We start from the raw sequence: 245,947 nt of genomic DNA, 5'->3' as shown, positions 1-245,947 counted from the left end.
GCTTCTTTGCAAGAGACTAGGGGTTGTCTCTGGAAAAGAGATGGTGGGGGAAGGATGCCAAATATGTAAAATCACAAGGGATACGGAAACAGTATGAAGAGGGAATGGTCGTTCACCATTTCTCCAATACAAAAACTAGGTGATAGCAAATGAAAAGAGCTGGTTCATAACAAAGAAATGGAAATGTTTCTTCACTCAGCGTATCATTGAGTCCACCTTATTGAGTACATCTTATGCATCAACTGCATAAGTCCTTGTAACAGGAACAAGTAGATACTAAAAGTTTAAATGGGTTCAAAAACAGGTCATGAAAAAATGCTGCTAAATACAAGGACACCACCTCTGTCTCAGAAAGCCCCTAAATAAAAAAAAAATTGCTGGGAGACCATTCGGAGAAAGGTCACTAGTTCTGGCCTGACTTCATACCCTTTTCCTAGGCATCTTCTGCTGCTAATTGCCAAAGGCAGTCTTTGGGCCAGCTGGACTTTTGGTCCAGTACAGTACAGTACAGTAGTCCTTACATTTTTATCTTTATTCCTTCCTCACCACTTCCTTAGAGCAGAAAGGTCCAACAGCACTGACAGCTCAGGAGATCTTGTCTTTCACTTAGTGCACTAAAGCTTAATGAGGGTGGGAGGAAAAAGAGCAGTTGAGTCACCTTGCTGGTTTCGGCTGGAATAGAGTTAATTTTCTTCATAGTAGCTAGTACGGGGTGACATTTTTGATTTGTGCTCAAAAAACCGTTGATAATACAAGGAGGTTTTCATTACTGCTGAGAAGTGCTTACACAGCGTCAAGGCCTTTTCTGCTTCTCACCCCACCCCACCAGCGAGTAAGCTGGGGGTGCACAAGAAGCTGGGAGGGGAGAGGGCCAGGAATGCTGACCCCGATGGACCAAAGGGATATTCCATACCATATGACGTGATGCTCAGCATATAAAGCTGGGGGAAGAAGAAGGAAGGGGGGAACGTTGGGAGTGATGGTATTTGTCTTCCTAAGTTACCATTATGTGTGACGGAGTCCTGCTTTCCTGGACATGGCTGAACACCCACCTGCCCATGGGAAGTAGCAAATGAATTCCTTGTTTTGCTTTCCTTGTATGTGCAGCTCTTGTTTTACCTATTCAACTGTCTTTATCTCAACCCACGAGTTTTCTCATTTTTACTCTTCCGATTCTCCCTCCCATCCCAACAGGGGGGAGTGAGAGAGCGGCTGCGCGGTGCTGAGCTGCCGGCGGGGGTTAAACCACACCAGTTGCGCAAGTGCTGGACAGCAGCACACTGGAGGTGGTGAAGGGGCTGAGAGCTGGGGGGGGGGGAGAGGGGAGGGGTTACAGTCCTCTGTTCTGGAAGCATTAAATTTTCTTCCCACTGAGTAAGTGTAGGGGAGAGACTCCAGACTCACTGGCTATTTCAGGATTGACCAAAGGTCAAAAACGAGCACTTCAGAAGTTTCAGGAAGTGACTTGGGTAAATTTGGCTTGGAGGAATGCTAGTCATCTCCCTGCAAGGGCTTAGGTTTGGTTGACTGAAACCAGGAGGAGCTCAGGTCTGCAGACAATGAAGGTTGAAGTAGCATTGAAATGTCTCCCCCTATCCAAAATTATAATTTCCTTTTCTTCAGCTAGACTGCCCTATCATGACATCTGTACAAGCAAACATTAAGAGGGAAGACAGCGTAACAACATGAAACACAAAGCAGAGTAGGCAAGCGAAAGCCTTAGGAGCTACATCCACCCTGCCCAAGCTGGCTGGTCCTGGGAGGGAGTAGCTCAAAGCCCACTGTGCTCCTGAGATCCATTACTGAATTTGGGCTGCTTAGGGATTAGAGCTGCCTTCTTAAGCAGGTTTATATGAACGCTGACCTGACCCTTCTCCTCACCTTTGGTCATGTGACAAAGACGCACAGAATACAGGGACATGTTTAGGTCACAAATATAACTCTAGGTGAAACTCCATTGTGTCTGTAAGGTCTATAACGTACCCCAAATTTTCCTTCTCACCCCTTGGTTTCTCCCCTCCCTGTAGGATTCTACCCTTCAGCCCTTGAGCTGAGTCCCAGGGCACTTCGGGAGCACACAAAGCAGAAGGTTGGCAGTCTGGCCTCAAACCCAACCTGGACGGTACTCCTGCACCGCAGAGCAATCAGAGGTCTAGAAGAAGCAGGCAAAAGGTCGTGTAAGAAAGGGGTGAGGGACCCACCTTCACTGACAAGGTGAATTTTGACTCTACAAGGTAGTTTCCGAATATTTGAAAGATTTTGCCTCATAGGAAATGACAGAGCTGTGTCTAAAAACAATAAAGGAAACCTTTCCCACTGTCTGAGACACTGTACAATGTCACAAGGCTTTCACGTTGCAATTTGTGAAGCTGTACCTCCAGTGAAACCTAACTGTACCTTTCTTTTTAATGTACACTGAAAATGCCATGTACTAGCAGTAGCTATTCAACCACTGTACAAAGTTACACATGCATCCTTCTCTTACATGTAGCCACAGTCACTAGCTGCAATTCAATGGGCTACGAGTAAGGAGGAAAAAAATCTCCATTATACTAGCCAGAGATATTTCTTGAATGTGAACCTACTTTATTATCAAGTAATATATTTAACATACAAATACTAGAGTGTTTGCAGTCTCACAAATAACATAAGGGATTTAAATTTTGGAAGTGTTTTGCAGGATTTTGCACCTGAAGCTTGCAGTATTTGAAAACATGATCAAGTCGTGCCTTGCAGCAGACTATAGTCTAGTAACATCGAGAGGACAGACTTAAAATAAGCATCTACATCATTTTTCACAGTACACAGTGCCACAATGCATCTGCTTAAAAACAAATATATGTTTGCAGTGAAACATTTCAACAAATCACAGAACTCAGCAGCAAAGTAGTTAAACATTTATGATTTGATTTTATCTCAGCTTGGAATGTCGCTGGAGTGTCCCACTTCTAACAACTGTTTGCTAAGTTAAGGCTTTAGTGTTTACACAGTGCTGAATGAAGCAGCCTGGTCACCAGATGTGAATGCTTCCTTAGACTAGAGCTTTCAATCAGATCACGGTCCTAATGGTCCCTGCTCCAACCTTCTTCCTCAGGACGTCCACCAGCCTTTCCAACCTGAGAGGGGGCAGGGGAGAGGGAGAAGGGAGAAAAAAAAGGAAGCTAACGTTAGGAATGTTCTGGCTGAAAGAGACAGTGTTTGCACTGAACCAAGCTGTCCTGGTGGTGGTCACGCTCAGAAACAAAGCACTACTGTAAAAGACAGACATTAAGGGAAAATGCAGACAACTTACGGAAAACTTTTCAACCTACAACGCAATCCATTTGCGGTCAGTGATACATATCAACTCACTTTTCTTTTGTAGTACATGTACTATCTGAGGTCCCCATAAGGCATTAACACAAAACCCTGTGCAGCAATCCCGTGCCACAAACACACTTCGGTGTAAGCAGGACACTCAATTCTTGCACTTTTTAAAATACAAGTAGTCCACGGCTCTTGTTAAATGTAACACTTAGCTGTCGTTTCCCCTTAAAAAAACCCTTGTCTGTTATCCAACAGATACTTTTATTGTCCAGTTTATAAATTTATGCCTAAAACCCCGTGTGTTTTATGTAAAAAATTTTTTCAAAATACTCAACAGCCCAAGTTTCTGAGGATGTGGACAATGATATTTTGAAGGTGGCCCATATGATGATTACGTCGACACAACTACAGAGAAATTAACAGTCTAAATAAGTAGGACAGAAAGCTGCCTAATTATCTCTTAGTTTTAAGGCACAGGCTATAAGCATGTCCAGTATCTCACTGACTTAATTTGTTCTTTCCTTCTGTAGGCAAACACAAAGGGCTAAATTTGTTCAGGGTTTTCTGTTTGCACACATTTATCTTCAGCACTCCAGTAATCATGAATTCAAGCTATTTCTTCAATTTATCTTTATTTTATGGAATCCTTCAATGAAAGCCCTCCCACAAATAAGCTAACTATATAAAAGCAGACACTGTGTGTAGTAGAACACTTTTAGAACCATGTCCAGCGTATTAGACACACAGCTTCCATAATGGATAAAAAGAGTTGCGGGTTCAAATAGCTGTATTCACTGTTGCAAAGTTGACCATTCTTTTCTTATCTGAAAAGACAGGGTTGCCTTTTAAAAAATGTATTATACGATATGAGGAATGCAGATAGGAAATAAAAATAACACAGCGTTATCAAAACTGCAAAATTCATTTTATCTCATGGATGTATTAGTAACTTCAGTGCAGGAAAACTAGCTAACACGTCTTGGATTTATTGCCACAAGTCGTGACTAATGCACACGGTACGTATTGAAACACTCGTGTTTTCCAGGAACCACCAAGCACCATGAAGCTACACCTTTCATTGTACTCACCAGGTGACTTAATTCCTGAAACGAGATTAAGAATTCACCACCCTAATGTAGTTATCAGACACCAGGAAATGTATGTGGAAAGTTCAGCTGGTTCTAGCTGTTTCACAGGGACTCTAAAGGAGTGAAAGCACAGGTGAAAAACTATTGCTTCGCTACTCTTCTCCCTTCAGTTTTCCATGTACCGTTTTTCCTACTAGTGCGTTTTTCCTGGTTTTGTAACATACACCTACTGCACTTCTTCATCTTTAGGGAGGCAGCTCCCAGACAGTCATAACTCAGTGCAGTCAGTCCATGCAAGTATGAAGTCAGCACTTTCACAAATTATTTGCTCCTGAAAATTTTCTGAGAGTGGCTCAAACAATGATTTTGGGGTTCTAAGGGTTTTAGCTGAGTTACTGATAGGTCATAGTTTCCTCAGCCTCTCTTACTGAGAAGTTCCTCTGTTAAATCAGTTGTTAGTCCATGTGCGATTTCTGAAAGCAACGGCAGATCAGTCCTCACTTTTAACAGCACGTATGTTCAGAAGCATTGCAGCTTTCTCAGCCAGTTTGACTATCACTGGAGGTCTCTCTCTCTTTCACACTAACACCCTCTCTAATGTGCTTCAGAGACATAAAGCACAGGAGAAACATTTCAAACTGTGAGGACAAACAGCAAGTTTGGGCTGCCAATTGTTTTCTGGGCGACAGCAGAAAAGTAGTAAAATCTGAGATCACGGCTTATTTATATCACTCTTCAGTTAAAAAGAAATACTGCGTGCCCTGTACAAGTGGGGGAAAAATGACTTCAATAATTGAGGTTTCATTTGGGGAGATGTAGGTTGGAGGTCACTGTCCTGCAATTGGGCTTAGATGTGCACCACTCTGTGACCAAGCAATGACACTGCACACCAGAGCAGACAAGTTAGCGAAGAGCTGCCCATGTTTGAAGAGAAATACCACTGGGATGAAAGTAGCTGTCTTCTGTTTAACCTTGAAACTGTCAGGCTTCATTGAAAATAATGAGGCTTAACAATCATAGCTTCTGCTTTTCAAATGAATGATGACTGAAATCATCAAAATGAGGTATCCCGCACCAAACACAAACCGTGCAGGGCTTATTTGCCTTTTGTTTCAGTCGTGTGTGGATTCGCAAATTTATTTACTCTTTATTAGAAGAAAGAAAAAAAAAAGCAGCAGGGGATTAAGAAACCATACCTTTGAAAGAGATTTAAACAATAATGCAAAAGAGAAACTGTAACAGCTATTTATAAGATAAAATAACAGAGGGCAAAATTCACCCCTACACAGACACAAGACCCAATATACCACTGAAATCCCACTTAAGCCTACAAAATAAAGCTATGGGCTGAATCGGTGGTTAATAACTCTTGATACAGGCCTCAGGGGGCTTTTCGGAACGATAATCCTGGACTCTTTGTTCACCAAGGGCCCAACTCTGCCACCCCGACTCACACTAGGCAACATTTTTCTTTGTGAGTAATAAAAGGCAGCTAACAAGGCCGTTTGTGTCAATGAGGTACTACCTGCAAGGGGTGAGGGTGGCAAAATCGCCCCTTGTCGCTAAGGCTCTGTACTCAGCCCGGCGGGATGCTGCAGGCAGCTCCTTTTGGAGGCTGAGCATTTTCATCTGTGGTAAACTGAAGGAATAATCTTATACCTCAAGATCAAAGGTAACTTAAATATCTAAACAGATGAATGGGAGGTGCTGGGAACTACCCTAAAAGTCTCGGTGTTTGTGGAGTTCTATTCAAAATACAGAAGACACTGACCTGAACAAAGAGACTTTTATTACTTTGTGCAATCGTGATGTGTCTGCCACTATAATCTCACCATATTTTACTTAACTGAAAGCAATACTGACGATGTTTGACTGTATACTCAGACACAGACTTAACAAATGACATTTGTCTTTTTGCTTGTGAAGGAAACAGTCCTCACAGTATAAATTAAATGCACAATATGACACTATCTTCTCCTGAGACGTAAGAGAGACACTCACTGAATTTGCATTTCATGAAGCAACCAAACAAGTCATTCAAGAAGAAAGTATTTCAGCTGGTGTTTTCGGTCAGACAGAAGAATGACATGGTGGGCAACTCAGCTGCTGAAGGTCCAAATGTGCAAGGACAGACAGACACGTTTAGGAATGTTCAGCAAAGCCTCTTACGGTCTCACTCCCCATTCTCACAGATTTCAATGTCTTGCTTAGAGATTTTGCAAAATCCCAGTAGGTGACCTTCACTAGATCTTGGTACTTAAATAATTCTAGAAAATCTGTCCCTTAGCAAATATATTTTCTTAGCAAATGCCACTTCAGCATTCTCTACACAATTACTGTGTGTGTGCATGCAAAATGAGTACAAAATGGCGTATGCAATACAGGAACAAAATATGTATTCAGATGGATAGGTGTAACTTTGGTTTTATATATACTGACTCGCACATACCCAAAGTAAAGAAGTCTTGCGTTTTTTGGTATAGATAGAATTTGCATCCACGAAAAGCACAAAGATGACAGCTAGAAATATTCTTTATCTACACTACCTATTTCTTTAGTGGTCAGTTCAGTGCTTCCATGAAATGGAAAAATAAAGCCCCCCACAAATTAGGAAAGGGACATCTGGCCCATCATTATTTTTAAGTTAGCAAAAGATGTAACGTTGTGAAGAGTCTTGAATTGCAGCGCCTTAATTCTTCCTCAATACAAATTTGGAATTAATCAGGCTAATCTGTGTTTTAATACAGAAATAAAAAGATTTCCTTGAGGGGCTTACTGCTGTGATATTGCCAGTTTGAATATGCACTTCTGAAAGTGTTGCTAAGCTGAAGAAGGTCCTCATCTTCAGAGGAATGCTACCTAAACAAGAACGTTGCTAGGTGTGTCTTCCCCGAGACGAATTCTCAACCATTCTCAACGCCTCTTCCAGTCATTCCAAATTGTGCTCTCTTATCACCTATGCATACATCTGACAGAATGCCTGTAGGGAGCGTATGTTGTTATATGAAGTATTCTTATGTGGCTCCTGAACTGTCTGACAATCTGATGTGATTTTTAGCAAAGCCTCACAGAGCTTTACTCCCTTGAGTACAAATAATTTTGGCTTTAGAATCAGCCTCCATAAAGCAGACTTAAAACCCCCACTGACAGAGAAGTTTGTTCCAGGAGCCCAGAAGCTGGACGTATAGTTGCAAAAATGTTATGTACTGGTCCCAGTGCTGACTCTTAGGTGCATTTTTGGTTTGCTCTCCTCCTTCACATACTCTGCTGAAGAAGTCTAGCTCTAAACTGTTGCTTGGGATCAGTTAAACCTGCAACTGAGTGAATCCACATAGATCAGTACATCCTCCCACACTGCTCCATCTCTGGCCAAAGGAACTCACCCCAAAGGAGAGAAGTGGCCTTTATCCACAAGTTCTGAATATGACAGAGTTATGCAGTCACAGAGTGACCTTCCAGGCCATCATACCCCAGAAATAGCCAAAATGGATACCCAACTGAAAGAAAAGGGCATCCTTCAAGTAGCCTATGTCCTAATCTGCAAAGCAATATATAGACTAGCCAAAAACAATAGCTTCTACCTGCAGATGGAGGAGTTAAGTGATAAAACCAAAACCCTGCTGGATTTTGAAATGCTATATAAAGGCTTATAAACCTAAACTATAACCCTTGGTTATCTTTCCAGTAGATAAGATTAGGCTCAGGCTATGAAGATGGCCTTACTTGCGTGATTTCTGGCTTCTTGTGGAATGTGTTTTGCTAACACTCATTCCCATTAGAAACCAAGCATTTGAAAATATATTAGGTAAATAAAATGCATTGGACAAGAGCATTACAAGCAGTCTAGCAGCAGAGCTGAGTGAATAACTGACTGTTCGGTGACTGGTCATACAAACAAGTTCATCAATTTCACCTCAGAATAAAAAAAATATCCTTTCCTTTCCTTTTCTTCTCTTTTCCTTCAGTCTTCCTCTGGGATATGTTTCATCAAATCCATAATGGAGTGCTCATTTTCAGGCATTTTCTGTAAAAGTCAAGGAAACAAATGACACAGAGAAGAGAGGCTGCAGTGATACCAGTCTCACCCAGAAACCAGTCACTTGGATAGGATCATTTGCTCAAGAGGCTGGAGGAGACTGGTTCAGCTCTGTTATCTGTATGGGGGAACTGGACTCTAGCTGTTTCCCTCTCAAGGGAGCAGCACTGCGCTAACACCGGGTGCTGGCATGGCTTGTTCTCAGTTTCAAATGTTGAGGCTGCTCCGATTGACTAAAACGCTTAAATATTCACTGGATCAAAGCCTGGAATGTAAGGGTACGACCTCGCAGTGAGTGGCCTATCTACCATGCTACAAGGCATCGCACTCTTACCTCTGGGTGGTTCAGTGAATCTTTAATTATTCTTACTCTTCAATTCAGGTATCACTTTTGCCGCCTCAAAAGCCTGCCTTTTGAACAATAATAATTTTTGACGGACTCACTAAAAAACACTGCTGGTTGCATTTAACCGTCATGCACCAGTTGGTAACAATTCCCTCACAAATCATCACAGTGGTAACGACTACACGTGGTTCGGATGCACCAGGCTGCCACTCTCCACTTAAAGTTCCCTCTGCATGTTTTGGCTCGGAGACTGGGCGCCTTTCTAAACGACACGCTGGAGTTCAGCAGTGGTTTTGAACCTGATGCAGGAATTATCGAGTAAAATTCAGTGCCCTGTGTTAGACAGGTGGCTGGACTGACCAGTATTAATGCTCCTTTCTGGTCTTAAAACACAAGTCTTAGAGACTGATTTAGCAGCATCAGCGAGCTCTAAACCGTGGTAGACCACAGTGTTGAATCTAATCACTCCAGGCACCGCCGCCAATTCCTGCCTGCCCAACACTGTTTGTAATGTCACTCCAAAAAGTATGTTCCATTAAACTTACAGGCCTTAAATTTGGCAGGGCAAACCATTCTGCCTCTGAAAAGCACTGTCACAAAACAAGCATTCCTATTAAATCCCTTTCAGCGTCTTCTCAACCCAAAAGAGTAATTCTGTATATGATTAAACTTAGAAGCAAATACAGCCAGTTGGGCTCCTGACAGCAGACATATTTCAAAATAAACCTGGCTTACACAGGCCTTGGCTAAAATATTAAGCCTTTATCTGTGGTCCACAATAACTAATCTTGTCAAATTGTTTGCTCTCTACCTTCTGTTTGGAAGATTATGAGCAAGCTCACCATTACTATTCACCTTGTGCCATCACTAGCAGCAGGAAAAGTGAGTGGTAAACACAGTTGGTCTATTTTGACAGCATTTCACCCTACTTTGCATTGATGTAGATTGCTGCACAGTCCAGGATAATATAGAATCAGGACTTTGCATCTATGCTGGATTTAATGCCACCTTGTGAAAGGTATTGCTCCTTTCCTTTCAAATGCTTTCTCAGGACAGCACATACTGATTGCCTAAAATAAACGAGCTTATGAGAAAGAAAAATAAACCCTGAAACCACTATGTTATCACCTCATCTGTGTCTCAGAGATCTGCAACACGTTTATCAATTAGATGAGGCAGAGACTCTTACCATTGGATGGACCATGCGTATCTGAGCATGTGACTGATATTAAAGAGTTAAAAATTTAACAGTAATTGAAATAGAGGATATATTGGCATATGATGGTCAAATGATACTGATCAGATTATTTAATCAGATCACAGAACTTCACCTAATTACTCCAGCTTCAGTCTAGCAGTTTATATGCAAATTTTATGTGTTTTACTACTTCTATTTGTGCAAGAAAACCCTTTTATATACTTCCTTCCATAAGCTTGAATTACTTTTAGCACTGGCAGTTACTGTTTCCACCCATTTGGGGTCACAGGTGGCCTCTTTTTTAGGAGAAATCTTGACATTGAAGTCTGCTCCTTCCAGTGACAGCATTTCCACAAACTTTGTGCTGACATGAATAGGCAAGGGTCCCCTGGATTTTCTTGCCAAATCCTTCCTGGAAGTCTCTGTCATCTGCTTAGGAAAAGCTACCAGATTTACCTTAAGCTAATATATCTTTCCTAAAGAACGCATTTTTTTCACAGTATTTATTCATTTGAAGAGTGAAAAACATTACTTCCCATCGACTCCTGATGAACAATCATTCTGCCTGTTGGTAATGATGTTGGGTATCGTTAGAGTGCCATGAGTCACAGGCAACCTTATTCTGTCTCTGAACTGTTTCCCACCTTCTTCTTGAGAGCAATACTAACTCAGAAAAGCAATTATTCTTGGCTTTGAATGCTCACAACATGGATGGATGATCAGAACTTTAATGTAAAGTGTTCGAAAGACATCAGGTCTGTTTTGCATTATGTGTATTTTCATGTGGCAAAACAGCATGCAGAGAAGTGAAACGACTTGCTGAAGCTCAACCGACCAAGAAAACTGAAAAGACCCACAAACTTTTTCCCTGTTTAATTTTATGCGTAAGTAGTCTTGAGCTGAAGCAGGTTTCTCATGTGTACAAAAGAAAAGAAAAAGTATATGCATAAATACCTGCAGAATTAGAGCCTAAATTGTTGGGTACAGAGCCCATCTCTCTCAGCTTCTCCATCCGTGCTCTGGATCATGTCAACTGGTAACAACCAGCCAGTTCTCTTATTCTATATCCAGCTGAGATGTATTTCAGGAGATGGAAAAAGGATCTACCTTTTAGAGGATTCTGTTTTGTTCTAAATCCCTCTTCAGGAATATTTAAAAGCAATGTCAAAAATTGATTTTCTACAACAAATATTATTTCAAACCTGCCCGAAACAAACAGGCAGGATTCCTCATGAAATGCAGGACCAGCACACTGATACACATTTAAGGATCTGCAGATAATGGGGTTACTAAGAGACTCTAAACTTTAAAAGTATCAGTCTGAAAGCTCCATGTTGCACCTTTCTGCATGTTTCAAACAAGCCTTCCTTGTAAGACCAGGTCTGAACCTCTCAGCTGCCTATTCCAAGCCAGTTCCACCCCTTTTGGGCATGTTCTGGTCAAGTCTTGTTTACAATGAGTTTGTAAAATCGCAAATACCAAGGTACTACTCCGGCTGTTTCCCAAGTACATCCCATCAAAGCACAACTTTGGCAGACTCCTCTTGATATCGTAAACAATAAAGACAACATGACCTTTTTTTTTTTTGATTCCACAAATATTTTACAAAACCCAGTGCAGACTTGCTGGCTCTAGACAGCTCCCACCCTTGTGACCAAGAGTAATCTGGAGCTTGTGGAGAGAAAATTCCTTCCTATAAACCATCATTAAAATCCCCCACTTTACATTAAACCCAGTCATTTTGACATAGGTTTGATATATTTCAATAGATTTGCCTGCCTGGCATAACTGATGGGATATCACCCAAGCTGGAATGTCTTCTATGATATTACTGAGAGATCAAGTAACAATGGAAATGGCTTTTGGTGTAAGAGGAAAGCATTTAATTAAGCTCCCACTTGTGATAAATCCTTCGTAACATGCTCAGACTGGTAGGTGAACTCCTCACCCTTCCAGTGCGATCCAGTGGTGCCCACAGACTTCTCCTGGTTTCAGGGCAACTCACACTTAGTCATACTTGTGAAAAGTATTTCTAGAAAAAATAAGAGCAGTCTTCCCTCAGCAGTGGACTAACAAAAAATCCATGGGTGAAACACCTACTTAATGTTCGCAATATATTATAGATAGATGTTGTCAACATGAAGCTTGTCCATTACAGTGATGATGTGATGGCGTACCCTACACAGGGATAAACCCAGAAAAGATGCCTAACTGCTCATTTACACGCAAAAAAGGGGCTTTAAGAATCATACAATGGTTTAGGTTGGAAGGGACCTTGAAGATATCTAGTTCCAACCCCCCTGCCATAGGCAGGGACACCTCCCACTAGACCACGTTGCCCAAGGCCACGTCCAGCCTAGCCTTGAACACCTCCAGCGATGGGGACTCAACAATAGCTCTGGGCAACCTGTTCCAGTGCCTCACCACCCTCAAAGTGAAAAATTTCTTCCTAATGTTTAATCTAAACCTGCCCTCTTCCAGTTTAAAGCCATTCCATTTGAGACTTAGCATCACAGACCAAAGAGTCTTCTACACATTTGTAGTGCTCCTTAAGATACTTCATAGGCTTTTTACTAAGTTATCAGCCATTTAAGGCCATTAAGGTAAAAAAAAGCCTTCCCACTTCTAAGCTTCAGTAACCTTTCTCCAGTAGCCAGCAGACAGACTGTCTCCAACTGTCTTCTGCACCATTCTAGCAGAACAATTCACATGAGATTTTTTTTCACTGGCCTTCTGGGCCTACTTTGCTCCGTGTTCCTGCCATCCAACTGGGAATGAGCTTCTGCTCTGGGATGTGAGTGAATTCCTGAGCAAGGCTGACACAGGAGAGAAGCAGTGCACCTTCAGCTCTTTTTGAGGACAGCTTTAATTCTTCTGAACTAGTGAGCTTGCAGACTCAGGCCTTGGTGGCAATTCTGCCTGGTAGTAACATGAATGGGACTGATTGTAGGAGAAAAACCTTTTAATCTCTGCTGATAAACGCACAAAAATTTGTCTTTACATTAAGATTCATGAAATTCTTCAAAAGCATAGAGTAAAATATTTTTTCAGTGTTTGAAATCAGAGTGAAACATGTTTTGTGTCGAGTTCACCACTTAAGAGATCCCTTTTATCAGATGTAGATGTTCATCTATTACATCCTCCAAATAATTTATATGATTATCTTATCAAATAAAAGATTGAGGTGATCAAGATGGATATATTACGAGGCACAGAATAAAGTGCTAAATATAGTAATTTAATTATACACCTCTCCAATACCTGCAATGTCTTCCACTCAAAGGCTGAATTCTGATACTTTGTATGGGCAAAAATTCCACAATCTGAAGCTGAAATGATAAAATTTGGTCCTAAAGATTCACGCCTTCCAACAACCCCGTGTTTAGATCCATATCCTTATACCCACATCACATCCAGCAAAAATGTAGGATGGGAAAGCAGAGCAACTTGCCAGTAAAATTATGGCAATGATGGAATTAAAGCTTTTGTTAGCTCTCACACATATAAACATAATTGATGCTGCCTTTCTACAAAATATTGTTAAAAAATTTAAAAGCCTCATGGTAAAATCTGGCTATTAATTAATGACTCAGTATTATATTAGAAACATGAACTGTAATTTTCTCCTTGGAGAACTAGCCCCTGCTTCAGTAAAGGTACACGTAATTTTAAATGTAATTTTTACACTTAATTTTAATGGAAAAATTTAAATTATTTCAGATTTGCTTAAAATTAAATACGTCGCTGGCCTAGTCATTTATTTCTATTTGTTGCTGTAAAGAACCGTTCCAGCAATTCTCTAAAAGATACGTAATTCAGAAGCTTCAGAAAGTCTGGGGTTTCTTGTTGAGCTTCTGCACATACATTTACAGTATTCAATCTTTTGCATATGTTAAGAAACAGTATGAGTATTAACAGAAAGAACCGCAAATTTATTTTTATTCCTTCAGCCAAGCCACAAATAAATGACTCCTGCAAACAAACCAAATACTATTTAGTAACGGCAATGTAAATGCCATGGACTTATTTTATTTGGATATAAAATATTAAAGTAAATGATTATTTGCTGTGACACTCATTTTATCATCTTGGAAAAAAAAGAAAGTCAGAAAAAGTTTTCTCGCTGTTCTTCAAGGAGCACTCCATCTGCTTTTCAAAGTTATTTAATAATTTGTCATAGAATTGTTAACTATAAGCTTACAAATACTGTGTCAGCATGTTTCTTCCTATTGGGCAAACAACTTCAAAATCTAATTTGTTTGTGTTATTCGTCTTACTAAATATTAGTCTTTGCAAGTCTGGTTTACGCCATTGATGTTAACTATGCCAACATTCTGATTATGTTCTGAAGTATTCCACAACAAGCTGATATTATACAATACAAGCCCAAGAGCTAGCTGATCCAGTTTACTGAGCATACTTAGTGTATTTTGCTACTGATAAATCAATAAAACCATGTTGTAATCTACAAACTTCCATCTCTGTGAAGCAGCTATAAGCAAACTGTAAATGAACACACAGGTCAAAAACTGGGATGCTGTGATTATGTTGACTCTGAAAACATTTGACTCTCATAGAATACATTTCAGTGTTTGAGAGAATGAAGTTTCAGCGCCGCTTATATTTTTGTGGAAGGCTGAGATGATAAATATTCAAATGATGATAAATATTTGTGTTTATATTGTAACTACCCATACTTTAAGAAAACAGTATCTGCGCTGCAATCCACAATTTACAGAGGTTAAGTAAATGTAAACCATAGCTACACAAAGAAAATAAATACTTGACTCAGACTGTATGCTCAGTTTTGCATTCTTCATCCATGTGAAACTCCCTGCAGCCAATGGATATCTCGGGTGTGCAAGGAATGCAGGAAAGGCTTATCTGTCATTCCCTTTGGCTGGCATTTTTTGTCTTCGTTCTGTTAAGTACACCACTGAACATAATCCTGGCATCGATCATAAACTGTCAGATGCTAAAGGCCTCAATGTAATTTATGACACCCAAAATATCCATGAGAATGGTATCCCGTAATCTGCTCTGGCAATGTCACAAATTGTAACTGTACAAGACTTTTGGTACTGATACCACAAACTGCTGTATTAAGGGCTGTCTTCAAATGAAAACGAGACATCAAAAGATATTATGAATCATTAGTACTACAAAGGGTCTCAGCTGCAGTAATTCTGAACATCACCAAATCTGTCTTTTGGGACTCTGGCACCGAGAATGGGATCTGCAGCTCCAAGTGTGCTCTGCACTTGTGCGTTCCTCCTCCAGACTGCACAGAGAGCACGGCAGCACCTTGGGATGGGATTTGCAACAACTAGTTTAAGGAGAAGGGCGCTCCTCAAGTAGCCAAATAGGGTTTTTTTTGTTCTTTTATTTTTTTTAAACCTCAGGCCCTTAGTTTAAGTGTCTTGCTCCAAGCTGTCCGGAGGTCCTGACACTGCCCTTCTCTAAAACTAACGTGAGGCCACTTGTTTCTTCTAAGGTGACAAAGATAGCAGTGCTACCGCTCCTCCTTTTGAAAACAAGTATAAAAGACTACACTGACTATCGGCTAGAACATTCAGCCAAGCTAAGGAAAACTTGGTTTTAACCCACATCTGCCACTTCTCAGGAGAGCTGTACACTCCAGGGCTGAAAAGTCTTCTCTACTTCTCTTTCTGAAGCTATGAATTTCTACAGAAGAAACACCTGAAAGGTTATTAGACCTGAAGGTGTGATTCTGTAGGTCGTGATCGAGGGTGCTCACCTCGATCTCGATAGGAGATGGGTGTTCTTATACTGGCTTTGTATTTACGTTCAACAGGCATTGGATAAAACTGAGAAAAAGCCCTAAAGGAAAGTGTCAGAACCAGGTCTCACTTCTCAGAGGTGAATAACCTACTCCCTGTTCTCTGATCCGAGAATCCTGCATTATTTTCTGCTGTGTGGTACTACTTCAAGGCAAGGAATAGAGAGCATCCAGACCAAGCCTGCGTGGCTAAAACATCCCCCTGAGATACAGAAGATCTGAACCAGGATCTCCTCAGACGGAGGAGGAAACTCAGCTCTGTTGTGCCGCACCCGGGAGGAGTACCCCCACTCCCAAACAACCACTTGGAAAACCAGGGTGCGGGGGAACAGATGCCAAGGAAGCTTTTGGAAGAAAATGTCTGAGGTCCCGCTGCTCTGCATGGATCTCGGTGCAACCACTGTGCATCCCTGGTTCAGCATGTGCTTCCCCATTGGGGTCTCCAAGGAATCCAGGCAGAAAAGCCAAAAAGACAATTGCTTTGTATTTTTTCAGTCAGAAGATTTCTGCTTATGCTAACCCAGGTCCTCCCTTCTTTGGGCTGGGAAGTTATCAGTATTAGTGGTACTAAGTTATCAGGCACTCCCTCCATCACAGACTGCAAATTTTACCTGGACTGTAACACGGACTACGCGATTCAAAAATTAGTAAATGAAGCGTCATCCAATAAAGATAATATAATCCAATGCAGAAAATACAGTTCATTACAGCTTTGCATGAATAATAAGGTAGCCTTACCAAGGGGAACAAGATCTGCCTAGTGATACAGAAACATGGTATACCGACAACAGTCCAGAGAATATGCCAGCAGTGACTGAATTTGTTCAGGTCACCTTAGATTTGAATACTAGTACTAGAAATTTTATTTCCTCCAGACCCAGAAAAGTGATTTCACTCTATATGTTGAATTTCTCCGAGGATGCACACATCCTCACTGGCTTAGTCAATTCTTTTATTATAACAAACAGGTATTTCTACAAGACTTTTTAATTCATCATTTCACCATGCATATTAGTGCAGCCTGCAGGGAATTTTTCTGAGAGGAGTCACTGGCGTTAGCACAAAATTCCAAGTATTTAAATAAATTCTGACCCTACTATGTACTGCTTGCTGTTAGATCACACATGACTTTCTTCACACATTTTCATTAGTCTTAATTCCTCACTAAATTCCTAGAGCAAGCTACTTCCAAGACTGTTGCCCCTAAATCCAATCAATTCACATTGCCTGTTATTGCTACCCTAGTTAACGGTAATATTTTAATAGATGATATGATGTGATTGTTACTGGATTTTGTGTTTTAGACTTTCTCGTGTTCCTATTCATGTCTTGCATGCCAAAGAAACTTTGCATCAGCTCTGCTGCACTCTGCAGAATTCTTCAGGGTATGTGGTGGTTTTGCGTGTCTGGGAGTCTTCCATCTGGCTAGTGTGGGTTTCCTAAACACCATAAAACCCCGCCTGTGGAGATTGTGTATCTCTTATGGGCCCCATGAAGCTTATAATCTGCTTTTAATCATTGCACGAGGCAGCCAACACATCAGTCCTCATCAAGCAGTTTTTTCCATATTGAATCTCCTTTAATAACTTTTGATCCAGTTCTGAAAGTCCAGAACCATTGCTAATTGTCTTTGGTATCTTGGACTGCTACAAAAGTTGTCTTCCTCGGCTCCCCATTTGCTTCCCTACAAATTCGCATAACCATTGACTTCTGTGACTCGCTATAGCAAGTAAAAGATTCTCAGCACTTTGCCCTCCCTCGCTCGCCTTTTGAATGTACCCACCAGCATCTGTTTCTCAGGGAACTGCAGGTCATATCCTTAACTGGGACAAACGAACGCAACTTGGTGCGACAGAGCTAAGCTAATTTGCTGTAACTAAGAAACTAGCTCTACATCTACATTCTTCAACAAGTCACCAGAACTTGCTTTACTTTTCAAAATGCCAGCACCAATTAAATTATTCCCTATACGATATTAAAAGATTACCAACTATTCAATCCCAGCAGAACTTCACAGCAGCAGGCAGCACAGTGGTTTTCATTAAAAGCAAAATCACTTTTGACATCTGCTAAATTATTTACTGACACAAATTAGCGAAACTATTAATATCGATGAAGCTGTACTCCTACCCTCCAGTAGTTAATGTGTTGATGTGACGCTCATCAGAATACGGTTTTCTAAGTAAAAAAACAAGCAGTCTAGTTTTATAGGGAAGTGTGAACATCTAAATGTAACATCTTAATAAAGGAAGACATTAAATTCTATTTATTATTTTGAAATACGGAAGTTAAAGAAATGTATCTCTAAAATTTTAAATAAAGCCAGTCAAATTATCAGACATTTGGCGGTTCCTCCAAAACAAATAGCTTTAAGTCCCAGTGAATGTAAAACTTGTTTCTTTTGTGCAGTGCTTCTGCCTGCAATTTCTAATTAACCAGCTCCATTCTTATCTACAAGGAATGACTGAAAGCTTACAAGCTACAATGTATACTTCAACTAAATATATGTAGGTATGATTTTAAAAGGGAGATGATAACTAGTTAGCAACCTTTGCATGTTGCAAAGAGGCTCAATTAGTAGAATAATTCAGAAATCTTGCTTTTAGCCCGTTCCCTGCATAGCTGTGCTGTACTGAATACAATCTGCACACTAAAGATATCATGTTTGCAGTTAAAAATCTCCAGAGACTTTAGACCCATACATAAAGATACTTATTTCACTCTTTTCTGAGACACTGACCTGTATCCTCATTTCAAAATGAACACCACATCTTTATGTTATTAAATCTTTGTGTTGATCTATTAGTATTCACCAAAGTGCCATTTTATACAACCCCGCGCTGAATAGGCAAGGCTGGAGGTAACCATCTGCAGCTTTAGAGTCTGCGTTTGAATTGATGAAAAGAGCTTTGTGTTTTCATTGCCAAGTTTGATTCTTCCAGTCATTAGACATTCCCCTCAGATCGCATCAATGAAGCGGACTCCCTTACACCCATGTGTTAAATTCTCTTCTCCTCATGGTTTCCTTTGCCAGCTATACTCCAGAAAGACTACTGGGTCTTAGCCACATTCTTCTCACAGCTGTGTTAAAAAAGAGCATCAGAGCGTCTTCCCAAAATCCATATGTGTATCTGGTCAGTCCCCTGTCGGAGGGTCACCTCACATTGTGGTGTGATTATTCAAATATTCATTCTTGTTCTTCAACTGCACTGCTTGGATAATTCTGGGAAAGATTAGACCCTCCAGCCAGCACTGGAGAACGTCTTGGACGTTGACGTGAAGCGCACACAGCTCCCGTACTCGGAAGGCAGATTAGTTTTACTTGCAGAAGAGGGGAACTCTAACCATTTAATAAATGCTTGCTCCTTATTTCTTTCCATTTTTGTATTCTTTTTAACTGTGTCGAATGCTGGTAAGGACTGTTTGTTTTTGTTGTGTCATCGATCGACTTATTTATCAGCGTCAGCTAAAGAGCAAAACTAAGTGAGCAACTACGAAAGCAGAGAAAGCATGTTCGGAAATGCTGGAGGGAAATCCAGGAGTACTCAAAAAAAGGGTGTGTTCCAGTAACAATGAAAGTTAGGTGGCCAAAAAATCACACATTAAGAGGTAAAGCAAATGTTTTTAAGGGTAGTATTTCTTTTATGAGAGATAGTCATTTCCTTTGATAAACCTATCTGCTTATTAAGAAGATCGCTTAATTTTCTTTTGCATTCAATCCACTCAAGTATTTTATCCAAATCTGTAACTCTCCTGACATCCTCCTTAAAAGAAAAAAAAACCCCAAAATAAAAAGAAAAGGTGTCTTTAATAAACAGTTAAAGACACACGAGGTTAAGAATTTCTGTTTTACATCACATATACTTGCTTTGTTCATAGTAAGAACTACCTTACAAAGTGCATAAGCAGCATATTTCTCACCATTTATGCTTATTTTCGTATCTGTATATTTAGCATTTCACCATTACTTGGTGGATTTGTGTTTACTTTTAGAGGATTACATAGAAATTCTACGCGCGTACCCTCCACTGCCACCTTACACAGCTATGTGAGTGTGCAAGTGTGACTGTGCCCACACGCAGAGAGCTACGCTTTACCGAGCCAGAAGCATTAAACTCGGAGAAGAAATAGAAGCCCTCAATAGAAAAATTGCATTAAAATTCACTCCAGTTGCAAAGCTTTTGCAGAAAAATAGAACATTTACTGGAAAAAAAAAAAACAAACCACATCAAAAAGTGGCCTCAACCTTTACTGATAATTGGCTAATATTGATTTGGTATTACATTATAACCTCCTCTGATCTCACTGACATCAGTAGCCACTCCTCAATCCCAGAGGTTCCAGCAGGAAGGACAGTTTTAAAATGTCTTGCTTCCTCTGCTGGCAGAGGCATTAATTAATTCGCAGGCTTTTCCAGCCACCTTCTCCAGGTCAGCCCCATTTCCCTGCTGGGGCCGCACCAGCTGGCTCCTGGCTTCTCCGGCAGGACAAACTTGCTGGGGGCCTGTGGCGCCGAGCCAACACTCCTGGTGAATTCTGCGCCACTGTCCTAATTCTTTGTTTGTAACCGTGAATTAGAAACATTAACGAAATACAGAAAATTATGGTCATAGCCATTCTACGGAGTATAGGTTAAAAACATTAAGTATCGTGCAGGTCATCATAATTTCCTATTGAACAAATACGTACTGTGTTATGTGTGTGCATACATCTATTTATTTACACACACCACCACACTGATAAAATGTGTATTTGCTTTATAAACTAGAATAGCGGTCTCTTAAAAGTCTCATGCGTACCTTTTTAATGTTTCAAAATCAAAATAGATTCAAAGAAATGCTGCTAGATCTGTGTGGTCACTTTCTGAGCCTCAACATTTTCGGCTTCACACCACCAGCCCTGCTAGGATGGTGAATCCGAATCATCTTCACAGGCAAAAGCACACGGTCGCAACTTATATCTCACTCCGCAGTGAGCCCTTGTGAGATTTCACCCTACTCCAGTATAAACAGAATTTTACTATATCCACGTTCTCTATAAGCGAATTCCAATATATCCCCCTTCTGGTTCACAGCTGCTGTTTCATGTGGGATAGGATCCAGAGATTTTTTAGATGCTTTGTGTCCTGACAGAAAACACAGGACCACTATTCTGACTTAGATCTCACTTTTAGAAAGCAACAATTGCAGGTGGGTACACAAATGTCTGACACGATGGCAATGCCGTGGAGAAATTACATCTCTATTTCAAGCTCTGTATATGACGCTGAATGCAAACACAGAAGTTTTTAAGAATATTAAAAAATTCTTTAGTGTTGTCAAAGAACAGATTAGCAAAGGCATAGTGAACACCAGTAAATTGGGAGGAACGAAGATACAAAGCACACCCTTTTTCAACATTATTTTAATTGTTCTAATTATATTCTTTCTTAGTGAAGCTCATAATTATTTTCCTCTTCTGATTTTTAACCGTTGCTACATTATTCAGGTATTTTACTGAATAATACCGAGAAACTACTTTATATAGCTGCCAAAAATACCTCCTATGTCAGAATTCAATTTTACTTGAGCATTTAAAAGAAGTCAGGAAAACAGATGTTTTAGAACCTTATTTAGGCTATGAATCACAGTGCCACATTTTAAATTACAATAAGCATCCTCTTAGGACAGTGCTAATAATTAATACTACTGTAATTAATACCAAGAAGCCTTTCCGTTGACAGGTTTATAAATTGTCAGTTCCTTTTTGAAATGTAGAATATCCTACATCTCCGAAATAAAAAGCTAAGCTAACAAATGAGTTCCTGCCTAATTGCCAAACACTGATTTGTATGAAGCGGTTGAGGTTACAAAGAAATTGGGAATTCTCAGCCCGGTTTCCCTGCTGATGAGTACGAACTGTCTGTGTAGCTCTCCCAGAGGTGTCAGAGGAATCTCTATAGTGTCACACAAGGGTTCTTAGCTCAAAGTAAACACACTTTCCACAAACTCAGCTGCTTAATCTGTTTGCAGGTTGAATTATAAGATGGGGGTGGATGACTCCGGGTGCTGGGAAGACGCACAGAGCATTTCCACAGTTTCTTGGTAAAAAGGGCATGCTATTGTCATCAAAAGACTTCACCCAATTGTTTAATTTTCCTATAGGCTCAGTGGTCTGATCTTAGCGATAATGAAAACTAACCTGACCAAAATTTTCCCAAGTAGCTGAGCATGTTAAATTGCCTAAATTCTTTTCACTATAGCAGTACATCACCACCACTTTAATTCAGGTTGTGGCTGCACTTCTACCCTAGCCACCCCGGTTACACGGGATTAAACAAGACTGTTTCACTAAAAAAAACCAAAACCAAAACACAATTGGCACTTAAATATCTATGGTTAGTAAATGCTTATCAATAAAATGAAATGAAATAGCAACTTTAAACAAATTACAGAAAGGTTTAGCCAATACTCTCTTTAACACGCTGTAATTATTTTTCATAGGTTTGTTTTTATCAAGCATGCACCTGCTGAAGTTTCAAATATATCTAAACGTTTGGAATAAAGATTGGAATGATTCTCAAACAACCACCGGAGGTTTTAAAGAGATGACTGAAAATACGTATTTTCATATATACACCTCTTAACTATATTTTATGTAGTTACAAATATATTAAAACCATAAAAATACAATTTCTTTATTTTTTAAATAGGAGAACTCAGCATGCGTTTTTTTTTAAACAGGAAGAACTCTTGTTAGGTCTTTGCAGTATATTACAAGCCAATTTCTGGCTACTCTGGAAATAAGCTGCAGACATTAAAGTGGAAGACAAATATGGACTGACAGGAAAATTTGCATCAGTTCAGCACTGACCACTGTGGAAGGGTGTGAGTGGGCTATTTTGCAGCTGATGATATAATGCAGAGATGAGAAGTGCCAGACTGTGAAGAGGCTCTGCATACACGGTTGCCTGTGTCTCAGCAATCAGATTTTGGAAGGCTTACGTGATAGTAATAACAATCATGACAATAAGGACTTCAGTAGAGATGAACTTCAGGTTTTGGAGTTCAGTAACCTTTTAACAGGGAATCTTATGATGGGAAAGAGAATACAATCCCTGTTCAGCGACTCAGAGATTTCCTGTTGTTTTCAGTGAGATTTTGAAGCCACCCCAAACAATCCCATCAGCATTTACCGTGGCATGAAACTTGTCAGATGTGTAACAGACCAAAAATGAGAACCTTAGTATTCTACCATGCGATTATAAAGGCAAATACTCTGTTGCCATAGGATTGCCATGGGTAAAAAGACAGTGCAAACCATTCATAGGAGATGGAAACACTTTCTCTGTGCCTTACACACGTAGAAAGCAGTTTCCATAACAGTAAAGACAGGCACGCTGACTTGCGTAATACTATAAAACTTAAAATGATCGGCTTCACACTGAGTCAGTAACGAGCTGAACTGCTGAAAAAGAAGGAATCATTTTAAAGGCACTTTTCTGAGTACCACCACTCTTTCAATCATAGACAAAATATCAGAAGAAACAACGTTTCATTTGGTTTTGAAGTGCAATTTTTCTTGAAAGAAGGCAAGTGACTTACTTCTGAACTTTTTCATTGGCCTCCCGTGAAGCCTCCAGGGCTCTCTGGAGCTTCAGCTCTGTGTCCTTTTGCTCTGACTGAGCTTGCTGCAGCTGAGCTGCCAGATCTTCAATCTGGCGATAGGTAAGGGTCACAACACCCTCCCTGCCTTGCGGTCCACCTTCAGAAGTACCAAAAGTACAGTTAAGCTGGTCCTGCAGACTCATTCCTTCAGACAAAGATTTGTATAAGCTGGGAAAAAAAATCATACACATTACTAAGGTTCAGTCTAAGGCTGAGCTGCAAGAATACTACACTCAGTTTAATTAATATTTTTAATATGATCATAGATGGATCCACACGCACCAATATCAAAACAAGTCTTATTTCAGAAGTGACAGAGAACAAAAAGTACACCCTGTTTCCACAAGGCTATTCTGGAAGTATGTAACAACAATCAGAATTTTAAAAAGTCAAAAACCTATTCAATGAAACCTTAAAAGGTAGTATTTTTCAGCTGTAGCATCTTCCTGATCACCTTTGAGCTGCAGTAAAAAATTGTTATTGTGATTTACATTTAGTTGAATTAATCAGTGTAAGTTCCTGAAGTGTTACTAACTCGTTACACAGGACTCTCTTTTTGCAAAGCAGACTCACCAATTACAGGGAGCTTACTTGCAAAATTGCAGTTTTTTTAATATAATTAAAAGAATAAAAATGCTACAATGCAAAAATTAATATCATTAAATCAGCAGGATTACTTAGAAATATGAATGATTTGCGCACACTAACCAATTCTAAAGGTCCTTGATGAACATTTTTGTGAGAGGAAACCTAAACTATTTCTTGACGCTCATTTAAGTAAGCTAGTAACACCTGTACTAGAATATACTGTGTCTTAAACAGCCTCTCTATAGTAGACAAAGATAGGTTACCTGCCAGCATCGGGGTTTTATCACAGGACATTTCAATATCTATAGTGTCCTCTGCCATAATTTCTTGCAAGGTCCTTTCTGACCCACTGTTTTGGCTTCACTCAGGCAAAACATAGACATGTTCACCATTTATTTCACACTGAAGTGCTGCGGATGGATATTCAATCCATTCAGTTTTATATGTGATTTTGAGGTAAATTTGTAGAGATATCAAATCATAGAGCACAAAAATAATACTCTGCCATTGTACAAACCAGAATACAGTACTACATGCTTTGTATTTGTGTGCCAGAAAGTTCTGGACAAATCAAAAGGAGATCAGAAATCAAAAATGAAATTGAATAGGGTCTTAAGGCAATAGATTCATGAAACTAAAAGAAATAAAACATGCTTGGATCAGCTAAAAATAGCTATGGAGAACAAGCAAAAAGAAAGATATTAAACAGAGAGGTTACCTATAAATAATAAAAGGAGAATAAAGAAGATGGTGCATCAGGTAAAAAGAAATCTCAATGATGCCTGTTGACTATGGAATTATTTCCCAAGGAATCAGCAGGTAGCCGGCTGCTTGAGTTATTAAGGTGCAATGGTAAAAATCACATTAAGAGCTGATCAGTAGGGGAGGAGCCTGCACCAGCAAGCTCTCCGTGGAATTAGCAATGACTGCTTCTCATCTCTTCATAGCCATAATTCACTGGTGAATTTTACACCAGTCAAAAATGACACTGGTAGTAGAAGAAATTAATCAATGACATTGACAACAAAAGTGACGGCAACAGGATGAGCAGTGTCTTCAGATAAACAGTTGAAGTAATTTTAAAACAACTTCATGAATGTCAGAAGCTGTTGCTGTATTGATGAATATGACTTAAGACTGTTCCTCTGATTAATGACCATGCAAATATCAAATATTATTTCTGTGTGGATGTCTAGTAGCAATGCAGACTGATTACAATACTCAAGACATAGCCTGCATGACAGCTGCTGGTATGCAACAGCGTATTTTCTTCCTTACCAGTTTATTAAGGTGTTTGTATGGAAAACACCCTTCGTTCCAACAGCCCATAGAGGAAAACAGTATAGAAACTAAAATATAATACACATGGACAAGCAAAATGTGGATGAACTAATAGAAATCCAGAAGCTAAAAGGTCAGAGTGTTGATATGTCATTACGCCTACTACCTGCGGTTGTCTGAAAATAACGTGAAGAACCCTTTCAATTAAATGAAGACATATTGAAAATATAAATATTTATAAAGGGACATTAAAATCCCTAGAACAGACTCATTAAAAATAAAATTACTTCAACAGTTGCACATAAAATTTACTGACTGAAGTTCCACTATGGTCAAGCACTGATCACCATGGAAAAATACAAAGGTATGCAAATAATGCTGAAAGCAGGTTACCGAAACACCACTGCTGCCTGCTTCTTAAACACCTGGCACAAGATTAAAAGAAAAAAAACACAGATGAGAAGCTAAACTGTTCAATGAATATATGGGTCCCTGATTAAAAAAAAAAAAAAAAAAAAGAGGATACCCTAAATAGTCTAACTTGTTCACAGAGCAGCTGAGAGGTCTTTTTACAGAACTTATGAAAAATATAGTCATTTATTTAGATTCTAAAATACTAACCCTGTCTGGCTACGACTGGGCTCCTCCTCAAAGACTGGCCATGAACAATACAGTACGTGATACACCATTACCTGTTTTAACTCATAATGATTGCATCTGAGTGATCAACAGATTCTGACATGTATATATTTTGTAGCCAGTATGACTCCTCCAGACAAAGGCACTGTAGTTCATAGATCTTTTAAACTTTTTTTTTCAAAAGCATGCTATTTCCAGATTTCCATCAATATGTGCTTTGCTAACTTACTTTTATTTAGTACCTTTTGATACTTATTAATTTGAAATTCCTTCATCAATGTCCCAAAGATTATCAAAGAATATTGATGCTATAAATAAAAAATAAATGGGACTTCTAGGACTGAAGAATGGGTCCCAGAAGCATTCAAACAGTTTCTTGATTTAAGAAAGGCACATGTTCTTTATAGTAGGCCTTTTGCTTTACTATGGCAGCATGGCCCTTTTCTTGCTTCAGCTTGGATCTGAGAGCTTCAAGGACCCAGCTTGGCTGTGTCTAGGCAGAAGAAAAAGTGACATGAGATTATATCATTTAAGCAGCTCCTGCAGAGACAGCAAGAGGTTTCCTCAACCCCCAAAGTCAGAGCAGCTTCAAGCCTGCTAAAAAATTTCTCCAGTTGTAACTGTTCCCAGAGGGACTTGACTTTGGCTGAAAATCAACTGTATGAAGTGCTGCTCTTATAACACTTCTCTCCTGCCAGGCATACTTTTGCTGCAAGGTGGGAAATTACTTTCCACCTGAAGCAATTACTGAACAACACAGAGAAACCTTCCACCAAAAAGAAGAAATAAAACATCAAAACCCTAACGTTCCCTGTCCATTCCCTCCCTCCTCCCCCACCCCAGTGATAAACGTAACTAACGTTCCCAAAGGCATGTAGGTCTGACCTTGGTTTTCAACACAAATGTTTCTGACGCTCAAGTTCTGGAGACCTCTCAGACCTCAGCCTGCACTCAGGATGGCTTTGAAGAGGGTCCCTTCATACCGCTGAGTGCACTCAAGGGCCAGGCAGCACTGATACCTTGAAAATACTACCTCAAAGGTGCTCTTAGGGAACACTGCAATAAGACGATCTTAAAGAAAAGCCCGTAAGACCTGGAAGGACTTTGACATTTTGCTGTAAAGCGGAGGATATAAAATGGTCAAGTTTGCATTACATGTGAGTCAGGAGCCTGACAGCTGGTAGGCTGGTAACTAGATGGCATTGCCCTACCATAGACAAATATTTTACTAGCCTTCCTTCCTCTGCAATTACATGAGTTAAGAGGACTCTGTTTTCTCTTCAGGACAACCACCCAAACATCTCCCACTAATTTAACTGAAAACAGCAGCTGCGTTAGACTTCATGGCGCACAGGCCACGGACCATGTTATAACAGTAGCGCACGTTGCGCATAGCGCAGAGTATGCTCTTTGCACTGTCACAGCCCATCAGAGAGTGTCACTCTCTCATGTGTGGTGTACCCACACATTCTTAGTCTAGGATGAGCTTGGGCATCCTCTTTATTTTATATTCTCTCACCAAACTCAATGATAAGCACTTGTTGAACAGAGCCCACTACTGATTTTCTTCTCTGTGGTGGTTGGTGATATAACCTCAGGATCTTACAGGATAACACGTTGACAGATTAGCGCTGATCATGCATGTCCATACTGTCCAAACTCAATTACATGCAAATAGGGATCTACAGTGAGCAGTAGGTTAAGTTTCAGCCTTCTCTCCCAAAATGATCTAGAGAAAAATGCAACCCGTACACGGGTCCAAACAGTCTGGACACTCAAGCACAGGTTCGTTATCTACAGTGAAAGCTTGAACTGACTGTCTTAGAACTTCCATTTTTCAACAAATACAAATTAAATGTCCCTAGCAAACACATTTTTCCTCCTTGGGCCTCCAGTCTCCTCATCTTTAAAAAGGAGCAATCACAACACTACCTTTGCAAGGTGCTCTGAGCTTCATTACTGAAAAAAGACCCATCGCTGTTGAAAGAGCTGTTAGATGCAGCACAGTGAATTTAGGACAAAACGAAAAACCCAGATGGCCTTCTGATGACACCAAGCAGCAAACATTTTTCTTTTGGGCCTCATTTTCAGTCTCTGGGACCACTGCAGTATCCACACCATTCTCCTGTGACTAGCTTGGGAGAGGTAGTAAGGACGCGGGACGTGTGATGAGCCTTTCTTGAAGCTGAAGGACCGCTGAGACATGCTCTCAACAAGAAACAATTGGAAACCATACCCTCATTACAAACCCTTCATTTACAGAGTTGCACAGTAATCAAATGTCTCCAGTCCACGCAGTCACTGGGTAAATCGCTCAGACAGCACAGCCTCACATGACACGAAATCCAGCACCACCTATCATTCCTCACATTCACCACACCATCAAATGGTCCAGGATCCCCACAATAATAGTTTCTGGATTAATAATGTTTGGTTGAAACGGAGCAAAACATACACAATATTGATGAGTAGAAAGAAGCGCTTTTGAGATTTTTGCAGCTGTGGTACTGTGCTCTTCAGCTAGATCCACAGACCCACAGTTAACAGCTTGTAGCTAAGAAATGCACCTGGATGATGCACCTAGAGCTGAGGTTTCTGTTATCTCGAATTGATTAATTAGATTCTGGAAGATGATAACTTAGCATTAGCTTTTTTCACACATAACCAGCTCTCAGATACAGCACATCTGAGTTTACAGAAGAGACTACTGTAGATTTTATGCTTTAATCCTGAATATTACTTGATACATGTTAACATTAATTACACAACTTCACGGTTCCACAGTGTACCTGTGTTAATTGCAAGACACAGATTCACAGGCTCTCAAATTTCTTCAGCGAATTAGGGGACTGTGTTTTCGATACAACAGCAGCTATTGTGGATACTCTTCACGGTTTTACTAGACTACATGTTATTCCTAGAACCAAGCTTGCTGTAAAATGTTCCTGTCGTGCTTTGACAGGGGATTGGCTGTATTAGCATATTCTAGCCTAAGCATTCACGGAGTGCAGCTACCCAGCCCCGAAAGCTTGCTTCTAACTAAGCACAATTAATCTGAAAGTTTAAAAATAATTTTATTTTGTACAGTGTTTACTTTATCACACTAGAAGTTACAAGCAAGAATTTTGCTATCTTGTATCTGTTCTTTATTGCCGATTCATATGCTTTGGCCATTCTTAAATATTTGCCAATGACTTTAGTTAACAAAATAACTTTAACTTAGTATTTGTAATACTGTAGTTATTCCCTACAGTAAGAGATTGTTTAGGTAACACTGCAAATACAGAGGGAACCTTATCTATTAATCGAAGACAGAACTGGCATCAAGTCATCAAGAGTGACCTCAGTATTTGAATATAAAGGATGCTTAAGACGGCGCCAGCAACTCCAGGTTTTACCGTGTATCACAACCCCCCGGCCACTTTCCCCGGGGAGCGCCAGCATCGTGGCCAGGGCAGCGCAGATCCCAGCCACTTTCCCCGGGAAGCACGAGCACTACAGTGCAGATCCTGGCTCAGCTGCGGGCAGCAGGCAGCGAGGAGGGGCACAAACCGGCTCAAAGACAAGAGGCATTTTCACCTTCCCAGTCCCTGGGCTGAACTGGCGGCCCCTGCGCCTCTCTGCTTGCTGCTGGAGGCCACTGGGTTGACATGGATCACTGAAGGGGTGTGTACGGGGGTGGTGTAGAGCCAGCGACTCTGGCTTCGGGCCAGCAGGGAAATTGCCGATGTCAGGGCTTTGCAGAAACACAAACTTGGTGGAAAAGAGACGGGGGATCTTGTCCTAAAGGTCATAGCGGTTTATTTTTTATACTTTGAGTATGTTTTTGACAACATCAGTTTTAAGAACCGTGAATCTTTTTCCTCAAAGCTAAACTTGATTAAGAAAGCAGTAACTCTGGTTGTGCACTAAAATATACCGACTAAAAGAGGTAGGAAATAGATGCAGTAGGGATTACTTTTTTCCTTTTTCCTTTCCTTCATTCTGAACACCGACTCTTACATGGAAACCGGGGCATTATGGCATAGATGAACATCAGGCCTTCCGAGCAGGCGTTTCAGGATCAGGTCCTACAGCTCCACACATCTACCTACCAACCTGGTCTGGACTGCAACCCCTTCAGCTCCCATGGACCTGGCAGTACGCAGCAAATAGCTGGCTTGAACCTTTAATCTCCAAAATGCCAACCACGGAAATCCTTCCTGATGACAAAGAATGTGCACATTCAAGGGTCAGGCATTTCTGCTAGGAGCCTTAAATGACGTCCCCCGTCACCGTAGTTTGAATTTAGATTTGCCTGCGTAACTAACAAAATTGAATAGAGATTTCTTTGTTGGAAATTATGCGTGAAGTTAAGGCTGATTTGGTTTGTGCCTTGAGTTTCCTTTGCAGCTTCTCACTGGTAAGGATAATGGCTTCTGACTTCCATTTTACGTGAGTGACCTACACACTGACAATTTTATTTGAAACGAACAAAACCCTTCTGCAAAAAGTATTAATACTAGCGAATCACCCCTCGTATTAGATAAACTGCAACAACTCAGATGACACAAATAAGAAACCTGAGCCTGAAAACCGAAAGTCAGTGAAGCGTCCGCTCAGTGCAAAGGGGTACTTCATATACACATCCATATATACATCTACATAAAACAAATCTGACAGTACCGATATATATCATAATGCAGGCACCAGAATCACCTGAAAACAAACTCGACGTAATGACTATGTGCTGTTGACTTTTATTTTTGTCTCCAGGGAATAGTGTTTACTTTGCTTTAAAATTTATATGAGTCATTTTGTTATGTGTCTTTTTTTAATGAGTCTGAAGGAAACAGTCATTTGAGAAAGAGAGCGGAAATCAATTCTGATTCGATACCGATAGCTACTGTGCGATGTAAACTGTGTGTTCTTTCTAATTAAATGTAAACATGTGCAGTTCTAAAGTCCAGCGGTGATGACAACAACTACTAGAAAGGATTGCTTAAGCCCTGGTCAACTGATTCTTGTGAACCTTTTGTTCATACCGTAGGTGAGCTTGTGCAATCTGTCGCAGGGTGAACGCCAGTTGTAACTGACTTTATTTTAGGTCATCTTCAGAGAAAAGACTTGACAAGAATGTGGAGCGCTCTGTAATACCTCCAGTTACCCATTAACTATGTCCTTCTGATAGCTAATCAATAGCATTGCATGGAGCCAAACACACTGCACTGAACTGCCCCTCTTCCAAAAGCCAAGTCTTGGTAAATATTTAATGGCAGTAAAGGTGTTTTGAGCCTTATCAATCTGATATGTTAAAGAACTCTTGAAAGAAACTTTATCTTGCTTCTCTCTGCATAAATAATTTGTTCAGTTACAATTTTAGTCTTATGCAAAAGCACTTAATTTAATGATCTAATGCTTTTAAATCAAGGCTTTGGACAGAGAAAATGCAGTTTCAATCCACATGTCACAAAATAAAGAAAAATCAAAGTTTATTTCCTTGATAAAATGCCAACCAGAAATATACATCAAGGAACCCAGCCCTTTATACTGTAGTAGTAAATACTGCGCCAGACTCGCTCAAAACCTGTTATACAAGTGCACATTTGAGATTTTCTTACAAGGCTTCAGTTTCTGTAAAACTCTTCGCTCTCGCTCACATCAAGATGGCGTAGGATTTTTAGCCTCTTTTCACCACAGAAAACAAACAACTTTAAAATAGTTACACTAAGATCCAGAGACTTTTTGCTCCCGTACAGTGAAAATATATTCCCATCTTCAACTGGGTACACTGTCAGCTAATGAGTTTATTAAGCATTTTTTCTGTGCAAAGCAGCTTGTCTAGATCACTAAACTTTTATCCTGATCCTTTAACAACTAGTGCGTGTATGCGCTGCTATGGCCAGGTAGGATCCAAACATCTCCTTAGACTTAGGCTTATTCCATGCCTCTGTGCTAATGTCACAGAACGGAGGAGGCTCCTGACCTCCTCCAACACAGTATTCCAGCCTTCTCTGCATGATCCAGCTCCAGTATGAGCCTAAGTATTTTGAAGAAACTGATTTAGCAGTGGATCCAAGCTTTTTCTTGGAAAATAATCTGGGAATAAAACACTGATAGTGTCTCAGTTTCCAAAATGTGAATCACCGTAAATGTTTTCCCAGAAGTATAAGCATTATTTTTTCCCCAGTGTTTAAATGGCCTCTTTAGTGCTCTCGATGCCATTCAATAGATTTCAAAAATAAAGATCACGGGAATAATTCCCAAACACTGGCATAGATAAACTGAGCAGCCTGGAGTTTTCAAATCACTATTAATTGGCTCTGATGAAAACAGTATTAATTAAAATCATGAAGGCATATAAATCAATCAAGCAGTAAGGCGCATGGCACCATTCAGGAATGACCGGCTGAAGAAAGCCTGTTACTAATAACCCCAGAAAATACCTTGCACTTAATACAATGTTATCTTTATAAATCAGAAATGATCGTGAATTTTATGGCTGTCCTGATTTGCTATTGTGATTGCTTGGCTTAACTCCCCCACTGAACAAGAAAAGCAAGAGACGAGGCTGTCATGGGCCCAGGGCTGGAAGCCAGCCCTGCCTTCCAGCATGGCCAGGAACATCCAGCTGAGTAGATGGAAGAGTAGAGTCTCTCCAGGAGAAGGCAATTAAAAGAAATACAAAGAATGGAAACGTGTTTCAAAGACGGAATAACCAAATACATATGGAATTTGAGAGAGGGATGATCTCATGGATGAGCTGAGTAGTGCTAAAGCTAGAAACCCTCAGTGTGACTGACCCGGGAAGGGAATTCACATGGGGCTCTGCCCTCTTGTCATTCCTTTGTTGCTGAATGATTCAGTTGGATAAAAATCTTCCAGTGACTTTAAAAAAAATAAAAATCACACCACCATGTTTTCTAATTTGAGGATATTTTCCCCCTTGTCCCTGGAAAATAAAACAGAGAGTATTTGAACAGTCTTGTCTGATTTTTCTCAAAGATGTTACTGAAATATATTAAGCAACTTTGACCGAAGGTAAACAAGGTGTCCTGTGCTCCAGAACGTGCCCAGCTGTTGTCACCACTGTGCCAAGAAGTGAGGTACACAGAGGAACTCCAGGTGAGTGTGTCCAGCACATGGTTTCCCCGCTTTCTTGGTACTGCGCACAGCAACACGTGCCACTCTGAAATGGCAAGTGAGTCACAGGAGAACTGCATGTGCTGCAGCCTGAAAACCTTCCTCCAGACTAGTACAGACGCCCGTAATGTCTACTTTAAAGCTATCGTGGCTTCTCCCATACAAAAATGCAGTTGGTTTAGGGATTGCTATGCAGATATACACTTAGCAAGTCACCTCCTGAAAGCCATGTAGATGACACAATGGCAACGTATCGCTACTCGGTAAGCCATGTCTCACCTAGTCACTGCTGCCAAACCCTTATTCATATAAATCATACAGCTCCTTGGACAGCCAAGCGCTATGAAACAAGGCAGTTAAAATGATGGCTTAAATGATAAAGGGAACGCCTGGGAAATTTAATATAGGGGAAGTCTGCTTCCCTATTGTACCAATGCTTACTGAAGCAACTGGGCAGACTTGTCTGGGCCATTCTCCTTAATGCGAAACAAGGACACATGCTGGGGGAATGATTTAGTGGATTCGGGATCAGAGCTCTGTCTTGAATTCCCTCTTCTATTTCACATCTTCTGTGTGGTACTGAGCAAGTCACAACATGCAAACCTCAGCCTGCCATGCTGAAACTGGGAGTAAAGTGCCTTTCCCTTGCTTTTTGTCTTCCTTAAATTCTAAGCTTTGGGGGCCCAGGATTGCTCCTTATTACCCATGTGCGCCATCTCTGGAAACCTGAGGCCCTGATCTTGGTTCAGGTCTCAGTGCAAATTATTATTCATGGGAAGATACAAAAGAGCTAATTAACAGTATGCGTGTGTTGGCAACGCACGTCAGCCTGGTTAACCTCAGCAGACAGACCCAGGTTTGGGACCTTTAGGGAAAAAACACAACAGCTTCTCACAAGGAGGCAGTTTCTGCCTCCCCGTTGCAGGTTCAGCCACCATTGCCACCATGGGGTGCAGGTGGTGATAGCAGCCCCCCGTGCTTTGGTGAGGTGCTGGGATCCCAAGATCCCTGTTACCTGAGATGTTCTTGGCTTCCTCCCAGACAAAAGGGGTCATCGGCCGGATACAGCCTACCGACTGGAAGCCAAACTGCACAACTCGCATGCCTCTTGAGAAGCGAGAGATTAGACTGGTGGTTCCTGGAGAAAAATCAGTGGAGAGAGAGCTTCAAAGAGTAGGGCTTGGAAAGTGACTGAAAACAGATGCTGAATTGATTTCTGTATCCTAAAGCTTTTAAATCAACTTCTCTTACCTTTCTTTTCTTTTACACTCATGAGTTTTGACTACTTGGCTACCAAAATCAATTCTGTTAAAGAGTAATATTGTCATGTGCTTTAATTTAGCCTGAGCAAAGGGGAAAACAACAGTTTAACTTCATGAAGCAGGAGTTCACAAGAAAAACTGCAGCTTTTTCTTTTTACCAGCTTATCATTTCTTCATAACCAGCAGGTAAAAGTGAAATACTGTAGCAGGAAATGTATTGGTTGCACTGAACCAAAGAATTAATTCTTTTCTCAGGACCTGACAAGGAAGCTGAATACGTATGAAAGCTCATGCGAAATCTAGCCAACACTGGATATTTAGCCAACTGTTCAATTCCTTATTTACTTTTTGAACAGGACAAGATAATTATTAGTATGAATACTGCCTGCTGTGCTTATACACATTCAACCGATATTATACTCTATTCTGATAGGAGCTGTAACATTGCTTAAAGAGGGAGAACTGAATTCCTACATCAGGATAGTCCTCATTCTACTGTCACAACTGTAGAAGTATAATAATATATGACTCCCTTGGTAAAGACAGTAGGGTAGAAGAACTAAATAGTATTTCTGTATCTCCACCAAAGACCTTAGGATGGAAGTCTAGCCTCTCTATTATTCCCTTTTACAGAATCTGATTGAAACAAAACGAATGTGATGTTTGTTAGATGAGCCTGGATGACATTAAGACCCTGCATAGCTCAGAAGCAAAAGAAAAATAAATTAGATAATATGAACCTTGTAACCCATACTTCTTTCCACTCCTTTGGGTGAGGGACAAATTCACAGCACTTCTTCCTCTTTGGTGAAAGCTCCTCCCAGTTCAATCTTCTTTAATGATAGCGGAAGTCATTAGTGCATTTCCCACTGAGGACCAGGAGACAGCCTAGTATACAATGCCTTGAATTTATTAGTATCAAGAAGCTAAAGGCTGTGGCCATCAATAGGTGCTTACACTGTTCTGGGTGTCTAGTACAACTAAATACTTCTTGGAAATCTTACTGCTTCCTCTTGATCGCTGGGAGTGGAAGACCAGAAGGGAAAAAATGCAAGAAAAGATTGGTTTATACATCCAAAAAGAGGGCCAAGAAGAAAAAGTTCCTTCAAGAGTAAAAAGAAACAATAAATAATCAAGATATTTGGAATTTTGACCTTAACCTTGCTTACCTTAATGACCATGGGATAGGTATGACACAAATCCTTCAGGGTAAAATTTGAATGCAGTGTAAAGAGTTTTTACCTTAATGAGCTATGTAAGATCAGAACCTACAAATCAAGCCTATGATATGCCCCTAAGTTATTTTTTCATGGACAGTGGGTGAGCGGATGTCATTCCTCTGTTTAATCAGGAGTTAAAGCGTGTACAGTAATTCCTTATTTTCACAATATTCCTTCTGACAAAGATAACAACCATAAGAATGGTTCCCAGCTGGCTAAACCTGACATACAGGTTTTGTTAATAAAAAAATGCATGACTTAATTAATGAAACGGATCTATTAAGACTGTCCCCCAATCTACCACAGTGGCCCCACCTACAGCTGAACTTCACATGACCTATCTTATGCAAAAAGAATTGTAATAACTTGCACTGGAAGCTGTTATAGAGGAAAGGTTGCCATGAAGAAAAAAAATATGACTCAGAAATGCATACAATGCCCCTAGAGGAGAAAGCTTAGTATTTTCACTTTTACTCAATGTTTTCTTTTACAGTGAATAATTGAAACGATTTTGCTAAACTGTGTAAAATTATTTCATCAAGAGTAATTACATTTGATCTATTAGCACCTGATACTATCTATTGTTTAAATTGCTTGCATTCAATCCATGAGTAATGTCAACAGTATTAACGTCCATTATGGAAGCATTAGTTGAGTAAAAATCATTTTTAAGTGTTCGACATTCTTGTAACCTTCCTCCAGCATAATGTTCAAAAGAAATATCATTATACCAGCCTCTTCTTGGATTTTTTTAAGGGCATGCCTTTACTTAAGTCTGCAAACTCGGGGTCTTTAAACTCACAAACAATTTACCTGTTTTGTTCTGGCAAGCATAAATCTGTAGCAATCTACTCATTTTACATTCTTCTCTGTTCCCGTCTAGCTGTCCCACACTAAATGGCTATCCAAATTCACCTCCATCAACTTTGGCAGGCTCAACACCTCCTTTGCTAAACCAGTTTTTTTCCCCCAGTCATAAAGAGCTGCACTGTTACAAACAGAAAGAAGGAACGCTGCAACATTTCTATGACAAAGTTATACACATACTCACTGATTTCAACAAAACTACCCCCCCCCCCGAACTAATACAACTGGACTCACCTACCTGGAAAGCAGATACTTTTTTTCTCTCTTGCAGCCTCATCCTTATTTCAAAGGTTTCCAAATTCTTGCTGCCTTTTAGCAGAGGAAATATTATGAACTGTTTGAGATTACATTCTCACTCGAAGTGATGAATGCCACAGTCTTCTCCAGAATAAAAAGCTACTTTTTCTCCTTGGAATAGTAACTTTACAGTAATTTAGAGGAAGCCAGAGAAACAGTTGATCATTAAACATTAAATGTATTAATGGGGCACTCACAGTGCATGGTTTGTCTGGGAAACACAGTTCTGTACATGCATTTCAGAAGGACTGCTGCAATACAATAGCTACTGTGATAAATTTACATTTAGCCCACTTACCATTTAGCAGAATCTAATAACGAAAACTTAATTCAATGTATTTTCCAAAAAACCGCATGAGTAGCACTATTCACATCTTAGAGCTAGGGGAATCGAGAGGCAAAGAAAAAACATTCCAAAAGAGGCCCTTTATTTCCACTCCCCAAATGGAGACCTTTAGGACTTGGTGTCTACAAGTTTCAGGGACTTGCAACTCCAGATGAAAACAATGACAAATCAGAATATTCAAAGCAGAGCCCCCAAGCACTTTAGCAGCATGTAAAAGTCATCCACTTCTCCAGACTCATGTTGCTCTTGAAGTTCTGCTCGATCCTCTGGAAACCTCAGTCCTGAGTATATGGATGGAGCATTCAGCAGCACTTTCTTGTTACATGGCATTATTGGAAATGGAGCTTCTGCAGAGCTCAGAAAAATGATCCAAAAAAGAAGTGACATAGGCAATGTAGGATGTTGGCTTGTTTAATAAAATGTGATTCCCTGGAGTAGAGGGAAAAATGATTACTATGAAGTCTGGCACCTTAGGAGATATAAAGAGAGACATAATTCCTAAGGAGAGAAATTCTGTCTGCTCCCAAGACATTGTGAATGTGTTCTTTAGAGTTTCCTTTCCTAGTTCTAGTTCTTTGTGATCTATCGAACCTTAAAATCATAAAACTGACGAAGGCTTTGTGGATCTCCTTACCCTGAAGTTTTGACTCATTTAGGTTATCAGGTCAGCTTCCTAAATTTTAGGAGGCAGAACAGCAACAGAGATAAAGTAACAGGACCACTTCAGAACACATATTTAATGGGAGAACTCTCGAGTCCAATGTAAATATATCTGTTTATAAGGAACTTCAGAAATGGAGACACTAAGAGAAACAGGCATGTTCACTACATCATGAGCTTTTAGTACAGACCTTTGTCTTATGTGGCCTACTCTGGGGAAAACAAGGCCTTAGTTTTGGCTGAGGAAAAAAAATACTTCACAGGAATTTGAAAAACAGAGGTTAAAAACCTATGCCTGGAGCTACATGCCTACAGCTAGGGAGAATGTGACCCAGTTCAGAAGTCATTTCTAAGAGCAGAGTAGATGACAGGATTGTTTAGATGGTGGACAAAAAGCTTTGGGACACACAAACCAGATATTTTGCAACAAACAATACCAAAAAAGCAGCTCACCAAAATAATCAGAAGCCATAATCTGATGTACATTTATCGAAAGTCAGTAACATCTTGCCTATGTTTATGATGACTAAAATTCCCTGGCTGTTCAAGCTGAAGCACAGGCAAATCTTTAGAGGGAGACTTTGGGAAACCGAAATGGAGTAGGACATTCTCCCAGTAACTATGGTATGGGAGGGGGAAGAACTTCAGTTGCTGGCCCCATCAAGTCCTGACAAAAGGAATGTGAGAGCTGTTCCCAAGGTGAAAGAAGACAGGCCGAACAATTTGGCTAATGGGATCACATTGAGCTAATGGGATCACCATGACTTGCTTTGCTTCTGTTGGTGTATGTAAAAACTCTGATGTGTTTTCAAATACATTCTCTTTTCATAGGCAGTGGGCTAAATCTTGAGGCATTTCCGAGAGAATTTACATATCTTCAGATTTTGAGACTTGAGTGGAAAGAGTCTAAAGGGCAAGAACACTTCAAGTTCAGAAGTTTACAAATTGTGAGAGCAGTTTCTCTTCTGTCAGAGAAACAAAAACAAAAAAAGAAACAGAAGGCTTGGATTTGTTAATATCTTATTAAACAGACATTTATTGCTGCTGCCCTCACATAGGTGTGCAGAGCTTACCGACACTTCACATTTGCACAAGGCCCCAGTTGCTATCTCTCACAAGCCTGGCGTAGACAAGAGAATAAACCCAACTGAGCTCTAGCACCAAACTGTACCGTGGCACGTTCCTATTTGGCAAGCACTGACAACACTTGGGAAAGCTGTACATAATATTACTGATTTCTAGAAGCTCTGGAAAACTTGCTTAATGATCTTGGTTATAGTACCCTGAAAGTATTCTAGAGATGGTCCTGGGTCAACCCATAAGGATTTAAAAATAAAATAGAACAGGTCAAAATGATCACGCTTTGGTGCCTAGAGATAAACTATGCTCCAGAGAGCGACTGGCTTTCCAAAGGGGCACTTACACTTCCCATCTCCCTAAGTGCAAACTCAGGTGCCTAGACTTACATATCCAAGGCTGAAAATTTTGGCCACACTGTTTAACAGGCAGATCTGCTGGGAGGCCTCTTGTAACCAGATTTTTTTTCTTAAAGCCTCATATTATTGGACAGACACTGGCCCAAGTCCAATCCACAACTGCAAATCCAAAGAAACAGCTCAGAGCAAACCAGCAGCCTTATTAGCTTTTAAAGATTTCATTTTCAAGAACTCAAGACCCTTTATTGACTAATGAAAGGTTGGGTCCCCAAGCCCACAGACTGATGTTGCTTGGAACATATTTTAATCATTTTGGAGTGCTAGCAGCCATCTGTCTAAAGAGCTTTGATCGCATAAACGCACTCTGAACTGCAGCTTCTTCTGACTCCAAACCCTTTCCGAAAGCCAAAGGGAACCCACAGGCATGGCAACTTCGAGACAATTCAAGGCCTTGCGATGTGATAAGCCTGCTTTTATTATTTAGCACATCATTAGGTTTAATGACACCACAGATAACAGACACACTAAAAAGATACCATTGTCATCTCCTATCTTGCAACAGTAATATCCAACTGTGATTTCACTTTGTTTCTACCCAACACTTCTTACTATGTTATTTTAAAAGAATAGATAAATGAAATAAAAGGAATTTTTTTCCCTGCTGCAAGCACCAGAAATACTAATAAAATAAATATGTAACAAATAAACAATACAAAAGACAAATGAGCACTCTTTCTTTTTTTCACTACTTTCCTAGTATGTTTTTTTTTAAAAGATACAGAAGACAAGCAAACAAATCCCAAATAAACTACTGTATTTATAGTTGAGGTTATTGGCTGTTGGGCAGATACTGTTTGCATGTACGAGTCTAGTTTGGCTAGCACTCAATACAAATTTACATTGAAAAGAGAGAGAACCCTTGCAGTTACAGCTTTTATAATGTAAACATTTATGAACACAATTGCCACAATTATTTCCTACTCTAACTCTTGAAAAAAATTTGGGCATGTCAAAGCTTATTTTGTGGTGATCAGTGTTTTCAACCTGGTGTCTACTGAACGGTACAGACACATGCTACTAACCCTGAAAGCTTGGAAGCAACAACAAAGTTGAGCATGAAGAGAAAATATTTAAATTATCAAAGCCAAGAAACTTCTCTCAAAAATGAAAGCAGCAGCCTTAAGAAAGTGGCAGAAACTGCATAAAAACAGCTCTCTTGATGATGGGTGACATACAATGGTGGATTCTGTGTGGCAGACCATGACTTCACTTGCTCCAATCATCAGCAACCTCAGTGGGTTCAACCCTGAGATTACAGGACTTGCAGGTTTCTCTTCCTTCTGAGATTTAATTCCTGGCCCTTTTACTCACTCAGGACACCACTCACCAGTCGCCAGAAGAAAATTTTGCTATCACACACTGCAATATTGTGTTTTTCAATTCAGTAACCTTTATACTAAGTGTGGCTTCATACTAAGTGTGGCTGGCTAGCTAGCAGTGTGAAGAAGGTGAAAGAAATAAATAAACACGGCACTTCTGTGTTGTTCATGAAAACATTTGTGGGTGGCCGTGCTCTAATCTGTATCACTGATACCCCACAGATCAAGAGAAAAGACAATAAAACCAAAACATGAAGTGGCTCAGGTAGGGAAAGAGCTTCTTTAAACTCACTTTGCTGTCAAAGAAAATATACCACTGATGATTCAGTCAGCGTAACTCCCTCCTCCTCCCTCTGTGGCTTTTCCTTCCAAACTCACAGCCAGAAAAGCTTCTCTGCTAGTGAGACAGCAGCTCTGTACTGCTGCTTACATGCTGTCTTGGTGGTGTTAGGAAAAACCCCAACTGCTCTGTGTTAGTTCTCCTTCCTGTCATGACCATATGAACTGCAGCTTATAAAAGCAAACTATTACTAATATGTTACATTTTACTCAAATATTTGAGAGGCTCAGAATTGTGCAAATCCCAGCAGGCCCACTTCTTCACTGGAAAATTGTGGGTGAAGCTTCCAAGTCGCTCCCTACCCTCTCTGAAAATGACAGCCTTCACACCTATGCTGGAAGAATTACCCATACCAGATGAGTAACACATCGTTATGCAACGCTGGACACAATGCTAAAAACCTTCAGCTTCCAAAAGACAAGCCTCTATCACAAAAGTTAGAAAAACAGCTCACGGAAGGAATGTAAACCAGAAAATATTCCAGTAAAAGGCATGAGCATGACATGGATGTAGCAATTTAATAGAAGCTCTAACTTAAAAAATCAACCGAATAAAGAAAATATCTTACACTCAGCTTCTCTCTTTGTAAACACAACAGGTGGGCAGTCTTCTGTCTCGTGTTTCACCACAGGCAGAGGACTTCTCCTGCCACCTGCATTCCTAGATACTTCCTAACAGAAGTTTTCCATTGACTCCACTGCAAGCAGGGTTAAGCTCAAAGTAAGAAAAGCAATGTTATGTCTAGCACTGGCTTAAAATTGCTCATGTGGAAAGTCTTCTCATCAAACAATTTTTTTTTTTATTGGGAGATGTAAATTCCAACACAAAAAATATGCTGGCTTCCTGTGGCAAATTTCTAAGCGAAAATTTTCCTTTCACCTTGACATTTCAACTTGAAATGCTATTTTGTTTCAGTTCTTCAGCTCAAGAGAACTGAACTGAAACACATCAAAATGAACATTTTTTTTTATTATTGAATTGACATTTTAACATAAAAACATGTCCTGTGAAAAATCAACAAAAAAGAAATGGCATTTAAAGTCCTCCTGACAATGTTATTACTTTATTTCTAAATATCATATTCATAACAAAAGAAATTCCCTTTCATACAATATTTATAGGGCAAGCCAAGTTATTTTTTTGCAGTTTTAGATTTTCTTTCAAACTTCTCATGGGAAAATTTGTCTTTCAAACAGCTCTTATTATACACACAGTTTTCCTGTATTTCTTTAACTTGCTGTAGAGAGGGCTGCTTCTTATCCTGTATCTGTTTCTCTTCCCTCGTTTTAAAGTAGGAGTACCTGCATTTTCATAGTCATAGATCTCTAAAGGTGTCATGGAAAACAGTAAAACTTCTTATTCAGTTTACACAAATAAAGCAGTTGAAGCAGAGTTTAGTGATGTGATTAATCTATATTCATCCATCATTTCAATGGCAGAAGCAGAATACGAAGCCTCTGGTCACATACCCTTTCTAGCAGATAACAGATTTCATAATCCTGCATATGCTCTTTATAGATTTTCCAACATTTCTTTTGAGTATCCTTACATTATACAGAATAGATATTAACTCTACTGATCTCAATGTCCTAATTTTTACAAGTATTTCTGCAGGAGTAGAATACTTCGTATTAATAATCTACTCCAAGTGATCAGTAGCAGTCAGTCAGTTGTTCGCAGGTATTTCTTCCAGAGACTTTAAACCTTCCTTTTATTAGGCTTCAACAAATTTGAAAAACAGTTCCTAGAAGCCTCTAGCTATGTACTTATTCCAAAAAGCGCAGAAGAAAATTACACTTCCTAGACTTTTCAGCTCACTGAGAAACCAAGGAAGTCATAGCAGAAAACCACAGAGAGCGGAGGTAAAAGAGAAGGGGAAAGAATCAGCGAGGCGAAGGAGAGCTGCTAACGGAAAGCTAGCAGGGCCACGTATACAGAGTCGTGAGACCGTATCAGCATCCGATGGCAAGGAATTCCTTTCCGTCAAGCAAATCCCTGCTCTTAGAGAAGGGCAGAAACTTATATGAAAAGGTCCATCCCAGGAAAATGACAAGGTAAGCACTGTTTTAGTTCACGTTACCCCACAACAGCAAATAGGTAGGGAGGAAGTCTGCTCAAGTCTGATGCAAGACAGTATAAGGAGTCGCTTCTAGTTTTAATGTGTTGGCACAACAAGTGAGCGGTTGGTCCTCAACTAATCTTAAAAACTTGAGAAACTTTGCCAATATAACCCACCCAATAACAGAAGCAGTAGCAGAACGAGCACAGTACATGGTACAAATTAAACTGCATCACAGAGCGTGTTAGGCACTTCAGACCATATTCACGCTGCCCGTGTTACTCCTCAGAGCTGCTGCTTCGTGTTTCCTATTGGCAAGGCACCTCTGAAGGCCAAGAGCCAGAGCCTGGAAACATTAGGCACAAAGATTTCATAAAATGTAGGTCAGACCAATCCATGCCTGAGTCAACAGCGGCACAAGTCAATTTGTGTACTACATTCACCTCCGTGCTGGTTGCAGGGATGGCGTGGGGTGGCTTGTTATTCCATCAGGAGGCTGGGATCTCTGACAGTTCAGTGCTTCTTCTCCCTTGAAGTTTTTATAAATCACTAAAGCTGAGTGGGAAATTGTTTTTCCATGATATTTTTTTTTTTTCCCAGTGAGATGGGAAAATTTTCAAAATCATGTCAGAGCAAAAAGAGAAACCTTCAAAAGTATTTTTCGTGTGTATCTCTAAATGAGTGAGAGACAAGGAAAGCTTGGAGAGCACTGACAGCTAAGACAGTCCACTGGGAAGCAAATAAAAGGCACACCCTTCCCCCCCAACAGGTTCAAATACTGCTATGCCTTTCCATCGCCTGCCAAACAGGCACCATAAACATCAAGCTTATAGTATATACTGAAATCTCTCTCTACCATCCCTCTTCTGTGCAAATGGTCAAATGTTAATGGGAGTACAGGTGTGAGTCTGGTCTGCTGTACTCCCCAGAAAGTTCCCTATCCACTGATTTGTAAAGTCAGTCACTCTGACTTTATTGTTGCTAGAAAGTAGAGCAAATGCAGGAGAGACAATAATCAAATCCAGGCTAGAGAACAAGAAGTCTGGGAACGGGGCAAAGGCAAGAGGATAATAATTCCAATAAAGTATGAAATACATAAGGATAACAAGGATAACAAGGTAGGGCTCTGCCTCCACTGCTCACCTGCACCAAGACACTGTGAAATACAGACGTCTCAGTAGCACCAGTAAAACTTCAAATGACTGCTCTGACAAAGCAGAGCAGCTTACTGATGTGTTTCTCCCCCTTCACCTGTCTGATCCAGTTCATGAAACAGTCCCCAAACCCTGGGCTTTTATCTCCTGTAACACTAACAAGAGCTGGGATCGCACAAGCAATAAGGACACAAAGGGAAAGAAGCCAGAGGGAAAATGCATACGGGACTACAGAGTGAGAAAGACCCAACAACCTAAAATCCCAATTCTTTTGGGGCTGTAGCACCCCACTGGAAAGTGGCACCATAACAGAAGAAGAAGCTTGAACCTGCAGATTTTAAATCCCAGGTCCAAATTACCAGGGTGTTGGCTCCCCTCGCCCCCACAAATTGACTAAAATTCACTGAAACCTCCATGGGTTGCTCAGAGAAGATGTAGTTTTAACCAATCTGATTTAAAAGACAACAAGAAAACTCACCCATTTTGGACTAATTTCAGCACTCAGTTCAATAAACAAGCAAGAAGAAATAATGCACATTAAAAAAACCCCACAAACCCAAACCACAATCAAAGGCTAAGTCTCTGTTCCTTGCATGTCCAATTCTCCCACAGAAATCTCTCACAGAAATCAGTGGGACTTTATACATAGAGAATAAGCTAAGAAATATAGTTTGGATAGAACCTGAGTTGTTTTATAATAATGAAAGACAAACAAAAACTTCAGCATTCCTTTACAGAGCCATTGTTTTCCATATGTTGGGCTGTATCAAATTGCAGTGGGTTAGGTTCCTTCACAAGAAGACATATCACAGTCTCCCACTGTACAATAGATGCCAAGTGCCTCATCTCTTTGATACAAAAGAGAATTTCTCCTCTGCTTGGAAGCGGGAAATTTAATTAGCTCAAAATTTATGTTTGATGTCAGGTGTCTGAAACTCTTGGATAAAACAGAAGTCACTGCTGCAAGGACAGAGAATACTTAAAACACAACTGCCGTCTTCTCCCTGATCTCCCTAAAATTGTTCTGCAAAAAGAACAGTAGGTTTACCGTGATATCATCCAGTCATTCTTCTTAATGACTGTAATTACACCACGTTATGTCTAAAGCAACTAATACTGAAACAATGACAGCAACTGCCGGAATAGCAGTGAGCAGATAGGATGAAAAGAGCAGGAAAATGAGTCAACGGCCATAACTGAATAAGTGAGATAAAAAAGCAGCCATGAAAAGACCAGTCCTCTGAGGTGAACTGCAGAGGCAGGTGCTCGAGGTATCCTGCTATTGCTTTAGAGGAAGGACTGAGATCACCATTCGGCACTAGTGGTTGCAGCCTCACTAATCCCACTGTAAACGGGTTCCAGTTCATTTGGACTGGGAAGCTGGATGTTAGAGCAGCCCAATCTTCTGCTACACATCACGTCCCCCTGAGAGAAATCTGGACTGGAGAAATCTCTGAAAAAGACTGAGAGATGGCAGAACAAAAAGGCTGAAATGTTTGAGCAGGGGTCAGTCAGAGAACGGGAGACTGAATATTTAGGCAGTTGTATTCTGACTTGCTGCTGCAGTGGCTGGGAACCCCATAGAATACAAGAAAATGACTATTGACATGTTAGGTAGAATAATTTATAGCTTTTAATAGCCCTTAATACTGGAACGAGGGGAACGGTGCAACAGCAAGAATTAAACCATTATATATCCATGTACAGAATCCATGGAGCGTGACTGAAATGGTACCACCTGAGTATTGTATTCTATAACATCAGCCATGAAACTATAAAATAGAAGTAAATTAAAAACGCACCACTGTATTCAGAGCTTGAATAGAAAACACCCTTTTTTCAAGGAATGCAAACAATGCCTTGCAAAGCATCTTTTTTCATCTATTTCTCCTGTTATAGGGTGATTTAGTTCTGTAATTAAAATGAAAATTGAGTTTGTCCCTGTGCTTGTAAGTCTTTCATTTGAGGAAATAATAAAAAACTCTTGATTATCTTCTCTTTCATGTCTATAATTTTCAATCTTTAAAAAGATGAACCTCCACGACATTTTACAAGAGATTTTGTGGGAAAAATACATGGACCTCCATAAAAACAATTGTTATTTACACTTTTTGCTTCTGTCACTTAAAAATGAATTCCAATTTAATTGAAGCATCAGGAGCATTAGAAGCTTTTAGATTAAAATTTTATTAAACTTCTTCAACAGTTTATAACTTTTTAGAACTGATATAACTGGTTAGGAAGCAACAAAACTGCAGTTCTGATGGAGAAGCTATCCTTATTGACTGAATGTCTGGTTCTAAAAATATTTATTTCAGGTCAGAGTACTTACTATTAAAAGTGGTTTCACTGAAGATACTCTTCCATTTCATTATTGAAAACTGTCACATAACAGTAAAATAAGCTTTTTCTTTCATCCTGGTTCCAACTTATAATTCCAATTACTCTGCAACATACAACTCCTGGGACTGACATACATCTGCCAGTAAAACTCCATCTCTCCATGTTACTATGACCTTTCTTTCAGACCTTTACTTCATCTCAACTTCAGGAGAGTAAAAAAGAATTCTAATTTAAATTTCATTTAACACTGCAAGCTTTTTCAAATGTCTGTTCACTAGGAAATTTGCTGTGATAAATGTTTCTTCCCATTATGACTTCCAGCCTGCAGCTATTTCTGCATCTCACACATTTCAACAGCAAACTGGACCAACTCTTTGGATAAAGATTTTTTGCAAAAAGTTTTCACTGGCCCTCCTCCCCTGTGAACATCAGACTTAGCAAATATATGGCTTTTAGATCACTTGATTAAATCACAAAAGAGCTATTTCAATTGTCATTGAAATAACTACTCAAACTTACTAAAAGCATCCCTAAATTTTACGGTAGAGCCTGGACATACCAATTCTTATCCTCAACAGCTTCATTCAAAGGTGTGTGAACTAACGCAGATGTACATATCTTACACAGCTGGACAGTAAACAATAATTTTATTGAATTAAGCATCACAAGATCTGACCCCAACACAAAACCTATCAAAAGCATACTTTTAAGTAAGGACAGTCCTGTACTGCTCCTATCTGTCTTTGCAATGAGGTTGATAAGTTAGAGGTTTACCTTTTGCTGTACTAGTTAGAATTTGTTCTAATTATTTGCCTGTGAAAACTCCCGGTGCCAGAGCTTTTCAGTGAAATAGTTTAGACTTTAAAAAAAAAAAAAAAAAGGAAAAATATATATGTACTTCCCTATAAAGAGATATATTTCTCATATACAATTGTACTGTTTTAGCTAATACGTAAAAAATAACCAATATGCAATAGCATATGTCTTTGTCAGCATTTTAACATGTAGAAGTATACTTCTGAAGCATTATTGAAATAGAAGGAAACTGGTTATAAAAATGGATGCACCGCGTAACTGAAAAATATGCAAATAAAAAACTTGTGATGATGTTCAAACAGCAGAGCTATGTGAGAAAGGTAGTGGGATTAACACTCCCACATTCTTCAAAAGTGATTATTTGGATATAGCCGCCTTTGGTCAGTGAGGATCTATGATTTGCATTAATCCCTAGCTTAAAGAGTACTGTGTTGAAACAATTATATTAGTAAGCTAGAAACTCTATACTCTCCCTAACTATTATGCAAATTTTCATTTCTGATACGTATTTTTGGGTTACTATCCAGAAAATGTGATTTTCCTTTTGATACATGACACAGAAACAACACAGGAAGAACAAAGAGAAGCAGAGAACCTGCCCAACTTTATTCAGAGCCAACTTCCTCTCCCTTCTTGTATCTGTACTAGTCTTCCTCCTTTTCTTTTTCCTCCTTTTCACTTCTCTTTCCTTTTAAAGGAGGCTGGAATTTTTCTGGGATGTGCTTTCTTTTCAGAAAGTCAAAATTCATATGGAAATCAATGTTCCATCATTTATTCCCCAAAAGCTCATTTTAATTTTGGTTTAAGTCTTTCAGGCCTTCCATGAAACTCCAGTTTCAGCTGGGATTCACTTTCCACTTCGTCTGCAAACAAGTGTGGTTTCCAACATAGACTTCTTTCGTAGTTGGAAAAAAAAAAAAAGAATGGCTTCAAACAGCAGCAGCAGCTACCAGATCACCGAATTGTAGAATAATTCAGATTGAAAGGGACCGCTGGAGGTCTCCAGTCCAACCAACCAACCTCCCTCTCAAAATGATATCAACTATGAGATCTGACCAGGTTACTCCTGACTTTATCGAGTCAGGCACTGAAGTCTCCAAAGATGGAGACAGCAAAATGTCTCTGGACAACCTGTTCCAGTGATGGGAGCCGTCATGGTGAAAAAGTTTTCCCTTATAACCAGACTGAAACTCTCTTGTTTCAATTCAAGTCTGTTGTCTCTCACCCTCTTCTCATGCAGCACTGTGAAGAGCCTCTCCTTGATAACCTCCTCATAGACACTGTCAGGCTTCTGTTAGGTCTCATTGAAGCCGCCAAAGAAAGAAATTATTTTTTTCCAGGCTGAACAAGAGCATTACCCTCAATCTACCTTTACAGTGCAAATGCTACGGCTTCCTGACCGTACTGCTGGTCCTCTGTCAGACTCGCTGCAATTTATAGATGTCTTATTTTTACTGGGGACCCAAAACTGGATGCAGCATTCTAGATATCAGGAATCTTTCTTCTGGAGAAAAGAAAAAGGGGGATTGATTTTTTTCCTGAAGGTCTCCACTTATTTCCCTCCTTTTAGCATGTCTGTGTATACATACAGTTGCAAGTTCACACATACAGATATTCTGGACCTAAATATCTCTTCCCTGATTTTGCATAATAAAATGATATTTGATTTTTTTTTTTCTGGATTATACTAACGTTAGTGAAAGACAAATCAGTATAAAAATACACATTTTCATGTTACTGTTTACACATGTATGCATTCAAAAATTGTTAATATATGCACACAGTCATTACTTTTATGACCAAATCCCTAAAATGTGGTTGTGTTAAGGCATGGCTTTAGGTATCTCTTGTACACTTTAACGTCAGCCTCTAGTATTTGTTTCTTTTTCTTAAATTTGCTTCTCTAAGGTTAAAGGGTGATGTAGAAATCTCAGTTAAAACAAGGAAACAAAGAAGAAAAGTATGAGAAAATGCTTCAAGGAAGACCTGAGAGCAGGAAGAGGAGAATGCACCAAATGGAGTCAAAATTCCCAAGCTGCTGTCATGCTGGCACCGCAGAGATGACAGAAGTTTGGAGAAGCTGGCAAAGGAATGAGAAAACAGTAGCTGAAGGAAATGTGCACCCTGTATAATAATGTGTTTCATTGCAGCTCTACAGTTCAGATGAGGGGTGGAGCATGTGCAGAAACCTATATTTTGCTGACTGAGGAGCTCTGAAGTCCAAAAGAGAAATAACTCCAGGGAAAGGTAGTTTTGAACAGCAAACTGTCTAGGTAACTCACCTAGATCAAAGCACCAAATGTCCACCTCAGTCCAAGACATGCCATCTGAAAAACACTCTCAGTGCTTGCTCTAGATTACCATAGTATATAGCATGCAGTAAAAGGAAACCCAGAAGACATCTACACAACATTCTTTAACTAGCCTCCACATACAAACCAGAGAGTAAATTTTCACCCATTTGGGATGGCCTGGGAAATGCACTCTATTTAGTCATTCATGATCATTGTGGCCAACCCACCCTTGGCCTGACACAGTCCCCGAAGCTTTATGCACACGTCATATTTTCTTATCTTCATCTACCTCATTTGGCATGTGTTCAAAGTACCGCCACACTATCGCATGACAGAGGCTGCAGATGTTCATGTACCATATGGGAAACTATAACCAAAATGTTACCTTATTCATAAGAATCCTCATAATGGTGTAATTACTTTCTAACCAAGGCAAAAGATAGGCACGAGACCTCAAATGTTGCTACTTAGGCACTTAGAGGAGCCCTTCTTGAACCTTGTGAGGGATGTAAAAGGCAACAAGGCCAGGTGGCCTTTGGCTTTCCTAGCCGTGTCTCTGCATGGTTGGACAGTGTCTCTATATAGAAAGGTTGTAGTCTCCATTCACGGAGATAATCAGAACCCATCTGGTCGTGGTCCTGGGCAACTGCTCTAGGTGGCCCTGCTTGAGCAGAGGGGTTGGACAAGGTGACCTCCAGAGGTCCCTGCCAACCTCAGTCAGTGTGTGCCTCTGTGTGTCCACTTCAGAATGCATTACAAAAAACCCCATCCTCTAAGAACAATGAGGTGGGAGATAAAATCTTTCATTTTTGATGTTCTGAGCTACTATGTAACTTGTATAACTTAGTGGTGATACAATAGTTCTTGCCCCAGGGGATATTCAGATGAGTACTTCCACACCTTATGACTAAATCTTGCAAAATACCATCCTCAAACTTACAATGAAATTCTGCCTGTTCAAATTAAGGGCCGTAAGTTAACAACATGGTACATTCTAATGGTGATTTCTACAAGTCATTATTGTTTAAAGCATCTACATCAGTAAACTGAGGCTGCTGTCTACTACACTTGTTAAATACTCTATGTTAGTGCAAACTTGACACACTATCTCAAAAACATAACTCAAAAGTCAGGAAAAATCTCCTGCAATGCGCAGGAGACCAACAAAACCAAACTCTCAATTTCTGAAATATCAATACAAAAACTGCATTTCTGTTTTTAAATTATTCTACAAATCCTATTTAAGTGAGTAATGAGGGCACTATAATAAATTCTTTCTAGCTTGGTAAATCATACCATAATTTGTGCACACACTAAATGCTGACCAAATTCATTAAAAGCAATAATCACAAATTGCTTGGGGTTTCTATTCACTATTAACAGGCTTTAAATAAATGCCTATGAGATTTAGGAACAAAAGTTGTTTTTGAAACTTCCCTCCAAGGTTTTAATAAACTTAATGAGAAGGGGAAACTCTAAAAACCTCTAGAAACCCAAGTATTTTTCACTTGTAAATGCTGAAACACTGAAAACATACACAGTTCTGCTACTGCAAATGCTTTTTAGTCATAACTAACTAGTCCTCTTTATTTCCAATGAACATAATATTCACACTACATTTATTATTTACCTCTGCAGCCCACATCCCTCATCACAGACATTCAGCCTTCAGATTCACAATTTTCTGCTGTGTTGATGCCAATTCTCCTGCCTTTAACCTGCTGGCAGCTCTCTATCCCCTCTCACACAGGAGGTCAGGATGAAATGAGAGCTGTAACCCAACATCACTCCATAAAACAACCTAACTCCTTCACTGGACCACACAGAGCTTTTCCTTAGGGACTAAAACCCACTGATCCATGCAAATGTTCAGTGCAGCCCACCTAAACTAATAAGAGAATGGCTATTTCTCTCATTCTACGTACTGCTACAGAATGCAAGGAATTAAAACATACATATTATGTTGGGGCTGAAAAGTCTTTTAGAACTACAGATTTTATTATTTTAAAATCTACGTTGATTAAGTTAGGCATGTGCAAACAACCAGGGAAGAAACAAGCACTTATGTCAACTGGTTCTTTTGTCCTCATGTTCCTAAGCGAATGCATCGCTACAACACAGCTTTTTCATTTATATGAGAATCAACTGCCAGCAACCTTCCCCTTCCCTTAGAAGAAACTAATAGAAAATTTAGGCTATAAGAAAAGGACTTCTATTTCAAAGAGATGGTTGGTGAGCAGTAAAGCAGAAATGCAGGCCTTGATTCATTGATGTATTCACATTTCCAACAAATACCTATTTGATAAGGCCATTTCCTCACTCACAGTCAGCCACAGTACAGAAAATTTCCCCTATGACTCACTGATTTATAATAGTATTAATTATTTTACCTGTAATAAACACGCAATGTCTGGATTTCTTCTTCTAATTTTTTGCACTGTTGAAGAGCGGCCTCTTTTTCTTGTTGCAAGGCTATCAAGTCTGCCTGCAAAACAATAAACAAACGATAAACAACTTATTCAGAATATCCACGGTCCTTTGAAAACATAACAATCCTACGTGCATTCATTTCACTCATGCTGCATTATAATTACATATATAAAGTTATACTGTTTTGTAATACCGCCTATTTAATTCTTACGAAAAAACCCACTTTCTTGTTCTCACGTTGCAGTTTGTTCTAGTTTTTTTTCCCCAGCAGGATGATGTTTTGAACAGCTTCCCTCGTGTATATGGTAAACTTTTTGAATGGCCAAGGTTAGATCTCTTCAGTTCGGCCAAACGTTTCTCAGCGAACATACTTCATATTGATATAATATTCCTATAGTGCGAAACCGTTGACCACCAGACAGGCAGTGAAGTGAAGCAAGGCACTCAGCCACAAACTACCGATGCGTGACTCGGTCCGCACGTGGCTCTCCGCCTGTGAAGCGCAGCTCCTGTGCTGATGTTCCTGGCAGGAGGGCTGCTGGATAACCCGCACCCTGAGCGGCGGCAGGCGATGAGCCAGCGGGGGCTGCCGGGACCGGCACCGCCGGCTTGCTTTGGGATCCGGCTGCATTCTCACTCAGGATCTGGTTTGTAGTGCAGCGAGGGAATCCCTGAGAAACCGCTGTCATCTCCCACCCGTGAAGCCTCCCGGATGTTCCCCCTCCCGTTGTTTGCTCACAGCGCCCTGCAAAGGGCTTGTGACTCACGGCCATTACGGAAATTGCAGCATGTGGCTTGTAAGGTCAGGAAGGTAGCCAGCCCCAACACAGCCTTATGGTTAAAGAGGAGGTAGGAGAAATAAGCGCTCGCGTATATTTAACATGACTCTATAGCTTAATCACCATTAAGTTTAAAATGTCCGGTTTCAATAGCACTGCAGGACTCCCTTGAGGGCCCAGGTACCATATAAATTATCTCAAAATCAGCAGATGATTAATTATCGTAACAACAAATAAGACTGGGCTTGCACAGCAATTCTTTGACACGTGAGCCCGAGCATTGGGCTGCTTTCCAATGTTTTTAATTCATGGTGTAAGTTATTAATTGTACAAATTGTAGAGCCCCAAACCAAGAGGCACATGTGTGAGAAATGCCGACTGCGGATTCTGCCAACTCTTCAGGACAGCGTCGCGGAAAAGTTTCTTGGTAAATTAAAGACCTGTTACGCGAGCTATGAGCACCTGAAGGGAACTGCAGAGTTCAGCCTCTGGCTCTCCCCGCCTCGCTGTATAATAACGAACCACTCTGTCTGTGTGCTTCAAAATCTCTCTCCTAAAACAGGGCTCCCACTTGCTTCTGTTTCCTGTTTGTCTGTTAAGACTGTAAGTCTTCAAGGCAGGTGTTTTACTGTTTACTGTCAACTCCCAGTCATCTATGGGCAATTTATTCTGCAGGTTGATTAATCATGTCCTGGATACATGGCTGACTCCGGCAAATTTTATTAAACACCGCATTGCACAGATGCAGCTACACAACCAGTCTCTGCACCGTGCTGCTCAGCGTGTGGCGCTGCACCCAGGGTTTTGCATTGCCGGGGTACAGGACCCACCGCTGTCATTGCTCCCGTAGCGCACTTTCATAAAATGTTAACAGGAAGTTCCCTGGAGAATAAAACCAAAGTTTCTTACTACGTAGAGGGCTCCTTCAGCTTTAAAAGCAGAAAGCGTTAATGTTTAACCTCTGAGTGACAGTGGTTTAGAGCTTCTGATACTGAGAACAATGTACTGGATGCTGGCAAGCCCTAACTCCTGTCAGCAAGAGGTTAAAATCCTCTGCAGGTGAGCCTCTTGCCCAGCGCTGCTTGCTGCCTTGCAAGCAGAACTCACAGAACACAAGGATGTTAGCCAAACCAAGCTATTTTCTGTAATTATACTGTTCTGTAGGTGAAACAACATTCTTAAAAATTGGAAAACATGCTTGAATCGAAGTAGGTGGTTTGTTCTAGAGGCCAATAATTAACATCCTTGCCAATTTTCAGTGTACTGTGAAGTGTGATTGAAATGGTAGACTGGAAGGAAATGTTTGCAGCTGACACACCTACTCACAGAGAGATTAACGGCTAGTCTCTCTGGAGAACTATCATAAAAAATACACCTTATGTTCCACTTGCTTTTCAGGACAAAAGTCAGATGGCACGAGAGTCTGAAGACTCTTATTTATGCCAGTTTTTCAGCAGAGAAAACTGCGCTGATTTGACTGGGTTTGCACCAGTAAAAATACCAGTAGAATCAAGTGCTTCGGCTTTTAAAAAAACACAGCTACAAAAACTGAAGGGAAGAGAAGCAGACATTTGCTGACCTCCTCGGTAGCACGTAGTGGGGTTCATACTTGGGAGCTGCATGAGACCAAAATTCAAACACAGGATTTTTTGTGCACAGCATGCAGCCGTGCGACAAAACGACCCACCATTCACAGGCCTGAAGAGTGGTAAACACAAATAAATGACTCAAATATCCTTCCAAAAGAGAGATGTCTTCCTCCGCTAGGAGAGGGAAAGCAAAACAGCGCCCATCGCAAAGTTAAATTGCTAACTAAAATGATGGTGCCTCCACTACTATAAAACGTTTGGAAGACTTCTATAATGTATATTGAAATCCATCCATAGTGCACATGGCAAAAGTCCTACATGAGCTCACCTCTAGTAATAACAATAGCTGCTCGGGAACTTTTTAACAAAATATTATTCCTTTGGAAAATGTCAAGCTGTGGAAATCAGAACTCTTCACAGAAATGGATCAGTTTTGATTGAAATTTTTTGGAAGGCAAGGTGAAGAAGGAGCAATAGGAAGAAAAAGAATTACGCTCAGGTTCCTCTGGTGGAGGTTTTCCCAAAAAAGGTCAATTTAGAAGTGAGGTCGGTCACCACTTTGGTATAGGGGTCACCCTCAGTGAAGTTCCTGTTTATCCCTGAAAGGGTATTCTGATCACTGCGATATGGTCTCTTTCTCACAATTTTGTTTTGTCCACAAGTTCCTATGCTTTCATATTTGGTTTAACATGGATAGATCCTTCCCCATTCTCTTTCCCCCACCCCACTTTCCTGCAGAAATCCTGTTTCTACACTTCTCCCATTTTGCACTTTAGCAAACAGTTATTTGTTGAAAATTTAAATTTTTAAATTAAATCGAAAAGATAATTGCTACATATCAAACTTAAAATAGCCAGATCTTAAGTAAGAAAATCTCATTACTGGTCATTTTGCTGTTGCTTTTGTTTCAAAATATTTGAAAGAACAATGTTATGTGTTTTCTTAACGCAAAGCCTGGAAAAATACTAGAATTCAGCAGAGGAAAACAAAGGGTAAAACTAGTTTTTACCTTTTCCTAATTCCTCTAGGGCAAACATGAGCACCCTCAACTCTAATCTAAATGCTTTTCAACATCGAACAGAAGCAAAAAAACATTCCATGAACTTGAGTAATAAAGCTTCACGGCTCTATCTTTTTACTGCTTTCCCATTCATTTATAGAGAGCGCCTATATTTCAACCTATATATATTTATAGAGGGCGTCTATTTTTTCTTCCTTGCACAAGCTAAACACACAGCCTTTTCTGTTACCTCTCAGTAAGCAGGCTCTCCATTCTCCTGATCAATTCAAACCCAACTGTCATCAGCGCTCTGCTAGCAGTACATCCTAACTCCAGTGGAAACATCTTACCTAATGCATTCTTGCCTCCCTTTTGCTCACAGTCATCTTCTGCTCACTGGTATTACCCAGCTAACAGTGGAAATTCTTATTCATCCTGAGATGATGATACCTTACACTTGGTACCATTGATTTCCACCCCACTGTTTTTATTTTTTCAGTACTTGAGGCCGTTCCAACCTTTCCGCACAGTAGCTTGAACTTATTTTGTATTAATGATATCTCCACGTTGTGTTAATAACATCTCCCAGCTCTGCGTCATCAAGCAATTTTGTTGGTACGCTGCTGCTCTTCATGGCAAAGGTTGTCAATGACAGCATTAAAGAAAACTGGTTCAGCACCAATTGGTGAGAAATTGGAGAGAAATTCCACTAGTGAAATCCCTGGACCTTAACGTTTCTCCTTTCAAAGCTGTTTGCTGTTGCTTTCCTGCTAACTAGTTCCTTATTGCCTTTGTCTAATCCCTCATCTCCTTCATGGGTACATGACATTTTGCAGACAGACATGAGCTCTACGTGCCCATCCTTCCAAACAAGAGATGCTAGGTGAACCCAGTTAACAGTGAGCAGCGTTTCCCACATTAAGCTTGTGCGTGCTTGTAAAATGACAATATACATTCTCCACTGTAATTAATAATTTTCCATATGGCACCACGTATAAGCTTATGTGTCAGCTTATACTTAACAAGTTGCCTTGTCTAAATAACCAGTTATCATACCAAAGAAGAATTCTTGCATGATCTTACTTGGGTGAAAGTTGTACTTCAATCCACTGTTGATAGATCTATGCCTTAAAAACATTCCCCTTCCAAATTTACTCTGAAGCCTCACAATAAAGACTAACTGGTTTAGAATTTTCAGAACTATGTTTTTTGCCCTTCTAAATATAGATGCTGCCTCTGCTAATTCCCTGTATGTTATGCTGTACACAGCCTCACAGGAATTATTAAAGAACTTTACTATCATTCCTGCAATTCCAGGTACCACCTTTTTCGGAACTGGGGATGAAAACCATCCATTGTCTCAATCTCAGCACAATAACCTATTGAACAGCTATGATGTACTCCATTTCCATACATTCACTTTTCTTAACCCTGTCCTCATAGTTGACATCATCATTGCCCAATGCTGAGAAAAAATAAAATAAAATCACACACTTTCGGACCTAATCCAGATTATCCTTGATCTCCATACCATTCTCAGACAGGTGGCACATTTCCTCTTTCCTTGTTCTCATTTCAGTCGTTACACTATTGTTTGTTTTAATTTCCTTTCCAAGGGCCGATTTAGCTTAACCTCTGGCAATTTTCATTTGTCTCTATATTTCTTGTTTTCTAAGACATCACTTTCTTGCTTAATAAGTACTCTTCTTGTAGAAGAGTTATTCTTATTTTATTCTTACTGAGATCATAATTAACCCAATTAGAAGTGACATCCTTCCCACCCAAAGCATTGTCCCCTGGCTTGACTGTTAACGTGCAGGTATTCCTTAACTCAGTAACAGTTGCTACCAACAGTTTGGCTTCTACTGATTCAAGATATTCCCACAGATTAGAAGAAGGCTGGATGAGAAGTCAGGAAAGTCTCAAAGGTCATTTCTGTAATTTATGGACTCAATCATTTACACTTGGTAGGGCTGTATAATTGGGAAAGATTGCAATAAGATGTCTTTCTGCCCCTTTGGTCCTATGTTATCTGGAGCCTAGCCACAAGTGGACAACTGAGAATTGCCCCCATCTCTCATGGGGAGAAGTATGTTTCTGCTGATATTAGCAGGCTAGCTGGACAGTGAGAGGTCAGGTGTCTTCTCAGGGCAGCAGGAGACTGGGGGGGGGGGGGAACAAAGGTTTCTTTCATTCTGAATTAGAATGAATAAGCAAGAAAAAAATCTGGAAAAACGTTTTAAAACCATTGAAGAAATATTTTTTTCTTAAGCTACTTTTAATGCTTTTACACTTTACACATCATATCAGCAAGAGAAGGACACACTGCATGGCAGAGCAGGTCATGTTGTGACACATTATGACATCCAACTTCTAGCCATTCTGTTATTTTTACATTAGCAGCTGCTACTTAGTGCAGATTACAACAGCTCATCTTATTTTCTGTATCAAAGTGTCAACATATCAAACTGTTCCACCAGCAACAGGAGCAGGTGACGCTTTGATCTCAAAAAGAATATAAGCACTTGTCTTATTAATTAGGGGATCAGAGGTTTTCAGGGTCAAGAAAAAGACTCCAGCTAACACGAGGGGACTGCAAATGCCTAGCTCTCTAATAACACACTAAGTGATCTCCTTGTTTTTTAAACCACACCACTAACGTGTCAAACTGTTTCATTACAATACAAACAGGGGACACATTGACCTAGAAAATTAGATAAAATGTTAACCTTGCATTTAAGTATCAGCTACCCTTGACGATTTTAAAAACGAAAAGTGAAAATTAGAATTGTACCATAGCAGATGTTGTAAATTATTGACACATCATTAAATACATAATTAACAATAAGAAATCGAAATTTAAAATGTAAAATTAAAACTTCATGTTGAATTTTTGAAGTTTGAAATGTAGTTTCAAAATTCACCAAATAACACTTCTGGGAGAGAAACGTGAGTTGGAAAAGTTTGGAATGCTAACTGAAATCATTAGAAATTAGTGAAAAATTGTTTCTTAACACATCATTTTCTAATGAAAAAACTTTTTACTACAGCTATCTTAACTTTGAGTAAATCAAGCAACTGTATTACTGATCCCTGATGGACCTGTGCTGCTGTGGAGGATCAGTACAGTGAGAAAACTACCCTGAAGAACCAGCTGAGGGTTGTTTGTGTGTGTGAATTTCAGGGTAACAGTGGCAGTGGTGGGAACTCTAGCAGCCTTTAAGCTACATCTTCCCCCAACACACTGCCACAACCACACCCGGGTTGACATTCCCTCTGGGCACAAAGGAATGGGATCTCAACAGCAAACATGACCTTTATGAGTTTGCATCAGGATCAAACAATTAACCATAATAAGATTTTACTCTACAATCTAATACTATTGTTGGTCAGAATAAATATCAGTTAATGAAACTTTTTTTTTTTTTAATAAAAAGCATTGTTTCACTGGAACAATAATGCCCTGTCAAGATGCATTGGTTTAGATGGAAATATTTCTGAGGAATGTCAGGCAGAATTTCTGACAGAAGAGAGAACTCCTCCCCAGCCATGTGATTAGGTTATTCGTTTTGGATGCAGAAACCTAATGATGAGTCCCAGTCTCTTGTATTAACTCACTTTGGACATGGCAGACTCCCACCAGTGAGAATACTTCCCTGCTCTAAATTCATGTGAATTAGCCATATTTCCATATTTCTGGTGACTTCCATTGGTCTATGTGCTCTCTCTGTGACTGGTACAAAAAATTCTTTATTGAATTGCTAAGTATGTGAAAAGCAGATCCAGACAGAAGATGCATTGCAGGAAAGGAGACTAACTCCACAGCTCAGCCATCAAAATGTTTGTGGGTGCCCAACTTGAATCAGGGAGCCGAAATCAGTGTTTTGATCTATATGATGTGAGTGCATCAACACTGGCTTTTTAGCATGCATAGGTGCATCTTTTTCAGCTACTTTACAAAGAATTTCTTAATGTTTTCTCTTATTGGAATTAAAAATGATAACCCCATAATATCCCTTTTATTCCAAAATGGAATTGTCATTTTCAAGAAGTGTTGTCCTGCAAGTCTACCTAATGCCACCTTCCCCAACTCAGTCTTTATGCCATCCCTAATTTAGTATTTTTAGGAAGCTTTTCAGAAGACTTGTAAAAGATGTCGCTATCTGAGGTCCAGACTCTCGTCTTCATCACAACAACAAATTCCCCAGTAAGAATACATGATTGTACCATATGAATACTGGTTGTGTGCTCATTCATTTCTGAGAGGTCCTGTTGTGACTGGGATGACAGCAACAGGCCATGATAAATATTATGCAGGTTGTGCAATCGGGGGAAAAAAAAAAAATAATCGCCAAATAGCTTTTTACTGCTGTGTCAAAGAAAATTAAAGGATCCAATAGCATTTTTGTCCAGACTAGGTACGTATCTGGTTCATTTTATTACAATAAGAGAAAACTTAATATCTACTAATTATCTTGAAGCAATGGCAGTTGAACTATTATGCCTGAGATGTGAATGCCTCATTCTTGTACTGCATGGTCACATCACACTAGGAAGTACACTGTACGAGCAGTACTTGACAAGCAGTTTACTCTTTCATCTAATGATGTGCCCAAACGAGCCCATATTACAGGCAGATTCAGTCCATTACCACATTATGCAAGGAAGTGTCTATATGAAATGCTCATGCTATTTTTCAGTGAGAATTAAGAATTAGCTCATCTAACCTTAGATATGATGTTGATACAAAGTTTCTTCATCATCTGCAGTATTATTTGTTAATATCCTATACTTCTTCCAAGTAATATATGGTATATTGAAACTGCAGGAAAAATTAGCTATTCAAAAGACAATCCAAGGCATGGGATGAGTGTGTGAGACTAATACATGGAATCATTTTATTGTAAAGAATGATTCACACAGTGAGGAAAATTAATTTGAAATTCTGCCCCTGTAAATTTGACCTAGAACTGTAATTGACTTTCCAGGGTCAAGATTTCATTTATGGTTTCCATTTGTTTGAGTATATAGCTAAAAAACCCAGAGATACCATCATACATACCTAGTATGTGCGTACAGATAACTACCTAAGGATACCGGAAAGTTTATTTCAGGTAAGATCTAACATTAGTGACAACACAATGACTCCTAAAAACTTTTAAAGATGACAGCTCCAAAATACACATTCATAGCTGGACTGGGCTTTGCACATAAATAATGTCATGTGCAGAGATGCTGACCTTTTAGTAGGAGGGATTATATTAAGAACACAAGCTGGAGGTGCTTTAAAATAGCAAGTAGTTAGGTCTCCATATACAGATAGGTAGATACTTGGCTCACTACTAAACCATGATGCACACTGTGAAAGAAAATAAAAAGAGAACAAGAAGACTTTGTTTTAATAGAGAAGTAAAAAGCCATTCAAAACAGTTACATTTGCACAGTAGCTATGGCTTTAGAATCGACATGAAAATAATAATTCCTTTTTTTCTCAGATTAAAGACTGCTTACAGCTGTGGGCATGTGGCAAGGGCACATTCCTCCACGTTCTGCAATTCAGGTTTGGCCTTGGTGACATCACGCATTTTGGTTTTGATCTAAAAATCAGTTGGAAAAATGCAATTTCAAATAAATAATGGAAAGATATCAGCAACATAGAGAAACGTGTCTTATTTGAAAGAGAAAATAAAGCATGTTGTTTTGGGCTTGGTGTATACTGTTTACCTTGGGAAGCTTTCTTATGTCCCCCTTCACGGCTGCATAGGTAACTGGACTAGAAAAGAGATGCATCCCTTTTAAGGCAGACCCTGTTGTCAGATATAAGCTTGAAACACAGAAGAAAAAAACTCTCTGATCTACTTTAATAACAGGCATGTTTCCCTCAACTCTGACAGACCTGACTTGCTTCACACACACTATGAAGACTAATACACTTTATAACAAACTGTACTGGCAATCTCCTTAGGGGAAATCAAGAGGGAAATGACTGTGTAGGCTGGAGTGAGCTGAAGAAGCCTTTTAGGTGGTGTCTGAGACCTACTGGCAGATTACTCTGGGAAAGCTTCAAATGTCACCCGTTGTCCACGCAAATGACTTTGGCCACTTAGGATATCAAGTCAGTATGCCACAAACAGCAAGTCATCAGCACAGGATCCAAAAGGTAGTGTTGTAATGTTGTCTCAGAAGCTTTGCGGTAACAAAGACCCTATTCAATAAAAACAACGTTCCCCTCGGCCCCAAAAGTGTCCTATCCAGTTTGGGGCGGAACTGAACTGGAAGAAGAACAGAAGAGAGTTCGTGTTACAACCAGACATGTTTTATCTGTGCTGCAGCCAGAAACTGTGTGTGCTTTCAGGGCTCTCCACCTGGTACATTTTCAGGCTCCGCTAGCAGACCCCAAACTGACCACAGCAGTCACCTCTCTATTGCTAAAAAGAACCATCCAGAAACCATGCTCCAGCCTTGAGATCTACTGGCATGACCTGCCTTGTGTTACCATGTCAAAGCTCTCTACCTTCCACCCCTAAAAGGAACGGCTGCTAACACCAGATTGTCTAAGGCAAATAGGCCCTGTATTGCACACACGATCGTTCAAAGGCGTTGTCCAGGACAGCAGGTTAAAACTTTGCCAGGGAGCTTTCTAACAAAAAGCATAGATGATTGCATGTCGCTGTGCAAGCCCATGCCCTGATCCTATTTTAGTTACTAGAGTAGGTACAGTAATTGGTCTTGTCAACTAACAAGGGCTTAATGAACTTGATCAAGATTGATAAATCTGACTTATATATGAGTTTGACTGACAATTTGCTTCTCTGTCTCCCACTAAGCTGGTGGGACACTCTTGACTGTTCAACAGGTGTCACCCACAGCTCCACTCCAAGGATGCAGGAGTAAATCTCGCTCGAGTAAATCTTTCTAACCTTACTTCGCTACCCAATCTATATTACAGTAAAGTCCTTGGCTTTGACCTTTGACCATGCCCTTCCATTGCCGTTTGGACTTGGTTACACTTTGGCTGTTATAAGACATTCACTTATTACAGTTCCTTACCCCTGATTTTAGCGTGACACCAGTCCAACTGAGACACTTGGTCCAACTGAGACATTCTGCAACATTTCACAAGTCTCTCTTCAGTAAGAAAATATGTACATTGAAACCATTCAGGTTTCAAAAGCATGCAAGGCAGTAACTTGAGCAAAAAAGGAGTTTTTACGCTCCAAAGCTTATAATTGATGCTAAGTGATAACATGCTCCAAATTACAACCTTTCATGCAAAGAGGCAGAATGACTGTTACCCCTTGACAGACAGTCCTTCTGCAGAAGGCAGCAACATCTAATCCCACTATCAGAATAAAACTACAAGTCTTTCATAAAAGCCATGAGTCTGTACAGGATTATAAAAATGAATTGTCCCAATGACTTCAGTGGGACCGGTCTGGCCCACAAATCTTCCAGGATTTGGAAGGAAAGGCAGGGCAGGGCTTGAATTAATATTGAATACTTCACCTTGCGGTATTCAACTTATGGAAAATGAACTACTAGCAGGTATACACACTCAAATTTATCTGATATTTTCATACACACAGGAACTCAGAATCAAAGGGTGGAGTTCAACAGCAACTGTTACACTTAAGAAAAGAATAAACCATTATTGAATAATGTATCTGTTAGCAGGAAAATTAGGAATAAGAAAGAATCCATGAGTATATGCCCCACATTGACATGTTCAGACATTAACTACAAATATGTGCTCAAACCAACTTTGAATCTAGCAAGCCTGTTAGTCCTTCTCCTCTTCTTCTCCTTTGATATGCGAAGTTCTCATCAGACAACGTAGCAAGACAATTTGGGCTCTTTCTCCAGCTGGATTAATGTTGTGCCTCACACTTTTGGAAAAAAGACAAAGCTGCGTGCCTGGTCCTGAGGCTGACTGCAGGCTTCGCTACCTTGAGCTACTTGTGCAACTGGGGTGACCGTGAATTTCTGAGACACTGTTAACAAGCTACCATCATGTCTCCTGTGATGAGAGGATCCTCAACAGATAATTTAAAACAGTTTCACTCTTAATCTGTGCGATTCTAGATGTGTAAAAGGGATCAGTCATACTGAATAGCTGGTCCTGATTTTGACCAGAAGAACTCCCTAAATCTTGCTTTCTCCACAATCTTACTGCAATGGTTTCCACCCAAGTAGAACTCAGACTAAGGATTTAAAATTAAAGTATGAAAAGTGAATAGAGGTGTTTGTGAGAACATACATTTCAGTCTTTATAGGAACCATCCATCTGATGGAAAAAGTACTTGAGAGTATTCAATGTCAGCACCTTCTTATTGAATCAGCAGGGGACGGACATCTTCATGGATTGTTATGGATGCTGTACTGTTGGATGAGATCTGTTGATACAGGTGAGCTACCTTCACTCAGGACTCAAAAGTATGTTCTGATACCAAAGAGTTCTGGTCCTTCCTGCTAAAAATCTATTTACTAAATCTTATATGCGGTAGTCATATTTCTTCTACTGTATATCTATTCAATAAGATTCTACTAGATTTTTGCCTTGGGCAAAAGCAATCTTTTCACTTCCTACCTAAGTGTTGGTGCATGGTTGCAGACCACATCTAAATTTCTGTTGCAACCCACTCAGACTCAACTACATTTAAACTGGAAAAAATGTAGTTGCTGCATATCTGATAAATTTTTTAATCTTCAGCGGAAGGAAGAGAAAGGGTAGGGAATGAGAAGAGTGATATGTTACCCACAGTAATTCTCTTTAAAATCATAACTTGAGAAGTTAAACAAAATAACCCACTGAAAAGATAAACATTTTTGTCAACTATCAAATGCTCCAGCAATTTTCCACAGTATAAGCTAATGCAGAAGGTGTATTTCTTTCCTCTTATTTGTGCAAGACAAAAGAAACCATTTCAATCTCCAAAGACTGTAGTGTACAACAATCACATCCTGATAAACCCAGAAAATAAACACTTCTCTATGTTACTATCTTACAGTTCGAATTTTAGCCAATGCTTTTGTTTTTATTTGTTCAAAGCATATCTTATACTTTTTCACTGCACCTATTATGCATTTCTTCACTTGAACACCTGTTGAACTAAACTTGTCTTGCCAGAATATTTTTAATTATGCAATCTCTATTCTGTCAATGGCCAGCACTTGGGTAGAATTTCTTATATACCTTTCAACATACCCAGCAGACAATTAAGGACTCAGTGTACAGAAATATTTGCCAACTGAAATGTTAGCGAGGCAAGTTTAATCAAGTGATCTTGACTTTTAGCAAAGAATCACAATTTTTTCCTCATCAGTTTACCGCTTCAAAATACCACTTTAAATGCTATTTCTTAGAAATTTTTATTGACTCAGTCATTCACACAATCTGCAACACATGCCTGACTTGCATAATACTTCAGGCAATAGTTCCATTAATACTTGAACACTTTCTTTTCAAGGGTAGCGTAATGAATGCCAAATTTGCCTCCAGCTTTTAAGAAAATTTGGTTTTGCAGGGAAAATCCTTACCCATTGAAGCCAACAGAAGTTCACTGTTGACTTCAATGGGATTAACATTTCCCTGTATTTGTATACACGCATTCTCTCTGTTTAGTGATGAGTATTCCAATTATATGTGTGCTGTACACAAGGATAACACACAGAAAAAGTCTAATTAAGAGAAATGTCTTTGACTTTGTTTGGTGGCTGACACTATAAATGTAGATACTTAGACAAGCACTGTGCCGAACCCTCTCCAATTCTGTAATGATAAAACGGTGAGATATTTGTGCAGTGCAAGGTTTACTTTTAAACTTACCAACACATGCAGGTTTCATCAGAGGAAGGAAAAAACACCGTCTGTGCAACAAATTTTGCGAAGGATCTGAACAGCAGTAATAAAAGTCTGCAAATAACCACCACTTCCAGAATGATGACACCTTTTTTGGGAAGGGGTGCAGAGCTATTAAACTCATACACAAACGGGGAAACCCATTACTTTGTTTTAGAGGCTGCTGGATCGGCAGCCCTATTGCGGTAGGCATACTGCTGCGGATTGTAGCTGTTGTATGAAACTCCACAAAATGCTTTTGATCCATTTTATCTTGTAACTTAGCAAAGAAATGTTGCAATAAGAAACACCAACAAAGATCTGAAAAACTTAAGCTCTGGATTACCATATTGTGTTCTCCTGCCATTCAATGTGTCAGACAAAGGCAGTGGTGTTCAAAGTAGAAAAAGAAAAAGAAAAAAGAAACTGGTCACAGAAAGTGCAAAGCACAGAGTAAATAATATTCCTCCACATCCCTACTCTTTCATAGATTTGTTGTTAAAAGAGTTGCAGCAATTAGGCTTTTGTTAATTACCAGCTGTTGAAACAGATGTGTTGACTGTCCTTATTAGCCAACAGCTGGGACAGGAGAACAATTGATGCTCTCTAAAACCAACAGCCAGCTGCTTTGCAGTAATTATCTCCTATCGATAATACAGGTGATAAAGGCAGCAAAAAGGTTATGAGCTTCAATAACCAAGGTACTGTTATTGAATATCACTGGAATTTATGGTTCCTTTTAGAACATGAGTAGAACAGTAAGTTGCTACGTCTGCTTCCTATCTGCATTGTGTCAAGGTCAAGCAACATGCAAACAATAGGGGAAATACAACCAGAGAAAAAAACCTACAACGTTGTTTGGGATGGGTTTTTTGTTGTTGTTGGTTTTTTTTTTTTTTAACCCTCTCACTATATTTCAAATGTCTCGCAGATCTTTAAGGAATGCTTTCTCTTTCAGGTGACTATGACTAGATGTCATTCATCATTAACTCAGTTTCCCCATATGCATTTTCTTGCATTCAATTTTACCATAAATGACTTTTTGGAATGTGCAGATGGTTATTCCTACCTGTTGGGAAATTTTATTATACAATATGTAGTAAGATATGACAAACAAATGATTAAAGAGGGGGGCTACCCCTCTAGAGATTTAGGTCCTAGTCTCAGGCATGCCATCAATTCTTAAGGAAATTCACTTCACTTCTTGGAATTCAATTTCCCTAGCACTAAAATGGGAGAACTATGTTTACCTTGATCGATCACTTTGTGATTGATGACTTTAACATACTATTCAAATGCAAAGTAATGCTTGCATAATACGTTACTGTAACAGGAAAAAAATGCATGCTTTTCTAGTATTGATATATGTCAAAGGTTATAAAATGAATAGTTCTTTTAGAAGCACGGGGCCAGACTTCCATGAATGGGAGTCATAAGTGTAACTGCTAATATCTAAAAGGAATTTATCACCATAGGTAGTTGGATGGTTTGTATTTACTTTTGCTCGTGCTTTGATTTATATTTTCTCATCTCCATACCCTGTTAAAGTGCATTAAAAGAAAAGCAAAGCAGAGATTTTAAACCATTTCTATCAGCTGCTCAGCTCATCTCAAGCCAACAAAAGACATGTCTACAAGAATCTACGACCATGTCTATTCACTAATTAGTCTGCACTTAAAGACACTGCCTTACTGAAAACAAGGATTAAGGCTGGTTGAATACTTTCCCTTTCATAGACCTCCCTTATGTCTCTGTTGGGTCATCATAAGCAGCTTGTTCTCTGAGCTTTAAGTATGGGAGCTTGACAATCACTTCTGGGCTCATCAGTAGGCACTGGGGCAATTAACAGGAGCTACCAACATTTCAAGGGACATATAAAGAAATCGGCTAGCCAAAAAGTTTCAACAACAGGGATGGGTAAAAATGTATCATACTCCCATGGCAGCTGTTTTAAGAAAGATACACTGCAGGATACATTATTTTTTATTTTGAATTAAAGCAAAACAGTGTACTTAGTTCCCACTTCAGATTCAAAAGAAAAAAACACGTCATTATAGCAATAAAATTGACATGGATCCTTGTACACACATCCTCACATCTATTAACAGAAATCCACTGCACACTACAAAAGAAACAGAAAACTTGAGCCTAGTTGTCAGTTTTTCTACTTTTGGAAGAATGCTAAAATAGGTGGGAAAAGGGAAGGAGAAAGAATGGTTTTAAGCAACGGATTTTCATTTGCTTTTTATTCTTTCCTTATTTCTCCAGTTGCTTCTTTCTATTCTTGCAGTGTTGCCAGGCCGTTACACTGGGTTTTCCCCTGGAAGGCAAAACTTGGCTCTTTGCCTTTTGTTTGTCATCCATGGAGGAAGCGGGGGGTGGGGTGTGGGGGTAGGGAGGTGTTGGGGAGAGGGGTAAAGTGGTTTAGTTTTAGTCTCACTCTGCTTTGGTGTACCAACGGAAAGTTAACATTTAGATTGTGCCAACGAGGAGCGAATTTGAGCAATGGACAGTACAGGGCTCCTCTGCCTGTCAGAAGAGATCTGAAGAAAGGTTTCCATCCAACGTGGAAAGATAGTAAGGACAGAAATCAGGAAATTCTTCCAAGCCGGTGTTCTGTGTGGGTTTCCATGGCAGAAACCACCACAAAGCAAGCAGGAACTTGAAGCTTTGAAGAAGAAAATGACAGTGAACATTGCTTCACCTCGGCCAAGCCATATTCTAGGAAACTTTCAAACTGCAGGTATGCAGCAAGGGTCTCTGCTGCCTAAATCCTGCAGTTGGGATGACCAGTTCAAGCCTGTGAAGTGGTCACAACTGGCACGGTATGCCTGCAGAATTAACCACCAGCCCATACTCTAAGGGCAGAAAAGCACCCTAGGGTGTGTACTGCGTGGCCACTGGCATGCTGTCAGGGAGCCTGGACTTTGGTCTCATGTCTTGCAACAGTCCCAGTCTGGTTACACACAGCTTCACCGGACTCACCATCTAATTACAGCAACACCTCCCAGCGAAAAAAACAGACCTAAAAAAGATCTTTGTTAACACATCAATCAGGCACATTCTGTCTGTTGAGCCCCTTGTGAACCTCTACCTCACCAGGGCACAGCAAATCTGTCCCAGTGAACTCAATCCAATCAATCCAATATATTTCCATGTCTTGGTATCTACCTGCCTAACAAAACCTACCGTACATAACCTGGAATCAACACACAGTGTGTTTCCCTTCTTTTTTATTTTTTTTTTTCCCCTTCCCCCCCCCCCCCCCCCCGCAATAAAACATCTAGAGACAGCACAGGCCAGTCCCCTGAGAATGTAAAGCTGAAGACAGCTGCCCAAAACAAAACTTTTCTGATATCTCATAAAATCTCTGTAAATGTGACAATCAAGCGCTCAAGAAAATTCACCTGGCAACAGCTGCATTGAAACAAAGTTACTGCAGCAACAAGTAACGTCACGGTGTTAATAATTGACAAGGAAAGAATGAAAAGGTGAGCAAGGGATAAAGAGGACAAAGGAAAGATTTCAGTATAAACTTCTACTGGTAAGAAATCAATCAAAATTAAGATTGAAAGAGTCGGTATGAACGTTATATTGAAAGCTGAAGTGAGTTTGATATCTTGGACTGCTGCACGGGGCTTGTAAAACTCCATTTTCTGCAGCCTGATTTGCAAAATTTGACAAACAAATCCCCCGCTGATTTGAATCTGCTTTCATCCAATTCCCCCAAGAAAGTAAAGCAAACGCAGGAACAGTGGCTTCTCGTGTTTGCTGTGCGCTGGAAAAGCGCTGTGCAATTCCTGGTTCTGCAGGTTAAGGCAGGAATTAGCAATGCGGCGGTAATGAATGAGTTTCTCAATTTACATAATCTAACAAAAGACCACTCCCCTCGGAGGGAGGAACTACATCCTAGAGACGCTGTTTAGAAGAAGCTGTTTCGGATGACTAAATTATCAACAGCCTCGGGTGAAATGGACTGCTATCTTAATATCCACCACTACTACTGCTAGAGGTCAAAGCAGCAGGAAAAACCTTTGAAAATACAAGTTAAAGTTAAATATTAAGAAATCAAGATTTGTTTCCTCAAATCACATTTTTTCTGTATTCCATATGACCGACTTTTGATTTTTATATTAGAACCTATAAATTATCACTGTTTCATTTACACCAACATTGCTTTGCCCTTTGCCCAGAATCCTGGCAGCTGGTAAAATTTAACTGTTTTCTACAAAAGAAATTCCTGAAATTTAGTTCAAGTGTCAGAGTTAATAAAACAAATAACTCGTACACTAAACTCAAATGCTCCAAAACAGCGTACTCACAAAATTAAGGAATTTGCCAGTCCAGCCCCACCCCCCCAAAATACTGTTTTTCAGTGAAGTTGGTAGCCAATCTTGGTTCACGATTGGTGAAGATACACTGAAGTCCCACCATTTCTCAAAGACGGAAATCCAGCTATGCTGCACCTCTTCAGGGGAAAGAAAGTACTAATTCATACCAGCTCTTAAGGATATATTAACAGCAGCTGAATGGAGATGCCATCAATAGGCCATGGTTTTTCAAAATATCAAATAAAATCTTCTAGTAAAGAGTTAGTACTAACTTATGAAATGTAAATAATTATAGATGAACTGTAACTGTCAAAGTTATGTCATAGCAATATTTACAGTTCATTGGACTTAATTACACAGGGCCCAACGCTGCTCCCACTGAAGTCAATAAAAGTTGTCACAGTAAGTTCAGTAGGGGTGAGGGGTTTCTTTCTGGTCTAGTCACTAACAAGTTGTCACTGTTGGCAAGAATTAATGAACTTTTTATTTCCTACAAAGATTAATTAATTTTTCAGGCTTCAAGAAAATGACACCTCTACAGTCAAAGAAGCATTATTTAATACTGTCTGCTGAGGCTTCACGGTGTGACACAAATTTAAAATACAACTTATTATAAAACTTAGATTTCTTTTTAATTTACTGCACTGTGGTATTCTGAAAAATTCTGAGAACTTTATCCAGCATCTAGGTAATATATATAACCTTCCACAAAAAGTCTTACTTTTTACATCAACAAGACTGCAGTTGAATTGCCAGTTTCTCTGAAAATAAGCCCGTTTACATAAAACAAATTTCTGTCTCTCCTAGATAAACTGCTAGCTCAAAGTCTGTAATTAGTAATGATTTTTCAAACTCTAGGAAACCACTCCTTTGACTCTGTTACTAGCAAACCCTTTTGCTTGTCCTACTCTCTTAAAAAAATCTTTATTTTACAGATATATTATTTTTAAGGACTTTTTTGTAACCCTCCTTATATTACGTTTTGGAGAACTATGGTCAGGAATAATTGCTTCGTAGTAGCTACAAATATCATCATCATTACCGTAATTCAGCATTTAGGTTGAAATATTTGTTGCTACAAACACTGAAACTAACTGCTGGTATCTACAATAAACTTCACAGCTCAGTAAAAAACCACAGTAAGTAAACACTGATTGTCAAATTCAAAGTACATTTGATAACAGAAGTATCTTGCTATTTCATTATTACTGCACCAAATCAAATTTTTATTTAAAAAAATATAACTTTCCAAGACTTTGTAAAAAATACAATAATTTAAACTAACCGTTCATAATCTTTCCTACAACATAATTGTAACATACACATTTTGCAGTTACTATTCCACAGGAAGAAAATAAGTAACACTACTAAGGAAGAAAGATTAATCAAGAATATTGACTAGAAAAATGTCCTATGCCAACATGCATTTTAGGAATTTAATTTTATGAAGAACATTTTGTTAAGAAGGTAAGTAATGCCTTTACACTTAATATTTTTACATACAAGAAAGGGAAGGACAATGCTAGGGAACCTGTCTCAAGGTTATCCTAATCTCCTAAATATGTATCTTAAAAAAGTAGATATCATTAGCAACTGATTAAGGAAAAAAAATAAACATACCCCTGGATTTCCAGGGAACACATCTTTACCCTGTTCCATTATAAACAATGAAGGACAAAAGTCAGACAAACTCTCACTGTTCAATTCATTATCAAGCTTTTGACAGAAGCCCATTAATCACACCACTTCTTGAGAAGTTCTCAGCTCGTTTGAAGTGGAAGGAGCCGCTCTTACCAACCAGGATCATCTCTGTAGCATTGCTATACATATAACAAACTTTTACGGAGATGATCTGGGGAACAGGACTACTAGCTCTCATCAGCGACTAACAAAGCAAATTAAGACCTGGTCCAAATTCAGTAGCTCAATTCAGAAATGCAACTTTAACGTGCCTGAGGCTTGGTTTAAGGTTTATTTTGAAGCACTGTAAGTACAGGAGAAACACAGTATTATGTACAGCTACATTTTAACAGTGTACATATATGGGTGCATCGGGCCACACTCACGTAAACGCATCCGTGAGTGTACTTTTCCACACAAACCTATGTGTATAATTATACACACAAGTATTATACAGAGAGAAATGATGCCATTTATCTGCTCTGCCTTCAGCCACCTAAAGTTTAAGTGAATGAAACACTTCCAAAGAACATTTCACCTACCTTCTGCGTTTATCTTTAGGGAAAGAACTGCCCTGTGGCAATATGTCCCCTTCTTTGTATTGACTATAAACGGAGCCCCAACAAGTGGCAGGTAAAGCTGGGTGACTGAACCCCTTCCTTGGCAGCACATTAATAAGGTCATGAAGTCAAGTACAGCGATATTAGGAAATGCCAGAGGTAAGGTTACCAGTATACATGCATTGTGATTCTACTTTCAAATGCATGATCATTTGCTTCCCCGGACTTCTAATTGTTGCACAGGGTGGACCTATACCTGGGCATGAATCATCGCTGCCCAGTGGAAGAGCCTGTTACCTGTTTATTCCTGTTTCTTTTGTTGCAGCCATTGGAATGGGACCGCAGCAGGAGAGCAAATACGCTTCATACTTAATGGAGCTGAATACTGCTCAGCAGTTGTGGAATCTCTCCATCCTTTGGTCGAGGCACCTTAGCACGAATTAACTGAAAGTTTTCAGAGGGATTCACAGTACGTTACTCATTTTCTGACTGTGCAAGATAAATCCCTCATGTCTAATCTGCAGAAGTACCGTGCACTCACAGCTGCAACTGAAGTCAAAGGGAGACAGAACATAAATGCTCTATAATACTCCCACATCAGACCTCAGAGGAAATTACTGAAGGCTTCAACTGCACTGAAAACAATTAAGAGGAAAATTAAAATGTAAGTGGCCATCCACACTTATCGCAAGCGAGGAAGTTTATTTCCAGCATTTTCTGCCTGTCCTCCATGACTGAAAAGAAGCAGATTTCAATCCGTGAAACAGCCCATCAGTGAAAGAAGGGACTGTATGAACAGGACGGCCTACACCACACAAGTAGGAGGCTAATCTTCTCAGTTGGAAACTAGCTGGAGCAGCCAGGATATTAAATCAGCAACACAAGGGGAGGTTATTTGGAAGGCAAATGAGGTACATGCTCAAATTCAGCACCTAACGAACAAGTTGAACCAATGTGGCAAAGAATATAATGAAAAGAATCTCTTCAATTGTTTACGTATTGATCCTAGGAATCTGGGTAAACAGCAAGAGGAAGCTCTCATTGATGGAAATAAATTTTATATAACCAGAATTACTACAACCTGGTGGACAACTGGCACGTTAAAATCTCTGTTTAACAGGAAGGATAAGAGAGGCAGTAAGGGAACAGGAAACCTCAAAAAAACCCCACGCCATTATTCCTTTTAGAGTGATCAGTAACACAGGACCACAGCTCTTGAATACGTAAAGGTCAATATGCTAACTAACATAACCTAAGACAGACTTGCTGATCAGCAAATTAACGAGGACACAGGACACATTTTTCTTCAGCACATATCTGTAATCTTTGGAAAGGAAAATAACGATGCTACAGGGGACTTTAGTTTAGGACATGTATTCCTGGAGGCTTACGCAGACAATTATAAACTAGCATTATACACTTTCAAAAACCATATATGATTTATGAGCATGAGGTGAACAATCTAATTATAACACAAGAGATGTTAATCATTGTACTGTAGATTGATAAATAGTTAGAGATAAGTGATAATAAACCGATCGAACTCCACATGGGAAAAACAACCAGAATCTTTACATGCACAGAAACACTCAAAGTATACAAAACTGGGAGAAATAAGGATAGAACGATATGACAGAAAACTGGGGAGTCCTTTAAGGACCCAAAAAATATCTGACCTCACAACTAAGCGAAAGTAGAACTGCTTTTTCATGTAGAAAGCAAATAAAGCAAACATGATAAAAAGTCACAAAACTACAGAGGAAACAAGTACAGATACAACCTAAAAGGCAGAAGTTCTGAAGCGATGACAATTGATAAGAGTAGCTAAAGGCATCAAGGAAAAACACATCGTTGACAGGACTGCGGCTAATAAGGATTTCTCATTTTGAGAGAACCATGAATGTGTAAGCCCATTCCCAGTTTGGAATACCTATACCATAAATTGTAATGAAAAAAAACCAACCCAGGAATGCTCAGCATATAAATTGATCTGCCTTTGGAAAAAACAGGATGAGATATAGTTACAATTTATGTAGAATTATTAAGCACCTTTCAGTTTATTAGAAATCAAGGAGGGAAAAGTTTTATAGATTCAGACGTTTCACTTCAGGTGTTGCAGGGTTGTTCGAGAAGATCCCTGTTAAGCAATCTTAAAACAAATCTGATTTCCGTCTTTGATGAGATTAGAAGTGAATGTTGTACACAGATTTATTAGGGTTTGACTTGTCAGAGATAACAGACTGATTAAAAAAAATAAATAAATCACTACACACTATCAAGAAAAAACTTCTTAAGTGGGTTCAGAATGGGCTGACAGTTAAAAAAGCACCACAAGTCCATGTTCCAAGAGGCAATAGTCATTGAATAATACTAGAAAACTAGTAAAGTTGCACAGGCTATACTATACTCCTAGCATACTAGGATACTCAACGTATCCTTCAATTACTCAGAACCAGGTAGACACGGCTAGTTGTTTCTCTGTTGTTTCATGAACAACAAAGAAAATAAGTAAATTATGATGACGAAACAATGTTCTGGGCCACTTGGTAGCTAGGCACATTCAAATCAAGTGTATTTTAATAAAACCAAATGCAAAACACTCAGTGTAAGAACACTGGACACAGGCTACACTTACAGAAAGGGTAACCGTATTCTGAAAAGCACTGACCCTGAAAAAGATTTGGGACTGCAATACAAGGTGACAGTATAATGCTGTGGAAAAACTGGGAAAATGCAATCTTTTGGTGTATACACAGTAAAATAGTAAGTATCTCCACAAAGCAATTAAGGTGATTTTACTTCACGTATGACATTGAGAAAGAATAAGAATGCATACGCACCTGTGTCCACATTCTAAAACAAAAAGATGTTAAAAGCCCAGAGAAGACGCAGAAAAGAGCCATACCAGTAACGCAAGCGCAAGAGAAAAAGGCATGTAGTAGAAGAGCTTATTCTGTTCAGATTATAAAAACCCCTGAGGATATGCCTACTCAGTAAAGACCTACAGAGACCCATGTGCTAATTCTGAACAAGGTAAATCAAGTATCAGGAATCAGCTACTGATTCTCATTGTCCCTCAATAAATGGACAGAAAACACAGGATATGAAAGAATTTTTAATCTAGTTGAGTAAGGGCAACTTGAATCACTGGAACAAACTATCAAAGGGAAATGGTGGTCTCCCCGCCTCTTGGAATTTTTACATCAGACCCAGAAACCTCTCTGGAAAGCAAGTTTAAACAAACATAAGTTTCTGGGCTCAATACAGGGACAACTGGTGAAATCAATGATCTGTGATATTCAGAAGACCAATTAAATTACATAAAAATATCTTCTGGGCTTGACCTTAAATGCCAGGAGGTTATGAATAACAAATATTCTAAAAGGTGAAGTCTTGTATGTCTCAAATAGGCATGCAAAATTTGTGGCTACTTTTGACCTTAATTTCTTCATGCCTTGATTTCCCCATGAAGCATCAGAAAACACTCCTGCAGGAATACATTAAATAATTGTTTATTAAACCTTTGGTTTGTATAACATTCAATACTACATAAAATCCCCACGATGGTTACTCAAAATTCTGTTTTCAGGGAAAGGTTTGAACAGTATCCAGTAAACAAGGGATTGGCACACATAATGAACAAAGAAGATGATAAAAAAATATATTGATTGGCTGTTCTCTCGATACTGTGTGGAGCAGGAATGCTGTGAAATAAAGCACACATGATCCTGTAATGAAAACTGTTAACATACTGTTTCAGGGGAAAGGGGAGTAAATGAAGATGCTCACTTCAGAAATGCCAGAACTGAGGTTAACTCTTGATTAACTGGCTACCTCAGTGCAGCTTTTTGCATGTGTAGCAAATAACACTGTACAATTGTGCGCATACACAATACTCATAATTATTGTCTAAATAACCTGCCTTCCTGAAAGGACAAATGTTCTGATGAATAACTTTGCTGAAAGCAAGACAATTTGCTTGCCCTATCATGCACTCCTTAAATCCCCTGCAATTTGTCAACTTTGAATGCAATACTTCTCCAGGGGCTACCAATGAGCTTTTCACATCTTGCTCATGTCATCCATTTTCCGCTTGATTAGTGGGGACCTGAAGTAATCTTTCTGCTTCACAGAACAACTAAAGCCAACATACACGAAAATACCAGTATCTTAGGTACAGCTCTTAGTATGGGACAAAGGTCTCTGGGGATGTTCAGGCTCTTGTTGGCCCAATGAAGTGGCTGAGACAGATGAGGAAGAAACAAACATCCAGGCTGAAAAAAAAGGAGGGATAAGTTAGGAAAACAATAAGGGAAGACAAAAGAAAACATTTTTGAGAATGGGGAATAGAAGCAAGCTGCATGATGTTGAAGGTATGGTGTAAGATGTGAGGAGAGAAAAGTAATAACTTGTATGGAAACGTGGAAGAGAAGAATGCACTCAATACACTTTTCAGCGGTAGATCAAAGGATGGAAGGAGCAGAACATAATATGAGAATAAAAATTAAGACAGATTTTTTTTCACATCCCATTTTCTTTTATGTGACAAAAATCCATTTTTTTATATTTAGCTTTTTTAACCATTCTGTTTTGAAATATTTGCGTAAAGAACATGCATCAAAAAAGGTTTTAATATCGAAATATTAGATTATTCTTCAAAAGAGAAATAAATGAAATTATTAAGTATCTGAAAATAAGACTCACTTCTCTCTTTGGCTTAATTGAAAACACACACAAAAAAATAATTTTTAATATCTTTTTCAAAGTCAGAAATGGCACTGGATGGATCTTTGGCCACAAAAGTGAATGAGTTTAAAACTATGAGAGGTGTTTTTGGTGCCAGTATCCTTTCAACATCAACTTAATTCAAGTACCATCTCTCTTAATCTTCGCTACTCCCCCCAAAACTGCAAGAGATCAGTTGGTGTTCATGCTATTAAAAACTAATGAAAGGCGTAGACTTCAATTTGATAAGTTAAAACCCCTTCAAGGTTCAATGTCATCACTTTAAATGTAGCATAAAAAGAGCGACAGAGAGAAATGATTGAAGCTCTTCACTGTGGCTGTACTAGTCTTGATAGATTTAAAATTTGCAGTTCTGCTACTAGATGCAGTATTTTGATATATAAAAGAAAAAAAATAAGAAAAAAGTCTATCTTGGCATTAGAAGTGTTTGTAATTCTTTGGGCAAAAGGATCTCTTTAAAAACAGTATAAAAATCAAGTAAATTCTTCTGCACCAGCAATACTAATGAAGTCCTGCCTGACACTGATCTTCACCCTCTCTCTCTTACACTATCCTCCTACCACCTTGTCTTGTAATAACAACCTCATATTCCTTCCAATGTCCTCATAAGATCAATGGATTCTACCTATATCCTTTATAGCTTTCTACTACAACACCTCCAGCTCACTCTACTTAAATTTTTTGGTCCATCATTTAGACAGTAGTGATATCCTTTTGCACAGCTGTCTCCTGTTAATCAGTAATGGCTACCGCTAAAGTGCTGTCCTTGACTTTTCCTTCAGTGGAACATTAGGAGTTTCATGAAAATTGGCAACTGAGTAGAAGACAGAAACCCTGTTAGGGATCCAACCATTATTCTCCTGTCAGATTTGGCTGAAAGTAGCTAAAAATCAGAAGGTGAAAACAAAGACTGGCATACAAGTATCTAAAGGGTGGGTTGAAGGAGGATGGAGCCAGGCTCTTTTCAATGGTTCCCAGTGACAGGACGAGGGGTAATGGGCACAAGTTAGAACACAGGAAGTTCCGTTCAAATACACGGAAAAACTTCTTTACGGTGAGGGTGACAGAGCACTGGCACAGGCTGCCCAGGGAGGTTGTGGAGTCCCCTTCTCTGGAGATTTTCAAGACCCGCCTGGATGCAGTCCTGAGTAATGTGCTCTAGGCAATCCTGCTTTAGCAGGGGAGTTGGATTAGATGATCTCTAGAGGTCCCTTCCAACTCTGAAAATTCCGTGATAATCATATATCCCTTATTTTCTTAGGGAAACGAGACTACAAAACCTGCTTGCTAGATACTTCATACAAAATCCTTTCCCTTTTCTCCTTTTTTTTTTTTCCATATTAAAATTAAAGTACATTCTCATGCACTGTTCTCTTGAGAAATCATTTCTATCCAGAAGAGACTGTGATCTAAAGACCACAGAGGGCTGCCAGTTATGTTGGTCCACAGAAAAAGAACAGAACAACTGAAGGTCATCAAGAAGATGATGAGCCTCATAATTACAAACAAGGGCATTTGTAAACAGTTGTTTCTCATGGACTCTATGCACAATTGCTGCAAACATGGGCATGTCAAAACACAACGTGAACCATATATAAACCTCTCCACTTATTTTCATTCTTGCTGAGGGTCACTGACTGCAAAGTGAAAAGGGCAGATGGATTTTTGATTTTTTTTTTTTTACGGTGAGTTGAAGACCCATAGTTTCTATAAATTAAGTATTTATACCAGTAAAGTCTTGGTGGGTGGCAACCTCCCTGAGAGGATCAGGGGCAGTAGCATATATATTGAGATTGTTAAGAACGCAACTTTCCCAAATCAAGTTCTGAATGGAGAAACCAAATCCACTGTATGATGTTTACAAATAAGAATTGCTTTGCAAATCTCAGACATCAACTTGTTTTAGAAACAAACCTAATAAATTGTTTGGCTTCCCTCTGACTGCACCTTGAATAAGACCAGGTGAGACAACACCATGTGGTCCACGCAGAACCAGGTACACTACTGCCTGACACTTATAAACTCTTTTGAGGACGTGATATCCCCTGGAAACACAGTAGGTGGTGGTGCTGAGGCTCAGGAAAATGTATCCTACCTTTAAGATGTTTCCTTACCCCTGGATCAGAAAGGCATAAAGTGACTAAAAGCAAGATGGTACAGCAATCTTGCCAGCACACAGGCTTTGACCAAACTGAAGGGGGGTAATCCATGATATTTCAGTTGCAGCAAGATATACAAGATCTGTGGTATCAAATGTACTGTTGAGTAGGATGAAAAAAAAAAAAAGCTGCAGACACTGTAACTTCTGTATTTTTCCCTTTTTGGCTGTATTTTCTTAAGACAGAAGAGTTCCGTCAATACTGATGTGATTCCAGTACAGGAACAGGAAAAATGCAAAGTCTGGTAAATTTAGAAGGGATCCCAAAAATCTGCTTTGCAGACTCACTACAAATGGTCACACAAGCTCTTCTCGAGAATCTACGTGAAAATGTTCCCAGGTGAGATGCTAGGCATCGTGTTGGATTCAGTACCACCCTAACACTGCTACACAGCCTAAACCAGAGACAGACAATCTATGGCTGGTCTGAGCCACTACATGAACAATCATTTGCGTACACATCCCTAACAGAACAATTGGTCTACAGCTCCCATAATTATGCTGTTTCTGAGACAGTTGACTGATTTTGTCTTACATCTGTGTGTAAAGACTCAGTGGTATTTCACAGGTATTTTAAGGCTAAAAATCCCCAAGCGAACAGCTAGAGTGACTTACTAGATGGTCACAAGCACAAACTGAATAAGTATACTTCATAAAGGCCATTCCACTTTTAAGGTCACTCAAGTTTTAACTGCTGGGAAACTGCTATATTTAATTTTGCTCTTATTAAACCACCAGCTTTTGCAGGGAGTAATTTTAACAGAGGTTAAAAAGTGAACAGACGATCAAATTTTTAGAGGTGCTGAGGCAGCTCGAGACAGGTACTTAGTGGGAATCAAATAACTTTAAGTGGGTTAGATACCTAACAACCATTAAAAGTCTTGAGAGGTAGGCATCCAAACCACTTAGACATATTTTGAATATTAGCTCCCTATTCACCTCTTTCTTATCAAGATCTCAGTGTTGCCTTCAGAAAAACAGTTACATTTGCAAAGCTTTTTCTTCACCTTTTGTATGTGGACATTATCCAGCTTGCTGTTAAAAGACATCTACACTTGGTAATTTAATAAACGTATCAACTTTCCTACCTTTTAGACATATTGTTTAACTAGCTTTACAGCCCTCTGGAATAAACTGTGTGAATTCTTTAGATCTCTTGTGCCCCCCATTCCTTAGGCGAGGTACTGGCTTATGTCCTTTACTGATATGAAACAGTAGTACTATGTGGATTTCAGTGATACTGCTGTGCAGATACTCAGGTGAGGATCTGGCTCACAAGCTCTCTATTCAGATGAATACCCTCCAGATTTTCTAGTTGAATCGCTCAAAATGGGGAACGTTAAAACCCCCCTTTTTTCTGAGCGTCTTTCCTTGCAGTCAGTTGATAGCACATTGTGTGTTCTGCAGAAGGCAGCTTCGTCAGAGCATGCATCCGTATTGCGTTCCCTACCCCTTGGAAAGCTGTGCAAACGTGGGTGCTCTGCTGTGTATCACAAAGGAAGATCATTCCGGTACAATTTCTCAGTTTGTCAGAGGTGCCTGGTCTGGAGAGGACTGGCATGTTCCCACTTTTCTCTGTCGAGTCATCGTGGTACCAACAGTATTAAAGTAATTGTGCTCCAGTTAGGCAAAGTAATTTGGTTAAGGGGTTTCAATGTTGTTCATCCCATACACTGACCTTAAATCTGCCTATTAAGCTCACATCTAAAATCTAAGGGATAAACCACCTGTGCTCCTGTATCAGGACTATATTTTGTTTTGCCTTTTCTTCCTACTTCCAGAAAACAAAACCTGAGTGATCCATAAAGAAAAACAAACATAATTATGAAGCAGACATATTTTTATAAACAGGAACGTCAGGCACATTATTTGGAATAGAAGGCGGAAGAGATGTTACCTCAATTAAAAAACACTAGAGAAAGCAGCTGAGGTTTTCTCAAAAAGTTAAAAAAATTCGTAAAATGTAAACAAATTTTCAAGGTAATAATAAATACATTTGGAGCAGCAGTAAAAAATATGCCTCTCATCAGATGAATATCATAAATACTGACCCAAAAAAGATTCAAAAATTGCTAAGCAAACACTGAAAACACAATATCTCAGCTTTTTTTAAAACAAACAAACAAACAACAACATTCAATCTCCATTGCCCAGATTTCAAGAGGTGTCTATTTTACACCTAACTTAACTCTATAACATATTGCAGGACAAGGTATTTATGTGATAAAATACAAGCTAGCACATTACAGAAAGTTAATACACATCAAATACTATGATTTTATGAAGCAAAACTGTACTCAGAAAAGGGTTGTAAGAGGAGTTCCTTTTTTTCAGTGAGGGTAGCAGAGGGAGTGCTGTGCCTGGTTTTTTGTGTTGTGGGTTTTTTTTATTTTTTATTTTTATTTATTTTTTTTAATTGGAGTATCGGTACATTCATCTCCAAATACTGGAATGAAATATCACTTTGCAACAAAAGATATCAAATTTTGTTGTTATTATTATTTACCACTAAAACCCACCACAAATAAACACTAAGTTGATTTTACTTTTGCTAGAAAATAAAATAGTAAAGATAAAAATTTAGCTTAATAGATTAGGCAAAAAGTACAGACACTATCTGATAGACTACAAAAATTTAGAAAAGTTCCAAATGTTTTTAGCTAGGCACAAAAATGCTGTTAATGATTAGCTGCATAACAAGAGATTTATCTCTGTCTTTTTTTTTCCCCCCTTTTCTTTTGTGTGTGTGTGTGTGTGTGTGTGTGTGTGTGTGTGTGTGTGTGTGTGTTGCAAAGGCAACACAGCCATACTGCAGGTTTGTCTGTGCCATTCTTAGGCCACTTTCAGGCCGATTGAGAAAAGCTGGAAAGTAAACACAGGTGTTTTAAAACTGGAGCCGCTGTCATGGACAACCACAAATACCCTTAACTCTGATGTGGCAACGCCTCTTTCCCGCCCTCTCTTTTTTTAAAGCATTGCCCAAAAAGAACATGTCAAATGTTTCACCTTTCACCACCTCAAAATAACTTGGAGCTTATAGCATTGTTTGGCAATTCTCAAGCAAAGAGATCATTTTTTCAATCCTTTTCAGATGTAGCCAGCTCCAAATCAGTCACATAAAATAAAGAGTCATTCTATTTCTAATTATTTTATTTTCAGTGTCCACTGATTTACCTGCAAGCACCATGTTTCAAGTTGAACACTTCCTTCCTCAAATGTAATTCAGACTCCTTGTTTTCATGATTCAGGTTCAACTAAAAAGACGAGGGGATTTTGCAATAACTAAACAAGAGATTTAATCCAGGGGATAAGAGGATAAATAAAAAAACGTAACAAAAAAAAAAAAAGCCACAAATCACCCAAACCAAAAGAAAAAACCTTGTTTTTTTTATTATTGTGCAAGAATATGTACAAAACTGAAAACGTACTCCCTTGTAAATTAGCTGTTCCAGGAAACAGCATATCCTGTTTAACAGCCATGAGGTACTGACTAGCTAGAGAAAAAATATGGAAAGCAAAAGCAGAAATTACGTAGTTAGTCTTCACCTATGCAGTTGATGTGCGGGGGGGGGGGGCGCACGGGGGAAGTATTATATTAACAAAAATATTAACAAAAATGAAACAGCTACTGATTTGGTTCTGAAAAACTGGTAAACTGAACAGAGACGGTTATACTTGGACTGAAACTAACAGCCCCAGCAACACTCCTTGCCCCAAAATGCAGAACTGGTTCATAATCTAAATATCAAAATCTAGATCCAGCAAAAAAATCCTGAAATTTTACATTTAAAGCGCCACGACTCTCAGATCTATACCAACAGTGAATGTGTTGCAAACGTACAGCACCGATGAAACGATAACACATGTCAAGATCAGGTCTTGCTTATCGTTAAGGATAATTTTTCCTGTCAGTCTCAGCCTTCAGATTCCAGAATGATTTTTCTTACACACCCCGGTTTCAAAAACCAGACACCAGACTTACTGTGTGTCCTCTGCTCCAACTTAAACAAACATGGACGACTTCATAAGATAGACAGCGCTCATGCATACATTTATTTATGTTAGGACACAAGCAGGACTTTTCTTTTTTCCAGATTTTGTCCAGTGCAGCAAAGAGACAGTATTATTTATCAAAGGATCTGTCTGAACGGCCCCGAGAGTCCTCATCCCCTACTAACTTCAACGGGCATTCAAAATCATTCACAATCTCACAAAACAGGCCTTAAAAGATGACTTGCAAAACTGAACTTTACAGTAAAAAAACCCAGTCATTGTTATTTATGGCCTTTAGGCCCTTTTATCTTGTTTTTGACAAAAATTATGAACTAACTTGTATACTTTTATATTAAAAGTCTAATCAATAATACATTAAAAGCTTTACTGAATATAGCCAACAGAACACAACCGTAATGAATGTAGAGCATTAAATTTCTGCCATCAGACAGCATCACTCATGGTGCTGTGCATTACCTAACGCACACTTAAAAGAAATCACATGCGCAAGCACACTTAGTAACCTACATACGTTAAGACTGCAACAAAACCCATAAAAAGCAAGTGTAGTCACTATTTCGCCTCATTTGTTGCTGTTTCTGGCCTCTGCATTAAGCACACATGACTTGAAAATCATATACTGTTGAGACTATTACACGTAATGGACAAATTGGACTGAACAATATTGTGTTTAAATTAGCCTGTTCGTTGGTTTGGATTAGAAATACTTTTCTGTTAAAATAGGAAGGATTTATGCTCGGCTATAATACAAAGCAATAGAGTTTAATCCGATCCATTAAAAAAAAAGGGCACTAGTACACTAATGGAGGAAACCATTAAACATTCTGATAGCAACAATTCAGTGACAGCTGAAAAAAGAAAAAAAGGAGAGAAAAGCTTGTTGAAATAACCCTTTTTAAGTGCAAAAATTTCACCCCATACAAAGACGCAGCAATAATGGTGTTATTTACCTGCAGATCTGTGAAGTCTCAAAAAATATGTTTCGAGCTAACAAACTGAGTTAGGGGAACTTTATCAAACCACTAACTACCATTAAACAACAATGATAGATTTCTTTCTCAGCACTACAGTGACTTCCTGGCCAAAAGATAATTTCTCATTCTTCCAGCCTTTTGTATTCAAAGTTATTACTCAGTCACAAAAGGAGCTGATTTTTGAAGCAAGAAACTTGCATCCACACTCGGAGAGATAAGGGGCGCTTTCAGCTGCACCAAACTTCAACCGAAGCAGTAGACACTCACCTTTGCATATTTATTATTTGATGCAGCTCTGGAGAACAACTTTTTTTTTTTTTTTCCCCCTACGTGTCTTAGAGCACCGGCAGGAGATATAGAGTAACACTGTAAAAAATATTAATACGCTTCATCTGTGAAAAATAAGGTTTACTTAATGAAACCAATTAGGAAGCTGATTTTATCTTTTAAGAAATGGGGGGGAAAACCCTGTATGAAACACTAAAAACTGATCTCTAAAGTTTTACTCACATGAATAATAAGTACTCACAGAAGTAGCTTCCTGCATGAGGCTTACTGGATTAGGCCCCAATTTGTGAAAATGTTGTTTCTGGACTGAGACCTGCTATTCTAAGTTTCAGGCTGGAATGAAGTTTTCAGAGTGGAGCTCTTAAGTCCTAAAGATAGGGGTCAGAAGGGAAACAACGCAAGGGTGTGAAATACGCTGTTGCTGCTACAACGTCAACTCTGCTGGGTAATTTTTCTCAAATTACCAAAGAAAGGAAATATGAAGTGTGATGTCACTTTCTTCAAACACAAACACATCTCAGCAAGACTGCGAGTCTTTTTCTCCTAAAGAATAACTGAAAAAACAAAAATACGAGAAGCAGACATTCCTTTGTGAGGACAAAGTTAATAAAACATTTTATTTGGGAAGTAGACATGATATGATTGGAGTTTGAAGGTGCACTTAGCTCTGTTCTAATGTTTTAAATTTGACAACACTTGTCAAAAGATGTTAAAAATTGTTTTGTGGTCCAACGAGTCACTCGGCAAGAATAATTTTTAAGCAGCTTTTCTTTTTGTTTCAGTTAAAATTAAAATCCATGCTGTGTAATCCTTGGAGTCAATCTGTAATTAAGGGGATTTGAAGAGAGACCACGCACCGCATTAATGATAAAATTTAATATCTGTTTTAATACTCTAACATAAGAAAAAAACCCTAAGCAACATGCAAAAAAGCAATCATCTCCTTATTTTGTGCGAATGCAGCATATATACAGCATTACTATGTCTAGCAGCAATGCTGTATTTGATGTCAGCTTTTTGTTTATAGACCAAATGTTTCAGGATTTAGCATCTACAGAGCTTAAAACTGCATCTGTTTGAAAGTTGGCACTCAGCTTTAATAGGCTAGATAAACAGATTTTATTTTATCTAGTTTGGAAAACCAGTGTTTTTGTTGTTACTGTTGTACAGCAATTCCAAACGGAAGGAGCTATCGGCAGCCTTTGCAAGGTTTCAGTCACTCTCCTCTCAGCCGCTCTCTCCTCCAATACCCAAGACAATTACAGCTCAACTGTAAGAAATAGGAGCAGATAAGCAGTGAAGCCCAATTCATTTTATGTGATATTCTTAAATGCTTAAAAGTCTATCACTTTGTTGTAACGTGTTAATGTTTGGTATACTGAGTCTCTCCTCTAGACTATATGCAAGGAAAAAGTTCGAAATCCCTTTGTCTTCAAAGTGCAGCTAGTTGCAACCAAGTAGTGTATTCAAACCATTTACTCAGTTGTTTAACAATGGAGGCAAACACAGTTCCATTTTTAAACTAGAAACCTGCACGAAATAGTTTCATCCTTTCAGAAGAAGAGATGAAGGACTAAAGTACCAGGGCAATGAGGTATTTTAGGATTCATTCATTTTTTTCCAAAGAACTCAGTAAGAAGCATGGTTAAAGTAGAGGTGCTTTTAATGAGATTTTGGGTGGAAAGGTTTTGAAGGGATATGATTTTTTTTCACTGAGAAAGGATAATAGATTCTTTTAACATAGACATCAAAGATTTTTTGCTGTTAAAACATCTTCTGGCCCGAGCTCTTGTGAAAGAACTAGCAAAGCATCACTGTATACTTACCGGATCTTGCTGTATCGTGTAAGATACCTAGTTTATGAAAACAAATTTGAACAGAATTTCCTCTGATCTCGGAATACTGTCATAGCCTAAACGTGTGTCTAACAGCCTAAGGCGTCACAGATTTGGGACCTAGTCCCAGTAAAATTGAAGTGCATGTGGAACTCACAAGCGTCTAGATTAAAGCAAGAAAGGGTTCATTTCTTCTCAAAATGTAGATCCTACTACAGTAACTATTAACATCAGCAGGAGTGCTGTCCAGCAGTCGCTGCTATGTATATGGACAGAATCAGACCTAATCTACAAGATTAGCTTCAGCGTTTGAAAGCCTCATCCAAATGATGCTTCTAATGTAAAAATAGTTTAAATGTTATTGATTTTTTAAAAATAAGTTATCGCAGTTTGTCAAAATGCGTGGCGAACGTATTTGTAAAGAATGAACTCTATGTGCAAGTCACACCATTGCCATCTTACTAACCCCTCCAGCATAGCAGGTATTTCTTTAATAAACAAATGAGCATCAAAATAATCATCTTGACTGTGACCCACAAAGAAATGGCAAACTTATGAAACTGTGCGGAATCCGAATATGTCTAGTATACACTACAGCCTTGAGAAAAAAAGGCTTAAGGGACACTTTATCACCATGTTCCAGTATTTAAAGGGTGGCTACAAAGAAGATGGAGGCTCCCTTTTTACAAGGAGTTACACGGAAAAGACGAGGGGTAATGGGTACAGGTTACTCCTAGGGAGCTTCTGATTGGACTCAAGAGGAAAGTTTTTCACAATAAGAACAATATGCCATCAGAATAATCTCCCCAGGGAAGCTGTGGATTTCCCAGCATTGGGCACTTTCTAGATTCAGCTGGACAGGGTGCTGGGCCATCTTGTCTAGATGGCGCTTTTGCCAAGAAAGGTTGGACCAGCTGATCCTTGAGGTCCCTTCCACCTGGTATTCTATGATTCTACGATAGTAAAACTGTAAAAAGATGAAATCTGTTCTTGAGTGGAGAATCAATTCTGGAGATGGAAAATCCAGTATCAACCAACACAGTTCAGAAAATGAAGTCCCGGCAGGCTTCTTTATATTTTGAATCTAACGAGAAAATGACATTCGGGTCTTTGAGTTTAATTTTACACTGCAAATTTTGCTGCATAGCAGCTTAACACAATCACCAATTCACATTAATACCGTGTTCAGGCAATGTGATATACACTTATTCACTATTGCACAATAGCATTTGTTACTTCAGCTTCCTATCCAAAGTTTAAAGACAGCTCTTTTCTAATTACACCTTTTTATCATTTTTTCTTTGCAAGATATATTTACCTTACCACAAAGGAAGGCTGAATTTTGGAAATAACAACATAGCTGGCTGAATGTTGGAGGCATAAGAGACTGAAGTTTTAATTGCAAATGTATTTTACAGGAGAAATCAGACTTTCTTTAAGTGTTTTCAGTGAATAACTCATTTTTTGTGAAAGCCTAATGAGCAATTTTGATCAAACTACATAACAGAGTTATCCATGCAGTGTTTCTAAATATGAAGATAAACCTAATATATGTTGAGTTGAAATCCTAATGCATTGATATAGTTCTGCTGATGTGAAGATTACTTCATATCTTTCAAGTCTTCAAACAATAAAAAACACAGCTAAGTATTTCATATGCCAAAATCCTATCCATGATTGTGTTAATCAGTAAAACTAATATTAATTTACTTTCTGAATAGATGGTACACCAGTATGCCTGCACAGGTTTTTTATGGTTAAGGTCTGGAAACTTAGAATTACTGATTTGTACTATCAAACCTACTACTTGAACCCTAATGTATAACTTACTATTCTGAATCTTATTCTTAGAGAAAAGCTGAAGTCCAGCGGCCAGTCCATAATCTCATGAGAAAAGCTGGGGAGATCTACTGGAAGAGTGAGGTGAGCAATATTTTACTTCATAAAGGCCAGTTTCATAGAAGAAAAATAAAAAGATCAAAATAAATCCAAGCCCATTCATTCCTTCTGCTCTTCAAGCATTCTCCTAATGACCTGTATACTACTAGGATAGAAACACGCACCTACTGCACACAAGGAGTACATCTCTTCCCCGTAGCGACCTGAATATGTGAACAGCAGAGTCCACTTTTCCTTTACACCCCTAAGTGACCACACACATAGAAGTCAAATCATGATTTAGCTCTTATTTATGCAGAAAAGAAAGGGATTCTGAAAAGCCTCTCGGTGATCTAGGAGCACAAGTTCCCTAACATCAAAAACATGCCCCTGCACCAGGCTACATAAATAGAAGGGAATTAAAAAGGACAAGCAAAATGAGTCCTTACTCGTCTGAGTAAATGATGGCTGAGCACCAAACTGCACTTTCTGGACATGGGCTCTTTTGACTTCATCTCATTCTAAAACCTAAAGAAGCTTCTCACCTAGGAGCAGAACAGGAGAGACTTTCAGATTACAGTAAAAAGATAAATAAGAGCAAACATATCACCTTGAGGCTTCTGAATCAAGGCCAGTCTGCAGCCTCATGACCATACTAAAACCTAAAGTTTTGGTGTCTTCCTTTACCATGTGTCCCCCTTCTACTCTGACCCGTACTTCAAATGACCACTTATATGCAAAATGCTAGGAAAGTCTTCTCCAATTCTGAACAGAAATTTGGATAAACTTAAACATACAAAGATGCAGTTTGAGTAAATACCTAAAGTTCTGAAATATTTATACTGATCCTTTATCCTATCCCTGGTTTCCTCTACCCAAGATCTAAAGTAGATTCTATCAATTCTGAGAGGCGTTTCAGATAAGGAGGTCATGGATGGGTCAGAGCAAGACCTTTGCTATTTAATGACCCTGTAGCTTGCCTTTTGCACAACAGCTTAGGTTACTACCTTTTATACATTTTGTTGTAGGACAAATAAGTGATATGTCATCATGCACTCAGGCTCAAGATTTTGTTTACAGTTGCTGCTCAAACAAAAGAGGATAATTTTCCTCTGCAGCATAAAAAAACGAAGGGTGTACAGTAAGACACTGAAAAAATGATTGAAAATTAAGATTTACCAGACTTTCTGCATGTATGAATAACAGATTTCATGTGGAGAAAGAAACAAGATTTATGAAACAGAAAATAATATATAACAATGTCATTCCTCCTCTTCATTCATTAAATCTGGTATCTTGTCTCCAGCATCATTTAATACTCAGTATTCTCAGTATTCTGAGAAACGAAACACTTGGCTAAATATTTTTGTTACTTCCTTTGTTTTACTATGTTACTGTGCTGGTAGATACTTTGAAAACTATGCCAGTGAAGATTAGGGACAATATTATTAATATAAATGAATGCTAAGGTCTTCTTTAAACATTGCAGAAAAGAGTTACTCTTTCACGTACAAAATGGCTTCAGATTTAGAATCTCTTAACTATGTTTGGAAATATGTTTTATAGGATCAGAAAGTGGTAGGCGAAGGAAAGAGTCCTAGTTTTCTTACAGTAAGTCTGATACTTTAGGCTTCATGTTTGTTTTAAATTAGGTGAACATATGCCCTTCATTCCTGATCCATGTAATCCCGAAATGAAGACAAAGAACATCAAAGAACCTCAGACAAAGGTTCACAGCAGTACACTATTGACGTGTTATTGGGCAGGAGGAAGAAAACCCATGACTAGGGTGATAAACTATACTATTGGAGATGGTAATGAAGCTTATCAGTACAGTTAAATAGAGTTTTTGTGTTTATAAGTATTCCCCTCTGCATATAAGTAGCTTTTCTAACTTGATTGTGGTTTCTATGATATCTTTTGCTTACGTACCAGAATCTGTGATTCCAATTTACAAGATACTGATGAATTCCAGTGTATTTCTGAACACACCAATTTTTTTATCATCGGTTTAAGGCATGGGTGTCACCTTGATGAAGATAAGGAAAGAAAGAGTAGGTAGCAGAGAGTTTTCTGTCTGGCCACAGGATGCCTCCATAGTTTGTTCCACCTTTTGGAACTTCAGAACCTTTGTTTATTTCAGGATATGTTTTTCTAGAATACATATATCTGAGATCTGCCCCAGGCACATAAACTATTCCATGAAAGAGATGACTCTTTGCATACCAAAAGTGAGGACGTGGAAGCAGTCTAGATAACTGTAAGAATGATCATCCAGATTTAGAGTAACCTGAAACCAAAATATTGCATTCCAAGAACCTGCTGCCTTCATCAGAAATAATACTCTACTAATTGGAAGTAGTAACAGACCTCACGAGAAGACAATTTCCATCTATGAAATGGAAACCAAAAAATAATAGACTCAGCCAAAGGGTTTGAATGACCATATCATCCCCAATGACAAAGGGACATTCATAGTTTATACAGTTTGTTGATATTTAAGATTGTCAAGGGTAACCTGGTGCCAAAAAGGATTTGAAGGCTGTCAAATAAAAAGCAACAGACCTCCAAGGAATTTTTAGTGGTGCAGATGAAAGCTGACATCAAACTCAAAGTGCGAATGAGTAATGGATTCCTTAATGCTTAGAACTGAATCAAAGTTCAATACATATATTGCTTTGATTAGAGATGTTCAGCATGTGTTAACAGGAGAGAAGGAAGACTTACACTCCTCAGGCAAGGTGAAGAAACTTTTAGCCAAGACGCTGTTTGTTCAGCCTATCAAGACACAATCGGTGCCATTCTTGTGCAGCTATTTACAGGCAATATGAAGCACACTAAAATTCCTTATGACATACAGTGCTCTAGACAAGCATGATTAATTAGACAGACACAACTCTTCTCTGGACCATTTTCAGGACAAATGCTGTTTTGCCAATAAATGTTCGCTCTCATCCATATATTACTTTGCTTTGAAACAATTCTGAAAGACTTGAGGTCACAGTAAGTAACACCACTGCTTGGTCTCCTTTCATTTGAACAGAGACCAAGAAATCCTGAGTAGCTGCTGTGCAGAACACTCTGTACACACAGGGCGACCATGCCAGACAGTGCTGTCAGTGAAAGGACAGCCCTACAGACACAGGAAGGTGGCCACTGCAATCGAGGAAGCTAAGACAAGAAATTGGGTATGTCTATTTGTTCAATTTGAAAATGACCCAAGGCTTGAACAAGTTCAAAATTCTGGCCCGCAGCAACGCCTTAGTGAACCAAGAACATTATAAATGGCACTGCTGACTACGCGCACAGCCACTTAGCGCCAGCTGGCCACTGAAAATCATGCAGGTACTAATGTTACCAAGAATCATCTCTCTTCGACTTCCAGGTAGATAATGTTTCATATAAATCAGATTTGTCAGACTCTGGAAGCCTGTGTTTCTAAAGGAACTCTGGACAATTTCACTCTCAGTGAATTGTAAGTGTCTCATCTCAAAATTTATTTCCCATCAGCGGAAAACTTTGTATTATTTGCTTATGGTACATTTAAGCAGTTATTTTAACTTTCAACTCCCTATACAAAATAAGATTTTTTTGGTCAATGAATACGAATGCCTATCAGTGCTAAAACATTAATTACCAGATGGGAGGAGACCGTCACTAAGAATGTAGTTGTCACTTGTGAACAACTTTTCTGTTAAGATCTGCAAATAAAGCCTACCAGCCTGGATGGCTACAAAAAACAATTATCAAAACTGGCCACTGAAAGTGATACTAGTAGATCAAATCTCTGAACTTAGCCTGTTGACTCATGGTCAAATACATGTGCTAAATTAGTCACTTCCTGCCTATAGGACATACACGTAAGCGAACTGTTACAGTCCTAAACATATGACAGCAAATGAAGGAGAAATCCCTGGCTGCGAATCTCCGAACCTGAACTGACCAGAGGACCAGTTTATGACATTTGGCTCAAAGGAAAAACTGGGTCCAAGGAAACTTCAAATAACTCCTTTAAAGACCACTTGACCAGCGCTCACATTTTTTCCACTGGAATTGAGGGGTCATTGCGGAATTATGAGTTATTTTCTCCCTCTCCATACGTACAGATAACCAGGCGGGTTATCAGAAGTCCGTAGCAATAGCTTTTGGAGACACTGCAACTTAAGCAGAAAGGAATGCAGAAAATTAATATTGAAGTGGAACATGGACAGCATTATTTCTGCAGGAGTTGTACACAGCCCCATTTTAGTGTTCATTTATGGCACGATGCACCGGCTTACACTGATATCCTCTGAGGTATACAGTACTATTTAATAACACCAGCCATAAAGTGACTAATCATGTTTCTAGCATGGATAAGAGCCGAACAGTCTTGGGTCTTACCTTAGTGACACCCTTTAAGACCTTGTGATTAAGTGCTTTTGGGTGCAGCACAAGCAAAGGCTCTGTTCAATGGCAATTAAGATTGCAACTGTGTCTACTCTGTCTGATAAAGTGTCTAGGAAGCAGCAACTGAAAAAAAACGTGCATTCTTATCCACATCCAGATTGCCAGCAACCACGTTTTACTAGGTCTATTATTTCCACCTCCACTATGTACATAAAAGCAATGACTATTCAAACTTTAGCAAACTTCCACTCTAAAAATTAACAGTGATCTCATGTGCTTTATAACAAGTTTTACTGATGGGGTAGCAAACTTGTCCCTCACATTGCCCAGACATTTAAATGAGGGCACACACTGCTTTAGGGTAGCTACTGGAGAGTGAAATGAACTCATTGCTTTCTATAACCTGAACCGGACAACTATCCTGAAAGCAGAAGAAGAGAAGCGGCACCTTTCTTGGGAGAAGAAAATGAACTACTGAAATAGCTCTTGCACAAAGTTAGAGATTGCAGCTTGCTTTGATAAATCCTTTGGTATTTTATCCTCCTGTAAGTTATTGGAAGAATAGCATGAAGAAACTTTCAGCATTAGTTGTAAGAACATATTATTTGCTGGAGATAACCTCCAAGAAACCTGTTAACTATTCCCATTGCTCCTGAAACATTCCTCAGTTTCAGAAAAATAGATACAGATCATAAGTAAATGCAAGGGCCGCACGTATCTCCTCCCACTGATCAGCAGATCTGCAGTCTACTTTTTGTCCCCTTCTACTTCCAACATGAAGCTGGCATCCCAGTCTTCAAACATACCTATAAATTCATTTGCATATGCGATAGCAGCCCCTTTTACAGGTAGCAGCACATGACATCCAAAATGAAAAGCATGATTGCTTTAGGGTTAACTCCAGAGTGCAAGCTCTCAAACAGCTTTCACAGGTTGATATTCTCTGTTAGATACAGAGGGAACAGTGCATACTGGCCAGAGGAATTCCCAGCAAAATGTGAGAGAAGTGGGTGAATTGTCCATCATATGAATACTGGCGAGCTGCTTCATTAAAAATAATAAAAAAAAAAAACAACAACAAAACCAACAAAGAAACAACTATTCTGAGGTAAGCATAATACTTCAAATTTTTTTAAATGCTATGAATGAAAATGCTTTTTTTTATTGCTCAGAAACAATAACACCATGCCAAGAAGTAGATCAACAGCATGTTTTATGCTCTTTGTGGAACAATGTTCAGTTACTTTGTAGAGCAGAAACTGGAGAAAGGTGTAACACCCACTTCATCAGTGGATAACATAGCTATTCATCTGTTAGCTTTAAAATATTGGTATCAGCAGCTGATTTCTACCACTCACGCAGCACCGCAGTTAATACTGGTGTGACAGTTGGAAAGGCTGAAGTCACCAGAGTGGTGTTCTGGATGTGGCTGGGCCTTGCCACGTTCAAAACATATGTTTTAGGTTTCCAGTAAATCTACCTGATCTCTGTTGCCTCATGTAACATGATTATGGAAGTACGGAAAGGCTTTTCTCCAAGAGTTTTCTATGATACAATTGATAACTCTAAGAAAATGTAAAAATTGTATGCTGAACTGGAATTCAAATAAAAGAGATGAGACTGGCATCTCGCAGTTTCCCACCACCAGTTCAGGCAAGTTTCCCTGGATTACAGAGCATTTCAAATGCATGCGGCTCTATCTGAAACCTATCAGAGGCTTCATAGCTATAAACCAGCTCTACGCTAATTAAAATGAAGCTCTGAAGCTCTAAACATAAAAACGTTGTCAGAATTACTTTTTTTTTTTTTGCAGGTAAGGGCCACAGTTACCATCTTCTGAAAGAAGCACTTTATTACATAGTCAATATAATGCCTAAATAGCATGCATCCTCCGTGCTTTTCAACAGTAGAAAACATTTTAAACTTCATGTTAAAGCTTTTCTTAAACTTTAAGCTCTCATGACACCAGATTCTCCTGGGATCATGCTCTTCATGAACGATGCGTTGACTAGTCAGCTTGATTTGTTTCTGTGGTTGGCATTGCCAAGCAGATACGGAAAATGGTTTCTACTCTAAGAATCTGGAAAATTCTGGGAATCAAAACAGAGCTTAATACAGTTTATGACAAGCATCAGGAAGTAGTTAAATTAGTCTTCTAGAGTAGCTTTTCCATCGGCATCATCACTGGAACAACTATCAAACTGCTATGCATTGTGGATTTCTAGCCATTTACACAATTCTTACATTTCAGCAGAAAGCAGATGGCACTCAGGTATAATTGCTTTATGACACTACTGTAGATGAATTTCTGTTCTGACAGCTCTTGCCTCTGACTAAATTTATGATATTCTTAATAAAACCATGGAAGCATGTAGGATGCATTCTACAGAAAAATCACAATTAAAAAGATAAGTCAGAAAAACATAACAAAACAAGCCAATCATAACCAAAGATTAACACCTTAACGGCTCTGAAGGAGATTAATAACCTTTACAAGCTCTAATGACATTGCACTTGGCTGGAGTAAATTCATATAGTCACTGAAGGGCACCTGATTTGTGTATCATCATGAAAGAGCCTGTCCTCCATTTTGAGAGTTTGGCTCGGAAGTAAAATTAGTATGTCTCTTTGGTCTTTAAAGCAGATTAATAGCCATTTTAAGAAGAACATACCACCTAATTAATAATTAAAAAATAAGTCAGCCGTGTGAAAAAAAAGTTGCCTCTCTTTATGTTTCATTCAAATCCAGTTAAGCATTTTCCATGAATTTTCACATTAAGTTATTTGTTTTACAAGACTTATTTCCTATTCTTCTTCAACTGAGTAGAGAGGACATTTTGCCAGTGTGAATCTTTATTTTTCTTCAGGAAAATTTATTACTTGAAACTCCGCATTTTAAAACTAATTTATTACTTGAAACTCCGCATTTTAAAACTACACACTGCAAAGCCAACAACAATAAAATGATCCACAACAGTATTTGAATACTAGTGCAAAAACAACAATTCTTCAACTTTTCTATGTTTAATTGAATCAGCTACTTCAGCGTATTGTGGGAATACATTTATCAGAACCAGTAGAGACCAAATGTTAATTATGAAGACCAAGCACAAATGAATAATCTTACGTATAGACCCTGACACATTAGAACTGCAAAGCGCTCTGCAGATCTTATTTTATGAAAATGTACTAAGAGCGCAAATGTATAGGCCCTTAGGAAGCAATTATCCCTAAAAGATTTAGCTATAATTCAATCGGAAATATTATAAGAGATTTTTTTAAATGATTTCAAAAGAAGAGGATTATTTTACTTTAACTATGGAAATAGGGGCCCGCATGCTTCTCTCAATGACCTCTGTGCAGTTGTGGGCATTGCCTGGAGGGAAGATTTGAAATTGTCCTTTTCGCTCAATTAATACAATATCCTATGACCAAAACCAACGTTATAAAAATTAGGAGTATTAGCTTATTATTGTGGGACTTAACGGCCCACATCACTATAAAGAACGTTCTATGCAATAAGTACATTAAATATGGAAATTTTAAGTCATGTACTGCTAGTATATATGACAGAGATTAGCTAAGAAGTCCTATCTTACCAAAGACATGCAGATGTTATATCGCACAGTAAGACGAAATGGCACAGTGTAGGTCTAGACAGCATGCCTTCTGTGTCATGTTTTATTTGTCACATGATCCTCAAGTATGACACGGGATCTAAAAGCGCGTGGAAACAAAAGTATGCAAGAGTGCTTGCATCATCTTTGTGATTCCCAGGTCCTGGATCTGGCCAATTTACTGCCACCACACCTCTCCCACAGTTGCAATCTGTCTCTGCTGCTTTGCCTCACTCGGGAGTCTACAGGCTGCTACTGCCTCAAAGCAGGGTGACAGCAGCCCTGTGAGCTAATACAACTAAAAATAAAGCCGAAAGCTTGCAGCTTATCTTACCTATTAGACTATACTCTCATTGGAACGAAGTAGGTTTCTTGTGGATTGGTCTTACGCTTTTTTCCTTCTGAGCAACTCACTATCGTGAGATGATTTTAAAAAGTAAGAGAGAAAAAATAGCCTGTTGCGTTCCGTTGTTAAGTGCAGTTCAGGACCCTATAGAGGCAATGACCTCATCTTTTATCACAAACTTTTATGCCATCCTTAATCTAGATGATCCCGATTACTGTATTTTTATTCGGTTAAGATTGCAAGTATTCTTGCACCACATATGATGTTTACACTTGTTACTGTAAAGCAGACCAAATTCCTCATCTGCCACCTATCACAAAATACATCTTTTGCCAAACTGAATCAGACAATATTAAGAGAGTAGGGAAAATTAATTTAAAAAAAAAACAACACAACTTTCTTAACAGAAACTGTCCTGGATAGACAGAGAAGGAATACCTGGATAGACAGAGAAGGAAGACTCCTTCTGCAGGACAGGTGTTTACATCTGAATTAACAACACATAGCGCAGTTCCCAGTTAGCACATGGAGGTGGTTAAAGTAAACGTAGTTCTCTGCGTCACAGCGAAAATAAAAACAGTTGTGCCTGATATTTAACTCTGCACCACAGAGACAAATGGCCAGTCATATTTCTATGAAAAAATGAGATGACCAGAGGGTGACCTGCAGCGGGGAGGAGACGGGAGGGGATTCTTGGGTCTGTACATTTGTTCTGTGTGTAGCACTTACGGTGGCTACTGAGCGCATACAAGAAGCGGGAGGCAGCAGCTAAGAAAAAAGAGGGTTTCTCAGGGAGGTGTGTGCCAAGGCCCCACAGTGCGTTACCTGTCAGCAGGCTCCAGGTGGGTATTTTGGCACCAGTCACACCCAACTCTAACGGAGTCGCTGACACGACTTTCAGCCCTACCAGCCAATCCATATGCTCTAGGCTGTAGCTATACTAAAAACGAGCGATGAGCTTTTAATTTACATGGGTGCTCAGGTCAGGATGAGTGTTCATATGCTATATATGAAAGCCAACTACTATTGCCAATATTTCATATGGGCATTTTAAAGTTTAAGGTCAAGAATTCAACTTAACCCATCGGCCTTTTAAAAAGTACTCTGACAGACCTGTCCTCTCTGTAGGTAACATTAATATCAACTGAGACAAACTCTATGGAGGTACAATATTACAAAAGTTCTACTTTACCAAAAAATTGAAAAGCATTCCTTTTTTCCTCCCCAGACTCTCATCTCTAAAAGACTATGACCAATTAACCTCTAACTTTGAAAAAAATAAAAAAATGCCTGTGACAGCCAGAAATTAAATTCTTTAAAGATTAGGTGCTGGGAGAGCAATATCAGGCTTAGAATGAAATCCTAGTAACACTCTGAACTATTAAGTCACTTCTTGCTCTGAAAATATAATTATTCTGTAAGCATTATGTCAGGCAATATTAAATCTAAAAAGTGCAGTTTCAAGAAAAGATCGCTGTTTTCTAACAGAAAGACTCTGTGCGTAATATTTTCAATGACACAGAGAAAACAAGTCAGCATGCAATTAATGAAAAACAATAAGTTCAGTAAGTAGCATGCTCGGCAAGCACTAACTTTTAGTGATACCAGACTCAAAACAATACTATTATTGTGGACAGAAACATCCCTGAATGCTTACGATGTCTATTTCTAGTCATCTGAGTATTGCACACCTGATTTTGTAATATTCATCATAGATTCTGATGGCAATTATAAACCCATGGAACATACACTGTTTGTGTGGCATGCAGCCTCTCTCTGTTTATTCATTATACTTTATTTACTGAAAAATGTCAAACTACACAAGGTTTTACCTTAATTCCTATACTTTGCATCGGTCAAGTTGTTGCATGAATAATGATGTTTCCCCAATATAAAAAAAAAAAAAAAAAAAAAAAAAAAGAGAAAAAGGAGGCAGAGGAAAATCTGCCTATAAATGAGATACGTTTGGATCCTACTGGCTAAATCAAACACAGTTTTAAGACGACAACACAGTATCAACAGAGTAACTTCTATATTTATATTGCCTCTCCACTACCCATAGAAGAGATTTTTAAGAATATAGTGGTTGAATAGGCGCGCACGGTGTTTGCACATCTTACCTGGCACAGTCTCTTATTCTGGCTAGCAGTGAAATTGCTGGTTATGTAGCTATCAATTCCACTGACGTTACAATTTCCCTTTCTCAAAGCAGCAATAACCTGTCACTTTACACTGTCCTTTCTCTGACCCTCTCCCGCCTGTCTGCTCATTTTTATTCTTATTGACAAGACTTATTATTCCTCCTCCCAATTCCAACTAGCTACCCTTTTGCAAATAGTAGTATCAACTATGTGGTCACTAGTAGTATAGGTCAACAATGTTATTAATATAGCACACACTGCTGGGAGCAGATCAAACAGCCATGCTTTAAAATATTAGTTTTGCAAAGGTACCGCGAGTCAAATAGTTGCAGTTTTCTTCACGTTATAAAATGTAGTATCGCAAGAACAGACCCCAAGAATTTAGCCTTAATTACCAGCCTAATAAGTGGGCGGATATGTTATTTTTCTCTTGTTGTTTTCATATACAAAATAAAATAAAACCATAACAGAAGGGTGCTGTATCTGTGTTTAAAGAAGGGGTTGTTGGCAAACACCATAGCTCACTTCTGCCGAAATGTACACAACTGATATATGCAGCCCAGAAAGCTGGCACCAGGGGCTTACAACCTTAATTTGCCTGCAAGAAGAAATGGAGATTTACCTTCAGAGCACGTTCTTGATTGTTTTCAGCAGTCAGATGTCTCGTGTTGTTTGCTGAAGTCTGGTTCTGCTCTTTCAGATGATGAAGCTCCTGCTCCAGCCGTTTGCACTGCAACGAGGAAAGAATCCCATTAAGTAGAGGAGTGTGGGCATATTTTTTTCAACAAGCCAAACGAATTAACGTAAATAACCCTATCACTATTTCTGCAGTAGAGGAAGCATCAGACAAAAGCAAGTTACAATCTCTGATCAGTACTAGAGCTACATTTTCTAAATGTGCATCATTTCAGTTTCTTCCTGGTCCAACTGTATGCCAAAAAAAGCCTAAGTTTAGTATCAGATAAAGACATTTTTCAGAATGTTTTAAAGTCTTAAAAATTACAAAGGTGACAGGTTAAAATTCTGCTCCTAGTTATGCCAATATAACAACGGATTTTGACTTTTATATATGAAGTAAGTGGATATAAAGGAAGCAGTACGTGCTTTTAGAAAAGCAAGCAAATTAAAGGCCCTCCTCCCAAATTGAGGACCCAGCCTTTTATCAGAAAATATACACGTAATTTTTATACTTGTCTTTTTCACACTAAGAGATGACTCTAAAGCCCAAACACACACGACATCTTGAAAGAAAAGCTTTAAGATTTTTTTTGTTTAAGTATTTAACTTAATGACAAAGAATGAAAAATTTAACATTTGCTACTGTGTGCATACACACATATACTTACTGCTGTCAGCCAAACATCTATTTTAAAGATTAAAGATCTGCAAATCGTGAGCTAAATTATATTTCATTGTTGTTTTTTTTTTGTTGTTGTTTTTGTTTGTTTGTTTTTACAGTAACCGTAAGAGGTCCTGCCCAGTTACCATGGTCTGACAGAGTAATTACTTGTCAGCAGACAGTTCATTGTGTTATTAAAAAAAAACTAAACTGTTTTACAAAAAAAGGCAGAGCAAAACAGACCAGAAAGATGTAGGGAACAACTGTTAGAACTAGGGAAAAACACAGTATTAACAGGAACATTTTAAAACAGTATATTACAAGCAAGTAGTCTGGGTATCACCACCAAAACCCAAAGACTCCGTTGGAACAAAAGAAAAAGTATTTTAATAGACACTTTCTGAAAGCACTAGTAAAAAAAGAGTGAAAATCGTGATATAATGCCCATGTAAGCACTGCTGTCTCATATGAAAGACCCGGAAACATCAATCTCGTGCTATCTTAGCGACTGTGGAAGACACAGAACTGAGCTTCCCATCAAGTGTATACAAGCTATTCCTGAGCAATTCAGTGCATGGGACAATGAAGCATGGCTCATGTCAACTCTAAAAAAAAGAAAAACTGTGAAACAGAGAGCCGTAGGAGTGCAAAAATTGTAACTGAGATCTAAGTAAAATAAGGAGTACTGAAGGATCTCGAGACAGAAATTTCAAAAGACATACGAATACATACACTTAAATACAAAATAAGTCTTTAACAATGTCCTGCACATCAGGTATCCAGCATAGTATACAAAACAGAAAGATTCCATCCTATATTTAAATAAGTTGCAAATAACTGTAGGTGTCCAGGAGTAATATTAAAAAAAATTCCATTCACATATCTGTTGTTGTATTTGATTACTTCTGTTAGAAATCTGGGCTCATTTCTAATAGGATTACTTATTTTAAAGGCAGCAAATCTCTCTGGCCTAGTGCATTCTCTCAGTGTCTGTTGTGAAGTTCTTTAATGCACAGTTTAATTTTTATTGGAAAAAAAAAAAAGACACTTTCCCATAAAATAGGGAAATACAGAAAAAACGTTAAGATGCATTTGATTTCAAATATTTTTTAGAGACTTAAGACATTTAACATCTAGCTCACACATACAAAAAAAAAATAATAATCACAAATCACAGAATCACAGCTGTAATTCTTTTTCCATGTCCAGCATGAAAATTATGTGTCCACAGACATGAAGGCGCTAATAAAACTATTGAAGAACTAAAGCCAGACTATGCAGGCTTTTTCTCTAGCAGCCTGTTTTCTCTACCATACGTGATCTAAACACCATTTAGAAAAAACAAAATCAATCTACTACTACAGGCATTATCATCACACTTTACACATTACATCATGTAGTATCACTTCTCTGCTTTGCCAAAAACAGTGCTTTGGAATTCCCAGTTTGACAACAGCACAGGTTTCTTACAGTAAAGATTATTAAAAAGACCAAAATCTCAATTTACCTTTAAAACATGAATTTATATTCTTGCTATTCTCTTGACTCCAAAAGAGAAGCGAAAAATACGCTAAGAGCAAAACCTAGCTAAAGGACCATACAGAAGAAGATCTTGATGTATAGGGCAGGCATGCACAACTAAGGGCATGGGTGCAAGCTTATTCTGCTCTCCACTTCACTCCTGTGAAGACCGGACGGCAAAACAAACAGCAGCAGTGGGACTCCAGTATCATGCAGCATATAAAGCACGTACGATAAAGATGCAACACCAGTAACATAAAATGGACTTCCCTATCAAGTCAGCCTTGACGTGATTACATTTACATCAATCTTGGTAGCATTTTGTAATTCATCTTTAATTTCATTTCCACTAAAAATATTGATATCTGAAAAAAACCCGCCCTGCATATATTCAAGCAGCACACTGCTTGAATCCATTTTGAGGGTATCACTGAAAGAAATGGTGATCTAATTTGACCTTTGCACGTAAGTGTCTTAATATGTTAGAAACAATGTATTAACAGAAGATGTTCTGAATTATCAATCAAAATGTATTAATTTCTAGCTGTCTAGGAAGTAAAATCTTTAATTATCCTGTTTGTGAATGTATTATAGTAATATTCTTAAATGGCAATGTTGTGTATGTCTTACTAAAATTCTATAGCCTAAAATGCTTTGATATCTAAACTATTTTAAAACATTAAAATAGCATTCTAAAAGCAAGCACTCTTTTTCACAAGTACAAGAGTGTATGAAATTTCTGTGTAACCTTGCTGTAAAGAAAAGTTTTAAAAATAGAATTTAAAACAATGCAGCCATTCTTTTCATTTGAGCCAACATTTTTTGAATTCTGTGTCATTGGTTGTTAGCAAGGTCCAGTAAAAATAGATGTTCTTTAAAAGAACATGTGTTTTTATTGGTTCACGCCAGGGCTCTAAAATGCCAACAACTGCAAGTAAGAAACTGGATTTCCTTTTAAAAACATACATAAAAATACTTTTTGGAGCACAGTGAAGAGAAGACATCGTCCAATTCAGTACTGGCAAAAAGGAAATGTTGGATGTATCCTTTAAAGAAATCTGAAAGCTAAAGGAAGTGTTTCATTTTAAATATTATAAATAAGAATGTCTAAATCCTGTTATCCCAAACTTGTGAGAATTCATACTTGGGAAACATTCAAACACAATCCTCTTAAAGTCAGAGACAAAATATTTTGTGCAACACAGGTTGCCTAAACGTCTGACCTGAGGTTTAATTGTGCACTTAAAGAAAGTTCCCATGAATTTAACTTTATGAAAGACAGGCTATTAGTTGAGAAAATGGCTTTTTTACCTCAGGTACTTTGAGTATATCAAGGAATATAAGAGCGTGCGCGCACACACACAAAAAGCCCCAACCAGAAAAAGGTTTCCTCTCTTCTTTCAAACCCTCATGTTTGTTGTCCTCTCTGATTATATTTCCCTCAAAAAGTCTCCTACCTTAGCTAGCCTCATTCAGGTGATAACGTACTTGTTAGGCAGTGAACTTATTTAAGCCTATTCCAAGTGTTCCTTGAGCAACCAACAGTGCCCAACAGTACAGTTTTCACTGCAACATCATCGACTCCCAGCAACAGGCACTCAACCTTCTTTTAACCATACTTCCATACTTCCACAGAGCAACCCAGCTGTGCTCTTCTAAATGCACCCAGTCTTTCCAAACAAATACCCCCATATTCAGCAAAGGACATACCACAGGCAGCTACGACACAAAATGAAAAGCCAAGCAGGTAACCTACCAAAAGGATAAGAAGCAATTCAGGCAGAAAAGAAAGGATAGACAGCAAGTGTACCTTTTCTCCCCTCCCATCTTCTAATTTAAACCATTAGGCTGCCAGTGAGCCAACGAGCATCAGCTAACACGATTCAACAGAATCAGGATGTTTGTGAGAAGCACTGGTTCAACCTGCAGCAGGTGCTGACCCTTTTCAGTCACTATGCAGGTGGGAGGGTTGAAAATGCCACAGGGAAAATCCAGACAAACTGCAAAAAGGAGTGCCTGCTAAAGGGGACAGTGACGGAGAGGTCAAGAAGTGGACCAGGAGAATACCACTGAGTAAAGTCCTTGAGGCTTGACCAGAAAGAGACTGTTGAAAGATGGTCCTAGTTCCAGGTACAAAAAAGGAGTAAAGACAGTTTAGAATGAATTGAGTATTTCAGAAGATAGAAAAATCAATGCAGATAACCACTTAATAGTGTTTGGCCTTTACTAGAAAATGAGGTTGCATTAACATATCAAACATAACTTTAGCACTTGTATAAACAAATCATCTTTAACACGCTGTCAGCTTTTCTGCATTTTCTTCTTCAACTTGTACCTATAACACGTTAACCCAGTGTTAGGGCGCCTGCCATGACTACACAGATTGATTAGTTAGTTTTGATTGTTACTAAACATGATTCTTCAGTGAGGTGTTCTGAAAGCAAAAGGTACAGACATTACACAAGAGTAAAGAAAAATGTGCAAGCCACTGGAGAAGTAACATTAGTAGGGGCAAAGATGGAATACAGCAAAGCAGTAGCACCCAGCAGAGCAACCCCTGCCCCCAACCATTTGGTCCCCCCACGGTTTGTTTATATGAAGACAACACCTATTCCCTGAGGCCTCATGCAGAAGCTTATTTAACTGCGCTACTCAGCTCAATCAGACTGTTCGCGTGCTTTCAAACACGCTACACCAGGGTCCCTGGCTCTCATCTCACTGAACTAGACAGTAACATCAAGTGCATTGCTAATTTTGTCTTTCAGCGCAGATTTGACCCAGTGAAAGGGTACTGTGACACTCCTTAGTTGAGGAAGCAACGGCTAAAGCTGAATATAACAGAAAACCTTAACACTTCCTTACTACACATCCACTCTTGGTGGCTATTTAATCCTGTTACATCTATATTTGCTTTTAATATTACTATATAGCATCCAATGTTTTCCGTCGTCTTTCATTAGAAGGAATCCAAACTAACCCCTCCTGAACTTATGGCAATATGCTAGGGAAAAAAAAGAGTCAACACATTATGCCATTTATATGCTAGGAAAAAAAAAAAAAAAGGAATTGATTTGCCTCTGTTAATACAGATATGAGGGTCAAAGTCTAATGAAACAAATGTACTAGGACTAAGATGAAGCCAGATTCTCCACAAAGTTCTTTCCTGAATTCTGAATTACATTTGATTGTCTCACCCAATTAATACATACAAAAGGTAGTATTTTATGAAAATATATTTGTTCATCTAGAGTCCTTGTCAAAACATACAATGCTTATAATCTTATGAATCAACACTGGCATAAACACACAATACTTCACGGACGAGACTGCTGAAAAAAGGGACAGTATGTAGATGGAGGTACCGCAATGTCCTTGCCATGCTCTTCAACCCCACCTGAAGCCTGGACTATTGGCTGAGCAGGGTCAGTGTGGTGAGGCAGGTGGACCTTTGGTCTGATCTGAGCCCATCCAGTCAGTTTTATGTGGTCTCTGGAGTTTAATAAGAAATCTTGTACATAACCACAGCCTCCCACAAATAGCTTCATTCTGTCATTAAATTTAAGGTAGAATATTTTTATTCAAGCCAGACAAAAATCAAAAGTGAGTGCATAGTCACTTACCATGGGTCTGCCAGTGCATAATTACTTGATTGCATATCAGGGCCTTCACTTTAAGCAGGGAGTACTCTATCATATTCTGTGGACTTTTATGCATGAAGACATTGCTGAACTGGGATCTCAACTACTGAAGTAGAGAGAAATAAAAATAACCTATTTCCTACTAAATAAGCTGGGAAAATGGTTTATGTCCTCCAAATTATGGGAAAGTAGCAGTCCATCTGAATGGCAGATGAACTATTTTCCAACATGCATTTTTTCCTTTATGCATTCTAAACAAAATGCTCATCAGCAAAGTAAATGGCACACCATATCTTGATGGAAAATGCAGAAATACCATTAAAAGATGATCTTATGGGATACCAGGATCCTACTACTACACAGCATAATATTTTCAGCAGTGATAAATTGCAGGTATACTTCGAAATTAGTTAACACATATTCACTGCAATAAACAACTGAAGTACAAATAATTATTCTAGACACCAAACACGAAAAAGATGGAAAAACATGGCTACTTTTTCACCTGTGGAAATGTGAATACAATAAACAACCATGTGAAGCAAACAAAACCAATTCAACTGATTCTTCTCTTATTTTGTTAGTTTGTTCGCCTTTTCTTACTTTGTTTATAATGAACTGCAGTTCAGAATAGCTCCCAGCTCAAAGATGCCGAATGGAATGCAAGTGTTCTCAGTTTGACAGCCCTTCTCTCCCCCTCCCCTCAATATTTTTTTTTTTTTTAAACAGTCTGCCCCTTGTCCCAAATTCATCATGATTTCTGGAGAGGCAAACATCTTGCGCCACTTGGATGCTGCACAACTCTTTCCTTTGCAGACAAAAATAATACCAAAGTCATCCAGTCAAAACACAAACCAACCTTTGGTGTCACTGTGAATTATGTACTTTGAACTGCAGATGTTTGGAAGCACTTATATTTATATAAATAGATTTTATCCTTTTTCTTCTAAAATAATAATTCTAACAGAAATAAAGAAATAAATGAGTTTCTACATAATAATCAGTACAAGGATTTTTCCATTAAATTATAATTTTGAATTAAGGCTTTCTAACCTCTGAAAGAGAAGACTTTCTTCAAAGTTCTGGCAAACCATCAACAAATGTGTTTAAATGATTGTTTATACAATGCCCAACAGCTTAGAACTACTGGGATTTCAAGAAAAAGAAGTGCTTTTGTAGAGCTTAGGCCTCAGAAACATACGCATGTTTAAAAATGTATATTCTATTAGTAAGAGAAACACTTAAATGTAAACACCTTTTTTTTTTTTTTTTTTTTTCTCAGGGAAACGATGTCTTGCTCCATCAGAAGCCATAAAAAGATATGCATCAAAATACAAATGAAACATTTTTGTCTTCCTTGTCACTATAAGCCAGCTGGAACCTGCAGCATTAAGGCAGATAATACGCTGTATACATGACGTGGTTTCCTCCTACCTTTCCTTTCCCCTTCTATTTCTGAACACTTCAAAGTGGAGCAAAGCAAGCTTTCATTAATTTTCATTTGAACAGATAAAGGAACTGTAAGTGCACAGAAAGACGTTCAGAAAAGTCAGACGATAAAGTTGAACTGTTTCCACTCTTCATGTTAACAATCCTTTCATGTGCAGCTATTCAACAGCACCAGGTAGCCCTATGATACTCACCCACCCAACTCCATGTATTCTTACACTTCCTTTCAGTGGTGACATTTCAAAGATCAAGACAAGCTTGATCTACTTCTCAAAGAGCTCAGCACACACAGGCTTTCCTAATCAATGACACTCATTATACAAAATGTGCAAGGAGAAGAAGAGAAAGGAAAACGTGATGGTCTCGAGCTATAGGTGATTCACAGATCATCAGTCAAACATTTATTCACGAGGCTGTACTGGGTCTGAAATTAAGCAAAAACGTGTTCAACTAACCTAAGAGTGTTTTTTTCCCCTAATTGCCTGTCATATATTAATAAGTGACTTCTGTTTTACACAGAAGTCACATTATTAATTCATTTTTTTAATTTCATGCCTGTAAGTCCAATAAGTAATGTATAAATGAAGCATGTAAGCTGATGAGTAGTATGCAAGTATAGTACACGTGTTCACACACATGCCCCGCTGCAGAGTTGTAGAAACACTAGAAACTGGCACAATACAATGAATTGCATATAATTTGCATGTCAGTTATAGTCAAAAGCAAAGGAAATTACCAATACTCCTAAATAATTCAGCAAATGAAAAATACTAATTAAAATTGTATCATAAGAGAGAAAGACCATTCAAGATTCTCTTTTAAAAGCAATGACAAAAAAAAGTAAATCTTTATTAGCTAAATTCTAAATCACCGAGTAAAGATCTGTCAGTACAATAATACTTAGACTAGGATCAGTTTTACTTTCAATGCATGTCAGCTATTCCAGAATACAGATTCAAGAGATGACTTCAGAGTAAAAACTTCTGCGCAGAAAATAATTCAGAGTAACTAACCTCAACATCTTTAAAAATATTTTAAAAATAAAATTACACAACACCGAAGAGGTCTTGGAATAAATTTGCCATTAAAGCAGGTCATGTATTAGTATACTACTTACAAGAGAACCAGAACTGGAACACCCTACTGACTACCTTAAATAACTTCTACCCTGGTTGAGTAGTAAGTAGTACTGCAAGAAAGGTCCCAAAGAAGCCAGTCAGAGCAGCTGAATATTAAAATACTATTCTGATCATCTTTTACTTATGGTCTTAGTATCTGTTTTCCAAGTCAATGCAACTCCCACATACTCATTTACACACTATTTTGCAAGACAACTTTGGTCATTCTAAAATCCAGTGCTAACTACTGTGCGATTCATTAGCACACTGAGCTTTAATATTATGAAATGGGCTACTGCAGTCACAATACTCGGTAAATGCAGATAACCTAATATACCACTGATTTTCTGTCTTCAGTTAGATAGGGACAAATACCTCAGTAGCCAGCCACCTCTTCATCACATGGGCTCAAAAAACAATCACATTTTATTCCTGCAGATTTGTAGATCCTACACATGATCTTTCTAAGATGGAAATATAATCACAGAATCACAGAATGGCTGAGGTTGGAAGGGACCTCTGGAGGTTATATTTCCCAATCCTCCTGCTCAAGCAGGACCACCTAAAGCCAGTTGCCCAGGACCATGACTAGACAGTTTTTGAATCTGTTTAATGAGGAAGAGTATAAAAGGACTATAAAAGACTATGTATTCCTAATAAAAGGAAGGAACACAAATTTCAGAAAGCCATGAACTTTATTTTTACTAGCCATTTTACTTTCTTGTTTTATTTCCCCTCCTTTGTTGTTGAAAGGAGGAAACACAAGTCTTCCCTCTCCAGTTTCTTTAGTCTCTCCCTCCTTAAATGTAGCATCTTTCCTCCTTTCTCTTGCATGGCAGAATGTACACGTAGTCTAATTCTCAATTCTCATCTTGGCCTGTGTGAGGTCCACTCCACTGCACTGTCTCATTTTTGTCTATATTTTTGCTTCATCTTGTTCCCATAAATATTCTCTTTATTATGTGATTCTTTTCAATAACTCTTCTTTAATCACAGTGTTTGGCGATGTTGTAACTCTTGATAAACATTGACTAATCACTTTTTCCAACACTTAAATGAAGTTAGTAAATAAGACTTCCTTGTTTTATGGTATGAAAAATTAGCACAGAAAGTTTAAGAGGCTTTATCAACCGACAGGATCATGTCAGAACTGGGATTACTACACCCAAAACCTTTGCTTTACTGACTTGATCAAATGATATGGAGCTATTGCTTCCCATGGCCACGTGTTTTGCTGGCTCCTCACAAGAATAGTCAGTTCCATTACAACCAGATGGCCTGTGGCCAAGAGACAGCTTGTCAAACATCTGACACAACACACCATGACAGATAGCTGATAATTGGTTTTGTTTAAAGCCTTTCCCCCACCCTCAGTTAATAATCTGCAGCGCTGGTACTCAAAAAAAAAAAAATATAGTAGAATGGAGATAGTGTTGGCTGATACACCTGAGTTTTCAGCCATATAAACTAGTGATGGTGTATGAAAAGGAAAAATTTTAGAAAGAAATATTCCCAGTGCGATCTTCCAATTAGATCTAGAAATTAGGAATCTGATTCTCAGATACATGCAAGGCACTCAGCTGCTGACAGTGGTATGTTTTTAAAAAGTGTAACCTTGTTTAATTGAGCATAACCAATATTAGCTGACAAGAAAACAAAATTTGGTAAACAATCTGTCATTCTAATGAGCTGGTTTTTAAATAATCTTCCATGGATTTTCTTAAAATCCGTATGCAAACAAGACTACTGCCTAAACGTTAAGTTGGCATTTACTGCACAAAAGGACAGGAATACTTCTGGTCCATTTTAAATATGATCACAGTATTTGAGAAAACAGTATCATGCATCACTGTATAGATGCCACAGTTTTTTAATCTCTTTATTCAGATATTGTAATCATGGGATTGCAGTTGTTGCTCGTAGTACACACTATCTGTTTGTCCTGATAAATACTGAACTCTCAACTGAGCCATCAATTGGTTAAGTGGCAGTTCTTCAATTTTTTGTTGTGGAATGTGTTCTCCCAAGACTCCTTTAATGTGTAGTAAAAGCTACTTTAAAGTAGAAACTATAACAAACTAAACCAGCTAACTAGGTAGGTGAAAACACAAAGCTCTGCAGATATGTGAGGGATGAGAAATACTTTTTGAATAAATGACCTGAATCAGTAGTATTTACCCTTTCTCCATGGAAGCAACATGCTTTTTTAGGAAACTTTGGTACTAAACATCACAACTATCTGAAAGCAATATTAATACCAGTGCTTTAACAGTCTGAGAATAAGTGTAAAAACAGAGTAACTAATTATAAATCTTCAAATATTATTATGAAATCAGTTTCTTTCTCATGAATACAGAGATCCAGGTAACAGAAACTATATAAAATTTATATTTCAGACATCTTTTCAAATTTGATCAAATGCACTGAACAGTGGAATAAAAATATTTTTTAAAAATGAGGAAATTAATCAGCTTTGCACAAGCTTAAAATGAATCATACATAGAAGACAAAGACCCCACAGAAAAATGTTTAAGAAAGTAAACAAAAGCTCTGGAAAACTAAAACAAAACAACAGATTTAGAAATTACATATTGCTCAGCTTCAGTAATACTGAGAAATGTCTGTATGATTTTGGTACATGAGTAAGACTTTTCAAATATTAAATAGTGGTTGAATCCGAGGATTTTACCTCTGTAACAAAATTTAGTTTTAGCTTCATTGAACTGTTTTACAGGGATCGATGTGACTAGCTACCCAAATAGATGCGCACTTCTCAAGAGGATTTACCATGCAGCTTTGAATTAACAGCCACCTAAAAGCTTTCATATATGTTACTGAAAGGCAGAAATGCTTAAACCTAAAATCAGCTGCCTTTGACGTGTGCTATTACCAACATTGCTCTCATCCAACTCAAAGCTTCCTGGCAACTCCAACCCTCGTGTAGACGGTAGGACACCCTAAGCAGAAAAAAATTAAGAAAAACACAAAGATAGAAGAATGTTATGACAACTTCTGAAAGCAAAGTGATGGGCCTGCCTGCCAAAACAAACAAAACGGGTAAATGCATGACTACTGCTGAGAAGTGTCTGGATACCATAGAAGACAACACACACGACATAAAGAGAACATGTAATGAGACACACAGCTGCTGGCTAGCCCTGCAGTAGAAAGCAGGCTGATATGACTTTAGCACAAGGGATTAACAAGGATTTTGTTGTTTCTTCTGGGAGGCTGGCACTGGTTGCTTTCATTTTTTCAGTGAGCGTTTCAAGACTAGTTTTGCAGACTGAGATTCAGTTACAGTCCTAACATTTTGATTGTGGACGGCACCTCAAGCAATGAGGCTGAAAAAATGCTTGCAGATTGAGAAAGAATATCTCGTCCCAAAGCTACAGAAGATGAAGGAGGTAAACTCACAGAGAGGGCTGGTGTCCACTACTGTGCTGAACGCAACCCAGCAGAGCTCTTTCAGGCAAAAAAAGAGTGAAATCTATTATTTCCTAACATTGCTGGGACCTGTACTACAATATCTGTCTGAGGTATGAAATTCCTCATCATGATTACAACATGACTTGGAAGGAAATGTTACCTGTTGGTGACAAGTGAGGCAACTAGCAGCAAAGTGCTCATAGCCATTCTCCTGATAACAAAGCTTTACTCTGTTTTTTGGGTTTTATCCCCCAAAAATGTTTTGCATCCCCCAAAATTGTTTATGTTTTGGTAATACTTCTGCAGATAGTAGAGAAAGGTGTTACAGCTAATTAAGAAATAAGCAACTCAGTGTAACTGAAAGATGACCAGTAACTGCAGCAGAACTTTGGTTAACAGATTTACATGTTTACAGATGCTAATTCATTAACTAGAGGTAATATTAAAAATCCCTCCCCTCTTAAAAGATAGCATCAATTCTATGTTACCAACAATATTAAGTATACATGCAGAAGCATTACTGCCAATTACCCTGCATCAGTACGTTACACCAATAAAATATCCTGTAGTTAGCCACTTGTATTCTGTATTTCTGATAACTCCAAAATTGCAAAAAGTTGTCATACTTTTATGATTTAATACTGTTCTTCATCCACAGTTAATTTTTTTGTTATAGCTAAATGTATAATACTTTTTAAACAATCTCAGCTTCTTAAGAGCCTTTACATATTTCTACATATTTGAATTGTCATTTAAAGAAGTATTTTCAATACAAACGTAAACTATAAATCAGAATATGATATTTTGTGCTGACTTTGTGTATACCCACAGCACATGCAACAGTAAATACTTTAAAAACACTACTGAAAAGAATGACAATGAAACACTAACTTCAGAAAGCATTAACAAGTTCCCTGACAACAGCATCTTACAATCACACGCAGATCACACGTAGTAGGAAAGCCTGTCCTTCATTTGCAATAGAGGGTAATGGAAGCTAAATTTTTCTTGTTCTCAAGCAACTCAGCTTGAAAAATAATTAACAGTGAATAAACAGAACATGGACAAGAGGGTAAATCCTAGATACTCACCATCTGAAGCACGAAACAGTAAAGCCATACAACAAACAAATGTAGGTGAACGAGACATAGATAAGTTAATACTACTGTTATCTTTCTTTCATAAAAAGAATATTTATAGATTTTCTTGTTCCCCCCCTTTTTTTTTTTTGCCAGGGCCACTACACATTTCAGACCAGAATATGTAAAATAACTTCAACAAGCCTGAGGACTTCCAGAAATTGATTAATGGCTTCACAACCAAAAAAAAAGGTCACGATGTCCAGACCAAAGCAAGAGGCAAAATTGTTACATGTTCATTGAAGAGCAATTAAAAATCTAGAAAGAAATTGAATAGAATCATAGAATCGTCTAGCTTGGAAGGGTCCTTTGAGATCATCGAGTCCAACATCAACCTAACACTGCCAAAACCACCACTAAACCATGTCCCTAAGTACCATGTCTACCTGTCTTTTAAATACCTCCAGGAATGGTGATTCCATCACTTTCCTGGGCAGCCTGTTCCAATGTTTGATAACCCTTTCTGTGAATAAATTTTTCCTAATATCCAATCTAAACCTCCTCTAGCCACAATCATCCACCATTCTGTTGAAAATGAGTAATCAGCTTATCATCATTACAATAATTTTTCCTTACATCCTCTGTTACTGCCAGACCTAAACTTCCTTACTCACCACCTGTCTTTACAACTTAACACACATGTTGAATCACACGGATGACTGTGGAGGGCATTGCAATGCTGGAAGATAGGTCAATATTTCACTTTAGGGACTCTGGGGGAAAAAAAATCAACAAAAAGCAGGTCTATTAATTCTTCTTAGCTCCATGTCCCACAATATTCTTAGTCAACTACAGATGTTGTGGTAGTGGCACCATCAGCAATATAGTTTGGCTGCTATTCTTTGAAGGTACTCCACTGCCCAATTAAATCCAAAGTTTATATTCTGTGTGTCATTTTATTTGTGATCTATGCTACTAGTTTGAAACCTATTTCTCCTTGCAGGAAACAAGTTCATTTATGTCTTGTAGACAGGTCGAAAATCTTCACCAGAAACGTCTGCATATAAAGTAGTCTAGTAATTTTCAAACTCAAGAGGCTGAATATGAATGTACTGGAATACTTTCTGCAAGAACACCGACAGCTTTTACTTCCCTTTAGCTATTTCTTTTTTTTTTTTTTTTTATAAATCTGATTCTCTTGTTGAAATCATCTCATTTTTATCTTTACTTTCATACAATACACTAGCAGAGCTTTATGTAACTAATTTTAAAAATATTTTCTTGGATTAAATGGATTTTTTCCATTTCTGTACTTAAAAATAATGAAGCTTTGAACTTTTATCTAAAGTTCTCAATGACTCTCAGGAGTTTTCACTGAAGAAACACAATTTGCACACTACTTTGCATGGGGGGTGCAATTTGTAATTTCTCTCACCTGTCTCTACTTCTTATGCTGAGTTTTGCTACATGGACTATCTGAGAACATGAACTGCATCCCCTTTTTCATTAAAACAAACTCAAAGATGCACTCCAGGAACACACCTAGTGCATTCTGAACAAAATGAGTATTCAGTTCATAGGACTTGATAACAGCTAATCCAAAGTAAAAACCAACCAACCAAAAAAAACTCAAACCAAAAAAATGCAACACCCTTCTCCCCCCTGAAACACATTAATGTAGATGTCAGATGCTGAGAACCATTTCATACTCCAGATCTACTCGTATTTGTTCACACTACTTGCTAATACAGACATAATCAACTACAAAGGTGCAACCGTGAACATTCAAGAAGTGGCAAGTGGGTAAAAGCAAGGAGGGAAACGAACACACAGGTCAGACATACTAACCATTTCAGACTCCCCATTAAACGTAAATATGAAACACAAAAATCTTGTTTGTCACCTATCAAAAGAATTTTTATGCAAACTCATCCAGGTATCCAAAATAGCAAAGTATTTTTGCAGAAAGGTTTCTTAGAAAGTTGCCTAAGAAAACCAGCTTTTAATATGAAACACAGATGCTTTTTTTTTTTTTCTAAATTTTCAAGAAAATCAGACATTTTATCCAACAGGTAAGCAAACTGAAATCTGATTCAACTCTTAGTACCTAACTTGAAACTGTGAAGCACTAAGTGCTGTGGACAACTTACTTTAGGTACCTCTACAATAGTTCTGGTACCTATAGAACTTACCGCATGCACGGTCAATCAGCCTCCTCTTCAGAAGGAATACTGTTTGAATTCTGCTTGTATCACATTGGAAAATTTCTCTATCGGTTGTTGTACTGAAACAGGCGATCAATAAGCATACAAAACATTTTTCCTCTCTTCCGTCCTAGGGTTTTGACATTAAATATTTAAATTAATTCTAGAAATTGGTTTGGAAGACTAAGCTGTGTGAACCTAGAGCTTAGCACCATGACAGATGAGTCAAACAGCAATTAATCAAACAAGCTTGCATGCAAATTTACTGTCATTTTCAAAGAGGTGAGGAGTTTCTAGGTACTGAAGAGAAGATGAATGTTCAATTGGAAATTCATTAAAGTTTACAATTAAAGATACAAAGCTTGATCATGCCCTCAAATACTATGCAGACATGTATTTTCTGAATTCTGCACAACACACTGTTTGCAGAGGAACAACAGGTGATTTAACAATGCAAACAATGATGTGTCTCGGGGCATCATTCAGCCAAAACCTTATGGCAGTGAAAAGAAGAAATGTAGCATCAATTAAAAATTTGCTTCAGAAGTTCAAAAAGACAAACCATAATCCCTCTCTTCAAAGAAACATTGCATTAAGATTTACATATTTACTTATACTTAGCATTCATGTACTAAATACAACAGTTCGGTATAGAGCTCCTTAGGGTAATTTCCTTCGGATCCTCCTCTCCCTCCCACTAATGACCTACCAGCTGACCTGCACTACCAGCTGTGAGAAGCATTAACTCAAAAATTATAAGACCTCATGCAACCAAAGCCTCGCTGAAGTCAAACTAAGGAGTAAGCTGCAGAATACTCACTTTCACTAGTGAAATGCTGACTCCAGTGAAATCAAAGGGAGTTTCATGCCCCACTACCAGATGCCTACAGAGAAATCACCACCTCTGCTACATCAATGCAAGAGACCAACTGACTCTACTGAAACAGATGTGTAATGTCTCCAAATCTTCTTCTATCATCCTGTATGAACATCTAACTTCTCCTTCAGCTTTCTTAATGCCTTGAGAACTGAGAGTTGCATACAGTGATCAAAGAAAACAGCACACCATGATGAAAGATTAAACAGGTGTTATTCTTTTGGGGAACATTCTACACAAATAAGAAAACCCAACATAAGATATCAAGAGGATTCTGTTTGGCCAATTTACTCTCTATTTTAGTCCCTAGTGGACTACAATTCCTACTTCAGAAGAAAAAATTACTTTATACATCTTCTGAACGTAGCCAAATATTTAACTGAGTATTCCCCTGGAAAATATTCATGCTCCAGCTAGCACAAATGTATCTGAGGTAGAAAGTCAGAGCATACCTAATCATCTCAGAAAGTAAAGAATTATTATAATTTTCAAGCTGGGTTTGATTTTAGAAGAAGTAAGCAGCCAAATAGGGAAGAGCCTGCCCTTTTCTGAGATGCAAAGAATTCTTGATGCTCTTCAGTATCATTCCCAATAGTTTTACTCCATGCCTCCCAACTACAGCAGTCACTAGCTCTGTTTGCCGCTTTGAAAATTCTGTAATCGGTGAGATTCACTTGGTTTATTCTGAGAAGCAGCAAAGAAAACATAGATTTAACCATGTTCAGTATAACATGGACTTCCTAAAACATGGATTTAGTCAAAATTTCAAAGGATTATCTTTATTTAGGAACACAGGAAATGAAATGTGACATTATAAAGCACCATTCCAGTGCAACACAATCAAATGGAAAATACATTAAAAAAAAAAAAAAGGCTAGTCACAACAATTGCTTGTATAACTTGGCTTTTTGTGATCTTATTTCAGGATCCCTTTTACTCAGCATTACCTCCAAAGAAGAGACATCTGTGAGGTTCACCTGAGGCCACTAATGTGAATACCAATAAAACGGACAACCATTTCTTCAACTCCTGTTTCTTTTCTTCTGCAGCCACAGTCATTATTTTATTACATATCCCTATTGCTTTCTCTCAGGACTTGGACTAAATTTGCAGGGCAAAAGGGGCATCTTGCTCATGTCTCTCTGTTAAATCATCCTGCTGGCAAGTAATTTCCCCATGCCCATTCCTCTGCTAGTTCTCAGAAAAAAGCACTGCAAATGAGGGCAACAGGAACTTGCTGTTGCCTGCCCAAAGAAAACCAGCCACAAGAGTGAACCAGCATGGTCCTTAGATCCTCAAATTACATAAACATCCCCTTTACCTTCACTTTCCTCCTCAAATAAGCCTGTGACCAAAATAATCAGCACCCTACAGCAGCTGCCTGGTTCGCAAACAACTGTGAATACAGTGTCCTACCTTTCCTTTTCCTGTTCCCAAATATCAGTGGCAAAAGGGAAAAGGCAGCAGAGGAAGCATGCTGGCAGAGTGGCTAAGAGGACACTGTCAAATGTGCTCCTGCCACCCAAGAACTCGATCAGTATCCTTAACCAGGAAGTGTCAAAAGGCACCAAAACACAGAGTTTAAAACCAAACTACCAATTCAAATTACTAAAAATAACACCCCAAACTGTTGTTTGAGTTATCCTAAGATAAGAGAGTCATGAGGCATTGTAACCAGTCACCTGAGTTTTCCCCAATTAAAGGCCCAAGATTTGTAATTAATTTTTTTCATTTACATATGCTTTTGTTGTTTTTACATTTCATACAGCTCTTGGGTTTATTACTTCAGCAAGACCTGTTCACTCATGTGTGCTGAGAATGCCTTAATGCTCTGTGAATCACAGATAATACCGAGCTCTACACCTTATTTGGTGTAAAAGGAGGGAAATTGCTTGAGCAGAATGTAAAAAAAAAAGTTAGCAAGAAGCTGGCTTGTTGTAACTACAGTCATTTACCAGTTACTAGTCATTAGTCGAAACTGATAATGATGGGCAGTCAAGCATAGTGCTTCTCATCTTTGTTTTCAATGACGATGAACTGCTGCCTGCTGCCAAACAGTGCCTCAAAATGGAGAAAGGTACTTAAACTTGCCTCAGATGAGCAACTGGGTGCATGCCAATTTTTTACATGAACAGTCATAAGCATGTTCCTGCACAGCAGGATGTGATCAAACTATTCAAAGCTGTAAAACCAGGTTTGCTTGCCAGTTATGTTATTGCTTCAAGATCAGTGTATTACAGACGATACTTTGCCAGCCGTGAAACCACTCTTTTTCCTTAACAACAAGTTCTACACCTTTAATATTTAAAACTCTGTATAGAACTGACTGTTCCCAATTAAAAAAAAAATGCACAAAATGAAAGTTAGGACTGAAAACATATCAAACACATGTACTCCTGAACTATAAGCCATCTCTTACTTAGCTTCAAAAAATCACTTCCTTCAAGCTGTGCCAATTAAAAGGTCCCCTTTCTGCTCTAAACCAGAAGAAAAGTAATTGTAATGACTTATTCAAGTCCTCAGCTTCAGCTGTGAACCCTGTAACATATTAACATTCCTGTCCATAAGGTGTGATGTGGTTAATAGGTGGTTGCTAGTTTGAGACATTGCACTGTATTGCCTCCTGCTGGAAACCACTTCTTTAAAGTATTTTATGAAGATCACACAATGGGACTGTGCCATATGTAATCTTTATTAAATATCTGTCACTAATTGGATTACTCAAGCAAGGAAGATTTTTGAAGAAAGGCAGAACTGTAGCACAACCAACTGGACAAATAAGTTTTTTCCTTGAACGGGTTAAGTCAAACCTGAACATTACAGACAAGAAACTGATGTTTTATTTCTCATGACAGTCAGCATCTTTCTCCATTTTCCTTTCAAAGAATCAGTCATAAAATAGACTCAGACTCCCCAGTATAACACAATATCTGTTCACTAACAAACATATCTTAGCAAATACAACCAAACAGTTGAGTTTGTTTTTTTAAGGGGGTTGGTACAGGAGAAGATGGATGTCAATGTTTAGCCACGCTTTAGTTGTTTGGTTTTTATTCACTTGAAAATACATACTAAAAGTAGTATCAAATATTTGAGTTTATACCATTTTATTTGTTTTCACACATACAAAAAGTAGTTTGCATATTTGCTCAGCAATCTAGTGAATGATCTAAGATTACATACACATGCACAGCTCAATACAGTGATAGAAGTACCTCTATCTGCTTCCTAGTAAGAAGCAACATTGACATTTGAGATCTCAAAAAAATATGCAGAAGTTCCTGGGTGTTACGGCTCAAAAAAACATTTTCATGACCCTTCCAAGACACGGGCAGTTGTCTTCATTTTTTGAAGAATAAAAAAATTATTCAAGTAAAATTCAAATAGAAGAATCGCAACTAGCTAACCATTGTCAAGTAGGCTGCAACAGCAGTCCAGTTAAATGCAACTGGATACAATAACTACCAGAAAAAGTATTGCAAAACTGCATTTCAAAGACTAGCTGAAAGTAATCTGTATTTACTTGGTCATAGGAAATGCACAGTTTATAGAATGTTCATTCTCCAGGAATGTAACCTATTCCTTACTTGAAGTCAAAGCTATGTGTTCAAGCTGTGAAGGCTTTTGTGTTATTGTTTCTAACTGAGAAAAATCAGAAATCCTACAAGTAAAACCCCAAAAGCTCGATACTACTTATTTCACTGTGCTCAATTGTCAAATGCCAGGCTATTGTGAAGAAGACAATAAGGGTAACGGATGCTGCTTCATTAAGCACAACTGGTCCAAACCCTTATTATCATATGGGCAGTTCTGTCATATGGAACCGGTTGTGGTGGTCACTCAGATGACATTGCTGTCTCCAGCACCGCACAAGAGGAAGCAGGAACAGAGTAACACAGTGTTCGCACAATGCGTCCTGAAGCATTTAGCTTCCGTTGCCCAGTGACCTCTGAACTTTAAAAATGCTTTTTCCAGAGGATTGCCACAGCATGCTAAGTTCACTTTATTTATGCTTTGTTTCAGCCTGTTCTCATCAATCCCCCCTCATATTTGATGTCACCTCCACCAAAAAGAAAAGATTTTAACTTGCAGATGTTATGAATGCCTGAGGCGACCTCAGATCTTACTTCCAATAATTTGCATTTGTTATGCTAAGCATATACATCCCCTGAATTATATCTAGTCCCTTTGTGGTCTAATGTAGGAATCCCTCTCCTATTGTTCTTGCTGTTAGCACTGTAATAACTACCGCTATTGCAATGTTAACAAAAGACTACTAATAATTCAAGTACGGTACGAATTCCCAAGGAATCACCAAGTGAGAAATGCAGGTTGAAATGGTAGCTTCAATTCCAAGGATCTATTTTCTAGATTCAAGAGTTACAGCCATAAAAGCGTCACACGTGAAAACACAACACATGCCCAACAGAGCTCTATTAATAATAATTAATTTAAAACAATGGTATTATAAATTGCAAAGAGTATCACAACAGTACAGCTTAATACCAAATATTTAAATTTTCATTTGCCAAGGATTTATCATTTTATTAATTTATTTTTTCAGCTGCACTATCTACTTAACATTACCTGTGCTTTTTGCCAACAGGCCTAAAGATGGTTTTGCTAGCTGTGGCACTTGAGCCATTACTATATAAAATAATTATCTTTATTAATTTCCAAGCTGATTACTTGGAAAAGATAACCCCTTAAACAGGCAGCTTAAAAATCAGTTCAATTAAAATGTATATTAAAATTCCCTACAACGATATGCTTCTGACATTCATAAAAGTTTCATGGTCTAAGTATGCCTGAAAGTCCCTTTCAACAAAGAAGCAAAAACTGACAAAACAAAAATAAAAATATCAAAAGATCCTTCTCTTTTTCTGAAAGCTTTCCTTTTATAAGCTGCTCACTTTTATATGCCCGGTACAAAGAAGAAAGAACATAAACTTTTGGCAGGACTGTTGGATGCTTCCCAGTAGCTATGCTGCTCATCAGTACTATAAAAGCAAAAGAAAGTAGACTGAAAAAGTAAAGTTCCAACATTAACACCTTCCAACATTAACATCCTTTGCAGTCCATACTGAATAGACAGACACACAAAATATTTTAAGCACCAGGCAGATGCGGCTTTCAATGTTAAAAGTAGGAGAGAATGCAAAAACAACAATTGCAAAAAAGTGAAAATTACAGGGTGGGTAGAAGACTCTCTTACCAGGAGACTTCTCAATACAGCATAAATTCAATCAACTTTATCAATACCACCCAAGATCACAAACCTGACTTTAATAGAAATTAGTTAGATGTGGGCTAACTTTGGTAACTCACATTAAAAATCTAAATTTTCAATATTGGAAGACTCAGATGAAATTTCTTGCCTGGGATGACAGGAGTTTCATCCAGTCTAAAATCTTGTGTTTTCCCAGGATATATATCCCCTACTTGGATGACTTCTCCCTACAGCCTGTTCCTATTGAGCTAAATCTAGGTTGAAATCCAGGAAAGAAAACTGTGAGGAAAACCAAAACAACAGAAAAACTTTTCCATGAGATGGGAAAAGCAAGGGGACTCTCTTCGTGGTGAAAAGAATGAAGACAATATTGTTCTGTGAAAATATGAAATTGCAGGGAATGAGTATCTGAGCAGAAAAAGGACCTCAGCTTCTTTCAAGTCATGTAGCAGAAACGTAAGACTTTGAGAGTCAAGGACCACGTGTTGATTTTTATCTCCTGAATGTAAAGCAACAAAGGGATGAACTGCTTGCATTGTTGCATGCAGTACCATTATCTTCCTTTAATGTATATTTTTGATACTTATAACCCTTTACAAATCCTTGAGACCCAGTTACCTGTCGTCCAATGCATTACACCAATGCAGCATACTGCAAAACTAAGCCCTTGATAGCTTTTTTGATTGGTCAATACACTGAAAACTACTTTGTTTTAAAAAAGGAGACAGTTAATGATCAGGTACAAAAACCACAAAAATAACTTTTCTCATGAAACGCATTGAGATCATTTCAATGGCCACTACTACCATGAAGAAACAGTTGAACATTAATCAGCCATTTACTGCAAGGCCTCTCTTTGAGATTTTCAACAGAGAAAAGTAAATGAAATAATTTTGTCCCCAGAAAGTAAAGCAGGAAAAAAAAAAAAGAGAGAAAAAAGAAAAAAAAAAAAAGAAAAAAAAGAAAAAAAGAAATTTGGTATTGAGTGATTATATACTTGTAGAGACTTACTTGAGACAAAGCAGCATCCCGTTGTTCTATTACTGCATTCATTTCCTCAGCTATTATTTTCTTTTTACGTTCTTTGGTCCTGTGTATTCGATTCAGAATTATAGCTCCATTCTTCAGTATATCTATCCCTGTGTCTGCATTGTTTATTCTGTTCAGTAATTCCTGTAATGTCTACCAACAGCATTATATGTTAGTCAGACATGAAGTTTTAATATATTTTATTTAATATAGGGTTTTAATTAATAGGCACATGTGAATTGTAAATTGACTGAGTGAAGTTATTGAATTTTCATATTGCAGCAAAGATGTACATTATTAGTGTGTCAATTCTTCTTTTTCCCACATCTTAGTTCTTGAAACCCACTCAATTGAACTTAAGCCTCTAAGATATAAGACTGACATCAAGAAATCTCCTCAGAGAATGGCTTACCATGTCATTTTCTTCAGGGTTAATATTTTCTAGCCTAGAAAAAAGGGACACAGAAAGCCTGATCAGTAGCATTTCCTTAGTGCAGCAAAATGAGTTCGCTTTTTAAATCTTTAGAACCTCAAGTAATTTCATTCTACTAGTCTTTAGAGTCAACCATGACACTGAACATATTAAAGTGCCACCTGCTCGACTCCATCTTTCAATAATGCTCCATATCTTCAGCACTGACTTCAGACTGTTAAGTTATTAATGTTTACTGCTATATATGACTACAAGGATCAATTGTTCATATGTGCTTAGATGAAGAAAGTTCCCCAGCGATAGAAATGACGGATGCTCTTATTTTATTTATTTCTGGGCTTACAACTTTTACCTGACGTTGTATTTTTGTTGTTTTTACTGCATCCCAGATGAAACAGGGCAGGACTTTCGTGGAGATTTTTTCCATTTTAAAGTAATTCTTTTTCTACCTCTCTCTTCCAAAATGAGGAAAAAACACAGTTGAAGTTTCCTTAAAAATATTTTGATTTTATATCTTGCATAAAATAGAAAGCTAATTCAGTTCTCTGCAAGTCCCTTATTTAATTCTGGAACATCCCCCCCCCACACACACACACACCTTCCCCCACTTTTAGTTCAACAGAACATATATTGACCTGTCAAATATAAAGGTAATATGAGGAATTTAGTCATACAGCATTGAACACTGGCTGTGCAAAACCAGTGAGTGATAGCACAAAAATCTAATAAATAAGGCAGTATGCATTTTATTTTACTTAAGGTTAGTTATATGGACAGCATACTATTTAAAACACCTATGTATATTTTGAAATGGAAGACACCTCTCTTCTTGGAAAATGAGCATATTAAAGTTACCTTACTACCCCATTGCTACTTGCTTAATGGTGACTTCTACTAAAAGTAGGTCTGTCACTAGCTATGATATTTTAAAAGATAGATATAGTACCATTAATTATCTACTAAACAGCAACAAACACACGTTTTTTAAACAGTGCTGTGACAGTTGGTGCTCTGAAGCCAAGATTTTAGCTAGCAAACATCATAGAGTACTTGACAGCACACTTAACACCTTTTACTTTAAAGCATTAGTTTCACCAGGTAACAGTACATAAGGCATAGTAAATCAAACAGTACAGAAATTAATTCTTTAAAAAATAAATAAATTCAGAATGTACTAGCAGTGTACAACAGCTGGTATATTTATATGGAATTCACAAGCAGTAACTACTCCAACATATGCAGTCAGCATCAGAACTAAACAAAACAAAGTAAAAGCTAACCTTAGCTGGGTTTGACTTGTATTAACAAAGTAACACAAACCATAGAGTAACAAACATATTATAAGTCCAGATTCTCAGAACTGGCTCCTTGACTTGTCTCTTTGTAGAGTTCCTGCTTTAGGTTTTTACATTGCCCTAAGTGCCACTTCATGTGGGACTTAAAAATGGATCTCCGGCTAGTTTGTATTCACAATGAAAGGAACGGTATTTGTCAAAGTAAATTGGCATGACTGACCCAGCTTCTCCAGAGGACTTCTACCCTGCTAAAAGTGTGGGTCAACAAAATGACCCAGCCAACCAACAGGCTGGGTAAGCAAGACACCTTAGGGAGAAATGGGGGTGGAAAAAAGTACAGGAACTTCAACGGTAAGTGTAGCTGTACACTTACCACTTACACACCATACCACTGCCACACGGGATCTGCTTGTAGGTGTACATACATCTCCTTAGGTGACGGGATTTTTTGAAAAGCAGCATCCAGAGTTGTGTATTTGCCCTGCTGCTTCTTCCGGTGCTGTGCACAGGCAATAAGTGACCCTTAGATCTCTCATGGTCCAAGGATTCCTCTTCCCCCCAGTTCTACGCACATTCTGCTACTGTAACCCCTAGGGCCAACAGGACTGAAAGAATTTTGGTTGTTATAGTTAAATAATAACAACAGAATTGCTCCAGCTGCTAATTTAAAGAAAGCATTAAAGTGTTTGATAAAGGTTGGCAGGCTGTTCAATATTGCCCTCTGGTAAAGATCTCTGATTGGAGTAAGTCCAAAGCAGATGGAAGGAGCAACCTGCACTCTAAAACTTGATGAATGTTGCACAGGTAGACAACGTTCTTTAAAAAAACCCCAAACTTTTATGTATTCCCCATCTGAGATGGAGAACTTGACCTTTTGAACAACCAGCTTCAGGAAGAAAATATTAAGGGTGGTAGTTGGAAAAGTTCCAAGATTCCAGAAGAAACTCCAAAATTAAATAAAATAAAGGAAGTCCCTCATGGCTCATCCCATCATCTCTGCTCCTTCCAAAGGATTAGCAGAGTGGTGAGATGAACTCAAAAAAAATTTCCATTCAGCCTCAGTAATAAACTACTTAGAATAACGAGGCTGAGAAAAGTAATTTCTTCATTGGGTTGACTATGCTTCTCAGAATGCAGCATCTCAATTTGACTCTTCTCAGTCACAGTCCTGGCTTGCTCCTCCCATTGCAAAATGCCAGACATCCAGGAAGATACAGAAATGCGTGTTTTGCCACCTCAGCTGAGATGTTACCACAGCTAGTAAAGATGCCCAACATTCTGAAAAGCCTGAGTGCTGGAATCTTGGCTCCACTCAACCATTTCTTGTTTGCAAGGTGTATGGCTGCATGAATAACCATCCTGTAAGCTTAGAATAAGTGGACCAGACGAAAAGCAAGCAGCTGAGCCTGATGGAGGCAATCCTACCTTCTTGGTTCTGTGATGCTCAAGGATTTCAAAAACAGCAAAGAATTTTTTAACAAAAAACACCCACCGCACTCCACCCACCCCACTCCCCACCCCCCAGTAATCACAACAGGAAATGTGTCCCTGTACCATACCATTGCTCTTTTTGGAAGAAACATCACATTATCTAGAAGGTGCTGTCACACAGAGCACTGATATGGGTCAGGAAAGAGCTGTGGTCAGCTTGACCTTGGTCAGGTTGCACACACGGATGCAGTCGCTGGGAGCTGAGGTAATACTGAATATAAATCGGTGGAACAGAGCAAGTTTCTTATGTTGTCTGATATGGCTTAATAAATTCCTATCAAACTTGCAGTTTGGCTGAATGGGTAGCAAGGTAAGGAAAGAGGCAGGTATTAAGACATCTGATGCAGCAAACGTGATGATTACTTGAACATACGAGTTTTTCTCGTTTTCAGGGGATTACACATGGCAATCAATGTCCAGTAATTCATTACCAGTAAGTACTTGCTGCATGGACAACTAACAAACTTTAACAAACTTTACAGTGGGAACAAATGCAGCTTTTGGGCTCTCTGCCTTTGTTGTGTTTGTCAAGTAGGATTTTTCTTTTACTGCTCTGATGACTGACACTGAAACTATCAATGAAAATAAAAGCACATAACATTTTTCAGAACCCTTTAGCAACATCTTTGTGCCCTATGGGAGGCATAAGCATGCTTGGGATCTGCCTAAGGATTTTATTCATGTCCAGGACGCCCTCAGTGACAGGTCACACAGCACCCACAATCGCACAATGTGAAAGACTTGGGCATGACTCTGCCCAACGAGCTGCCATTGCCACAGTCAGTCTCTGTAATGCAGAACAGGAGATCCTGGAAAATACTGGCAAGGACAATTCTTTTGAATTAAATTTGTTTTTGTGCCCAGTCTTGTGTACTGGTGTTGGCTGTCATGACAGCAAATATTACACAGAAGCCTGACATGCACCCTTGCAGAATATATAGGAAAAGACACTAGCTACAGACAATGGCTCACCGGTTTAGGCAAAGAGGAATGTATATCAGGTATTGAACCAACAGTAGTTGGTTGGCTCATCACAATTTTTACCTCGTTGGGTTGGTGTTCTCCACAGAGAAATCTCCTATGCCAATTCTGAGACTGTGAATGGCTCTCTATAAAGCATGAGAAAGAGCACCCAAGTGGATGACAGCAACAACAATTGCTATTCTCTATAGAATAGCAACAAGGTATAATAGCTTGGTTCCAAGCTATCAGCCAAGGGAGTTACTGACTCTCTCCTTGGAGCAAGTACCTTTTTTGTCATTACCATTACCTTCTGCAATGACAGGTTTTGGGGAAGGTAGTATGCATATTCTCCAAGAAATGGAGTTTCTTCTCTTTTCTCATCCTTATGCTTGAAACTGAGTTGGTCTTCCAGTACATGAGTGAAGCAGACAGAATGGGCTGAAGGGAAAACAAGTGATGGTGTTCTGACGGATTCATGTGTGCCAAGACCTGCCACATGTGTGTCTATGTTTCCACTGCAGAAAAAGCAGCAATATGCCTCTCACACACTTAATTACCTGTGATTTCTTCCAGAAAACGAAAAGTCAATGATTAGGTCTGTCGACCAGAATAATTAATTTGCTGCAGGACTTGAGTGCTTTAACCCCAAAGATCTTGAGTTTATGCTAACAGCTTATACATAGTTACATTTGATTTTTGGGGCCACACAAAACTTTCTTGCTTTCTTTATTCTTGGAACATAGAAAATTAGAAGAGTGACAGAGGAAATTGGAAAGACTGGAGTAAGGCTCACAGTCATGATGCCTCTTATGTGAATGTAAGGCATTTGTCATCTCCTCAGAGATTGCTGCTCAAAGCAAGATTTCAGATGCACGTACTCCTAGAATGGGCTCTGTAGAGACATTTACTCTAACAAATTGTGCACTAGTTTTTGTGGGAATGGAATCTCCTAATCTTGCTGTTGAGTCATACTTACAGGCTGTCACAAACTCTAGCAACTTGCAAACTGCACAGAGTAATAGTGCTCAAACTACATGCAGAATGTTGAAATTTATTTAGATAACAAAAATACTCAAAAGAAGGCGACTGGTTTTCTGCCATAAAGAGGAAAGAGTGTTCTTACTAGAATCAATTATTTAAAACATAATTGCCTGCCATTTAGTTAACTAACAACTGCACCTATTAGTCTCCTACCATGAAAAACTTCTGTTTGCTTCATATTTCTCTTGGTAGAAAAATTGGAGAAATTTCTCAGCCACTCTAGACTTCAGGGCCTACCCTTTGGGGGACTACCATAGATGGTAACCAAGATGATCACAGCTCAGACGGAGAAGGATTACATGGAGAGGCAAATTGTAGCTTCAAAGCTAGTTATATCACAAAGGGAGAAAATAAACTGTTCTTGATCTTCCTCTCCTGACTTAACAGTTTTGTTTAATGTGAGATTGTCTATTTCTGTTGTGCTAACATGGCATACATAAAACTCCATGAAGTATTAATTATACCCTTATTGCCTCATAAACTGTTTCTAAACTAAAGATAAGAAAAAAAACATATATTTTTAGTACATCACCCACATCATTAGTAGAAATTTTTACTAAAGAAAATGTCCAGTGGGCTTAAAGGCTTGATTGATTTCCTATACATTACAACTTCTGACTGACATTCTGGTACTCCATGTCAAAAGATCCCTATAAAATGTCACATTTGTCTTATTTGTCCCTGAATAAATCAATACCGAAGCTTTTGATTATATTTTTAATTTTTGTGATCAAAATTATTCACCTTGCTCTCAGTCTCCAGAGAAAAATACAGTCTTATAGGATGGCTAACAAATTAACCAATAGCACAGTAAGACTAGCACTAACCTGGTATTTCATCATGGAGAAGTTTGTGCTAAGTTTTCCTATATAACCACTGTCGAGCAGTTTGTGACAGTCACAGACTGACACAACAACCTTTTTGCACAGGGCAGGATATGTATACTTACTCTTTGAGAGACTCTTCTAAACGCTGGACTCGTCGAAATGCTTCATCTCTCTCTTCATTGGCTAACCTAAGCCTTGCCATGACAGCCTCATCACGTTCCCGTTGAGCAGAATAAACTTCTTCCACCAAAGCTGCAAAAGTAACCAGTGTGTTTAACAAATAAGTTTGACCGGGAAAAACACTTTTAGATGCACTTACATGGGCCTTCGCCAGCATCTCCTAAAACCAACATTTCTCCACTGACCTCGGATTACTCTGGATAAGGTCTATAATACTCTTCAGACACAACACTAAATTGCCGTTGATTGCTAAAACGAATACTTTAAGGAATGAAATAAAGCTATGTTTTCAAATTCACCCCTGTATAATCAAACAGGGCAAGGAAGGGATTTGCTTTGCATTCTGAATTCTTGCTTAATGGAAAAGTAATTCTTAAAACTCAGAATCATATGAAACACTAGTAGGTTTCTTCTAGGACACAGAGTTAAAAGTAATGATCCATTAAAACTAATTCTACCATGACACTGCTTTCTATCAGGGTGGCACACCGATATTAAATATTAAAAATTCTAATATTTTCATAGTCTGTCTCTGGTATCATAAGAGTGGCACAGCTGGCATCTCTCTTTCTCTGCCAAGCCTTTACTTTATTGTGTAATATACTGTTATATTATCTGTTACGGCATACATGGACCTTGGAGCATTAGGTGCCAATAAACTAAGATTTACTGTCTATCCTTGGGAGCAAACTAACACCTTCAAGTCATTCCTCATCCCGAGCTTACATTTTCTTCCTGCCTCTCCCTTGTCAATATGTCTAACACCATCTCTGGCACACCGCCAGAATCCTTACCTCGACCCTGCCTCCACTAAAATCTTTATTCATACTTTCATCATTTCCCTTTGCAATACTGCAAATCTCTCCTCACAGTCATCATAAAACCCTGCAGTCGAAATGCCTAGGGACTTTCATGATGCCATAGTAAAACTGCTGTCACTCCAAGACAGGCGACTATATCCTCTCTGATTGTAACAGGCACTTCCAAAAAACTCAACCGACGCCTGTAGATTCCAGAGTTCTCCATGCTCCCCTTCTAGTCTGCCAAGTTGGTGTTTAGCCACAGTCTTCTAACACCATACTACAGTCTCCTTCAAATTTTGGCATTTTTTTTCTCAAGAACCTTCTGTATTAACCCATTGCTGCTGAGCTTCCTTACTCCCTTCAGAACTCTGCTCCTCTCTGAACCACTGCTCAGGTCATTAACTTTAGATCTCAAAGACAGCATTCCTCTTGACTTTAAGCTAGAGCTTTTATCCCCTCCATTCTTGCCTCAATTGATATCAACTTTGTTGACTTTATAGGTTAGTCTACTCTTACTTCACCTTTGTACATTATTGTACAAAAACTTCACAGTGTGATATAACATAAAACACTTCATGATTCTTCACAGAATGGAACAATAGGAGCATAGTAGTACGTTTTGGTAGCAGCTATACCGCTGGCACAAAATACACATTACAAGTACTGAATAAAAACCCCAAACCACCCCAACTGAAATAGAAAAAGCAGTAAGTTTCAGTACAGTTCACAAGCAGCTCAGATAACCAGGGATGTAAAATGAGTGAGGAGATGAACAGAAAAAGACTGCGGAGAGATGAATTAGGAAGATGTCCAAGGTAGGAATGCAATCCTCTTGTTCTCAAGCTGGGGAGAAGAGCATTACTGAGGAGCAAGGAAGCATTTTTTGCAGGTCTAGCAAAAGGTTGCACAATAACAACAGACTGGACAAAAGAAGACAAGGAAAGTCTAAATGTCACTTCTGGGAGTGCAGTCCCCCCCTCACAAAAATCTGCAGAGGAGCTGGAAGCATAGTCATCAGGCCAGAGATGTAACAAGTTGCATCCCAACAACAACAACAACAAAATATTCAGCATCAGAAGCACAGATCTTGAAACGTACAGAAAATTTAACAAACGCTGATTCCCTTCTATTTGAGTATTTACTTGTTCCACAAGAATTGTGGGTTTTTTTCTTGAAGATCTATTTCTCCTGTTTGCAACAAGAAAGCTTTGCTTGATATGGAATGGAAAAACTAAGGCATGAATAAAGCAGCTGCAAAACTGCATACAGTCAGATTGGTAGTCAGGAATAAGTTTGCAGCACTTGCAGAGGATGAGTCCGGTATCTCCAATGGTAGGTGGCTTAGCAAGAACAAGAACAAATTGTATGGGGTGGGCTGTGCATTTCAGCTCACCAGACTTCCACTTAGGTTGCTGAGACCTGTGATGGCAGGGAAACTAGTGCCTCAGCAATGGCTACCTGGGTAAACTATAATACAGCTTCCATGTCCCAGCTGGATCTGGAATGCACAAGCAATTTAATTGTGTATTGCAATTATAACCTATCTATACCCTAATTATTTGTTTACGATAGTTCTTCCAGTAAATCATGTCAGTTTATCTAGCATCACGCCAGAGACACTGCACAGAGAACTCTTTCCATCAAGCTGCAAGAGGAAACATTATGCAATTTTCATAATGAAAATAACTGCTAGAATGAATAGAAAGCTGTCTAAAATAACTGAAGATTTGGCACTTATTACTGTACTGGGGTTAATTAGTGTCCAGAGTAGTTAACTTTGAATGTATTCCTTCTTCTATCAGACCCTATAACATCCCTACCTTAGCAGGGAAAACCACAATTTGCTGACTGCTACAATGGCTTTTGAGCATAAAACTACATTTAGAGGGACTGTGTTTGGTATATCCAATCCCATCTCTAAGGAACTATAACCACTGCTAATAATGACTGCACAGGCTTTTTAAAACCAGATGATTGCTTCTTTTCTTTACCAAAGTAATGTATATGTAACACTATGAAAACATTCCCCCAAAGAGATTTTTTTAAGTTACTTAAACATCCTGCTTGTCTCAAATCTTACCATCCCTGATAGCAGCCCAAAGGCTAATTGCCTTGAACAGTGAACCCTTCCCCCACTCAAAGGCCCATTACAAAATACCGTTTTTTAACTATTGGCTATGGAAAAGTGGTTTAAATCAAGCAACTCTTTCTTGTTATTTTCTTATCCTTCCACTAAATAAAGGCATTGGAGTAAATATCTCAATGATCAGATCCACCAAATACCGGAATAAAAAATTACAGTTTTTCATATCAATTAGAAGGGATTGGCTTTTGCTTCTATTTCTTATAAGTAATATTGCAAGGGTTTTTTTTTCACATTAAAACAGCTTAGGGAGAGTGTAGAAAATCATGTAAGATGCCTACATGGTAATCTAAGTTTAAAGAAAACAAAAGAAAAAAAGAGATACTTAGCTACATGGCATTTCAATATCATGTGGCAATACTGACACTGCTCACAAGAAATTACTAATTTAAAAAATATTTAAAGTCCTCATCTAACTCATTTTAATGGTCTACAGAAGGCTAACTCACCTGATTCCTTTACCAGCCAAAGCTCCTGCTGAATTTAGGTTAGACATTTCTGTTATCCGATGCCTATACATTTCTGACTCCATGTAATAATTAACAAATTCATTTGTTTTATACTATATGGAATAGTATAACAGTTACACAATTGCAAGTAGTCCGAAGTATGGTGGTGTTAACAATATAGTTCACCATTCACATTGAGCTATGGATGAGTCACAAGTAAAAGTTCAGGACCATAAGGATCACAAGATTCGTCAAATAAGCCTCTGAAATACATACACCTTTGGGTTGCAACACAGCAGCGAGTCAAAACATTTTGTGTCATATTTAGGAAAGTGTGTGAAGTATAAGCTGCCCAATGAAAAGTCTATGAGAGACAGTGACATAAAAATCTGCCATGTTAAAAAGAGTAAAGAATATTCAGATTATCATCCCTATGCTGCTTAAAAATGCCAGGTGAAAATTAATCGAGAGTAACAAGTCAGGCTCCCAAGTCCCATTCCAGATATGGCACATCCAGCACAATACTAGCCCCATAGCGGCACACTGACTCGATGCCTGATCTGATGAAAAAAGGGATCCAGCTACTTAGTCACCAACTGCTCTGGTCGACACCACAAGGTTTTTCTTGGAGACCTTCCAATGGTGCACCAACCAACCCTATCCTGTTTATTTTGAGGCCTGACCAACAAGAAACACAAATTCTTATAGAACTCATGTTTCAAGCAAGAAAATGGCACACAAAAATGAAGTATGAATAGTCAAGTATTAAGCTAAAATGAATTGTGTCATTTACTAATTCATATACATATAATGACATTCAAGACTTGAAATATTTAAATCCCATAGTGCTAAATTAAGAAAAAAAGATTATTTTCCAACGCTTGCAAACATTGCGATATACACAAATGCTACATTACTATTTAGTTGCATAAACTTTATTTGCTTTAGAATAATTTAATAACATCTTTCTCCTTGTAACTAAAACCCCTGCATACTCTGAAAGATCACTCTATTTTAAAAGAATCATTATGCTAAACTCATCAATCCTAAAACATTTTTAGTTTTTAGTAAAGAAAACAATTGTAAACACAGAGCTTTTGTAAGGTAGATAGCTATTACAAAGTTCACTTAGAAAATCAATATAGCATTTTAGCTGGAATTTGCTCATTAAACACCCACAGCTCTAATGCAAATTATGATGGAATGAATAAAGCAAATACATATGCTTCTTTCTTTTTATTAAATGTAAAATCTACTGTTAATTGCATCTGGTATGTCATATAAACTTTTCTCCTTAACTATTAAATGGGAGCTTTTACAAAAGTCATTAGAGATTCTCTTTCTTTGACTTGTATAAATTTCAATATTTGTTCAGTAAAGGTTCACAGCAGTTAAATTACATTAACAAATATTATTAGCTACTATGTAAGCCAACTAAGTAAAATACTTATATTGCAGGTAAAACAAATCAATGGGTGTTTACAATAATATTTGGATATGTCCATTTTTAAACAAGCTTATCAAATATCATGTAATTCTTAGCCAAATGAGAGAGACTCAAAGTAGATTTTTTTCTTCCCAAATACTCAAATTTGTTTAGTAAGCTAATTGTTTTCTAATATGGGCAAAAGTAAATATGAAGAAGATGAACCATACTGAGTATGAGTTTACTGAGTCAAAGCAGTGTACATATTTTCTTAGTTGAACCTGATTCTTTTGGCAAACCTATCTTCTACACTTTTAAAACTACCTTTAAAATACAGCAGTACTGAAGGTGTGTTGGAAATCATTCTAGTTTAAACAGTGGTTCATGATTTTCCAAACAACAGAACTTTGGGGGAAGGGAGACAAGCACGGTTCCCAGGAAAAAAGTCTGTTTGCTGATTTCCTAGAGGTCATCTGTGTAAATACAAAAACTGAATAGGAGAGGCAAGAAAGAATAAATTGTTAGGACTTAAAACATCTATGGCAGCAGAAATCACTCCACATTACTCGTTAAAAAACAGTAAACTCCAGAATACAGGCCAGACCTTATAAGAAAAAAAGATGAGATCACTACCCACACCACTATCTCAGAAGATCCAGTAAATATTACAACACTGTAACAATTGGCTTTCAAGATAAGTCAGTTTTACAGAAATAATAACAATATTTTGGACTTTGCAAGGTGTTTGACATTAATAGATGTGATGAAATACTGCTTTTGGCTTTAGACTATGAAAAAAAAAGTGATCCAAGAAATAGTACAATTAAAATTTTGCTAATTGTTTTTGTAACGAGCACTAGTTATAGTGATCAGTTACTCCCAAGAAAAAGACATGCTGATAAAGTTTTTCTGTTCATAACAATGTGTTTTTGCAGAAGGTCAGGGGTTTGCAGTATAAGATTTAGTATTCAAGACCAGTGATTGCTGAACAGTAAGTGACGTGGGATTTTCTTTGGCATTGATCTTGTACATTCAAGGTAATTTTACCAGCTACTCACACCATTACAGCAACAAGAAATACAAATAAGATTATATGTTTTTACAAAAAATGCTCTGAGCATCTTAAGTACTCGAGAGTTGACTGAAATAATAATAACTAATGACTCAAAAAAAATTTTGACTTTTGTTTCATACAGGTATACAGCTCTAATACAGGAGTGAATGTTGAACTCATGAGGACAATGCAACAAAGAATATTTTCTGTTTTCTGCCTTTTGGAGATGTATATCAGTCTGAAGAAAAAGTAGAAACATGAAAGAACTTGCTTGGCCATGTCATCCTTAGAATTCAAGATTCCTGTAATGAGCTCCTTGTTTATCCTGCTCAGTTGCTTCCATGAAAAAAATGTCAGCTGAAATTTATCCTACAGAGAGGTTTAACTGAAGCTTTTTAGGGATTTTTGTTGTGTTTTCACTGTGGATTTCTAAGTAGCAGCTATACGAAGATGGGGAATTAGAGATGTGTACTGGGAAAAGAGGTGCAATGACTACGTGCCTTTTCGTTTTCATTAGCCCTCCCATTCCTGTCCACCACTGCTGGGTCTCTGTCTGTCTAATCAAAGGAGGACTTGGAGATGATCCTTGCCATTTCCAGATGGGCCACCATTTTAAAATTTTATTTAGCCATATGCATATAAGCTTGTTCTCCTTACAGAAATACAAACATGTATGTATTTGTTATCCCGTCATTTTAGAAATCAAAATCCTCTGAGATGTCTTTCTACTAGATTTAATGACTGTGCTCACAATTCTTAAATAAGAAGTCAATCTTATCATAGCCAAATAAACAAAAAAAAAACAGATTTACTGCATTGCTATGAAAGCCTTAAAATGTGTCATTAATTGGTCTCTGCACATACATGTTACAAAACGCAGATAATCCCTAGAAATGTTCAAAGCCTAAGGCCCTTACACAGTTCTCATTCAAGTTAATGGCAAACTACCACGAGCTCCAGGGCTGACTGTCAACTTAAAAATAGTGCTGAAATGTTCTATTACGAAACAGATAGCTTAAGTTCCTAGCTCTTTTTTGAGAGCTACCATTCATTTACTTTCAGTTATGACCTATAACTGAAAAATAAAAGCAAAATAGCGATAAGAAGATCACAGGAAAACTACTTAAGAGTTTTCACTGGTCTATACCAGCAATTACAGACTATAAGTCATTTACACCTAAATGTGACTTTATAGATAAAGCAATCTGAACAAACACTGATAGAACACAGTGACTTCTTTATTGCTTTGTGCTTGTTGTATGTATTTAGTGCATAGCATTCATCTGCTCCTACATTTCCAATGCTATAAACAGTGTTCTTAATAAAAGGCTAAAGTTGCTTAGTGGCACAGTTCTGCATAGGGTTTTCTTTGTGTACTCAGATCCCAATTCAATTAAAAAAAAATAAAGTGGGAAAGAATAGGAGAGAGTATTATACACAGATCCCAAGGCAGTTCTTGTGAAAGCCAATCCCTGTACAATACTTAACCCTCTGTTTCTAACACACTAAATGCAGCTGACTTCAAAATTCAAACCATAATGCTGTTAAACCTTTTTCCGTGAATAATTGCTGATGCTTGAATATTTACTTTAGGGGGGAAAATATAAATGTTGCATTAAAGTTTGAAGTTATAATTTGACAGGTAAAATAAAAGTTTTTGTCATACCCCAAGAAGTAGATTATTTGCAGAGCTTTTTATTCCTGAATAAAACCCAATTATTTATATTCGTCTAGCACCGTAGTGGGGAAGAGAGAAGGGCCAGACTAATCATAAAAATATGCAGAAGATACTGGCTTGCTTTTTACATACAAGTTCCACCCATAAATAGCTTAGTAATTTACATTTTAACCTATGCCATCTCATCGTATATTGTACTTCAAAGAGCTGCACACAACTTTTTGACAATCAACAATTCTGACAATCTAAAGTTAAAATTAAATTGTTTCAAATTAAACTGTTAAAAATTAAGCCAAAATGTTCTTAGTCTCAACACCTCCACCCTTGGGTTCTTTTTTTTGTCCTTTAGATAGATTGCTTACCTTCCCATACAGAGGATTCAAATCCTACAGCTATTTTAAAAATTCTGTTATTTACCAGGAAATATTTTGAAAAAATATTCAGAAAATAGTTTTGCATAATGAAGCATTAATAGGACAAAATCACTGAGAACTATATAGCCTATATATACAAATGAATTATGCACAGAAAACTGAATTAGGGAAGTATATGCATTACCTACTTAAACTGTAAAATATCATTCATATTTAGGTTTATAAACACAAGGGTTGGGAACTATTGAGTTCTTTTGGCTAAAGCCCAATATTGGCCTTATTTCAGTTTAATTGGAAGAGGATCTTGAATTCATCTTCTCCATGAGATATCAGGAACCTGGATTTCTGTTTGTACCAAAGGTTAATAAGAAATGTGTCTGCAAAAGTCAAACAGCATTAAATACCAAAAACTGATTATTATTCTGCAGGAGTTGTTCTGTCATTCATAATCTCTCCATGCTCCAACCTTCCACAGCTAATCTTTAATGGATGACATGCAAGAAAGAAAAATAACATCTAAAAAGGCACTCTAAAGTGAGCTTTGAAGAAATGGAAAATACTTTTCTTCTGTGCTAGAAGTTATTGCCACCCAAAGTTTATTACTGGCAAGATTACTTATTTCCTCTTACTTTATAGGATATTAAATCAAACTAACTCTAACCTAATAGCCACTTGGATATTTGTTTTCACTTTTCCTATTAAAACTATTGCATGTGCATACAGTAATTATTTTTCAAGTTCATTTTGGAAACTTCAAATAATGTCCACGAACATTTCCATACCATATTCAAGAATTCCAAAGTACCACAAATGTTAATTCTCAACATTTTTGTAAAAACAGACCTGAAAAAGGGACTTCATTGTAGGTGTATTGCTGTAGTTTCCAAGAGACTGAAAGCTGTATAACATACACAGTAATATTAAAACGACTGCTTTCCCCTTTTACCACACTATATTTCCTATCATTACCCTGGTCTTTCAGAAAGCATCTGCAGAATGCTCATACCGTTGTCAGGCATTAAAGGTGGTGTGCAGCAGCTAACAGACCTAGGAGGGCTGGACTCAATCAGCTGACTGATTTAAAAAAAGTATTAACTTTTAGTAACATTACTATTAGATACTGGCAAAAAAAAAAAAAACACCACAGAATAGCCCTTGCTACAGAAAGATTTAACGAGAAATATTTTTTCCTATCTTTTCCTTCAGAATTATTCTTAGTCCCAATATACAGCACTGTGATAGCAACAAAAATATTCCAAGAGCCAAGGCTCTGATGCCAACTATCGTATATCTTGTTGCAGTAATGGTGGGAGTAACTGTGAGAAGACTGGGGCTTTGACATTTTTTCCAGTTTAGAGAGGTTATCACTATGCTCTACAATTCTCACACTCAACCAGCTCTTTCCCTCTAGAAGTTCCTATATACCCCCTGTATAATTCTTTTGTTGGGCAAAAATGAAGTCACTTACTATGTCCATCCAAAATGAGATCTGTTCTCTCTGCCAATTCTTTTGAAGACTTACTCCTTTGCAACGCTTCCACCCTTATCTTCCAGTCTGTCCTCAGAAGATGTATGGTCCTTCTCCCTTTCCCCTCCCACAGAGTGCACACCCATTCCGCTTCTGTTCAACATATGAAAGTTCTGCAGTCCCACGTTTCAAGATTTGTCTATTCTTCATGCCCAGTTCACATGTCATGTTCACCTTTTTCCTTACACTATCCTAGTCTCAGTTCTTTCATGATGTGCTCTTCCCTCGATTTTCCTGATGTTGCCTCCACCTCTGTTGTTCTCTTCATAATGGGGAGCGAAACTCATGGTACCTTCTGACGTGACAGGAAATCCAACAGAAGAATAATGAAGAAACAGCAGGAACCTGTGGCAACTATGACCACCAGAAACAATAGTCTCTAATGCTTAAAAGCCTGCAACCAAAACTGAGAATTTCCTAATTTTCTTTAGCCATAGCTACCTGACATGGAGATAGGGACCCAAGGAAGTTCCAAAATCCAATTTCCAATTTTCCAGGCTAGTAAAATTTAAAAATAAACACCTTCTGAAAATAAGTTATTTACTGCACACAATATTAAACAGACTCTTCCATCATGTGTATCTTCTGCCTTAACTCTATCTTTTCTTATTCTCTTATGAAGCATTTCACAAATTTACAATTTTCCTCTTCACTTCATCTGAACAAAGGAAAATTCGTAAAGCAACAAGCTGTGGGCTATTTGCTTCTGAAGACTGTTGTAGCTTCATTTTAAAATGGCCTTTGTCTTTAGTTTTCTGTTCTTTCCATGAGACTTGTTTAGGTAAAACCCATCAATTAGAGGGTTACATTTTAAAACTGAATTGTAGTATTCCTCAAAGTAGATAACATTTCTGATGTTTCTTACACTATAATTTTGTGGAGTCATTTTCTTATCATAAAGTCAGTACTAAGTAATAATAAAAATGCAAACACCCATATTTACAAGCTTCAGTCTACCATGTGTTATACACTGCAGTAATTAAACATTAACTAGCAACATGAAATCACAGCAGCATGTGTTCTCCTTTCCTCAAAGGACTTAACACAAGGAGAAAAAGTTTTTCCTTAAACACACTGACTCTTCTTTATTAGGTTCTGCTTGTCCATTAGAACTCTCCCCAAGGTTTTAGAGACACACGGACCTCAAAAAATTTGGTTCACATAATTCCAAAGTTCAAAACATTTATCCAAATTTAGTAACATTCTTAGAACTGTAAGACAGGAAGCAAAAGAATGAGATATTAACAACCCTTCCTTTTTGCAAACAGCTTAAGTAGTAAGGAGTGTTTTGCCCTCTCTCTCTGCATTTAAAGGATTTTATACTTCCTGAACTTGTATAAGGAGAAAAAAGGGTATTTTTTAAAGGTCATCTTTATTACACATTGTAGCTCTCATTAAAATTTGGCTTAATCTTCCTTTTAAAATGGAATAATGACTTTAATTGTTGTAACCATATTCATGACATACTGTTTTGAAGAGAATATTACGCATAGGACATTATTAGAACATTAAACAGTCATGTAGGGAAAAAAATTTACTAACAAATATTTCAAATGTATCTGTAAAAATGAAACTAAACATGTTATTTGACACACCTTTTGACACACATTTCTTTCCAGGTTTTAACAAGCAATGAACACCTATATCAAAGAGAATATTTTTCTATTATAGGTACAGAGGTAAAACACTGTGCAAATATCAAGGAACAAACACAAAACTTGGAATTCAACCCAAACAATTTGCATTAGCTTTCAGCTGCTGGATATAACTATGATACGCAGTGTGGACCTTTTTCTTCTGAAAATAAATCAAGCAGTTTATGAAAAATGAAATAAGAATAAAATTATGCCTGTATTTCCGTTTGTTTCCTAATATGTAGATTAGATTTGCTTTTCCCTCCCACCACCAGAGAAAATCTAGGAACTCTCTCTTCCTTCTATAATATACACAGAATACTGTATTCTCAGGAGTTTGACATTAAATGGAAAGTCAGCCATCTGTTTTTTCAGCTGGAGAGTTTATTTCCTGCTCCATTTTCCTGAAGACAGTTACACCTCCCATCAGCACCAATAGTTTGGGGACAGGTATTAGTACTATTAAGAATATATGAAGTGTGCATGGTCTATGAGGACACAATTTTACCTAGCTTACACTTCATTTATGAAGAAATGATATGATGAATTAATTTATAAAAGCAGTCCTGTTAATTTCTTTGAAACACTTGGTGAAAAACCTCAGAGTATTTTTCATCCACCAGATACACTGAACACACAGTCACTTTTCAATAATAAAAATATTCAGCTTCATAACTTTAGAAATTTTCAAAACTATAGAATACAAAACTGCCTCCATTCTTGTATGTCTACTCAAAGAGCAATTAACAACAAATAGAAGTGTGCATTCACTTTCAACTATAAACTTAAAAACCTTTCATTTGGGGAATTTGTATAAACTTCATTCACTGGAGACATACCATGATCAGACAAAAATTCATTAACTACCAAAAGAACAGATTTTTCAAGAAAGTGCAGGTCTCTAGTTGAGGTGAATGTGCGACTATCTCCATACACGGGGAGGGGGTAGTATTGCTCTGAACGAGCTAAAACAATAAGTGGTATTTGAACTGCTGGTTGAAAGGTAGAGGCACTGGTAATCATTATTTCCCCTTGTTTGTTCAGGACCTTCCAACAAAACAAACAACCTTTTTGTGATTGGATTGACATGGTGTTAACAATGCATTTAATGCCCAAATCAGTATGAATACAGGTAAAGCTCCTGCTAATACCAGTACCAGGATGTTAAAGCCACCTATTTTCTAAGCAACTCTAAACAGCCACACATAAAAAAAAAAGCCAAATCTTCCCTCCTTTAGCAAATAAAGCTAACATTCACTAGGCCACGTCATATAGCAACCGCGGGTACTGTATGAGCCATACAGCCATCTGTTAAACGCTTGCCTACGGTACCTGCAATCTTTTCTGCAATCTTAGCTTCTGTAGCTCTCTCTTGCAGTTCTAAGTCCAGTTTTATTGTCTTCAGCTCCTTGTCCTTTTCAGACAGCTTATCTTGAAGCTGAATTGAACAAATGGACAGTGAGATTCTTATCTAGCTGAAACAGTCAACCAGCTCTTTTAACCCCAACAAAATTTTAAATAGTTTCTTACCCCCAAAACACAAGCAATAAGCAATACAATTCATTATTCAATTAATTATATTCATTTATTTAAAGAACAAATGTTAAAAATATCTTTTTTACTGTCTGCCCTATCTTGCTCTGCGAGACAAGCAGCAATGTGTGTGCCATTATTTTTACTTGGCATTCTCTTCTTCAGGTACCACCAGCTGTGGTCCTTCTTGCTAAGGAAGTTCAGAATTACATGGAATATAACACAGGTGGTGTGCTGCATGAATAGTCTATTTCCCACCAGGAGTACTGACACCGTAGCCTGAAGGGACTGTGGCGTAAATGCATAATTTTTCATCTGCATCGCCAGACAGAAAATTGGTATTCTTTCACATGTTGAGGCATTTATTTTAACTGGGAATTCACTAAATCTGTTCTTGGACAGCTGCCTGAGCTTGCCATTGAATATTCAATGACACTTCATGGAAAGACTATAGACTTTTCTGTTTTTTAGGTGCATGCTGCCACTACTAATGCAAGAAACAATGCAGCATGCAAGTAGCATGGAATTTTCTTCCCCTCAACAAAGAGGAGGTATCAGGGCACTTTCGTTATCTGGAACACATGTACAGAAGCACAAGCTCCAGATTCTGTTCATGAAATCCCAGCCTTGGTTTTGGTCCTCCTTGGTTTTCATCCATGATGCAAGAACCTATGTCACTCATTAAAAAGGTCAAAGGGTAGGATGAAAGATTTTCTTAATTCCGGAGAAGCAGTTGTTAAGCAGATACTAAGAATCCAAAATGACAAGAAAGCTATTGATTGATGCACTAAAATAAATAACAAAACTGAATTAGAAACAGTTTAAAATGTATGTTTTGTAAGACAACCATAAAAGAGCAAACACTGTGATCTGAATATCTCAATTGTACCTTTTTATTTTTGGCCCTCAGAGTGTCCAATTCTTTTAAAAGGAATGAAGTTTCTGTTTTTCCACCTAAATCTGCAGCATCCTTCCATAAGGATATATATTCAGGGAGCATCCTGTTAGCCTTTCTTGATACGGTGCTGTGTTTAGGAGGGAAAAAAAGAGAAAGTAAAATAATGCAAAACCAGTTCCTCCCTCCCCACCCCCGAAATAAAATACACAGAAACAAATTAATAAAAATTGTTAACCTTTGCAAATGTGTTAAAGAGCCAGTAAAAGGGATGCCCTTCTATCACTTCTTATATCAGTAATTCTGAAAAAATCTGTAAATCTGGAATAGTAAATAAATATACTACAGTGCTAAGGCATAAACCAGATGAGTACAAATTGCAATGAAGCCTATAAACAGAAAATGCCTAAGGAAAGCTAATATGAAAAACCTGTGCTTGACACGGAGCGACAAAGTAATGAAACATTTGGGGACCATATTGATGCTCATGTTAAAAGAAACCAAATTCTTTGACAGGATGGACATTTCCACATGAAGTGGAATGAGAATACCCAGAAGACAAGATCTAGGAGTTCATCTTGAAGAAATCCATAAAACAATGGTATTATTCTAAATATTATAACTGACAACAGGAATTCCATACTGTATACCACTCATAGAGTAGTAAGGTAACTTATTTAGCCATAGACAGGGAAAAATAAGACAATATTCCATGGCCACAAAAGTTCTGACTCAAGGTAAGACTTTTATAAAACACCTTGGCTATACCGTGATACTCAGATAACTCAGAGCTCATTTGTAAAATGGAAGCAAAATCAGTAGATTAATAGATTATGAGGGGGATTAGCAAATATTCTTAACATCCAGTTCCCTTAAGCGTTTTTTATTTATAGGGTTCATAGGCAATGAGTCATAAGAAGTAGCCACAGAAAAGCTATACCTTCTTAACTCCTATTTCTACGGTATACATTATTTCATTATGTGTAATTCTTATCCTAGAAATAAAAGGGAAGCTATCTATTGCTCCAGAGAGTCATTCCCTTGGGTAGACAGTTGTTTGTATTCAAACACCCCTTTCTTCACCTGCTTCTATTGGATTTATTTTCTTTCAGAAGGAAGTTAAGATCTGTATTCTGCAGGCAAACTATGGTGCAACCTAAAGCACATCAAACATGGCAGGGAGATTCACATCAAAAAATTACTTAGTGTATTACACTATATATGGGGCGGAAGAGTGCTTAAACTGCTTGTCTTCACTTTCAAGAGCCTTCAAAGCCTATTTCATCTTTGCTCTGTCTAGCAAATTGCATTAGTATTGTTTTGGACTGCAAGTGATAGATGCCTCTGGATACTATTGCCCAGACATTACAAACCTCAAGCTTTTTTTGTGCATTTTCCACATTCAGGAGAGGCTGCCCATGAACAAGTTTGAATATACTTCATCATCATCTTTTAATCCCTCAAATGTTTTCTTCCTGATTTCTAAAAGAAAACTTGACAAGTCACATTGATGGTTCACTAAGACCATCCTCTACCATGTAAATCAACACTGACTCAACATTTCCTTGGTCATTCCATACCAAGATATTTTCTCATCTCACACTCTAATTGCAATCTATTTGGGGAAGGACAGATTTTGTGCAGTTTATATAGTATCTAAAACAATGAGGTTTTGGCCTAGAGCTTTACATGCAATTACATGCAGATACATGCAATACATTTGCAGATGAGATGGCTCAACATGCTGACTGCTGCAGGAGGTTAATCTCGGTGTTCAAGACCAGCCTGATTGCCAGTGCAAGTGGCACTGGTGAACAGTAGGAGCAACAATCTGTGACTGACACTGTGCTGGGCTGTACTTAAGCACTCAGCATTATTTTTGGCTTTTAGCACAGGATGCATTGTCCTAGCAGCATATCTCAGGCCCTAATGCAAAAACAAAGGCAACAAGACAGATGGAAAAGTACTATGGACTGATTTTGGCCCAATGGGTGACCATAAGATCATACTAAAGATAAACCAGGTGCAGAATCTGCCAGAGAGGTGAAGAATTAAAGTATATTTTTCAAAAGTACATCATAGGGCTCTGCAGCCTTGATCCCATTTTCAAAAGCAAATCTGTCAGTCTCAGTTAAGACTTGGGCTTAAGTCACTCCAAACTGGTAGCATGTTCCCTAGTCAGCTGGGTACACCTTCATATATTGTGTCACATATTCCATGAGTGTATATGTTTCTTAAGACTGCAGTAGAGCGCCATAGCTCAGTATGGAAATTAATAACAATAAATGACCAAAATTAATGGCAGAATAAGGTCTTCAGAGTTTGTATTACACTTTTCAACCACATTTACCCTTCTCCAGATTCCTGTCACAGACTTCCTACAACGTATTACAGCTCCTCCTCTTCACTCTTCCAACTTTATCCAGACTTCACCCTACTTTATTCCTGCTTCCTAGCTGCTTTGTTCCTGCTTCCTACTCACTTCCACCCTGCTTCATTCCTGCTTCCCACTCACTCACCATACTTAGGGTACACTGAGCTGCTTGTGTAAAGCCACGGACACTACTGGACTTTTAGATCATCTTTTCTAATTATGCTCAGTATGCATTTTTAAAATTCTCTGGAGAGATCACAATCATTGAAATACCCGCAGTGTGTCACATAAGCCATTGCCAGGATCATATTTTCTACCAGTGCCAGAGAATACAGTGGTGAAATGATGCACTCCACAAGGAAAGAAGGGCAGACATGGTGAGTCTAAGTAAAAAGCTGACTTACTGAGTCTCAGTTGGGAAGTAAACTTCCCTATCTTTATCCAAAAATTCCTATGTATACCGTCTATAAATTGAATCTAGAAAAACTATAAAAAGGGATATTTGGTTTTACCTTGATTCTTCAGGGCTGGAATTATAGTGATTTGAGGCTCTTTCTCTTTGACTGGTTACTGGCAAATCTGAAAGTTTCAGTTCTTCAGCTTCTGCCCGGATGAAAAATTCTGGGTTTTTTTGAGAATTCTGATGAAACTGAAACTCAAGACAAAAGTCTTCTTTTTTCCCTTCCAGGATGTGTGTTTCTATTTGGAAACAGAAGCAAACATATTTTTTCATTTGGAGATTTCTTCTTAGAAAATGGCTTGCTATATTCTTATTTGTAGCAGAAAGGAGAAAGTACTTTAGTTTCAGATTCACAGCTTCCTCATCCCACTAAGGAATGAGAGCTGTGTTACCTAGAGCACAGATGTAGGAGTTAAGACCTATGTACTGGATTAGTCTCATGGAAACCTGAAAAATTCATCACCATTTCCTAATCCCTCTTCTCCTTAAACAACTGCTTAAAATAATACCGACCCTAGGAAATTATCTACCCATCTTTTGTAAAAATCAGCTCTAGCCTAGTGAAACATGATGAATTTCTGCTGCAGACAGGGCAATTTGCAGGTTGTGAACTAGATTCTTACTTATATTGAAGTCTTTTTCAAATCCATTTTGTCTACAAAAGGAATATCAGCAAGCTGTAATTAGCAACAACAAATTTAAGGCCTCATTATTCACTCCTGGAGAGCATAAGGTAGAAGGTCATACAACTAAAGAACTTGAAGAATGCAAAGCACAAATTGTGCCAAAGGGAAAAATTATCTGATTAAAATGGTGAGTGTGATAGGTAGCTCTCTTAAGCTTGGCTACTAGGTATTTTTAGGACATATTTCTGATATCAAGGTATTTAAATGAAAGAAAGATCTACATACCATGAATGTTCTTTCATAAGGTACGAACAAGTAAGTTTTAATTATAGACCTATATTAAAAATGAAGAGGAAGAAGCCTAAAAAAGCTGCAAATAGAAAAAAGTGCATATATTCTTGATTCTTTCATTTAGATTAGTAGAGAACAAACACTGGAGCTCTTGCACATTTAATAAAGTTAGCATTTCCAAACATTTTGGATAAATTATACAGTATACATTCTTTGATCCAACTTACTACTTCCTCCTCAAAAATACTAAGAAACTGTCTATACAGTTGCAATCATCTACAATTAGCCTGAAAATAAACTTCAATCAGTATCGAGGTATCATGCTGCACGTAAGACACAAAAGCACAGGCTCCAAGTCAAAAATACTGAAGATTAAAATCTGTTGCAAGAGAGTCCTCTTCCCTTGAAGAGGGAAAGGCACAGCCAATGGCACAGGAAACATCCCGAGGGCACAGAGAGATGACTTCTGGATTGGCTGGAGTCAATTTAACAAGTTCCCATACAAAGCTATGTGTTACTACCTTGAGGAAAAAGTTTTTGCACCCGCTGCTCATCTGTGTTCTCCTTATCTACTTCAGCACAAATCCACCTGAATCCGTTCTCACCGTTCCTCTAAACTATAAACACCGATTTTTGTACTAGAGGAACAACAGTCAACAGCATATCAGAATCTTTGTTTCTGAGCAGTAATAAAGATGTGGGGACCATAATTCGATAGAAAAATCGTTAACTAACACTACTTTCAGTACTGTGATTGAAATGTGTTCCTTGGATCATTTCACAGCTGATGCAGAAAATGAACACAGCCCACAGCCACCTGGATTCTTTGAGCAAATATACGCTGTTGTTCACCGGCTCAAAATCCTGCAGGTTTTTGAGCAGAGATTTCCTTTTAAATGCTGCTACATTTAAAAACTGGATTCAACCTCTTGCTTCTCCTTACAGTACACAGCGAAGATCTCTAAAGAAGAGGCATTAAGAAATTCACTAGAAAGCTGGAGAGAAACTTTTTACAAGGTCATGCAGTGATAGGACGAAGGGGAATGGCTTCAAACTGGAAGAGCGTAGATTTAGATTAGATATCAGGAAGAAATTTTTCACTGTGAGGGTGGTGAAGTACTGGAACAGGTTTCCCAGAGAAGTTGCTGAGGCCCCATCCCTGGAAGTGTTCAAGGCTAGGTTGGATGGGGCTTTGAGCAACCTGGTCTAGTGGAAGATGTCCCTGCTCATGGCAGGGGGGTTGGAACTAGATGATCATAGAATGGTTTAGGTTGGAAGGGACCTTAAAGATCTTTAGGGTCCCTTCCAACCTAAACCATTCTACAGTTCTATGACCTCACTGTTTACTTATTTAACTCATACTTTGCTTCTGTATTAGGATGTTATGGGACACAGAGTCCAAAGCCTTACCAAAGTCAAGGAAAACAACATCCTGCTTGATCCATGCTTTATTTCCTACTTGTCAGGATAGACCATTTTTGAGCTTGGATGAGGGGATCCTTGACTATCAACTAGGTCTCCTGGATCCCTCTTCTTTCCAGTACTGTATCCTATGGGATCCTTCCAAGCAGATCTCTGAGGAGGCCAAAGTCTATTCTCCTAAAGTCCACAGCTGAGGTCCTGCTTTTTTGTCCTGATCCCTCCTCTCAGTATTCTCAACTCCACCACCTCAAGGCAACTGCAGCCAAGACTACCTCCCAGCTTTGACATCTACAAGCATTCCTTCCTTGTTCGTAAGTATCAGGTCCCAGAAGAGCACCTCTTCTTGTTAGCACCTCAATCATTGTGTCAGGAAGTTGTCATCAGTGTACTCCAGAAATCTCCTAGACCACTTGTGCCCTGCTGTTGTCCTTCCAGCAAAGTATCAGCATTGCTGTAGTCCCCCATGAGGACCAAGACCTGTGAACATGAGTCTTCTTCCAGTTGTCCGAAGAAGGCCTCATCTACTTCGCCCAATCCTCCTCCACACCCTTCCCTCTTAATGGCAGAATCAGGAATAACACCACCTGGGTCCTCACGCCCTTGACCATCACCCCCAGAGCCATATAGTCACACTTAATACTTCCCAGGTCACCCCAAATTACCACTGGTGCCTACATGGAAGAGCCATAGGGGGTAACAGAGGGTCACATGAGCCTCAGCAGCTTCTCTATAACATCCTGAATATGAGCTCTCAATAAGCATCAAAGATCTCTAGTTGACAGGTCAAATCCAAGACAGATTTTTTTTTTTTTTAAACAGAATGAAGTAAACACGTCTGCATGATGAGGTAAACACCTGCATTAGCAGCTGAACTTCAGGCTAAATTTTCTTAGGCCATGTCAAGATATGGATTTTTATGCATTCAACTATAAGTTACAGCAGCTGGAAAAAAAAAGAATTTAGAATGGGACTAGACCTGCATTGGCATTTATTAATGCTAATGCTGCTTCTTTAAGCAACTTACATTTGCAGCACACCTTTTCATCCACACTGAATTCCCTCAAGCACATGGGTAAGACTAAGCAGCATCACAGCAAGCCTGTAAGTGTCATTCCAGGAAATGTTAGGCAAAACACAGAGGATCTGTTTTTTTTCCCTGCTGGCTTTGTAAGAGAGAAGATGACGGCAGCTTCCTCCACTCAGAATTGGAAGCACTCTGCCCAAGGGCATTAAGATTAGAGGTTTTACTTGTTTAATAAAGTTGTAATGTATTTTTTTTTTTTTGGTCAACATGCTAAATCTGTCGGCAGAATGCTTTGGGGAAAATATTTTGAAAACTGTCAGATCAATGGGTATAGCGATTTTTTTATATTTAAAACCACTTCATTCTTCATATAGCCCATGAACCCCACCCCAAGTTATTTAGGCCTTGTTACAAGGTAGCTTGTCTTGCTGTTAAACTAAGTAGCTATATTAATCAATGCACTTCAATGCTTTTCCTCGTGCCTCTTGCAAATTGTATTGTGCACTAATTACCAATGCTGCAGAGACACACTGGGGAGTAAGTAGCATTTGCAATAATCAGGCTGCACAAGGAACATCAGAGAAAGGGTAAAACAGCCTTGCAAGCTTTGGGAAAAAATGCTGTAGTTTTCATTAAGTGGTATCACCACCATTGATTCTGGTTCTTGAGTATACTAAACAACTTATTTTCCATATAAAATAGAAAAAGTTCAGTAGCCCAGATTAATATTTCACTATAGGGAGAAACTGAACAGCTGATCTGCTGTATGTATTTATCTTGAATGAATAGCTGGTTCACATTGAAGGAAAGAAAAGCAAATGTTAGGAAGAAGGAATATAAAGACACTAGAATTAAAGCTGGGAATTGATTGTGAGGGACGTAGGGGAAAGATAACACTGTCATGGCTTGAAATAGTAAAGGCAGAACAGAATTCAATGTTGTTAAGCGGGGAGTGGTTAAAAAGTCAAGTAAAAACATTGAACCTAAGACAATCTGCAGGCAGCTGCTATTTCTCATAGCTTCCTCTTAGAAGTGGGGGATTGGCACCGAGATCAAGGGAAGCACAGCATTAGAGAATCCCGTACCGACACTGATAATGTAGGAAGAAGTGTTGAAGATGTAAGTGCACAGAAGGTGCAGATTCACCTGGAAGGCTAAAAAGGCTGTAGCTACCCTTGTTATACCACTCAGCTTATTCAGCAGTCCCGTCACCCAGCAGAAGCTGGGTGGGCAACTCTTTCCCCCCGTTTGTACTCTTGCAGCACCCCACTAGCCAAATTGCGCTCATCAGCTCAGAGGTTTGCAGGGAATCTCCACAGAATAACAATAAAGGGAAACAAACAAAACCCAACAGAACATGCACACAGCACCACAAAATACACTGCTGGCTACAGATCTGCCTGCAGGTGAGTATGGGGACATTGGAAGCCCTTGGTGCTCCAAACCAGCTTCAAGTGTAATTGCACTTACTGCTTGCTACCTATAGCTTCCTAGTATTTGTTTTAAGCTGGTCTGTAGCACAAAGCATGTTCTCATCTGTCTGCTTAAGACTGCACGAATGAACGCCTGGAGGGATGGCAGTATGAGGCAGCATAGGAAAAAGAGACAAATCAGGAAGGAAGAGAATGAGCCATAATACTCTTAGAGTGTGAGCAAAGGGGACTGCAAACTCGGTAGTTTAGTCTTCCTACGTGACAGTGTCAGATTAAAAAAATTTGGAAAAAATGCAGAACAAAACACTGTGCTACATTTGAGGAACTAACTGCAGCCTCAATTACTATAAGCCCCCAAAGTTCAGTCACTGACAAACCCTAATTTACTGTTAATCATGCATTTTTTCTTCTCAGTCTAAACAACAGTGCAGCTTCAATTTCTATGGGGTTTTTTTGTGTGTTTGTACAAATCCAAAAACTTTGAATTTCAAACACCAAGAGGAAATATGCACTATTCAACAAACCCACCAAAGCAAAGAGCCACCCTGCCTCTATACCAAACTAATGTATTCCCCCTGGAATAAAAGGACACACTTACTACAGTTTAAAAATACTTTCTCTTGCCCCTACCTGCAAACCACACACCTACCTCAGCTTGCTGCAATAACTGTCCAGTGTGTAAGAGCATTACTTGAGAAGTTCACCTTCTTTTTATTTTCATTAGACTAATTGCTATTCTTTATTATTGACTATTATTGCTATTCTTTATTATTGACTTTCAAATTATCTAGATTTTTTGTATGTTAATAATATTACAAACATTTCTGAAAAGATAATTTCTGGGGATGTGTGTATGACAATGCACACACACCTGCAAGTCTTCTAACAAGCTGTTAGGACAAGACTGTTGCTGCATTAATAAAAAGCAATTTTAATAGCTTCATGTGAAAAATGGGTTATGGAATTGTCTTAAGTTCATAACATCTAATGCCACTGGACTTGAATTGTTAGATATATGTAGTAAATAAATAGAAATTAAATATTTATGTCTAATGGAAAACTTGAACGTGACAGCCAATAACCTGTCAAGCTATGCAAATGAAATTAGTACTATGGCTGAATATTCCTTCATGAGCTGAAAATGATGAGTCAGCCTTTTTGTCAAAGACAAACATTCATTCACTCAGCTGAATAACTACTCCCAAACAGAATGACTGTGAAAGACTCAGACTGCTCAACAGTTCACCCCTTGCTGAATGATTAAAAGGCATAAATCCTGAAAATGAGTGGGAAACCAAAATTAAAGGATTTTATAGGCATAAATACGCAAAGAAAGAAAATGAGGCTGGTAGAAGAAATCTGATCTTATTGCCTGGCATGAGGAAAGAAAAGAGCTGGTTTAGGTTTTACGCAATTTCAGAATGCCTGTTATTTCCTTTTTCATTCGTATTTGAGTTGACATAGATGCAACATATATGATTTACATGCATATCTCAATGGCCGGTCATTGTTTTTGTGGGAAAGATAAAATAGTGAGGAAAAAGTCAATCTGCAAACATGTTTTCAGAGTTAATCCCAAGAAAAGATGCTGTACTTAATTTTCAAGAAGAAAGTAATTCCTGTTTCTGGAAAGCAATTACAAAAGCTTGGTACAAAAAGTACAAGTCAATATACATTTTCTCCAAAACAAACAAACAAGAAAAAGTGCAGCTTTACTCATCTTTGGACTTACTACAGATTTACTTACGTTAGCAATTATTTAGGCCCCTTCAGTGCAGTGTAGTATACTGAGAACCAATAAACTGCAACTAACAGCAAATGGTTGTCCCTTCATAACACACTTCTAATATTTACAGAAAACTGGGCAAACTTTAAGATGATTATTCAGTAGGACTCTTAAGATCTCACTAAATCACTTCTGTAGCACAGCAGAATGGCATTCACAGGAACCTGATAAGAAGTAAAGACTGAGCTCAGAGTAGTTTTGTAATACAAAGCTAATTCCTTTTATTTCTCAGAGCTCTGCCCAGCCAAAATGTCGCATATAAGCAGCCAAGCCCTTGGCAGTAACAAAGAGGAAATCACCACGTAGATGCATTGTATACTCCGTGCCCCAACGATACACAACTGTGGGCCCTGCTGAGAGCACCATGGGTCAACTCAGAAGAGTAAGGACTATCAGCTTACTTTTAAGTAACTCTTACTCAGAAGGTCCTGGATTTTACACTGAGATAGGATATCTGCACTTACTTTAGGAAACAAACGACAGGTTCACTGAATACACATTGAAAACAATGTTTTCTGGAAACTCTCACAGACATTTTATAAGGCATGCATAAGCACTGTGATTTTAATGCCATCGAGACTGAAGCAGTAATGATGTAACTGGATCAAGGTCATTGAGCAAGCCATGGCAGAAGTAAAATTGCAGAAGTCCAAGGTGCTGTATCTGTGCTGTATCTTGGAGCCTGTGCTACCTCACGGGTGGCCCTTCCTGCTCGTCTCCTCTTCAGAGACCTCAAATTCTTCTCTCTTCTGTCAGAGAGGCGTTAGCAATTCATTTCAATTAGACTTCAAGAAAAAAACCCCACATTTTTACTTATGAATGATAAAGTAACATCCACACAAATAAAAAATTAAGAGAAATTTCAAATAACTAGATTGCCATCCTTCCACATTCCTTTATGATAATTTTCATTCACACAACAGACTACAGTATTTCTGTATTAGAAGAGAGATGTGCAGTGTACAGTATATTCAATTCAAGCGTCCTGTAATTTCAACAGCAAGCAGAAGAAATGAAATTATTTTTTTTTTTAACTATCGTTGTAATACAGAAAACTTCTGAACAATTAAAACTGTTTCAGAAGTCAGTCAGGTTAACAGAACAGTATAATTCAAGTTAATTTAAGATGTCCAAAATCGTGATCAAAGAGAACAATATATTCTTACTGGAACTTTATTGAGAAAGTTCTCTGCTAATGAAGTAAGCATAACCTAAGTTACATTATATACATTAACATCTTAGTTTGCTCTATATCCCATGACACATACACACACTCACACACAAAATGAAGAGGCTTAAAAATATTTTGTCTGCTAAAATACAGACAAATCTCAGAAGTTTAATGGTTCATTTTTTTATTCCTTAAAGGAATCTAAGGAGAACAGTGAGTTCATTCTGTGTTAGCAATTTAAGCGGGGGGACATCTGTGTTACTTTGAATGCTTCTTTATTCACCTGTACTTGTGTGGAACCCTGGCAACACCCTTCATAAAGAAATAAATTGACAGGGAGATTAAGAACAGTTGGAGCTATTCTGGCAAAGGCAATTTTTTACAATTCTCCCGGGATTCTGATTATTTTAGTAATGATGTTTTCCCTCGCCTGCCTCTAAGTCTTTTGCCCTCCTATTTAGCATCTAAACAGCAATTGTGTACAAACTGGTGAATGTTTAAAATAGAAAAATGCTTCTAAGTCTTTAAAATATGCGGCAAATCATTATTTTGGTATTCACTGCAGTTAATCATGATGCATTTATTAATGGGTAAATATCAGACATTTCCTTTGGCATTCCACTCTTCGTTTGCAATTCATTAACATATTGTTATTTTAAAATATTAGTCTCTGAGAAGACACCAGATTTTCATTGGATTGGTCTCTCACACTTGAAAAAGCATTTTTATATTCCGAGTGCATCAAAACAGCAGAATCTCTAGGCAGATACTAAGTGGGATTCACTGAAACACAATGTTAGTTCTAATGGACGGATGATTGTGTTTGGTCTTTTGAAACTTTGAAGTATAGGTAAGTCTTGATCACACAAATTAATAAATCCTAAAGCTGGAGTTAACAATAACCATTACACCCAAATTCTGCAGCTTAGCCCAGCCAATTTTTCAAAAGGTCAGGTTGTGAACTGGAGAAGATCAGGGAGGTCCACCGCATAGCTTTGTTGCCAGGCATCTCTCGTCTGGATTGTTGCAGGCATTTATTAGTATTCGTCAGCAGACTCAACAAAGCAAACAAGAAATTCAAGCACGAATAATAAAATGAAATGCTGCTATATAACCCTTTGTCATTCAGCAAATATGGGACTTTTTAGCTACATTGTTCCTAAACCTGGGTTACTACTTTAATTTTTCTCCACAGTGCTGACTGAATGAGTATGCATGTGTGTTAAATGCAGAGCTCCCTTAACAACTGCAGGACTGCCATTTAATCTGTTGGTAGATGGACCATTTCCTGTGGGAACTCTAGCTATGATTTCCAGATCCACCAAATAAATCTCAGATTAAGATTCCAAATGAAACCTGCCTTTGGCAGATAAAAAATGTCAAGATGGATATAAACAGTAAAATTATAAATTATCTAGGTGTTGCACGATGACTTGATGTGCGTTTTTTGTTTACACTTTCCCCGATATCACAACTATACAAGGCATTCATCAAATGTCACACTTTCATAATATTGGAGGCATCATTAAAACTGTTTGGCTAAGGACCTTGAAGTGTTTAAGCAGTAGCTCAAAAGTATATTTGTGCAAAGTAGAAGAATAAATTTACATATCAGCAGCAGCTCATAAGGGATGGGTAAATATTCTGTTTATCTCTCATTGTAATTCAGGTTAGTTTAAATACGGGGTTTCAGGATATCATTACAGCCTATATGGAGTTATTACATAATTTCCAAACATAGTGTCTGCTAGAGTTTTACTAAGCATGCTGTGTTTATGTTTTCTAAATCAGCTAAAAACAAAGTAAACTCTCCCATCCCATTTTTCTTTTGCTATTGTCATACCAGACAATTGCTTTTCACATATAACCCCTTCCATTATCTAAATCTTAATGATCCAGAACTCCCTTTTATCTAGGCAGGGTCATGTTTCCCGATGCCCATTAATTATAGTGAAAATTCTCTTATCCAAATGTACTCAACCTCCCCTCCTGCAAACAAACAACTAAGGCTTCACTGAATTAAGAGTTCTAAACAAAATCCCAGAAAACTGCAGCTTTAGAAGTGAAGAAAATTATTGTAATTTTAAGTGTCTGACATAAAAGAAGGGTCACGCTGCATAAAGCATCATTAAGACGCCTTGCCCACGCACCCTTTTCTTCGAATAAATGGTCTAACTAAAGATGCAGGTGAACTCTCAGATAAGAGTCTCCAGCACACTCCCTGGAGAACCTTTTTTTAATAAATGTTTTTGTTACGTCTTTGCTCTGAACTTAAGCTTCATTCTAGTTGTTATTAAAATAGAAGCAACGAAGGTTTCTAAAGAAGAAAATAACCAAATTCCTCTCGCACTTGTGCTAGGTCTTCTAAAGCTCCTTCTGAAGCACTACATAAAAATTACTGTGGTAATAGGTGCTGCTCCCCCTGAAGCACATTTCAAGACATTCTGAACTTAGCTGCACTCATACTTTAAACACTTAAGTGATTCAAAGTGCAATACTTCAAGGTGTGGATTCTCCCCATCTTTACTGCTTGCAATACTCGGTGCAGATAAGGCACTACACATTTTCAGCGTACTGTAAAGGGTCTAACAAAATCATATTCACAACAGTCCAATGAGTCAGGCAGTACTGAATACTTAATTTGGCTTCTGATGTCTTTCTGCATGCAGCCTGGCCAGAAATACACTGTATTTAACCATTCAAAATGTAAAAGGAAAGAAATGGGATGGAAAAGGGAGACACATGAAAGGGTGATTATATTTACAGGAAAGACCAGACAGTATTTGATGATTTTTCAGTTGTCATTAGCTCCTCTTTATCTTGTAAGTCATGGCACACTATTCCCTCTTTTTCCATGGAAGATGTTTTCTTCATCTTCCATAGTTAGTGTTGCTCAACAGTTACTAGCCACTTGTCCCATGTATAACTCATGCAAGATCACCCTCTCAGCCTCTCTTCTGCCTCCTATACTGTGCAGATGAACCTGCAACTACCCTTGCCACTTTGCAGCTAGCACACAGCGAGTTCGATGCTGAAAGCACAGCACATATGGAAGACGCTAATGAACTGAGTCACGTATGTGAAGAGGACTCTGCCTCTCTGCATATCATGTAGATTCTTCTGTATACACACCCATGCAATACCCAAGGCTTCTTTCTTTCCCAGGTAAACAGCATTCCTTATTGCTAAAAGAGTGAAGGAGAGGAAGAACAGGCTCACAGTATCTCCTGTTGAGGCATGTAAAAGAAGAAACAGGCTTCAATATGACAAGTATGGTTTATTCTGCCTCTTACTATAGCTTTGGAAGAAGGGCTTTGGATTTACTTTAGTGTTTACAGGTGTAATGGGTATATTCTGGAGAAAGGGGAAACAGGACCTTTACAATTAGTTGCTTTTTGACCCAACTAGAGCATCAGAAGAAAAATCTTTACAACACTACATTATTCTCAAAGCGTTCTTTACCCCTTCATCTTTGTGTGTGTGTGCACATGTGCGTTAAAGTCACACAATAGTAGTTCCAGACAAAAAGTCCTTGTAACTACTATTACCAAACCAAACTCACAAAAAAGTACATTAAAATGACTACACAACTAGAAAAACTTACTACTTCTAATAAGACAGTCTAGAAATACATGGTGAGGAATAGGAGTTTCATTTCTAGGAATTCAGCAAAAAAAGATGATTCATTTTACTTATATGAATATGCGTATATGCATGACTATAGATTGCCTTAATTACCATGAACGCAAAAGGGATGGCAGACAATTAATGGAACTTATAAATGGAACTAAATAAAAGAAAAAATATTTTTAGAAAGGTTTTATTTCCTGAATATTATTCACTACACAACAAAAGAACTTAAAAATATTTTTGTAAGCAATACACTGGCATATACATGTCATGATCATGCCAATACAAGGGAAGCTATGGCCAGATTCTTAACCGTAAGCACCATGCATTCATGCAAGACCAAAGCATGCACAAACACACAATGCAATTAAGACAATTGTCTACGTGTAAGCTTATCACATGCTCATGTGTCTGAGCAACTATTGTTCATTAGGTTTATGTATCTGTTTTCCTCTTCTATTTTCCCTGAAGGAAGCAAGGCTGACTGGAAAACAACAGCTCACCACCAGATAAAACACTTTTCAAATTTCCCTGCACAAGCTGATTCTGCAGTTCTGTTCCAATCTACATTATCACATCTCTTTAAAGCTAGAGTCCCCTCTGAACTACAGTTTCCAGACATGCAACTTTAAAGTATTTTTACAAGCCACACAAACATTCTTTTGAAGGGTAACAGCTTACAGTGAAAGCGTCTATACGGATCATAACTAAGAGCTGACATCAAATTCTTACAGGTGAAATTGGTTCATTGACTTACAATTCAATATGTGCTTTAAGTAGTGGTTAGAAAAAAAAAATGTTTATTTCTGTGCTTGAAAAATATAATGACCACCTTTTAAGGAAGCAAACCACTTTGCCATAAAAAATAATCAATATCTTACCTTGTTTTAGGAAATTCCAAACAAAAATTATACAATGCTTTACATTTTGGAGTCAGCAAAATTATAATTTTGTTGTCAAAACAGGCCAAACAATACCTGATATTCTAAGACTTCAACTAATTTCTACCCTGCCCTTAAAAATCGTAGATGCTCAGAAATATGACACAAGCAAAAATAATGCAATAGTGAAAGACTGTATAATACAGAACAAGTATAGATACAAAACACACAGTACGTGATATGAGTCAAATGAGACACAAATTTAACTAGAGTATTTGCACACTCACCACTTTCCTATCCTGCTAACTCTTTTGGAAAATTGACATGTCAAGTCCTACATGTATATGCAAGTATGAAAAGCACCCAATTTCAGGTTCCCTCTTGTGTTTTCATAGTATTAATGTTTGTGCAGTTTTCATCAAGCATGTAAACCCTGCTAAAGTAACAACTCCACCTAGGTGCAATGTGCTTCCCCCTCCAGCCACTGCAATGCAAAGATAATGCATCTATTTGCCAACATAAGTTTATTTTTCTAATGGACTGCCATCCTAGGCTGTCTAGCTTGTGTCCTGAATATTTTTATTTGGAAATTACAGTCTTCACCGGCCTGCTGCCAATGCTCCTGATACAGTCTCCCAAGTATTCTTAGAGAGCAATGAAAAAAGTCACTATCCTCCTATTAAAAACTAGGTGCTGTGGAGATAAACAGTACATTTAAATTAGATACAAATACAAAACAATAAGCCTTGCACGCATACTGTTCTTTAACTCTTCCTAATTTACCAGAACAGAGACAGACAAATGTCTTCAATCCCCACAGGCAGATTATATTCCAGACAATACAGAAAGTTGAAAAGAAAATCTCAACTATCAAACACTTCAGATATACGCTTCTTAAACACTACCTTTCTTTCAAGTATTTTATTTTATAACATCTATTAACAGGCTACATATAACTGCAGGCTACTGCATAACTGCCATAAACCTACCACTTCTCGAACATTTTTGCTTTTTAAAAAAAAAAATCACATTGTTTGACTGAATTTTCATCTAGTCAGCTGAAATTAATCTCAGACGTGCTTTAACATCCTTATTTTTTTATAAGTAATTTAATCTTCAACATTTCAGTACGTTATCAAAAAAAACTTGAATAAATCATTATAGGGTTATTCTAAAAACAGCTTTTGACTTCCAAGTTACAAGCAAGAAACAACCGAATACAGTACAGCACCCACCGCAAAATGGGAAGATACCACAGATGACAAAGCAAGCAGGACACAAAATGGTACACGTTTCAACACAGACATTTAAACACAAGATTAAAAGTTGCTTTGATTTAGTAGTTCAATGAGAAAGTGCCCCAGAATGTTTACCAAGGGTACGTATTGAACATTATGTTGCTGTAATTTATCTATTACCTTTATAAGAAAATGTAATTGAATTGTTAATACCCAAATAAAATTCTAAGAAAAAAAAAACTTCTCATCCAAACCAGTATGATGACATGAGATTTATCCATAACCCCTTTTTTAACTATCCTAGGAGTAAAAGCATGAAGAATTATGTGATTTATTAATGATTGATCTAAAAAGTGTATCAATTTTACTTTTGTATATATAACAACCTCTATTGGATATACAAATATGTGTTAGCTTAGAAGAAAAAGCTTTCTAAATAGTACAATATATTAACTTAATGCATCAGAAAAATAAGACACATGAAACTAAGTAGCTACTCGGTTTTTAGCATATCTGTGAGCAGCATAAGAATGCCATTTCTTGCAATTAGATGAAAATATTTCACAGAGAATCAGTTTATGGTACTCACTTACCTACTTTGCAAAAGTTAACCTTTTGAACCATTCTTAGGGTATGCTGACCCCTAAAGGTCTAAAAATACTAAATCTGATTAAGCCATTACACATTTAAAGTATAAATTGTCAGAATACAATTCTCCACTAAGTTACTCCACCATGACTATTTTTGTTTTCAGAGTATATGATTCAAAAACATTTGTAACTTCACTCAGTAATAGCTCAAAATTCCATGAACTAAAAGGGGTCTAAAAGTAGTTTATTTTACACAATAATCTAGACAGAAATTCCTTTACATATGTAAGAAATGCATCAAGATGGAGTATTTCTTCTAAACAACAGACTCTTCAAGAGAAACTTGAAATTTATATCTTTTGAGAAAGAATACATAGTATAAAATTTAAGAAAAGGAAATACACAAGATGCTATCAGGCTCTGATATAAGAGGCATCTTTGATGTTGACACACTTACTTGTTTTTAACCTACACATAGCCACTTACAGGAAAAAGTCCACCCTTTTATGATGTACTGAAGGCCACTTTCCTGTGTCTTTCCCTTTCTTCAATCTACACTTTATTATCTAGTCACAAGCCACTTTCTGACAATTCTCTTCTGTAAAGTCAGTCAGTCAGTCATATGATGTACCCTCAAACTCAGTGCTCCCCCCCCCCCCCTTTTTTTTTTTTAAGTTTCTGCCATGAAACACAGAAGGATGTATCCAAGAGCAAAATTTTGGTCATCCAAATACAAAAAGATCCTGATGGAGATGAAAACTCCATGAACCACGGAAGTTCCAAATTAACCAAGGCCCCTTTTACATCCAAGTCTACCTCACTGTCTTAGATTCAGTTGAGGTAACAATGAGAAACTCTTTAATATTACAAGATGGCTTAATCATACCCTAGGCTGGGGTGAATAGCCAAGAAAGTTACTTTAAGACAGACTTCAGGTTTGCTGTTAACCCATTAAGAAAAAAGGATGGAAAGTAAAGTACAAGGTACAGACTAAGAATTTGAATAAGACTTCTCAAAGTTATACAAAAACATTTTCAATGACCCAGAAAACAAAAATAAAGCTGATGATTTACATTCCTGTAGCCACTCTCCTGTTACCCCAAATACTTTTAAGAGGCAGTGTGTGGGTTTGGGTTTTGGTTTTTTTTTTTTTTTCTTTTTTCTTTTCTGCCAAAGTCAGTCATATATCGACACGAACAAATGCATTCCAGTCACTGCCTAGCACTGGTACAACACCTGAGGTTCCTTATTAATATCTTAAAAGTCCTTACCTTTTGACCAGTTCTCCATTTGTTCTTCTGAACTTGTTTGATCTGGCACTGACTCCAGTTTTTGCTTCAAAATTGCAGAGCTAAAATAAAGCAAACTCTAGATAAATAAACTTGAAACAATATACTGTAACACACCTATACTTTGCCTTCATTTGAAAGAAAATTTACAATACAAATGATTTAAAAATATTTATAACAGGACAATAAAGTCTGCTTACTTTAACAGTTAGTGCTAAATTATTTTTCTCTAAAATATTTTTTCTTCACACATCTAATTTTTACTATGGTTTGGTTCAGCTTTCTGTTGTGTGTAATGACTTCATTGAAAAATTTATTAGCTTGTCTTCTTGTTCTAGAGTCTGGTCTTGGAAGTACACGCTACTAACCGCAGCCCAAATCACACTGAGTGGTCCCGCTAGAGGCAATGAGACTGCTCACTTTGGTCATTATTACAGATGGTGGTATGCTCTTAACTTTAAAACATTCTTTCTCCTGCTTTGATTTCCTGTATAAAATACAAGTAAAGTGGCCCACAACCACTCCAACTCTGAATTTTCAGGGTTTTCTAAACAGCTAAATAACCCATGCTAATATTTGCATACATATTGCTTCAGACTCTACAGTTAATTACACAGTTGCAGTATTCCATATAATCAAAGATCTTCAAGCAACAACTCTCAATACTCAAAAAATAAGACCTACATTAAAATTTTATGCTTATCTGGTAACATTTTGAATGTTAAAACATATGCTCTCTTATATGTTAAAAATTCGACTATATTCTATATGTCTAGGAAATCTACATAAATTTGTAATCTTGCTAATATAGTAGCTTACCACAAATTGTATTACTTACTCAAGCATCTCTTTTAAAATGTGTTGCAAAAGGACAATTTGTCGTCTTTAACTATGTAGTTGTGCTTATTTTGTATATTTTCCCTGCTATATTTTTTCTACATTTATTAAAAAGATACAACATATGCCTTGAAGAGGCAGTGGCTAGATATTGAAAATATCCAGAGTTGTCATTGTGCTGATAAGTGTAACAGTTAAAAAAAAATAATTAAGTACACATTTTAAAATTCAAGCATATGATATCAAGATGTATGTTATAACTAATAAAGCAGCAGAAGAAACTCTTTTCCTATACAACACCAAAAAGGCAGCTGTTTTCATTTTTATCTTTGAGATTACAAAAAAGTATAACAACTGTGCAAATACTCAAGATTTAACACTAACATTTACTTTAAGCATTCAAGAAATACTTATTTAGCTCATATTTGTTGTTAATTATAAACATGCATGATAAAAAAAATGTGTATGATTTGATGTGCTTAGGTCTTAACAAAAAATAACAACTTCACCTCATATCGCAGAACACTGAGCTCCTTACAAGAGTCCCTCAAATGAAGCTGTACACTTCTTTTTCAATTCTGTGTAACTGTGTTGATTTGGAGTTGGCAATCTTTTCCTAAGTTCCTCATTTACTTTTGGATTAGCTGAAAATATAGAAGGTTATTAATATCAAGAAATAGGTTTCTGTCAATGAAGCCATTTCCCTACATATTGCACAAAAAGGTTCATAATAATTGCAGTATTTCAATAAGATATTCATATAGCAAGACATGAAGAAAATACGGTATTTAATAACCTCTGGAGTATTTTAAAACATGTCTTAGGGCCTTAATGTGCCTAGTAATATACTATTTAAAACCATAATTTTATCCCTCCACAATATACAGTCATTCTTCCTCGCCATTTACCCAGCTAATGAATGCCAGCAATTAGTAAAATGTAATCCCATTGCACAATCATTTTAATGCTTTTAGCACTCAGAAAAGTAAACACCAAATTAATACTGCTCAAGCCATATCAGATCCTAGTTGGAAGCAAGCAATTATAGTTCAGCTCCTCAGGTGTAATTAAATGATTGGAATGATTTAGTTCCATAAATGCAAGTTAATTCATAAGCAAGCAACAAATATACTGGGAGTAATTACAAGAAACATTGACAGTCTAAGCAGGGCATGTGCCTTCATGTACCTGATGTAGGAAAATGCTGCCCTCTCCTGGAAATAATAGACTATGGCACGGGAATAATTGGAGACAGAAGTCAAGAGGCTCATTTCACAGACTTTGTGTTTATAGGTGAAATATGTTCTGCTAATTAAGAGGACATTTCTGGTTTGCACAAACACAAAATAAAAATAGTTGATATCAGATTAAGGTAACCTATCAAGCGAAGTCAAACAGACAGACCTTTTGGGGTTCCCTGGGGGTTGATGTATACTTTCCCTATCATTAGAAATAAAAATATTACTAAATAAAACAACAAAATATTCCATACACTAACTATGTAAATCGGTTGTTCTGAACACAAACGCTGCAATAGGTATCTAACTTATGCACAACACTTACATATCATTCAAGGCACCTTTACAATAGCTACTTTGAATGTAAGGTATTTCTAGAACCAGAACTTGCTGAACCATTATTATTCAGTGTTAAACTTCACCACATCAAAAACAATCAGAGGCTGGCCATGAAGGTCTTACCAGGAGGATTCATCAGAAAAATTAAATGCAATTATTTTAAAGCTTTTCTTTGCTTTCAGTTGAAGACAATCTGTTAATAATCAACCTGTCCAACAATCAAAAGAAATTAAAGCTGGAGATTAAAATAAAGTATACTGCTGGACCGAGACAAAACTGAAAATGCAAAAGCATACTGTACGCCAAAATCTGGAGTTAAAATATAAATACTAATTTCCTTATTCACTACCTATTTATTCAACCAGCGTTAGTGTTAAGACTACTACCTGAACATCATGCATAAAAAGCTAAAAAAAAAAATAAAAATTGTCCTTATTTGTTGAATATAATACGCAATAGTCATGTAAAGCTCACACTAAATATTTAAGTACAAAACTACCTACAAATATGAATATAAATTAACCAGCATCTTTGTACTAATGAAAAAAACCCAGATCTACCTATTTCACTCTCTACAGAAGTAACAAATGCTTCTCAGTTCTGCATATAGCAGCACGGGAGAAAAATCATACGCTGTGGTCAGTATATGACTATTTTCCACAGACAGAAATTGACCCTAAGAAAGCTCAATTCAAAAGCACCTGATCATTGTAAAAGCCTGAAATTGTTCTTTACCAATAGCACAAAATATTTCTTTGTTCCAGATCTCTGTTTATTTCAAAACAAACCCAAGCTGTACACAAATACTTCACTGTTACTTCACCTATTGTGGAAATGAAAGAAATTATTTTAAGAAGTCATATTATTAAAAGTTTAAAATGTACAGCACATTTGCTTTGCCCTTTGATGTCACAGTCCTATTTTTCTATTCAAATCTTGTACACTGTAAGTTAATTGCTTTTGGAAACTACTTATTATTCATGTAAAAATTAATGTGCCAATGTGTTTAAATCCTTTTAAATGACCATTCATGCATCTTTCTTCTTTAAGTACCAATGAAATCTGTCAAAGACATCAATGCAAGATGGTCTTAGAGAAAGTTCTAATAAAGATTTTTTCTGCTAACATAAGATTTTCATTTTCGTCAACTTTACTTAAATTCCATTAATTTTTTAAGCTGCTTTTAATAAATTCACAAGTAAAAAATTTTAGGCTCCATAGTCTGTCATTTGTGTTCCAGCTGACTTTATGAATATTAATAACAGTGTTATCCTGATTAAATAGGCTTCATATAAAATCCCTGTGAATCCTATAGCTCAGACATCTCATTTTTCCAACTCTTTATGAATTTGGATTCAGACATTAAACTGGAAAAAACCTTAAAAAACAGATTCAATGGTACATTTGTGTACCCTTAAGCAAAAAATTAGATGTTCTAATGATTCAAATAATTAAAATTGATAGGACCACATACTGAGATTTCAGGCTTTCTGTAAACATGCAACATATTTTAACTCTAATGAAAACGTCAACACTTCACAGAACAAAGGATTAAGAATCTATTATAAAATAATAATTATGTCTATCCTTATCCTTACCTTAAACAACAGATGATATTATCTTAACTCTTCATATATGGACTGCTGATTTGCAAAAGTATTTCCCAAAGAGAAATAAATTAGTGAATGCTTAATTACATAAGCATACACATGAAACATTCTAGTTTAGCATGCCCAGTGAAAAACAATATTAACTTTTAATTGGTTTATATTTCAGCAAAACCAACCTTTTTCTAAAGATTCTCAAATCGAAGCACGCAGGAAATTTTAACATTATCCTATGAGACTCATGCAGTTTCAAACTGTCAACATCTTCCCATGCTTATATGTTTGAATTATTTACATCTATGACAGATAAAAATGGAAAACTAAGCTCACTGCACTGCCTTCACTTTTTTTTTTTTTTTATATAGCGCTAACTAAAATTACTACTTCCTCATTCATTCAGGGATATATTCTGTAAAGATGGCCATAAAAATATTTTGCCTTTCAGTACCTGGAAATGTGAACAGATTTTAGAAGAAAAAAACCCTAAACAAAATAATGGCATATTCAAAAGGATGGCATTCCAGTCCTGGTTCTAATTACTCATCAACACAAACGCTTATTAGGAATTAAATAAAACCAAGAAGTATATAAAAATAACATACATCTGCATAGCATAGGTAGGAAGCATACAGTGATTTACTTGTGCAGTTCTGAACAGCTTTTACTACAGCTGTGGCAGCATTTCCACTTTCTGAGGAAAACAACTCTGGAGTCTCTGCAGAATATATATTGTACAAGGAAGCACCTCACAATAAAACCAACTTCCAACCATCTGAACAGTGATGTTGACCCAAGATATTTAGATCAGTGACAGTCTGCTGTAGCTGCCAGCACTTTCCCTGCCTGGGCAGGAGACCGGGAAGTCCATCTTCTAAGCTGGAGCTCAGTTACTGACTTCCCCTCCCCAGGAACAGAAAGGCTGTTGAGACCCTTCCATATGGAGCCCTGGTGACTGCAAAGCCCCGTTCCTTGGTCTTGCCTTGACAGGTTTTGAAGACAACTACTGAATCACAGCCTTAGCCGCTGTGACAGGAAGCAAACACTTGCTGGTGTCGATCGAATTCACCTCCTCTTCACAAAAAGTCCTCAGGTCTTGGGAGAGTTTTTCTACAAGGAGGGCTACCCCGCCTACTCTGCCTCTGGTGGAACAAGACACCAGTTCCCACCACCCCTTGGAATGGCACCGAGCCAGTCTTTGTCCCCCTTAATGATGCAGTTGGCCGCTGCCACCGACAGTGCAGGGATGGAGCTCTGTAAGGGAGGGAACACCATATACTTTATGGACAGCAAAATAAAGAACGAATTTTAGTATTATTTTCATAAGATTAATTAGATTACCAGGATCTCCTAAAATATCCTGAAACGTTTTGCCTCAGGCCAAACTAAACTAAAAACCTTAGTTTAGTAGGGTACACTACATAAAAACCAGTTACCTTCTAGAAGCATTTCCCTAGGGAACAAACAGTTTTCTTAGCCCAGGTGGATGCCAAGTTTTGATGCAATGACACACTCCTCCACAAAAAAAGCCACATTTCCTCACTCCCTCACGAAACTTTATGGCAAATCAGAAATCTAAGACAACCCAAAATAAGTTAAAATTAGCTTTGGGCAGTTATAAAAATACTAGTCAAAGAATAACCCAAATAGCCCCCTCAAATATTTGTCAAAGGTGGAATAACACCCAGCTGTTGGATACTTGAAAGCTGTGAAATGGAACATACTTTGATATTTGATTACACTTACTTATTTTATTGTATTCTATAACTTTTATATGCTTTTAAATTCAAGTAGTTAATGCAAAATATTATGTTTATTTTTAAAAGAATATAAAACACAGGTGAGCAGATTAACCCTGTAAGTGGAAGAATGTAGCGTGAGTAGTACTTCAAATTTAAAACTCTACCCTGTTACAAAGACTTCAAGATTTTGGTTTATAGAAGTAATTGCATTATCTGGAATTTTGATAAAAACACTTTCCCAGAGGGCAGAGTCATGTAGTAACCCCTGGCTTTTCTTCCCTACTGTTTTTTGGCCCAAAAGGAGATGAGACATTTGCAGTTGGTTCCAACTAGCCTGCACAAATCAGAAAAACAGGGAGGACCAGGGCTCAGGTATTTTTACTCTGTTGCTGCATCAGCTTCTTCACATTCTCATTAAAGAATTTGCATCTGATGCTTTTAATTATGGAATACACTAAGTCAAAGAATGTTCCTTCTCTATGTCATGCTTTTAACAAAGGCAAGAGAGAAGGCATACAAATGCAGTTTCAACTGGTTTACAATAGGTTATACCTATTCCTGAATCAAATTTAATTGGATAAAGGACACGTACTTTGCTCTTTATTTTTTCTCCCTAATTTCTACTATTACTTCAGTGTCTTCAAGGCTCCGTTTTCTCTTTGCACATACCAGGAAGTGTTTTATGTGCGTATTACATCACCAGTCTCTTCTCTCCTCTGTTATATTCTCTCTCCTCCATTAACAACCAAAAACCAATCTTTGTTTCTATTGTATTTATTCAACAATCTTCAGCCTGCTCGGTCGTCTTCTTTCCCGCTTTTTAGCTGTCCTTTGTCCCCCATTTCTTTTCTTTTTCCTTAGTTTTGTATTCTCTTTGACAATACCTGCTTCTTCCTTCTCCCCCTGCCCACCAGCTCTTTCAAATGGAAAGAAAACTGCAGAGGATCTAGTCAAAGACTGCGTCTCCTTTTTTTTCCCCAGCCTTTTTCATCTTGGTGTGCGTTCTCTGAAGCAGCTTTCTTCTGTGACACCTCCATTAACATTATTTTCACTCTAATAATGAAACTATGATATGCTTTGGTCAAGTGTAGAATAGCCAATTCGTCTAGCTATCCTTCAGATTTGTTGTAAACACTTTACTGGTCTTATAACTCATTTATTACATAGCATATAGGCAGACAGATCTCCATTTCTAAACAGGTTACAATCAGATTGTGATTTCCATAGCCTTTAAGCATAAGGATATATACATACATTTTAAACTAGCTGTTGTGTTATCTGGAGCCAAAAGAATATTTAGTAGAATATTTTAGTAGAAGCAGCACTAGTAGAATCAGGTGAGGGCTACCTGCATATTAGGCTCTGTTGACAGGATCGTAGCCAGCAGACAAAGTGAAGTGATTAATTCCCTCTATTTGGCACTTGTGAGACCACATCCGAAATGCTGTATCCAGTCTGACCCCCTCATGGATGTCCTGAAGCAAGTCCAGCAGAGAGCCATCAAGATGATTAGGGATCTGCAGAACATGACTTATGAAGAATTTGAAAGACCTGCTAGTTGGTTTTAAAGAGAGAAGGCTAATGGGGGATTTTATTGGGTTTTAGCTGCCTTGTGAGCGAATATAGAGAAGACAGTGACAGATGCTTCTCTTGGAGCCATGTTGCAACACAGATAACTCAGAGTTATGGCTAAGAGATTTTTCACAGCGAGGGAGTTCAACCACTGGAACAAGTTGCTCAGATAGGCTGCATAATCTCCACTGCTGGAGATGTGGAAAACTCATCTGGGGGTGTTGGTGGACAGCCGGCTGAGTATGAGCCAGCAGTGTGCCCAGGCAGCCAAGAAGGCCAACACCATCCTGGCCTGCATCAGGAATAGTGTGGTGAGCCAGACTAGGGAAGTAATCATCCCCCTGTACTCGGCACTGGTGAGGCCTCACCTCGAGTACTGTGTTCAGTTTTGGGCCCCTCACTACAAGAAGGACATTGAGGTGTTGGAGCATGTCCAGAGAAGGGCTACAAAGCTGGTGAAGGGTCTGGAGGACAAACCTTATGAGGAACGACTGAGGGATCTGGGGTTGTTTAGCCTGGAGAAGAGGAGGCTGAGGGGAGACCTTATCACCCTCTACAACTACCTGAAAGGAGGTTTTAGAGAGATGGGAGCTGACCTCTTCTCCCTGGCGACAAGCGATAGGACAAGAGGAAACGGGTTCAAGTTATGTCAGGGCAGGTTTAGATTGGATATTAGGAAGCATTTTTTCACTGAAAGGGTTATTACACATTGGAATAAGCTGCCCAGAGAGGTGGTGGATTCACCATCCCTGGAGGTGTTTAAGAAAAGGGTAGATGAGGTGCTTAGGGACATGGTTTAGAAGTGGTGGTGTTTTTATCAGGGTAGGTTAATGGTTGGACTTGATGATCTTAAAGGTCCCTTCCAACCTCACTGATTCTATGATTCTATGATTCTCTGATTCTATATACTAACCTGATCTAACTTAGGAGATAGCCCCATTCTGAGCAGAGCTGTGAACTGGATGATATTCACAGGTCACTTTCTGCCTATTTTATTATTCTAAGGATTGCAATAAAACAAAACCACCAGAACTAGTATTCCTACAGTACACTAGAATATGCATTGCCTTCTGCTTTACAAGGTAGGACAGTAGGGCAGGGTTTAAGTAAAAGAAAAAAAAAAAAAAAAGACAGCAGTGAAGCACAATCAAAGATGATCCAGTTGGCAGACAGAGAGGAAGAGGTGCAGCAGTAGCATCAGCGCAGCATTTTGAGGACTATTTGTCTTGAGCACCCCGTCTTATCCAGTTTGCTACATGACTGGATGATGTGGCATTAGGCCAAATGTCAAATGCTAGTTTGCACACCATCCTTCAGTAAACCAAAACTGGACCACTGATACAGATATTTCATCTGCCTTTCTGAAAGCATTTGCCTTGAACCGCACAAAATCCTACCCTCCCCACAAATTTAAGAAAAAGTCACTGTGACTAAAGAGCTTCAAAGCTAAATATGGAAATGATTCATCAAACAGTGCTGATGTTTGCAAAATTCACTGTATAGTATATTCACTATCTTGACATTCCTAAATCCCCAAATCATAATTTCTTTTATCACAGAAATAAGTTGCTAGCCTAGATTTTACCACAAAAACAAAATAAAGTCACAGAACATTATATGCCAATAGAAATGAGAAGTGGTAACTTAATGCCAGATTCATAAACCATGAGTATAAGTAATAGCATTAAGCAGAAATTATATTTCTCCTGCCAAAAGCATCCCAATTTCATTGTTTGGCTGCCTTCACAGAAAGAAAGAAGGCTGAACAGGGACTTAGTGAAGAAAAGGAGGCAACAAACCCCACTGAAGCAGAGAAACTCGGTTTATCCAGCCAATTTACATTTCTCACAGTACCTTCAAATAGCACCATTTTTCCTGACAGCAAAAGCAGTAAAAATAAAAAGCATAAAGGCTACAAACAATGTGGATATTGGAGCCTGACCAAGAACTATCACGAGCGCTGAACATGCAGAGGCCTGTCAGAAACGTGCCAACCTTTCAAGACCCAGTCCTGTGCATGGGGACTGAGAGGGGCCCGTTGGTCTCTCGCAGGGAAATACAGCCGCACGGGTTACGTACATATACAGTGCACTGGATCTACCCCAAATTATTTATGCACTCAAATCCAATAGCATACACTTGAGCTGCTGAAAAGAATCGCGTCACCTGAAATTTCACAAGCTAAAAAGAGCACAGAAATAAAACAACACTGATTCCAGGTCAGCCAGTTTTGTTCTTTTTAAGAGAATTAACTAAGCTGTTATTGTCTTAGATGACTATCTGAACAAAAAGCTATCCTTTAACTGAAAGCATAATCACTCCCTAAACTACGTTTGCACAGCACTGAGTGTTCGAACATACAGCGTTGCTCAGGTGTGAACATAGACATACTTTTTGACTCAAAAAACACATAGTTTCTCTGTGATATTTTTTTTTTAAATCTAGAAACTGGATCCAATACACAGTGCCTTCATTGACTACAAGTAGTAATTTCATCCCTGTAAGTGAGAAGCTGAGGGAGTTACAGGGGAATGGCACACTTAGGACATGTGTGTTACACTTTAACAACATTTCAGATTATTTTCAGCACCTATGCATTGGCTGTGTGCTTTACAACATGCTCAACATGTATGATAGATAACATGCCCTATTGAGTGCTGTTGCTTATTTAGGTAACATGCCCTATCATGTGCTATTGCTTATTTAGGTATGATTAGCAGGCTAGTGTTTTTAGAAACTTAATCCAGATGCTTCTCTGAAACTTAATGCAATATCAAAGAAACCTGAAGGCCAATACCATTTAACATGGCATGCTGCACATCCAGAAATGGTCTTGGACCATCAGAGAAGAATCAGATATTCTGAGGTAGGCCAGAACTTAATGACCACTGGAGAACAGCCAGTGAAATTAAGTCTGTTGAGAATGTCCAGAATTTAAATAGAAGCTAAAAATCAAAGACGATAAACCTGCAAATGTTCAGGACCATGGAGTTGTTGCACTGATTCTTTTTCTTGCACCAACAAAGAAAGGTACAAGATTAAAGGGGAGTCACCATTGACTCCGAATCAGTGCCAGGCAGTTGGGAAGAGAAACTACAAACAAACAACAAAAAAAAAGGAAAAAAAGAGGAATTAGCTAAAGCTAAAGAAGTTTAGATCATCAGTTACATTATCACAGACATTTCTGACAGCAGATCAATCTCCCTGACAAATTTTAAGAAAGCAACACAAAACATGACTACATACCAGCTTCACAATCAAACTGCTGAAATATTTTTGCTTACATCAGGGAAAACAATATATTTATCCTTAAACCCTAGTTTGGAAAATATCCAAATCCTTCTCTCAGCTGAAACTTACCAAAAAAAGTAATCTTAACTCAGTAGGAAGGAAAAAAAAAATCTTGACCTAAAATGTTAAAGTTACAAACAACAGAAAACTCAAAGAAAAAAGGTATTCTAAAGAGAGGTGCAGGACAACTTTAAGCACTGGCAGAACTGAGAGACAGCCCATAATGAAAGCTCTGTCATTTCTGTTCTTGTTCAACCAACAAAATAGTTGAGCTTTTTTTTTTTTAAATATGCATTTGAATAAATAGATCATGCTCGTTCTTCAATATCTATTGATCTTCATCATTTATAATGATCCACAACAGAGGGAATAAAGAAGCTGGACAGACTTACTTTTTAAAAAACATTTCTTTACTGGGTTTTGAAGAAAGGTCATTTTAAACCCTTAGTAAGCACATTATTCTGCCAAAACCAAAAAAGTAATTTACAGTGAAGAAGCCTTAAAGAATTCCTCTGAGAACATAAACTACAAAGAGGTTCATATAAGTTGAGGGTTATACAACTGCCGGAAAAAGTTCTTATTAGGGGTTCTAAGTCTTAAAATCAGATTCTTTCCACACAGACAAATGGAAAAAAATTCCTGGAAAATTTCAAGACTTAATATTATTTAGCCAGTTTCAGCAAGATTATTCTCTTCAATTTTTTGTAAAAAGAAACAGATGGATATTCTCCTCTTTCTTGTAACCTTATCATAAATTCAGATATCTTGCATTCATTTTTCTTGATTCATCAAGCTACATTAATGTTTTCATTGCCAAAATTCTTGACACCAGAGGTGAAAAGAAGAAATTATGTGAGGTTGCAGAGAGCTGAGACAGCAGCCGAATCCTGTCCCCACACCAGTTATTCCTGGGTGGATCAAAGAAGTTCTAAATCCACTTACTAGATGAAGGAGGCAAAATTCTTCCTTAGCACTTCTGAAAACCAGGCTTTCTCTTGTACATAACTATGCTGAGTAGTTTTAGGCTTGTTTGCCAGATGTTCTGGGCATTACAAGTTGCAGTGCTTGGCATCACTAAAAAATAAAAATAATCAAGACTTTATAGCTCCAGAACTATAGATAAAATACAAGATTAAAAAAAGGGGAAAACTGGCCAACAGTTCAAATCCTCAGAACAACTCCGAAGACATTCTCAGACATTGTCAAGCTGCAAGACTTGTGGACTCCAGAGTTTTACCTCCCCTTTCATGTTGAAGAAGCATCTGACAAAGTTAGGCACGTGCACCAGGACGGCTTCTGTGCTTAATCATAGCACTAGAAAAACACCTAAATAGCTTCCTATTTCACAGTCAAACTTGGAGGAAAGAAGGGAGAAAGTCTTCTGGAATATTTCTTAAACACATTATGAATAAAGGCAACTTTCTTTTAATATTGCGCTTCCATGCCTCCTTGCTGTCAAAGGCAAAGCTTAACACGTTCGGACTTTAATGTTAAAAAAAAGGCATATTTTTTCTGATAAAGTTGTGCCACTTTGACACTGCTTTTATAGTGGTCTTCAATATTCTTTTTTAAATTTATTCAAGACTTTAAAGCCACAACATCTAATTAATTATTTCCATTTGTAAAAACTTATGCCAGTAAGTCACAGCCCTCTTGTGTTTTCTTCTTATCTAAAGGAAATATTTCACTGTACTCAGTTCTTCAGCTGAACTGTGCATCTGCTGAGCAGACTGGTTTGGAAAAAGAGGTACAATGGAAAGGTTGCAGGTTTTGCCACAACTTAGCTTATTACAATATATTGTTCCTGCCTGAAAAGAGTTAAGTGAGTTTAGTTTACTCATCACACTGAACTCCACTGAGGTGTAAGATTATATTTTGTTTTTATCAAAGATGCTTACTAAAAATAAGCTAAGCCTTAAGGAAAAGGTAGTTTAGTACTTAAAAGTTTTCCACAGCGCTTTCAGGACAGGTTGAAAAAACACACCTACTCTCAGACATCCATTAATAGACACCTCCCTAAAAACCTGTTTCTCAAGATATTTGAGAAGTCCAGAGACCCTACAACTAGCAAACTCATGCTCCAATCACATTTTTTTTTTAATCAGATGAGATACAGTTTTGTTTCAAAACATTTTTGATAACATTAGATAATTTTTACATACTTGTTTAGAATAAGGGTTTAACATTAGTCTGAATGAATTTCTACAGCAACTGGAACTACATTTTGCTTTGATTTACAGTATCATATTCCTGTATTAGTAAACAGTGCCACTTTTACATAGAATTGTATTACACAGGATTACAGTTTTAAAAAAAGGTCCATCACTGGGTTATTTGTATTACCAATACAAATGGATTGGTAATACAAAAAATGGGATTTTTAAGAACTGCAGATGCACAGACAATTCTTAATTTCCCTGATCTCGCTAATGGACTGAATGGCTGTATTATTGGAAAGAAAGTGTAATATGTAATACTAAGTGGGTTCTCAATAAAGTCTCTGATTTGATTTTATTTTTATTTTTTTGGTAATTTTTAAGATAAATTTGGAAAGTTTATATTACATCAAGTAGAAAACAAGCTACTGGGCAGATACAACTGGAAGGGAACCTCAGTATGATAGCGGCATATGCTATTTTTAGTAAGTTTTCTCTCATAAGTGCAAGACAGTGAATGTTTGCCAAAAGAATTTTACATCCAGGAGGGTTTTTGAAATATGAAAGATACTTTTAAACTATGAAAAGAATTATAATTTTTGCCTAATATTTAGTAACCTTCAGATACTGTAATTCCACTTCAGATCCTGGAAAAACATTCTGGAGACAAATATTAGTCTACCACTGGATAGTGAAGAGGAGGAACAAAATTACATTTCAAGGGGAAACTGTTTTAATTAGAGTTACCTTGTACACCTGCACAGCAGTCACCTTCAGTACAGTGTGAGAAAAAGTGTTACACCCCGCAACTGTGTTTATTCTTTCTACCATCAAATTCTGAGTCCATAACGCAAGAAGCTGAAGCTTGCTCCCAGACATATTTATATCACCGTACATTTCTGCTACTGCAGTGCAGAAAACTAACTTAAACACTCTTAACCGGTTGACTATACATCCTAGGATAACAGAGTCTCTTGATATATCCATTGCACCCTAATCCATAATATTTATGACAAAGGAATCCTTCATGGGTGCTCCATTCTTTTATACTGTCGGGGTGCCATGAACAAACTGGTGGGCTGCATGCACTAGTGCCCTTTCACAGTTGTATTGCATCAGAAACAGCCTCATTATGATCCTGAAAGAAATCCCATTGTATCGAAAAACAGAAGGTGAGTCTATTGTCACAGGGAGCTGCATTTCCGTATCTGTCCTTCTGCAGCCTAATTGATCTTTGCCGTTTGGAAAGAAAGCCCTATCACATGAGAAGCAGACCTCAGTGATCTGATCACCAACCCGGCAAATGAAAGCCGCTGAGCTACTGCCTGTGCAGAAGCGTACAAAGTGCTACACTAGAACTTCTTACTTGTTAAACCATCTGATACACAAACCCCTTTACCTGAAGCCTACCTGACAAAACCAATGGTCAGATCCTGACCGTGCCGCAGTGGCCCTTTGCTGAAGCGGAACAAGTTACAAGCTCACAAACTACACCTTCTGAAGAAAACGAAAGACCGTTTGTAATCCCATCGCTTACCTAGAAGAGCTGTTCAGTGACACCAGCCCAGCACCCTAGGGCTGCTGAGTCACTACTCATGGCCACCACAATCTAACCTGATCTAACTCAGCTAACAGTGGCAAATTACTGACCCCAGTGACAATGGTACTTTGACAGGAGCCCAGAAAACCTGGAGCCTGTAACAAGCAACAGATGGAGAAATCACTGCTTCTGTATAATAAGGGCAGCTGATCAAGACATGTTTTGGAAGCCAAAACTTCTGAAAAATGTCCAGCTTGACAAAATACCTGTCAGGTCTAGTAACATCTTTTGTGAAGTGGATGTCAAGTCGAGAAGTCTATTTCTTATCGCCCTAGGACTCAACAGCTCCAATACATTACATATGGAAAAACCTGTGACTGAATGTTACAGCTTATTTATTAAACATCTGTGGAAAGATGAGTGGCAGTCATTTCAGTTAGCTACCTACATGTTTCAAATCTCAGCTTGCAAATTGGTTACTTACAAGTGTCTCCTCTTCTAGTTCAGACTGGCACAGATGGTCAGCTGAGGTACCTGATCCTGAACTACCTCCTTACAGGACAAAATCAACAGCATATGTTCTCTGAGAATCCATTTTATTGTCCTGCCAAACATGAAAAAGAGTTAAATTTCGTTCTAGATAAAATAAGCCTTCCTGATAGGAAGCAATTTCTAACAAAAATGGATTCTTAAATTATGAATTCCACCATCTACATAGCATTTGGATCTGATCACTTGCATCTCCAGCACACACAAGGCTGTTTGAACAGGGCCAACCTAATTTGTTAGTGTTATTGCAGCAACAGTTCCATTCTTACCCACAGCAACCAAGCAAGTTTTGCATTCATTTCTCCTTAACAAAGACATGTTAATTTGGCTACAGGTAACGTATGGGAGCACACCAAGAGCGTTAATACCTATTTACTCCTTTGAAAACCAAAAAAAATTAAAGCTCTAACATAGTGCACGTAAAGAATGTATAGTAGGAAAGATGGTGCTTATCAGTTTCATTTTATTCACTTGGTATTTCCCATAGTAGTGATGTGTTTTGCAAGTGAAGGGGTTTCCATCTACTGACCTTGGCATTCATCAGGACCATACTGTGATTTATATTGAGAATTCCAAGCCTTTATCTGATCTTATAAATAAATGTAAAATACATAAAACAATTATCCTAGTGTAAAATTGAATTTTATCTCTCTGTAACCAGCTTTTGTCTATGCTACATATTTCTATGTTTGAATACAATTCAAAATTAATAATAGGTATAATTTATTTTCTGACTTTTCATTATCTTGACATTTTAACAATCTTTTTTTTTTATATACTCAGGCTTTAATTTTATATAGGGCTTCAACCCCACAGTTCCTTTTTAGACACATTTAATATGTCTTTCAGAATATCTGTTCAAGGAATAAGCCTCCTGAAAGAACATATTGGCCATTTAGCAGACCAAAAAACAGTATAAGGAAATAACAGGACTTTATAACAAAGAAAAACACCAGATTAGGAGAAAAAACGTAGCACTGCATATAAATGACAGAAATACACATTTTAGAAGAAATCACAAGTTACAGTGAAGAATTAGAAGTAGAAAGTAGAGTTCTAAATTTTGTGGTTCTGGAAAAATTTTAATACACACTTTAAATTTTTATATATTTTTTTAAATAGCTGAAAAAGATAACCAAGGAAGTCTTTTTCCTATTAAAGCGCAGTCAAAACTTTATATTGAAAGCCGTAGTGCTAGCTGTTTAATATAGAGATTAGTCTAACCTGGACACGAGCTTTTCAGTGGTTCATGAAAAATCACTTTACTGAGCAATTTTGGGGGGCTTAAATATAAATTATACAAATGCACCAACCTAATAGTTTACTTTCTTTTCTTAGCACAATTAATTAACGTCACTTCAACTAACCATCACCGATGTTTTATTACCTCAGACATATGTATGTTGAATTCAAAGAAAGTTAACTGTGTCTCGAGTCAAGTTCTTACTACTGCACAGGCTCAAGTATACTTTGTATGCAAGTGCTATGGTTTACACAGAAGCTTTCTTCTAAGGAAAGTAAAAGGCTCAGAATGAGGGAAGGTCAAGGAGAAAAGAGACACAAGAAAAATCTCTTTTCTCCAAGGTGGCAGATCTGCAACAAAAGCAAGGAGCCCAATTCAGCCATGCTGCATGTACACAAACATACAAGGTAAAGCATGAAAAAAATCCCAAAGAGATTTTGATGAATAAATATGCAGAATGGCAAAGCTATATGGGCTGATAGCAAAATTGCAACTTTCCATACAGGGCAAGCAGAAGTCCATGACCATGGCCACTCTACATAAAGCCAGACTGGCCACACCAGTGCCTTGTGCGCACCAGCAACGGGATTCCTTCACGTCGGCAGCAACCGAAGCTGCTCACTGGGCCTTTGTGATTAGAGGAGGAATGTCATAACCATGGTGGTCTAGACTGTTACAAGTAAAAAAAACACATCCCAAAATGAGTGGCCCTTGGTCTGAAGTGGCTGTGGTCAGGACGAGGCATGTTTAGGAAGTAGTCCCTCGAATACCTTGTGATAAACACATGTGGAAAAAATAACACGAAAGAACACCGTAGTTAAATGAATAAAAGGTTAAAGAAAATAAACAATATTTTTGCAGCTTAGCATTTATTTGTGAACTGCTGGTCCAACTCTATGCTTGACAGAAAAGCTATGAGGCTTTTGGTAGCTTGACAAGACAATCTACAAGCTTGAATGAAATGTTCAGCTTAAGGAATTAGAATAAATCTGATGACTGATATGCTACTGAACGTGACAGACTGTCATCTGTTTTAAACAGGATCTCTGTAGGATGTACTGAAAGCAATTTTTTCCATTACCTTAAACATACTAAGACTTTTTCCAATGAATTCTGGCTAACCTATTAAGACAAAAGATCTTCTCAAACTCTTGCCATTTCAATAAAATAATGAAATAGTCATTTGACTTACTTGCATAATTAATTCATGGTGACACTGTGATTAATTTACATCCAGTCCACAAAAGCATACAACAAAACCCATTACTCTTACTTCCCAAATTAACTATAAAATTAGAAGATATGAGCAAATTAGTGATTAAACTAGCTTATCTAAGCCCTATTCGTACATAATGTTTCACACATAGAAATAGAAAATTGTTTATCTGTTATCAAAGCAATTAAATACATTCTTAATTGAGTCAGGAAAACATTGTAGTAGTATCTTTTTCATATTATCAGCAGATTTTATACAAAAATAGGTACAGGGGTTCTGCAATAGCTTTTTACAATTAAGAAAAACTGATCAACAAAAGTCCTACAGTGAAATGGTATTGCAACAGATAGCTAGGAATAGATTAAAAAACACAAACTCCAGTTTTAACCTGGCCAGATTCTAGAAAACTCTTAAAAATCGTAATACATGCATGTAATTACTATTTTAAATATATACATAGACACACTTATATAACAATGTAAAATAAGATAAAAGTCTTTGGGAGGCAATATATGCCATTTTAAAAACCATACAAGCATAAAATCATCAGCAAGATCTAGGCTCCAATGGGAATATCCTTCTTCTATCAGACTGTAAATAGTTCCTGTAGGAATTACTGAGGTGTTTTACCATCTCCTTATCCTAGAGATAATGATTCAAATCTGTCCTACAAACGAAAAAAAAAAAGGAAAAAGGGATTTTGTGACATCCACCTGGAATATGTGCCTTAGATACAGGGAATGGGCAAAACTGCTCATTGGTGGATAAAGAGCAGTAACATCAGTTTGAACCACACTGCATTTACAAAGCTGAACAGGGAAGCCAGCACAACTCCCCAGCCTGCACAATCTGCTTCCAAAGGGGAGTAAGACTCAAACCACCACCAAAGCCATTCAACGTTCAGAAAAGGCTACATGTCACAGACGCACACCATTTAAGATATTTTAGCTATCTGGTGAATTTCCCTCTTAGTTGGCTGATTTATGTTCCACTAAAGTTTCATATCACATATATTTCTAAGAACAGAACAGTCTATATTGTTTAGCACATAAGTGTCAGTATTAAACCAATTTACCTTGCTAGTTTCCCTTACTGCTATACAACAGTACCACAATTAGGGGTAATTAGCTCAGCAGGAAACCTGTTTCTAGGCATGGGCCAGATTGCAAGTATATACCACACGTATTTCACTGCCAGAACAGAGAATTAGCATTTTGAAAGATGCTAATTTTGAAAGAGCTAGTGAGCTTAGGTGTCTGAATGACCATTAAACTCAGAATATTAAAGCTTTGCCAAGTCCTGCTGCTAAGATGCAAATTTAAGCCATAAAGAGTTCAAGGACCTCAGTCAAAATCGTTTCGCGTGTAAGACTGCAGTTGTCTAGGTGTCCCATCTCCCCCCCATTTGCACTCAGAAACCACTCAGACCTCAGAAGACCAACAGACCTTTTTCAATCAGTTGCTGTGCTACAGCTGATCAGTACAGAAAATCACAAGCCTCTGCACAACCTGATGATTTGTTCTGTGTTTTGCAGGAGTTCTTTAAATGGCTCAGTTCCCATAATCTCTTCCCCCACTCAATGTAACCTGTTAACACAAAAAAACTATAGGGGTGATGAAACCTCACGCTACAGACAATTATCAACAGGTCTTTGAGGTACCCTATGCTGTCAGGAGAAAAATCTATTACTTCTGCTTATATCAGAATTAGAAATTAATCTGCTTGAGTTACCACCTGAGATCTTTTGGATCAAGAGAAATGGAACCAGAGCCCAGAAGCTCTGATTCTTTCCAAAGCTTTTCACAATTGCTAGCTCTCCATTTCTGTCATCTTCCCTAAGTCAAAACATAGGACCTCACTACAACCTCTGCTATTCAACATGTGTTCTATTTCCCTGCTAAATGCTTCAGGCACTACATAAAATCTCAAAAGAATCAGGTGCTGATATATAAGGAATGCTGAACACACACAGAGGTGGTCTCCACTTTGTTCAGGACAACTGCCAAATTCAACTGATGCATCAAGCACAGAAAAACATTTCTTATCAGTCATCTTTTCATGATGTTCTCCATGCACTAGCAGGTGCAAGACTATGTTTCTGTGTTTTGCTTTTTAAAAACACTTTAAGGCCAAGTTTAATGAAGGCTTGTCTTTTCTTCCCACCTTTTAATGACCAGTAAACCCACCCCTGTTGATTCTACCACTCATTTGATGTTCCATACAAGATTATTAAGCTCTTCTTTTGCTTCTAAGAGCAAACATTCGTTGGAATGTCATTTTCTGGACATTTTGCCTTTTCAGCTCTACCCTATATTTCATTGAAGGCTCTACTGTCAACCTTTTCCTGAAAAAGCCCACTCCCTCTCCAAAGAAAATGCTCCTTTAAAAAGAACATGAGCTAAAACTTTGTAACCATTCCCTTGAGGAGGAAAAGGCTTATTTGTATAAACACTCAAGCCAAATATTTATATTCTTCTACAGCTTCCTTTTTGTGGTAATATCACTGCCTCTGATAGTAACTAAATAAAAATTCAAACAACACAAAAACATGGTCGCTCTATCCTGCTTTAACAATCCAAAGATGGTTTAAGATACATTGTTAATGCCAAATGTACATGCTGAAACGTCAATCATATGTAAAAAGTCACTGCAGTGACCAATTGTTGCACAGAAGTCAAATTTATTTAAAAAAAAGTTAAAAAAAAATGATGCTAACAGAAGTAGATGATATTTATATAAATTTATGTGTTCCTTCCTCAAAAATTTAAGATGCATATCCAGCTAAGCTTCTAACATGCTTCTATGAAATTGCAAAATGCTTTTCATAACAGATTCTAGAATAAAATAGACTATTTTTTTACTATTGAAAAATAAGTTACTACTTGTACTGGGTCTTATTTGCACGGAGTTAACTTTCTTCATAAAGGCCCGCATGGTATCATGTTTTTGATTTGTGGCTAAAACATTCCTGATGTTACACCAATGTTTTGACTATTGCTAACACTGCTTGCACATCATCAAGGCTTTCTCTTCTCCCCCTCCCATTCTGCCTTCCAGATTAGCCTGAGAGGAAGCAGAGAGCAAAGAAGTTGCGACCCAAACTGACCCAGCTGACCCAAACTGGCCAAAGGGATATTCCATACCTTATAACATCGCTCTCAGCAATAAGAACTGGGGTAAAGCAAGAAGGGGGTGTGCAGTTTGTCTTCTGAGGCAGCTGTTGCTCAGAGACTTGCTGGGCACTGTTATGCTTGTAGGTGGGAGGTGGTGAGTGACTCTATTTGCATCATTTGTTTTGTGGTTTTTTTTCATTCTTCTTTTTCCTTTGCTTATTAAACTGTCTTTATCTTGAACCATTAATTTTCTTATTGATGTTCTCCCTATTCTCTCCCCCATCCCGCCAGAGGTGGTGGCGAGTGAGCAGCTGTGCGGGTGCTTAACTGCTGGCCAGGGTCAACCCACTATGCCAGGGTTTTTGTTTTCTCCCTCCAACGCACAAGGACAGTTGTGGTTTGTGCTTGTTTTTTTAAATGCACTGAAACCATAACAAGTTGGAATACTGTCTACAACTCCCTCTCCAAAGTGCAACAAATACTTGGCTTTGAAGGACCGGAGTGGTGTACCACAAAAAAAATCCATGATTTCATTTTTGCAAGCCATAAGCAAAAGTGATTACTAACCATTAAAACAAACAAAACAGACCAAATGATAGCATTCCAGCAAAATTCTAACTCAAGAATTTATTTGTGACACATGCTTTCACAATGTCACTTTTAGCCCCATTCCCTAACATCTGAATGTTGGTTTCGTATGCATAATGAACGGCAGGCAGAAACACATTTCCAAAGATTATTTCAGATTGGAACTTAGCTCAGTATTCATATAGTCATCAGACAAATCTGCAGGCTTTGAGAATGATTTATTTTTTCTTTTGGGATATAAGGTACTGTACAGGAGTGTTAGTGCACAGAAATATTAGTCAGAGTAAGAACACTGGGAACCCACACCCTTCCCATTGTTTTGAAATGTAAACATTAAGTCATCTAGAATTTCAAATAAGAAATGCAGGGTATATGTTATACAAATTGTGTACCTGTTACAAACACAGAATAATCCTAATCAGTCAGATTTTTCAAATATATACCTATTGGCACAAACACAACAACATCCCCCCCCCCCCCCAAAAAAAAAAAAAGAATAAAAACTTACTACCTCTTTTTCTCTGAAAAACATTATCCTCCTTTCTCCCTTTAAAATTAAGAGCTGTATCTCACATTTTCAAATAAAATTAGCACCTTGCTGTTTAGGAACTGTTCTCACACTACAGCAACTTATTTACATACAAATCCACATCAGGTAAACTTATTTCTAAAGGAGGTTGCTTGCAACTTGCACATTCTTCAGAGTTTTACGAGTGGCCCACACAGAGGTCAATAAAACAAGTCCACTGTATCAGTTAGTTGAACTGCGTAACACAGCACCAGGCTGAGGGTGTGGACACACACTGTGCAATACGTGGAATATGCAAGATCAGCTACTGGTGATTTTGAATTTATGAACTGCACTATTCAACAAATTTCAGCACTCAAAAATATAGTTTCAAAAGGATCAGCAGTTAGTATTAGTGAGAAACAAAAATACAAACCCAAGTCCCAAAACTTAAATTTTAAAAGCAAATTCTTCTGCTTTGTGAGTTTCTTAAGAGCTTCCCACGCACCCTGTTTTCGATGCTCTCAACCAAGATTTGCCTAATGACAAGCAGTTGATTCAGAAATTAACTGAAAAGGGAAAAAAAAAAACACAGCATACCAGATGAGCTCTCACACCTGCCTCCCATGAACAACACAAAACTGCCCCTAAGCTTCTCAGGGCACAGTCACTGCCTTGAATTGCACAGCTAATACTAGACATTTAATTTTAAAACCATGTTCATTTATTACATATGAATAAAACATATTACAGATACATGCTCAAGAAGCTTCCCCTGCCTGGCTCTCCGGATGGAGAGGCTGCAGGTACTCTCACCAGCCCGCTAAAGTCCGGCTGTTGACACAGGGCTCCATCTACTGGTTCACGATCCTGCACACCCACAGGAAGAGCTTGTGGGAAAAAAAAATTTAAAATCTCAACAGCTATTTCACATCTCTGTTTGCTAATGAGACCAGGATATTCAGAAAACACTACTGGTTCAGAACAAAAAGGTCAACCAAATACATGCACTCACACATGGTAGGGGGAAACAGCTGTTCGTCTATGAAATCTTTTATTACCCTTTAATATTTGTAAAATGTATCTCAAAAACTGTTCTGACCATTTTTCTACAACAGGCAACATACGACTATACACTCCTGATCCAGATGTACATCTTTACCATTCCTTCTTAAAGCATGCAAATAAGCAAACAGATAACTCAGAAAAAATACTGGAAATTAATTTCATAATTTCTGCACAGTTTAAGGCATTAGAGGTGGTCTTTTTTTTTCCCCGTAAAAAAGGGGGATTCCTCAAATGTACAGAAGCAAAAAATTTCAGTAGGAGACTGCCATCAGTTTTCATCAGGGGTATTTCTGCCCTGTAGCAACTGTGGCTCATGCAGCTACAGTATGTTTAACTTTAAAGATTAATTCAGGTTACTGCTATTATATGCAGCATTTCTCAAATTGAGTCATTGAACCCTTGCCTTACTAGCCTCCCTCTGCTTTCAACTCATGTTTGGTAGTGAAAGAGAGCAGTATCTTTTCCTCCCCAGGACCCTCTATGCCCATCAGCTAACCCTGTTGAGCTCAGGCAGCAGAAGAGAAGCCGGAATGGAAAGCAGCAGCAGTGCTATCACTTCCATGGATCAGTTCAGGTAGGTACCTGAGCTCGTTTTGAACAATTTTACTGTGGTGACTGTGGAGCAACACAGGAGAAATTAGATAGCACCTGCCCAAGCAGCGACGACATCTAGCTGGCAAAGGCCAACAAACGGCTGACCAGTCTGTTCTCCAAGGCATGTCTAGCAAGATCAGCAGCTACCTTCAGACCTGGTGTGAGGAAAGACACAGTGCAGGAAAAGGACAGTGAGCTCCACAACTCCTCCCCACCTCTTTGCTTTAAACACCCTGCCCCACACTCAACACCAAGCTGCAGGCAGCTAAGTGGGGCTCAGTACTGTTGGAGGTGCAAGGGCAATGGGGTCAGGGTAAGGAAATCATGGAAATACCCACCTCACTCACTCCGTACCTATACATAGGAAAAGATGAGAATAATTCAGCCAGGAGGAGCTGGAAACAACCAACAGACAGTCACAGCACGAAGGCAGGAATGGAGTGAGGAGTAATAAACCCCAGGCACTACGGCATATCCTATAAGGCAGGGAGAACTGCTGAACAAGGACAGCAGGGAATTCATGCAGCTCCTCCTGGGGCTCAGTTTTCCCAATTTAGCTTGTCCCCCTAAAATGACAGTTGAAAAGACTAATGGACAAAATATCTTACAATGAACTTGCATAACACCACAGAATAAAAACAGGATGCTGCCTTTTTTCTTTCTTTTTTTTTTTTTTTTTAATTTTAACTTGAAGGAAAATAAAAAATTAAACCTTGAAGGTGGCTTTTCACTTGCCAAATTCAAATTTTAATAAAAATGCATTTTAAAATACAACTGAGCAGAACTATGGGATTGCTGATGTCTCTTTAAGGAAGAATGACATCAATGCAGGCTACACTTGAGAAGGATATAGGTGTGGAACTACATCCTTTTTCATCATATATAGTCAGGTGCAAAGACAAAAGTTTAACTTCAAGATTCCTGTGGTCTAATGAAAATAAATACCACTACAAACAGATCCAAGAATACAGACTTATTAAACACTGTTTGTTTGTCTTCGGATATAGATCATGGGAACTGAGATATTTAACTCCTTCAAGACTAATTTTCATTCTATCTTAAACTGCTTACACTGTCAGCAACCTCATGGGTCCTGACAACTAGTGGATGGGAAAAAAAACACAAACAACTGGATAAAAGTCAACTAGCATCTGTGAAAATGGATTTGACTTGGTATCCGAGTATTTGATTGTCCTACTCTGGTTACACTGAGCAACTGGATGTCTATGACACTACCTGTATCACTCATATTTGTAATAAAGAAATTCAAAATCAGAACACATTTTTGTAGCTCTGTAAATAGAGATACAAAACGTTCAACAAACCTTAAAGTCATGGTGGATGTTTCATAGTGCCATCTTCCTTATTACAAGGAAGGTACCAAGGAACAAATTCATCATACAGCGCTTATGTCAAATTTCAGATAAGAAAACCACATCCTAATACTCTGCTACAACTGAAAATGGAAAACCTGCAGTGCACACATAAAAGCACACTATAGAAAAACATGACGAAAAATACTGCTTTGTTTCTCATGCTTGTATCCAAAAATTTACATAACCAAGTTAACACATACTCACCTACTAAGCACCTAATGCTGCAAAATCCTACAGAACCTAAAATTTTATTTACTTGAATGTGAACCACAACGACAACACATTGAGAAACAGAATCTTAAAGCAAGTGTAAATCAAATAAATTTGAAATTAAGAACTGTACTTGAGAAAATAGAATTGTGTCTTTCTAAAAGTAATACTAATAACTTTATTATAGGCAAGGTATAATTTATGCAACTACCACAAGCATAAATGACAATACCAGACCAGATAGGACACTGCATTAGATATGTATCTTCTTCACATTTCACCATCTAATCTCTCCCTAACAGGACTAGCAGTTTTTAAAGAAACATATAACTATGTATCATACCATTACTGAGAGAAATTAATGCTTAAAAAAAAACATACTTATTTTTGCATAACTTCTTTCAATAGCATTGAAGTGGCCACTGGAGTGTCTTAGGATAATTTTCTAATTATGCTGAGTTAGTGTTCTCAGTTCTCTAACTACACACTCAGCTACAAGATGAGTTACCATTTTCCTTGGTAATTAGGCTTATCCTTTTGACAGTCAATTAGGCTTCTAAAATGAAGTTAAATCTATAATACTTAGGAAAAAAACAACAAAAACATAGTATAAATTGAAATTTTATTTTCTGTCAGATGTATTACGTAAGGACTAAGAATAGTTCCACTTCCTCACCTGTTGGTACATTAGAATTAACAGGGGGGAGGTGTGTGCCAAATGCATACATCTGGAAATAGTGTAATGAAAGAAAGCTGATTACTCCCAAAGGAAACAAGCCAACAACATCTCAAAAAGAAGAATCAATGTTCACAATACAAAGTTTTATACATGTATTTAACTTTGTGCATTAAAAACTGAAAGAACACACAATAATATTTTTAATTGTGTAAACACTCTGCCAAAAAGAAATATTTTAATACTTTTCATTTCCATACATATCAACTGCCATGCCTCAGAAAGCCCTATTTCCCCAAGACAATCTATGCTTAGTATCATTCATTGTTAAGTTGGCAACTAATGACAATTTCTATTTCTGGTCCCACCAACCCTAATTCACACACACACACAACCATGAAACAATTCTTCAGCACTAAATACTCTCTTTACAAGTGGGTATTTTTATTTACAAGCCAAGATAAATTACTAGATTTGTACATTTTAAAAACACCATTAAAAATCAGGGGTTTCGCTACAAGTACAGCAGTCTTTGATCCCATGTTGAATTCTCTCGTAGTGGAGCATCATACAGCATTTTCAGAACTGTTTCAATTCAGACACAACCCTGCTGTCATTCCACAAATCCTGACGGGAACTGCTACACCTTCCCTCCAAAGATTTAATCAACAACCAAGCATTTTAATCCTTCTTTGTCCTAATACTACATTACTGAAGCAGATTAGATTTTTCTAATTTATTTCACACTTAACATTTAAATTAGTGCATAGCGAGCTGGAATATTACTATTTAAATGAACGTATAACTTAAAGATCAAATTCTGTCTTCAACAGATTTACATAAAAGGACAGAAAGGATAACATTTGTCTACCAGCATGTTATGTGGATGTCCTTAACTCAATTTACTATGGATTTCATGGTGCAAAAATTAATGCCCTCCAGGAGCTGAACTCATTACCAATTATTTCTTCCAAACCCACAGTATAATCCCACGCTGCTGTGACCGATGGAAGTTTTGCCATTCACTTAAAGGCAAGTTGGATCTATTCCTTGGTTTGCTACTCTAGCAAGTGATACTGAGTAAAATGATACCATAGATGCTGTCTTGACTTCTTTCTAAGAAGGAAAAGATACTATGAACCAGTCTCATGTATTTTATTGCCTGCTAAACCTGAGAGCAACACACTGAGGATAATTTTAACTATACAGAAAGCCACCAACAGAATTATATGCCTTTTTCATCATTAAGTTTTAGAATACACTTCAGCAATAATAATGGCAAACAGTCTGTAGAGTCACTCACAGAGCCTCCTCAGTCCTTTGTTCCCTTCCCTACTCCAGAACCCACAGAAACATCCCTGCAAATCATCTGGCACAGGTACATCACACTGAATTCACAGCACACATACAAATAGCCTCCCACTAGGCACCTGACTCAATAAACTCCTTTTACATGCCTGTAACAGAAAAGCACTGGTAAACAAAAAAAGAAAAATAAAACAAGCTATACACATATTCTGGTGGCCAACATAAAGTTGACCATAGGTCACAGGTGCCACAACTCTAGCTTTCAAAATAAAAAAAAAACTTTCAAAATGATTAACTGAACCACTGCGGTTTAATTCCTCTGAAAAGCATGAAATAAATCTGACATCTTTGACAAGGCTCAGCCAAGTGTAATGGTGCACAGTAACTACAACAAGCTGTTTTCATGTGTAGTTCATGTTAAGTAACATACAGATGAAACCCATAAAGAACACATACTGCATTATGATAGCTATCCACTGGCATTCAATTTTAGTGACCACGACCCTGTTACTTGTACTTGGGACAGATAAGCAGTGCCTGTTTCACACTTCATACAAGAAGGCTCAAGAAATTCCACTTATTTGAGAGAATTGTAACTACCACATATGAACATTTAAAAAAATATTAATGGATTCATTGATACTATGAAAATCCAAAATCAATCCCAGCAATATTTCATATAAAATATTTTCAAAATTCTAATACATAATATTCTTTAATATACCAAAGGCCACCACTCTGCAGAAGCTTCCAGTTTGCATTTTAACCTGTCCTTAACAGACAGAAGTCCACATCTAGGATCACCATGGAAAACAGAAGCCTGCTGTTACAGTTTCTGTACCATGGCTCATGAGGCTAGCAGGGAGCATGCCAAACATCCTACCACTTAAAAAACTGGTGGCTCAAAGCAGCAGAGATTTGTCTTAACAAATGAGCATACACAATGGCTCTTTCCACAGCTGTATCTGTTCTGCAAATAAGGGTTCAACACTTTCTATTACCCCTTCAAAACTGTTTTCCATTAAAAGGAAAAGGCAAAAGCCAGCACTTGTACTTTCAGAAATATCTGTCAGTTGCAACATTACCCTGTAGTTAAATCTGTTAGTAGACTGCAGCCCAGAAGGGTTGGTTGGTTGTTTTAAAAGTAAGTTTCAAAACATCTATTGCCCTTATAGGATAACAGATGTAAAAGTGAAAAGAAGACTCTGAATAGATTTGTGAAATCTTCACTAAAGTGAACATCAAGTCAGATTAGCAATTCATAGTTTAAAAACATTTCACTTTCTGCATGCTGCCATTAACATGCAGCATCTACTCTGCCATATGTTTGACAGCCTAGAAATTTTAAATGGATGTAGCAAAAAGATTAATTAGGATATCCCTCAAGTTCACATGATTGATTTTACACAAAACTGTGATCAATAGGCAGGACCCTCTCCCCCTTCACCCTCAGCTCACATACACCTTCTTGCTTTCTCTTCTAGTGAATACTTTAATGATTCTTTCCACAGATAATTAGCAAACCCATATTTTCCCTCCTCCCATAACCTCTTCCAGCAAGCTCTAAGAAATTCCTTACATTTTTACTAACCTAGGCACCCTCAAAAACTAAAAACTCCACAAATTGTAAAAAAGCTAGATCTGGGCCACGGGGGCATCACTATTCTGCCAGTAACACAATGTGCTGGGTTTCCCTTGCTGCAAGAGAAATAGTAAATTCAACAATTGTTTTGTTTCTTACTGGTAAAGAAAAGAGGGTAACACCATAACAGTGCATTTCTAATCTAGCATCATAAAGAATGACTTCTAACAAGCAGAGAGCTAGAATAACCGAATGTAAAGAACAAAAGTAACATTTCCCTCTCCAACAGGGGCAAACTAATAATTAAAAGGGAAATTAAGTGAACCCAGAAACAAAACAAAAAAGGGCAAGAAGTCTAATTAGTTATTACGTGAAAACTGAGGAAAAGATTTTTAAAATGTCATTTGTGATCCCTGTATCAGTGATGGGCAGAAGAGCTCGTAGCTGTCATGAAAATGGTACCTCACTCATGTATACAACTCAGTCTCACACATCTCCCACAGCTGAAAGACCTTGACATGAATGACTACATTTTGCTTACTTAAAACAAAATAAAAACAGAAATACCGAATATGTACTTTAACTGTTATGACTTAGTTTTAATTCTTAAACCTCAAAAGATATTAAAGTTAGTACCATAACATATTTGAATAAGCAAATAATCCAAAACAGGTGGTTTCAGGTTGAATCGAAGTTGTATATGGCCTGAGCAAAACTGGCCAAGAATAGATGCTCAAAGAACAAGGCAAGCACATCACTGTGTTTCCCAAATACCCACAGGTCCCACAACCTCCAGAATTTGCAGCTCTGAGATCCGCTGAGCCAGAAGCACATCTCTGTGGTTAACTGATTTTAGTTCCATGACTAAAGCATGGCAACTTAAGACTGTTCTAACAGTAGTTAGAACTTGCTGACATATCAAAAACACACTCTGCCGCTGCAGGGCACTCCAAATTATCAAATTCAGGGTCAGCAAACTCCTACACCGTTCAGCTCCAACCACCTCAACCCCTGAAGCTGTCCCTAGGCCCAGTTGTAGTTGTTCCACAGGCAAATATCAAAGTGTGTGTTGCCTCAGATACAACAGGCCTCTGTGTACACATCCTGAATGTTTTTCCTCCAGACTGCTCACACTGAGAAGCCATAGACCTTTTCCTCAAATGAAACAGACCTTCACAACACCATCGAGAAAACAGGTCAGCATGAAATTTACTTCGACTAGAAGCTGAGGTATACAATTCATTGGGACGTCCTAAGGATCTTTCTTGAAAGTCATAAATGTGCACAAAAAAAAAAAAAAAGCAGATTGCAAACTTTATTTTGGCACGGTTTTTTGCTGTGTTGTTGTTTGTTGTTTTTTTTTTTTCTTTAATATATTACTATTCTGAGTGCCCTCCACAGCCTATTCTCACCTGACGCTAAAGAACCAGCACTGACCTCCTGAATTTGCTGGGGACAGGCTTCACCTCAGACTCTCCAAGCGCAGTCCCGTCCACCCCCCCTTCCCGGGAGGCGACGGCAGCCTGCCTGTCCGTCCGTCCCTTCCCCGCTGCGCTGACAGCCTCTGAAACTCCACACCGCGCATCCCCGAACGGGAAACTCGCTTCCCCAGAGCGGGGGGGACCCGGCGGCCGCCGGTCAGAGGGCAGTAACGGTAACCCAGCCAGGGGCTGCCACAGCCCACGCAGCCGGTGAGTGGAGCAAGGGCCCGGTGGCGGCGCAGGCCAGGCGGCGGCGGCGGCGGCGGCGGCAGCAGCAGCGGCCCGGCCCCGGAGGCGGAGGAGGCGAGGAGGCCGGGCAGGGCCGCTCGCCCGCGGGGAGGCGCTGAGGGCAGAGCGGGCCTCTACCAACGCCGCCTCAGCGGGACGCGCCGCCGCCGCCCAGCCCCGCCGCAGAAGACGGGGCAAGTTCAAACGCGAGCGCCGCGGGGCAGCCACGGCCTCGCCGGACCGCAGCCGCCGAGGGAAGCGCCCCGCCAGCCCGTTACCTGCGCGCTCCGGCCCCGCGCCGCCGCCTCCACAACAAAGCCGGGGCGGGAGGAGAGGAGAGGACAGGAGAGGCGGGCGGGCGCGCGCGCCGTCCTCGGGAGCGCGCAGCGGCGGGGCCGCGGTGGCGAGGGCGGGTCTCGGCGGCGCGGCCGCGGGGGGGGCTCGGGGGCGGTGCGACGGTCAACCGTGTTGGCGGGTCGGGACCGGCGGGGCTGCGTGAGTCTAGGGGGCTGGCTTGCGGGTGTCCCCTGGCGCGGGTCGCGGGAGCGGGCGTCTGTCCCACCCGCGTTGTCCCCGCAGGGTCGTTCCCTTGTTCGGGGCGGGGGGGGGTTAGCGCAGGAGCCCTGCTCGGGCCGGCGGCAAAGGATATCAAAGGATATCAAAGGATAGCCCCTTGCTGAGGGCTATCGTAATCACAAATGGAGGGACAAACCCTGCCAGGGCTATTAAGGAGGAGAACGTAGTGGCCCACACGTACTGGTTTGGGAAGAGGCCGTATGAACATGGGGTTTAGGAAGGTCGCCCTTTGCGAGGGATTGGGCAGGGGGCGATGGAGAAGGAGGAGAGATGTGCGATCTATAAGAGACTTTCAGCAGGAGAATTTAATTGTGTTGAGGTGAATATATTCGGGGGTTGAATATTGTGAGGTAAACGTAATAGTTTCCTAACAATAGCAGAGTTTATTTTTTTAAGGACCAGGTGTTATGCTATTCTGTGAATGTATCTCTTTGTAAGTTATACACCCTCTGAACATTGTTTTTTCAGTTTTTTTTTCATTTAAACCTTCTTTTTTTGTTGCAGTGACACCTCCTGCATAAAACAAATCTAACCAACCATTTTCTTCACCCTCTGATCAACTCCAAATTCTCTTTAGTGTTGAACCACCGCAGCAAGTCCGCCCTAATACTAGATTTGCTATTTGTATCAAAGGGAACGTTGTGCAGCGAGACCTACATCTCCGGAACAAAAAAGTAGTGATGTTTCAGCATCTGCTTTTTGATGATACAGAACACTGGAGACATGATGATCCTGCTGTATTTATTGAGCAGTGGTCTCAAAGAGCCAAACCAAGGGATCTAATGCAAATGTTAATGAAACATTGAAGTTGAGATTTTAATTACTTAAAGGTCAGCACATCCAATGTTTATTAATTTAAGGGAGTTATTCTGTATTCCTACAGCAATCCCCACTCTGCTCCTACATAAATCAAAGAATTCAAGTTACTATTTATTTGCTGATGCACGCAAATTATATAACTGAATTCTATAGCTGAATATTATTCTTTTTACAATTATAGTCTCAGTCTTAACGCTTTATTAACACTTCTCCACGTATTTTCTGTGTTCCCCTACTTTTCAGTAGCAATAAAAATATTGTTCTTCTCTTTGTTGTAAATTACCAAAGGCTGCATTTCTTTTCAAGCTTGGAACCTTTACTCAGTTAGCAACATTTGTTGCTACATTATCCCAAAACACTCACAGGCACTCTGTAAACTAACATATCAGAACGGTATTACAACTGCATGAAAACACTTTTCCAAAGGCACCTTTATAAAGTTTTGGCTTCCAATTACTATGGTACCTGCAATCCGTTCGCAAAACAGGAAAACAGTTTTGGAAAGGTTTGACAAATGATTCCCAAAAAAGCCTGTGAGGGGGATGAAAACACTGTAGTTTCAGAACCTTATGCCCAAAACCCACTGGTAGGCTGCTAAAAGATCATTCCTTCTCAAAATGCTCCTCAGGTAAAAATCATGGGATTTTGTTGGTAGAAAAATAAAGGTTCTTTCTCAGTGAATGAGGTGGACAGTTAAACAAGATTAATCTTCTTTCTAATAGGTTTTCATTATTTTCTCTCCATCAGTCTAAGAGTAACCTTTTTATTTCCATCCATCCAATCTGGAGAACTGTCATCTGAGAACTCTCTCTTTCACAACACTATTGGAAACAAATTGTCTCTTACAGCACTGCTTTTTGCCTCTATGAAATAAATAATGGCATTTTAATCCCAATCTAAAAACCTATTTTGTCTTTTATTGAAATATATTTTTCTCATTTACTAATTAATCACTTTTATTATGTGAATTCCATCTATCAGAATGCTGGAATGCTATTTTTTCCTGTCTATCAACTTCAGGTATTTCCATCTTCACTTCTATAGCAGTCAAGTATGTCTTTCTTCACAATGGACTTTTTCCTCAACTTTTTCCCTTTTCCTTGAGGAAAAGATGTGGTATTATTATAACAAGTGCAGATTTATCTTGTATCTTAAAGGTACCTTTCCAGGACTGGAAGGGGAGAAAAAACAGCATCTTCAACTCTGCTATGCTACATATATTCCTAGAGTCGGAGTCATGAATTCCCAACTTTAGCACAATGCCTCTGGTGTGCCTAGAATTCACTGAACCTAGGATTTTACCTTAAAAATCACTACCTCAAAGGCTTTAAATGAACATGTGGAAGCACCCCTCTTACTAAACTAAAATGTATATAGACAGCAGACTGCAGTTAAATACCTCAGACATGGAAAACAGCACATAAAATATACTGTTCAGACAAAAGAAACAGATCTAACTTAATATGTTTCTTAAGAAACAGAGAAAGAACTAGATACCCACATTTGCCTTTGGTAGCTGTGTTGCAGGAATACATAAATGCACCTAGTTACAAATTATCTATGCTTTGAGTTTAGCATAAGCTGTTGTCCTTAAAAGGCAACAGCAATCTGTCCTTTTTTCAGCAGAGAGAAATTAAAAAATAAGGATGTAAAAACTACCTTTCCTTTCCTTCTCTTTTGAAGAGGTGCCAGCAAATCCAGCCTCCTAGTTCTATTTCAAGATGCTCAAGATCACACATGGTATTCAGAATTGCTGAAGACAACATGAAGGATTTCTGATTCAAAATTAATATCCTTGTTTGTGTTAACACTGTAGGGCTGTTAGCAAGAAAGCAAAAAAATATTAATCCCAAATTATCCATGTGACTGGTTAAACAAACAGCCTAGCACCTTATTCGAGAGCCACTTCCTTAAATCCATCTTCTTAACTCTAATAAAAATGCCCTTGAGATCAACAGTAGCTCTGTTTTCTCCCCCAAACCAATATAATTGAGCTTGTACATACCCCTGATTGTTAGAAAAGAAGCAAAAGTCGAGCTCAGAGTGGATAAGCCTTCCCTTGGGGTAAGAAAAATCAACAGTACTACAGGCTGTGGGCTACCTGCTAAAGGAGAAAAGCGAGAAGAGTATGAGAAACTACAGTGCGATTCAGAGTTAGGCAGAAGAGAAAAAGTGGAAACAAGGAAAAACTTTTTGCAGCTAGATGTTGGTAACCCAGAGGTTTGAGTAGTAGAGCAGTGACACAGCAGGGAAAATAAATGATCACCTGCAATACTGCATCTGCTCCCAACTTTTGCAGGCTCCATATCCACAGAAACATTTAGGTATTCAATTGTCGATTAAGTGCTAAAGCTGTAGTTTATTAACCTGAGTGCCATTTTGAATCTGGCTCTAAGTCAAAAAGGCTGTGTGTACTAGTAAACAGAAAGGATCTATGCCCATTCTCTGTCCCCAAGAATAAACGTCCTTGTCTGTTCTGCATCCATATGGCTGAACTGTCTTCCCCTTCAATGGTGCCGCCTCTGGGGATGAGCCCATGCTGTCCCCCACGTTGTACCCTGGCATCTTCTGGAAAAGCACGGTTTGGCCTTGGCAAAAACAATGTTGGGGACTGTCAGCAATAGCACTGACTGTGTCCCAGAGCTCGAGCCCGTGCCCTGGCACTGTTTCATTTACTAAGATGGGCCAATAAGGTCCACGTTAACACACGCAATAGCCACTCTCCAAGTGACAAAATACCCGTGTCCTTTGAACACCGAAGAGCTGGAACCAAAGTCTAAAGGTTTTAGAAGAACAGTATGCTTCAGAAGGACAGCCGGTGCGCCAAACGGCACCACCGACCCTTCCTTAGAAGTGGACCACCAGGGGATCATCCGCTGGTGTTAGCCGGGTCCCAGTAGCGGTGGGGAGCAGGACTGCAAGTGTATGCCCGTACGGCATCAGCCCCGAAGCGAGGAGCAAACGGTACAAGCCTGAGGAGGCGACCGGCCTTCCCCCGCCGGCTCGCTGACAGGCCGCCAAAGCTCTGCCTCCCCGCCCCGGCGAGAGCCATCCCAGCACCGGCCGCCCCAGCTCTGCCCGAGAGAGACAGGCTACCGCCTTCCCGGCTGGAAGCGATCAGAGAACCTTTTCCCCGAGCCCGAGCCCGAGCCCGAGCCCGAGCCCGAGCCCGAGCCCGAGCCCTGCCCGGGGCTGCCCTCTGCCCGCCGGCTCCCTAAAGGCCGCTGCGCGGGGGCCCGGCCTGCGCGCCCCCGCCCCGCCCGGCCTTGCCGCGGCCCCCCTCCGCCTCCCGCCCCGCAGATAACCGCGGCTCCCGCCTCCCCCCCCAGCTCTTCCCCACCCGCCCGGCGCGCGGTCGGCCCCTTCTCAGCAGCCGCTCTCCAGGCGCCGGCTGCCTCTCGCCGCGGCGCGGGCGAGGATGGCTCGGAAGCCCGCGGGCTTTCTGCAGGAGGCCTCTCACCAAGTCGCCGCCGGAGGCTCGGCGGGTAAGTGGGCGCGTTTCTGCCGGGCAGGGGAGGGGAAGGTCTGCCCGGCCCCCGCTGAGGTGAAGGCAGCCCCGCCGCCGCCCCCTCGGCGCTTTCCTCAAGGCGTAGGAGCGGCGGCAGCTCCTCCCCCGCCGCGCGGTGCGGGCGGGCCCCTGAGGCGGCCCGGGGGTCCCGAGTGCGGGAGCGGCGCGGGCGGGCCGCGGCGGTAACTCCTGTAAAAGGCTTCTCGTCCTCGTCCCCCACGTTCTCCGGTGGGGGTGAAGGGGGGTACTTCCCCGGGCCTGCGGTGTATCTCGGCTCAACACACCCCGCCAGCCCCTCGGGTGATAAGGGTGGTAGGAGGGCCCCCTCCAACCGTAGCAGCCGCCGGCGTCCCCTCGGCAGCGTCTCTGGTGGATGGCGGTGGCTCTTAGGCTCGCCTGAGGCGCGCCCCGTCAGAAACTTCTACAATAACTTTTCGGGCCACCCGCTAGCCGTCCTGCGGAGGCGGGACGGAGAGTGGCGTCCTCCCTTCTCGGCCGCGTCCCCTGCGGCGCTCTCTGTGGCTGCCCGATAGAGAAACGGGTGTCAGGGCTGCCGCGGCGATGTGCTTCTGTGTTTGCTGATGCTTTTGGGAACGGGGAAGTTACCGACGCATCGCCCTATTTGTACTGCATGCTGCAAATGTCAGGGCCGTATACCTCTGCTTAGCGATGAAAGCGTGGCTAGTTAATTTCGTCCCTTTGTTTTCCCTAAATCGGAAGCAATTCGAAATATTTACGTCAGCCTGACCTGTAGAGAGTATTTACACAATATCCTGCTTTTTCAGTGTATGTATGTAAATCCTGCGAGCATTTCAACTATGAAGTGTGTTTGCAAGTGCTCTTTAGTGTCTCTTTTGGGGTTAAAATGCTGTTTGTTGTGTTATGTTTTAATTGAAAGAGGAAAGCTGCATGGTAATACTGCTGTGTCTTATGTAATGCTTCAGCACAAGCAAAATTCTTCTGTGGGCGAGTACCGTGTGACCGTGACACTGCATGTGAGCTGGTGCTCCATTCCCTCTAATTCCCCTGCTGTCCCTAAATCCACTTTTATGCATTCCTGGCACCAACACACATTTGAGCACTTCCTTTTTATGCTCGTGACTCTGCATGTCCTTTGTTTTCAGCCTTCTGCTTTGACACAGAGAGATGTCACAGCAGAAGCAGGGAGTTCTGCTGTCCTGGCCCTTCCAGTGGATTGTATGACTGTGTTCATGTAGCCCTCTGCAGCCTTGGAAATCCTGATTAGATTCTACTTGGTACCACCCTCCCTCTTCCCTTAGAAGAGAAAGGAAAGGTTCCCTCTGTACTGGCCTGTTGAAGGCCCTTCGTGCCTGAAGGGCTGCTGTTTTGACACCAGATGTTTTGCAAGATGACAGATTTATCTACCCATAGCTGTGGGCCTGTGCCTTAGTGATTCAGATTGATCTAACTCAGTATCTTCCCATCCTCTGGCAGTAGCCTGTCTTCTTTATAGGCTCTCTTTGTTCATTGAGGTACGGACAGTTTGGCTCACACACTGGAAAGAAAATTGTCACTTAAGTAAAGGCAAAGTTTTACAGAAGGACTAGAATTGGAAAATGAGTGTGTTTGAGGGTGGTATAGGGAAAAGACAGCATGAAAACTATTTGCTGATCTGGTAGGCATAAATGTTAAGGTGCGAGAATTCTCAATTTGAGGAGACAACTGATCTGCACCTGGCACTTTTTGAAGGTATAATATAGGAAAGCCTGTTGAATCTAATCTAGAAGCATACTGTTAAAAGATGCTTGCATCCTTTTGCTTTGTCTCCTGTCAGAAGGCAGATTCCGTAGCTCCATCGCTAGCCTTAAATCTGTAAACAAATTTCTATTTATTTGAAATAAGCCACTAAGGACTGTTCTCTAGTTCTGAACAACACTAAAATTGTACCAGAGGGATTGGTAAGTATATGGCTCAAAGTGGGGGTTCTAAGGTACTAGAGGGAAATTGATTAAACTTGAAAACTTGCTTGACAGATGCTCAGTAGTGTTCTTGGTGATTTATAGAGAAGATAGAAGAGGAAGGCTGTAGCTTTGAGGTCTTTAGTCTAAAGGTTAAGTTTCTCAGGCAAGTGTTGATCTAATATGGAAAAGGTGGAAGCAGGAAGGAAAGGATGGAGGGTGTGAGTTTTTGACAGTATACTTAGTATTTCATCCTAGTGAGGGATTTTGTTGTCTGAACTTAGTTTCCCAGTATCACTTTAGACACCCAATATTGCTTTTGGCTGCCTGTGCAGAAGGACATAGGGCTCTTGTAGGTGCTTTGTCATATTTACTGGCCTTGTGTGAATGTCACAGATTTTGTCTTTGCTACCTGTACCACAGCTTGGTATTTAGAAGGAAAAAAACAAACAAACAAATCATTGTGGTGAACTAGTGTTTACATTTTTTAAGAAGTTTAGATCCTCTTAACTCATATACTTAAGCACAAGGAATGTGTGAAGTCCTTTGTAAGAAAGGTGCTGTAAGTTGGTGTGTTTGTCAAAACAGTGATAGGAAAGTAGTGAGGTAGTTGGGGAATGAACTACACAGTAGAATAGGTGTGATTGAAGGGTCAGAAATATTGTCTGCGTAAGTAAAATGAGAGGTTACTTACATCTGCGTGTCTGATGCAAAAGGATCTGATAAGAAGTGATTCTGCTAGGTCAAGTGGAAAATGATTAGAGATAAGCCTAAGCTGTCAGAACAGAAAGAAAGGGATTGTTGAAGCTTTATGGAAGATGACAGGACTTGTTCGTGGACTTAATAAAGACAGGGGAAGGGGAAAGAAAGAAATCAAGCATGACCCCTAGTCTACAGGACTGATAAAATGGAAGATACTGGCATGCTGAAGGAAGGAGAAATGAAAGTATTCAGCATTGTAGAGGAAAAGATTTAACCATATCATTGGCTGTCTGAGGTATTTCTAAGTTAAATATAAACTTGAATGGCTCTCTGCTGTAACTGAACTGTAAAACTTGAGCATGACAGGATCTCATGCCTACTTCATGTATGCAGCAAGGGACGCATCTGCCTCTGCGTGGCTCGTAATTTAACATGTTAAATTGAAAGCTCTACTTCCTGAGGGTGAACTCAATTTTAAATATAAACAAAGTCTTACTTGGTCTTGGCTTATGTTCTTTCTGCTAGCATTCAGTTTGTTCCCGTCTTTCAGATTCCTGAATAGAGTTTAATAGCGTAATTGAAAATACTTGGTTTTATTTGCTTGCCTGGGTGTATGACAACAGTGAGGAACAGGACTTTGCAATGTAATTGGGACACTTCATTAGTAAGTAAGTTGGGCCCCTTCTAGTACAGTGAACTGCAGGCATAAGCCTTTTCTCTAGTGGTTAATTAGTAAACTAAGGCATGTGTGGCATTGATAGGAAAAAACATAAACAGAAAATAAACTCTCTAAACTGTAAGCATCACTGTGAAAAGAACAAATTGGGAATCGCTAAATTTGATTTCTTAGGTTTATAGCAATTCTTCACAAGGCTATTTGAGAAGTCCAGTTAATGCAGGGTTTGAGTCATGGGAAGAATTGTTTCTATAATTCACAAGGATCAAAAAAATCCTAGTTTTGTCTGCCTGTATGGAAAAGGCAGAAATTAAGTGTTGCATACAAAATCAATGGAGAGCTCTTTCCTCATAGAGAGGAGCTGAATAGAACGAAGTATGTTGCGTGATACCCAAGTTGATTTGCCAAGACATCCTTGAAACAGTCTTGAGTCAGTTTGCATTATGAAATGTCATCATACACAATTGCACAGATGACCCTTGGCTGAATATAGTTACCCTGAAGCCTTTAGGATGCTGCTACTTGGTATAGTTATGTTCTTGTTTTTAATAACAAAAGGCTGCAGGTGGAGGCAATTAGATAAAACCACAGGTAACATAAATATAATTTCATTTATACTTAGTTTGTATGTTCACTTCTCTTGCTTCCATACACTTGCAAATAAATAACATATAAACATTTTTAATTTTGAAGTTAAAATTTTGAAGAATTTATTTAATATATGTTGTAGGTGATAAATACAAAGATGTGTTTTTGGAATCTGTAATATGGAACTGATCTTTAGGTACTTTTCTGCTGTAATTCAGCATGTTTCTTTTCCTAATTCTACTTAATAAATGAACATGAACTACTGGCTTTCCCTTACTACAAAATGAACATGGGAAAGTCAGAATAAAATGATCTTTTTAAAAAAAAATACTTTGTAAGAATAACTGGAGCTGGTCTTTTTTGCCCCCATTCGTCATATTTTCATGAAACAGCAGGGTTTCTGCCTGTCTGGACCTCTTGGCTTCTGTTTTTCTGGAAAGAGTTAGGTTTCCAGCTGCATTGAAATCTAATAGGATTTGGGAGTCTAATTCTCTTAAGCTCCTTTGAAAGTCCAAACCTTTTCTTTAGAGAGGTGTTTTATTTCAGGAGTAGACAAAGTTGATTATCCTAGATAGCAGCAACTCCTTTGAACCAGATCTATAAGCAGGAAAGCCAGTCGTTAGAGTAAGACTGTTGAATGCAAATATAGTGTTAAAAACAGTGTTTGGTCTTCCTACGACTAGAGGCATTAGGCAGATGAACATCATTACAAGGTATGCTAGCCAGCACACTGTGAAACGCCTTAAGTTATCTGGTCCCTATGAATGGGAGAAAGAGTGTGATAGATGTATAGGAAGCATTTAAACAGCAGGAAAATTTGCTAATTCTCCCCTTTCCTTTTTGTCCCCTAGGTGTTTAACTAATTTGTTTTGATTATTTTGCTGACACTTTTCTGGGAATTAAAGTGGGGATGAGTGCTCTGTGTTCTCTTAGTTGCTTTTTTCGTGCTTTTAAGCCATGCAATTAGCATTCACATGTAATAAAAATAATCACTTGATGCTCAGAGGTAACTTCAACTAGCTAAGTACTTCACTAAACCTTGTAACTATCTTGACTTGAAACCATAATATTTTAAAGCGCTTAAACCTTCCTCTTTCTGAAATCTTTTAAGGCTGAAATATCTAATACCACAGTATCTGCTCATTGTCTTTTACTGCCTGTATTTGGCATTTTGGATGTTAACAAAGACTGTTTATATTAAAAAGCTAAGGGTGGGGAGCAGTCAAATAGGATGTTTCCTTGAAACTAATACTACAAGTTAAAGTACTCCAAAGGAATGCACTTGCTCCTACCAGTGAAGCCAATTTTCTCTGCTAGGCTGAGAAATTGGTAGTGTGCTACCCATGGTTGGACTTAGAGCTTCAGAGGTGAGTTTCGTAGTTGGCAATATGGTGAGGAGAACTCTGAGTGAAGAGAAGGCCAAAAGAAGGTTAAGTGTCTGTAACCTGAGATCAGATATCCTGAACCTCCTCAAGTGTGCTCCTAAGAATTTGGAGGATATAGGAACAGTCAGGAAGATAAGACTTGAAAGATTTCCATCTATCTGTTTCTTATCAGAAAACCATCCCCTCATGCTGTGTTTTACAAAACATGCTGAAGAGAAAATGTGAGATACCTTTGCAAAGTCTATGCAACCCCTATGGCTTTTACCATTATACAGTTCAGAGAGGGAATACTGCATTCAGGGCAGTTTGTGACTTCAGTGGGTTGCTGGGAATAAGGAACAGATTATCATTTGTACAGCCACCAGGGAAGCTCACAGAAACTGGTCCTAGTTTTGAAATGAATATGGTTGAATTGCTGACTTTGGTCTCCTGGGCACTTGAAAACCAGATAAAATAATGTTTTTCATCCCATGAGAATGTACCTCCATGCTGCAGACCAGTGCAGCAACCGGCTAGGTGAGGGTATGCTGAATGCCATTTAATGAACCAGTTGCAGTTACCTTGTGAATGTTCCCCAGTAGAAATTTTAAAGAGTATCTCCCCACCTACTACAGCATTTCAAACTTTAATTTTGTAGGTAATGTTTTTAAGTCTCTGAGCCTCCCCTGTTCTACCAGCTGATAATACTAAAAATTCATCCCTGAATCTGAAAGACAGATTGGACTATTTGCTTCATATACATCTTCCTACTGAAAAGTGTTGGGGTTTGCCTCAGAAAACCTTGTTTAATTATAGTGGAAACTAATGAAATCCTGTGGGCTTTCATACACTGTGCTGAATATACAAAGTGAGCAGCTAGCAAAAATCCTATACATTTTCAGCTAGTAATTTGAAGAAACAGTATCCTTGCAATATAGTTTCAGTTTAAATGGAACAAATGAAAAACTCTTATGTAGTGTTTATGGTGAACTGATGTTGTTTGATCAAGTCATTGCAGTGTACTGACAAATTATGAACACCCATTTGGAACTCTTAAATGAGTTTCAGGCTACATGTTTTTCAAATGTAATAGCTTTTATATGGGGGTTAAGATATGAAGAAGTAATTCTTGTTTACATAACAGTGGCAAAAACTAACAAACTAAGACTTTTCATAACTTTTAACATGTCATGAAACCTGTTGGATGCTTAGTACTTTCTGTAGAACCTGGAACTTTGAACAGAAGAATTTTTTTATCTGTGGCCTCAGAAACTGCTCGTAACAAACTGCTTGTTGAACCTGGGGGTTACATTTCAAACTAAGCTAGGGTTGCCTTGCTCTGATACTTACTGTTGGTTTGAGGATCCTGCAACACACTCATCAGTCCCATTCTGTCTTTGTTGCAAGAGAAACACTGGGCAAAGCAAGTGGTTGGCTGAGCTTTATTTACTCTGCCATGTTAGCCAACGGGGACAAAACTTCTTATGCAGAGAATCCTCTATGGGTGTGCAATAAGACACTTATCCTTAAGATTTTGTACAGATGGTAGGCATGAGGGTTTTGAGAAAGGTTATACATTTTCTATTATTTTAGTGTAAAAATTTTTTTTCCCCAAAAAACCCCAAAACCAACAAACCCCAAACCCTGACAAAACGACCAACCCTAAACATCAAAAATGAGTAATAAAGTTATTTATACTCATTTGCTCTACTACCCACAAGATGGCAGTGTAATACTACAATAAGATGCTAAACGTGGTCTTTCCTATGGGTGGAAGGTGACTAAAAATGTATGTTGAAGCCGTTGCAGGTGAGAAGGTTACCATATGTCATTTTGCACGATAATATATGAAAGCAAAGCTTAGAGATATGAAGCAAATAATTGTCAATAAATGCTGATTTCATATGTGTACTGCAAAACCAATGGCACTGAATTTGACTTGCCTTGAATCAACTGCAAAAATTGTAAACAGTGGTCTATCACTGCTAAAGGTCAAAAGATGGTTATAAGGCTAGGGTAGCACATATAAATCAGGAAACTTGGGAGAAACTTCTGGCCAAGTGGAATTCATGTGCAGCTAGCTACCGACTTCCACAGAGTGAGAATTTTGTCTTGATTATTTTAATTTTAACATAAATTTTATGTGATATTGCAGAAATTTCTTCAAACTCTCAATGCCTGTCTATAAACAAAGTGAGTACTGCTGTGTCACAGGCTGCTGTAAGCCTTTGTTAACTTCTTTCAAGTATTGGCAGGAATGAGATTTACAGCAAAGCATAAAAGCTTAATAAGATGTACTCTTTCAGAACAAGCTCTAAATATTTTGTTGCAACTCTAAATATTTTGTTGTCAGATTTCCAAAGTTAAAGAATAGTGTATATAATAGTATGTATTATGCATGTAAAAGCAAATAGGTAGTAAAAATAATTACTACTGGAGCATGCCCGTTGTAAAGTTTCTAGGCAAAAAATGCTCTGTCTGCAGAGGCAGTTCTGAGAAGTTGATACAACTTTTGCGAGCAAAGATTATATTCAGGCAAAGAAAAACTTCTCATTACTGTGTTTATTGTTTCGTCAGTTGTGCTTATTGACTGGTGTTCAAATCCATACTAAATTGTCATAACACAAAGGCTAATTATGTAATAAGAATAAAATTCTAATGTATAGAAACAAAGCATGCCTTTTGATAGCAATGTATGGGTTTCTGTGGCAGTGTTCTAGAAAGGAAAATGAAAACTGGTTCTGGTTATTTCTGTGCAGAAAATCTGGGGGTTTTGCCTGTTAAGTGATTTTACAAATTTTGTTGTGACTGTAGCTCAGTTCCTGTGACATTACCTTGGATGTCCTTATACTTGTAAACATTCTTTCTACTACTCTTCTATTTCAAGCTAGCAGGGTGTGAGACACTCAAAATCATACCACTGAGACTGGAAGAACTCATCTGTTACAAGACTGACTCTGAAAATTCTCTGTGAAATATGGGTATATTAGCCTAAACACCTCAGACTGGTCTAAGTATGATATGGCCTAATTATGATTAGGGTTGGTATGAATTAAAAGTGCTAAAAGAACTAAAGACAAGTAGGAAACCCCCCCTACATTTTCAGATAGTGATATGGCTCCTAGAACCTGGAAGTCTTGAAAAATCAATATCACAATGAATGGAGAGAACTGACAATAGTTCCATTATAGGGATGCCTCTAAGTATTTTCAAGTGGCTGCATCTTAAAATCTGTTAAATCTGTTCTGCTTCAACTGGAGTTGAAAATGTGTTATTAACTTTTTTTTTTTTCCCCCTCTGAGGAGATGAATTGGCATTTGCTGCCTGTGGAAACCATCACTGGTCCTGTTGATGGATAAAATAAATCGATACTGGTTTTTATAATCAGAAGCTTTCACCCCCTCATGCCTAATTATCATTTGTACAAGAAAATGTTAAACATCAGTCATTATAAAAAAGTGGTTTCTGTGCTGACAGTCTGTAGTACAGGTCAACTGCTTTGGGTGTGTTGAAATTTGAATAGTTGCAGGATGAGTACCTGCCATTTTTTCTGCAGCATGTCTTGTCCTGGGGCCTCATTACAATCAGATATAATTTCAGCAACATCTGAAACATCTAAAGCTTTAATCATCTATAGTAGTGATTTTTCTGATGAGCAAATATGGTTATATCTTAGAAAGTCTGAATGTTGTTGAGAAGTCCCACCCATACAGCAGGAAAGGAAACACAGGGGTAGTTAGCCTTTAGATCTGCTTTTCAGTCATTGAACTACACTGTTAACAGCTGCTTTTGTTTTTCCTCTGGATCCTTTTCAATCTGCCAATTTTTGGCAGGAAACATAGTTTATGGGTCATCTTTCAGCCTTTAGTCAATAGATCATTTCCCAGTTCAGGGTGTTATCCTACTTTCCTGGGCTTTTTGCTGTTTTTATTATACTGAAACATGCTGATGTGTGACTGGTGTCCCCAAACAGCAACACTCCCAAAGGCAAAAGGAGAGTCTTAGTAGTACTTTCAGTTTGAGAAAATTCTTTACACTATTTATTTTACTTTCTCTTAAAGCTAATTTTAAGTATTTTTGCAACAGAGTTAAGTTTTACTTATTTTTCTGTTACCAACACTTATTTTTTAATATTAGCTAGAGGCTTGATTTTCAAAATTAGTATATGTTTTGAATGTATAGTAAATATTGCTCAACTTTGTTTTTTTCAGCTGGTTCTAGATAGCATGCTGAGCTTGGTAAAACATGAAGGGCATATTAAAAAAAAAAAACAAAACCCAAACAAAAAAACCCAAACAACAAAACAACCAAAAAACCCCAAATGATGGTTCTAACTGCCATAATCATACACACAGAAACCAAGTTTAACTCTTTATTATGGATTTTGTGATATTTGTCTCTTCCAGCTTGTGGAGCTACATGACTTGGTTTTGAAACTTCAAAGTTTGATTAAAACTTGAATTTAAAAAGGCACCTTATCCTCAGTGTTGTGTTATTAAAGCTTGAAATGATGAGTTGTAGAGGCTTTAAGAAGCTAAACCCCAAAGTTTAAAGATGGTTCTCACGATTTTTAGATGAATTTGGGATCTGAGCCATCTGAGGTTGTGAATGCTTGAGGTTGGTGATGATGCACTAGCCTTTTTTAGGTTGGTCATATGTATCTTCTCTACAAGCAGGTTTGTAACGCTGCCTTGTGTGTGATAGTGTATAAACACGTGCTTAACGTAACCTCGTGGCAACAAGTAGAAGTTTTTGTTTTCCAAAACACTGCCTTATTATAGATGCTGACAAGTGTCAGCATGGTCTGTCTTGTAAAAGTGTATACACCCTGGTTTTGTCAGAATTGCATAATAGTGTGAACAAGAGTGTTTGCGTTGTTCATGCTGCACGTCCTAAATATTGTGTCCAGCCCCCTTTTTAGATGTTTCTGTGATCATATCCTTGGTAGCCTCTGTTTCTAGACTGCTGTACTAGTTCACCCTTGGAACAGTTCCTTGTCAAAAAGAGTGTTTATGTAAAGGAATCGGCAGTATTCTGAGAAGAAAAGATGTCTGGAAGAACCTGGGAGCTTTGAGAGTCCTCGTAGTCTTGCTCTTCACTCGTTTCCAAGTCTGTGGTTAAAGAGCCAAAGCAATGGGACTTTTAAAGCATTGTGTTCTATGTATGAGAGCTTCATTCTCTTTTCCTAAACGGTATTAGGACTCTAAATGGGGGTTGCTGAATTAATCAGGGAAGGGTTGTGGCTGTTGAATTAATCAGGGAAGACATGGCTACCAGTTATTCATTATACCTGTTAGTAAAAATTTTACTGTAATGCTGACTGGGTAGTGCAACAGTCCTTGCTTGAAACAGCCTCTACTGTTTGCTTTCAAAGCAGTGAAGAAAATAAGTATCAATATGCTTTGTCTGGCATATTCTTCCTTAGTGTGAAGTATGATGATGGCAATTCTAGATGACAATCAATCTCTTCTGGTGATTTGTCATCAGACTTTTTTACTTTCTTGAAAATTATACTTCTTAATATGATAAGAAATACAACTTTATTGATTAGACGTTTCTAAAGGGAAGAAGAAAGTATATGGGATTTCTGCAAATGTAAAACAATTAATATTGTTAGAGACTAGAGTAAATGGAAAGAAATGGCTTATTTAGAGTATAAAACTCTTCTAAGTTAGTGTCCATGAAGTTTAAATTAGTTCAGACTTTTCTTATTAGAATAAATGTTTCCTTTTAAAAAAGCATGATAATCATAATCAAGACTAAATTTGTTCTGTTATTTATTTTCAAAATGATTGTACATGTTTAGCAGACTTTTGATTTAAATCCCTAGGGATATATTGGAGACAGATGTTTAGATGACCTCATGTTTAAAGTAAAGTTATATTTGGACACTAAATTAAATTTTCCTTAAAATCTTTCCTTATATGTTAGATTGTGGAGAAGTGCAGAAAGTATTGAAAGATTTATGTTAAAAAGGGACCGCTTTATTTTTAAAATAAGTTATTAGAGTTCAGTAGATTTTATTTCAGGGGACCCTCAAAAGCACAAAACGTCTGATTATGAAACAGTATGTTTACAAATGAAAATATTGTTTCTTGTTGGAGGGCTAAATGGGAAACAGACTTCTTGAAAAGTTCCTTGAATTCAAAAGCAAATTTACCATGTCATTTATACCTTCCCCCAAAACTTGTTAAAGACTACAGTAGAACTTAAAATGTAGTATCAGTTGAAGACTGCATAATAGGACATAACAGTAGCTGGTGTTTTTACTACTTTCTGGTTTTGAACAAGTAATAGTTTCTCTCAAGCTGCAGTTAACATCATGGTCTGAATGGCTATGCTGGTTTCCTATGTGATACTGAACAACATTTTGGAAAGTCTAAAATATTTCATCAAGCCATATTTATCAAAATCGACCTGTTGAAAATATCTTGACTGACAGATAAAAAAATAAGTCTTTTCAGTCTTTTGAAGTTTATATAGGCAAGACTGGCTTTTAATGTGTTTAGTTAGATAAACAAGTTACCGAATAGCTGGAATTCTGCCATTTGTAATTGTAACTGAAGTATTGTACTAATAGATGTATAGCTGTTCTTGTCACTGCCAAATATATTTTTCCCAAATAGTACTTTACTGGCAGAATACTTTTCTTTGTAGGCTGATGCAAAGGTTGCACTAAACCATTAATCAGATGCTTGGCAGTTGGACTGCAAAATACTCTTTGCCCAGATCTCATGTGAACACTTCTGTTGGACGGTGCTTTTTATTGTTTTCTGTCATTTGTGATTAGGAAGGTCGATGTAGGCAGCAGAGCTGGAAATGTGTTTTGTTCTGAGCAGACCTTAAATTTAGGCAGCAGATGCAGCATTTTTCAGTAATCTCATTGAGGTCTGCTGGGTTAGAACCAGAGTAGCCCTCTTCTGGAAAAAATGTAAATTGCTTTGCAGTATTTAGAGCCGCCTCTTTCCCGTAAGACTGGATATTGCGTCAACACTGGTATGAAAGTCAGATCTCTGCTTCACAAAGGGAGTGAAAGGGAGATCTCATCCTTTTCCTGATAAAGGAGCTTTCATTCTGTCTTGTTCTTCTAGTGATTGTTGCTATTAAGTCAATGTTAATAGACAAATGTTTATTAAGCATGGGCAATAACTGTTTTGTACAGCATGGATCTAATCAAAACCTGGTGAATGAATGTGTGGTACCTATGTGATGACATTTAGTGTAAGCATAAATTATTTTAATTTTTTCTTCCTGAATCAAGATTTGGGATTTAGCTTAACTCTAGAAAATAAATGGAAAATATTCTTCTAAAAATTAATGAAAATGAACGCACTTTTGCATAAAAATAGGATGACATCTGGTAATTCAGACATGAACTAAAAGAAAATGTGACACCCCCCCATTGAAGTGGTATATAAATTGGACTCTTTTTCTTAATTTGTATGCATAAAAATTCAAACTGTTATAGATCTGGAAAATCTGTAAAATGTATAATCTACCCTGTATTGCATGTTAATATTTGATATATGATTTCAGTAACATTGTACTTGAAATTCAAATATTTCTCGCAGCTAAGTAATAAACAGAAAGATTGTACAAACTCTAAGCAAAGTTTTTGAAAAAAAAAATAGGGGAAAAATAAAGTTGATTTAAAACTCAAGTTTGTGCAAACACAAGCATCTTCTGAGGACTTCTGAAAAGCAAAAAACATCCACTAAAAATGTCACTTGTCAAAATTGTTGGTATGAAGATAAGGGGCACTGTAGAATGAACTTTATATTTTGCTGATAAAGCAGTTTTTACAGTGTTGTGGTTAGATATTGTTTACACACAAAGATTTTCTACTTTCAGAAATGTTCTTTAAAAGTGTTGCAATAATATTGCTCAGTTGACACAACACTTCAAACTAGACTAGTCATTTGCTTAGTCTTGCAGTCCTAGAGTGAATGCTTGGAATTGGGCTGAAGTAACTGAGGCAACAACTTTATGCTTGTGCAGTATGATCTTACCTTTTTTTATATCAATTCTCCATGTCAATGTATACGTTCTTCAGTAAATGGAAAGAATAATGGCTTTCTATTTAAATACTGATCTTCTCATGTAATATGTTATCACTTATGCATATAGCACTTGACTTTTTTCTTCTTTATGCGTGAATCTCCTTATGCTACTTGAATATTTTCACTGAAAGCTTGGTTGGTGTGCTGAGACTTGCAGGAGTTATTAGTCCTCTCTGGTACCTCAAGACAGACATCACCTGCAAGTAAAGTAGACGTGTTTACCGGGATGCTATGAATGTTCTATGCAATTTATACAGAAGCAGGGATGTAATCCTGGGAGGGAGGAGGAAGAGATGGCTTTAACTGCCTTAATTGTGATTTATTTTTTTTTTTTTTTAAGTTTTCTCCTTGCCTACAGCCCTCTGTTTGCATATCTGTGCATCTTCCAATTATTTTTAAGAAGGGACCATAAAGACTAAATGCTTCTTTGTTACTCAGACGGAGCTGTATGCACTCTGTGTGCTGAATGGGGGTAGCATCCTTCAGGAAAAAACACTGCAGTCAAGTAGAGAAGGTATCGCAATTATTACCAGCTCAGTCTTAAACTGATCTTTTTCTGTTCAGTCTTAATCTTTGTTTCTTACGTTTTAATTAATCTTTATAATTGCACCTAGAACCTTAATTGCAAAACCTGCGAAGAACTGAAAAACTGAGTCAGTGTTCTATAAATCCCCTCTTCAGTGGGACATCGTTAGGGCTGGAACCTTATCTAGTGCAACCGGAATTAGGGATAGCTTGCTTTGTCTTTATTTTGATGACAAACTCTATAGTTAGGAAATTAAATTCAGACAGGAATAAATCGCTGTATTACATTTTGTATGATGGTTGAACTGTTTGTAAAACTTGAACATATTTTATATGTTTGCTAATTGTTTTGTAAACCTTTCAGTATTCAACTTTGTAGTATAAATAGTTTTGACTATGGACAAGATTTAGACTGCCTGCATTCTGCATAAGAAAAACTGGGTGCCTCTGGCTTATCAAAAAAATTCAGAACAGACCCAGGAGGTTCATGAGACCAGTGAAAGAACTGGGACCCTCCTTCACTTGGCTTGTAGCCCAGGGAACCAAAGAACCAAGAAAATCTTCTTTTTCCAAGAGTGTTTTTTCACCAGGCTGCAAAACTGCGTTCGTTCTTGCTCTCTTTCTAGGTCTTTGAATCTTGCAGTACACATCAAACATGGGAGAGAGTAACTGTATATGCAGTGGCTCTGGTGGTCAGTCAACTCTTCTGAGAAGGGAAATAATGTATTTTATTTTTTTAGCTGAGGGCAGCCATAGGCATAACAGTTTTCCTTTCTGGACCCTAACACATTAACTTTTCATGTGTACTTTCAGGAGAACTGTCATGCCTCAGTTCCAGGGGAATTGGAGGTGCCTGAACCATGAGACTAATTGGTATCTCGGTTCCACTGAAATCAATGGAAGTTACTCTTTTCCTGAACCTCATCTGAACTATGCTAGATCTGCATCAAGTACCCTGTGGTGTCCAGCATGTCAACATACTAGCTGCTAGCTCTAGGTGGCTACTCCCTGTATCTATAAAGGAATGGACCTGTTGTTGAATTTCAGTGGCTGTGGACTTGGGTGCTCTGAAGTGTCCTGTTGAAGTCGGGCAGCAACTTTCTAAGCGTTGCAGTACCCTAAAGTATGTAGGCAAATAACTTTTTTTTTTCTATTTTGAGTGTCTAAAACTGGGTGCCTAAAAGCATATATCAAGTATTTGAATAAAACAGGCCTTCTTTTTAATTACGACTCACTGAAGTTAGCAGGAATAGAATGGGGATTAGTTAAAGTAAGCTCCTATCTGGTAGGACAGACTGGTAAAGGGTTCCTATCCTGGCGACTTCGGAAGCTTTGCTTCAGATGTTCTTCAGATGGCAGCCATCAAGGGGAGAGAGTGACTTCGCAGGAAACTTTCTAATTTATATTGAATGTGATATTCATGGTATGAAATAATCCTGTTGACCAGCTTGGGTCAAGTGCCTGGGTCTCGCGCCTCCTCATCGATGCACCTGGTGAGCTCAAAAACACTGAGACCTTGAAACCCACACACCATAGCTGGCTATAAAGTAAATGTTTTCACAAATTCAGACACTAGAGTCTTTTAAAAGTGCAGTCTTCCCAAGTATTAGAAGAGAAATTAGTCCTGTGTTGCTCAAACCAGGACAAACTTTTATTCTCAAATTTAAACAAAATTCTTTTTGGTATCTGACCTCCCTTACCCCAAGCTATGTATGTAAAGTCACGTTGACAATGTTGAATTTTGGACCTAGATTCACTGCCCTATCACCAAATGATCTGGGGTGCATATCTGGAAATAGCTTCTTATTTGTAATCAGTCTGGAAAATGGTAGTCTTGCTGAGTGGGCAACAGGGTTTTTATGGGCTCCACAGACATTAAAAAAACCTCTCCTGCGTTTATTGTACCAAGTGTGCTAAATAAAACCTAAGCAGTTTTCTGTCTGAGCCTATTTACATTTATCTAACAGCATTGCTGTTTTGTCTTGACTTCCTAGCTTAGACTGAAACTGTGATACAAGAGGACTGTCAGTATTTGCCTTAGAAGCTTCCATGAACATTTCAGTTATTCTTTTGGTCATAGCTGGGACTTGTTCAATTTCTTATTTTCTTATTTTCTATTGAGATTTGCGTGCCATGTGTATTAGTCATCTTTGGTTGGCTTTGAGTTGGTGGCTTAACTCCGTCTCTTCTGGGGCTGGACTGGGCACAAGTTTCCTTCCATTGTTCAGTGCCCAGCACATATTTGTGTTTCTCCCTCATCTGTTGAAGGATGTAGATTGGCAGTGGTCTGACAGTCCTAACATCTCATCCAGATCTGTTTCCATTCAATGGAAGTTCCATTTGTTTTGCTTTGCTTCTGCTCGGCAACTCTAGCTTTTTCTAAAACTCTGATGGTCATGCTTTGTACGTAGAACATCAAGGGATTGAGATATTTTTCTAAAACATGTTTTGTGCCAAGCAGGACCTAAATGGCAGGATGCACTGACTGTGTACAATTCTGTACTTTGTTTTCCTGTGTGTTCTTGCCAGAATCCTGATGGTATCAAACCTGCTGATGGGGAAAATATTTGCTATCGGGGATCCATTCCAAAGTCTCTCCTCTTGTATGTACTTTAAATATTCCTTTTTTCACATCTACAAACTAGGTAAATAAATGAAGGCCCTGAGCTTTTTTCACACTTGTTGTACCAGTAAGTATATCCACTTAGTTCCTTCTGTTCATTCTGATGCCTAAAACAATAAACTCCCAAGCTTTATAGGATGACTCTTGAAGAAAGTTCCATGTTTACTAAGTGTGAACTTTACGTATGTTGAACTTCCTTGTTTCCTGGAAGTTTCCTGTCCGAACTGTTCCTTGGTTGGGTTAGTCCTATGTGTTATTGTATGCCAACGCTTCACAAAACTAGAACACTAGAAAGGGTGCTTGCCAGTCTGGTATTTTGTATTTTTTCCGTTTGTTATTTGCTTTTACAATTAACTTGTGTTATTGGTAGAGATAAACTTGCTTGTGTGAGCCCTGTTTCTTTCTTTAGCCAAAGGCTACCTACGAGAATGCTTTTCTCATTTTACTTGTTGCTTTCATCTCGGTAGCTTTTGTGTCACTATCTAGATTAAATCTGCACAAATTCTGGGTGCATTTAAGTTGATGATATATTCTTCTTCTGTTGAAATGTTCCTCTGACCTATGAAGAAGAGAGGCAGTGCTATTTATCTATGCCTGTTCTTATTGTGTTAGGAAACTCTTTGAAACGATGCTTGCCTTTTAGGGAACTGATCCAAGGAGCTTAAGTGACAGAAACCTAATTGCTTTTGGTAGGGTTAGTTTTCTGTCAGTTTATTTGCCTGAACTGCAGGAGCTGGCAGGAATTCCCAGCCAGTGGAGGAAGAGTAGGTAATGGTCCTGGTAGCAGCTGGCTTTTTGGATTGCTTACCTGTTTTATCAGGCTGCAGTGAGTGCCAAGAATACTTCCACTTCTGAGCTTCACCCAAAGCTTAACAGACATCAGCAATTTAATTTGCTTGCTCTATTGCGGTAGCTAATGAAGCTGTTTGTTTGTCACTTTCCATATTTTCCCTTTTGGGCCTGCTTATCAGGTAACCTGAAGCTTTAACAAATACCATTAAAGGAAGATACATATTCAAATAATCCACGCCAGGAAAAAGGATTTTGCTCAGCTTTGTGTGAGGATTAAGAGGGAAGGAAGATTCCACTCTACTTTTTAAGAAAGAGCTTAAATTCTTCTTCATACTACTGGTATGTTGATGGACATATGCTAATAATAAATTGAGGTTAGGATCTGGGGAATGTATTTTAGGCTTCGTATTGCACTTTATTCAGTGTATAATCCACTTGACTATGCGTGGAAAAAACAGCAAATTGCAGCAATGGCAGTTGAGTTGCTGATCATCTGTTTCCCTGTGTGTAAACCCATCACTAGAAAAGCCTTCACATTTTGTATTAATCTGGAGTACCGACAGATAAACCAAGGCATAGAAACACTTTCAAGTATGTCTTCTGGCTTTCTGGTGCAGGTCACTTGAGGGCAGGGGCTGAGGCTGGAAATTAGGGGAATTTTCATTTTCAGTTCGCTTGTTTTGTCCCCTCTAGGCTTCAAGGCTGTTGATTTTGATGTTTTTCTGGTACACTACGTTGGTTGGTTAAAAATTTTTCTGCCTGACAGTATTTCTCTCAATTTGCTCATAATAGTTTTAGAAGCCTTTACGTATGTTCTTGTTTGCTGTATTTTGTAATCTTTTTTTTGTGTGTGTGATACTTGTACTTCAGCATTTAAGGTGGAGATGGCAGTGTTGTGCTTCTCCGCTGTCTTGTTTGGAGACAAAAGCAAATTGCTTACTAGGATACTCAGGCTGCTGTGCTGTCGCTGAGTTCATGAGTGCAAACAGAAGATTAACCATCCGGGGGATCTGCTATGTGCAGTCTTTTCTTGAGGAAGATAAGTATGTTTTAGGACAAAAATACTGAAATTGAGAAGCTACTGCAAGTAGTTAAAGATCAGTCTGTAGATGTTGCAGGAAAGTATGGTATTAGTTGAAAAGTTCTATTGTATAACACTTTATTGAAAAATATTTAAATTAAGAATAACTTTTTCATATAGAATACTGCTTGTGTTAGTTCTAGATTAAAATGGAAGAAAATTGGCTTTTGAGCCTTCCATAGTCTGAAGTTGCAAGCTTTCACAGTAATTATGAAAATTTTACAAGCACTAATAGAAACTGTAATATTACTTTCAAACGTTGTCACTAATGTTATAGGTGTCTGGGCACAAATTCCCTGGCTTCAATGAAACCCCAATTCTGTGTTTGGAAGACTTATAGTGTAACTGTGTTCTTGGTGGAGCTGGAGCAGTGCCTCTCAACACCTGGAACTTTGGCCTTGTGTTTGGAAAGCAGCCAGATACTGACCTTGGTGGTCCTGCACCTGTGGATGCAGTGCCCCCTGAGATTTGGTCACCTTGCACAGCATCTGCTTGCACACTTGAAGTTTGAAGATCTAAGCTCCTCTCACTACTTTTGTCTGGGCTTTCTTATTTTCATATTATGGTGTTAACTATATAAACAAATATTTCTTGACTCTCTTACTTAACACAGCCTCGCAGATGCCAGATATCTTTGTTATTCTGAGAGTCTTTTACTTTCTACCCTCCAGTTTTCCTCCCCTCTCTAGTAACACTTTTACAGTTGGATGGTTTCACTGTACACTTTTATTCTTCTAACTCTGAACAAGAATGTGCATCTGTTAATAAACTACATCCTAGTGACCTACACAGCTATTAGTAGAATTCAGTGGCAACTGTGTAACTTTGAGCACTTATTAAATCAGGGGTAGATATATGCCTTCATATTCCCAAAATATTTATATAGCATGAAGGAATAATATACTGTATATTAGTGGCATATGTGGTTTTAGTTCTTCATTTGTCTTGAAACTCACATCAATGGTGGTAGTTTTAAGAGCATAACCCTTAATAAATATGTGGTAGAGCTTGTATTACTGCCAGAACGTACCTATTTTATCATGCAAGTAAAGACTTTGATACTTAAGGCATTTAAATAGCTATCAGAAAAATGTGAAACAGGCTTGGAAAAGGGGTGCGATACATTTGTTCTGTGTATACTGTCTACTTGTTTATCTAGTGACTGTGATTGCATTTACAACTGCAGATCTGTCTGAGTTTTGTTCCTTAAATCGATATTTAACAGGTGACCTCATTCATATTTTCTAGTCCTGATTCTCTGTTGCCTGTTTAAGCTCTATTTCACTACTTTATTTTCTCTTCTGAACCAGGAATTTCCTGAAAACTGTCTCCAGACCATGTAGAGCAAGGTGTATCACTACTGAAACATAAAAGTTATAGAATATAGTGTGATGGCACTGCTTGTGTGTGTTTGAAATATGGCTACTCACTCTATCAATGGTGATTTTAGAGTTATCAAGTAGATTATTATTCTTTGTCTTCAGTGTTTCACTATTTAACCATTTTAATGAACGATGAAGCCATCTCATGGGGTAATTACCACCATTTTGTTACTAAAGTTCAAGTACTGTGGTACTAGGAAAGTATTACCTCTAATTTTTGTTTGGTATTTTAAATTCTAGTATATTAGCTGCAAATATTGTACCTTATTTTAAAACACTGATATATTGATTTATTTCTTTTCCTTGTTCTCTAAAGTAGTGATTGATATGCACCAATTACACCCTTTAAAAAACAAAACAAAACAAAACAAAAACACCCAAACAAAAAAACCCCAAGTAGTATTAACTAACATGGCCTCTTAAGTTATTTATATAGCTTATTAATTAAAAGTAATTTCCCACCAAAGGTAATGATTGGAACCATGCCTTATGGAAAACAAAAATTGAAAATCAATCAGGAAATCTCCAACTCTGTATCGTCATTCTCTATAGCCAAGTTTCTGCTGCACATAAAATCCTCAAGACTAAAAGCAACCATAGCGATGTCTGTGTTTTCGGAAGATTTGATACGGTAGCTCGTGGGCATGAAGTGTTCAGTTTCACTGTGCTAATGTTATGCTAATGACGATGCTTATAAATGCTAACAATTTTGCTGCTCATCAAAGCATGCAAAAAAAAAGTATCATGTTATGAAGACATGTGCCAGTGTTTTCTGAAGCTTGTATGTGTCTGATACCCTGGTAAGACTGCAGCAGGTCAAAAATGAGTATCTGAAGATGTCTCTATCTTTAATAGTTCATGCTTATGCTTTGGAATGACTTGATCTTGTTTTGAAGGAGGGGTTGTCAGTGTCCAGAAATCTGAAGTACTGCATTTCAAACATGACTGCAAACAGTGCAGGTTATGTTAATCCTGAATTTAAGACTTATTTGAACTCAAGTATTAAATATTTAAAACTACTTTATTTTAAATAATATTTAATTATCCAATGTCCTTGCTAAGCCTTCTGGTCAAGATATTACTAACGAAGTGAGTAATGTCCTCTCAGTGTGCTTTGTCCATTTTGATTTACCAGTGAAATGAGCTGACTATTTAGTGGTTACATAGATAATATGGTGCGGCCTAACCATACTGTATTTGCAGCAGTATTTTGTTTTTTGGATAGAAGGGTCAAAGTTTTTAATGTTGGAGGCAGAACAATTGTGATACTGCTGCTGATGTGTTTTGTTTTGGTTTTTTTTTTATTCATGAGAACATATCATTATCACTCTTTCCATAGGCAAATGGATTTAGCTCTCGTGAATTTCTGTAAGCACAGATGCAATGTTTCCATGTAATATAAGTACTGAATATTAGCAGATCAAGGGAAGGTGAGGATTAGTCAACAAAATGTGGATATGTGTAACCTTGATTGTTTAAAGTTCTTTTCTTTTAAAATACGGTGCCTGTTTAGATAACTAATGTATTTTAATTGTTTCCATCTTTCAAAATATGTCTAGCAAGTTCAGTTTCTAGTTGTTGTTACACAAATAAACTGGTATTAGATGCATTGCTTTCTTCCTTTCAAACATACTTTCAAATTAGTGCTTAATGTGGTTTGAAGATTTTGCCAACATTTTCTTCCAGATTCTTCTCTTGTATGAGGGTGGTTGATTACATCTATCTTTCTTTTTTGGTTTACAAATGCCGATATATTCCGAAGAATGCAAACCCTGGGACCATTTGTCATCACACTTTGATTGTAGTTTGGTTCATTATTGTATGTAGGAGGAAAAGCAAACAATTAGATGCCTGAAGGGGGGGAGGGGGGGAAATTGGAGTGTCAGGGCATGCTAAACATTCTTATTGCATTGCATACTTTAACCTCCTATTGTTTTCTCATTGCTTTTAACACTTACCTGACTGGGTGTGACAGATGTACATACACTTAAAAACAAAACAGAACTCTTTGGCTGAAATACTAGATGTAAACATTCTTGAAACAAATGGAGTCTAAGGACTACAGACCTTTAAGACTTAAATTTAAGTTGTTCTTGCAGACTAGGTGCCTGATTTTTTTTGTATTCTGAAAAGTTCTTTCCATTTTCATTTGAATGAGAGCTCAGTTTTCAATAATCAGATTTGCTAGGCATAAATGTTCAGTTTGTAGACTTACTCATGTCCAAGCTGTATTAGGATGAACTGTGTAGGTAGATATCCTTCATCTTCTCTGCAGGGCTCCATTCAGCAGATGTGTTTAGAGCAACTTCCTAAGATCAGGCTTTGTATAAACCATTGTGGGAAGGTAGACAGTCCCCACCCAGTTTTGTCCTGCATCTGCTTTCTCTAGCTTTCCGGTGTTAGATCACTCGACTGTGATGCAGGAGACTTGGGTTCAGCTCCTCCTCTACCTGTGAAAACTCAAGCCTGTGTTATTCACTGCGTTGGGGTAGTATGGTGCCCGCTTTAAGTTTGTGGGGAATAGCTCATCCTCTCAGCCTTCTGTACTGACCACCTTTGCATGAAATATTTAAGGGCCAAGAAGGTGGTATACTTGTTAGGCTAAGCATGACTGTGGAGCAAGGAAGGAGGTTTCAATTTAAGTGTTAAATGTTTCCTTGGAGCTGAGACTATAATCCAGACTTCCTGCCCCCCACATGAGTGCCTCTTCCACTAGGCCATACTATGTAGCCTTTGATCAAGTGGATCTTTAATTATGCAAAATGGACTGGTTTGAACAGAAGGGAATGAATAAAATTACCTCCTGCAGTTCTTCTATTGTAGCTTAGCATTTAGGGCAGTCTCCTGGAGATAATAAAGGCAGGTTTAAGTCCCTTTTGGTAGAGGCAGGCAAGGAATTGGTTTCCCTTGGCTTGATGTTATAATTCAGTTACTTGTTGACTTGTCTGCCTGTTAGCTTGTGGGTACAATCACTGTCATTGCTCTTTCAAAAGAGGGACAAATATTAATGCATCTAACTCTAGGATGAGGCTGCAGGTTGAAAATAAGAGGTAGAAAGAGATGCCTTACAGCTGGTGAGAACTTGGGTGCCTGATACTGAAGGGAGAGTCTCTCCCTTTCCTCAGTATGACTCAGTGCCATTCTTCAGTTGAGTCCTCTGGTTTTTGGCTCTTGAGGAACCTCAATAGTATTTACCTTGTCTGTGAACTAAGCATTCGGGAATCCTACCTAACCAGTGTGCATTGCACAAATGAGGCAGAGAATTTAATGTAGGTGCAATAGCATACAGCATTTCTTAGTGTGTTCTTTAAGGGTTTAGCCTCAAAGTGGCAGCTTCAGACCTTGAAAGTGTCATATGTGTGTGGTGACTAAGGGCATATTGAGACGAGAATAAATGCTGATTTCTCTGATAATAGTGAGAAAAGTTCAAACAGAACAGTAGCTTCAAATCGACTCAAGTATAGCATCCATTTCGGTGGCACTCTTTCCTGTTCTTCAGTTGTGTGTCCTGAAACAAGCTGCTTACTTCCTGTTGTAGTGACTCTACAGTAAAGCAACATAAGGTAAACTGTACTGCATCTTTCCTTCTAATGGGCATTTTCAAAATGACACTTTGAGGAAAGTGCAAACCAGAAGAACTGTGAGTTGGATCTGTGCCCGCTAAATTAGCCAAGGTGACAATTCCAGAAGAAAACATAAGAGATGCCTAGTGGGGTGGACACACCGCACGAGCAGAACTGAAGACCTTGCTGTTCTTATACACTTCTTTGAGTGTTTGTGGGATATTTCTGCAGGCTGATAACGATTACTTCCATTTCAGGTTTAAGCCTTCAAAAGTGTTGTTCTCTGCTTGATTTGCTTCAGTTCTTCATAGTATTGGAACTGTGAGTAGTGTAGGTAGCTTACTTGAGGCCCTGCACTTATCCCTTCATTCAAGACAATTTTTTTCTGCCGGTGGTCTGTAATTTTGCATTCCAGTGACTTTGGGAACTGTTTTCTTAATTGGACCACGTGGAAATAAGGCATATCATGGCTGTTTAGTGGCTCATTTTGGAGCTTAAAATCCCCTGCTTGTATGGCAGGATTTAAATGAGAAAGAGGTATCTGAGACAAAAGAAGATACATTGGCCTAGAATCTCTCTACTGCTTCATAGATCAGTCAACCTAAACCGAAAACACAAATTTCGGTATCTTCCTTTGGCTGGTGCTTAGTGTCAAAAGCACCTAAAGGTCCTAGTTGACTACATGGCTTTTAACCAATATTATTCAATTAACCAATTCTTAATTAGCATTCACTACCTGAATTGCTTCAGTTACTTAAATGAACATCCATATGCATACTAAGATCTTTTAATAACCACTGTATGGGCTTAGAAGCAAAAACTGTACATTTACTCAGGCCCCAATGCTGACTCTTCCTATGGATGCACCAAGCTGGGGGAGTCCATTTGTATCAACATAGGAACTGAAGTTTTGGAAACAACAGTCACTGAATCATCTGAGAGCTTGGCTTGATGCAGCGCTTAGGTGAACTTTGTAGAAAGACTCCCATTCGCTTCTGTGTCCGTTAGATAGCCCTTTAATGTATGAGCAGGAATTTCCCTTGTTCAAAGAGCATCTGTCAGCCTGGGTGGACTTGTAAACAGGCTTTGGACTAAGCACATCTTCCCTGCTCCCATTGAGCAATAGGTTTTGTGTTTTTAAAATGCAAATAAGTGATTTTCAGTCCAGAAGTTGGCCTAGGGCCTGCCTCTCCACCCATGGCCTTTTTTCAAAAAAAAAAAAAAAAAGCTAAGCTTTTTCAAGTTATGTAGGTGCAACTAGGGAGCTCAACTGCCCTGAGAATCATGACTTGCATAGCCTGGAAAGCATTTGAACAAGTTGTCAGTTCTCTGTTCCTGACCCCTGTTTTTGGCAGCTCTGCAGTTCCTGACCGAAGAGCAGGAATGCTTTGGCAGCTTTTTGGATTTTCCTGATGCTTCTGTTAACTACAGTGCTTCCATCTGTTGTCTTCAGAGGCTCATGCGACCTGGAAGGCATAGATTTTTCAGATCTGGATCACCTCATTAGGCTTAAGAGGGACAGAAAAATTGTATGTGTTTTTTCCTTAATTTTTATTCTGAATATTGTGTTAAGGGCTGTACTAAGCAAGACCTAAGACATGATGGGAAAATAACTTGGATTATCTATTTTATGATCCCTTTGTGATTACCCTACTTGGGAAAGATGTGTATTAAGGGACCACAGCAAACTTGTGCACAACTGAATTAAGCAAGCAGTCTCTCTTACCAGACCTTTAGACTTACAGTCCCATAGGCTGGCATTTGTTTGCCTTGCAGCATTTATGTATCTTTGAAGCTTTGTTTTTAACTCTGTAGCAGTTGCCTTCTCAGTTTTGCTCACTAGGGCTGTTCTACGAGTACTTTTCTTTTTTTTTTTTTTTTTTTTTTAAAGCTGTTACGATGCAATTATTTTTTTTTATACATTTTGGAGATGCAATTCTGGCCTTTTATGGACTCTTACGATTAGGAGTAGCTCAGATCAACATAATTGTAGCTTGTTCACTCCATCTCTCACCCGAGAGTTTCACTATGTAACTTCCTTGAAGTCACTTAAGAGTAAGATCTGAGATCAAAATCATACCCAAAACAGTATCAAATAACAATAGTTGGCTTCAGCTCTTGCTGTTTGTGAGTGAAAGGTTTACTTTTATTTTGTTCAAATTTTTAAAGTTATAATGAATCTATTTCACCCTACACCTTTTAGATAATCCTCATCATACCTGTTTTGGCTAATGTTTGGTACTGAATCATAATTGGTTTTCAAGTAAAAATAACACTTACGTGTAGGAAGAGGAGTTGAAAATGAAACACCATGCTCAAAAGAATGACTTGGTATCGCTTTCAAGCAGGGAGATCTACAATCTGTGAAAGAAGGAAGTGGTGAAAGTCTTATCACCTGGGTTCTTTAACAGCGCATTAGAAAACAGGTTAGAGTAGAATAGAAAGAATTATCCTGTTTGACCAGGAAAATGGCCTGTTAGGTCACTTCTAGTTCAGTTTCTGACTAAGCAACCCCACAATTCCCACACTCAACCGTGCAGGCATAGGCATGCACCAATACAACAAAGCATCAGCTAGGCAGGAATAGTAAATCATAAAAAGTATATTTGAATATATTTGAATCATAAAAAGTATACTTGAATATTGATAAGACATAACATATGGGCATGAGGAGGTGGCATATTCTCATTAGATTTTAACCGTAGTGTGATTTCTCATTTTGGTGCTATTGTGAAATAAAGTGAACTTCTCAGTGGTGACCATACAGCTTTTGCACAGCAGAAAACTGCTTTGTCTGGGAGAACCCCTGTGTTACATACCTCTTCCATGTCTTGGGAACAACATCTTGGAAAAAAAAAAAAACTTAAAATCAGTATACGGCAGCAGTGTCAGGCGAGTTGAAAAAGTTAAGGGCATCCAGTCCTTTTGTGAATAGATGTTTGTTTCATGTGAAATATTAAGTTGTTGATTTTAGGAATAACAGGATAAGCTGTGTGTGATTTTACACATCTGGGCAATGTTTTTAGTACATAATGCTAAGCTTTTGCCCATGTAATGTGAAAATAAAATGCATAGTATGGTTCATAGAAATCAGACTTACTACTAGCAGACTTCTAGAGCATACAAGATGTTCTGCTGGAACACAGCTTGCGGTCCTGGTTTGTGAGAGTGTAGTTAACCGGCCTTTTTGGTTGACTTGGTTTTTCTGCTTTTACAATATCAACTCTTTGTAAATGGGCTGTAAAATAAGAGAAATTAAAGTAATTTGAAAACTTAATATATTATGCTGTGTAGCTTGTTAACTTTTTTGATATTCACATTCCAACGTTTTATTTATTGGTAGAAAGATCAAAGTATATTGTAGTCTATCCTCATGTTTCATGCTGGCTTGTCAAATATTTTCCTCATATGAATCTAAGTAACCACTTCTATAGGTTTAAAAATTCTTGTAATAAAACAATTCAGAATTTTCTTTAAAATTAAAGAAAAAAAGACACAAAATCTTAGTGTTTTATAATATGTGTGTGTATCTTTCAAAGAATAAAATACTGAACAGCTTCAACCTTATCCATAGCTGCACTGAGTAATCTGATGATGGCATGTACCGGAAAGATCTAACACAAGGGAAATGTTAGGAAACTTCTTTTTTTTTGGAGGAAAAAAAAAAAGTTTTCTCAAGTTGAAAGAAATTCTGCTCTGGGCAGCAGTGAGAGGAAAAGGATGGATCCTGCTTTTTTCACAGCAGTCTACTGAAGTCATCTGGACTACTTGCATTAAAACAATCATCTGGACTGGTCCCAGAGTATTACAGATGATGTTCTAAGGAACATGGAATATACTTTGTTTGCATAAGAAGGACTGCAGGACATGGGTACTTTAGTGACCAAGACTCATTTTGAGGACTGTAAATGAGAATCAGTTGCTATAGTATTTTAAGTATCTAATAATTTACTTCATTCATAGCGCTCTTTATTTTATAGTTATTTCATGTTCCACAGTGTTTATTATAAACCTAGTTTATGTTTTTCCCATGGAGACTCTTCACTGCTTAGAAAATATCTTTGAAAACATATGTTATTACATAAGAGCCTGTTTGTGGGAACTTTGGGGAACTTGTGCAGACTTGCTTAATCATCCTCTGGAGAGCAACAACGCTTATTTCCTGTCTGCTTCTATTACTTAATGCTATGCCTTGAAAAGGCACTGCAACCAGGAAGAAAACATTTCTGAACCAACAGAAAACACTTGAAAATATAAGGAAAAAATTAAATAACAGCCATATGAGAGCAACTCAGTGTAAATAAGAAACTAATCCTTGAATGTTGCACACTTGATTTATATAACATAATGGTAAAAATACAGTGTGCAAGTTTCTCTGGACTTCAGCATAGCTCAATGAAAGTCTGATGCCAGTTTGGAAGTAACTTCCAGATATGTGATTTAATATTTATTTGGCTCTAAGGCAGTCATGTTCACATACATATAGCTTCTCAGAAATAAGGAGTTTTGTAGCTGTTGAGACAGCAATTGAAACTGAAGATGAAATCTGTGTGATCACTTGTGTCGTCATGATGTTCTTTAGATGCAAATATGGAAAATGTCTTTATAATGTCTGGACCAAGGAAAAAAAATAGGTGAACTGGAATATGCAACTTGGTATTTAGGTAGCATACCCATATCCCTTGTGTTCTCTTCAATAATGTAGCAAAACCTGCTGGTTGCTGACCTCTTTGACATTATCCAGTATAAAACACCCCCACCTTAGAAAATCCTTTTTTATCACATGGGGAAGACTACTGAAGTGACATTCTCCTTGCTGTGTTTGTGTTGTACCTCCAGTTTCTGCTCTAATACCCAAGAACTATTCAGTGCTGCTTTGTGCCTTTGAAGCTAATTTCATGCCCCTGTTTCTAGAGCAGAGTTATTAATGTTTTTAAGTGGACATTGGAAACAAAACCAGAGAAATATAGGAGCTGGATACAATCATGAGATTTTCATTTAACGCTGCACTTCAGTGTTGTAACTTAGAGGTCTGTTTTCATGAATATACTCTTTCTCTGAGTTGATATTTGATGAGATGTAGGTACTTCTGTTGTTGGGTAGCTGAAAAACGGTTTCGAATGATTCATCTTAAGCCAGCCTCTGTCTTGTTAAAACACTTTTTATTCCTCTAGCCCAAAGGTTTTTAATATCCCATTCCTAGTGAAGTTGCTGAAGCAGTACTCCATCCTTCTTCTCAACTTGTCTGAACTTACCCTTGATTTCTGTGGGGTTGGCCTTCAGATTTTTCCCCAAGATGTTTTTGGTCTTCTAGTGTGAACAAAGGCAGATACTTTTAATTTCTTTTTTCACTTCAGCCATCTGATGTTCTCACGAGACTGTGGTTTTTTTTAAAACTGTGTTTCTTCTCACATCTGCGCCTAGCTTTTGCGCAGTCTTATCTACAGAGATGAGTTTAAATATCTCTTTACTTCAGATCTCAAGTGTTTCTGTCTAGCTTAAAATCTTGATTTGTTACTCTGAAGTATCAATTTGTGTTCATGATGTCTGAAACAGGTTTTCAGTCCTCTTGATGTAAAAGCCCTCTGCTTTCTCTCTTGATAAGTACAAAATACATCACCAGTTCTCTGGGTTAACCCAGCCCATAGCTGTGATACTATTTCAGACAAAATAGGTGAGAACCTTTGTCTAGGATCAGGCTTTCTGGTCAGCACGAATGTGTAAAACACTTTTTGAGGCGGCTGTCATGTATTAATGCAAAAACCTTTTCTTTGGAAGCAAGAAATAGTATCTTGCTCTGATTCAGAAAGTGTATTGCCATTGCTGGTAGGAAGTGCATCACCATGGAAGTGTTTGGGGACCTCATGTGTAATTGTTCTGGTTCCCTTCCGTATTGTATGCCTTGGAAGTTCTGTACCCAAGGGGAAAATGCAAGTGTGTGTGTGTGTGTGTGTGTGTGTGTGTGTGTGTGTAGCCAGTAGTGAGGTCCCGTTGGAAAATGAAGTTTTGTTCAGGAGGGTCTCTCTGAACTCTTCTTCAACAGGGCCAAATCAGGAAGTTAAGGAGGATCCTCCTTCCTCCTCTCACCTGAAGATGAAACAATTAAATTCAAACTACCTGTGCAACAGGAAGCTTCAGGCCAGTGTTTATTTCTTCCCTTCACCAGACAGTGGACTCTTTTATTGATGTGACGAAAAATATCTTAGCTTTAGCACGAAAGTCTCCTAATAAGGTATAGACAAACTTAATTCCTTCTGCATTTTGGCGAAAGGGAAGAAGAATGTATTTCATTATCATTTTGGCTTTCAAAGTAGCACAGGGATTGCAGAGTTAAGGAAGAATTCAGCTCTGTGAACCTCCTGGTCTTGCTTTAGCTTAGAGATGTTCTTTTATTCATGGCATCGATGGAGAAGTTTGAACTTGAACCCAGGAGTGACAGTAGTGCTCCCCTCTATGGTCTCTTCAGAGCATTGCCTCTGCAGCTTGATTTTGATTACTAAACTATTGTCACAGCTGATACTGGCAGAGCTGCTGCATCCTGCATGCTCACAGGAACATATAGAACTTGTAACTCCAAAAGAAACCCCCAAAGAAATCTGAGACTTGAGTTGTACCTAAGCAATAATTTGAATAGCTCCACTTCTAGGTGTAGGATGCTAATTGGGTGGCATTGATATGGCATTGATATTGTACTAAATGAACATGCATCATTGAAGTCTATTGTTGCATTGCTTTGTTTAAATATGTAGTACACTGCCAGCAGCAGCACGCTGACGGAAAACTGTCACAACAGCGATCACTACAATCTGGGAGTTAAGTTTGACTGAAACATATGTCTTCAATTTTAATAGCTCAGCTTCCCAGATGCCCTAGAGGAGAATATTGCCTGAGAAGGAGCTTTTCATGTAAGAATAATTTGTGTTAAGTAGCTCAGTGATCTGTTTGTTAGGTTAGAGCTGACAGTTTGTTTATATTTCTAAAGGGGTATGATGAATGGGGGAGAAGTTGATGCTAATTAGCCTAAATTGTTCCTAAGAATGCAGAGTACTTTGCCAGTTTCATTGTTTCTGTTTCTTTGCACATTTTCAATAATTGAATGGAGCTCAGACCATTCATCATAATTTTAGGTAAGATGGAAATAAATGAATATAGCACGGGCCAGCCTGTACGATGGAAGATGTCACTTTAGGGGTCAATTAAAGAAGACATCAAACTAGGACTAATGTAGCATTTTCTAATCCGTTTCTATAAATACAACAAATGTGTTTTCATCTAAAAAATTAATTCTCTGTCATGATACTAGCATTAAGTATTTCTTGTAAAGCTGCTTGTCTTATTAGCGTAATGTTTTTATCTTAGACCTCAACTGTTACCTCAAGGTATGGACCTCTGACACTCCATATGACAAAATGTGTTACTTTTCAGTATACTGCATATCGGATACAATAAATCTAAAAAATCTGCTCTTGGGAGAACAAAAGCATTGGTCAGGTGTGATATGCAGAAGGTGTTAGCAAAAGGGCCTGAAATGAATCAGAGGCATGGCAAATGTAACAGTGGAGAAGCTTTTAATATCGTTCGTTTGACTTTAGCAGGCTATACTACCCTTTGTTTTTAGGTTTGGGAAACATAAGTCTGCTCAAATTAAAAACATCCTATCCATACACAAAATGATAATTTCATAAGAATGTATATTGTATCAAACGTTTTCCTTCGTAAACTGAAGTTAAGTTTGGGGGGTGGGGATTTGGAATGTTCCGTTTTCTGTCCTTATACAAAACCATTCTTTTTTAATTTATGCACATATAATACCACAGGAAGAGATGGTATAAATTTGTGGACTGTGGAGAATGAGTGAACATTTTTGAATCAGGATCTTTAAAAGGGGTGAAATTTGAGTATGATTAAGTTAGGAAAAAGGCTCGCTTACGGCGGAAGTCAGAGACTCTGTATACATTATAGGCATGTCATGGCTTTTAAAAAGTTATGCTAGACTTCTATACAAATTCCTTCACAATTTGTATAACCCCAAACAAAATTCTGTGTGGTTCTGAACTATTGCAAAGGTACAAAATAAAATAAAATAAAAAGGAGCGAAATAATAATAGTAGTTAGTATTCCGGTCAGGAGTGAGTGTTGCTGTAGGGCAGGCTGGTAGTTTACACTGCATGGGTGTTTTGTTGGTCACTAATTTTCTTGGAAGGAAATGATCCCATGGCTTATGCTATCCGCGTTTGTGCATATTTGCCCTATAATTGGCATTTATTAAGGGGACTTTTGGTTTGATGGATGACTGTCAGGGTATTGCCCACTAGCTTTGATGCGGATTGCTTTTGCATGAGGTTTTTCTACATTAACTCATTAGAAACTCTGCTCTGCTTCAACATGCTCTTTATTTGCCTTTTGAAAATGTGACACTTTTCAGCCCAAGTTTCAAGGAACTTAGTGTGTTTTTATTTGTGTACCAGTGTTTTAATTTGGACAGATGAAAAGGGTACATACCAGAAAAATACTAAACTTTCAACCTGTGAATCTTAAAACTTAAGAGGTTCATCTAATCAGCTTAGTTATCTTTGAAATGCTAAGCCGCTAGTAAAGTATCTTTAGTTTATACCATTAACTTCTGTGTTCCTAAAATTTTTTTAACGAAAAAAGGCAAGCAAAGTCCAGTCCCATAAAAGCAGCAGGTATAGTAATATTTTCACAGCAGGTCAATATTCAATGAATGTTCAACAAATCCAGGGCTGGTGTCTGAGACATATTAGTGGTTTCTTCAAGGCTGGATTGATTTGGTCTTTTCCTGTAATGTATCTGGGACATAGGACTGTTAATTAGATTAATTAGCTATAACATGATTTATAAGGCAGTTATAATAAAACTATGGTTACCAGTGTATTTAATCGCATTGCCATGTTTTGATTTGACATTTAGAAAAGCATACAAAAGGAATGGAAGCTGTGTGTTCTGACACCACCACTTTGAATGTTCTTTTAATAAAACGTTTTCTGTACAAATAGCTGTACAAAGGAGAATTATAGCTTGTGGCACTAAGCAAAGCTTCTCTTAGTGTGAAGAAATAATTGGAGTGTTCAGCAAGTTAAATTCTTCCTCTGGGTTCACATTGCAAGAAGAAAATTTGATAGAGAACTTCCTCCTTTTTTAGGTTTTCATTGCTTACTGCCTTGATGTTTTAATAAGGCATCACATATTTTGTGCTTGCCACCCTTGAAAACAAAACAAAACAAAACAAAACCAACAAAAATGACAAAAAAGGCTCCAGATTTTTTTTAAACTCATTAAGTGTTTTCGTTTTCAGTTGATGCATGGATACACTGTGTAACATTTCTTACAAGGCATAGTAAATGTAAAATTAAAAATAACATTGAGCCTTGTAATTCAATATTGCTTGGATATGAAGATTTGATGTAGACAATTGACAGAGTAACATGACATGGGTCCATCTTTTCTGCAATGCTAGAAGTTTGTGAAGGATCTGAAATTTATTTGTGTTGATCCCAAAATTAATTGATTGATTTATTCCCAGTCTTGTAAATTACTTGTGCATGTTTTTAACTTGCTTGAACAGATTCCGTGGACCAACTGACATGCTGGAATCATTTGTTCAAGGGTTTGCAAGCTCACAGCTTTCTTGCTTGTATGTTCTAGTTGCTGCAATTAGCTCTTTCTGTCCGAAGTCTGTTTGAATGTGAATTTTTTTTTGTTAATTACAACTAATCCCAACTCTTTCATGAGGATCTAACTTCTATTTCTAGTAGTGAGACTTCTATGACTATATAAATAACATATTGACCAAATATAATCCTATTCTTATGAATTTGTAAATTAAAAGGCCTATTAACCTCACTGAACTGGAAAAAAGTTCACTGACAGTGTTTGAAATGTTCAGCTCCCTTTTATTTATTTTTCATGGCTTGATATAGTACCCACAAGATATCAATGCCAGAAGAAACTGAAACTAAATGACCAAATATTTTGTTTGTTTAATTTTAAAATTAACTCTATCTTTTACCCTTGCCTAGGGGTGGCAGGGAATGGGGAGCAACAGATTTGGCAGAAGAATGTTAACCCATGACTTAAGCTTTTGAGTTCCATCCTGAGAGAGGCTCCAAATACAAACTTGAGTTTGAATTACTAATGTTGTTGTGGTTGTGATGCCAGTATAAGAGAAGCAAGATTTATAGAGTCATCAAACTCAAGCATGGAAAACAAATTATCAGTTGCTTGTTCCATGCTTGTTTTGAGTCAAAATCTGAGGTTTGATTTTTACCAATAAGTAAGTCGAGTAACACAAAATCAAAAGTTCTTGCTATCAAGGGAATTTTGGTTTTCCCCACAAGGACTATCATGTTGTTCATTATTGAACTTGACCAGCCACAAGTAGTTGGTGACAGTAGTGATTAGGCACCTCCTTCCCTACGCATAATGAACAATCAAATAATGAAAAGGACACAGTTAGTTCACATTTAGCTGCATGGCTTATTTGACTAAGGAGGCTTGTCTAATAATAAATGCGGAGGACTGCAAGTTGGACTTTCTGGCTTCTTTTGCTAGTTCAGCTGCTGTTCTGCTCTGTGGCTGGTTTAGCATTTGTACAGCCAGTTACAATAGCACATTGGATACAGATGGGAGAGAAAGGAAGCTTTAAGAGGGGTATGCAGTGGGAAAACTGATCTGTTTCTACCCTAAAGCATTTCTCGAGGTCCATCACAAAGATCATGGGGCTTCTAAAAAGTTTGTCCCATAAGTTGTTTGGTAGAGAAGTTTCTTATGGTTGATCATCCTTTAACTATGTTTTTCAAAGCTGAGAAACTGCTCTACATCTTGCTCTCTACCTGTCATCCTTACCTTCTACTTCTGTCTACACATGTGTTCTGCTGGATGCTAGATTTTTTTCAGGTCCCTCCTTTCTCACCATTTCTTCTTTTTTCTGCATGGACCAATGTAGAGAGTGATTCATATGGGCAGGTGGAGGAAAATGGAGCTAGACTTCTTGCAATAGTCAGCTGAGGTAGGGGTCCAGGAATCTTTGGTGGCAGCTACAGGTACCATGCCCCAGATCAATGCCTGGCACAAGGAGGCCTCATTGTAAGTTGAAAGAATTTTGAGCTGCCCCTGTCAGTATCGCTGAAGCTTAGAACTTGATAATTGATTTCAATTATATCAATAATCATTTGGGGCTGGTAGACAGTGTCAAATTCAAGGGTAGCCTGCGCTGTAGTGACCATGAAATGGTCAAGTTTGAGATCCTCGAGGCAGCGAGGAAGGCGCGCACCAGGCTGACCACCCTTGACTTTCCACCCTTGACTTTGGGAGAGCTGACTCTTTGGCCTCTTGAAGAATCTGCTTGGTGTGGTGCCATGGGATGAAGTGCTGGAGGGAAGAGGGGTCCAAGAAAATTGGTTAATATTCAAGGACCACCTTCTCCAAGCTCAGGAGCGATGCATCCCTACAAAGAGGAAGGCAGGCAGAAAAGCCAGGAGGCCTGCATGGATGAACAAGATGCTCCTGGACATGACCAAAAGGAAAGAGGAGGCCTATAGGGAGTGGAAACAGGGGCGGTTACCCTAGGAGGAATACAGAGGAATAGTTCGAGCAGCCAGAGATCGGGTTAGACAAGCTAAACCCCAGATAGAACTACATCTGGCCAGGGACATTAAGACAAACAAAAAAATCCTTCTTTAAGTATGTCAGTGAGAAAAGAAAGACTAGGGAAACTGTGAGCCCTCTCCGGAAGGAAACACAAGAACTAGTTTCCCAGGACAGAGACAGAGCTGATTTACTCAATGACTTTTTTGCCTCAGTCTTCACTGGCAAGGACTGCAGCCACACTGCCCATGACGCAGAATGCAAAGACAAGGATTGGGAAAATGGAGAACTGCCCACTGTAGGTGAAGATCAAGTGCGAGACCACCTGAGGAATCTGAACGTGCACAAGGCCATGGGACCTGATGAGATACATCCGCGGGTCCTGAGGGAACTGGCAGATCAAGTGTCTAAGCCACTAGCCATCATATTTGAGAAGTCGTGGGTGTCTGGCGAGGTTCCTGCCGACTGGAAAAGAGGAAACAATAATCCCTATTTTCAAAAAGGGAAACAAGGAAGACCCAGGGAACTACAGGCCAGTCAGTCTCACCTCTGTGCCTGGCAAGATCATGGAGCAGATCCTACTGGAAACTCTGCTGAGGCACATACAAAACAAGGAGGTGATTGGTGACAGCCAGCATGGCTTCACCAAGGGCAAGTCATGCCTGACATATTTGGTGGCCTTCTACGAAGGGGTTACAGCGGGAGTGGACAAGGGAAGACCAACTGATGTCATCTACTTGGACTTCTGCAAAGTGTTTGACACTGTCCCACGTGATATCCTGGTCTCTACATTGAAGAGACATGGATTCGACAAATGGACCACTTGGTGGATACAGAACTGGCTGTATGGCCACACTCAAAGAGTCGCGGTCAATGGCTCGATGTCCAAGTGAAGAGCAGTGACGAGTGGCGTTCCTCAGGGGTCAGTACTGGGACCTGTACTGTTCAACATCTTTGTCAGCAACACGGACAGCGGGGTCGAGTACACCCTCAGCAAGTTTGCCGATGATACCAAGCTGTTTGGTGAGGTAGACACGCTGGAGGGGAGGGATGCCATCCAGAGGGACCTGGACAGGCTGGAATGGTGGGCACAAGGCAACCTCATGCAGTTCAACAAGGCCAAGTGCAAGGTCCTACATCTGGGTCAGGGCAATCCCAAGCACAAATACAGGCTTGGCCAGGAATGGCTGGAGAGCAGCCCTGAGGAGAAGGACCTGGGTGTGCTGATTGACAAGAAGCTCCAAGAAGCTCAACATGAGCCAGCAATGTGTGATCGCAGCTCAGAAGGCCAACCATATCCTGGGCTGCATCAAAAGAAGTGTGGCCAGCAGGTCAAAGGAGGTGATTCTGCCCCTCTACTCCACTCTCGTGAGACCCCACCTGGAGTACTGCATCCAGCTCTGGAGTCCCCAACATAAGAAGGACATGGACCTGCTGGAACATGTCCAGAGGAGAGCCACAAGGATGATCTGAGGGCTGAAGCACCTCTCCTATGAGGAGAGGCTGAAAGAGTTGAGGCTGTTCAGCCTGGAGAAGAGAAGGCTCCGGGGAGATCTTATTATGGCCTTCCAGTAGCTAAAAGGGGCCTACAGGAGAGCTGGGGAAGGACATTTTACTAGGGCATGTAGTGAGAGGACGAGGGGGAATGGCTTTAAACTGGAAGAGGGCAGGTTCAGATTAAACATTAGGAAGAAGTTTTTCACTTTGAGGGTGGTGAGGCACTGGAACAGGTTGCCCAGAGAGGTTGTTGAGGCCCCATCCCTGGAGGTGTTCAAGGCCAGGCTGGACGTGGCCTTGGGCAACCTGGTCTAGTGGGAGGTGTCCCTGCCTATTGCAGGGGGGTTGGAACTCGATGATCTTCAAGGTCCTTTCCAACCTAAACCATTCTATGATTCTATGATATTTCTGAAATCCCAAGTTATTTCCATTCCTTCATTTTTTTGAGTTATATTCCTACCTGTATAAGTCCACATCTGTAACTTATTTGAGGAACAAGAAGGCTGATTAATAATTTCACAGAGGGGTGAGTTTTTAAAGGTCACTGCTGTCCTGGCTAGTTAGTATGCCACGTCTTGAGTCAGAGCTAAAACTGGAGAATCAGGGCTGTCTCTGGCAACACCCGTGGTATAGAAAGGGGAAGATGCGTGAAGTGCAGATTTCAGTCAATGAGCTGTTTTCTCTGCTCTAATGAGCTGTTTCCCCTGAGTCTTTTGACACCCTGCAAAAGAGATCAAAGGACAAGATTTTACTTACGTGAGGGCAACAAATCCCCTCTGGCATCACAGCGATTGAACTGAATTGGGGTCTTCAAGTACAGCCTGGTATACACTGAGATAGTGAGAGGAGGACTTCTGTTACCTATTTCCTCGTGGGGGAGAGACATTGACAAGCTTATCAAAACTGTGACTGCTCACTCAAGATTTTATTTTTTTTTCCTGCCCTCATTGGCTTGAACAGGCATTTTATGCATAGCTGAAGTCAAGTGACTGATTCCACAGCTAGTTTTCTTCAATTACCTGACACCAATTATTTGCTGTGTAACTGACTGACAAAGAAGGGCCCGTATCTGCAAAGTCAGCCAGTGCTATGCTCTGAGAGCAGATCCAGTTCTTTGAAATAGGTACTTTTATTCCCAATAAACAGAACAGGAGATCCATCTAAGTGAAAATGCAGAGGATTACATTTATCTCTCTTGCTCTTACTGAGGAACTAGGAACTTCTGGCAGCTTCAAACAGCTGGACTTTGGCCAAAGAGGATGAATACAGAAGAATATGGCTTTTTAGCCTCATAATTGAGGCACACTGATATGTTGTCAAGAGTCATGAGTTCCTGTTTTAATGGGAATTTGTGTTACAACATGTATAAAAAATGTTGAAACTACTGGATCTAGAAATGAATTCCACACCTCCTTGCTTTTGGAGAATTGCCTCAAGCATTAAGATTAGTCTTGAATAGCCACTCTCTCTTTGCTCTAATAGTTTTTGCTTAAAAGATTTCAAGCTGATGAGTTGTGGATGGAGAATTGAAGTCCATAGATAGGTGGGCAATAGGGGATCTTAGAGCATCACATACAGAGGATGCAGCAGAGAAACAGATTTCATCTGCCTATGTAGCTTGTAATATACCAAAATGTAGATTCTAATGTGTGTTGCCAGATTTCTTGGGCAGAAAGTATGAAGTGTTTCTGAGAATCTAAATTTTGAATTTTCTTGCATGTATCTTCCTTAACTGGGGTCAGAGACTCCCCTGACAGTCACTGAAGTTAACGGTATTTGAGTACCCAAAAGGGAGCAGCCTTCTAAAATGCTTCCTGGGGATCTGAGTGTAAACTGTTTTGCGGGTCTAGCTCTCAAATCATTGTGCCAGTGATCCCATGTCAGGGATTTTCCCTTTAAAATTTGTAGTGTTTTGTTTAACTTGCTGCCATGGCAACGTGGTAAACCATGCACCAAAAATATTAAACCTACCCACTGGTGCAAGTATGTGTGAAAATTCTGCTTAGAACTTCACACAGACGTTGCTAAATCTACTACTGTGTGGCAGTAGTTAAGCAAAGACTTGTAAAATAAAACTTTCAAATGATTTTTGCCAAAAGTGGGTTTAAAAAGTCCAAATGTTTCATAGGTTCCGTTCAGATGAAGAGAATCCAGTGTGTGAGTCAAGCTGTGAAAACTGGTTGAAAAGGAGAATTTGGGGCGCAGATTTGAATTTGATATAAAATTGCCCAGTATACATGAATTCCTGAGATGGCCAGATCGAGAAGACTAGTTCCACCTCCACTCCACTATAAAGAAATAGGTTACAAAATCTACATCTTTGTACGAACCGTGCTGCCAATGGCAAACCATATATTTCGCCAGCTATTCCAAACATAGGTATCACAAATAATGGCTTTAAGAGGAAAGTTACAGTTAAAACTAAGCAGGTATTGTTATGGAATTGGAAAGAGAAAAAGAAGCATCAGGGCTATGCAGCAGTTTGTGGCACAGCAGCAAACATGCCTTTGTTTTTCCAGGGACCATTCAGGGAATCTTTCTGTCTTCACTGCCTTTGTTTGTCAGGCAGACGGAAGCTATGTTTAAGCAAGAAGACCTGGAAGCATTTCCAACCTCTGGGGTCTGGGCATGTCTGACTCTGACCTCATCTCATGTTGCAGCAAAACTCAAGCACAGACTAAGTCTTCTGCCTCACCCTGCAGCCATGTATCCCAACAGTGGTCTGAGACCCCAGCTTTCCACCAGTTCCTTTCTCCTTCCTGCTGTCCCCCCAGGTGCTATTGATTGATGGGAGGGAAATCTGAGTATGAGGCCAGATGGGAGCCAGACCACGCGATAGCTCATCAGCCTGATCTGGGTGATCAGCAGACCAAGGTACATAACATAAAATGTTCTGCAATAGGCACCCATCTTATTAGCGTAGGTTTAGCAAGAAAGTAACTCGTGAGCAGTAGCTTGTCTGCCTCTAATCTAAGCAGGTAGAGTAAATTACTTATGGTGTTACTGCGTATTTATCAACTAGTATGTTGGGCTGTACTTGAAGGCTTCAGATACGACTTCTCACTAAATCACCAACAGATTTAATTTTACATAATGTAGGAGATCAATAAAGCTATATATAATAGTGCATCTTCAAACATTTCATAGTAAGCCATTAAAAGTAATACAGATGCATTTGTTACATATTTAATGTCTAGGATTACAGGTTGAATCCTTTCTTATTGGTGGAAAAAAATGTTAAAGGAGAAACCCTTTGGTTGGAGTAGGTAGTAGTCGCTTCCACAAACAAAGCCAGTGAAAAGAACTGCATTGGTCAAAAAGAGTATTTTCTGCAGGTTATACCTGGCTGGGAGACAGTAGTATGATTAAACAGTATATCTCAATAAAAAGAGAGATGTACATTGGGAAATAATAAAGATGTAGGAATTTTAGTCTTCTGAGGAGTAGTTATTTCTAGCAGGTTTCTAATGTGCTTCTTTAAAATGTAAGTTATGCTAACTAGTATTTACCACTGTTAGAAGGCTGCAGAGATTCTCATGTGGCTGTATTTGTAAGTGAAAAATAGAAAAAGTGAGGGGGGAACAATGTGAACACTTTCAAATTTGGGACCAGACAAAAGAAAAAAGTTACCCATTTGAAATCCGGAGAACTTTACAATGCTGCAAGTAAGTAAAAGCAGATGTTGTAAAGTTTAGAAAATCAAGACATTATTTTCCTGTTTCCACTGAATATTTCTAAACACATTATAAATAAGCTTTGAAGTAGTACAAAATACTGTGTTTGTTTTGCTGATAGCATCTTTTTTTATAAAAAACTTTATCAATGCTTGTTTAAGTTATAGACTAAATGATATCTGTGTGGTTAAACAACTGGCTGTATCTCTTGCAAGTACAATGCTAAACTACTTGCAGTGTCTGAGCCCTTGAAAAGCCTATCTGACTGATCTTCCGAGTTTAATTTTAAACAGATTAAATATTGTCTGTTTACAGAATGTAAAAATTAAACTCTAATCTTTTGTGAGTTCCTCAAAAGAATACGATTTTCTTTAGTTGCTGTAAAAAGTAGTTTTAAATCAATAAATTGTTCTAAAACACTTCTCTAAGTTGGTAAAACAGTCATTTTGGATGTCTGTCTCATTGTTACTAGGCATATGCTTTACTTTCAATAAATGTTCAGAGGCTTTAATAAGCAAATAAATTGATCTATATTTGTGATTCTAAAGGCACCTAGTAAAGATCATGCACATTAAATCTTTTACATGGTTCTATTAAAAAGTGACCACTGAACAACACACTTGCTGAATTGCAAGGTGCGTCTGTTAGATGACTGCTATCTGGAAACACTTTGCTTCACATATTTGGGGGAGTATTTGTATCAAAACAGCATGGGGAGACTGAGATTGCAAGGTAATTGAATTTTATCCAATTAGTAGCCAGTTTTAATTTGAAAAACAGTGTTAAATAACAATATTGTCATTTCTCAATTAGTGAGTCCTGAGGAGACTGGCTGTTGAGAATGACAAAGGACTTAAGCAGTTTTGATACTTGTCACACAATATTCATCACACTCTTTTGATACTCCTTCGCACTCGGTGAAGCACTAAGGACTAAGGTCCTGAGCTTGAGAGGGGAAGAGGAGGAACTATTTTTCTCATTTTGCTGTTTCCAGTGCAAATTTCTTGGTGAGCAGACATACACAAACTGCAGTAAGCACTGTTTTTGAGTGGCTGATCATGTGAGAAATACTTCGACTTCATCTTCTTTACTTACTGGCTTGATTAGACTACAGTGTCATAAATTGTAATCTTACAATTTTAATCTCTTGTAAGATTTTTGGATCTGAGATTTGAATATACTGATTGAAATGAAACGGCCTTGGTTGGCCTCAGCAGAGTTTTCATGCATGTAGATGCATTTGCATCCCTAAATGACAGAGGAGCGAGTATCCGTGTTCGCTGGTGGTGTATTCTCAGAGTGTATATACAGGTGCAAATAGCATATGCAACACAATTCCTCTCAGGTTATTTTAGATGGCTGTGTTTGTGGTAGTCGTTCTGGTCTCTATAGTCCTTTGGTATAAGTAAGTCTCTTTAGGCTACTTGTCATCTGACCTGTTCTAGCAGTCAGTCTTAGGGTGAGTCAAACCATGAAAAACAGTGCTTGTTTCTCTGACTACAAAGTGAGTCTGATCAATTAGCTCACAGACATCTGTGGTTCAGAGGAACTTGCTTACAGAACCCATGCTTTGAATAACTAGTTTCCTCTACTTATCACCTACTTTTCTGAATTCCTCTAGTTTTTAAGTAGGCCAATATTATGGTTTTTCAACTTAATCCATCTGTGAGTTGCTGGAACACAAATTGTCATAGCAGAAGTTTCTAGCATAGTTGCACATGCAGATTTGTGAGTCAGAATTTGAGACGGTTCACTTCCCAGAAAAAAAAAAAATACAACTATGGGAACCCTTTGCTGCCAGAACCAATCATGTTTTGATAGATAATCAGCTCTTAATTACCTAAGGTAACTTGGAGTAGGGAAGAGGAAGGATCAGAATAACCCCAGTAAGCAAAGCCACAGGAAACAGGTAAATTAAGCCATAAGAATGTACACAGAGGACTTCATAGAGAAATGGAAGAAAACTTTGGGGACCATAACAGTGGACATAAAGGCACTTTGCCTAAAGATGAGGCAGAGGTCTGCACTGGTGCAGCACTTCTGAATTAAGGCTCTATCTGGACCTAAACTGGCTCAGATCTAAATGAGTTTTGAGTCTGTCCAGCCCTAGTTCTATTAAACAACTCACAGATGAATGGCTATTGACTGTTTGTGATCCGTATTGCTTCACGCACAGTGTATATTGCACCAGTGAGAATGCAATGCATGGAACACCAGGAAAAAAAAAAAGGAAAAATTGTATTTTCTTTCCATTCATGTAATTATCCCATCAATATTCTTGTAACTCACAGTATGTCTGAAATCTGCATATCAGGACAATTGTGATGTGTCTGCAGACTGCATTTTACCTCCTTTAATTTTTGTTAATTCTGTTACGTACTCTTCTGAAGCCAGATATTCACAAGCAGCAGGACCTTTCAAAGCATCACCTGCATTCCATTATTGACCTAGTCATATTTCCATAGTTTCAATTTCCATTCAGACCTTCACCTCTGTGATAAGACAGCCTTACTGACATTCCAGGTAGGTCAAACCACAGCAAGTGGCTTTTATTTACTAGAATTTTAAGCTCCTTTGGTCCCTTTCCCTTATGTCTGTAGACTATTTAGCACTAGGAGCCCTGAGTTGGGTTTTTTTTACTGTAGACGTAGCATAATGAAAATAGTACAAGTACCCAAGACTAAGGACTTGAATGAAGCGCAGCTTGTATTGCATGTGCCAACTTTCAGCCATCAAAAGGTAATTTAATTTGGCCTTCTGAGAAACTAAATTTTGGTTTTAGAGCCATAATGATTAAAAAAGCTTGGGAGGAAAAGAAGAGTGTTCAAAATATTTATGAAAACCACGTACTACTAGGAAAATCTCCATCACTGTATTTAAAATTTATTTTTTGAAACTGGAAAAGTTGTATAAGCAATTTTGTAGTAATTTTTTAATGAATAAATTCTATTAGCATTCTTTGTCTCTTCTTGCATGAATTAGTTCATTGCATGATTTACTCTTGTTTTCAGAAAAGAAGCTCAGAATTCACTTAAATGAGAAAAATATGTAGTCCACATGTATTAATAGTCCTTTTCTCACCTTTAACCTTCACAAAGAAATGTGGGTCCACGGTCATCGATGGTTTTACAGGAGGTTTCAGATACATAATTATTTTACAATAGTCCATTTTAATAAAATTGCTAAAATATTTTGGGGTTAAGAGCACTGTTGCTACATTCAGGAGGTAGGCTTATTAAATTGCGGTGGTAAAAGTAATCAGACTAAATTCTGTAATCTGCTGTTGCAGAAGGAGAGCACAGTAGTATGTTTTCCTTTTTCTAGTATGTTATAGTAGATATCCTCAGCTTCATGTATGTATCACATACATTAATGTTTACACAGGAGCCAAAATTAACAAAGAGGTCACATAATTTGTACTGGTCTTTGGAAGTATGGGATTTCTTTTTATCACAACATATGTTTCTTCACACTGTGCCACGTCCTTCAATGGGCCACGATATAAAACAATGCAATGCATTAACTTTTTCTGCAACAAGACCTGCTTCTCACCACCCTCACCACTTGTCCTGAAAGCATTTGCCTGTCTTTCTGGATTGTTCTGCCATTATCCTTGCATTTGTCATATTACTTTCAGCTCTTGCCTTGAAGGACATTTCTGAAAAGCTTCCCATACAGAAGACTCTGCTATGACTTTTGAAACACAAAGGACTCTCTGCTAGAAGTATGAGCTGCGTCTAGACACTGTGATGTTTTTCATTACCAAAAATCTGGGCCTCACTAAATGATAGGGTAAATTCATTAAGAATACAGAGTAACTACTCATGCTCTCTTTCTTTGACTCCTAACAGTGAAAAGATGAATTACTGTTCCTAGCTTAGAACATCACTGCTTAATACTTTACTGCATATATTTTTTTCATGTCATTTTTTCCTCCCTCACTTGGAATGTATTTTTTGTTTTTCAAGCTTGAATATTATATTGATGGGTCCTGTCTTGCTGTAAGTTTACAAACTGAGTTTTAGTGTCATAGAAAAAGATTTTTGTTTTAATGACAATGTGCTGTTCTGGCACACGCTGTTCAGGCTGCTAGAAGAGTATTATTTTAGGAAGATGGAAAGTGGAAAGTTTTACGGCATACAAGTTTTAACGGACAACAGGACAAGCAAAGAGATGGATGTGTGAGGAGGAACATGTGTCAGAAATAAAAGCAAGATAATTTGTTCTGAAGCCTGGGGGTTACTTTTTTTCTCAAAAGGGCAAAGATAAAGTTGAGTACATCCCACTGATCAATGAATGAGGAGATGGACATAATTCAGAGTTGGACTGTTATGAGATTTTTGTTTGTTTGTTTTTTTATTGAAGAGGACTGTGAAGACATCTGCAGTTGGTAGGTAGGAATATGTGAAAAAAAAATCAAGTCAATACTACTTTGTAATTTATTTTCCATTTTGTAAATGATGTAAGCTGAGACATCATCTAGTGTCTCTGTATACTTTTAAGAGGAGGATTCTGTTCTGAAGTCCTGTGTGGAGCACTGTAAGAACAGCTTACACACCAAGTATACAGTGTGAACACTGCTACTGCTTTATTTCATTGAGATATGCTTATTTATGCATTCCTGTTTGAAGTCCTGTCTAGGAGAGTTAGTTATGAAATACCTTGACTTGTATTTCATTAACACATAATAGTGATGCTTTCACACTTCTATGTTTTTCCTAAAGGCAGAACAAGATAATGTAACATTCCTTTTGCATGCTTATTTCTTGCTTGTCATGTGTGAGGAGAATCTTTTAAAGTAACTCCATAATCTTAAACCATGAATGAAAAATTATGGAGAACCCAAGAGTGCACACAAACTTCTAGGTAGATCTTCTGAACAAAAAAAAGACCCAAATCAACCCACAACAGAAGGGTCCCTAAGATAGGAAGCTCCTGGATACAGTAACAGTTCCAACACTTTGAAGTATATATGCAGCTTGTATTCCACCTGTGTCTAGGTGGTTTTGTATACTCAGCTACATGCTATCTTCCTCACAGTTGTTAAATTTATCATCGTTCTTGAAAAATTGTCCAAATTGATGTACATATAGCTGCATCCTAAAATTGAGCCAGGAACGCCAATGTTCCTGTCAACGATGGTATCTACCTTAGATCCTGGCCCTGGTGGTGATAGGTGCTACCACCACTGCTACTGGGGTGAAAAAACCCTTGCCTCTACTATTTTTGTGCACTTACTTATGCTGCTTATCTGCTTGTTTATCAAACATATTGGACAATGTGGTCAGTCTAGCAAAACTATTATGAACATGCTGCAATTAACATAATCTGAAAGAGTTGGGGCTATTCAGCCTGGAGAAGAGAAGGCTCCGGGGAGATCTTATTATGGCCTTCCAGTAGCTAAAAGGGGCCTACAGGAGAGCTGGGGAAGGACATTTTACTAGGGCATGTAGTGAGAGGACGAGGGGGAATGGCTTTAAACTGGAAGAGGGCAGGTTCAGATTAAACATTAGGAAGAAGTTTTTCACTTTGAGGGTGGTGAGGCACTGGAACAGGTTGCCCAGAGAGGTTGTTGAGGCCCCATCCCTGGAGGTGTTCAAGGCCAGGCTGGACGTGGCCTTGGGCAACCTGGTCTAGTGGGAGGTGTCCCTGCCTATTGCAGGGGGGTTGGAACTCGATGATCTTCAAGGTCCTTTCCAACCTAAACCATTCTATGATTCTAATCAGTTTGTAGTGCTGCTTAAGAAAACCTGTTTCTACTAAGGTAGAAAACTTGCAATTCCAGCTTTCCTCCCTTAAAATTCCTAGTGGCAAAAAATAACCTCTGCAAGCAGATGAAGTCGGTCATCAAATGTGAGCCACTTCAGACAATCGGGGGTAACTGATTCCAAAGCCAAAGAACCTTTGTTTGAGAACCCCTTTCTGTTAACACTCAGCTTATCATATCAGCTGGACTTCAACTGGAGTCCTCTGCTGCACTGAGCTGGAGAGGGGAGGAAGGGGTTTCTTCAGGCCCATCTCTTCACCAGGACTCCTGGGATGTATGTGTGAGCTGCTTGGTGCTGATAGTCTCTTTATTCATAGGAGGGAAACTTCCAGTCTGAACTACATTAGCACATTGATGCTTATAGCATTTCAGTGCAACTTAAAAGACGGTCATATGTTTTTATTTGGATGGATGGATGGATAAGATGGTGTTAGGACTGTAACACTAAATTAGACTAATTCTTATCTTTGAGGAGGAGATGGACTTCAGTATTTCTTAGACAGTTCTGATAAATTTAATTACTCACTTCCCAGGAAGACAATTGTTTATATGGAGGCCCATATTTCTGGCTATCAGTTGTGTGAGGGAACTGGTACTGTAATCTTTCATACATATGAATTCTTCATATGTTTTGCTAAGTATATATGATATAGAAAAGAAGATCAAAGCACAATACCTGGCATATGGCATGGAAGGTAGTAACGCCATGTATGTTCTGCTGGAATTTGTTTCACGTTTTTGTTAGCGCAGCAAAGCTGACATTGATGCACAAATGAACCCGGTGTTCTCAAGTAAATAATTTAATGGCCAAGCATCCAGTCCCCTGATTTTATTCAACTTTTCAGCTTTTTCTCAGGAAACATTTAGCATGTTAAAGATAAAGTCCATTCCTTTGAAGTTTTCCTGGTAGTCTGTGATAGAGAGCAGCACACTGATAAATTCCTGCTTGGTTGGTTGCTGAAAAAAAATACAGTATTTTATACTAAAGATATAAGCCATGACTTTCTGTGTGGTTATATTGCTTTGCTGTAGTATTGGGGATGACAAAGGAGAATATAACTGAGGTAATCACAAATCATCCAGCAGAGTAGGATGTTTTGTCAATCAGAAGCGGTAGAAAGCTTCGCTTAAAGATACTGTGATGTGAGAATAGAGTACCTGCGAGGAGTCCAGGAACATATCTGAACTACTTGACCTGACAAACTGGTCATGTTATGACTCATGCTTACTCTGAGACCTGAAATATGCCTCACTTAGTTTGCCAGTTATGGAAGAATGTTTTTTTGGGGGAGGGATGCATGTGCTTTGGGGTTTCTTATGGTTTGGGGTTTTTTTTAGTAGAATCTCTGCCCGTATCCTTTCTTAGTGCAAGGATGCACACTGTAGATTTATTTTTTTTTTTTTTTTAGTAAACTAAGGACTAATTTTTTTTAGGATTTTTCTTCATTCATTTATTGGTAGCATATCCCTGGGTTGCTATGCAGTTCCTCTCTAACTACGCTGGCTAGAGGAATGATGTTCATTCTCAGTTGCCAAAGCTTTTATATATGCCACATGTGCAATGGTGATACCAATGTGACAAATTACAGAGTCATCTGATAAATTGTATTTACATCCACCTTTGACCACCTCACCTGCTCTCTGCCACTAATCTATCTCCACTGGGATTTATTCAACATTCCAAACCTTGGAGCAGCTTCAAACATCTGCTAATTTAAAAAAAAAAATAAAAAAATCAACCTGCCAAAGAAAAATTTCCTGCCTTTCTCCTAGCCAATGAAGTACTCTCTGCCTCCAAAAAATACACTGGCCTATGTAAAAAAAACTGGACAATAATCAGCTGTACACCCATGGCAAAGTTTAGCGCTATATAAACCTTCATATTTTGGACACTTGGCTTCAGTAAGCTACACTGTCTGGTGCCGTCCTGAAATATTCAACTTTAAACCTGGATGTTTTTATTTATAAAATTCTGTTGGAATGCAGTTGACTTCAGTTTGCATGTGTTAAGTTAGCCTGTGTACTCACTGATGTTGGTAGGAACAGTTTTAGGCCGTTGAGAACTTGAAAAAAATCTTCAGTTACAGTGCAGATACCTTTGCTGGAAGCTCTGGGCTGTGATTACTTTGTTGAAATTATATTGGTGTCCGTTATTAATATTGCCTAAAGGCTTCATGACCCTTCAGTCTTTGGAAGACTATAATTTAATTCTAGCAGGACACTGTATTGGCAGGGTTTGTATTTAAGCTCTGGTGGCTATATGTACTTAATCATAGACCTATATTTAAACTTGATGTTAGGCATTTGCTTCAAAAGTACCCTCTGAAACAAGATGTTGGTTGGCTTTTGAACAACTTTCTCAAGCTAAGTCACAGGCCATTTAGTCTCTGTTAATGGCAGATGGCTGATCTTAAGGGGAACATGAAATAAGTGGCTTTGCAAAGCAGTTAGACATTTGCAGCTGTATTTTAAAAGACTTTATGAACTGCTTAGTTAATGCTACTGCGGAGAACAGCTAAATACAGGACTTCTAACATGAAAAAATGAGAGCACCAGTAAATATGTGGAATAGTTTGGGATAGCAGCCCGACATCTGTGGTATGAAAAGTTGGTCAGGAAATATGCTGCAACAGGCTGTGCTTTACAGTCTACAGTATTCTTGGCTCTAGTATCTTATTCAACAATAAAATTAATATGCAATATAATGTTTGATAGTCACCACTATTGTGAAAATATGATCACATGTGGAAGTATTTCATAACCATTTGCAAACATCTCTTTGCTTTTAAAAATGTACTTACACACTGGTTTAAAATATTTCTTATTGTCTAATAGGGAATGTACTTCTTTTCTCAAAAGGATTCACCCCACCTCATCGAACAGACACTTTGAAGAGCTCACTGTTTTTGTGACTCACCCAAAATGTGTGAAATAGCTTGTTGGGCTGTATCAAGCTGTTAAACAGGACCCTTGCCAGCTGAGTACATTCTTTTCAAAATTGTTGGAGATACTGGGACATAGAGAAGTAAACAAAAATGAGTCACTTTAATGGTAGAAATACTCAACGCACATTTGCCAAATAGTCACTAGAGGGAAAACACATTTTTTCCACAATAAAATGCAGTTACTGTGAAAAATGCCAGGCCAATAAAATTAGAAACTGATGTTTTCTAATTGATTTGTGAGAGCACAGTGAGAAACTGTAGAAATTACTCATTATTGCTCCTAAATACATCTAAAAATTATAATGGAGTCTGCCAATAAATACCAGTAGTGTTTTTGAAAGGGATATTTAAATTATGCTTTTAGAATTAATTTCCATATATGAAAATATAAATATTGTTGTGGCAAGAACAGGACTAATCAGTAAGAATTTTGTAAATCTGTTTGTTTTTTTTATGTATCCACCTCTGATTAAATTCCTGTTTGTGACATACTTCCACAAAGCCGCCTGTGTTATTTAAAACTTGTTTTAATGTAATGAATTGTGCTTAAGATGGATAGCATCTTGCACAGGTGAATGTGGCAAACACTGAGATTAATCAATCATTTCATTTCTCTTCCCTTAAAAAGAATGGAAGTAGAGCATGGAGGCAGGGAGTGGAGAAAAGGAAGGAGAAGAAAATAATAATAATATAAATTAATATGCAGATGAAACACAGAATGAGTACATAAATTTTTTTCCATCACTTCTGTTGATTATAAGGTCTCCTGGGACTTAAATATGTTTTAAATCTACTTTTTTCAAGGATCAAATTTTCCTAATGCTAAGATAAGGAAGTAATTGGCATATGTAAGGTATCACTTCTGTGAGTACAAAACCATTTATTTCTCTTTTCAGTATTTGTCAGTGTGCTTTGTGTTTTTCTGAAACTGTTCTCTAAACCTTGCTCTGTTTCTTTCATTAAGTAAAAAAACATCTGGGAAGGCAGCAAGGAAAAGGTTTTCTGAATTATTTTAAATTGCTAAATATGGATGTTAGTATGTATATGTATAAAAATATATGTATTCATATATGTGTGTATATACACATAAATACTAATATCCCAAAGTTAAACTTAAATATAGTGCACTACATTATATAGAGATGTGGTGCTTTATAGCAGTGCCAGAACTGAATTAAGGATTTTGTTTCCCCATTTAACGTACCTTTTGGAAATGGAACAGATGCTTCTGAAGCAACTTTATAATGTCTAGAGATCAGTTGCTGGGATGTATTTTTTCTTTTAGGTTTAACATATTTCTGCTGTTCCTGGAAATCAGGGGAAACATTTAGCTGTTTACTTAATTGTGCTTTTAACTTGCCATGTGGCAGCAGAAGCAAGGAAATTTCACATTCTGCACTCTGCTGTCAGCTTTAAAAACACATCAACAAGTATAGGGTATCAAATTCACATGTCTGTTTTTCCATGGCAAATAAGGGTTACCCATAGATTAATATGAAAAGAAAAACAAGGTGATCAAAACTGTTTTAAAAAGAAGCTACTTCTAGTATTGACTTCTCTGCAATTAGCTTTCTCAATCGCTTCTTCCTTAGTCATTATGTGTTGAAGTGATTTCAGGTTTTTGATAGTAGAATCCCTAAAATCTTCTGAGCTATCTCCCAGCTAATTTAGTGGAAGTCATCTATAGGTTGTTGACTAGTTCATGCATCTTGATTCACTATAATGTAGTTGAGAATGTTAGTGCGTCACCATTATAAGCACTGCAAGTCTCGGACGTGCATGTGTTTATCACAGTGTCTTTCTATTTTGGATCACTTGCTTCTCAGCAGTCTTCCCAACTGGGTTTGCCCTTGACTTGCTGTGAATGGGTTGGCACAGTTGTAGTATAACCTGTGTGATGAGTGTGCGCACACCCTTTGTAATCTTCCTAGGAAGCTAGTTAGACTTACAAATAGCACAGCTCTGTTCAGCTGCAGCTTGATGTTAAATGATACTTAAAAATTTAGATTGTGGAAAACTCTGTATTCTGCATTGGAGTTAATTGTAGATTCTTGGTGTATTTCTATTTAGTTCTCTATTTCTTCTGCGAGAAATGGCTTGCTTAGCTGAGAGCTACTGCTCCCCCCAACTTCTCAGCCCTGTTCCCCCCCGAAAAGTGAACAAAACTGCAACAGGGCTCGCAACAAATGAGAAAAAAGGGAATGAGAATGGAAGGGGAAGAAGATAAAACCTGGTTTCTTTGAATTGTTTATTTGTTTTGATTACAAATTGATCCAACCTCCATTAAAATGAATGTAAGTCTGTAAGAATTAAACTTACTGAAATTGAATTCAGTTGTCACTTGCTAAATAGCACTTACTTTCAAATACCTTCAGTGTCTTTTGGAATGGGAAGTTGTGAAAAATTTTGTTGATAAATGTTGATTTAAACTGTTGGGATACGGTCAATTTTAGAATAGTATTGTCAACAAATGTTGAACCTTTTGTTTAAGTTATTACAATGCCTTTTAAAAATAACATACTTTTTGCTGTTTGTTTACTGAGTTGTTGATGTTTTTCTCAAGCCGCAAATGCTGAAGGATCTAGCTGGGTTTTTTCCGCTTTGATCTCAATTTTTAAATGCCATAGCACTAGGGTTAGAAATACTGTACAAGTCTTTACACAAATTCCGTGTTTCATTTGTAGATTTTGGAAAAGCTTGGGTTTGCACATATAAATTCAGGGCCATAACTGCAGAGTCCTGCTTTATTAAGCCTGTTAATAAATATATATGTATTTTAATTTCATTCCACAGTGTAATGATTACTTTGTCTTGAATTTCAATAGGTGTTCGGGTAAAAAAAAAGCACATCAAAGTTATTTCTTTAATATATTATATTGTGGCTTTGGAAAAAGAGAATGGGGATGTTTCGACCATAAAATGTGTGGCATTTCCTGTTGGTTGAAATTTTGGTTTGCTTACTAAGTTAATATTTAATGTTATCATTGGCAAGGCAAACTTCTGTAGGAAAATATCAGTGCGAATTTTACTAGTGAGATGGGAGTACAGGCCATAAAAATTCTCAGTTTCCCTTTTAAAAACTTAATCCATTTGTCCAACAGGAATGAATACAGAAGGACTAGAGGTTTTGAACTTCCCTCACATCTGGGTATAGCAGTGTATTTTGACTCCAAGCACAATAAAACAATCGTACTTGCTGGTGGTATATGACATAATGACCCAAATATGT

General features: G+C 38.4%; 1 protein-coding gene and 1 long non-coding RNA gene across 2 annotated transcripts; both read right to left on the bottom strand.

Moving 5' to 3' along the window:
- Positions 1 to 2,977: 2,977 nt before the first annotated feature.
- Positions 2,978 to 159,041, bottom strand: MIPOL1 (mirror-image polydactyly 1). The gene is made up of 11 exons (XM_082485888.1): positions 158,974 to 159,041; positions 143,663 to 143,849; positions 140,771 to 140,906; positions 139,681 to 139,786; positions 127,202 to 127,331; positions 121,442 to 121,475; positions 121,012 to 121,182; positions 98,739 to 98,846; positions 51,914 to 52,008; positions 23,358 to 23,588; positions 2,978 to 3,116 (listed from the first exon to the last, which is right to left on the bottom strand). Exons 1-11 carry the CDS (start codon positions 158,990 to 158,992, stop codon positions 3,050 to 3,052), a joined length of 1,284 nt encoding a protein of 427 aa, XP_082342014.1. The 5' UTR covers positions 158,993 to 159,041; the 3' UTR covers positions 2,978 to 3,049.
- A 1,414-nt stretch (positions 159,042 to 160,455) lies between these two features.
- On the bottom strand, positions 160,456 to 189,356 carry LOC309673139. The gene is made up of 3 exons (XR_014269291.1): positions 189,329 to 189,356; positions 166,100 to 166,268; positions 160,456 to 160,472 (listed from the first exon to the last, which is right to left on the bottom strand). It is a non-coding gene; the product is annotated as an uncharacterized lncRNA (long non-coding RNA).
- Between the last annotated feature and the right edge of the window lie 56,591 nt (positions 189,357 to 245,947).

Source organism: Vanellus vanellus (assembly GCF_965231255.1).
Source record: "Vanellus vanellus genome assembly, chromosome: 6".
In the NCBI taxonomy this organism is placed as follows: domain Eukaryota; kingdom Metazoa; phylum Chordata; class Aves; order Charadriiformes; family Charadriidae; genus Vanellus; species Vanellus vanellus.
Note: the sequence above shows the minus strand (reverse complement) of the source record. Positions and strands in the feature narration are given on the sequence as shown.

Bases quoted from the DNA above. Each gene is read 5' to 3' on its own strand.
- MIPOL1 (XM_082485888.1), bottom strand. The intron at 139,787-140,770 runs GTACAATTGAGA...TGTTCAATTCAG, and splicing joins TGAGGGCCAAAAATAAAAAG to CTTCAAGATAAGCTGTCTGA. The intron at 121,476-127,201 runs GTAAGTATACAT...CCTTTTTTCTAG, and splicing joins TTAGAAGAGTCTCTCAAAGA to GCTAGAAAATATTAACCCTG.